The sequence below is a fragment of the Sylvia atricapilla genome, chromosome 15 (assembly GCF_009819655.1).
Source record: "Sylvia atricapilla isolate bSylAtr1 chromosome 15, bSylAtr1.pri, whole genome shotgun sequence".
Lineage (NCBI taxonomy): Eukaryota > Metazoa > Chordata > Aves > Passeriformes > Sylviidae > Sylvia > Sylvia atricapilla.
In genome coordinates, this window is record NC_089154.1 from 13,853,818 (window position 1) to 14,079,757 (window position 225,940).

Below are 225,940 nucleotides of genomic sequence, written 5' to 3' on the forward strand. Positions count from 1 at the left end.
CACGAGTGAGGATTGGACATCCCCACACCACACACACACAATGCTCCATTCATCCCTCTGGAAGGAATGAACTGCTCCCACCCAAACACAAAACAAAACCTGGATTCCCTACAAGAAAAGCTCAGTGTATGTCAAAGTCTACATCACTGCACTGGGATAACAAGCCTTGAAGTATCAAAAGGCACATAGATTTTATTTTGCTGATGGATTGCAGAAACATTTCACTTCCTACATGAAATGCTAAACAGGACTTTGCTTCTACCCACCCACATACATTCATAAAGACTGGTATGTTGTGCTAGCTAAACTCCACAGAAAACTGGTCAAATGCTATAGGAAAAATGAGGATGTCAATTTATAGCAAAATCTTTTCTTTGTAGAGCTCTTCTTCGACTGTATGGAATATGGCTACAGGAAGAAGACTTGAGGAATAACATCCCTAGAAATTAGGAATGAAGGAGGTCTCATTTACTGGTTTTTATACACAGACTGTGGTCTTCCCTTGGCCATGAGCTGTGCCTTCATTCCCTGCTTCCATAAAACTGAGCATGGTGGGTTTAGATCTCTGGGATTCTTACATAAGAGATTCATTCCAGGTGTGTCATGAGCAATATGCAAAGTGAACAAATAAAAGCAATGGCTGCACTAGACATTGGCCAAGATTTTTTATTTCCCTTTGTTTGTCACACCTTGGCTGGGTAGTTCTGAATGTAAAAACAGCTTAAAAACAAACAGGCAAGGAATTTATGGAACAGTATTGCACATGACCTCAGAATTTCTTACAGCTTTCAGACAGGGACTGTTCCCTAATTCTGCTGCATAATGTGGAAGGAAAGATACTGGAAATAAACTGTGGATGTTTTGTAGCATCACTACAGAGAGTGGAAGGGAGGCAGCAATACCTATGGCTATAGCTACCCCAGAAAACAAGAGATGCCCATCAGTGGGAATGAGTTGACATCTTCCTCTTTTTTCCTAATGTTCTCTAAGTCATTTCCAACACAGCCCACTGACTGGCAACAATAGATCCACTAGAAATTATTTTAAGGATGGACATTTCTGTTCTTTAAAAAAAAAAAAAATTCTTTACCACAGCATTTATGGAAAGAAACAAATTAACTCATATCAGCTTTAAATTGTAGGCTGTGGTAGTATTGTAACCCCTGCTGGAAAATTTGCATTGTGCAGTTCAGTTGCTAATCAGATCTTTAGTTTAATAAAATTGTTTCCATTTAAGGTTAATCACATTTGCAATTTGCTGCTGCCAGAGTTTCTAATTGCTGTTAGTGAGGGCTTTCAGGACACTGGGGAACTGCACATTCAGTTCTTGATCTGATCCTATTTTGTGCTCCATCGTACAATGGATTGCTCAAATAATTATTTTTAAATAATTCTGTGATTATTCAGCTGGAGTTCTATCTCACAGGCTATAGGGAGACTTGATGCCCTTTGAATACAGATGCAAGACCAAGAATCCCATTTAGCTGCAAAAACCATTTATGGGATGTGAATTTCAAAGCAACTGCAGCACGCTGACAATCTGTGTGCAATCATTTAAATCACCAAAGCACCATCACAAGATGCTCAATTAAGCATTAGAGATTGTGATTGAAAAATTGGAGAAATAGCTTGGAGCTATTTCAAATTTGCAGAAATTCTGAATAAATACAAAATCATAAAAGTAAATAAATAAACATCAGTTCTGTGCAAGAAAGTCACTATGCTGGGAATAGTTTTCTCAAATCGTTGCATTTGGAGCTCCACAAAACTGCAGCATGAGTTTTCCCTTTACACAAGAACTGTGTGATGAATAGAACACAGCTCTCTTCTGAGAAGGGTACTTTTGAACTCAGAAATATTTCTTACATCTTGTGCTTGACAATGTATGACAAAAGCAGAAATCAGCCATGGAATGCTGCTACGGGTCTGCTCAAAATACCAAACTCTAAAGTTCTTCAGATAAAATTAGGTTTTGGTGGAGATGGAGGAGAAACAGACACAGAAAATGGAAAAATATCCCTCGAGCAGCTGGGCATTTACAATGTTGTATGTAATTATCCCATGACAATGTGTGCACATGCACTTGATCTGAGAGAGATGCAAACAGCAGCAGAGCCATTATTTGTAATTACATGTTCAGTGGAGCAGTACAAAGTGTATCATTTAGTGTCGTTCACTGTGAGTCGATCTGTTGCATTCCCACAAAGGTTTATTCACTGAAGCAAAGCAAAGCCAGAAGTTATTTCCAGCTGTGAGTGTGAGGGTTATCCTCCTCAAAATGGGAAGCATACTTTCATATCCTCTGCCCATCTGTGAGATATCCACTATCTGCTTACATCAGCTGAAATCAGCTGCCACAAAGAACTACCAATTACTTTCTCTCTCTTGCATTAATTGAGCTGTGATTCTTCATATTATGAGGAGTAAACTTATATCAATACATCTATTTCACCATGGTTCATATTTATACTTTATGCACAATTACCTAGCTATGATGGTCTGGATGCAAAAATATTTTAATGTCAAACAAGCTGATACCCTAATGCACCAGCACTTCTGATATCTACTCATCATTTATAAAAGTTTTTTCTGAAATCTCAAGTTGAAGATGGCTTCACCCTGGTCTTGCACAGTCAGACTGGAGATGAGGCTCTCCAAACTCAAGGTGTATTTATCTGAACTCCAAGCATACTGATTACACGTCCCAAAACAGTCTGCAGACACTTCCTAGTTTGAATGCCACAGGCCCTCAAGCAGAGATCCATCCTGGATATATCTTGGCTAATTCCAAACTCCATGGAGGCACCAGAAGCACCATTACAGGTGGCACGTCCTGAGAATTTAACTTTTTGAAAGCAATACATATGATGATGGATCAATGCCCAACACTTAAAAAGGAAGGCCTCACTTAAATGAAAAGATATTTTAAAAACGCTTTTACTGGAAAAAATGTTGAAAATCTACCTTAAAAAGTGTTGGGTTTGGGTTTGTTTTTGGTGTTTTTTTTTGTTTGTTTGTTTTTTTGTTTTTTTGTTTTGTTTTGTTTTCTGGAGATATATTACAGTGGACTCCATTTTTAATTTTCTTTCCCCATCTCAAAAAATCAGAAACTCATAAATGAAACTTCAACAAGCTGAGCAGGTCTTTTGTGACCTTTAGAAACAATTTGGTGAGTGGTTTAAAGGACTGCCCTCAGCCATGGCATAAACACAAAGGAGCAGATGAGGGTATTGTTGCTTTAGGCACTGACTGAAAGCAAAGAGCAGGGCTGATGTGACTTTCCACAGAAAGCAAACTGCACAGTCAGAGTACCAAAAATACATGGCAAACCTTCTCCTTGGTTTAAAAGACTCTGGACTCCTTTGTAGCATGGCAAAAATAGATGATTCTACAAATATATTGATTCTACTGCCTAATGCTCTGCTCCTCAACTTCTGGTTCTTGTAAAGCAGGGCCAGGGAAGTTCTCAGCACCTTCTGCAGACTGAACACTTTCTTATCAAGTTCTATGGAGGAGAAAGTGCCAGTCCATCCTGCTGGCTGGGATATTTTAGGCAGTGGATGAGGCCAGGGAAGAGAATAAAAATAGCTTTATTATCCTAGTCCTTGAAAGGTGAAAGTGACATAGAGCAGGCTTAAAAATGTTCTGTAGGTAAATCTAAAAAATCAGATCTTTTTTTCTTCCACACCTATTTTTTATTTTTTGCAATTTGTTTTGGATTTGCTACACATTTTAAGGTTTGTCTGGCAAGCAATGCCCTTCACAGGAAAGCTAATTCTTTTATAGTGGCCAAGTCCAAATTTTCCAGGAATCTTATGGAAAATCAGACTTTTTCCTGTGTCACATGGATAATGTCAGTGGAAGATTCCATGTTGTTCTCTCCCCCTCCTTTCTGCTGCCCTTCCCTCCCCTCCATCAAGTTTAAGGATAGTGATGACTGTCTTCAGTCACAGACTGATTAATAACATTTCAGATATGCTCTTTCCTCATATTAATGCAGATTGTATTTACAGTTCTGCCCTGACCTGAATGACCAAGAGCTGTATTCTGCAAATAAATCATCAGATCCAGTGCAGTATTTTAGAAACTTATCATCACAAGACAGTCTTCTTTCCAAATCTATAAACTTAGATATTAAACCTTGGGATAGATGCTCTCTAAAAACACAAATGAATCATTTTTATTTGAAAATATCAGCATCTGTTGAGACTGCAGCATTAAGGTTGAGTTTGGAGCTGGGCCAGGCAAAATAAATCTTTACAACTGAAGTATAATATGACAGCAGAGGTAGATCTAGGCACCAGGAAACCAAGTAGTTATTTTTCTGTAAATTACAGAATTTTAGGTCTCATACAAGTTCTTTTTGCTCTGGACTTCTCAGTACATTTGGAATTAAAGATTATATAGACAAGAGGAAAGGCAAAAAGAGTTAATCTTTGAGATATGTTGTTCAAAAAGGCAAAGTCATAACCCTGTAAAAGATGGAATTAAAATACATTCTTGAAAAGAGAATTAACAGAACTACAGAACCGTGCTTGAAATTTGCATTTTATTTTACTAGTTTATATTTGATTTGAATAATTATATGTTTTAATTAAAAACACCTCCATTGCCTGAGTGGATGAAGGTCTATTGAACACAGTTTCTATCTCAATATAGCTTGACCTACCCTCTGTGTGTAGGGCAGATGGAATACAACCAGAAAGCACATTAGAACAACACAGCTCAATATTTATTGGATTGCAAGTCCAATCCAGTTCCCTTCTTGCACCAAAGAGTCTGAAAACTGAAATGAAATTGGCTTAAAAACAAATGAAATGATGCATTATCAGGCAAAATATTTTACAAATATGGATCTACTGTGCTCAGGACTGAACTATTATCTTCACATCTATTTGGATGACATTTTTCCTCTATTCACCCTGGGGTTTAATTCCTGTAGGTAGGATTATAATAAAGAGCTGATCAGTATAATACATTTATTCAGCTCTGGTGGTCATTAAAGAATAAAAGTGTTCTGAAGCTTACAATTTAAATTATTCGCATTTTATGTGCTCATAGTGGTAATTACGTGGTCATAAAAGCATGTTTCCTCATGCTATCTATGAAATCAGCATCTGAATTGCAAGATTTTCTTAATACACCCAAGAAACACCAGATATATGTTCACTGAAATTACCATAAAGCAGTAGGAATACAGTTTTCCCATTTCATGCATCTGTTGGTGTTGGTGGATTGACAACATAAAACAAGTATACCTATACTTTGTACTTTTAATCTGAAACTTTAAACGTTCAGTATATTTTAACAGAGCGTATTTTGCACATTTCTAATTTCAGTGCAAATAAACATGCTGATTTACTGACACCTCATGATAACTTCAGGAAAAGGCAACACGGATGGACCACCTGATTTCAACTAAATTCATGGATGGTCTCGTGGAGATTGTGTTAGGAGCAAAATCAGGACACCAGTTCTTCCTCAGCGTTAGACAAGAGCCAAGAGCAATGCCTCCAGCAGAAGGGAAGGGGGTTTCCTTGCCATTTGCCACACTTGTGACAGAGTCAAGTTAAAACATCTCTTGGGTACATCAAAAGGGAGGGTTTTTTTACCAGTTATCTATGAAAGAAACCCATTTAGGTCACAACTTCTGGAAATATTTAAAAAGAGAATAATTTAATTGGATAATGAGCCAACGAGTACCTATCCAAACGAAGAGAAGTGACCTACTTTCACTTTTATTTCAGGCCCCAAGGAAGGATCACACTGTTCTCCAACATTACACCAGGAGCAACAATCTTTTCTATTCTTATACCTCCTGGCCAGTGAGGAAGTTGTGGGTGCACAAGGACTTGAAAGGGGACTCAGTTGGGGCGACTGATCCCATTGGATGCTTTCCCTAAGACAAATCTGCTCCTCCTGAAGACTTTCCTAATTTTTTTAAATAAATTTGCTGTTATTTTAATAAGGACAGTAAAATCCTTCACTGTAAAAAGTCTACAGAAGGGAATGAGAAAAGCCTATAAACATTTTTGAAGGATACATTAAACAAATTAGATACATAGATCAGACTTCTGGACAGAAAAAGTGTTTGTTTGCTTCTCTTCATTTTTCATTCTCTTTTTACCCAGAGAGCTTTGATCATGACAAACTGAATCCAGTTGGCTCAGCAGAAAGAAATAAGTCATTAATGAATTTAAATCCAGAGGAAATTCTTCTGGCTTCAAAGATAATATTATAGTTGTTGGCAGTGAATGCTTTTTTATTGTCCTTTATCAAATTGCTAATTTTGATACATGTAAACCAGATTGCTTTGCTTTACAGTAATCAGACCACCAGGTATTGTTCAGCAGGGAATTATGAAGGCACTCTAACTCCTGTGGTGGACTGGCAGCAACCAGCCACTGAGAAGAAAGGTCAAACTTACACTGACTTACCTCCTGGGGAAAAAATGGTAATGGAAAGGGAGATGAAATGCTGGTAAACAAGTTTTCCCCAATACTCCCTTATACACCAGCACGAGTGCTTGGGCATTCAAGCCCAGATGTTGCCTTTATTCCCTTCAGCAAGCACTGCTACTGCCCCAGAGGAACCTGCATAATGTTTTAAGTGTATAACTCAAAGAAGGAAATTGATAAATGAGGTCTAGAGGAATGTGTAGATTTTTTCCCCTCACAACTCAGTCCTTCTTCTGGACTGACTTCTGTGCATTGATTTTTTTTTTTCCCGTGCAATCAATTCATTTTAAATTGCTTCTTGCAGTTATTTTGTTGCTACAGGAGCTTCCACAGTTTCTCTAAGCTATACTGATGTGCAGTTATCTCACTATTCAGCTCCTCCTGATAAAACCACTACACTGGAATCACCTTGCTCCAAGTGTTTTCATTTCTCCCACTTGCTTTTCCTGGTCCCCTGTAGCAGCACTATAAAAACCTCCCATGCACAGTGGTCTTAATACATTCTGGATTTGCTTTATTTACTGAATTTTTCTTGACTTTTGTTTTTCCCCTAAGATATGAAGGGTGTAATTAAAACTGATGTTTCAGTCTCTTTATGCTACTGACTTCCTTCAACAATTTTTTACCCTGGTAGTTTTTAAATGATTCTGTCAAAACCTGCTTGAAAGATCCTTTTTTGATTCTCCTGCCTTCATCCTCCAGAACCTTTCCTAATCTACCCTTACCTTATTTTCAGGTCATACTCTCAATTTATGTACTCCCAGAGCTGATCTGCTGATTGTTCACATTGAGCTGTTCAGCAAGCTCCTCTGGTCACCTCTGCACCTGCTGCTTCCTTCCTTGTGTTTATCATGAACAGAAAGGATTCTTAAAAAATTCTCCAACAGAATATTGTCAAACATTTACTTGAAATTCTACCCTGTGGTTTTAAAAAACAGAGAGTCTATATAGTTGCTGCTGTTGCACCTATATCACTGCCTATTCTGATCTTTTTTTTCTCATCATCCTCTGTTGCCTCCTGCCTTGAAGAGCAGCTGGAGGCAGCTGTGAGTTTACAGCATTGAAGATTCACATGTGGACCTTCTGAAGCCACCAGAAACATGGCCAATAACACTATTTAGCAGAACAGAATAACCCTGCTATGACTTCTTGGTAGAGAAGAAGTTAATATTAGATTAAACAAGACCTGCTTTTGAACAGAATCTCAAAACAGCTTCTCCTTCTGCCTTGCCACCTGAGTTTATGGTGGGAAACCATAAACTCAGGGAAATGAGAGTATAAAGAATTCTTCTCATGAGTAGGTCACTAGAGGGATATTAAAGATTAAAGCAGGAAGATGTGGAGGGGTGGCCTATCAGAACAGTTTGGGCAAAGGGAGAGCAGGAATTAGAAGAATGAGAAAAGCACAGAATAGTGGATGCTACACTATTATTATTTATTTTATTTAAAGCTTTATCCCAACTATTTCCTTTTGGACACACATTCCATTTTTCAACTGCAACTTTGCACTGAAGAGGCAGGAGTTGAAATTCTCAATTCTTGCCCACCTGTATAAAGTTCTGTCACATTATTCAGAATTCCATCACAAAGCACAAACCCACAAAGATTTCACCTCCCAAAGCTCTCCTTAGGCTGGCACCCTGGCACACAGCTGCTGGTGGAAAGCTCCCAGAGTAGAGGGCACTAGAAATGATCTCTATGAGTGACAGGATGTTTAACCCTCACTAGAAATAGTGATGAGGTTCCAAAGCTCACATTGGCCAAAAAGCAAGAACGTATGTCATTGTCCTGGCTAATAAGCAGAGTCACTTCTGCTGAATTTAACAAAAAAGAACTTTGGGTTTCTCTCTTTAAAATGGTTAGCTTTACATCCTGTGCTAACAAGTAGACATTTTACTTAGCATTCAGCACTTTTTTTTTTTTTTTTTTTTTAAGAAAAGGCAAAAAGGTTTCAGCCTTGACAATTTATTAAAACATATAAAGGATGGAAATGCCTCTCGTTGAATGTCTCCTTCCATTGATTGTCAGCCTAGACATTCCAAAGTCTTGCAGCTTATATTACTATAGTGAGTTTTGGCATAGTTAAATTATCTGTGAATGATCTGACAGCCATCAAAACCACCAGGATATCTGCATCACCAGTAAAGGACTGCAAAAAAGCAGCTCTGTTTCTTGTGGAGATATTCATGCCACAATGTATCTGCATTGCCCCTTGGCTGGTTGAATTGCACAGCCATTCCCTGAATTATCATCCTTCAATTGCCAAATCCCACTTCAGAGCCTTGGGAAGAATTTAATCACTGTCTCTTCCCACTGAGGGCTCAACATCAATGAAAATGCAAAAGCAAATGCTAAAGCATAAAAGGTCAAGTCAGCTAAAGCTGACTCACAGACACAGGAAAGGGAATGCTAATCCTTGCTTAGGAATTGTCAGTGCATCTCCCTTTCTGCCAGCAGCAATATTTTAGGCCTTTCTTCAAAAAGGGTGCTGTGAATATGAAAATCCTCCTGTATCCTGAATGAACTGGATGCCTGTTGGAGCAGCTCCTCACACGCACAGGATCAGACACTGCACCACAATCCCAGGCACAGGGGACTGTCTGGCTCACTGCACACTGTTGATCCAGCACTGAAGAGACACCCTAAAGCCTTCTGGAAACATCATGAGACAACCACTATTTTTAACCTGTTTACTTTACATCCATTGCTCTGTGTAGCTACCAGTGCAGCCAGGAAGAGTAAAAGATAAGGATCTTAGTATTTCCTCAAAATAAACAGCCTATTGCAATATGATTTGGAATTATGAAGCTATACAAACAGCTTCTGTGCAGCTTTGGGTTAAGATGTGGTATCAGTTTGATTAGTGCCAAAATGCAGAGATCAATGGTTAGGGCTGCCATGCCAACCTCAAAGAGCACTAGCTACAGAAATATGCAAGAATAACTTGGTAGATGCTTTTAGAGAATCTGGCAGATTGCAATTTTTATGTCCTTGCATGATTTTCTTCATTTCACAGGTAATAGAACTGCTGATTTGAATTTAACAAGCTGCAGTTTGTGTGCTGAATTGAATGCTATGTAGTCTTTTCCTAGTGCCCATTTAGGTAGGCAGGGCAGGCTGTGTAGGGCTAGGGACTGAGCAGAACTGAGTGCAGAACAAGTGAGAGAAAAATCAAGTAAATCCAGTTACTCAACTTCTAAGATTTAAAATGAAAATACCAGTATTGTGCTACTGGGGCAATACTTAAACTCCTCATTATTTTCAGCGAACTTTAAGTTCAGTTCCTTGCAGTCTGGTCATTCCAGTAACATTTATCTCAGCATTTCTATTCCAACAGCCTCCTATTTTAAAGGTTTTATAACACATCTACCTATAAAAATATACTTCAGACTCACAGTCTCCCTTTCTTGGTATTACTTATGAATATAGCATAAATTGTATTTTAACCCAATTCCACATTAGTTCACAGGTGAGTAAGACATCATTGAAGCAGTATTGGTTGTATACAGAGAAAAAAACAAGACATGGAAAAGAGGAATAAAAAAGATAGTAATACCAAATAGGATGGAACTGACAAAAAATAAGTGGAAAGGGAAAATCTAGCCAATGAAATGTTGTTCTTTATATTTTCAAAAGTGTTTCCCTTCCCAACCATTAGGCAGTCTGCCCAATATCCCCAAGCAATCCCCAAGCCAACGCTGGAGGGCAACGAGACTTCAGACTTCAGCTTTGTGTCTGGCAAAGGCTTAAAGCCACGAACAGTCTGCTGCATTATGTCACTGAGGACACCCTAATGTGCCCTGCTCTGCTGCTTCCATCTGAAAAGACATTCGAGATAAATGAAGTTCAACCACTACAGATTTTCTGAAATCTATGTTATGTAGATATCAAATGATGAGAAGAAATAATTTTGCTTGTCATCATATGGAAGAGAGTGTCTCTGCATTGTTCCACTGTCTAGATGTCCTGGGGTGACTTTGTGATGCTTGTATCCCCAGCTGTCTGTTCTGTTTATGGTGGATATTGAGTTCTACACCTTTAAGGCTGGTTCTGAGAGTGAAGTCAGGGAAAGAAGGAGCATCACCTTATTTTGAAATAAGGTGCTCAAGAACTGTGCACTTAATTTGAACTGCCAGTGCAGGCAAATCCAGACTACTGGGTAGAACTGACAAGGAGAAATTATTTACATGAAGAGAGAGATGGATTGAAGAGTTTGAATTTTAAACTCCTGAGCTGGGTTTTCTTCTTTGGCTTATCAGGATGAAGAGGTTGCTGAAGTGTCTGAAGAGGCCTTGTGGCATTTCCTGGGCTGGTACAGACTCTTTAAAATGGTTTTATTTCTCTCTGGTCTTCACACCTCCAATCAGATGCAAGTTTTAGGGAAAAAGGAAAGCACTTCCACACTCTGCTCAGTGCAGAGAGGATAAATAGAAGAGGCACTCTGGAAAGCATTTGAAAACTGACAGTTCAAAGAGAGTCAGGATGTTCAAAGCTGCAAAGTCATAAATTAATCATTTTTCACCCAGCACATAAGTGCCATATTTTTACTGTGTTTCTTCGTTTGATGTCAGCAGTCTACCCTCTCTGTGAGGCACAGCAGCACACAAGTTCATTCCCCAGGATAGTAACCTGACACCATTCACTTTGAATCCTATTGCACACTTTAGAAATACACAAACTTCACCGTTTCTTTGTGTTTCCATTTTGTTTAAACAACCGTAGTAAAAAGAAAATAGTAAGTTGTATTTCCCTCCCCTCCACAAAATACTAATCTTGGTTTTTAATTTTTTTTCCTGCATATGTTGGTGTTTGTTTTCCTGATCGTGCAAGCATTCATACCTGTCATGCTGTAGGAATCATGGCATGCATTTCCTATGCAGCCAATTACTTTCCATAAATTTAATCTTCTCTCTCCCTCTTTTTAGTAGCATACAAGAGAGTTAAGTGTAATTTTTATGCTGTGTGTTAGAGAAGAAAAATAACTTTCTTTCAAGACAAAGTAAAAGGCAATGGCTGGGACAATTTTATGTGTATTCTACTTGAGGCCAAAGAAGTGGAATCTTGTGTCTGATGTCATGCAGAACAGGGATATGTTCTGGTTTAGAATTACATCGCAGTGGGGTGGATTTCTAGAAGATTTGAGCACACAGAGTTCTCAGTGGCTGCCTGGGGAACTAAGGGAGCTCAGCAGCTCCAAAAATGAAGAGAGTTGGGGTCTGTAGAATTATACAGTCAAGCCATTTCATTCATATGAATGTGTGCAATAATACTGAGTCTTGAGTTAGTAAATCCCTCATTGAAGTCTATGTTGGAATGTTATGGGGTTGATTGGGGCTTTTTTGAGTGGGTTTTTTTAAATCTAGCTGGCATGTGACATTTTGAATAGAAACACTAGAAAACAGTGTTTATCTATTCATTAATAACATCATACAAAGAATTATTTATGCAATTGGCCAGTCTAATTTATAACTGTGCAAAAGTCTGACTTCCTTCCCACATAATTCTAATTCACCCTTCATACATCTGACAAGCCTGGCATCAGTCTCATTCCACATGAATGTTTTTGAAGACAGATTTGCACAGATTACACACATCTGGTAAGTGGGGAAACTCTCTCAGTTCCCAGACCATGGTAGTGGTGGATCCCAAAGAGAACTCCAGTGCCTGCACTTGGCCCTGTGTGTGCTGTGTTCTCCTCTCACACCTCTTTGTTCTGCAAGTGTCACCACTCCAGGCTGGTGATGCAGACATCGCTGGAAATAGCTGAGTTATTTCAAGTTCCTGTAGCAGCAAATCACTAAAGTTTTTCACAGAGAAGCTTGGACATCTTTAACACTTGGCACAAGGCAGGGCAAGCTCACTGTTACAGGATGTGGAAGATAGAAATTTCTGTTATTTTATGTAAAAAACCCAGAAATCATCTTTATTGCAATGGGTCACATCAGGCACAGTCTTTCATGCTGTGAGGAGGAACGAGCATTTGAAGAACTTCTGGAGAGTTCTGCCAGCATTGCTTTGCAAAGTTCTGATGATTACAGCCATTGGTACAGTTCATGTGACTCCTTTAGCTCACAGAAGAACTGCTCATAAAGAACACATCAACAGCAGAAAATGTGGGTGTTGTATAAGGTATTTTCCAGAAGAGATGGGTCTTTGTGAGGGAACACCAATTGAAAAGCCTAAAAAATTTCCCATTTATAATAATAAGGCTGCTGATTGAGTTTTAAAACTGTGCCCTAAGCTGATTCAGCAACAACCAAGAAAGCTGAGCCAAGATAGATGTAAGGTGCCAAGTTCTTGATCTCTAATTCTGCTCTTAAGTGTATCTAGTAATTTGGTGTCCTAATTACAGCTCTTTCCCTTTTTTTTTTAATAGGCACTTCTCTGCATATTGGAAGGGAGAGGCGAAGCAAAAACTGAGAGGAAGGGCAAATGTATCTACAAAGACTGAAAATGCCTTAGGTGCACTGGCATGACAAAGTCCCTTTAGAACTCACTTGGAAATTAAAGAGGGCAAAATAAAACATTTAGAACACAAATATGTTTAGTCTGCTCTGAAAAGACTGCAACAGAGTGGGAGCAAGCTTCCTTCTACAAAAGAGTTTAATTTTCACCAAAAAAAACCCCAAACTGAAACATTTGATAAATGTGTGTAAAGTTTCTGTGTGCACCAGGCTAGGATGGCAGCTAAGTGTTTCAAGTTGACTCTTCCATGCTGTTAAGAAATCTCTTTGTTGTACCTCTACTTAAATTTAGCTCCAAGGTTTCAGCTGGCAGTTGGGATTAGAGAGCACTGCACACGCCATCTGAAGAAGCTCGTGCTCAGCATCTCAAGCTGAACAAAACTGGGCCACAAGCAGTGACCTCAACAGTGTAAAACTGAGTAAAAAACCCACTGCTGCTCAGTCAAACCAGCTTTGAGTTCTTTCTACTGTCTGCATGGCCACCATTACCTTAGCCTCACAGTCAGAGCAAAGGTTTTGGTTAAGGAAAAGGAAAAAGCAGAGGGAAAAGACAGAAAGAAAAAATCAGGTTTATACTAGCTAGTTTTAAATGTGGTTTTTACTGGAATACCCTCTCATGACTTTCACTCATGGGTTTTCCTTTTCAGTACAGTAAATTAGCTAACGTGTGAGTGGGGGCCATAGTTTCTGTCACTGGCTGCTGCTGTGTAGACAGTGACAGGTGGTGGTGTGTATTTTTATTAGGCTATGTATTATGTAATCAGAATACAAATGTAGATTTGTTTTTGCTTCAGAGGAAGGATAGGTCTGGAGGAAAGCAGAAATAAAATTCAAATCTCTAAAACTGCATACACGGCCAATAGTAACCTAATACAACAGGAAAGGGGATTCTACCAGAACATGCAAAAAGCTTTCACAATCTTGCAGTTAATTGGCTGAAAACCTGAAAATCCCCATTTTATTTTAAAACAGTGCAGGCAAAGATTACACTTTTATCACTCTTCTGCCACACACAAAATTATATGCAAGGAAAGAAGTCAGTTTATTTGAGGGAACACAACCAGCCTACACTGGAACAAAAGTGTTTCTTCTAGGAACAGACAAGTCTGCAGAGATGGGAACTGAAGCAAAGAAAAGGAACTCTGGCTACTGGCACTGACACTCCAGTAAACAGAAGTAACTATCACTACCTAAAATAGAAATATGAGATCCAAATAATCACACTAGTCCATTCAAATATCTGATAACAAGCTCCAAAAGAAGCCACACACCACCAAAAGCTAAACTGCTCACAGTTTTAACTGTGAGCAGATCTAAATTTGGCCCTATTAATACCTTTCACGTATGAATACCTAAATGTTTTCTTGATTTTTCTGTTAAAAAGTGTATACCTAAACCTGGAAGACTATTCCCAGATCTCTTCATGTCTGATATCCTATATCCCACCAGAAGCTACAGTCTTTCCACACAGTGCTTCAACAATGAGTAAAATGGAGAGGTGCAAAGTTTATGGGGTGATGCTGACACTGCCTCCCAGTGCTCTGTATTCCCCTTCAGCTTTTAAAGCAATTTTCTTTTCCTTCAGATTGCCTGCTCTCTGTTTTTCTTGCTGCTATTCTTACCATAGTCCTTGACTCTTCAGAAAACTAAAGGAATTTAGAGAATTGCCCTGTGTTCAGAAGTAACAGCTCTCCCAGCAGCAGCATTCACTCTAAGTCCTGTGATTCAATTTACATCCCACAGGCCCCAGTACAGCACGGTGTCCTTGCCAGCACTCACCAATGCCATGGACAGCTGCCAAGATGGGAACAGCTACAGTGTCTAACTCTGGACACTCTAGGCTGCCCAGAATATCCATCATTAGTACAGCTGCAGTACAGAGTAATAGCAGAGAAGCTTCACAAAATATCCAGTAGATATGACAAAAAACAAACAGGTCTCTAAAAAGCACAGCAGGTATTCGGAGAGGGTGTGAAAGCATCTAGAGAACAGAGAGGGGAAAAAAGGAATATGTTATTCTATTTAAAGGATTATATATTTTTCCACAGAGCACAGTGAATCTGATTTCTTACAGCAATTAATATAAGCTTCAAAGAACATGCACTTTCTTCCAGTTTTGAATTCTGAAATGCAGTGGAAGAAAAAAAAAAAGAAATATTTCCTACAAACGTTGCCTTGCAGGGAGTGTGCTGACTGGAGACCTCACCATAAGGAATATATAGGTTTTCTTTTACAGAAAAATGCAGTGCTGTTTTGAAGCCCTGTGCATTCACCCTGGGGAATCTCCAGAGCACTTTGTACTGTAAGAAAGATATCTTGTCATTAATGACTAATGACTGGTGGGTAATCCTGCAGCAGAGTCTCTTTATCTGACAGGGCTGCACACATGGATGACTTGCAGCACAATCACCCTACTGTGGTTGCTAGGTGGCAAATGTAGTGCCCAGAAAACATCTGATGCTGACAGCTACTGTAAACTGTTTTGTAGGAACAGCTTTATCCCTGCATAAATTCTGCAATAAAGGATTTTCCAAACTAGAGCTATTCCAAACAAAAGCATCACAAAAAATCACATTTATACTGAACTTTTGACATCTACAACTTAACCCTCATTTCTCAGGATAAAAATTTATAAAACCAGAGTTTTCTAAATGCTGTCAACAAAACAGCTAGGTCACTAGAGAAAAGGCTGCTCTGATCCTTCCACAATTTACAGGACTCATAACTCTGCCCTCCCAGGAGGGACTTGGCACTGCTCAAATAAGCCTCGTAGCTGATGAAACAAGGATGTACAATTTTACTTGCAAAAGAGTCAAGGACCAGTGCTGACTTCTTGTGCACTGCTCACCATGCAGAGTTAACACCTTGAATTCCTTGGCCTTCCAACTCCTCCTTCCCTAAGGATTTGCATGTGTTGGTAGCTGTAGTACTCTCTCAAGATTCACACCCTGAACTCTGTGATCCTTGCAGCTTTGTGGCCTTCTTCAGATGTGATCCTCACACAGTGACCAGTGCACCTCTTACCACTGCAAACTCCCATTTCATACCCTCTTCACCTTCTCTGCCACCCCTGTCTAAACTGGCCACCGCAGAACACTACCAACAATTAAAATGTAGCAAAAAGCACATACTCTGACATTTAGGATTTGACAGAGCATAATGCAGCTACAGCAGCAGACTCAGCCCAAATTATGTCCAGCTGCAGATATTCAGAGGGGGAGTACACCTAGTCCTAATAAAGAGAAAGAAAATCTTTCTGAAACAGTGGAAGTAAATGGAAGAGGGAAAAGTAACAGATAGATTAATTGCAGGAATATGAAGGAGAGTGAAGGCTTTTGAACAAACAGCATCAAACACCTAATGGCTCAGCTTGTAGTATAGTAATTGCTGGTATTCAGGAAATTAATCTGAAGATCTTAATTGCAACTCAAACAATTACTCATAATCAGACTGCTGTAATAGTCTTCCCTACTAGTAGATAAAACAGCTCCTTCATATATTACATATTGCCTATGTTAAACGTTCTGATTCCTCTCTCTGGTGCAATATTCCTGTCCTGGGTTTTTATAGGTTATGTTTACTCCCAGGAAAACAGGAGGAGTAAACAACAACCTCTAGGCAAAAATTACCAGGAAACTTGCAGGAAAAAAAAAGATGACCAGAGTTATCAGGAGACTAGATGATGCTGTCTGAACTGATTTGTCAGTTTGGGCTTAGGTTTTCAGATTATTTCCATCTTCTCTTTTTATAACCCCCCATTTTTTCCTCTAAACTGCCCCTAGCTTCTGTCCTAGCACCAGGCAGTTAGTCCTAAAGTGCAGCAGCAAAGACCTCTTCCTGTCTGCTACAGATGGGGCTTGCAGCCTAATTGCAGAGCAACATTTGATTTTGCTAATACCTGTCATGTTTTAAAATGACTGTTGGATGCTAAGTAATAACCTGGCAGGATGGGGGACTGACTGCACCCAGACCCACGGCGTGAGCCTGAGATGCTGCGACTCTCATCACATGTCTGTTCTCACTGGGCTTCACAACTCTGGCCCAGAGCTTTAGAAATAACTGCTGCACAAAGGAAATGCTTTGTACCTGGTTCATCAGTTTTCAGGTACAAAATCAGCCTCCAAAGCATGAGACAAAGATGTTCAACACAGCAAGTTCATCTTTTTGCATATTTTGAAGCCGTGGAAATGAATAGAAGATAGCTGCAGCAAAATAAAGATTATACCTTTCCTTGTGAATATGACATATAGCACTGTTTTCACCTTTTATCATCTATGGCACTACATATAAAAGCTGTCTTTTAGGGCAGAATGCAAGGCATCCAAGCAGAAACACCTTTTGTCCCAACTTAGGTTCTATGCCAAAAAAAGGGCTACAGCCTTCAGAATCCTAAATTAAAGCTTATGCTCAAATGAGTTTTAAACAATCCATTTTGCCTGGCCTGGACTCACACACAGTCTCTCATCATGAAGTACCACTTACAGCACTAATCAGAATTAGAGAATGCATCATTTAATTATGCTGTCATTTAAAAACTACTTATTGAGGGTTTTCTTTTAAATAGGTATGGTGAGTATTCCTAGCACTAAAGCAGAAGTGGATTGATTCTATTATTCAGATATACAGTGAGTCTATTCTCACACTAATCTTAAAAGTGCTTTTACACTTCATGAGTCATATCCAAAATTACAAATAGCTGAGTACAAAACCCAACAGATGCTTTCTTAAGCAGAAGGCAAAAGAAAGCTGTAAGGTTCCACAGCAGAAGAATGCAAGAGAAGCTTTGGGGGCATGTACAGCATGCTCTGGTAGAGAAAGGAAATCCTGGTTTAGTATTACCCTGAGGTTTTCCAAAACATAAAAAAAAATTAAAGTTTGACCTGTATAAACTCTTCATAACTTGCATTTTCTCTCCATGCACACAGCTGGATTAATAAATTCTCATGCTTTTTTTTCCAGGTGAAACAAAAAAAAAAACAACATAAAACCTTCTCAAGTTGCTGGAGAGGGTCAGCTTGGTCCCATTTTCTCTGTGTATGTGCTCTCCAGTGACCTGTAAGTTAAAGATGCAAGATGTCATTTAGACCTCCTCAAAGAGAGACAGCAGCAGTTTGTCCTCTTTGACAATCCCCCTACAGACCTGCAAAACCGTTCTGTGGGGTCTCTTTCCCTGATGAGCTTTCTAGGGAGCACAATTACTGAACACATTTTGCAACAAGGGGTGCTGCAGAACAACGGGAAATGGAACAGATTATAGGTGTAACATGCATCTGCTGCATGTTCACTGTCTTTCCAAGTGGAAATGGAGGGAGCACATGGTTATTTTACTGGCCACCACTTCAGAAGTAACGCAACATATGCCCCTAATTAAAGGAACAAATATTGAAGCAATTGTTCAAAACTTAAGCATAATGAATATACAAAGAATATACTTAGAGGGCACAGGATGTAACTGACAGAAGGAAACTCCAAAAATAAGTACTTTTAAAATAGCCACATTAGCAGGCCAGGAGCACGTGATGTGAATTGGCAACAATGGAAACAATTTATTTCTAACAACAACAAAAAATATATATATAAGCATATCATAATCTGGTCATTTATTTCTCTGACAGTGGTATAGTCCCTGAAGAGAAACAAGAATCTCTATAATTAGTAACACTTCAAATCAACACTGCTGGAAACCATGCTTGGGTCAGAGTAGCTCCAGCAGAGAGCCAGATGACTGTGACAATGGCAACTACAGCTGGCCCCAGAATTCTTCTGAAGATAATGTCCAGTGAAATCTATAAGCACATTTAATGGTTTAAATTCTTGGGTGCTTGTGATGTGAAAACATCAAAGCAGAAGTGTGTGCTTTAAATGATAGTATAAATTCAGAAAACTATCAAATCTGTTTATGTAAGTTATGAATATTGAGGAAGAAATCTTACAGATAAACTTGTAATTCTTTACCAGGGAAGAGAAAAATATCTCCTGTAGTAGCATGTTGCATATTCACAATTGTATATTACTTGTGCATAGCTAAGGAGCCACAGCAAATAAATGAGAGAAAATTCATTTTTTCATCCTTAGCACAGCTGAAAACCACATTACTCAATGGCTTTAAGTGAGTATGCTTCAGCAGCTGCTGGTGAAGAGTGCAGTGGATTCTTTGCTCCCCATGTGTGGATCTGAGATCATTAGACCCTTGCCCCTGCTAAAAGCTTTAAGTGTTAACTGGGGATGGGTGAAGGTGGCAAAGTAAAAGGAGCTTTTAAGCAATTTTGAAGGATTAACAGCCCTGTACTTTCTCCAGAGCAGACTGGAAATTTCCCATCCAAGCCTGCGTAGAGCAAGCAGCCCATTTACAAAGATAAGAAACTGGTGTGAATGAACCTGCTTTGTTCTCACTCATTTACTAAATATGAGACACAAAAATGATTATTAAAACTTTCTCAAAGGCAAAAAGTTTTCAAATTATACCAAAAGAGATTGCTGGTCTTCTTCCCTTAAGGCTGAGCTATTATTGGATGGCTTTTACCAGTCAGCTTTGTCGTAATTGCATTCATGACTTCTGGACAAAAGGGCACAACCCTTCTCACTGAAATGGATTGGGATACAGTAGAGACTCCATCCATGGTTATGTAAGTAAAACAGGCATCTCTGGAGAGATTCAAGTATCAAAATGAGATTTAGACATCTTATTAAAGTACTGGCCCAAAGGCTACCTCTGCATCTGCTCACCTGACAGAAGGTTACTGCCATGGCCAATATATCTTGCCAGACAATACAGACCATTAGTTACCAACAGTGAAAGTAACCCAGCATCTGTGCTTACTCTTCCACTTCTTTCAAAAAAGATTATGAGCTTTTAAGGTTTAGTAGTGTTTTATAATCTCTTCTATGGTGGTTGATGCATAAAGACAGTAGAAACTGATGCTGCACTACACTCATTAGAGCCAAAGTTTAAACTGCTCATCTTAGATTAAACAATGACTTTTACAAAAACGTTCTTAACTGGCTGTGGTATCTCAGATATTCCATGCCACCATACATTTTTGATTAAACAAACTACAGGATGGTGTGCTTGGGGCAGGGTGTGCCATGAAACAGCTGCTCTGCTAATGTTTCAAACTGGGATTTGGGAGCAGTCCAGAGTTACCTGTCATCTTAGGAAGGTCTCCTGACACACCAACATACGTGAAGGGGACTTTACAACTTCCAAGCAAAAGATGATTTGTGTTTGGATGGTTTAGAGAGCAAGTAGAAGAGGTGAGGCATCCACGTATGTACTGGGCCAGATTTACCTTTCCACTGAAGGAGAATGGAAAGAGACCACGCACCTTGTTTCATGCTTATGGTGAACCCTGCACTTATGGAAGGAAAAATTACTTTTATGCCATAGAAAATTTTGCAGTTGTGCTGGTTTTGGTTAGAATAGAGCAAGTTTTCTTCATAGTATCTAGTGTAGGGCTACATTTTGGATCTTCATTGAAAGCAGGGTTGATAATTAAAAGTGAATAATAAAATAATCTGATTCTCTCCCTCATCCCCTTAATGGGGAGCTTGTTTGCTGACTGGACTTAAACCACGAGATAAACTGTATTGTAAAACAAGTTTTTCTATAAGTCAGGGTGACTTCCAAACTTGATCTTACGCCACAGTCTATTCCCTTAAAACCAATTTTGCCAGACTTCAGATGAACCTCAAACTGGGATCTGTGTTACCAGCAACACCCCACAGGAATCGCAATATTCCTTTTTACTCCAGTAAGAACCACCCTCGGCCGAAGGGTGACAAAGCCCTGTATTGAGCAATTCCCTACCTGCAGCACTACGGCACGAATTACCAAACACGATGGATGTACCGGGAACGAGACGGGCAGGTTTGAGGCAGATGCCCTCAGCGAGGCCGGCACTGTCCGGGCCCGGCGGGTCCGTGCCACCGACTGCGGCCGCTCCGCTGACGGCGCCCGGGTCCTGTGACCGCCCGGTGAACCGAGAAGGCGCCTCTTCTGAGGGGTCTGAGGGGTCTGAGGGGTTTTACCCCGGCGGGGCCGCCGAGCAGAGCGCTGGGGCTGGGGCCGGCCCGACGCCCTCGGCCCCCGGCGGTACGGCTGTGCCCTCACGGCCGGGCCTGAGGGCTCAGGGCTGAGGGCTGAGGGCAGCCAGGGGCAGGAGCGCGGCCCTTCAAGGGAGCCCTTCAGCATAAGCAAGTCTGGAAAACGCGTCCTGTGGAAAGTGGACTCTCTACAACGGCCTGAAAGGAGGCTGCAGTGGGCTGGGGGCCGGTCTCTTGTGCCGGGCCCACACTGAGCGGAGCAGAGGAAATGCTTTAGGCTCAGACGGGCTCTGTTCGGGCAGTCTGGCAATGGAAATATTGCCCAAGGAGGTGGGGGCTCGATCCCTGGTGGTGTTACGGAGGAAGAGGCCGTCTGGATGTGGCGCTGGCTGATACGCTTTAGAGGTTTAGGGGTGATTTTGGTGGTGCTGGGTGGACGGTTCGCCTGGACAGTATTAAACACCTTTTCCAACCTCGACGATTCCACGACTCCCCCGTGATTGTCTCTGTCCGCGCCCCGCTCTGTGTTCACCCTCACGGCGGGCGGGGCGGGCCCCAGCGGCCCTCACGGGCGGGAGGAGAGAGGGAAGGGCTGTCGCCGCCCTGCCGCGATTGGCGCCGCCGGGCGAGGCCGGCCCCGCTATAAGGCGGCGGCGCGGGCGGGGAAGGAGCTGCCGCGGCTGCGGCGAGGCCGGTGGGTGCGCCGGGCTGTGCGGGGTGCTGACCGCGGGCGAGCGCCCCGGGGCCGGGGGAAGGCTGCGCTGGGCTCCGGGCTGGGCTCCGTGCGGGGCGGGCTGGGCTCGCCGTGCCGCCAGCCGGGGCGGGGGGCGATGAGGCGGGCAGGGACCCGCGCTGGGGTCGGGGCCGCCGCCTCTCGCTCTTTGTGTCGGCGGCGGCCTGCGGGAGGGTCGGCTCCTGGCCGTGCCGGGCTCCGGGCGGCGCTGGGCAGGCTTGGCGTGGGCCCCGTGGGTGACTCGGGACTCCCCGGCCTCCTGAGGGCTGCGCTGAGGCTCGTCCCCGGCTCCCGGCGCCTTGCAGCCGTGCTGCAGTCACACGGCCATGCCTCGGGGAGGGCGCAGGGCTCCTCTCGGCTCGGGAGGCTCGTCCCTGCCTGCCCAGGGCCAGGAGTTCGCTACGTGCTGCAGGGTACGGCCAAACCCGCCTTTGTGATGACAATCCGGCAGTTTCTGGTAACGCCAGTTCTTTAAACTGAATCTTGTTCCTTCCCCTGAGTATCTGCAGTGTACCGTGCCGTCTGGTGCTCTTCCTTTTCCTGACACAAATGTAGGTGTAGACGTTACATTTGTCAGTAGGTATTGCTTTTGAATAAATCTGAAGAACTTGAAACCAGTTGTGAGGCTCTTGCCTTGATTAGCAGGTAGATGAAACAGTAGGGGATCTTTCCCTGACAGCTTGTGCCAGAGGCCAGCAGTTAAACGTGATTATGTCATTGGAAAGCCAAAAGCGAAAGGCACTCACGATGCAGAGCAGCTAGAGACCAATGTGATCCCTCTCCACAGGTGAGCAGCGAGAAGGAAGACTCGCCAGACAAGATCCAAAACCAGTGTGACCTTTGCCTTTCTAACAAGGTGACTCAGAAACTCTGCGTACAGGACTCCTACCCAGAGCTGCCTGGAGCAGGTACGTGGCTCACTCCCGGGGTATTGCTGTCTAAAGATTTGAGCTGTGTATCAAAACTGACTATCAGAAACATCAGGTGTTGTGTAGTTGCTGTTACACAAAGCCATTAAAAAAAAACAGCAACCCAAACCAAAATGATACATTTGGAGAGCTGCCTTGAATCTAAACAAAAAAACCTTGTTTTTATCAGCAAACTTAATGTTGGCATCTCGGTATTTTTTCTAATATATCAAGAATTAAGCTATGCCAGGGGATATATACAACATATTGCTTTGGGTAATGGAATGTCAGGAGTGACTCTTATCATGTCAGGACAGACTTTTCATTAGCGCTCAATGTGACACTGACAGATAAAAATTTTAGAGTCTAGACAGATGTTTTGCCAGCCATGCAATTGCCTCTGAAGTCAACATGGTCTTAACACTATAAACCTGTTTTCAGTTCTGCATTAACTGGCTGACTTGCCTGACAGGCAGTTATGGTATAAACCTCTTGCACTTGCTGTGCTGCTGAGAAAGTCTGTCTGCTCTTGCAACTGTCATCATGTCTGGAACAAATCTTAGACTGCTGCACTCTCACTGCTCCATCTTGCTGTCTTCTGTAAGCTACCAACTTCTGTGGTTTAGCTTGGTGGAAAGCTTTACAAGTGAGCCTTGATTAAGTCTAAGGTTCCATTACACCTCGTGTGGGAACTAACTGCTGTTCCAGCCAATGCTGTTAGGTATCAGCTTTCGTTCTAGAGTGTCTTACCAATGCCTGGATGCTAAGTTCTTGGAATACTGTCCACAGCTAATTAGCCACAGAAAAGCCCTCTTCTTTTATTCCTCATCAAAGCTATAATTAGGGTTGGCAAAAGATGATTTGTACTGAAGCCTTCTACCAAACAGCTCCTTGCTTCTAAAATAGCCTCTGGCCAAGCCCCAGCTTGTGCAAGGTAATTTGGCATTATCAGAAGGAGGTGGTATTAACTGGAGTTAATGAAAGAATCACAGTGATGGCATTTTTTAATGTGCCCATGGTGAAGCCTGAGCACTCCTGTATTGTAAAGGCCTTTCTTTCTGTGGGTGATGTGGGTGCTATACACACTTCTGTGTCAGTGCTAAATGTACAGCTCTGATCTTCCCAGTGGGTTCTCCCCTTGTGTTCCAGCATTCCTCAAAAGGGAATTCACTAGCAGAAACAGAAGAAAGCATTTTTCACATTTAGAACCATGTTCATAACAAGCTGTTGTTGGAAGCTTTTTAACTAAACAGATTTTACTAATTTAAAAAAAATTAAGCTGAAGGTCACTCTGGTAGTTTTATTCTCATTTCTTAACTGTGCCCCATTTAACTTACTTTAGATGGAATACTATAAAACAGTAGCTTCCACCTCTTCTCCTCCCTGCCACCTGCCCCAAAGACTTAATATTTGAACCTTGAGCATAACTGTTTGATGAGAATTTCAGTATATTTGGGTGAACTACAATAAATTTGCTTTTGAAGTCTCTTCCTATAGCTTTGGCTTGAATGGTAGCAGTGAAACATGCCTGAAGGCATTAACAACAGTGAACTGAGCAGCATAATACCTGTAATAATGAAAAACTTGTTTAGAAACTAATTCCAGTCTTGCACTGCATTTGTCCCCTAGCAGCATTCTGCAATTCAAACTGCCTTTTTGTTTGTCCTTTAGTAACAGCTTCTGAATTGGATAATAACTTCAAAAAATGAATTTCTGAGTAGAAGCTGGTATTAGGAAAAAAAGCAAAGAAGCGAGTTACTTCTGGAAAAATTATTTCTAGCTGATGTTTTCACTGCTTGATTGCTGTAACAACTGAAGTAGGCTATTTGCAGTTCACACCAGTGATCTGACTAATCTTGCTAAGGAGTAAATATGCTTGGATGCTTGATTTGATAGCAAGTGTAGTGGGAAGGGATCTAGCTCTACCAGTGCCATCAAATATATATGGGTGGTGCTGGCAATCCCTCTGAAAATCAGGAATTTACAGCCTCTTAACATCTGCCAGTAGAAGTGATGAACAAAGGCAGTGCTGCTCCTGGTATGCTTATAGAGGCTTTTTAGCTCAGGTAGGCTTTAAGGGGAAAGTGAATCTGAACTATCTGTGGCCTTGAAATCAGTTTAAGGGGACCTACAGAATGCAGAATTTCCTCTGTCCAGAAGGAGAGTATGGAGATGGCTCAATCTGGATTCCAATCATTTGCTGGTGGAAAGAATAGCAACATTAGAGTTGTGTGTCCAGAAAACACAATCCCAAGGCTTCTCCAGGAGTTCTTATTAATATTGTTACAACATGCAAATGTTCTGTTCTAAGAGTGTAACTAAGTGACCTAAAGGCAGAAGAATAGCAGTGTGAGCTTCCAAACTATCTAAAGCTTCACACACTATTGACTAGTTGTCTGTGCCATCTGTACAGATGCTTAATACCTGACTTTATACTATACAGAGTGCTGGCTCTCAAAACCCCGAGTGGGAAGGGGATATGCCTGAAGAAATGATGCCTGCACTTTGTCATTGTGTGGTGAAGTTCTTTGAATTCTAAATCAGATAGAAAATGTTTGGAATTTTAAAGGTAAAAACATCTATGGATTTGGCCAAGAAAGTATTGGGCAGTATTGAGCCCTAACCTGATTTTTACAGTAGTACAGAGGTAAGAGATGTTCCTGGGTAGGACTGGCTCTGGTCTCTACTATAAAGTCTTCCATGAGTTTGTTTTGTTGAAAAGCTAGGGTACTAGGAAAGAATGAAGTCATTAATTCATTACCTTTTATGTCCTAGTTGAGGGAAGGAAAGTGAAGCTATCAGCTTTGTAAACAGTAACTTTGACACTAAAAACAAGGCTCACATGACCCTTTAAAATAGGGCTGTGAATTTCGAAGGAGAAGTAGCAAAAGACATTACCTGTATATTTTTGTCCTGCACAAACTAAGGGAAGTCTTGGAGCTCTTCCAGTTTCCTGCTGCTGCCTTTTGCAATTCCAGCTGCAGTCCTAACAGGCTGCCTTTCTCTTATGGTTTTAAAGCCACTAAGAGCAGCAGAAGCTTAAAATTGTTTCCATTGTGCTTTGTTAGTCTTAAATACAGCTCTACCTGCTTTTTATGAAAAAAAAAGCAACAGATGTTTTATGTGCATTTACCAGCTCAATGAACAAACAATTAATTACCATGTACCCAGCCCTTGCAAACAGACCAGCATTATGGACAGAGTAATTCATTAGCATTGCAATTACCTTCACAATTAGCATACCAATCCTGGAATTGTTAGTATATCAGGATGTTTGTAAATTAAATTTAAAAAGGGCCAGACTCTCAAATGTACTGTTTTTGTAGGATTCCTTGTGGAAAACTAAAGGTTAGCTGAACTGCTACCTAGTCATGGATTTGAGATTTCGCTTGTGATACAGCATTTTTATCAGCATTATTAAATTGCCCTGTACTAAACTCTGTGAATTCCATAGAGCTTTCAATGTGGTCTTGCTCTCCTAGTGAAAACTGGTGGTTTAGACATGACTGAAACTCTTAGTAAGCTGACCATGTGCTATCTCAAGCACGTCACAAGCCAAAACATGGTTCTGTGATTCTGTGACTGAGCAGCACAAAACACTGGAGTGCAAGAGGATCACGTGCCCTTGTGGACAATACCAGCTGTGAATATAATGCTGAGTGCAGCAAAACTGCACAAGTTCATTATTTATTTTTACCCCTGCAGGAGTTTGAAGATGCATCAAGACTGCTAGTGAGGACAGAAGACTCTCCTGAAGAGCAGAGCCTGCACTATTGGCCATGTCTATCACAGATCACAGCCCCACCACCGGAGTGGTGACTGTCATCGTTACCCTGATCGCTATCGCAGCTCTGGGAGCCCTGATCCTGGGCTGCTGGTGCTACCTGAGGCTGCAGAAGCTCAGCCAGTCTGAGGATGAGGAAAGCATTGTGGGTGAGGGAGAGACCAAAGAGCCCTTTCTGCTGGTGCAGTACTCTGCTAAGGGACCCTGTGTGGAGAGGAAAGCAAAGCTGACTCCAAATGGCCCAGAAGCACACAGCTAACTCAGAGCAACACGTGCAGGTGGACTACACTCATGACATGTAACCAGCAGGAGCATCTCCATACTGTGAAGAGCCTGGTCCTGTGCACTCATCAGAAAACACCCTGATGAGAATTAAATAAGCTTTGGTTGCAACTGCATGCACTGAGAAGTTGCACTTTGCATCGACTGTGTATCCTAATTCCTCTGTGGCAGGAGCTGACTCGCCTGGTGTAATGCCCATTGCTGGCAATGGGCACAGGGATATACTGGTGTGAAGAACTACTACTGTTCTTTGTTACTTGAATGTTTAGCTGAGCCTATTTTGATGGAGCACTGCTGTAATGTGAACTACTTTAAGACTGTGAACTGTAAATAGGCTGCCAGAAACTTCTTGCTTTGTGTTCTGTAGCATATGGGAATATGATGCAACTGTATATAATACAGGGATTCCTGAACCACTACCATGGATGGGACTCCAGACCTTCAAAACCAAATCTGCAGTTGGAGCTTGCTTCTGCTACTAGATTGAGTGTGCAGCCATTAAGTCAAAACTCCTCCTCTGAACAGTTTACTGGACTGATGCAGAGTATTTCATTTGAAAAGGGATAAGCCTTCAGTACTATGCTGAAGGAGGGAACACAGGAGCTACAAGAAAGGAAGAGTTCCTTTAGCTGCAGCTATGTTGGTTAAGCTTTTGGCTGCTAGAGCTGAGTTCTCTGTGTAGCTACTGCAAGGAAACTGCCATTTTGACGGGTTCCAGCCTGGGAACTTATGATGGATACTGAACCCTCAGGGAAAGTCCAGAAGGTTTCCAGGTGTTTGAAATGGCAGTAGAGCAGGCTTCTCTCTTCCACAGGTCTCTGTGCTGAAACTGCAGAAGTGGTTACTTAGCAAAGCTGGCTTAAGTGCAACTAGTCTGAATTCTTCCCAGAATCCTGGTTTGTGTACTTAGGGTGTATGTTAACAGCCTGTAACAAAAAGGCATTTTAGTCTACAGCCAGCCAATCCTAGAGTTCAGTTAATGTACCTTGTGTGTAACTTTTGATTGAATTGTACTACAGCAGGAGAAGTTTCAGTCTTTTCTACTGTTGATATGGGCAAGGGTTATTGCTGGTCAGTTTGTAGAAGTTTTAGCTAGCAATGGCCAAGTCCTTCCAGATAACATACACTTCCTGCTCTGTGCTGGAGTTCAGTTATAGCAACTGTGAAAAGGTGTTAAAAGTTCTGGACTGCAAGGGTTTGGAGGGAGGAGAAGGAACAACACTGAGCAGCCAGTGGCAGCTTACATATTTTGAAACTCTTCATGTAGGCACACACATGCTTAAAGGTCACTGGCCTGTTTTCTATTACTTTATACATGGCCTCCTTTGCATAGTGGTATTTTTAAACTCTTAATTGCCTAGCCTTAATTCAGCTCCAGAGGAAGCATTAGACTTGCTTCTTGCACCTGTACACATGGAATAACTTAAGGCCCAGCAAACTTGCTGAAGAATTTTAACTATATCCGAGACAAGAATGGCCTAGACAGAAAGTTGTCCCCTTCTTCTACACTAAGATGTTGAATTGCTTTGTTAGTGCTACATTTGCCCTTTGAAAATTGAAGGCTGTAATTTGAAGCAAAAAAAAAAAATGCTGTCAGTAGCAAAAAAGTAGCAAAAAGCTCCTGCTGTTGCCTCCTGAGTACTACATATGGGGTACAGCTGATCATGTTCTTACCCTGACTTTTGAAGATGCTTTTTAAGATACTGTTTTCAAAAGATTTGCATGGATAGTCAGACCTGTACACTCAACTGCTGTATTTGAGACCTCTTAAAAGCAAAGAAAAAAGAATTAATTCAGTAAGACTTCCTCTGGTTTTCAGTAGAGAACAGGTGACACATGGCTCTTGTGGTTTCCAGAACACCAGGATACAAAAGTGATACAAAGTGCTGACGTTCTAGAACAGAACACTTGTAGCAAGTTTGCTTTGTCCATTCAAGTTTACTGATTACACAGATGAAGTGTCTATTTTAATTCGGCAAAGAGAATGCAGTGTAAAGGGCAAACTTCAGAAATTAATGGAAAAGTATAAATCAAAGGTCTGATTTCCCTTCTAGCAGCTGTAAGAGAAAGCCAGTGGAAACAAACTGGTCCTCAGTCAGAGGTGCTGCACACTGCTGCCCCTACAAACCAGTATCTTTAATTTAAATGGAAAGGTGTTTGTAAGTTTGTGCAATAGTAAAGTGCAGAAAGTGTTTTCCATTCTCTTCTCTTATGATGGGGTATCTAATAAGTTGTTCAAGTATACAAAAATATTCCATTTGATTTTTCTTTTTCTAGATCATATGGGGGAAGAAGTCTTTATTTACAATGAATGTCAATAAAATTTGCATAAATACCTACCCAATACTGCATCATTTGACTTTGTGTAAGCAATTATTCTGTCCTATTTTCATTGTGCTCTGTCTCTATGGTATCAATATTATCAATCCTTTTTTCCTCTAAAGCAGCAGTAGCTGTTGAAAGTGATAAATCATTATCTTCAGAAAGTGTTTGCTCAGATTGAAGGGATTCTTTAATTTCGTCTTTGCTCTGGAGCTTTCCTCCTCTTGCTGCCACCAGAATTCTCAGTAAAGCATTCTCTTTAAGGAGGTTTTCTGATGCATCAGCTAGTTCTTGAAGCTTTTCAGCCATTTCTAATAATTCTTGATTCTTCTGTTCATATGTGGCCTGTAACTGGTCATTGTGGAGCTGCAGAGTCTTGTGCTGTTTTTCCAGTGTGTGTTTTTGCTGCTGTAGCCTCTGCTCCTCTCTCCTGGCTTCAGAAAGCTGTGCTTCAAGCTGGTCATGGGCCTGGTGAAGGGCACTGATTTCTGATCTTAGCTTCTGAATTTCTCTCTCTAAGTGTGATATGTGTCCTTGCTGTAGAACTGACTCTTTCTGTAGGCATTCTTTGGTACAGGGCTCTGATGAAGAATGACTTGAGTGATGTAAAATAAATTTCAGGAGATTAGGAAGGTTAACTGAAAAGTCTTCGGGAAACTTCACACTTTGCTCCTTCCTAGAAGGACATAACAAGTTAATAGTAAAATACTTGGGAAGGTTAAGGGCAATTTCACCTAAGCATCTGCTGTTCAACTCCAACTTAATACCTTATTTTTAATCGAGTATGATGAGTACAGCATCTAAGAGAAACCTAAATTCATGTCATAAAGATAGAGCACACAGCTTTGCTTTAGATGAACACTTTTCCCTGTGTTCCAGTCTGGGTGCTGTAAGCATTTCATTTACTGAAAACGACTTACTGTACCTCAGGTAAAAGACAGAGACCATATTTTATCAATAATTCAAGAACTTCAGTCAGATGAGGCTCCTGCTCGTCAAGATTAAGCTATTTTTGGCAGAGTGAGCACCATGAGTTTTCCTCCCCTGCAGATTGCTGGTGATGGACAGAGTTACTCTTCTAATTCCCATCAGCAGTTGCTCAGCTGACTGACTCTCAGCTCCCATCCCAGATTAATGAATCATGACATAATTTAGGCAAAAAATAGTCTACGCTAAATCAAAATTGACTCATTACACTGCGGTAATGCTTTACCACATCATCATCCACTTTTATTGATCAAAACTACAGCATGTATCAAAGAAGCTAAAAGGCTATTTAAAAGAAATAGCAGAACAAAATATTAACAGCATGTGGTGGAAAAAATTTGAGAACAGAGTTAATTTGCAAAAATTGTCTCATAAGGCAATGGATAAGAAGCTGCATAAAAAGCCCTCATAAAGCACCTTTATATGCAAAATGAATACATGACTACTCCAGTAGTGCTACAGGTACTACAAGTACTATCAGATCCTAATTTTTGTGATTATCTACATGCAGCAAAATATAAAAAACACTGCAGAGGAAAAGCAATTACTAGAGGTAAGGTACCTTAATAAAACTAGTTGGAACATTACAAAAATAATAAAACTATTCAGTCTGTCCCTCCAGAGACTGGAGCATTACAGAGACTGAGACAAAATGAGTACCTATGAAAAGAAACACAGAGATGAGCAGCTGGAAGTTGGGGTGGCTCTGAACTGATATTAACAAAACTCCTTCTGTATTGGATTAAAACATGAATGGCAAAATTTAAGGCATAGATTTAAAGATTTTGTCTTAATTAATGCCCAGGACCAACAGTCTGAATTCCCTGACTGATGGGAAGAGCCTTTGAGGGAGAAGTGTGGAAATCTGTGAGTGTTGATTGGGTTATTTTGTTGTTTTCCTGGTGTTTTGGGCTTTTTTTTCCATTAGAATATGCAAGAAGCAAGAATGCATATACAGAAATTAATTATTCTTTGGCTTTTTTTCTCTTCTAAGACGTGTAACCGCACAATTACTGCAGCTCAGTAAAATGGAAATTAAAAATCCACAGGGAAAAGAGTTACATTACCTCTGATGAGGAAAAAATAAAATGGTTGGGAGACGGTCTGTCATAAATTCCCAGGGAAGGTCATTTCGAGTCACATCAATTCTGTGAGGAAAAGACACACTGATGAAGAGAACGGGCAGATGAACAATCTGCATTTTCTTCTAAAATGTAATTTTTGGGGTTGGGAAGAAGGAAATTTAAGTACCTGTGAAAGTAAATCTAAATGGGTTCTGCCAGAAATACACTGTGCATATGAGTCAGCAGAATTAATGACCAATATTGAAGATGACAACTCTCAGTTTAACAAATACCTGTGTGTTTTTTTCTCTAGAAAAATACGTTCAATACTGCAGCTGCTCTCAGCCTGCAATTAAACCCCAGTCACTCACTGTGTACACACCTTCCTTCTGAGATAGACACCCCAAACATGACACAAGTTATTTTTAGTCATTAATTTGTTCCTCAGGTACGTCTCTTAATATTGTGCCCTTGAGTAGTCTTGGGAGTAAATTATTTTGCTTCTTCCAAGGACAAGCACATTCTTAAAGACACTTTTTTCCCAAAAGCTAGGAGTAGAAAGAACACTTGGTTCAACTGTTATTGTTTTCTTCTGCATTTTAGGGCTTCTTTTCACAAATCAAATTCTTATAAATTATTATAGACCAAAACAGACAATCACATCAGTAATACTACTGTGAAAAAAACGGAGCAAAGGAGGGAACTTTTAGAATGTAGCCTTGGGAATATCATCACATCTGTGGCAATAAAGCCACAATTATAAACAGGGAATGAAAATCCAGATTTTTAATTGATTTACTTTCTCTCTACATCTCATGTTGTCTCCTGAAGTAAGTTCAGTAAGAATCAAATAAAGATGCAATCAGAGCAATCTTCTGTTTTAAGTATTTATGCATTATTGTCACATATGTGAACAAGAATGTTTCAGTTGCACTGAAACATTAATAACCCTGGAAACACCAAAGAAAACAATTTTTTACATATAAAATATATTTTAACATATACATAAAAATATACATGACACACATGCATATATAGGTATAAATATATTTCTGTAAACTGGTTTTGGCTGGGATAGAGTTAATTTTCTTTATGGTAGGATGTAGGTTATCCTTTTTGACTTGTGATGGAAATAGTGTTGCTAACAAATATATCTAGCTACAAATAACATATTGCTACTTGCTACAAATCATCACTAAGTTATGGATTCACTGCCTGAAATTAGGAAGTTTCAAGGTTAATTGCACAGTTTAAAAATTAATTTTAACGATAGTGGATAACTGCAGTGAGACTGAAAACCATCAAATACATACAAATCAAAACAAAATGTATTCAAAATGAAATTAAGCAGATGACACTCCCATCTATATTGCACAGTTGTAGAGAGAAAAAAGTATTTTCTAGGCTGATGACCTCAGTGATCTTACACTGTTCTGGAAAGATGAAATTAGAATCTTTTTACCTTGCCACAGTGAAACTGTCGGGAGGCAAAAGCCGAGCGAGTTGAATGAAGATGTGATTAAGAGAAGCACAGAATCCACACCACTGTGCATAATACAGCAGCAAGACATTCTGGAAAATGAAACAGGGAAGAGGTTGATTATCTGTTGGAGGAAATCTGCAGAAAGGAGGACTAGTTTTCACTCCATCTAGCATGAGAACTCTTGCAATGTGAAAGCAGATTTTTCCCTAATATTAATGAACATTATTATAAGTTATTAACTGCTGCTGACTGCTGAGTTAACACACAAAAATTCTTGGGGAATTCTCTTTCCGTGAATTCAAAATAAAAGATTATTTCATTTAGGATCATTCCCTTTAAGTGGAAATGCACCAAACACTTCCCAAGATTCTTTTGCAATCTCAAATTCCGATATATCTAACACTAACTGTACACTTCATATGGGGGGGAAAAATGATGTCCAGACTTCTGCTTTCTGCCTCTAACTGGCAAAGTAGGGATTGGGGCTGCTGGAAACCAACTGGACATTCACTGCAGACTTGAATGACAATGGATATTCCTCACTATCACACCTTTTACAAAACCAAGGCAATTTAACTGTACTCAGGGTGACATCTGTTTTCACGGCACGCCATTGGAAAGCTTTTGAGTTCTTACAAAATCCCATATTTCACGTTACAAGTAAGAAAAGCACATCAGAATCAAACCCTCCCCTCCTTCCAACCTGTGCCATTATCCCAAGAAAGGTGCTGAGTGAGCAGGTGTTACCTTGGCACTGAGGAACACGGTCTCATGGAAGGTGTTTGTGGTCACTTCAGTGACCGTGTGCTCCTCATGGAAATGGACTGAAGGGTCATCCACCAGATGCCTTTTCAGGGGACTGTAGAGAACACTGAAATTTTTAATGAAGTTCTCTGAAATGAAAGTGATACACAACAAAGTTACTTCAGTTTTGCAGAGGTGATTTTGGCACTTTTCGCTTTAGAATTCAGAAGAACTTACAGGGAGAAAATACAAACTGAAATCTGGTTTCACGTCCATTTCTGACAGTTTGGTATCAACTCGAGTAACCACAACTAATGTGAAAAGAGCATAAAGCTTCATTGGGTTTTTTTGTTTTGCTCATTAGTCTTGTCACTTGCCACACCAGACTTCAATCTTGTGTCAAAGTGCCATAATAATAATACTGATCTATTCTCCTAACCAAACACCTGCTAAGTCATAAATAGTAACCTCTCCATTTTTTAACTTCGACATTATGTTGAAAGGCTCCACTTAGTTCCACATTTATTTGCATTTTTTCCTCAATTTTTAATTACTTTCTCTGCAATTCTTTTCTTTTGACCTTTAAATATCTGCTGTTCCCATGGCATATGACCAATCCCCTTTTGTCTACCAGTGACCACCTTCCTCTTTGTTCTACTTTCTCCTTTCAGATCTTTAACAAGTAGCTGGCCACTAGTAAAAGTTTAAAATAAGCTCCAAAACCCTCTACTACCTTCAGCTGCACTCCCTCTGAGCCTGAACTACATTCTCTAAATTGCTGCAAAGTACCAGCAATATCCTTCTTTTCAATTTGATAGAGAACTATTACTCTGTGCATTAAAAAACCAGAGTATTTAATAAGAAAGAGAAAAGGTAAAACATGAAAAACAATAAAAATACTTGTTTGATCAAATAGAAACAACTTTGTGCTTTTATTTCCAGCATAAAAACTAGGCCCAAGTAAAAGTGGCACTTTTGTACAGATGTACAAAATACCAGATCATCAATTTTATCTCTGAAATGGGAACAGCAGTACATTTACTTATTTACTATTCAGTAAGTCCTTATTTAAATAGTCCTTATTTACTCTTTAACATTTAATTTAATTTTCATACCAGGCCAAAAGAGGCTTTTTTTTTTCTTTTCAATCTCCAGATTTGGAGTATCTGTGCATGATTAAATAGTAACTGAAATTAAAAGTAATTAAAAGATATATTCCTGAATTTCTAGAAGTAAAGACTGAGATCTGACAAGGGTATTAAGCACCAGTCTGTTTTGATACTATGAAATACTAAGTTAAGATCTTAAGGAATCAAAACAAAATTAAAAAGCACAAAACCCAATCATAAATCAGAGACTCTGATAAAATACATTAGAAGCAAAAGTTTTCTGGATGCCAGATGATGGAACAGAAATGTACCCTTACTCTGCAAAGAAACCCTCATCATGCTCAGGAAATCCTGTGACCTAAAAACTGTTAGAGACAGAAAGTACTGGGAGCACAAAGGGGAAGGAAATTCACGTGTCCTCATTCTGATCTTCATATTTCCTAAGTAACCTTTTACGGTCACTGAGGTTTTTGTTTGTTTTTCCAGAGTCTTTTCCTGGGGTTGGGATAGAGGCAGGATACAGGGCTCCATGTGACCCTTAATAAGAACATGGTTACTTATTCTACATTGTGCATAGTTTTGTTCTTAGATTTATGGCAAAAGAGAAATGTAATTGGTCACTGTAAAAATTATGGTGATATATGTTCTTGGGCAATTTCTTTTAATAGCTGAATTTTCTTCAGTGTTTACTTACATAGGTAACATTAAGAAATCCAGTCTTTTCTGAAGGTACACTCAGTTATGCACATCAGCAAGACAGGCAAATGCACACAGTTAGGAATATTTTGTCTTATTCACAAACTTGCAAATCAACCAGAACTGCAATCCTTGAGTTGTTTTGTCAGGGTTTTGTTTGGTTTTGTGTGTTTGTTGTTTGTTTTGGGGGTGGGTTTTGGTTGGGTTTTTTTGGAAGGGAATATTTTGTTTGTGTTTGTTTTCTCCTCCAATTCAGACAGGAAACAGTAATTAGAGATATGGCCACAACCACTTCAGAGCTTTCCCTTGTTACCTTGAAAATAGACACACTTGTCAAAATAAATTTAAAGCAATTTAAGTCTGTTTCAGAGGACAAGAAGATGGGGCAGTCTCTGCTGCTAAGTGATCAGTATCTCCCAGATTTCTGTGGTATTTTAGTACACAGAACAGCTGAGCAAACACCAGTACACCATTCTGTAATCAGGTATTTTAGATGAAGAGAAGTTTGTTTTTTTTCCCACAAGCAAGTTAATTTAGATTTTACCAATTAAACCAATGCATCAGGCAGTCAAGAATCACACATTTTAAGATTCACTTCTGATAAAGCAAATTACTTATGGTACAAGAAACTTAGTTCTTAAGTCACTTAGAATATGTTCTGTTCTACCTACAGAATCATTCATAAATGCTTGGTTAACTACTAAGCAGAACAGAATAAACTACAATTCCCAATGTTAACTTCACAAAGCAGTCTCACTTTTTGAAATGGCATTGAGTTTTCCATTCCTGCTTGGAAGCACAATTTTCTGAATGCAAACATTTGTATAATGAATACTGTACCCAGGGTAGGTCCAACAAGTGACTGATTCTGGTCCAGGACATAGTGCACTTCCTCTTTCAGGTCAACAATGGCAGCAAATTCCTTAAGATGAGTAGATCTTGATGCTCCTAGTCTCTCTGCATATATCCAAAAAAGATTTGAATCCAGTAGATAGAGATTCAAGGTTTTGTTGGTCCTGCAGCTCAGACCAGTAATGTTCGTGCTACTAATATTAAGGTCAGGAATAAAACAACTCCTATCCTCAATGTGAGGAATAGAAAATTGAGTGTTATCTTTCTTCCCATGGGAAGAAAATGCTACTTTGGGGGTCTGAAAGATGGTCTTCTCAGAACCAATGAAACTTAAAAAATGCCTGTTTACCGTCCTGCAACATGCAGTGTAATAGCTAAAGGGACTATAGAAACTTAAGAAATTGCTGCATTCTATGGTATTTGATATGACTTGAAAAAAGGTATGTTCCTGGAGGTAGAAAGAGTCCAAAGCTGCTTCTATCTCTAAAAAGTTACAGCGTGGCACGTGGACTTTATTTGGTTTGACACCCAGAGTCTGGTTGACGCAGAGCTCACAGACATTGTGAGTCCTGGAGATGGAGTGCCACTGAGGAAGCACCACGGTGTTACAGCACGGGTACTTGGCTATGGGAAACGTTTGGGAGAACTGCACGTGTGCATCTGGCACAGAGGAATCAAAAGCTGGTGAATCAGAGTCTCCTACGTGCTGAAGATGTGGCTCAGCTGCCTGGCTTTTGTTACACTTGTGGTATTCCAAGGCCACTTTGGTAATCTATGAGGGGAACAAAGAGAGGGAAAAAAAAAACCCAAGATTAACTGTACATAGTGCACCCAAATGCAGCTATCTGTTGCAGGTTTAACCACATTATATGCAATTAGAGATGGAATTTCAGAAACATGAAGCTGACTAATCTTTGTTCTTCCAAAAAATTACAGAGGCCGCTGACTTGACAACAAAGTTTAATTTTCAAATATTTCAGCCTTTAAACATTGAATACACAGAACAACAAAGTCCCTTTAAAATATTATTCAGTCCACCACACTGATTGCAAGGTCCTCTATGCAACATTTTTACTACAGTGCAATAACACAACATTTTATGGCTAAACTCCACTACATGAAGCATTACTGAGTAGAGATTCCTGAATTTCCCTCCTTTTAAATAGGAGGAGAAAATAAATGAAAGCATTCCCATATGAAAAGGGGACAGAGATTTCTTCTGGCATAGGTGGTGCACAGATTTTGTAACAGTCACTAGGAGTGTGGAAGCAGTGTTTGTATTCTCCCGACAATGGGCATATAGTTGTAATAGTCCAAGTGTACTCCGACATTGTAATTTATTGGGAGAAGAAAGAAAACAGGACAAAAACCAGCCTGTAGCTCCATGCAAACATTCCTATGCTACATCACCAGTTAGCTTTTCATAACTAAGGGTAAACAAGCAGATGTATGTACGTATGTATGGATCATACATGGAATTCCCTTTGTGGGAGACAAGTAACAGAACATGGAAGAAAGAAAAACGAAAGAGGAAGTTTCCTGTCAACCTCATTAACACACTAAACAAAATACAGAGCATACATATACTGCTTACAGAAGAACACTTTGACAGAAACCATGAAATTATCAAAGGGATGTTGAAATGTCACATCCAGGAGGGGTGCTGTCTCACAGGACCATCAATATCAACATGTGGTCTACAGCAACACTTTGTCACAGGCTTTTAGAATTAGTTGTTACAAGTTTTCATCCTGAAATACTTGAAAAAAACTTGGCCCCTCACACTATAACCTAGGCTGGAGGTTTGAACTACCTGGAGAAACTTGAGAAGAGGTTTGGAACAGAAAACCAGATGTGCAGTAAGAAATCTCATTTCCGTGAGCTGCGATCAGAAAAAAAATCTGCTGTGAGATCTTTCAACATTCAGTTTGAGAGCCTTTTTCTCTGCAACTGCCTTACAGTCAAGTGGTTTCATTGCTTGATGAAACCCACGGGCTGGCTGCAGCAAACAGCCCTCCCCAGGGTAAACAAGTTGCATAATATCTCTTTGTCAAAGTGAAACTATGCAAGGACAACTGGAAATGTCCTGCAACTGGAATTATTTTGTATTTCATTTGACATTTTGATAAACACTGTTATTTAGTAGAATGAAATGGAACATCCACCTTATGCTGCACCGATTTGATCTAAATAAGTGGTACCTGTTACTAAAATGTTTCATCTGTGACAAGCACCACTGAATAAAGCCTGCCAAACAGAAGACAGGTTACTACAAAAGTAATGGCAGCTCTTTTCCAGGCATAGATTTCCCCAACCCTATTTCACAGCAGTCTAGTGGACATTTTATTGTGTCTATTTAGTTTGGCTAAATATTGTATAATAAGTTACTTTCATTTCTTCCTTAATGTTTCAGACAGTGCAATATTAATTAGGCCTCCTTGTGGGAACTACACATTCCAACACAGATGCCATGTAAGTTGGTCAGCACTGTCACAAAAACTCAGCCCTGCTTTTGGTCTTTCACAGGTGCTTGTGTGTTCCACACTGCTTAGAGCTATGTGATCACACCGGGATGTGCAGCTTTGTGTGACACTAAATGGGATGATGGGCTCCAGCTGAAAAACAGCCCAGGGACAAAAACCCTTTTTTTTGTTTTCAGCCAAGTAATTTTTTCCATCTCATTTCTGCACAGCCCCACAAACTCCTGTCCTAGGCAGTCCAGATTGGAAGGTGACTATGGAACAAACAGGATATAAAAATCAGATTGGCTCTGAGTGGTTTGATTGGGCTGTATTTCAAATAACACTGTCTGGTTTTACAAAAGATCCATTCTTCCTTGCACAAGCACTCTTGGAAAGACAGGAGATGAGAGACAGAATAGGATGGACAAAAAAAGTGTTCAGTTCTGCATCTCTGTATGTAAGATCTGCATATCTTACACTGCACCCACCACAAAAAGGAGAAGGTCAAGGAAGAGTTAGATGCTTCTTCTGAACAGCTGTTAAGTGAGACAGAGGCACGTTGTGAGGATGCAAACCAGTGTAAGGGGGTTGTGATAATATATCTTGAGAAAATGGTTTTAAACAAAACCATTGGAACAGTGAGATAAAATGAGGTATCTGTCACAATTAAGCTCAGACCCCTGACTACGGCTGTCAAGTTTTAGTAATTTTGAAGTAAAAAGAAAATATTTCACTTACTTCATCTAAAAGAGGATGAATTTCTTCTAGGGGATTATAAGGGATAAATATGAGAAGTGCTGGTCCTTTCTTCAGCTCATTGTTTAGAAGAAGGCTTTTCCCACCATGTGGTCTCAGCCAGCGGATGAGCATCTCCCGATTTTCCAGAGCCCACTTGCAAATGTTCTCAGCAGTGAAGTTCATGATTTCCTTTGGATAGATCTTGGAGGGTGGAAAAAACAGATCTGTCCTCACTTGATTCAGTAATAAATGCAGTTCTTCAGCATGGCATGCTTTGCTACTGTAGTGACTAGAACTCTGTCTCTAAATGTAATGAGTGTCAGCCAACTTCAGCATTTCATACACCCTTTCCATTTGGGAAAGCTTCCCAAAGCTTTTCATCTGATTATAGTAATATCCACATGCAAGAAGGATTCTACCACAGAAGCTCCTCTTTCTTCTACTACATCTTTATAATCTTAACTTTTCTCAATAGTACAAATTTTCTTTATAAATGAAAGAGCTGTAAGCTGGTATCATCACATATTTTAATTATGGAATATTAGAACGTTTTTCCCCACTACTCAATCACCATATTAACTCGTTTTAAATTAGGATTTTAAGACTCAAACATCAAGGCTGCATTAAAAACTGGTATTTCTCATTCCTGAATGCAAAGAAAAGAAATACATAGTAAAAGGTGCTCACAAGTTCTAGGATCAATTTTAATACATCAAGGCAAGTTTATCTTAAATAATTAGCATAAAAAAGAAATTTTAATGTATTTTATGTTAGTTCACCCAAAACACCTCTATTTTCCCTAGTCTCAAATGAATAAAATTCACATCACAATACCTATCTTTACAGAGTTTACACTCAGGGTGCCAGTGTGGGTAGGTAATGTCTCTATGCCAGATAGCAAATCTGAAAGTTAGTATTTTCAGCCTTAACTTTTCAAAAAGCAGGACACATGGATTAAGAGTTATAATTCCAATTATATTAATTTGTGTGATTTTTCTAATCAGTGCCATGTTATACCTTTAAGCCAAAATGAGAGGAATTTCCGTCCACAAAATCCTTCTTCCTATCTTCATTCAAGTAGTTTTCTAATTCTGATCCCTGATCATCCCCGTACCAAATGAAGGTCCCTAGAGCACAGAGCAATACTCACAAGAGATGTGTTGGCATGTCTGTGCAAATACACACTGCCAGAGTGCACCAGGGAGATCTCCTGTGCCACACGTTTATCCGTGACCACTCCAAAGCGGATCGTCCCAAGGTAATCTGAAAGAGCACATTTGCAGTCCTTGAATACAATCACACACTCTGATCTCCCCTGGAACACCACCCTCAAACCAGGACACACAACAGTGCTGTGCAAAGGCACAGAAATCTGTCAAGTGTGACTGCCAATACTGGTGATTAGGGCAGAAGGAGGACGGCAAGAAGCACAAATGTGTTCCCCTTCTGCACTCTGAGTGCTGTCTATGGCACCTCAATTGTCCAAATTCTCCATTTGCTGAGGAAATACAGAATCTGGTATCACAGATGCACCTTGCTGTGCTTCATGGCATCTCAGAAGCCAAGATGATACATGTAAGGGAAAGGCACGAACATCATTTAAGTGATGTATATTGACAGTAAATATATGCTATTTATAAGTATATATTCTACATTGTACATGTACACATAAAGACAGACTGCTTATCTTTATGTTGTAAAGAAGTAATACAATGTACATATGTGAAAATCACAGGACAAAATATGGAATAGGATCTTTATCACATCAGTGCCACAGTAAAAAAATATGACTGAATAAGTATGAATAAGAAGAAAAATGTATGCATCTCCTTCATCTGCTGACAAGAAGGCATATTCATAAAACATGTTAATTTTTAACTTTAAGAAAGGTCTATCCCAAATTCATGACCCAAAGAGGAAGTATCAGTCATCACAAAGTTTGCATGTTCAAACACAAACAAGAGGGCTTGTATTTTAGATTATCCTGGCTGATCACATCAAAAGCTTTTTATATAAGCAACCCTCAGCTGTAATGAGACAGTTTCACAGTTAGAGCAACAGCAAGACACACTCAGAAGGAAGTTTGTGTCCTAAGGTACACAAAATATTTTGTCCTAAGGTACAAAATATTGCAGAAAACTACTGAAACACTTAGACATAACTCATTCATAGACACCTTAAATTATGCAAATGGAGCTTTTACCTTTCTTTAATGAATGCAATGCTGATGTGAAGAATGTTAAATAACCAGGTGGTTGAGGTGAAGCATTAAACTCAAAAAATCCCACAACTCCAGGCTGAAATAATAAGAATTAGAGTTCATTAAGCTATTTTCAAGTATAAATATATGGGTCTACAGTAAACACAACAGATTCCTAAAAGACAACAATGTTTACTGAAGAGCAGTCACATTATGCTGCAACAAAAATTTTAACATTAAAAGACTGAATCGAAATCAGTTCTCATTCAAAGAATGAAGGTGTCATTCAGAAGCTTATGTAAGAGAAAGGGGCTTCATGGATGCTACATTTCTAATGGTGTGTTTCCCACGTTGAAGTTCACCAAAAACAATTAATATTTGCTTTGCAACTTTATTTTGAACCAGTTCCAGCACCAAGGTAAGAATCACGAGCAGCATAAAGATTTCTTTTAGAATTGGAATAGCAAATATAATTTTTCAGAGTATAAAGGGCTTAAGCAGTAACAGTTTGATTATGTTGCACATAATTAGTATTTACATATGAATTCACATTTTGTGTGTGTGAATACTTGAACTGCTAAGATAAGTAATCATCCCATCTTTAAGCTACAGTCACTGTCAATCTTTTCAGTATATCCTGCAAGAGTCAGTGAGAGACCAACTGCACAAAAATCCTGAGAACTCCATATCCCATCTGCATAAAGCTCTTCAAATTGCCAGGTAGACAATTCCAGATTTAAAAGACACATCCCAGAACAGGCCTACTGATTTTTCCAGGTGAATGACTTCCTATTGAACTCAGGAGAGAATTTCGGAGAAGCTGACTTAGAAAAAAGAGGTACACACTCTAGATTTTTCTTGTTCCAAAATTTCAGTTAGGCTTCGATTTTAAATTTTTCAAAATATAATCCATTAAAAATTACTAATTATTATGCTTTTGACTCATCACTCAAACAGGCTTAATAAACTTTGAGGACAGAGTAAGTGATGGCATTTGGTTACTTGGTGTTATTTGTTTCTCAGTTCCACCAGCACATACAGAAGGCATTTGACACACAAAGCAGGAACACTCCAGGGACTGCTGTGGAACAGAAGATTCCAGACTCACCTGGCACCCATTTGTGTGGCAAATACATCCTCACATGAGCACATTCAGTTGGTACTTTGAGGCCTGCCTAATTTGGGGTTTTTTTTTGAATTCTACATACAGAATTAATTTCTTTTTAAAACATGAATATACATTTTACCTGTTATTACTAATATGAATTCAGTTATTCGTATCAACCTAACACAATGATCTAATTCAGTATGAATGAGCAATCTGAAGATGTTCACCAATAAAAACATTGCTTATTCCCACTCATGACTTCTCTTTTTAGGCAGGAATTCTCTTTCATGGATGAATGCTAAGTATAAACCTCTTATTCATAAAGGTTCTTCATGAGGGACCCCAAGAAAATTATCAATAATAAAAATGAGTTGCAATGATTAAATGACTGTAGAAAGGCAGCATTAAATAATAGCTGACTTGAAGAGTTGTAGAAAGGCAGCATTAAATGACTGCAATGGAAAAGCTCTGAAATTTAAAGGCCATAAAAGGTGAAGTAATAGGAACAGAAGATAGGAAAAATCCCACAGCTACTGATTAATTTACAACTGGACAAATGCTTTTAATACTCCAGTTACTTCTATCCCAATTTGTCATTTACAGAAAATGTTTTGGCTAGATTGCATTGACGTAAAGGAGGTGATTCTTTCAGACCCTCAGACTTGTGCAGGCAGGCAATTCCTGCCTCATTTTATCTGTGAACACAGCAAGGAAAACAGCAAGAGGAAAGGAACGTGTCTTCTCTGGGGTACAGAAGAACAGCACAATATTACACAGCACAAAATCTGTACTGTAGAAATGTAAAGAAACTGTTGACTGATACTAGATTAAATTTACATTTAACATCATTTTCCAGTGATGCTAAAATCACTGTGTACGCAGACCTGAAAGCAAATTTTCACATCATCATCTAACAGAGGCACCACCCAAGAGCCAGCTGAACCTCTGTGTGTCAGATCCACCCAGCTGATGCTCAGGAAGCATTTCTACACACAGAGAGGAAAGCAGAAAGCTGACATCATGTTAAGAGACACAGCAGCCACCTCCCAGAGAGACCAACTCCTCTCCTGCTCCTCCTGAAGCCAGAAAATGATGAATTCCTTGAGCACATTTAATTTTCATAAGTGAGTGAAGCTTTTTGTCTGACCACAGTGGCTTTCTGTTTCCTTCTCTGTGCCTCAGGAGGCCGAGGCCATTTCTAGCAGCTGGGGCACTCAGATGAGGAACAAGAGATGCTAATTTGGATTAAAATGAAATTCTTACATCTCTGCAGGTAAGAAAACAAAATAAATCTGATTACCGGTACTCACAGGTACCCTGAGCTACAGCAGGAACTGCACATCTTTCTGCTCATTTAACTTAGATCTTTCTTAACATTCCAAGAGTTTAACTGCTTTCCAAATGGCACATTTTCGTTGCTCTCAAAAATTAATTTTTATCCATTTCTAGTTTTACACTAGTATCATTCCACAACCCCAAAGAAACCAACCTTGAATAGAAACAGAGAACGCAGGATCTCAACTTCCGAGTCTTTAACCAGATTGGTTTTTTTAATTAGAGGTTGAGCGCCCTCTAGTGAGAGCAACACGGTATGTCACGACAGTCGTGACAGGTCGAGGAACAAAAGACCAAGTAACAAACACCACTGTTCTTACATTTAATTGGACTCTGTTCATCAGTATTTCTTCTAGTTTGCAGAACCCATATGCTATCAGAACACAGGACTGAAAATTACATAGTCTTTCAAAATATTTTGAGCTTGAAATTAATGAGCTTTTGGGTGAAATCACAAAAACATGATCCACCAGCAGACAGTGACCAAAGTACCCAACAGCAGTCCTTGACAGTCTTCTGTCCTTTCCCTTCTGCTAAAGACTAATATTTTTAAACAAAGAAGATCAAAAGTCAAAGGAAGACACTAGCCAAGGGTCTCAAAATAGCAATTTGTGCCATACAGGCCCAAATTTCCCATAATCTACTCTATTCCCCAAACCTTCTCGCTCCTTAAACACAGGGCTCACCCCTAGATGTATCTTCTCCTACAAGAGGTATCAATTTCTCAACTCACATGGAAAACATTCTTTCACCTTATCTGTATCTGTTCCTTTGGTGTCCCCTCCTTCTCCTCTTGCATAAATTAAGGCAAGAAAGACCCTGAGCCCCTGGAGCCACGGTCTGGGACAGAACCTGAGGCATGAATGACTGCAACAAAGCAGGACAGCCTCTGTTCTTGGGCCATTTCAGAAAAAAACAGAAAACCAACAAATGCTGAACATAAACAGCAACTCAGCACTTGGAGCCACAGAATTTCAAGCACAGGAAGAGGGAAAGTCTGAATGCAGAAACAAAAATATCTGTTCAACTGCTAAGCAGTATTTAAAAATATTTTTCGTTGTCCCCTAAATTTGTCTTTTATCTTCATCTTTTTCCAGTGGAAGTGCACCTCTTACTGTAAAGCAAATTTAAGCTTAATGGCAATATTCTCATTAGTTACCTTCTGCAAGAAATAATGTAACACAAACCAAAAACTAAGCATGGCTTACTTCAAATCTCTGTAAGAGGCAAAGAAATGTTTTAGAACAGCGAAACTGAAGCAAAGGAAGTACAACAGAATTGCCTGGATCACAGAAAGAATCATCAGCAGAGACACACCACAACTCACTACTCCCAATTCACACTGCTTAAAAGAGTGGAAAACCAAACCACAGCATCTGCTCCAGGCCCAGACACTGCAGGCTCCCTCCCATGTGCTGCCCACTGCCACAGCATTCATTTGTTTATCAGGTTATCCACGCTGCTGGAACAGCTTAAAGATCATGGTACTCCTGCATTCTGCACTACAAGAATGAGCAGCTATAAAGGGATTTTAAATGGTTCTGTTGTATGCACATTTTGTCTAGCTGGAGGTTATTATTCCACCAGTATTGCTACCAATCTTGGCACCCCTGAACACAAGAGACCAAAGTGAATAAAACATCATGCACCAGTAGATTAAAATCATCAAGTTATTGCATATAAAGTGATTAGGATCCCTTGCTTCAACTGGTTTCACATTTATTTTCAAATAAAAGACTTATCCTACTAGAAAAGCTTACTATTCTTTAAAAATTAAAGTAATTATTATGTATTTCTCAAATGCTGTCCCAACTCAGACTGCAAGATTTTTGTGAAAAGATTTCTCCCTTCTTTCTTCTTTGTATGTAACAGTTTGGTGAGGTAACAACTTTGGTTGTTGTCTCTACATACTAATGTAATATAAATCAAGAGCATCACTAAATCATAGTAATAACTATACAGGGAACCAACATTATGAATCTGTCATTTCATATTCTTACGATTTTAACAAATTTACAGAGCACTGATTTCAGGATGCTGATAATAAACTAGTACTTTGGAGCAGATCAAATTTAATCCTTAAACAAGTCAAACTCTTTCTGAACCACAGTGGTAAAGCTAGAGAAGAGAGACAAGTACCTCATAATTTGAGAGGAAATCTAGTAACTTTGATCGAGACGAGATGTAGAGTAGTGGTGTCATCACCCGGCGAACAAACTTTTCAATATAAACAGCACTCATAGGGCCTTTGTATTCAATTGGTCCAAAACTAGTACCAAAAAAAATAATACAACATTAAGACTTCAATTAACAGTAGTGAGTCCCTCCTGGGGGTGGCAGATAGGAGTTACACAGACAGCATGCTCAGCCTCTAGGGAATTGCTCTCAGTGTTTTACCAGTGGTTTCTGTAAGTGATGAAGGAGTTGTGTCACCAGAGGGAAGTGCCAGACTAGCTGTGGAAGGGGCACAGTGTTGGTGAGCATGGAGGGATGGAGACCACTTCTTAAAGAACTTGGTAAAACTCAGGTATGAGCTACATGACCATATATGCATCTTTTCACTTTTTCTGAAGTAATACACATGTGACTTAAAAATAAAGATCTGAAAAAGTCACAATTTTCCCTTGGTTTTTTCAGTGTCTCAAACAGCATCAATCTGAAAAGGTGCAATTTTTTGACACGAGTTTTTATGAGCAGCAGTCAGTAAGGAGGGACAAATTCAGTCACACTGCTGATAAACAAACTCAGCAAAGCTTCAGGCTCCTCCCCAGCCATCTGATAGAACAGCTCACACGATGTCAGGCAGTGCTAAAACATAAGGGCTGGGGCTTGCAGCTGTGAATTCCAGAGGTTGTCCTCCTAATTATCATTGGATTAGACAAAGCATCATTGTCCCAAATGAAATCAAACACAAAGAGCATAAAGGATTAGTCCATTTCCACTGAAGAATTGAATGTGATGCATTTTTAATAGAGCTTGCACATACAGACACACTGGAAAATACCCAACTCACACTGAGATAACTGAACTGAGGTGCTTCAAAATGGTCTCCTGGAGCCCACGAGATCATTCTACATCCTACATCTGTTTACTACAGAGCTGTGTCTTCACAGTAATACTCACTGCTCAACATGCCACAGGCCCAGGGCACCACAGGTGAGGTTTGGTACCTCAGGCATGAAGGGTGTGCTGACCTTCAGGATTTTATAAAGTATCAGTAGGGATTTACACCTCATCTTGTTGTAACTCTGTTTAAGGTTACTGATGACACCAAGTGCATCCATCTACTGTGTTGTAATTTCAAGGTCAAGTAAGTTTCAGTCAACGTACATCCCAGTGGGATTGTAGGGTTCTTTTATTACCACTTGAATTATGCCAGTGTCTCATGTCTATTACAAGTTCAGCTAACAAAGACCAGGACTGTTCCTCCTCAATGCATAAATTCCCCCCAAAAACCAAAACCAGCCTCTGTAATGAGAGAGAGCTGCAGTTCAAGACTAGCAAAATAAAAAGTAAAATACAAGGGATAAACACTTTTATGTAGTATTAGAAACTGTGTTTCCTTACCTTCTGCTCCAAACAGAGAAAAAAAATACATTCAAATACTAAAAAATAAAAGTGAGGTTATATTAAATTTTACACAATGATATCATAGCTTTGGGGGAATAAAAACTAAGTGCAGAGTTCAAAATTAGAAGAAGGTCTTCAGTGTGTAGTGCAATTTAAATACACAGCTGAATTCACTAACTTTAACAACCCTTATGTACATTCTTCAATGCTGTCATAAATTAGGACCAGTTGTTATAATGCATCCACAGAGCAAGCAAACATCAGAAATTAATATGCAACTCTGAATTCTTTTCATTGGAGGCAGAACTTCCACAGGCAACCCAAAATTTCTATAAGGATGGAGAATTACCCAGCATGTCATTTAACTGACACTTACAGCCCTGCCTGGCACTTGAGTAGCATACAGGATGAGCTCACCTAGAATCTACCCAAAAACTATTTAATGAGGCCAGAAATGTAACATTTTCAAAGTGCAGCACTTTATATGATACCTCTGTTTCCCAAAACAACAATAAAAACCCTAGACTGTACACATGAAACCTTACCTCCGATGGTACAAGTGTATCACGGGGAAATAAAAGAAATGCTTCTGCTTCCTGCATTTCCCCTGGTTCCACCAGCAATTTACAGCCACAAACAGCACCTGCAAAGCAGGCAAAAATTCACAGCTAACAAAGTACATTACAATGACCTACTTTATCCAATATGTACTTGATGTACTTTTTGCAATCCATTTCATCTAATATTTTCAGGGCCTTTTCAACTCAGTATTCCATATCTGTCACAGACAGCCATTTTTTTAGATTCTTTTTGTCATTTTGCAACAGCAATCCTTTTGCTCACCATTCTTTCTAGCTTTTACACTTCTTAATCTAAATCCTTCAAATTTATTAATTTAATCACAGCCCACACTAATTACTTTTTCTGCAGAGTGGAACTCAACAAGTGGAGGTTTAGGACAGCAGTAGCTGTGAAGTGTTCACAGGCACCCAACTGTTTGAAAGCAGTGCTATGGTTACAATCTTTGTATGACTACCAGTGTCTCCAAGAATCCCAGAACTGAAAGCAACTTCCATGGAATTTCTGTCTGAAGGCAGGTGAATAAATCTGAAAACACTTTACAGCAAGAAACTTGTAGGTTTGGAATGTCCTGGTTTGGAATAGATTAGGGGAGAACCTCTAAAAGGAGTCCCCTAAAAATGAACCTCCACCACCCCTTCTCCCTCAGCCTTGGGTTCGGGAAGGAAAATGCCTTGGAGGAAAAGTGGAAAAAACCAGTTTATTGACAAATGAAAAAACCACTCCCCAACACCAAGGAAAAGGGAAAAACAATACTTGTTACTGAGTCCCCATTCAAAAGCAGAAATAACAGACAACTGAGCAGGAACGAGAGGCTGTCTCAATTTATTCCTCCACTTTGTATGCGAAAATTAAATTTCCCTCCAACGTGAGCATCCAAGTCCTACTGTTTCTCACGAGAAGCCAGAAATCATTACCAGCTTGGACAGAGAAAAGCCATCAGGCCGTGTTTAAGACTGGCATCCTCTCTGGAGTTACCTGGTCTGACAGCCTGCTGGCCACACGCTCGATCTCGTCCCTTGCAGCGATGGAGTGGCCGCACCACGGCGCGTAGAAGAAATAGAGCACGATTTCCGAGCCCTGCCGCAGCTGATCCGCGTGGTCCAGCTGCCCCCGGAAAAGGTCAACCACCGCAGACCTCGGGGGGAAGAAATTCACCGGCACCTTCGCTGGCATTGTTACATCTTTGGCTCGGCTGCAGGAAGAAAATTAACAGTGATCACTGAGACTGTAAGTAGTTAAAAAAAAGTGTGCCCAAAGCCGTAAGTTTTATTCTTAGCAAAAGTCGTGCAATGCCAAAACTTTAGAAATTGATGCAAAACTGCTGCAATTCATGTTATCTGAGTTAGTTTCACAAAATACAATAAAAATCTAAAGATACCCCTTAACAAGCTTTAGAAAGTCACACTCTGACACCATGCAATGTGTTTATGGATACATTAGCTCACACTCTTACGGCTGATTGCTGTAGAGCACAAAATTACCAGGAAGAGTGATTTCTTTTGATTTCTTCCCTGGCCTCATCCTCTTTCAACACCTGTATTTTAGGTAACAGCACCCTGATAAGAAAAGAGACACTGGTGGGTAAAGCTTTGAGATGTGTTGTTTATATAAACAGAGCCTATTACCCAGTGTGAGCTCTGGCAGACACCGGCTGATCAGCTGCTGAAAGCACAACACTTCTTCAGACACAGCAGCTACAATTTCTCCTCTCCATCTAGTTTAATGACAACGGACAACCTCAATATGTTTAAAGCCTCTGCTTCCTCTAATGAATTTGACCAAAAGAGAATGACTGGTTCAAGGATTACAGCGTAAGACTTAAAAATTAGATAATGAATTGGCTCCAAATTGCAAGAACGGGTAGAGCACGTCAGTAGAAATCCCGTGACATGAATGAGTCAGAAATGACACGACTACCTTCAAATATGATATAAACTTCAGTAATTACTAAAAACAAAATATAATAGATCAATAGCTAACAGCTGCTTAAGCAGATTTGCTATGTGTCTTTCTCTGTAACACCAAACATTTACTAGAATACCTTGACTAATTTCTCTAAGAAAACCCCTAAAATTTACACTCATGTAAACTGAGCATTACATAAGGAACAATTACACAAACATAATAATCACAAATTGTTTATTAAAACACCGATTGTGTTATTCAGCTGCTGTCAGAGCCTACAAAAACTTTCCATGAGAAGAGCCTGGTAATAAGGGGAAGCACATGCAAGTGCTGACAGGACTAGCAGCCCCTTGGATTGCACAGTCCTGAGAGTGGAGTTGTCTCAAAGACATTTGCATAGTGCCAGAAATAATCCAGGTTCTAGACCAAAGGCTATCCATAACAACCTAGGTCAGGCCTCATTTGGCTATTCCTTGAGTCACTGCAAACCTGCAAGACTTCAAATCCCACTAATGGACTGCCTTGTAGTACTGGAATTTTCTCTTTCTGTACTTTTAATCCATTGATCTCAAAAGTTATATATTGTAAGAGCAGTGGTAGCATCTATGCCCTGGTGTCTTGCTAGTAAATCACAATGACATGTGGTGAGAAACTATGTCCTGTATTTATAGTTAATATGCACAATTAACCATGCCCCAAACTGCACAAGGAATTTTTGCACCTGAATTTTTCTATATTTCTGACAGCAACCAAACAGGGAATACCTATCTGATACTATTTTGTCTATTTAACAACAATCTGAAAAGCTGAACCCTTTTACTCAAACTTCTAGATTACAGGGTGGTGAGAACCACATACCAACCACATTCTGTTTGTGAGCTTTCAAACACAGCTAGCAGTAAAATGAGAGGAATATGCAGGTTTTAAATAGAGGAGAGCAGGAAGCATCATTGTAAGTGCATAGAAAAGTATTATTCTCTTAGTAATGTAACACCAGCATGTGATTAGGTTCAGAAATCATTCCCAATACATTCTGAAATATGGCAAGAGCTTACAATTGCATCTACATTATCTGGTCACTGTGAAATACAGTCTGCTGGAATGGAGGCACAGCCATGCAGAGGCACTCATTCACAGACTTAAAATTCACTCTGATTCAAGTACTCCACCCTTTGTGGACAGGTAAGCAAAGAAGGCCTTAGCATTTTTCAGAAGCGTTAGCTGTGAATCAAGTGTTTTGTGCAATAAAAATCTGTCAGATGCTGCAGAACAGGGACATAATCAGTACCTTGTAGCCTTCTCCTAATCTCAAAATTAAACCCCAAGTGCAGTAGATGTCCTTAATACAGTGTGACCTGGAGCACATAACAGTCACCTTGACCTAAAACCCACTGAGAGGATTCAGACCCTGGTTTAGGCTCCAGAACCGAGCAGCCTGTGCCCACCAGTGTGTTCACTGCCGCCACTCCCTGCCCCTCCACTCCAAACATCTCCCGGCCCCACGTACACCAGCTCCGGGCAAACAGGACTGCAGAGCCCTGGGCAAAGAAGGAAGTTCCCGCTTCCACGAGGAGCAGAGAACCACGGAACATGTTTCTGTCCCCACAGCTGCAGGCAAAGGAGTGATGACAGTAACACACGGGCCAGGCAGACTCCAGGTGGGCGCAGCCCAGGGCCCCTCGGCTCTCCTCAGCAGCGCCAGGGCACAGTTACCTCTGCAGATGGTAAAAGCAGCTTTACATCAACATCTGCCTGTCACAGGGCCACAGCATGGGTCGGGTTGGAAGGGATCACAGCAGGTCCTTCGGTCCCCGCTCAGGCAGGGTCATTCCAGAGCCTGGCACAGGGCTGTGTCCACACTGCTCTGGGGTATCTCCAGCGAGGGAGACTCCACGGCCTCTCTGGACACTCAGGGCTCACAGGGAAGAAGTTCTCCCTCGAGTTCAGCTGGAACTTCCTGAGGAGCCGCTCCTGCCCATCGCCTCCTGTCCCGTTCCAGGGCCCGGGGCAGCAGAGCCTGGTTTATCCTCAGACACGGCCCCGGGTATCTGATACTGCCCTCAGGAGCGAACCTGCCGCCACCGCCCCACACGCCGCTGGGACAGATGTCGCTGAAAACCCTCCTCACCCGCGTTCCTCCGGCCCTGCCCGCCCCGCGGCCGTCCCGCTGAGGGGCACACGGCGTTCCTGGGCTGCCCCGGGGCCGCCTGCGGTGGGGCTCCGGAGGAGGATCCGTCCCCAGCCCGGGGATGCCCGTCCCGACGCGGCCCGGCCGCTGTGGGTACACGGCCCGAGGGCCACCGGGCCCCCGGGCAGCACCGCCTCAAGGAAAGGCGGCGGGCCGGCGGCCGCTCCCCCCCGGCCGAGCCCCGGCTCCAGCCGCTCCCCCGCCAGTACCTGCAGGTGACTTTGAGGGCCACCAGGAAGGCGCAGCCCAGCACGATGGCCGCGCCGCACAGCAGCTCGGGCCGCCGCGCCATCAGGGCAGCGCGGGGCCGCAGCCGCGGGGCCGCCGCGTCGCCGGGGCCGGCGCACACCGACATGGCCCGGGCCGGGAGGGGCAGGGCCGCGGGCCCCGGGCCGCTCCCGCTCGCACACGTCTCCCAGCGCCCGCCCGTGAGGCGCGCCGGGCCCGGCGGGGCGGCCCCTCCGCCCGCCAACCCGCCGCCGCCACGTCCGGCCGCCCGAGCAGGCGCACAGCCGGCCCGGGGCTGCGCGTCCTGCCCCGGGAAACGGGGAAACCGGGAACAGGGGACGGGCCGGGGCTGCGCGTCCTGCCCCGGGAAACGGGGAAACCGGGAACAGGGGACGGGCCGGGGCTGCGCGTCCTGCCCCGGGAAACGGGGAAACCGGGAACACGGGGCCGGCCCGGGGCTGCGCGTCCTGCCCCGGGAAACGGGGAATCCGGGAACAGGGGACGGGCCGGGGCTGCGCGTCCTGCCCCGGGAAACGGGGAATCCGGGAACAGGGGCCGGCCCGGGGCTGCGCGTCCTGCCCCGGGAAACGGGGAAACCGGGAACACGGGGCCGGCCCGGGGCTGCGCGTCCTGCCCCGGGAAACGGGGAAACCGGGAACAGGGCCGGCCCGGGGCTGCGCGTCCTGCCCCGGGAAACGGGGAAACCGGGAACACGGGGCCGGCCCGGGGCTGCGCGTCCTGCCCCGGGAAACGGGGAAACCGGGAACAGGGGGACGGGCCGGCCTCCTGCGTCCTGCCCCGGGAAACGGGGAAACCGGGAACACGGGGCCGGCCCGGGGCTGCGCGTCCTGCCCCGGGAAACGGGGAAACCGGGAACAGGGGGACGGGCCGGCCTCCTGTGTCCTGCCCCGGGAAACGGGGAATCCGGGAACAGGGGACGGGCCGGGGCTGCGCGTCCTGCCCCGGGAAACGGGGGAAACCGGGAACACGGGGACGGGCCGGCCCGGGGCTGCGCGTCCTGCCCCGGGAAACGGGGAAACCGGGAACAGGGGGACGGGCCGGGGCTGCGCGTCCTGCCCCGGGAAGCGGGGAAACCGGGAACAGGGGACGGGCCGGGGCTGCGCGTCCTGCCCCGGGAAACGGGGAAACCGGGAACAGGGGACGGGCTGGCCTCCTGCGTCCTGCCCCGGGAAACGGGGGAAACCGGGAACAGGGGACGGGCCGGGGCTGCGCGTCCTGCCCCGGGAAACGGGGGGAAACCAGGAATAGGGGACGGGCCGGCCTCCTGTGTCCTGACCCGGGGAAACGGGAACACCGGGACGGGCTGGCCTCCTGCGCCTGGCACCGGGAAACGGGGGAAACCGGGAACAGGGGGACGGGCCGGCCTCCTGCGTCCTGCCCCGGGAACAGAGGACGGGCCGGCCTCCTGCGTCCTGCCCCGGGGAACCGGGAACACCGGGACGGGCCCGCCTCCTGTGCCCGGCACCGGGGACACCGCACGGTGACTGCTGCGCTCGCATCTCGCTCCGAGCAGCGGCACCGTGGCCGGGAGCAGCGGGCGGACAATCCCCGGGCGCCCCCGGCAGCCGTTCCCCGACAGCCCCAGCCCGCCGCCAGGAAGGATTGCACACCGGCCTTACGGAACAACGAGGTCATGTTTAGTTTCGGCTAGAATTACTTCCAGTGATTTACAGAGCGCTTACATGAAACAATGAAAGCATAAAATTGAGAAAACAATTCAGAAAGGCACGCGATACAATCGGGTTTCGTCACACAAATTACAGCGTCCACAGTACTCCGTCTCACGCTCACTTTATTAGGAACAATGTCAAAAATCAGCAGTGCAGCAGCAGGTGGTGGTTTAAGCACCAAGCCAGTTTGTACCCCCGTGTGGCCCAGCCTGGCAGGAGCAGTCACTTCGCAAGAGCCCCAAGCTATGGCTGAAGCACACAGAAGGTGTTGGTTTCAAATTTGTTGTGCTTTTGTGAAGTGAAAGGTATGACACAGCATCCACGGGTATCACTGAACTTTGGTTCAACACTTTTTACATACACAATGTCTGCCCACTGACTACATTCGAACTACTGAGGTCATTGTTAAAGCTCTTCTATAATTATGTAAGGTCAGCCAGGAGCAGAGCAAAGGACCCGGGGAGGAGGATGGAGGGAAGAGGAAACCTAGGGTTAGTTATTTTGAACGAATGGCTGAAAGAAACTTGGGAAAGAAAAAAAAAAAAAAAGTAAATAAGCAAAGACAAAGCTGAAAGCAGGATCTGCAGAGAAGCCAAAACACAAGAGAAGCTCCAGTGACTGGAAAGCCCAAAGGCTCGGCAGTCAGGAGTCACCTCAGCCTATAAATTGTTTCCCATCTCCTGTGCTCTGCAGGAAAGGCAGTGGGAAGCACCATCCCCCGTGCAGCTGAGGCAGTGCTTCATGTCCACCTCCAAGGCTGAAAACTTGTCCCAGCACTCTGCAGCTCCAAACTGCTTGTCTATATCACAACTCACGAGCCACTTCTGTTACTTCAGTGATGCCATAAGCTAATGACAATACAGAAAACTGCAAACGAGCCACCAGCGACACAAATACCAACTCAGTAATGTTTAGCTACAGGTGCTCAAGCTTTTGCTAACTGGCAAATCATTGTTTTTACAAAATCTCAGTCCTGAGAGGCTACATGCAGAAAACAGCTTTGTGTAAAGTTCTCTTTATTACAGGCAACATTAGTCCATACAATAATACACAATACTGACATACAAGTGTAATCTTTCAAAATCATCATTTAAACAGCAAAGACCAAGAAACAGAATTTTAACTACTTCATTTTCAAAAATTAATACTTTTTTTTTCCTCCCAAGATCCTTTTTCAGTAAATTATATTGAAACATACAAAGAGAAAAAATACCCATTCAACATATATTGCAGTTAAATGGTTATTTTGTTTAAAATCTTTAATAAGAAAATCCTTTTTAGCAACCTACATATAGATAAGTAGCAAACTTTGTTTTAAACAAATCCTCTCCATTAAAAGATCTGAAGAATTTTCATCCATCATTTTCCTAGCCCACCAACACTCCTTTTTGCAATACCTTGATACCTTAAAGTTTTTCAACTGAAGGTCTGAGACTAGGGGGCTTCCTAGATATTATAACCACTCTTCCCCCCTCTATTTCCTAACATTCTGTCCAACAGGAGGTGAGTAAGCACATAATACTTCAGATTTTTTTAATCACCACTCTGTTTCATGAGAGCATAGACAGGTCTGCTCAATCCCCCTAAACCTACCATACTTTGCTGTTCAGGAGGAACAATGTATGCCAATAAAAGCAGAAAACCTGCAGCTTTTCTGTCACATGCTTTTTGATTATTGTCAAATTTTCTGGTTTATGCTTCCAGCTGATAACATGTATGTGTCATCTCAGTATTAGTTTAAATCTTTAAACAAAAAACTATATTTTCCAAAGTCATTATCACTGGGAGCAATCAGATGGTCTTTTCTTGCTTTGCTGAGTTTCATTCTTAAAACTTGTCTTCGTTCTTCCCACTCCCGGAGTTCAGCATTTCCATGGGCAAATTTACAGTTGTTTCCTTCAGTGCAAGTACCAGCCATATATCTGTTAAGACACATTTTGAACAGTGTTTTCATAGAATCACCATGATCACTACTGTCTTTGTATTTTCCCCAGGCTGTGTTTTTCAAATACACTACATAGTAAGGACAAAAAAAAAAAATTGGGAAAGTATTTGGTTTTGAAATTGGATGACACTAACTGTTTAGCATTTGGTTGTATTTTTCTTGCCCAGTTGTCAAATATTTACAGAGGACAGAAGATGGCTCTTTTCTCTCTATTCTTCATGTTCCTACTTAGACTGAGACACTTAATACTTGAAACCATCAAGTTCATCATGTTAATGAATACCTTATAATTTAATTCACTAAGCTAAGGAACAACTATTGTTAAAAAAATCCAACTAATTAATTATCCTTGTTAACTAAATTTGAGGTTAGAATACTCAGAACATCTTAACATGCCAGTTTGTATTCACTTTATGCTGCATACCCAAGGTCTGCTATGTTCAAAACAAATACATTTAGAATGCTACTTAAAAATTTAGTAAAGGGACATCTAAGTTCCCATGCAAAGACTACAAATGAAAAATAACTTGCTTTCTCTGCTCTGCAGTTTCTCAAAATATCCAAGACACTCAAAATCTTCAACAGAAAATGGAGCAACAAAGGCATCTGTACCAGCAAACTGAACCTTAAAAGTTCAGAATGCTCCAAAGTTTTTAGCCTTCCAAAAAGATTCCAACAGTAAAAGGAATTTTCAACAGATTATTAAAAAAAAAAATAAAATCTAATGAAGTCAGGTAAAACAGGCTGCACTTAAGAATTAAAGGGAGCAGCAAAACACACAACTAGTGATGGGGAAAACCAACAGATCTTGGAAGTTCTCTTCCACATGTTCATAAATAATTTCTAGTAACAAACACTCAATTTTCAGAATTTTTAAGAAATTTAACAACATTTCTACTTGCCTTAAAGCTCCAGTATCAGTGTCCAGCTAAGTACTGTTCTTGGGCTCTAATCAATATGCAAATGTAATAATACCAGCAATATTCACTTCACACAGCTGCAAGAACTTGCTACCATTCATTAACATCACACAGGCAGTTAATTTGGGTCCAAAATTAGGCACCTTGTCACTCCAAGTTTTAACATGTTAAAATACTGTTAATTGCTTATTTCCTGGTTGAAAGATGTATGCAAATCAAGAAATACTAGAAACTTTGTCAGAATCAGTAACTGCCTTAATTATTTAAACTAAGAACTGTCATTTTTCAGCATTTTTGCCATCTTAAAACAGACATACCTATCACAAATGCTAAAATATCCAGTTGGAAAGCGATACTGCCAGCAGTTCTGGTCATCCTCAGTGTGGAAAACCTTCTCCTTATGCTTTTCAGAAGAAATGTGACCTTGCCATTGCTTCTCACTATTACAGTTCTTCCCACACATCCAACAATGAAAATCCACCTGTTTAACAAGGAATTGGAGAACAAAACGTTGTGAATTCAATGCTGTAAGGACAGAACTTCTCCTAATACATTTTGCATGTTTTCTTTGTGTTGGCCTGCAGAATATTTACCTAAACAGATACAATTATTTTAACAATCACTTAAAGTTTGTGATCTCCACTCGCTTTAGAAGAACTGCTGTACAGTGCCAGTTACATTTAGGGTAATCTATGGTCTAAGGAAGCGTCAAGAAAATAAGGGAAACAACTTAAGTTACTAACTAGGAAAAAAAAAAAGCCCAGAAACCCCCCACATGCTTGGATTTAGGATTATACCTATGATTACTTACTGTAACTTCAGCATAGTCAGTTGGCATGTGAATTTGTTTCCCATTTTCTTTGTTTGCCTGAGCAGCTGTATCATCTCCTTTTTCTGGTTTTTGAGTTTTTAGCCATATGTCATACAACTGCTCCAAGTCTTGAACTAATGAGAGCAGAAGCTAAAATAAGTAATTAGCAATTAAGGCAAAAGTTTGAGAACACTACATAAACGACTGAGTCTGTGAGCATAATTCAGTCCCCACCTATTCTAAGAAGAAAAAAAGGTTAGGAAACAAATGTAGACAATTCCACAGTTCAGAGGTGAAGAGCCAAGGGGCAGAGACATCTCTGGCTACTTACCAAGAGCCCTCTGTGCCTCTTGAGGGGACAGCAGGAGTTTCTGAAGGGGCACCCAAAGGACAGACAGAAACTGTGCTGCTGCAGACCAACACCTGAATTCCACAGAACTCATCTCAAGTGTGCTACAGCTTTTGGTCAATTTAGTTTGCTTTCTTGCACACCATGAGTGGATCATTTATGTCATTTATTACTGCTGATTTTTGATGCTTTGTCCCCAGTTACACCGATGGGACAGTAAATATCAGCAAATATCAACAGCAACAAAGTGAATGGTGATTCCCAGGAAATACACTGGGGGAGACTGTTCTGCAAATAGTTTCCTCCACTTGTAATTCCAGGAATCCATGTGTGTGCACATGGCAATACAGAGTACAAACACCAACTAATGTTCTTGCAAGGATTAATATTTCTAAGACAACAACAACAACAAAAAAATACAAAATGCTTTATTGTTAAAAAACCATCAAGCAATAAATGCACAATACAGCTATTTTTATTTAATACTATTTTTGAATGCCTGGTCTCGGTTTATTTAAATTCAAAGACAAAGGCACCTGCAAGGCTTACTACAATTATATGTACTATAATTAAAGAAATTAGATTAAAAAGTAATTGAAGTATAAGAATGAAAAGTGGAACAGTTAGATTTACAACATGTTAGATTTACTTTTCTACTTACTGCTGTTCTCCTTCATATAGGTCCACATCTCTCTCTCCTCAGGACTGTGAGCAAATGAGCAGTTCCCATCATACTGACATTTCTTGCCTGAAGCAATATGATTGCACAACTGGAACATGAAATTTAAAAAAAAATCCTTAAGAATGTAAAGCCAAATGGATGCTAGTAGAATTTTAAATTTTTTTTCACTCTTAGATAGTGTTTCCCCTCCCAGCCAAACATTTATATAATGTGAAAAATAAAAATGTTTATTTTACAAAAAAACCCACAATTATTATAGTTAGAAAAAGACAACTGCCGGAAGCAAGTATTATGAGTGTATCTGTGGACTACCAGACCACAGATACATATAAATTATTTCAGAAATAGTCACTCCCACTGACGAGTGAGGAGTTCAGTAGTTACATGAGCTCAGTGCTTTTCTAAGGCTGGACATTGCAGAAACACTACCAACATTTTCCTACCAACTCCCATGGGAATTTCTGCTGAACTAACAAAACCAGTTATTCATATTTCCCAGGGACTACTGTGTATTTTCTTAACCCAAATGTTAGTTTTAGGTTAACATACATCAAACTGCTGAGGCACTTGTTTCTTTGCAGGAAGAGGACGAATGGTCATCCACTTCTTACGTTCATTAGACATGACCAGCACCACACGGCGATCTTTGCTCCATCTGGAAACCACAAGCATTCAATCAAACAAAAGACTCTTCCAAAAAAAAAAAATATCACCATTTCTGTGCAGAAGCAGAACCAGGAAAGCTCAGAGAGTTTAATTTTAAAGCTTTCACCGTATATTTAAGATGAAATGAAGTTGTATTGAAACGTGACCAAAACTCTTAATACCAAAAACCCCTCCAAAACCAAAACACAAACACTTTGGTAGCCATCAAAGTGTTTCCCAGTACCAATTATTAGTATACTACAATGAGATTACTCTGTCCTACTTCACCATGTTTGGTTTTTTTTTTAAATTCTTTGTATGATTCTTTTCTGAGAAGCAACCGTTTCCCAAAAGAGGTTTTAAATGGCTGACAAAACAGTAGAATTTTCACTGTTTGATCTTACTTACGGGTGTCTTGCCTTTGCACTACAGTATTTTTTGTTTCTGTCTGGCTCACTAACTTGACCATTTCTCCAGCACTGCCCACAAACAAACTTCATCTTCAAATTAAGTGATCCATATTTCATTTGGTTCCCAAGAATCTTAAGCCAAAAAAAAAAAAAAAGAGAGAACAACAATAAGGTATTTTTCATCTGCGAAGATATCCAGACATAATTATTAATTACCTCCTATGGCAGAGATTTCAACACATGTTGGGAAGCAGATATTACACTGCATGCCTTGTAATAGCTCAGCTTATCATTTCAAATAATTTCTTAACAAATGCATTTTTTAATTGAACTTATTTCTGATTTAGGTATACGAACCCTGAAGTTGTGATATGTACAAACTAAACACATAAAAGCACTACATATTGAAAAGATAATTAATTACCCTAGAGCAGCTGGCTTTGAATTTGTATTTACATTTTATGTCCCACCTGGAACACAACAACTAAAGCAAAAAAGGAGTTGCACAGCAGCAGAGCAGGCATTTTAGTCTAAGTGAGCAAGCTGAAGAAAGCCTACACTGAAAGAGACTATCTGGAAATCATTAAAAAAGTAATTTCTATAATAAGCTACATTATGCACGCATATGAAAAATTATTATCACCACAGTCACTGCACAATTAGTTGAATGGAAAAATGAAAATACCTGTGATCCAGGGGCACTAGCTTCCATGTTCTGCCAGTACTTCTTTGATTCTTGAACTATAGTATCATGTGAAATACCTGTAAGGGAAGGGAAACAGTCTTTGAGTCCTTCTGACTGTTGCAGTCTTGCAGACATGCTCAAACTGGAATGCTACTGAGGCCCCAAAGCTTTTACCCATTTTTCTTTCTGTACATTGCAGAAGTGTTCACACATGTGTGACATACATTTACATCATCAGAAGTATTGTCTGTATCATCTCAATGGAAAGCATACAAGGTTTTGAAATGACTGATGGCTCACATAAGTTAATGTGCATCTTTCAGTATTTAAACATAATGTATTAGAGCTCTAATGCCAATATCATGATAAAATCTTCACAGATAAAATCAATGTACCATGCAAAACCTGTCCAAAATGAGAGCTGAGAGGCAGCAGGTTGCTCCTGCTTGCTTCCTGCACTGATCCCAAGCTGCTCATTTCAGAGGGAGTCAAGAAAAGGAAGAAGTGGGCAACACAACGAGGGAGTGAAGTGAGTATTTTACTCAACATACCTGATTCCTTTTGCATTATCCAGACTTTAAGCTCTACCAGACTGTGAGCATAAAAGCATTTATCCTCTCGCAGGCAGCCATAGTGCACCTCATGTCTGCACAGGTCCAGCTGACAGCGAACCTGGTACGGGCGGATTTTGGAATACTTCACCATAGTCTCTCGCAGAATGTGGACAAGGCACCTGGTTTGAAAAACAGTCAGTTTTAGACATTCTTTAAAATAACCATCCTTCCCCACAGCTTGTTCAAATTTCCTTTTGAACACTTTTTATTTGAAATCAGAAAGTCAGGAAAGTTCCCAGAAGGAGGTCACGTCTGAGCATCGTTTCTAGGCTGAGTAAACACACTAAACAGCACTAAACAGTACTCCTGGGAATCCAGAGTCCCTCTTCTGCAAAGCACTACTGATTTCAATCCAGCTGGATCACTGGTTTCCAAGAAGGAAAGCAGATCATGTCCACTTTCAAGTATATATCCTGATCTAATTACTAACCCACGTCCTTATTCCTTTATAGAGCACCATTTAAGGAAGAGGTGATGCAGAACAGTAACAGCCTAGCTCTTCTAGCAGCAGCTTCCTCAATACAGGGAGCTGGAATACAAACAAAGCAATTCCAATGCTCCCATTTACTTTTACATCATGCAAAGACAAAAGTCTCTTAATCCTCCACAATTTATTTTACAGTATTGCAACAATAAAAACTTTTTAAACTTTCCAGGAATAATTAAAGACACTCCTCACACTGTTTGTTTATTAACTGAGTTAATCAGGACTGTGGTCTATTTTATACACTGTAATTAAGGTAAACCTGAGTTAAAAAAATCAGAGCAAAACAAGAAAAACATATCAAAGAAACAACAACTTAGGAGTTCACGTTTTAACATTACACATCTATTTACAGCAATACAGCTTACCAGGTAGATAAGCTATTAACAACCTGACACCAAATCCCAAAAGATTCAAAGTTGAGAGCAGACATCACTAATTTTGAATGACTGATAAAGAAATAGCTCATTTTAATTTAGTTACATTTGTCAAACCTTGCTCTTTAAGTCTGTCTTGCCCATACTGCCAAAGCATAACAGACAGCAGGGAAGAGAAGTTGAGCAACAGGTAAGAAATGAAAGTCAGTACTAAAAACTGCCTTTGCTTTTAAATTGCAGCTTACAGAGATGGTATTTCAAACATACTTGTTATCTTCAAAGTCATGCATAGCAGGGTGAGAACAAGAAGATGAGTTATCCTTGTTCCTTTTGCTTATTATTCTGGGCTTGTGATCAAAACATTTCTGGAATATAAAAACAAGTAATTTTACAGTAGATATTTTGGACAATTAAAAATATACCTTACCTTAAAGATTTTAACAGATACTTCATTTAGTCACTAATCTAAAGGCAGCCAGATAATTACCGAAAAAATCTATTTCAAAAGCTACAAAACAGCCCTTCATGAACCTAAGCCCTTCTTTCTACATAGAATTTTCTACATTTAATTATCTGTTCCCGTTTTGATTGAAAAATATTTATGACGAGAAATAAAGCAGCACCTCACAAAGAAACATAAATAATCCGTGGTACTCTTGAAGCAGCTGGGACACAGTGAGGTTGGTCTTTCCAGGGCCTCCAAAGAGAGCTTCCCGACTGAAGGCTCCTTTGCGCTCCAGCGTCCACACGTCGATCTCCTCCTGGCAGTAGGCAAACGTGCAGTGCCCTGGGTACCTGCACTCCTCCTCAGCAGCCACGTCTCAAGGGACAGCATGGGACAGCATTTTACACAACTTTTTTTTTTTTTTTTGGAAATTCATCTTATGACTTCTACTATATCCCTTTCAAATACTTGTGATAAACGTTACAGAGATTTGTTGTGTATTTGTCACTTGAGTCTAACAGAAGGAAAAGCTTGTGCTGGATGACTTGGTGAAAATGTGCAGCTCCTCAAAACAGCTGTAATGCACACCTCCATGAAGTATCCTGCACTAATCTAGGGCAACGATGCTGAGAACCCAGAATACCCTCTGCTCAAACAAAGCTGCTCGTTAATCCACAAGTCATCTTGCTTACATCATAAGTAGAAGTACATAATGCAAAAGTCTACCAAAAATGCTCTTTTCTGCTGTTTTTAACAGTAATCATCCAACACTCAAAAGCAAAATTACTTCTGATAGAGAGCAGTACAGAAGTATACTGCCTGTTCTCTAAATAATCCTATTAGTGGTTAAAATATGGCTCTCCTTACAGCCTTTGAAATTGTAAACAACCCAGAACTTCCTTCTCCACATCCCATAAGAATAAATAAAACTTCCTTCCATACTTCAGTATGGAAAAGCTAAATTGTATTACTTTGAGTGCAGGCATTACCATTTTACTCCCTGTAACACCTACCTTTACATATATGATATGGTCCCACATACTGTGTCTTTGTTGGCCTTGGACGTATTTTTTTCCATGATTTATCTTCAGAGTTTTTTATTCTGCCAATTAAAATATCCTTCTTACATTTATGTTCTAAATTGGGATGGTAAGCATAATCCAATAATTTAGGACCTGAAACAATCACAGGAAATTGCATAAATTGCATTGTATTTGCATAAATTGCATCAAACATGAACATGTCCATACACAGAGTGGCACAGAAGGCCAAAAGCAAAGTACACAAACACACTGTATAAAACTCCTACTTGCACCAGCAGCTCTGAAGAACCAGAAGTCATTAACCACCATGTTGAGCAAAACAGAAAAAAAACCCCCCAAATACTTACAAAAGGCAGTCTCAGCAAGAAAAAACCCACAAATTACTTTATATTTGGGGAAGGACACTGTGTTACAACTTAAGGTTACTTTAGGTCAGCAAATTGCTGCATTTTTTTCAAATTCCAAAGTATCCATTCCAATAACACTAGTTTAAAACCTAAAATGCTTATCTATAGTAAGTCAATGCAGGTGAATTCCAGTGATCAGTAAAGGGCTCTCTAAACCTTCAGCATTTATTTTATTAGAAGAAATACTATGTTCAGAGACAAAACACACTCAGTAAAGAAGCTCACACATGCCAGAAAGATAAATGCCAATCCCAGAACTTTGTGATTTTGGAAACAAAAATCAGCTTCAAACTCTGTCTTTGGGATGGTACTAAAGGAAGACATCAGGAAGAGCATCTGAAGATGAGCAATGCTCAGTGAATTTTGCTGTTCACGAGACTGAAGAACAAGAGCATGACCCAGTTTTCTCTGGACAAGAAGATGATGGAACAGTGCAATTCCAACAGGCAGTAAAAGCAGGAGACATTTAAAAGCTTTGACAGGGAAGGAAAGAAAGAGAGGAAGCAGATGCATTGACATAAAAAGTGAAGCTAGGAACATGCTAAGAACTCTCATCAATATGTTACAGCTCCAGCTTTAGCAGAACATGTTCTATGGTTTTTCAAACTTCACTTTGTGGATTTTTCTAGTAAAAATTTTAAACTAGTATTGAATTTCTTAAGGGTACAGTAGTCATCCCCTAAAGGTCTCAATACAATTCTTTATTAGTATATAAATATCAATATCACCTGTAACTTGAAACACAATGCTTATTTTTGAGATTAGTTTTAATAGAAGCTATTGCCTCTAGAATATGACTCTGTTTAAAAGCAACAGCTCAGGCCTAAAAGATTAGTTATATTAATGACCAATACTAGTTAAGCTCCTTTAAGTCAATACAGTGGAGTTAATTATTACTAAGGTTTGGAAGCCTCATGATTATGACTCAGAATTAGTTTGAAAGAACAATAAAACAGATGGGATGTGAAGGTTACCAGGTACTTTGAACTGCAGTTCAATTCCCCATGGCCAATCAGAGAGAGTATTGCAAGTTTTATTTAGTCTTGAGCAAAGGTGTCACTCTTCACAGTACCCTGGGGTTTGGGAGGAAAGCGGATACAGAATGTGAATGACCTCACACACAGGGAAAGAGGGTGGTGATTTGTGCTGGGTTTAGAAACCAAGAATCTAATTAGGACAAGAAATAGAGACAAGAGGAAAGAAGATCAAACAGTGGTCGAAATATTTCACCAATCGTAAGATCCTGCCACATCTGCAAAGAACAAGTCAGGATTAACACGGTTTAGAAGCAAACAGTGTTAAATTATGAGCACGAAGATTTGAAATGTATGCTTTTTAATTAAAAAAAAACCAAAGAATCCCATCAAGTCTAATAGCTCCTTACCTTTTTTGACAAAACATAACTGGCAGGCCTGTCTTAGCTCATGTGTGCCTTCCAGTGGGTTCCTGCCCGCCAGTGCTGGAGATACAGGAATATTAGCAGTTGTACTGCTAAAAACACTGGAAAAGTCATTTCTAGTTTGGCCTGCAATTCCCATGTAATTTTCGGACCCAAACAAACTATTAGGACCATTTATCTGTTAAAAGAAAGCGTATTTTAGTTGATGCACAGAATGTACTTCTCTACAACCAAAATTTAACCGACTGAAACTTTTCTTCAAGGCCATAATATAAACTTCAAACACACGCCTGAGTAGGGACAGAGGCCACATACACAGCACAAACTAAGCATAAAACAAGAGGTAGAGGCAGAACAACAGCCTCTGCAGGCTAATTACTACTCCCTCCTGGCTGCTGAGGATGCAATCCTTCGTGCCACCCTTCCCCAGGCAATCAGTGGCAGCAGCAGGATGGAAAACTCACGGCTCGAGTGCAGTACAGGGAGCAGACAGATCCTCAGACACACGGTGGCATCTGCTCTGCTCCTGTGCTGGCACAGCTCTCCAGGATGCCCAGTGTTTGGTACTCAGATCATAAAGGATTTTAGATGGGTTATTTTACAATTTAACAGTGTTTTACAGCAAATTCCTCAAAACGGAGTAATGGTTGTGTGACATTAGTCAAAATTTGCATATATAAAACAACCTCTGTAAATTTTTTGTTACAGTTTCTCTAAGTTCCCACAGCCAGAACCCACTTCTAATGGTAGAAGTGCTATTTTTTTCAAAACAGAAACTTTAGCTGTACAAATTCAGATCTGTGTAAAGCCTCCAAGGTGTTAACATCTAAACTGGTGTGAACAGAAACATGAAAAATACGTACAAACAATTGGGAATTATTGCTGTTAAGTGCTGGTGTTCCATCTCTAGAAGCTGAACTTGAGATGTCTAAAGGAATAAAAAGATATTTCAATTAAATGAGTTCTCCAGAACACCCCATGCAAAAAATAATTTATCATTCCTGAGAAATATCAGAGGTTTGGGTTTTCTGACAAACATTGAAGATTTGTTTGCTACAAAAGGTTTTTTTTAAAATTATGTAAAAGACCCTTGGAAACCTCTGGGCTGAAAAGTTATTAGCCAATCATCTTCTAAATATACACCTGGTTACCACCAGGTAACTGGCAGATACTGAAGGCAGATTCACAGGCAGATACTGAAGCAACAAGAAAATACTTGTGCAGTACAGAAAGGGTACAATCTCTGACTATAAAAAATGAGGAGATGAAAGAGGGGTAAGAGGATTCTTCAATTTTTGATTTGATTTTGTAAATCTGGCTTTGTTCTGAAGACAGCATAGTACTGGAACACTGGTAATAAAAGACTAAACTCTGTTTCATCTTTTGCAGTTTGTTATTTGTATCTTGTTATTTCACATCCCTGATTTCACTACATAATTATAGCCTATGCAGTTTAAATCCAAGCATGTAATACTGGTACCTTTTCAGAGTACACAGTTACATTACCCTTTTAGGATTCTTGGTTATTAACAAATCATGAGAAATACTTTAAGCTGTAAGAGGAAGTTTGTTTAAAACGAAAAAAGTTTGAGGGTACGGTTCTTCTTCAAACTTATTCACCTAAAACAAATACATTTACTTAATAGGTACAGGAAAACTACACAGAGGGAGCTTGGAGTATGCTTATGCAGACCCCAAGGAAACAAAAACTTTTTTTATTAATTCTTGTATACAACCAACACTCAAAAACTATTAGCACAGCTCAAGCGTTATGTTAAATATAACTAAGAGTTGTGAAAACTAATTTGTTAAAAATGAAAGCCACTTGACTTGCTCACAACTCTCATCATCATAAAAGGTTAAATATTAAGACTCACTCCTTACCTCTTTTGGGGTCACTGATTGAAAAGGTGCTTAATGGTGAACAAAAGTTTTCCAGTGAAGAAGCCAAAGGCTGGGAAAAGATTTCTGAAAGAGAAGCTGAAGGAACAAATCCTGCAGTAACTGGCAGTGTCCCCAGCAATGAAGCAGAGAAAGGTACACTGGGAGCTACACTCCCTGCAGGAATAGGTCCTCTGGCTCCTGGAGTTTGCTGGAAAACAAATATATTTAAAAAGAATGTTCAGACCAAACAAGAAAGTCTTCAAGAACATAATCTGCAACAGGGTTTCTTTTAGTCAAGTTTCTGCAAAGTTTTTATAAACCTACTGAAAAACATCAATGACAAGTGTCATTGTCACAGTCCTGCAGAGAGCTGCAGTAACCAAACCCTAAACAATGTCCCAGTGCAAGGCATTATCCACTGATCAAACACCTTAAAGGTTCACTCACCAGACACTAAATTAGTAAGAGTTTTGGATTTTTTTTTATCCTTCACATCACAGCTGAATTTCCAAATTATGTTAAAAACACAGACACCAGGGAAGATAGGAAGAGTCAGATATCAACAGTATTTGTTTCTAAACCAAGAGAATGCAACTCAAACTGTAGTACAGCAGAGGTATGAGCAAGCTTTGAGGCAAATCCTCAGATGCAATCAAATGATAACATATTTTGCAAAGGCCAGGCCACATTCCTTGCTCTCATTCAAAGGAACATACCCTTCTGTACACTTGTGTTAAGGACAAACCAAGAAGGGGAGCTTCCCCTCCTTTCTTCCTGCCATCCCAAGGAGCATGTTGAGTGAGCAGGTCTGCACAGAGTCTGCCCAAATACTCCAGATGACTGCCAGGGCCAGAGCAGGGAGTCAGTAACCTTGGTCATGAGTTCAGACATCTCTGCTCATCAATCAGAGGTCTCATTTTGAGTAACTGCAGAGCTCTGGAGGCTTCACAGTCTGCTCAAGGTCTGGCATAATGGTGTAAGTAGGAACAACTCTCCATAGAACTAAATTTCTCTAATATCTCTTCTGAAAATACAAGAACACTCATGATGCTCTATTTCTGTTCAGTCAGGTGATAATCTGGACAAAGCTCTGATTGCAGAGATATCAGTGAGCATCCTGAAGGCCACAGGCCAAGCTCTGCTGCAAAGCTTTTTGCTTATGTTTAACCACAGAGGGTGAGCATTCCAACACACTGTTCATGTTCTAAGAGGGTTTATTTGCACAACCCCCCTCCAAAAAGCCACACTACCCCAAATTTCAAATGTCCAATTCACTTTTCACAGTACTTCCTGTAAGTAGCATCAGTGGCAGCTTATCAGTGTTTCTGAAGTAGTAGAACAGCCACATTTACAAGAATCTGACCCTGAAATAAAATCAAACTATGTCCAAAGACAGCTCAGTGTAACAGGGAAAGGGAACACAAATTTCACCAATTGCCACCTGATAAAAAAATATGAGATCTCACTCATAAAGAGTCTCTCAAGAAAGAAAACAGACAAACAAAGTCTCACCATTACACTTTCATCTGGATCAGGCACAGAATCAAGTAACTCATCAAGTTCTTCTCCAATAATTATATCTCCATCTCCACAATCTAAACACGCTTCTGGCATAGAGAAAGGAATATTCCCTCCGTTTGACAACACTGTAGAAGGCAAAGGAACCTTTTCCATCTGAAGAGGCAGAACAGCAGGTAAAGGTGGAACAGGTACTGCTGACACTTTAGATGCTTCAGAAACAAAGTTTGATGAAGAAGCAGCAGAAACTGTCTCTTGTTTCTGGTCAGATAAATCTGAAACAGGTAAGATGGGAATGACTGGAACCTTTGTTCAAAGGTGTGAGAAGTTCTTGCATAACTTTCACCCTGATGATGTGGAGGGTGAGGGAGTGAAGAAATGTGAAGAATGCTTAAGCAAAACCACATTAAATATTTTCAGCTTCCAAATGATGTGTATCTTCATCTCAATGTTTGTTTATTACTCAAGCCAAAAGAGACAAAGTTACAGACCTGATACTTTTTTAAATCTCTGGCATATTTTTTTCAAGCTAAAGGGGAAAGTATGGAGAGGATCACTACAGGAGCAGTTACAGTTGTATCAGGTTGAGGAGGCCAAAGGGAAATCTGCTCAGCCACTTAAATATGCAGTTTTAGAGACAAACAGATCAGACTTTTACCCCAGTATTTTCAGATGACCAGATGAATTTTCTTCTGAATTTTCCTAATGCAATGAGATATGTATGGCATATCTATCTAGCATCAGTAATGTAACACAAGACTCACCTAATTCAATATCTTCTACAGAAGAATTCTGTAAATGAGAAAAAAATACCTCTCAGCCACAAGAGCCATTAAAAATTTTCAAATACAAATTTACAGACGAAGAATATAATCCCTCTCCAATTTAGGTTTTATAAAATCTCAAATTTATGAAGTCGCATGTAATTTAAAGGTCAAATATTTTCTTAGCTAAAGCATTCATTTGCAGACTGAAATCCACTCATGGTATCACTAAAAATTTGCAACCAACCAACCGAAGTGAGAATGACACTTCAGGGGATGAAATGGTCTAATTGAGCTGTTCCCACATTTCCTCATTCATTCTCAGCTGAATTGGCTATATTCCTGTGACAGGAGTCTGTAAGATAAAGATGAACTCCACTACTGCTATTCAGAGCAAGATAAAAGCAAGTTCAGCTGCTAATGAAGATCAAATCTGGACAAATGCATATAAGGAAATGGGTTTTTATCCCAGCACTCTTCATTTTGATAACTGGCAACTAAATAAAATAAAAAAATAAACCCATTAAATTCGCTTTTGCCTCAGGACATGAAAAATAAATATATGTATTGCACCAGATTTAATCTATTAGCTATTACTTATTCAACACAAGATAACTTGAATAATAATCTTATGTCCTAATCTGCCCTACATAACTGAACATAACAGAACCCTAAAGCCCCAAATAACAGCCTCTAATATAAAATGTCAACTGCACCCCTCTTCCTTTAACATCATGAAATCATGAAACAATTATTGCCTGTAGTTTACAGTCAGCTTGCACTTGGAACATGTAAAACCTTACCTGAGTTGATACATCATTAGAAACTGAATTTGAGGAGGGTGGCTACAAAGAAAGGATACTTCCATTAAATATAAATTTGATATCAAAAGAGGGAAAGCTTAACATAAAATGTTAAAATAAAATCTTACCTTTGCTCTAACATATGCTTTCCTTATTTTTAACCCTAGTTTTTGAGCTAGTTCTTGGGTAAGCTTAATCACACTTTCATCCTAAAAGACATAAATAAAGTTTCAGAATTTACATGTACTGTCATCAAGCAAAGACATTTGTTTATATCTCAGTCTGTATTCTGCAAGATCCCTATATGCAGGATGTCTCAAAATGCAGCTTTATTCTTTCACAAACACAAACACAGATCTGAAAACACAGCTACCCTCAAGCAAAAACTGTGTCGACAGAAAATGGACAGTATCCCCAGTCTCCTTTTATTTGGATTTAAAATCACATAAAGGCTTTTCCTTTCCTACAAATCAGGGAAATTCTGAAGTGTTTTGTCAGGGTTTTTTTTTGTTTTGTGGTGGTTGTTGTTGTTTTTGTTTGTTTGGGTGTTTTGTTTGCTTTTGTGGGTGGGTGTTTTTTGTTTATTTGAGGAAGGCGTTGTTCTTTAAGGGGGTGGAGGTTTATTTTGTTGTTTTGCTTTTTTCCTGATTACCATACCAGCTACTACATGATCCTGATGAATATTTAATGAGTGCTCTGTATTTTGGGAGGCATTGCATCATACAACTAGAATTCAAAATATCATCATATTTCCCTCTGTCCTAAAGTATAACTACCCATTTAAATTATTTTAAGATTTAGTATTCAGATCACATCCTAAAGCTAGAAGCAGCTATTTATAAAGCTTACATAAAGGCATATTAACCTTAAGCAAAACCATTCAGATCTGGAAGTGCAAAGTGAGGATCCAAAGTCCAAAGTTACACATTCAGATGAACTGTTTATGTCTTTGGAAACAAAGCTGGAACCTTGTCTTTTATCAAGAGGCAAACCTATGCCCAGCCCTTGGTCTAGTGTCTCTCTGTAGTTTGGATGCAGCAGGTCAGTATTTTATCTTGTGATCAGTCTGTTTGGAGCAAAGCATGTAAAGGTTCCATCAGCACCTAAGTGCAAATCAGGAATGCATTTCTGAAGTGAAATCTCTTAAATCAACCCCACTCACAGCATTTTAGTTTGCCTTATGAAGGGTCCCAGAGAAGCAAAGTGGGTTTGGATGTACCTAAAGCCCTGCAGGACACAATCAATCAGGGAAAGGAGCTCCTCAGGAGCAGCATTTCAGTGTACAGATCATCTCCACACGTGTAGAGCACACAGTGCCTGCCACCACAGACAGAGCCCAAGGCTGCACAGCAAGTGAGTCACAGGACAATGCACTGGGAGCAATCTTACTGAACACTTGGAAAGCTAAAAGGCAGTTATCAAAAGAATTAATGTACGTTATAATTATGGTGGGGTTCTCTTCAGGTCATAGAGAATTTTAAATGATTAATTCAGTGGTTCTAGTGCTTATTGCAGACATTCAGGGCACTTGATCATCACTGCATTTCTTCTCTTGAAAGTTAACACAATAAACTGAGCTTGGGGACTGTAATCTCTGCCCTCAGTCTGTACTTCCACAAGAAAATGTAATGCTTAAAGGAAAAAAAAAAATTTATTGCATTAAAAAACCCCAAACCAGAAGAAACAATCTTGGTCTTAAAATAACTGTATGCTTCAAAGCTTTAAAAATAATCACCAATGTACAATTTACCCACCTGTGGTACAGCAAGAGAACATTTGGCTACAGCATCATAAGCCTTCTTATAGCTTCCCAACTCACTCAAAGCTTTTGCTTTGCGATAGAGAGCTCTGAAATTGTTTTCATTCAACCTTAATGCTACCTCACAGTCTTCTAGAACCTTTTCATGCAATCCCTAGGAGGAGAGAAAAATTAAAAAGCCACTCATCAGAACTGTTAGCATGGAAATGGTGCATTTGAACCGCATTGGACAAAGGTATTGAAACTATCAAACATTCACCAAGGCCACTGCACAGAGCTCTTGGAAGTTTTGCTAAGTCACCAAATTAGGCAACTAAAAACAAGCAGGGCCATCATTATGCAAAGTCCAGTAACAGCCACAAAGAAAATGTAGGTCTTTCACAAGAGCCATCTTATGCCACAGAGAAAGCAGCCAACTCAGGGCAGTCAGCAGTGTCAATGGATAAAAATACTGTTCCATCAAATTCCAAGCCTAGGAAGACTCTTCCATGTTAATTCTAGTATTAGCAACTAAAATACCTCAATTATACATGTAAAAAGCTTTTAAAGAACATGTCAAAGTGATGATTTGAAACATGTCAAACCTAAAACTGCCATCAAGAGCTTTTCACTCACTAGACTTTGTGTCTTCACACCCTGTTTGCATCCTGTCCTGGAGAAATCCTGGTTTAAACAAAAACTTACCATATTTGAATAACACGCGATCCTGTTCACATGCAGCTTCTCTAAAATATCATCAGAAACGTGGATTTCTTCTGAATTAGCATAATCAGCTATGTTTATAGCTTCTGTATAATGGCTCAGTGATCCTCTCCAATCACCTTCTCGATAGACATCATTTCCTTCATGAAAAAGATTTCTAACAAGATCTCGTATAAATAACTGCAACAAAGAAAAGGAAAAACTCATCAACAGCAGTTGCTTATCTTCCAGACCTCCAGGAAAAATTTAAATAGAAAACTTGTGCTTGTAACTTCGTGGGATCTGTGTCAAAACTTTCGTCTACAATAGTGTTTTTTCTTCTGACATTTTTCCAAGACAATCTCAAAGATGTATATGCATATTCCATGTATTATTTCAGCAAGCAGCAGTCATAGCAGCTGGCAAAGCAGGAGAACACAAAAACTGCTTTTGCAAAAAGGGTTTTTTAATCAATATGTGAATGACTGCGTTTTTAACTTATCTGTTCTCAAATCCAATGAAACCACCTACCACTGGAAAAAGAACTAAAATGAAAAAGCTGAAAATACAAGCCAAAATTATGCAAAATCATGAACTGTATGTTTCACATACAGAAACAAAATATGTTCTGAAGGCTTCTGTGACTGAAGTCCTTTCACCTGACTTTTGCTGTGCTACTCTGAACTTTACTCAGAATAGCACATTGTTTTATTCCATTAAAGCCCCAAACTTATCCCTAACACCCGTTCAGAAAGATTTCATCTCAACTGCTGCACGAGTAAATTCAGGACACCCAAAGAGCTGAATACTTATATCATAATGTTAGTAGTTGTCCAGTTCCAATATTGAGACTTTTTAAATTACCATTCCTGTTATATCATCACCTAAATGATGACCAAAACCACAATTAACTATAATAATACAGGTCCATGTTAAAAACCCTTTTGGAAATTAAAAAGTCATTTCATTACCTCATATTGTTCTTGTGTCCCTGGATAGGGCAAAGTGGATCTAGAAAAAAATAAAAATAACAAGCTTCACTTATTATACATATTGCTTAAAAGACAATCACACTGAGGAATGCTGGTTCTTAGTAAAAGCAGCCTTGCTTCTGCAACAGGCAAATCTCTGAGTTTTGCCCACAGCCTGCACTGAGTAAGGAAAAGTGTTGCAGATGAGTTTTCATTGAAAACTGGGCCTTCTTATTACTAATGGGTCACTTTCTTTTGAAGTTACATGGTCAATCTGAACTCTGCTGTTCAAAATGTATTAAGGTTTTAAATGCTTTGAGAGTTTCAGACATTACTGTTCTTTGTTTAAAAGCAATTTCCTTCCCCTCCTCCCCTGTGCAGAACCATGTAATAATAGATGAGGAGAACTGCACTCTTCTAGTAAGTACTATAAATGACAAATTGTCTGTCAAAAACCCAGATCAATTTTAATTAAGTCATACCAATGACACAACAGGAATTTTTAAGAGTTCTTCCGTATGACATGGAACACAGATTTTCTCTAGGACAGAAAAGAGGTCTTTAGTTCTACATTTGCAGGAAGAAAAGCAGGAATCCTTTCCTTTTGCATACAGGTTAAATGAGGTTCTGGTTTTAAATAGTTTTTAAATGGTCAGGGTTTGGGGGGAGGGTGGGGTTTGTCATTGGGGTTTTTGGTTGGTAGGTTGATTTTTTTTTTGTTATCTAAGAATGCCATATATGAGCAGTGAACTAGTACGAAATTTCAAAATGATTTTAAGATAGCCAGTATCTTCAAAAAAATTTGGCATGGACCCAAATGAAAATTAAATACTCAGGTGATTTCTCAATAGCTTAAATTTTAGCTCCAGAGAATTAAAATATTTAGGCAGTGGTGAGCAAACCCATCCCTTTCAGTAGCAACCTATTTTAGGTGTAGATGTTCTTAAGGTGGATTATCAGACTAGCAACATTTTCTACCCCCCCAAAAAAAAAGATTAAATGCTAATTTTTCTCAAAGGCAGGAAAGGAATAACCTCTCACCTTCAATTTGCTCTGTTTAGGAACGAAGAGAAGTGCTGTCTTTTCTTTTAAAGCTGCTCTCTGTTTAATATGTTAGTGCTAGCAAATATTCTGAAGAAAAAAAACACTAAAGGCCCTTCCCAGAGCCAACCATCTCAGAAATATATATACACATGTGAATGAACATACAAGAATAAAAACCACAAAATCATACTCTATAAACTGGAGTCCTTTCTTAATGTCCTGTTGTCTAGTGCTTCTCTCTTCCGACACATTGGACATGTTATCCTGAACATCCACTTTTCGGATATGCCACTCCTCAAAAAGGAAGAGAGATAAATGGCTGTTATAATATGTTTCAGTGTGCATTTGGCCCAGAAGGATCCACTCTCACAATCAACACTAAGTCCATTGTACAAAGATGATTCTGCACCAAGCTTCAGAGAGCCACTGGCAGAAATTCCTGCCACAGCTGAAGCAGCCAGAGAGAAAGAGGGAGAAGCCCCAGGTCACAACCAACATCCCCCCATCAGTGCCACTCACACAGTATTTCTGCACAATTTCTAATTTCTTCCTTCCAATTTCTAATTTATCTTTGGTTTCCACTCACTTCCATCAGAGGATGCAGAGTCCTGTCAGTGTAACTGCACCAAGCTGCAAACCCAGCTCCTCTCAAAGGTTACTGCTAACCTGAGCTCAAGTTCCACTGTCCCCTGCACAGAGCCTGACACTTCTTTTATTTGCTTGGTGAAGTGGAAATAAACTTAAGATCCTGGTATACTTATTAATAAAAAACCAAACTGATGAGGAAGTCTAGTTCTACAGCCTCTCATCATCCCCCAGGCACTGAAATGAAATTAGGAGCAAACACTACTGCTTTATTAATATCTACCAGTCAGCCAAGGTGAAAATCTTGGAAACTTTACCAGCAGCAAAGACTACCTAGTTCATTTGAAAAACTGAATTACTTCTATGTAACTCCACATTATCAGCTCAACATTTCAATTCAATTTGTCTCAATCAGTGATTTTCCTTTTAGCTTGTCTTTAATTGACTGGATTTACAAGTGCGCAAGTTAAACAAGCTAAAATGATCTGCATAACATTCAATATCAGGCTATTTGAAGTATGCTGTCACAACTGTATATGGTTATGCCCAGTTGTGATGTAAGAATATAACTTATTTTTCAAAAAAAAAAAAAAAAAAAAAAAAAAAAGGATCAGTAGGACAACGTTTTATTCTGAAAATACTCAGGTTCAGAAAAAGGCTTTTAGCTAGAGGAAATGGGTAGGTCTTGTGAAGAAAATCACTTTTTGTAGGAATTTATAGTAAAAAAAAACAACTTGAACTCCATGCAGTACTGAAACTAAGTTTCAAAAAGCCAGTATTTTGTTCCAGGTTGTCATTTCACATCACTGGCAGATGAATGAAAACAAAGCAAAATGAAAAACAAACTAACAGCAAACTCCACAAACTCCCAACTGAGCACAGAAACGGGCTGCACAAGATACCCCACTTTCTCTGAATCTTTTGGACTAAGGAAACAAACTGAAGAATTTTCAGCTCTAATATAATGCTTACAAACGTTTTCAAAGCCCCCTAAACGAATGTATGACATCTAGACTACTTCAAGTCATCATGAATTAGTCCTATTGTAAAACATTCCTAAAATGAGCATAAAAATGAGGAGTTTTCTAAACAAATTTCTGGAAGCACTCCAAGGTCCCACTGTGACCTCAGTAAGAGCAAGCTTTATAAAAAAACATGAAAACAAAAGTCAGTCTTTAGATAAATATCATGGACAGCTGTGTGAGTTCACTAACAGGAATTTCTCAGCTATTGCTTGCTGGGGTATATAAATAACCCTCAGTAATCTATTCTCCAGAGAAGAACTAACTGCTTTTTGTGTCATTTTATGCATCACCTTTTCTTCCATAAGTTAATAATACATACTATGCTATATGATAAAGGTTTCAATAAATAACAGTGTATCCAGGAAGAAATAAAAACATAAAATGCCTAAAGGACATTTTATTTGGCATCTGAGTAGTTTTTATTTACTCACTCATGGATAAGGTTTTAGAATTCAAAGTCTTGTAAGAAGAAGAAATTCTCACACTAACCAAAGAAAGTAGGAATGTATTAGCACATGTTTTCCCTCAGAAGCAAGCTTTGAAAAACATATTTTAGTCCTGTGAATTAACAGCTGACAACATAATACCTTGTCACACAAGGGTCTTGCATATGCCACAATCTTAAATATTAAATATTAAAATTTCATCCTGTGATCAATTATTAAAATTCCCTTTACTAATTTTAAGATATCCCAGTATTCCACTCCAACTTGCAAAGACACGAGAAAAGTCCAACACATTAACACCTGAATTTATTTATCACCTCAAAGATAACATTAAAGAACGACAGATTGAACTTGAGGATGTGCAGATGCAATTTCTCCACAACAATCAAGTTACTGGAAATGTTACAGACTGGCATTGCATATATAAGAAGAGCTAGCAAATGATGAACATATGTGAGTGCTGCAATTTATTATTCGTGGCAGTTTTCTATTTTTTTCCTACTCATTTGCATCCACAAGATATTCAGACAAAAATTCTCTTTCCTTAGAATACTTTGACAATCAAATTGCCCCAACATTTGATGATTTTGCAGAGGATTTAAAACTGTTTCAGAGAGCACCTTTAACAGTATTTCCTCCACCCAAATTTTTCCTTATACCCTCTGAAGCAACCAGAAACATGTTGAGACTCAGTTATATACAAGGCAAATAACAAATCATGTCTTGCCTTTTTATGTCATCCAGCCACTTTCCAAGATGAAATCCTCACCCTTGTAGCAACAGCTCTTCTCCATTTACAGGGACAGAATTGAAAGAAAAATAAACTGATGTACATACAGCCATACATTTCAACAGTATAAATGTTGCTTTGTTGATTGAAAAATTACAAGAAAAGCAAAGTCTCTGCTGTTGTTTTACTCTTCGTGCAATTTACTGAGAGAAACAACCCAAAGTAAAGAAAAAATAGTAGGGGAGCTGAAAAAAAGGGAGAGCAGACTAATGTATCACTAACTAACAGCACAGGCAGAACTGTTACATTAAATGCTGTATTTCTACAACTGCTGCTATGAGACCAACACAAGCCAAATTTATTAAATGCAGTAAAAAAATAATTTAAAAAAAAAAAGCTGCCTAGACATTATAAAGAACAATTTATCCTGTTTTATCTTCATCACAGGGTTTAATTCATCCTGTTTCCCAGAAGGGACAGCAAGGACTCTGCCAGGAGCTGGGGACACCTTTTGTGACAGGTGCTGGTCCACCCATCCCACCAGGAGACAGCAAGGACAACAGGTCAGTGCCAGTGCAGGCAGAACATCTCCACTGCTCTCTTATACAGAGCCATTTATGCCTCTTGCTGGTTATCTGCCTTCCTTCCAGCCCATGGCATGACACTTTTCTTCTTTTCTGTATTTTAGCACTTCTAAAGGCATTCAAGAGGAATTTTAAAGGACATTCCCATAATCTAGCCCATACCATGTGCCATATTCAGGCACAAGGGTTGTGAGTGTAATTGCTAGACTACCTTTGCAGAGCAAATCTCTGGAGCACAAGTGAATAAATTCATAAATTCAATGCAGAAATTGAGTTTTTCTGTAGGAAGAATATAGGCCTTGGCTGTTGCAAAAAGGATGTGTGTAAAACTACAGAGAGTTGAGCCTTTCCAGTTCTGAACTGCAGGAGCAGAGCACAACTATCTACAGTTTGCCATGCACACAAGTTCCCCCAGCTGAAAATTCAGTCCCACAGGACAGAGAATTGGGAAGGACTGCTCCTTTCTCCTCTTGCACAGAGTTTTGCACATTGCTTCTTTAGGGATGAATGGAGAATGCTTTGAAAATGCATAACATCATTTGGGAACCAGAACCACTCCCCCCTGGGAATTACTGACCTTCAGCTGACCAAATAATTCTGTAATTGTTTGTTCTAGATATTTATGGCTCTGGCTATTATAAGTACTTCCAGTTAATATTCTCTGTACCTTCAGGCCTAGATGCTGAAAACAACTGGAAGTCAGTGATCCTTGCTGCATTTCTCTCTCTCCAGAACTAAAACTTAAAAAACAAGGACAGTGTATAGATGTGCTCTTTTAAATTACAGGAGCATATCCTCCTGCCATGTATCACCAAGTTCACTATTAACCAATTTACTGGGCTACAGGAATCTCAAATTAGATCTTTGTACAGTACAAAGAACATAAAAAAAAAATGTTATCATTACTGCAGTGGATAGATCTCTACCAGCCTCAGTGGTTCAGCTGAATTACCAAATAAAATCACACCAAGTGAAGAGACCCCTTTTGTATTCTAGCATCAGCCTTTCCCCCCTCAATTCTGGCAGAAATTAACCCATCATCTCTAGCATCATATGCCAAAACAGAAATTAACCCATCATCTCTAGCATCGTATGTCAAAACAATCTGTGAAGCCAGAAGCCTGTGTATAAAACAGCACCACAAACAGTTCACCAGAGCTTCCACACAGGAAAACTGTATCCAGAGGAGATTATAGCCTGGAATTAAGGGAATTACAGCCGGGAATAAAGGGAATACTGCAAAGAGAAGAGCAAGACTGAAACAGAACAGCAGGAGGGAAGACACGACCAAGAGGCAGGCAATACAAATCCCTGTCACCTACTCGAATAAACGCCTGCTGCTGCCTCCTGCACCACCGACAGCAGCAACGAGCACAGCCCACTGGGGCATCCCAAAGGTACCTGTGTGCAGTGCCCACCCCAGGGGCAGTAAAAGCAGAACTGTGCCTCGACAGAGCCAGGTGAGAGGTGGCACACACACAGCTACAGCCGAATGCTCCCTCCAGAGATCCCACCGACCCAAAGAGCTCCAGCTGCTCCAAGGAGGAGCTGACAGCAAGCATGTGCCACCACGGAATAAACCTTGCCAGAAAGCAGACTTGTCAAAGCCGTTTTATGGCCCAGCCCAACCACCTGACAGATTAAAAGCGTAATTACAGATCATAAACTGCAGTGCAAACTAAAGCGTGCCTTACAGAGATTGTAAACTGCTCATCACACTGGGACCGGCATCAAAACAAGGAGGGGAAAACACAAGCCTCAATACAAAATCTGTACAGAACAAATGCGTTCCTCAGAGAGCAAAAGCACAAAAGAGTTTATGTTCATGTTCACGCGTCATTAAGCTGTTATATGAGACATTTCAAACACGCAAGATGCTGGGGGAGAAACGGGAACCACATTACACAACACATTTCAATAGTTCCCAGTTAACTCCTCTGCTTAATCTACTACTTCTGGCCACAATCACAGAATTCTGTTATGTCAGCTCAGAAAACCACTGAACACAGACATAATGCAGTTCCACTTTTTATTTCTAAAAAGTGAACTTGACTCTAGTCAAAACGAAACAGCTGAATAAAAGTAAACAGTAATTTAAGAGCGATTCATTTCCCACTCTTTACTTACCTTCGGTATTTAGTTGCATCTCCTCCCACTTCTTCCCTATCCACAAAATAACAAGATAGTTTTCAAGATTTATTTTCTATTTTCACGGCTTTGCTACATTTTTTAAAAAAATCCATGTAAGAAACAGGAGAGAACAAAGACGCTTTGTGAAAAGCCCCACGAAATTAAGAAGAGGGGCTGGAAGACTTCGGCTGACAGTTGTCTCAGATATTTCAGTAAAGAACAGATCCAAAAACCTAACTGAAGAAGGAGCATCTTAGCAACAAATCCAGATTTATCAACAGGATTTGATACCATTTGAGTATCAAGGTAAACTTTGACACTTGATTTTGAATATCTGCTACAGGTGACTACAATCGACAACATTTGAGTTTCGCTGCTCCTTTTGGTTCTGGGGTTGGTTCGGGGTTTCTTTCCCATTTCCCGTAAGACAGTTCTGCCTTTCCCTAAGAAAACACTTCCAGCGCTGCCCGCCGGAGCCGGGCACCTCCCCGGGAAGGACAGGGGTGACGGCGCACCTGTCAGCGGGAGAGCCCCGAACACCGCTCCCGGAGGGCCACGGGCCCGGCCTGCCCACCGCGGGCCTTCTCCGGGGTTTGCTGCAGTCACGGAGCGCTCGGAACCCGCCGCTTGTGCCGGCCCGGAGCGCCGCGCCCGCCGCCTTTGTTCGCGCCGAGCGGCTCCGGCAGCCGGGCGCACAGAGCCCTCAGGGGCCCGGCCCCGACAGCGGCCACGGCCGGGCGGACACGGCGCCTCCGCGGCAGGGGAGCGGCGGCCCCGCCTCGGGCGGCCCCGCGGCGCGGGAAGGAACGGGCGGGACCGGCTCCCCGCGCCCGGAGCGGGGCGGAACGGCAACGGGGCCGGCGCGTCCGGGCACCCCTTCCTCGGGCGGAGGGTGCCGCGGGGGGCACCGGGAGGCGCTGTGTCTGTCCCTCCCCCCGCCCGTACCTGCTGTGAGGCCGCGGGAGCGCAGCGGGAGGCGGGGCCGGCGGGACGGGCGCGACAGCGGCGACGGCGATAACGACACCGAGAACGGCGGCAGCGCCTCCTCCGCGCCGCCCGCACCGCGCCGCCGCCCCCGCGCGCCCCCTGCTGCCGGGAGGCCGCGGGCACGGCCCGGGGGCGGCCTGGGCCCGGCGCGAGCACTGCGCCCTTCCCATTGGCTCGCCACGGTTGTTTCGGGAACCGGTGCTTCTGATTGGAGGCGGCTGGGAACTCTTAGCTGCTCATTGGCTGGTTGCCTGTGGCCCTGCCCCTCCGCGCCTTTCCCTTCAGCGGGCCGGAGCGCACCCCGGCCGGTCCGTGGCGCTGTGCGGGCGATGCCGTGTGACGGTAGTACACAAACGGGTATGACCGAGCCCGGGGCCGCCACCACGCGGAGCCGCTGCCCCAGGCAGCGGGACGCTGCGGCCCTTTAAGGCTCCGGTTGGTTCTCCCGGAAGTCGCCTGACGTGGCATCTCGCGGGATTTCTTCCGCCCGGTGACGTCACTCCCGGCCGAGGGGGCGCTGCGCGTGCGCCTGGTGCCGTGCGCGCGCCCCGCGGCCCTGAGGGGGGTGAGGCGGCGGGGCCGCGCTCGGCCGGGGGAGCGTGTGTGACACCCGGGGCTGGGTGTGACAGGGGCCTTCTCATGTCGGAACGCACAAAATTAAAATGCCTTTGCCCCATAAAAGCCTCTGAGGGAGTTCGAGGCCCAAGGCCAGTCTGACCAGCGGCAGGTGCAGGCGGGAACACCTCCCTGGCCCAGGCAGGTGGCACACACGCCCTGCCCACAGAACGGCCGGATTAGAGCTCTCCTTAGTGCTCTCTCAAATTGTGTTCTGATAGTATCATGACGAACGTAGTGAAAGGTCTGGAGGGAAAGCCATCTGAGGAGTGGCTGAGGTCACTTGGCTAGTTCAGCCTGGAGGAGACTGAAGTCAGACGGGATTGTCGTCTTGGAGCTGCCTCATGAAGGCCGGTGGAGGGACAGACACTAATCTCTGCTCCGGTGGCCAGGGACGGGATTCAAGGGAATGGCTGAAGTGTGTTAGGGGAAATTCAGGTTGGATATAAGGAAAACGTTCTTCCCCAGAGGGTGGTTGGGCACTGAAGAGGTTCCCCAAGGAAGCGATCACAGCACCAAGGCTGACAGAGCTCAGTTAATGTTTGGGAAGGGCTCTCAGGCACACGGTGGGACTCTTGGGACTGTCCTGTCTGTGTAGGACCAGGAGCTGGTCAGCGATTTTTGTGGGTCCTTTACGACTAAGGATTTTCTCATTCTGTTCCCTTTTTTCAGCAGTGTTAGTGATGGCAATGTCGGTAGTACAGTTGACCAGTCCTGTACAGATGTCCCTGGTAGGACTGCATAAAGAAATCTTTAGAATTTCTAACCAGTGTAGTATGAAGATTAATCTACCACTAATCAAGACAGGAAGGAATGCAGCCAATTAGTAGTTTATCAGATGAAGTTATGCTGATGGAAAGTTCCCTGACCTGGTGAGACCTAAAACATTAATTATTTATAAATTAATGTATTAAACATTGTTCCAGTCTAATTACCCTAGAGGGACTGTGTCCAAAATTGTTGAAGCTTTGCCTTGAGGCTTGTCCCAGCTCCAAAGGGTGAATTACCTCCTGCTGATCTCAGGCCTGTTATTCTTGAGACTAAGTGTGACAGTTCAATCACAGCAGTCAGAGATTAAATAGCTAATCTTTAAGTGTATAGTATGGCATTTAACAGTTCCCTAAGAGTCATGGTGGAATTGGGCCTTTGCTTACTGCAGAATCTAAAGGGACATGAGAGAAACAGAAAAAAAATCATGCATAGAACAACAGTTACATCCATGGATCATAAACCATGAAATAGACCATAAAAATGATAAGAAGGCATATCCAATTCCAAATTACAATTGTTTGATCACTAAGCAGCTTAAGAAAGCAAGCAGTATGATCATTCTCATCCAGAGCAACAAACTGCTGCTGAGGTAAAACCTGGCTGGTAGTGACACAATGAAAATATTAACCTTAGCTGTTAATCCTTTAGATTTATGAGTGTTACATAAATCATGCTGCTGATTTCCCCAAGGCTGCTGGTAGGATTTGCTGCATCCTGTTCACCTGGAGAGAATGGTCCATTAGGGAATTTCTGACTACTCTGGGAATACTTCAGATGTAATGCAGACTGCAAATGTGAGCTTGAAAATCGCATCAGGTAAAGTTCAGTTACTGAAATGTCTTTGTAAACACACTGCCTTTCAAATTGTTAGAAAACAAAATAAATTTTGTGTTAGAATTAGGAGGTTATTGAACAAGTTCCTGACTTTAAGTTCTATTACTATAAAACCTTGAATAAATTTATGGAACAAAGCAAGCAAAGGGACTTCTCTTGAACTCTAAACAAACTTCTAGAGAGGAGATAAAACCAGTCTGACTTTTTATAATTCAAGTTTTATAAAGTAAATTGTTTTGGAAGCCATATTTATTATGTGCTTACTGATCAAGAGGATTACATGGGTGTGAATGATAGTTCCAGATGACTGGAAGACAAATAAGTTTTTCTGTGTATTCCTTAATCTGCAGCATCTGAAGTCCTTGTCATGCAACACTTTCTGACATGAGGATTACAGTTCACTGGAATTTCTGATGTGAATAAGTTATTTATGTGCGGAGATAATTCAAGGAATGTACTCCTTCAAAACACTTTTGATTTTGCTGTTTCAATTTTTTTTTTTAATTTGAATCGAGCTCTTGACCTTTCCCAGGCTGAGAATTACAAAATAAATATATGGATAGTGACATTGCCCTCTTTCCTCAAACAGTGGTTGTGGAATATATGGTTATTCCAACTCTGTCATGGGAAGGAAAAAAAAAATCTCCTTAAATAATTATACCAGCAAATTTCCATTTTTTTCCCTTTAACATCTGTAAAAAGGGTCAGTTGTGATCAGACACGAATTTATGTTATAACTACTACCCAAGGAAATATTCCACAATAAAGAATCTATATACAAGTCTATAAAATTTCAGCAATACAGAGCTTTATACAAAACAGGAGTATGAAAAGGAGAACCCCTTTGGTGAAGTCCTACTTGGATGTATTGACCTGAATTAGCCAAACTGAAACACTTGAATCATATTAGAACTTGATGAGAAGAGAAACCTGCAAAATTAAACTGAACTAAATTAGAGCATGAACAATTCCCTTCCAAAATGCTGCTGTTCAGTCAAAGTAATCATGTGTAAAATAAATACAGTCTAATGTAATCCACTCCAAAAGTCAAATTGCAGCTAGTGGCTGTTGCTCAGTTTGCTGCCACCATTTGACACAGCTCTTTTGTTTAGGATGCCCAGAAATGGGTGAATATTTCTCTGGGCAGAGCAGGAAGATCCATGGTACATCCTTGTAGCCATGCCTATGGAGGAGGACTCTCACTAAAGGTACTGCAAATATTAGGTGTTGTTTCTGATTTTTTTTGGTTGGTAGTGATGGATTCTTAATATCTCTGTGACACAAAATTGATTATTGTGTGCAAGTTGTGCTCTTTGTGGTGTTTTATTTGTTCTCTCACGTGCATACCATGCTTTTGAAAACTCTGACCCATTTCATCACTGAAACAGCAACAGCTTTTCCTTTTTAAATGCTAGTCAAATTATACATTATAATTTCCAGCAGTTACCAGTCAAATTATGGGTCTGAGCCATGAAAATAGGATCACTCTTGCTTTAGCAGAAACTACACCAGTCTGTATGGTTTTTCTAATCCATGCAAGAAAAAATATCCTCTATATTGTCCATCCTAAGACAACACTTACTTGTGTATGAATGAAGAGGTTATGGTGGGTTTTTTTACTTTTTTGCTTATGCTCTCTTAAGCATGTGTCTATTATAACTTGGTTACCCTCAGGCTTAAGCTAAAGCGTGTATCAGTATCTTCCAGCTGCACAAATGGGATGTTTGTGACTTGTCAGTCTAACAACCTTTGAAGTTCAGGTGCTTTTTGCGTGCCATTCTTGCCCTGGCAGAGCCACGAATTCTGCTGTCGCTGGGAGATTAACCGTGGTGGAGGGGAGCAAAGTGTTTGACAACAGCCCCAGGGCAAGTTAAACTGTAACTTTTGTGAGATGAGCCCGAGGTTGCCCATGAACCTTTAGCTTCCTTGGGAAACTGTGTAGCATTTTTAAAATCAATTTAAGATTTCTTTCATGTTCAAATTTTGTTGGAATTGGTGGAAGGCAGCGAAACACCTGTAAGTTTTCTACAACAGAGAATATCTTGGTTTGATTTCATTGTCTCAATCATAACCCGCGGCAAAAATGGCACCCCGTAAACAGCCGCTTGCCGTGGATTATCCAGCTCCATCCAAGGGGAATTTGGCTGCCAAGGGCCAGCAGGGGGAGCGAGTCCCTCCCGGGGCGTGGGGAACAACCAGGTGAGGAACAGCCATTGCTCTGTGTTGGAAAGTGCAACCTTAGAAAGGATTGCGTGAATTAAAGAACAAACCAAAACAAAAAGGGAAGCCTTCAGTGCAGTGTTTGAGCACACAGAAAGCAGCCACAGTAAGTGGGGTTAAGCTGGGATGTGAATGGCAGCCACCATCAGGAGCATTAGCCTCAGGATGGCCTCAGAGGAGAGTCATGAGTAAAATATGTTGCATTGTGGCAAAGTCATGGATGACTGCTCTAATGAGGATGTGAGGAGAAAAAAAAACCCACCATTTTTCAAATGGGTGACTGGTTAGAGATCTTCTGTTAGCCAGAAATAAAAGAAAAAGGGTGTGAGATACTGCCAGTGTCTGTGTTTAACCTTCTCTAAAGGTGTGGTAACAGTTATAATGGGCAGGTAGGAGATGGATCCAGGGTTTTTTTTCCCCAGCTAGCTTTTCTCCTTGAGGTAACTGAGTTACTCAAACCTCTCAGTATATTTGGTAACAAACCAAACTGCACCATCTCACTTTGGCAGGGGGGAGGATGAGAGACAGAATCGTTTGGCTGTGGGTGGTGTTGCAGCTTCGACTGTCTCCTGATGGTGACACACACACTTGGACAGGAAGAGTGGCAAAACTGAAGCCATTCCTGAAAATGTCTCTATAGCAAATACCCAAACACTGTCTTCACACTGTTCTAAAAATGCTGTAGGTAATATTTGAATCATTACAATCCAGGTGCCTAGCTAAGATAGTCTTCCTAAGCATTAGTTGTCCAAAGTATGTAAAAATTCACAAATAAAGCTTTTTGCTGGACTATGAAATTCAAGATTTGTTTGCAGAGCCACACACACACACAGAACTTTGACAATGTAATTTAAAAATGAAATGGAGAATTCTCTATTAATTCAAACAAGGAATAGTAAAGAGTAAATAAATTTGAGAGGCTGACACAAATAAAAGGTCTGTTCTGCAGGCTCTTAGTGGATTAAATTCAGTTTTCCACCTTACTGAGCCTTGACACTGCATACTCTTAAGATCTGTAAATATTTTAAGGTGCTTTACTATTTGCTTAAGAGAGTGATACATTTGCAAAATTTCTTACAGTTGGAGAAATGTATCTGTGTGGACAGATTAGTTTGTCAACTCTTCAGATACACTTCTCATTTTGTTAATATTATGCTAGTCTTTCAGTTTCTCTAAAACAAAACCCTAGACATTTTCCTACCCTTTAAAAAGAATACTTTTTTCCCTTGTTGTTTATTATAATTAGGAATGATTAAATGTAGCAATCTGTGTCCTATGCTATTTGATGTTTTTTATTCTATTCCATTTTCTCAGAAGTGCTGTCTTAGTTGTATGTAATAAACAGGCTTTGGAGATTAAGGTGAGGAAAATTACACCTATTTTCCTCACCTGTTTGCTAATATAATATTTACCTCACTGTTGTAACTAGCTAACCCATTATCATGAGCTTCAGCTGTTTACATCACGTCTCAATTTTATCATTTGCTTTTCTGTAACTGTGCCTGCACTGACTAATTTAGCAATATAAGGTGTGTCTGATTACTTCCTTTGGAAGACAGGACTTCCACTGCTAGCATGAAACTCAGGAAGTGTTTTATTCAATGCATAATGCTTGTTGTAATACTTTAGAGCTGTTTTAGTTAACTTCAGTATCTTTTCACCTGACTTTGTCCATATTTGTTTTGCTTTCAGTTTAGGGATTAACTAAAACAGGTCTTAAATGCTAGAGAGCTCTGCTATAACTGGAAAGATGGAATAGGGGTAAAGATCTCTTTTCTATCACAGGTTATATATGAGATTTAAATCTGCCCATGAAGAAGATGGGGGAGGGAGAAACAATGGTTTGTGGTCTAATTTAGGTAAAAAATGGAACTCAGCACAACTGAGGAATACCTCTCTCCACAGGGAGTTTCCTGCCAGGATAAACCTTTCTTTGCTTTTTAGCTTTGCCAAGATCTAAAAGATCCCAATCCCTTGGTAATGCCAAAGGCAAATTAGTGTGCCTTTTAGGAGAGTGTGTTTAGTGCAAGCTGTCCAAGAGAGACCAGAGAGGAAGATGTGGACTGGTGCTGCTGCCTTGGCACATGCTCATGCCTCTGTGCAAACAGACTCATCCACATGAAGCCTTTCATAAAGCAGATGTTGTGTAGCTGTTGAATGCTCAGCCTCAATGCACATTTCAGGGGTTAACTTTGGGCTAGCTTGAGCCTGAACACACAGATTGGATGTCATGGTTGGAGCACACCTTCCTGTCTTATTCCCCAAAGGAGTCCCATGCTCTGAGACAGCTCTACCAAATGAACCAAAGCCCAGTGCATGGGGTCTATCAGTTTGGCTCAGTTTTGAGCCCAATGAAGTGGTAAATCACACACTTGGTGAGTTAGATTGCTCTGAGCAGGAGTGTCTCTCTGAAGCAAGTTTTGCAGGAGACTGCTGAGGGTTGCTTACAATCCTCTTGAAGCTGGCAATCAGATTATCCTTTCCGTAGGTGAGCTAAGTAGGTTAAACATCTTCAAAGCCTCTAAACTGTTTCTCTCATATCCTGAAAGCTATTAACACATCAGCACTGGGTGCTTCTCTGCTGTCTTAGGTCAAAGGGGCTAAATGTTACACCTCTCTGCCTTGCTTAACCATATCCACGTAGCTAAAACAGAAATTCCCCAATGATCATACTGGCTTTTATGAATTCTCAGCTCTCTCCATGCACTATGGAGGAAGCTCAGGCCCTCTATAGAGAGAGCCACCAGGATGCTCAGTTATAGACCAATACCCTAATTCCTGCAAACAGGATGAGCATTTATTCATCAGCTTATCTTAACTGTCATACTTATTCCAAAAGGTCAAGGAGTCATCCAAAACTCAGGTTTACGAGCACCAGTAAAAATGGCAAAGTATCTCCAAGCTGTCTGAGTATAAAAACATACTTAAGGAATTCTTCAGCTTCACCTCTGACACTCTGCAAGCAATTGGAGTTTCTGGTCCCTAACAGTAATGTTTGCTTTTTGTTTTCTATCATTCTGCTTCATGTTGCAGAAAATACTGAAAAAAAATTAATAATATCTCCTGAAATGTAGTGAAACAAAAGCCATGTTACAAAACCAACAATTTTATATATATACACATTGATTAATTCTGAATTTAAATAAAACTTTAAATAAGGGGCGGCCAGACTTGACTAGGGTCTTTCAATGAAAATACCTCTGCAGAAACACAAGGAGAATGAAGTTAGTTGATCCATTCAATGTACTTCTGGTTTTATGTTGCTGAGCATCAAATTAATAAGAGCTTTTTTTTTTTTCTTTACGATCATTTCCAAAATACAGGGTTCAAAATAAGTCTTCTTCACAGGGCGTGGGAGAAAAGAGTCAAACCAGCATTTTAAGGAAATCATAGAAGTAGAGGAGGAAAGCATGAGAATTCTTTGAGTGCATCCCTAAAGCCACCTGTGCTGGTGGAGTGTGTGACAGAGGGGGCTGGAACAAGGTAATCTTTAAGGTTCTTTCCAACCCAAACCGTTCCATGACCCTATGAATGCTGCCACAGATACCCTAAGGAAGTATTTTCCATAAAGAATTGTGCATTGCGTCCCTCTGTCCTGCATTCAAACCAATATGATCCTAAAATTATAAAACCTCAGGCTAAAATTGTTTTGCCACATAAGGAACACAATGCTTGGAAATGATGTGATTCCTCAGAGAATTGTTCTGAAGAAATTAATGTATCTAAAAATAAGGTTAGCACATTTTCTTCTTCCTTGAAAGAGTCAACATTCCCTAGTAAGCAGACTGCTCAAGATTTTTGGGAAGCAAGTGTGAACTGCTGTTTTGGCAGTCTAATTTAGTAGTGCTGACATAACTGCAGCTGTCAGCTGGATTGGAGGCATCCCAGTATATACAGATTACCCTTACAAGCAGCAATATCAGAAGTGATGAGGGTCTGTGGCCTAACAGACTACCACAGTATCCTTGCCTTCACAGAGTTCTGGTTCTGAAGCATGGAAGAGAATCCAGAAGAAGGTGCAGTTTACAGTAGCCATTACAGATAATGGCACTGATGGAGCAGCAGGACCTGTCACACAGTCTTAGTCCCCACATCTATTGCAAGGTGGGACATAGATACAAGGAGTAATGTTTTCAGGAAACAATTGTAATTGCAACAGAATTGCACTGCCACTAAGATTGAAGTTGCTACAACAGGCAGAGTCCTGCTGTTTCTCATACTTCACGCTAATCAACTTTTCACTTTTTATATGCTTTTGAAATCTGTTTTATAAGTCCTTTTTTTTGTGTGTGTGTCTGTTTCTAACAACATAGGCTTTCACAAAATTTGAGGTTTGAGTTTGTGTGCTGTAAGGCTCCAAACAAACCTTGGATGGTTGAGGTTTTAACTTGAATGCTGCACTCTCAAATGTGGCACCCCACCCATTGGCTGCATACAAAAGGAGGTTTTTAATTGACAGGAGAGTTAACATTCTTCCAAACCTCAGTCTGGAGCATGTATAATTATACTAAAGCATTGTTAGAAGCTATTTTAAAAGGAAATGTTTCCTGCCTTCTGAGGTTTTTCTGTATTCGTGTAGCCTGGGCATGTCAGCCTTTCTTTAAAAGCACAACATTGTTATTCTTGATCAATAAGCAGCACTAGCACACTGTAGCACAGAAAATGACAAGCAGCTGGGCTCTTCAAATTTGCAGCTTGCCACTGACTTTGTAGAGAGCTTCAGTTATCCTGAGTCTCACTGTTCAAATGTATAAAATGGGACTTATGCAGCTACGATTATTTATTTACTTAAAAAAAAGTCTTTTCTACTGTAAACTGATGAATCTTGAGCATTAGATAATTTTTATACATTTTTATACATTTTTATTACCTTTTAGGTATGTACTGGTTTAGCTGAGGTCACAATAGGTTCTGTAAAAAATGCTGTTTATACTTTATTTATATTTTCTGAAGACTAAACCTTCTCTGACTCTCAGTTGAAACATTTTAGTATTGAACTTCCTACTATTCCTGCCTTTTCTCAAAGGTCCAAATTATTGCTTGTAACAAATATTTCAATTAACAGCCCACCTTTTTTTCTGAGGGGATAAAATGTTGTGTTTCTTAAATTTTGTTTTTACTATAAAAATATGACACACTCCAAGTATCTGTAGTCCCATTTTACTATAAGTCAGTCAGCTTTAAATAAATCATTCCCTAATTAGGTTGTCTCTACCTCCATTCAGCCTTTTTCCAGACACAGGCCTCTTACAAGATGCTCTTCTGATAACAGAACAGGAAGTTCTTTATCTTCTAATGTTGTGTGACTCCGAATTTAATTATATGCTTTAAGCAGGTAGAAAATATGCCTTGCTCAAAGAGAAATTACTTGGGCTGGTACAAGAAATTTCAGGGCCTATGGCATACAAGCCAGATCAGATGATCTGACCTTCAGCTGCTTGAACAAATGACAAGTGACATAAGAAGGCAAAGATAAAAAGATGGTGGGTGGAGGCCAGAACAAAGGGATGAAAAAACAAAATTCAAAGACCAAAACCTTGAAAGCAGCAGCACAGCAGTGAGCAGTGACACTTGTTTCGAGGTCAGCCCTTCTCCAGGGCATTGTGATGCTTGGTGTTCTCACACAGGTTCCCAAAGTCCAGATTTCAAGTAAAATTAGGACTGCTGCAGCTCCTCCTCTTCCTTCAACTTGCTATCATCATGATCATAAAAGGACCCACCTCATTCCAGTCCTTCCAGTTGTGCAGTAATCAGCTAACTATGCAGATTACAGAAAACTGCAGGGGGGGATGCAGTATATGTGCTATTGGTAGAAAAGGTTTCTCTCCTTACATGAAAGAAGTGATCATTTAGTGCTTGTATTATTTAGGTCTTAGGGTGCATTCCCTCCCCTAGGAACAGGAATGAAGTCATTACAGAGAATTAACTACTTTACATTGCTGTACATTTCAATTCTACTTTATTGTATGAATATGTAAAACATGTTTGCACACCTCCATAGACACACTGTGTGGTGCTTCAGCAAAAAGAAGTAAATGAAAAAGCCCAGCTAATGGGAAGGAAATGGATGTTTGACAGCATCTCTGCACACAATTATCCTTGGATATCCATGCATTGGGAAGGGTGATGTGCAGTATTGGCTGTTGGGTTTTTTGATAAAAACTATTCAGGTATTTTTTTGTGGCTATCAGAAAGAACCAATGAAAAAATTCAATCTAGCATTTTACAGAATAAAAATTAGGCCTGCTTATGTAATTAAGTTGACCCTCCATTCTAAATAAGACTTCAACACAAGTGAAGATTATCTGTCCCAGGCAAATCCTTCCTAGGGATTACATGGTGCATAAACTAATAAGGGTTTATTGGTTTATTGTTTCTTCTTTCTGAGAGGGGAGATAACTAGAGGAACATTAAAACATTAATGTGGCATTAAAGAATTGCAAACAGAATTAGGAAATTAGATGGATGTGAGTCTCACAGCAGCATCAAATCACCATTAAGTTTCAGTATGCAGATCCTATGTGCAGACAAAATTTAGAGTATTCTGTGTACACAGAACTCTTTTCCTCTGTGAAGTAAAAATGTCAAGTATGCATAACCTGTTTATTTTAAAAACTAATCTGAATATGGTCAGCATAAAATTTTATATGCACCTTATTACTCCTGGTTTTGGGGTATCATAGTCACAAAATGAAGGTAGACAAATGTTTTCTTAAAACAGTAATTGATACTCCAAAGAGGCATAAGCTTAACTCTTTATAAGTTATATAAATTGTTCTGATTTGTTTCTATTGTGTAGTATCCATGGCATTTGTTGCCTTCCAATGCAGTGGAAAATAGGTCTACATAGAAAACATAATATATTTGTTGTGTTGGCCCAGATTTAAATGCATTTAAATTCTTGCCTTCAACTGAATCCCCACTTCTCACTGAAAATCAAACAGCTGCTGGTGCCTAAACAACATTTTATTGAACATCAGCCTTCCTGTTGTGCACTGGCACTCTGTGCGTGCTCTCAGCAAATGACTCTTGCATCTTTTGGCTGATTTGAAGTATCTGGTTTATTTCAGGTATAGCAAATCATGATGTTAGTGCTGACAGTTCTCTGGTTCAGTTACTCCTCATCCCAACCACTCTGCAGAAACAAAGAATAAAAGTAGGAGACCATCCCACAGAGATTTGGAGACAAGACTCAGAACCTACTTGACAAGTGACACATACTCAGTTCTTCAGTACTCTTTAGCATTTGTTTGATCTTACATGTCTTAAGATGCAAGTTTTCCTGTACACTTTTTTCCTACTCTAAAATTCTCTAGCTAATCCCCATGTTCCCTACCCCTCAATACTTCTAGGGATTTTTTGACCCTCAACAATAAATTCAGGAACTTCCCAGTTCCCAAAGCAGTCTGGATGGTGTTTAAAGACAGAGGGCTTTTGTGCAGATTAGCCTGGAACAATCAAGGGCCACATTCTACTCACCTTTCCTTTGATGGACACATTACTTAGGGATTTATCCTGATGGATTCAGTTGCCATAAAACTGCACAGCTGAGGGAGCACAAGAAAGACATGTCCTGAAAGAAAGCTGCAATAGAAACAGATCAGACCAATAGGTCTGTTCACTGTTGACAGGGTGAAAAACAGAACAACTAAGAGGTGAACAAATGAACAGGTAACAAAATAATCTTCATTTTATTTTCAAGCAGTTTCAAACATTTAGAGACAATGAAAACAGTAGACATAGTAACAGTTACACCAAACAGTGGATTTCTTTTTCTTCTCTCTTAAATGAAATATAGTCTGCAGTCTCCATAAATCCATGTTCTGTCTCCACCCTGGATACTGCATTCGATTCTGCAGCCTCCCCCCAGCCTTAGTAAAAATAGAACTGGAAGAAGATTCAGAAATGGTTGACAAGGAAATGGGATTCCATAACAGTGAGTTAAAATGGTAGGAAAGTATGAAAAGGGCACTGCTTCTCCCTTGTGACAAAGCTGTCTCGATTATAAAAGCAGGCAGAATCTCAAGTCTCTTTGGATTCAGTGCAGATGATTTCCCCAGTGCATTTGCATCTTTTATTTGGTGATATATGGAAAAAATTAGTATCAATAATTTATTATTGCAGAACAGGCTAACTGTCTTCCCTGCCTACAGGCCATGGTTTCATAAAAACCTTTAGGCAAAAGGAAGTGATATTGGAGTCTCCTTCCCTGGCAGGGTGGAACTGCTAATTTGAAGGTGTCTGCTATCACATCATAATAGTGGAATCATGTAGGTGGCAAGGGACTTCTGCAAGTTTTGTAGTCCAACTTTCTCCTCATGGCAGGTCCTGTTAAAGCAGGTTGCTTTTAGTCATGTTCACCTGAGTTATGTATATCTCAAAGGATGGAGTTGCCATAGCCTTTCAGGGCAAATTGTTTCAGTATTGATCCTTAAAAAAAAACAATAAATTGTTTCCAATAATTGAACTGCTGTAGGTCCTGCTCATTGCTTCTTGAGCACTTCTGGGACAAATGTGGCTACATCTCTTCTACCCTCCCATTCCAAAGTGCTTCACAGCACAATGATCTCCACTCACCATCTCCTTTAAACCTGTGCAAACGCAGTTCCCACCTTGTATGAAGTGCAGCTGCCTGAGCAGTTAGGTAGCCTTGCTTTAGTGTGTGTGCCAATGGCTTTCTTAAAATGAGACACAGAGCTCCACACTGGTGCCACCAGTGTCAGATGGAGGAGAAGAATCAGTTCCCTCCAAACCTACCAGTGGTACTCAGCCCAGTTTGCAGCTGGGCACATGAGCTCCAAGAGCACACAGTTGGCTCACATTCAGCTTGTCCACCACAACCCTCAGCTGCTTTTCTACAAAGCTGTTCTCTATCCAGTCAGTTCCCAGCCTGCCCCACTTGGGGGTTATGCCTACCCAGTGGCAGGGCTTTGGATTTGCCTTTGCTGAACTTCATGAGGTCCCCAAGAGCTCATTTTTCCAGTCTGACTAGGTCTGTCTGAGTAGCAGCCCTGCCTTCCAGTGTATCAGCCACTCCCCCCAATTTGCTATCACCCACAAATGTGCTGAGAGGTCACTCTATCCCATCATTCTGCTCATTACATCATCCATTTCAAGAATCCAAGTTGATGTAACCTATATAAAGAAAGCAAGTCGAATATCCTTCCACAGATATGCTGGAGACTTCAAGTTTTGTTTTACAGACATGCACACATTACATTGCCAAGTCTTTTTTTTCTCAAGATATAAAAATAAGAAGTAGCCCTGGGTTCCACAGGAAGCAGGCCGTGAGTCTTTTTCTGGATGTGAATGCCGAATGTAGAACTTGACTTAGAGAGTGCAAATCTTCTGGAAGGCAGAGATGACTGTCAGAACCTAAACAAGCTGGAAGTTATTTATAGAGTCCTTCCCCTGAATCTCCAGTGTGTGCCTTTGCTCAAAGACAGGCAATATTTTTCCATGCCATAAGAATGGACAGAACTGCTGTAGGTAAATACATGGTGCTCTGAGGACATTCTCACAATCTCCTTGCTGGCCTTGTGGTTGTATGGACAGAGTGGACTCTGTGCCAGCAGAGGGGGGAATGGGGATCAGGAAAAAAACTAGAAGGAAGAGAGAAGAAAATTGTAGGAGTAATTCAGCTCCTCTGTAGACATTATAACAGTTTCAAGAAAATTTCTGTAATAACCTTTCCAGCACAAAACTGTTCTGGGCAGTGACACACTACATGGTGTTTTTGCAGCACGGACAGAGTGACATTGCTGCCAAAGGGTGTGGAAAGGACAAAGCTACAGACATGATCCCCAGAATTCTCTTGGGACATATTGTGCTACTCTGAGACTTACTGTTACCAGAGACATTACAAGTTATGCTATAGGCTGGTATAGTTTTAAAGTTAGATGCTAGAACTGGATTTGAGATAATACATGTACATTGCAAAATACTATAAAATGGCTTAGCAGAATGTTTTCTAATCTTCCATGTGGAGCTTGTCTCTCCAAACTTGGCTTTATAACTCTTGTACACTTCAGGACAACATCAACAACAACATGAGCTGAAGAAAACATTGGTAAACAGGAAGCATTGGTGGTGAAAAGGAACTAAGAGAAGATGGAAGGACATGAAAGTGAGGAAACCCAGCCAAGCCTCCAAAAATGGGAACAGAGGCACTGAATGTTTCCAAACAAATGTTTCCAAACAAATACTCAGATAACTAAAGCTGTTTGGTATTTTTATAAAGACAACAATGATAAAGAAGTTATGTACTGCGTGGACAGTCAGTATCTGAAGGAACACACACTTGTAAAGGATATATTTCAGGTAGAATCTGTGTCCCAATCCAATGTTTAAGAAGATGAGGGATAACTGCAACACATTTACCAAGTATAGCAACAAGTAAACACAGTCATTTGACTTAACTGCTGGGAAGCAACTCTTCAGTTTTAATTATTCTGATACCCTCACAGAAGGCACGTGCTTCTGTCCTTATTTTCCTCCAGGAGACAGTGCCACAGAAGAACCCAATCTAGGGCTTAACCTGGGATGCAAAACATCAAATTCCTGCTTCCCAGCTCTGCTACAGCCATCATAAAACACCTTATGCAAATCATCCTGCCTCCATACCCATCTCTAACAATGGGAAAATAATTTCTTTCACCATTCTTTATTAGTTCATTAATTCAGTGAGGCAACAAATATGTCCTATTGCTTAAATGCCACATGCTTAATGCTGTAGGCATCTTTTAGGACTTTGCTTAGACACCTACAGACCCTAGTACTTCTGTACTCATCAGCAACAACATGACGTTGGTACACAAGAGCTAAATGCAGAGTATATATGACCAAGGTAGGTGCCATGCTTTTGCATTTCTCAGGGCAAATAACTGTTCTTACTAAATAAAAAAATGAATGGAACTATTATTACTACAAAAATACAGCTTTTCAGCTATTAAGTCAGCAGTAAATCTACTGTTACACTTCTGTTAAGATCACTACCTTCACCTGATCACAGGGTAGTGGATAACTTGCACTTACATTAATTGTATTTTAGAGCATTCTAGCATTTTCTGTAAACATTTTAACATTCTGAGTTATTATACTGTCGTTTTCCTGGATGTACATGATCCTGAACCCTGAGAAATGACACTTTCAGAATTCATTTAACAGGATTGCCAGTAAGTGTTATGCTGTGAGAATATTCCTCAGTACAGCCATGTCTCAATTATATCAATCTGTTTCTCAGATTTAAAAACGATTAAAGCAATCATAAGGCACATGCAGCCTTGTTTGAGAAAGTGTATTTGAAAAGCAAATGCTTCTCTTCACCCCTGCACAGCTCCAGTTGACAGACAGAAAGAATTCATCAGTAAGAGGGAAAATTCCATTTGTCACATATGACTTAGGCCACTTTCCAAGTGCTTCAAATAGAAGAGAAGAAATACTACAAAAAGAAACATGACAGGTCTACACTGCCACGTAAGTTTTTAATTAAAAAAATTTAAGGTAATCAAATCTGGTTTTAAAAACATGACTCTATCATTGTGATCCATATGAACTTCCAGGCTGTTACTGGTATATTTTCTTAGCCATATGCCTGGCAATTAACTGGACAATCTAGCTCAGCCTCAATAAAAGTATTTCCTTCTATCAGATTTCCTCCCCTCTCAACAATTTCACTGATGTTCTCCTTTGAACTTTTACTACACTCACAGGAATCAGAACTCATGACTTGCATTCCTGACTTCATCACTCCGTAGTTTCTGTCCTTACACGTCTTTGTGTACTTTCTGATAGAAGCAGCTGTACTCTGAGCAGTTCAGTCTCATTTGATTTTTCAGTGGTTATATATAAAGTTACTTTCCTTTCTTCAGAGAAAAACATATCAGCTGCACCAACACATTGCATCAGTCAGTGTCCTGAAGAACGAGCTGAAATGTAATTCATCTTGCTCCCTGGGATAGTGTTTTCATTGTCATATGCAATGGTATGCTGGACGGGATAGTGTTCAGGTGGCAGTTTCATTAGGCAGCTCTCGGACACCATTAAAGTGTTCTAATAGGTGTGACTTATTGACCGGAAGAGTCGGTAAACAAATGAAGTCTAAGTGACAGTACGAGACCAGAGTAACAGTAATTAGCGATGTGACTCCATGAGTAATCGGAAAATTGCCCTGACCCAGTTGATGGCAATAGCAACGAAATCTTGAAAAAAATTTTAAAAAATAAAAAATCCCCAATAGATGGGTATTCTACCAACACTTACAAGGGTCGTGAGCAACCTTTCTGTTGCCACACAACCCACTTCAGTGGTGTTCCACTCCAGCTGTGTTGGCACCCGCAGTGACAGTTGTGCTCCCCGTGCTGGCCAGACCAGGCACAGGGGTGGAAGGAGAAGGACAGGCTGGCAGCACTGTCCCAGCACACCACACCTGCAGTTCAGATCTGCCTCAGGGAGCCTCCAGCAACCTTCCCCTCTCTGCAGAGCACCGGCCCTGGGGTGGGAACCTGCTTATTCCTGCTCTGGGGAGCTCACAGCGGCACCCTCTGCCGTGCCAAGAGCCATGCACAGTCCTGGCAGAGCTGTCCCACCCGGCCTGGGGCTCTGGCACAAAGGTGTACAATGGCAGATCAATATCCTGCCTCCCACCCATGTTCCACGTTTATCCCACACTACCCTCAAAACAGTTCAGAGAGCCTGCATTAATGAGAGCACAAAAAACCCAAATCTGATCTGTCTGTGCATGCTTTTTGTCTCTTGGAATCACATCACATATGATTTTCTACCTCTCCTGAATAAAGACTAATGTTATAACACAGAAATCAGAGCATTTTAATGCAAAAATAGAATTATTCCTCAGCATGTGCGTGAAGAAACAATTTTATTTCTTTGATGAAAATACTATTCACAAAACCCCCCACTAAACTACCAGCTGCTCTCCAGTAGTAAGATGACATGATCTAGAAAAAGTTCTTGGTAAGTTCCATAAATAAAACTAGTTTTATTTCTCTTTCCATATCCTAGCAGTGTAAGCTTCAATGGGATCCTATGTGGGTAATATCCTGGAATATAATAATGCCAAAAAAACCCTAAAATGTGAACACCACAAGACAAAACACATGCACACAAAATCCATACTCTAAATTTCAGGGTTCCTGATTGCTCGAACAATTGACAGGAAACACACTGGTTTCACTGCAATAGTAAAAGGTCTGAAGAAATAATTGGAAGGTATGAGCACAGAAAAAAATCATATAAAATCCAGTGGTATTGTCTTGTATATTGAGAAAGGCAATGAAATCGATTGCAATAAGACACCTAGTTGTATGTTTTACAAAATAATACAAGAGTTGGAAAGGGAATGGAAAAATATGAAAATATAATACAATGTACAAAAAATTTACTCACTTTGAGAGCCTATTTTGTTTGAGGTACAATTAAAAAGTTTTTATCAAGCTACAAATATCCGTAACTAGTTTAGGAGTTGGTTGTCCTTTAGTCATCTAAGGAAAGGAGCAATCACTAGATGAAGTCTGGCTGATGCAGACTCCAGATTAGAGCACGTCTTCAGCACTGGTTATAATTAACCACTAGACTAACTTACAACACAGTTCCTGCTTTCCTCTTCCGATTGAGATGAAATGACCTAGGAACTGCTGTAATTGAGAAAGAAAATCCAGCTCCCAGAGCAGTTGTGTGCGGAGGAGCGGAGAGGGGCCCCATCCCCGACCTGCGCGCTGTGACCCCGTGTGCCCGCAGCGCGCTCCGCTGCCCGAGTGACAGCTCCAGCGGCAGCTCCTCCCTTCTGGCCAGATGGACAGCACGGCTCGGGCTCGGGCTGCGGGGGACCCGGCTCGGGGCAGAAAGCCGCCTTTTATAGCCGGCCTCCGGCGCTCTCCTCACACCCGCGGCTCCGCTGCCGAGCGCAGGAGCCGCACCGCCGCTGCCCATGGCGCTGCTGTCCCCGCTCCTGCTGCTGCTGCTGCTGCCCGCCGCCGGTGAGTAGAGCAGAGCAGGGCCCCGGCCGGGGCTCGGCATCCGCACGGCTCCGCGGGACGCGCTGCCTTGTCCCCACGGGGCCTGGCAGCGTCGGGGCGCAGGTGGGAAGAGGGCTAGAGAAAGGAGCGCTAGGACAAAGCCTCTCGGGATGTGCCGGTCTCCGCACGCCGGAGAGCAGCCGCTGGGACAGGACAGCGCTGGGGCACAGCTGGGTGCGACTCGCCCGCGGGACGCGCCGATGTGCCGCTGCCGGCCGGAGCTCCCCCACAGCCAGCCGGAGCTGCCCCACAGCCGGCCGGAGCTGCCCCACTCCCGGCTGGAGCTCCCCACTCCCGGCCGGAGCTGCCCCACGCCCGGCCGGAGCTGCCCCACTCCCGGCCGGAGCTGCCCCACGCCCGGCCGGAGCTGCCCCACTCCCGGCCGGAGCTGCCCCACACCCGGCCGGAGCTGCCCCACTCCCGGCCGGAGCTGCCCCACGCCCGGCCGGAGCTGCCCCACTCCCGGCGGTGCTGCCCCACTCCCGGCCGGAGCTGCCCCACAGCCAGCCGGAGCTGCCCCACACCTGGCCGGAGCTGCCCCACACCCGGCCGGAGCTGCCCCACTCCCGGCGGTGCTGCCCCACTCCCGGCCGGAGCTGCCCCACACCTGGCCGGAGCTGCCCCACACCTGGCCGGAGCTGCCCCACACCCGGCCGGAGCTGCCCCACTCCCGGCCGGAGCTGCCCCACAGCCGGCCGGAGCTGCCCCACTCCCGGCGGTGCTGCCCCACTCCCGGCCGGAGCTCCCCCACAGCCAGCCGGAGCTGCCCCACACCTGGCCGGAGCTGCCCCACGCCCGGCCGGAGCTGCCCCACTCCCGGCGGTGCTGCCCCACTCCCGGCCGGAGCTCCCCACAGCCGGCCGGAGCTGCCCCACACCCGGCTGGAGCTCACACCGCTCCTGAGCCCGGCACGGGGCTGGAGGGGCGCACATTGCTTCTGCACAGTTCATCAGAGATGTACAACTCTGCTAACCAAGTCCCGTGCTTCAGTTTGCAGTTTGCATGTGCTGTAAGAATCTTTCTCTAAAGCCGGTAGCTTTAACCCCACTCTTCTCCGGGTATTGGAGGGAGCTGTCACGGAGCACTTGTGTTACTAAGCAGTTCAGAAGCAGGAATTGCTAGAACTGAGATTGCCTACAAATCCCTAACTGGGTTATTCTGAAAAATGAATCAGTCTTCATGAATGAGTTATGATGTGAGAATGTAATTAAAGGACCCCTGCCTCACACCTTCACACAGCCAATTACTCATTTTGCAAATATTTCATTGTTTTTTTTTTGTCTCCTACGTCCTATTTATTAATCAGTGTTAAAGACCGGTTGTAGCAATTCACAGTCCATTTCCTCCTGGGTTTTCTGAGGTATTCATCGGTACAGTATCTGATTGTACTTATTTCTGTGAAACTATATTATCATCCCTCTTTTTCAGATAGGCAGGTGGGCTGACACAGAAAAGCATCCTCTGATTTTAGGTTCCCATGGTGGCATGGTAGAACCCAATTTTACCTACAACTGCATAAAATTATGTGGAACTTCAACTGCTCAAAGCCTGGCCCCTACTGGGTCTCTGGCAGCTTGGTACTTCAGCCCCAGTATATTCAGCAGGCTGGGAGCTTACTATTTGTAAACATTAATAGGCATTGTTTTAAAGTGATTAAATTAACTCCATACTGAACCTTTGTGACGGCTGTAAGGATAAAATCCTATCTTCCAGAATAGCAGTCAGCTGTCTTAAGTAGAAGATTGTCTTGAACTTATGTTATACATTCCTACACAGCTTGCGAGTTCACCACACCAAATCTTGCAAATAGCAGGATCCTAAAGAAAAGAGCCTCAATTCATTCCTAGAACAGATCGTGGGCACAGAATGGAGCAGGGTCTGGGGGAAGGCAGTCGTGTGATTAAAGCCCGTAAGGTAAGGTGCTTGCATAATGGGGCCAACTTAGGGCCCCACCAAGCTCCCTGCCCCAATTCTACTGACCTCAGATTGCCCCTGTGATTCCTTCTGCATTTTGATCATCCTCCAGACTTCATCCTTTGCATGGCACAAACCTCAGCAAGAACACTAAGGAAAGCAATGAAATCACTGCTCCTGCCAGCTTGGAGTGCTCATTACAGAGAGCCTGGCTGCACTCTGATAGCTCTGAGTCAGGCACCTCATCACCCACTCCGTGGGCAGTCAGGAGCACGGGAAATGCAATTTACCTCTTTCTCAACTGGTCCAAAGTATCAAAACAGGCAAATTTAACCTTCCAAAAAATGTACATGTGATCAGAGTTTGTGGAGATAGCATGTCAGTTGTCAGGGTAATAAAATGAGGTGGAAAAGGCCATTCCTGATGGCTTATGAAACAAGAGGTAAAAATCTAAGCAAAAACTGAGGTTTCTATAAGGCATACAGTTCTTTTTTGCATTTCATTTTGGAAATGCATCAGAAAGTCTGCTTATTCCCGAGTTTCAAGTTCTGAACTACTGGAGTACTATGACTGCATAAAGATACCCCTGTATAATTTTACACATATTTAACATCAAAAAATGTTTCTGTCCTCTCAGTCTTCAAAAGAATAGCTTAAAAATTCTTTTCAAGCCCACAAAACAGCATACACTCTATTAGATGTTAATAATGTAGTTAGGTATCATTGTAATCAAAATAGTAATCTCAATAGAAATGTGAGTATGTATCTGGAAAAATAATCATTATCTTTGCATTGAGCCCATTGAAAAGAATAAAACATTATAGGAAATATGACCTTTCACAAAAAATGAATGTGTTTCTGATATTTTTCCCCAACTTTGCGTATGGAAATTTAAGGGAGTGGATTTTTAAAATACCTTATAAAGCAATGAAATGAAAATAAATCCAATCTGGCTCACTCCCTTTTCCTCTGCTTTCAAGGTTGTTTGACACAGCTGCACACAATCTGCATGACAAAACCCAAAAGCCAGACTGGACACTGAGGGACAACACTGCTCATTCAGGAATGCATAATCAAACCTCTCATTCACAAAGTCTTCATAGAAACAAACAAAACCACAGAGAAGATTTCAAAAACGTAATCATAAAATATTTGGAAATACACAGAACATCAATTCACTCTGTAACTGTATTCCACATCATTTCTGATAAAACACTCTGGGGATTTCGTTATATGGCAAACACACAAATGCTATCATCAGCAACAACATATTGATACTCTGATTGTTTCCCTAGTTCTGTGCATTCTCAGATGGCATTTCATTGCTGTTATTAACTCAGCTCATAAAGCTGTTGTGACAGAGTATCTATGCCTCTCCTCATCTATGTAATGTATGTAAAATGCTGTAAGACACATTATAAGGATAAAAAGTTTATGTCCTTTTCTTTAAGATGCATGGCATATTGCATATGAATTCCTCAGGCACAAGACAGCTCATCACTTCTAGTTGTCATGGATTTAAATCAAGGGACTAGGAATTGTCCCAAAGTTAGCAAACCTCTGATGAAACCAGGAATATGACTTGGAAATTCTTATTTCTTCTCCCTGACTTGTATCACTCCTACACCATTCTTCCCCAGTTGCCAGGAATTGAGACACAATGTAAGAAATCTTCACTTTTTTCAGAATCTCCAAGGCCATGCATGTCATGCCATTAACCATGGTTCCTCCAGACATTCCTGGCTGTCTACAACAGTTCCCATTACTAAACACTGAAGAGCATAACCAGTTGTCACTTGTAATGCTGCAGCCTTATTGCAGGGTTTTCAGCTCAGAATTTACTGAACTCGTACTGCCAATGAAGATAACACTCTCAAAGCTAATTTAAAACAAATCTATTTATAACCAAATGGATCTTCTGCTATTCCAGAAGCAGAATTTCCCACTAAACATACAGGTAACATTCTGGAGCAGGAGCCATGCACAACAAATACTGTTCACTAATTTAGCAAGGAAGTTCAGTGTCAACTCAGCAGTTTTGAAATGAAACTGCTATTGACTACATAACCAGGAAGCTTTTCTTAATTCCTCAGGATATGATTGCTTGTAATCAATGCATGTGCAACTTGCATGTGCAAGTTTAAACACCATTGTTTCAACACTTCTGCCCCTAGATGACATGCCCAAAAAGCAGGAGGGACAAGATCTGGGAGTGGTCACCAGTCAGGAGAGTACTAAATGCTGCCTCGGGATCCTTCCTAAAGTGTTTTTTCACCATTCCCACACACAAACCAATTGAATTTCTTACTGAGGTGATTTCACGAGGTGTTTAAATTCCTTTCTTTCATGACATTACAAGTGCCAGAGGTCATCAGCATCCCACACAGTTCAAGTTACTCAACTGTGACCGGTATTTTTTCTGTCAGATTTTCCATAACTGATTATAGTTAATCATATAATCTATTATGATACAATCTATTACAAAAGATTAGTCTATTATGCTATCATAATAGCTTACGTGTTTATGCAGATTATATAAAAACTGCATAATCATACTGTTATTTTGTAGGAAAGTAACTATCAAAACCTTCAACAATGAAGTCTAACTATATTTTTTCTGCTGTTTGTCTCCATCACAGGTATTATCAGTTATTAAATCTTAGTATCTTTTGGAATCTGTAACCAGTACTGGAGTTTAGGTTTATAAACTGTTTTCCTCAAGCCAAAATAAGTAATTAGTTTATTTAGTAAGAAATTCTAATCAGAAGCCTTCTAAAACTAATTTTTTGTAGTCATTCAGCTTCTTAAAAATTTGCTGTGAACACTTGGAGCCTGCACTTCAAGGAGAGGCTGCCCATTACCATCGGGGTCTTCCGTGTGTTAGTTCAGTCTCTGAGATGATATGAAGCCCTAAAAATGTCACCCAGAGTCTTATTTTTCTGCTGCTTGGGACCTCTTGCTTTAGTACTGCTATGAGGTGGTTCAAACAGTTCCTAAAGTAAGTTTTGTTCTGGAGAAATAAGAGTGAGAATCACTTCAACAACAACAAACCCAAACAAAAGTAAACAGGAAAATAACCAACCTTTCTAATTTCCCTGGATAAGACTCCAAGCAGCCACCCATTTCCCTTCCCTACATCCACCACATCCCTACCAGTTATTTGGCTGCTTTGTCTAAAAATGAGGAAAACCAAAACCCTATCATAAAGGACCTGTTTGTTCCAATGTAAAGCACTACATTCTACAAAATAACGTGGGCACAATTGCACGTTATGTTAAAAACACTGCAACCCTGGGGCAGCTAATCTTAGCATCTGGGTGGGCCTGGAGCACAGAACACACGCTGGCCCTCACCAGCTGCAGGACTGGAAATGACTGGGCTGCCACTGCCCACTGCCTCCCTGGGAGGAAACCACTGCAGCTGCTCCCATTGCTCAGTATCCTGCTCACTGGGGACAGAGGGGACTGGGGACAGAGGGGACTGGGTCAAGCAGCGCGACCCCAAAGTGTCAAAAATAAAACCGGATTATTTTCAAGTACTGCCATTTATTATCGATGCTTTAAAAAACCCAAACAATCCCAACTATTTTATAGTTGCGTGTTGGACTCAATACTAGTTTTTCTCCCCCAGTTTATAAAGGCACTTTTGGGGAAGGCCGTTTGAGGAACCGAAGAGGAATCCTGGAATTGGCCGGAGCCATCCGCTGCAGCACGGGGCGCTCGCCCTTCGCCTACCTGCGCTACGGATGCTACTGTGGCCTGGGGGGAAAAGGATGGCCCAAGGACAGAGTAGACTGGTGAGACTCACTGCTGACCTCACTCATTAACTGCTGAGTGCAGATGACAAATAAAAGGAATAAAATATAAATCAGGCCTGTTTGAGACAGGGAACTGAGTTTAAACACAGATTGCTAAGCACTAAACTCTGAAGCACTGAAATTGTGTTTCTGTAGATCTACACGATCTTGCCTTTAGTTCCAATCCTCATTGCATTAGTACATGATTCACAGTACAGCTGAGTTTCTTTGCTGTTCAGCAAAGAGATAAATAACTAAAGTCTTGTTGGAGAAGCTTTAAAGTTCAAACATGGAAGCTATCTAAAAGAAAAATTAAGAAACAAAGGCAATAAAAAATCTTTTGATTTTACTGTCTTCCATGTTATTATTATCCAAAATAATACGTAAGAATTATGCAAAATTCAACCTGCTGAAATGATTCTAAAACCCAAACCTCCCCACTTAGCATTAAATCTCAGCATACTGACTATCATCGATGCAATTTATAATTGAACATTAACTGACAAGAAAATGATTGTCTGGGGTTTGTTCTGGTTTTGTTTTGTTGTGTGGTTTGGTTTTTTAAAATTTCTATGCATGAAATGGAGTTTCTGAGCTGTGCTGTTCAACTGTTATGTACCACAGGATCTTTACACAGTGGTTTGTGGGGAATGACCAAGTAATTACTTAATAAGCACAGGAAAAACAGTAATTGCAAAGTGAGAGCTCACAGCATTAACTTTTCCTATTGCACACACAAATTCCTCAAGCAACCGAAACACCATCTACCTACTGTAATCTGATGGGTTTAGTCTATCAGGAGGAAAACTGAATGAAGGAATAAATGCTTTGTGGATACACCCAGTTCTTCCAGCAAGTAAAAAAAAAAAGGGTGTAATTTATAGTTTGTAGCAAAAACTTACAAATTACCTAATTTCAGGTCCTTGTTACTTCTTCTACTTGCTTTTCTGGCCTTGCAATGATTCCACACCAGAGACACTACAGCAGCGTATTTTAATGCCTTCTTTTAAGCATTAAAATGTCATGAATTCTTACTGTTCAGCTTCACAATGTCATAGAAAGCCTATAAATTCTTTGTGCCAATAATGACAAGAACAATTTTGAGACAATATTTTTGAGCAACTTTCCAAATTTTCTAATAAAAATGAGCTCATTTTGTGGAAAGGGCTAGGAGAAAAGCATATTCACATATAAGTGAGAATGCTCTGGAGATTCAATTAGCTCAATGGATATCAGACATTTTTCCTCATCTCTTATCACACGAAAAAGTAGTATTTTTTTCCCAGGTGATCTATTAAACAATCACCCAGGTTTGGTTCCTGAGCAGGCCATGGTTGTACACTCACTGATGCTGACTGTTTCATTATTTCACAGCTGTTGCAAGCCCCTGCTACACCCCACTGAGACTGTGTGACCATAAATCCCCATTTCTGTCCCTCTCAGGTGCTGCTTTCACCACGACTGCTGCTATGGCAGGGCAGAGCAGGCAGGGTGCCAGCCCAAGACTGAAAGCTACCACTGGGAGTGCAAAGACAATTCTGCTGTGTGTGGTGAGTGAGCACTTGGGAGTTTTTTGGTGTTGGCCTCAGGGTGTTTTGTTATTTTTGTTTGGTTGTTTCTTACTTCTACTCATTAGCTCATTAGAAAGGTGTTTTCTTAATTTACTGTAAAACTCTTAGTTTACCATCCTTCCTTTTGTGACTTTTTTTGCCAGGATACACTGTGCCTCCAGAAAGCACAGCTGAATCAACTGAATGCAGTTTGTTCTTCTTAACCCTCCCCTACTGACTGACATAAACAAAACTGTGATCTGAAAGCATCTATTACCTTTTCAGAAAACACAACCATCCTCCTTTTACATCTGCTGAGGAACACATGTTCTGCTACTCCCTGCAAATCTCCTGATGGAGAGCAGCTACAAACAGGAGACAAGAAAATTCTAACAGTTTAAATAGGATCTTTTCTCTACTTAGCAGAAAATATTTCCCATAATTTGAAAGTTGATAATGGAGATGGTTTTGGTATATTTATCCCCAATCAGTTGCACTGATGGCTGCAATTTATGAATGAATTAATAATTACAGTTTACAGTTTCAAACAATGAGCTAACGAAATATTGGATGAGTATGTTTATTTCTGGAAGTCAAATTAACAAATATTAATTGGAAAATATTTACAAAACACAAGTGTAAAAATTGCAACAGATTGCTGACCACATCCTGATAAATTTTGTTTGAGTCTTCCAAAATATAATTGCCATGATGAGATAAGAGAAGGACAAAGAGATCACCAAGAAAGAACTCCAAAAAATGGTCAACAGGAAAAAGCAGCTTTTCTTTTACATTATTTGTTCACAAATCCCAAAGTTTTAGCAAATGCTTTCCACTATACTCAGACTCATTGAAACTGTAGTTTCTCATAAGCCCCCAATATTTCCAGGCTTTTTTTCTTCTTGTTGTCATCACATTTTTGTATTGGTTTTTTGTTTGGGTGTTGTTTGGGATTTTGCTTGCTTGTTTTTAAAATCAGATGCTTAGCCAGTTACTTTCCATATAATTTTATGCTTCTACCTAGAATGCAAGTGAGCTTGAGAGTTGGTTATTATTTGCACTACAGAAATGCAAAAACCCTTACATAAATTTGTTTAAAACAAGTCTGATTTTCTGACTCCCATGGTTTCAAGGCAACAGCTGGCCATTCACAGAGAACACAAAACCCTCTCATTTCATAACTCAATTTAGAATTTGCCTGACCCGAAAACAAATGAAAGTTTGGACATTACTTCCTTTCCTCCTTCACATTCAGTGTTTACTTTGCTCAAATGTCTACTCCACTCAGAATCTCTACTTGCTCATTCCTTCCCCTGCTCCAGATGTACAAAGCATTAAGAGATAATCAAACTAATTAATCACATTACAGTCCACCCTGATTTGGCTGTAAAGATTGTGCTCCTGACAATATTCAGAATACTGGCCAAGATGGCAGGCATGGTGTCAGGACACAAGTCCCTGGTGAGCATGGAGAACACAGAATCTGGAGCAATACCAGGAGAAGAGCAGAAGAAGGAAAAGTTCTCAGTTCACATATTTTGATTTTTTTATCCTATAATTTCGTTCATGCTACCTGTGCTATTGAGTATCTCTTAGGGCAGGTGGTTGCAGCAAAAACACATATACATTAAGAAGACTTGCATTTCATGGCAGAACTTGAGTTCATTCACAGAACAGAACACTTGTTCTGCTCCTGGACAAATCTCAAGCAGAGATCTGGCTAAGCTTTTAAAATGGTAAACACTCAGACAAAATGTAATCAAGGATTCTTCAGTTTACAGACAGTTACAGAGAGAAAAAAACCCATACACGGCTGGGTTGGCACACTGAACCCAAAATATATTGCTGCACAAGAGAAAATGTTCATGCCAAGACGAAAGAGTCATGCCAAAGAATCTGTTAAGTTACACCACTACAATTATAAAACAAACATGACAAGCCATGGATTTTATCACACAAACACACTTTACCTAACTTCTTACTGAATGCCTTAATAAAAAAGGCATTTTTAGGGTGGTTTAGGCTGGACATGGAAAACCTTTGCATGCCATGAATATATCCCATGTATTATTTTTAAAGCTATTTCCTAGAGTAGATTATAAAGGGTATGTGAATGGAATATCTTCCCAAAGTCAAGTTTCACTAGAGCAAGAGGCACACACCACTTTCCAAAGAGGGAGCAGTTATCAGAGTTCCCTTATTAAAAAACTGGGAGAGGATTATTTAAATCTTGGTCTGTCTGTTGTATTGTCACCTGCCAAGATGGGTGATCAATGACAGGTCCTCAGTCTTACCAAAGCTCAGTACAGTTCCTACTGCACTTGAAATGTAAGGCATTTATATGGCAAATATGGAACGTGAGGGAGCAATTCTTGGTATTCCACTTGGGATTTTTAATTTCTTCAGACTAATATCAAACTTACTGTGTTTTCTTTCAGACTCACTAGAAGATCAATGTCAAAAAATGGCATGTGAATGTGACCGTGAAGCTGCCAAATGTTTTTCTAAAGCTCCCTACCACAGAAAATACCTTTTGTGGCCAGACTTTATGTGTGGTGAGATTCAGCCTTTGTGCAGGTATTAGATACATGACTCTCTTATGTATTTAAATCTAAAATGACTTTTTATTTTTTTTTTCTGGCCACAGTAATGATAACAAATGAATTTCCCCTTTCTTGATACTCCTTCATTCCACCTCAGCCTCTCCACCCCAAAATGGCCAAAGTAAACATTTTCCCTCTTATTTACCTTCTCCCACACACTTTTATTCACTGAATAGAAATCTGAGTTTATCACCTTAAGGAGTAAACTGACAATGTTAATTTTTGTTTATATTCAGATTCACAGATTTTTCAGATTGATGATATCATTCACTGTGAACTTTTCATCCCTCCTCCACTGGCTCTAAGATACAAATCAAACTTCTCCACTAACAAATCTCAGCACTTGTTAACTTTGAACTGACTGGAAAAAATGCATGAAGTTACAGTGTCAGCACAAAGAGCCTCTTGTCTACATTAAACACTTATTACAAAGCCTAATTTAAGTGTTGCATTTCATTCACCTGCAGTAATTCTCCCTGCATTGAAGAAGACCTAATATAATATCCTTTTCTAACATTTACTTTTTAAATAGAGTTTTCTAAACAGCTGCTTATTAGATATGGCTCAAACTCCTTACTCTATGTACACCCTGAATTTCCTGTAAGAACAGGGAGGAATTCCACCCTCAGAACTTTAGAGCCAGATATAAAAATGCAAATGCAAACCATCACCAAAAGGGAAACATGAAAAAATGTAGAAGTTGTTGGGACCAACTGGCTTTCCCACAAGTGTTTGATCCTGCACAGCAAGAGTTTATGAAGCTCCAGGTATAAAGCTGGTTTTAGCTAGGGTCACTTCATAGATATTTTTAACCCTTTGGGAAAAGAAATCAGAACCCTGAATTGCTGAATAATACACTTCTTTGTAACTGTTGATTTTAACAGTTATAGAGCCAGGAGTGTTTTATGTCTAATTTCACCCACCTCAACTTCCTCAAAGATGCAGGGCTAAAGAACAAGTCAAAGCTAATGACATGTACTTCAATATACAAAAGAAAGAAATAAATCAAACCCCAAACAAAATAACCCACCTCTACAGGAATAGTGAAGATTTCAAGAGAGATCTTTAATTGTGAAAAATATTCATAGGCATATTTAGTTCACATTACTGACACAAATGAAATAAACAAAACAACAAACAAATGCAGAATGCAAGAGGACAAAATTCTTGAAAAAAATCTTACCTTTTGATTCAGTCAAAGGAACATTCATTAACAAATGTCAATCCTGCTTCCACAAAGTAACTTTCCAGTCAATATTTGCTCACAGACATAGATACACACATTCTATTGCCATAAGTAATTACAGTATCAGGTCACTTTGCCAAAATAATCCTTTTTAAGAGATAACCCTGAATTTAAGAATTAGCAACAGAATTCAAGAACAGAGAACAAAAGGAGCTATTGATGAAGTCTAACTGATCTGAATAAAAAAATTCCATAGTAATTACCACATTTTCAAAGACACAAGAAAATTCAAGTAGTCTTTGCCTTCAACTGCAGGAATTTTGGAAAAAACTCTACTGTGAGACTGTGTATAGGGCAGTCACAATGCTACATGTGAAGACTGAAATACAGTTCTTTCAACATCAAGCTATCCAGGAAGGGCATTCCTTTGGCAAACTGAAGTTGAGGAACACACTGCTGGTATAAAATGCCAAGTTTAAAAGAAAACGAAAGAAATCACTGCAGCAGTGCAGAAGACACTGATTTTAAGGCAGGCTTGAAAATACAGAGAATGCTCAGGACAGAATAAAGAAATTTATCTGATACAAACAGGGTGAGATGACTGCATGAGTTTTACATGGCTATACAAGAATGTGCTTTTTTTTTTTTTCCAACAGAAAATTCTTTTTTCTTTCATCCTCCAATTTGGAATCAGCTGGTTTAAGAGTAACTTACCTTAAAGCTTGTTTGTATGTTTAAATTAACATAATCCACCGTTTTCACTGCCACATACACAAAGAAGAAAAGCAAAATTTATTCATGATGTCCATTTTTAGAAGCTAAACAGCTCAAGAGTTCCAATGCCAGTCACTGCACTTGTGTCTCCAGACGCCTTATCTCTGTAACCACAAGATCAATGTTTATAACTGGGTTAAAATACAAGGCCCAGTAAAACAAACAATTGCAAACAAACTGAGGAATAAAAGGCCAAAAAATGGCAACAAAAAGTCCCTGGGTTGAGACTTTCCAGAAATGGCTCCACATTCTGTGAGGAATAGTCCTGTGAAAAAGGAAAGGGAAAAGCTTTAGAGGGACTTTCTGGTTTTTGTTACCAGCTCTAAGAAAAGCTAATAGGTGCTACAGCTTTGAATTACTTAGCTCTTACTCGGGTACCTGTAAAAAACTCCATTTTGCACTCCAGGACAAACGTCCCTAAAGCCCAGCAGTACCAGATTTGAAGAGGAAGCACTAAGTCAGTGCCCTCAGACCCTGCAGCCCAGCAGGTTCCAGTGCCACATGTCAGCCCTGCCTCTGCCGTCCCCGGTCCCTGCTCTGGTCCTGCCCTCTGCCGGCTGCCAAAGGGGAAACCCACCACCCACCGAATCGGGGATTTCTCCCGTGCAATTCCCAAAGATCACACCGCCAGGGAATGTTAATATGCTTGAACTAACACTGAGGTAGTAACAAACCCCAGAGATTCCGATACATTATCAGAACTAGTATCAGTATAACTAAACTTATTTACGATTCTGAGGGCTCCTCCCATAATAACTACACTGTATCATGACTACATTGTGATGTATCTAGTTCTCAGCTGACAGATAATACCAGGAATCATAAGAGGCAGTTCTCAAGGTAAGCTTTAGTATCTCCCTGTGAACATGCTTGTTACTGTTTCCACATTTGTACATCTGATAAGTAAAACCAGCTCTAAGAAACCCTTGGAAGCATACACAGGAATAAAGGTATTCAAGAGCAAGCAGTAGCATATGTGGGAATGCAGATTCACATGTTGTTATTGACTTCAGAGTCTGGGTTAGACACTCATTTCAGTGAGCAACTGTAAGGCTCTCTTCCCAAGCTTGGTAAGACTTACTTCAATTCTCTTCTTGACCAGAGCCTCCAAAAGGAGACTAATTCCAGAACAGAGAGCAACATGGCATTTACAATTATAAATCTTGATGTCCAGTAGTGCACATCTAGCCAATCCCAAGCAAATTCAGCTATCAGCTGGTATGGCAAAAATAAATATTTTACAGTGAATTCTCTCCATTGCCTCCAAGAAGGATCTTTAAGGTCCTGTAAATTAGGATAAAAAAACTTAATCAATTTTCTATTAAACTGATGTAATACTGGCTTATTTCCATTAATCTTTTGTTGAAAAGCTGGGGGTTTTATACACTGGAAGCCATAATTTATCTTTATTATACTTGGTAGTAGGTAATGCTGTAATGCAGTAATTTCCATTAGATTAGAACATCACTTTCTGTAGTCAAGTGAACTTCAGAAGAACCAGTTTGAAGTCTTAAAAGCCTAAAATCAATCCTATAAAATGTAATGGATGAAAGCTCATAACTAAAGGAAGTAGAATATTTAATGTTTTGAATACTTACAAGCAGTTTTGTGACAGTATCTTCATACTTGTCTTCTTGCATAGGACAAATGGTGTGAATGAAAGGTAGGAAAGCTTCCGTGTAATCAAACAAATATAGGTATAACATACTGAGTCTTGGAGAACTCTTCAGTGCATACAGAAGAAAGAGTGATTTTCCTGGGTTTACAGCCTAAAAGGTATCAAATTATCGAGTTTCAATCAGTGGAAAAATAAAATGCCAGTTCTTAGATTTTCTGACAACCATTTGTCAAAGGGTTGTTTGTCAAATACAACAGTTCATTAAACTGAGCAGTTTTTACACAGGCAATTCCACTACTTTAACACTCCTCCTGGGTTTAAGAGAATCTTCTTTTAAATGCATTGCTTCAAAAATAATTAATGTACATGAAATGACACAAAATTTACCTTATATTCCCAAAGATTCTGTGGTGGTTTAACACCTAAAGCTTTCACACGTTCCAGTTCTGCCATAATAGCTCTCCTATGGTTACTGTTCTCTACACTGTAAGGCTCTTTGGTGAAATCCTCCTCGGTCAGTGTTAGGAGGAGTCTACAAAAGCAAAGAATTAAGAAGGTAAACAGTGCCTGATTTATTAAAAAAAATATTATTATTGATCTAATACCAATATCCAGCTGAGACAGACCAAACTGTCTAAAGGTTTAAAGTTAGCAAGTGTATGTTCATCACAGCTCCCAGATACTCACCCCCATTTACAGACAATCACAGAGGCCTTTGATTCACAAAGATGGTGAATACCCAAAACACAAATGCATATTCATAGCCTCATTCTCCACCTCGTATGGTAATTAGCTAGACAACAATTAAGCATGTGTAGTTTGCCCTTTGAAATGGGTCGGTGGTCTTTCTCAAGGGGAGGGGGCTTAAAATGAGGAAGTAAAATGACTCTTCATGGCTCTGAACTTTCTACCTTTTCAATGCAAATGTGACAAACAGCTCTGGTAGGACTCCCATTTCCCCAGATACATGATTTCCAATGGCTTTCAGAGTATGGGAGTTTCTGTAATTGTCTTGGGTTCCTAAATCTATTTATCAGGTTCTCTGTTCCTCATTACAAACAGAGCTAAGCAAACAAAGTTGACAAGCAATCAGTTATTGAGGCCTGGGAAAGTTAACTCAAATCTGGTTTTCTTAACTAACCACAAACCTTTTAATTTTTAACAAACTTTAATTAATTCCAGCAAAGCTTATCTCTAACTAAAATCTTAACCTCTGTAAAATCCTTAATTCTTTGAAGTCCATGTCTCTAGCCTATTCACCAAAAAAGATGACTAACAATTACACAGCTGCATACTGAAACAATAAGCTACTGATACAAGGCAGCACCTTTTGGCTTAAAGAATTATAGAATACCTTGGGTTTGAGGGACTTTAAAAGATCATCATTACATTGCATATCAAGTGTTCTATGCCAACTGCATTCAGAGCCTGGGTTTTAAATTTCCTTCTTTTCCAGCTTCCTCTTGCCTGCTCTTGGGTGGAAGACATATGCATATAGCACATGCACACTTCCACAAGAAAGGAAAGGTGGAAGGAGTGGATAATACACCAGCAGAATTTTACTCTCGGTATCATTTCAGCATTTGCATTGTCAGCATTTTAAAAAGCTCTTAAAAACATTCCAGGTAGCTTGCTAAGTATCAACTACTGAAAGTTTTCAAGAGCAATTGTTAAAACTTCTTCTGAAATTTGTTCTGATACATCACCAATAAATCCCCACAAACTATGTAACACAGTAGGGTCATTTCACAGTAAGCCACCCATAATGAATTTATCAGTAATCCAATCCCATACTAGCTGTCCTCGACCATCAGGCCTCTCACCTTCCATTGACTTTCTCCAGTAAAAATCTTTCTTTGTAATGTGAAGCCCATGGACCCAGCTGCTCCAGCCAGAGTATCACTTCCTCAGCAGTCCACTTAACAACAGGCTTGTGGACAAGAAGATCATCTTCAAATTCTCTGCTACTCCAGTGATAGCCGAGTAGAACTACCTACAGCAGGTAAGATTACAAAGATGAATAAACAAAGATCCTTTACTTGCAAAGCAAATACATGAAAAATATAAATAAACACACATTAAGAGGCTTGACCATAGAGTCTTCCATTTCATGGAGACTAGAATGCTCAGCCTATAAGAAAGTCCTTTGAAGTTTTACCCACTAACTTTCATTTGCTGTACACTGCAGTTGTAGCTCCTGACAGACAGCTCTGAAGTAAAAGCTGGAATCTCTTCTGTGCTGACTATCTCTTTTCTGTGCATGTCATTTAAGAATATTTGATTGCATGCTTAAGGAAGCAAATAGGGAAAACCAACCAGATGAAACTTACTGCTACACAAGTTAAAGCTGTCAGAACGCCTGAGAAAAACCCTCCTCGGGGATTAATTCTTCCTGTGCTCCGAACTGTAGGCACCTGGTCATTCCCATACTTTTGGAAAGTTGCTAAGCTGCGTGCTACATCACTGTTCTGTTGAATATCTTCTTTTCTTTGTTCAATGGCATCAGAAAATAGCTTTTCAATAACATCCCTAATAGGAAAAATATTTGTCATTATACTGTAACCACCGAGGCTTAGTGTTCAGAAAAGGGACTAATTTTTGGATTTTTGTTTTCCAGCCTTTACTGAAGACTATCATCTTTCAAAGTAAGAAAAAATCAGTTTTTAAATCTTAGTAAACTTAGATTGATATCAATCACTGCCAAACAACATTCTCCTTAGCTTCTAAAGCTAAAATACCACATAACTCCCAAGTAATTTCTGATATTAAATTAGAATTCCATGTGCCACTGGCAAGCCTCAATTATTAAATAATGCTAAGCAAAAGACAACATAAAAGCCTACCATCAATCCTACCATCTATTTATTTAAATATTATAACCATATTAAGCATTATTAATAAAAAACCTTGTGGGTAATTCAAGACAGCAAATAGATGTTTCTAGCTTTGTTCTGAAATATGATCACATTTCTTCCAATAAATAATTCTTACTACAGAAATTACTACACAATTATCCAAGATCAGTCTAACTTAGAATTATTAGAAAACAACCAGCTGTATTAGAAGATTGAGGACCCTGCTCCTCCATCTCCCCAAAAAATTTAGAAGAGGGGAAAACCCTCCCCCAAACAAACCTCCTCCCTCAAAAACAAAACCAACCCACCCACCCCTTGATTCCACGTGCTTGAACAGTTCATTACAAGTGCACAGGCTGAAAGTCTTTGGGATTTCAATTTCATTGTGATAGTTCAGGCCACCAATTATCTGAGAATCTCTGCAGCTAACTCAAGAAACCAGATAGCTCATTTCTGTGGTTTCACTTACGTAAAAAAGACATTCACAAAATAGTTCACTCACCTGAGAAGGATGTTGACTTTGGGGAATCCTTCCCATTTTTCTCTGCATTCAGGGCATTCATTCTTCTTGGATGACACCCACCACAGGGCCAAGCAATGCCTACAGAAGCTGTGCCCACAGTTCAGGGTGGTGGGATTGATCAGGATGTCGTAGCAGCAGTGGCACAGGAACTCACTGACCGATATCTGCCGGCCCAGGCCAGGAGCAGGGCACCGTTCAACTTTTGCCCCCTCTGTTTCCCCTCGTGAAGTCTCATCTTCTTCCATTTTCCTTTATGCCTTACTCAAACAGAAAAAGCTCTTAGATCTTCAGGCCAGATAAGGCATTACTTCTGCAAAGGGACATGAAAACAGTTATTACAGAAGTTTAGAATCGTAAGCAGTGTGATTTATCATTGCACCGCTTTTGTCACTCCGATGGTTTTAAATTTTTTTAAGTAACTCAGCCCTCCCCGAAATGAAATGTGATCTACTTTTTCAACAATATATTCACTGCCAACTACAATCAAAACCAGGTTATAGATGTAAACAGCTTTCTTCTCCTGTGTTACAAAATACAGGAAGGTGAAACAAAGTAACTCACTGTGATTCACATGACTTTTGACAGTGGCTTTAATCAAGGTTTTAGTAAAAGAAACCAGTCAAAGTCATTAAAAAGCACAGAAACAGAAAACAATAGTGAAATTAGAAACCTCAGACTTCCTAACCTGTATTTCGCTGGCAAAGCACAGGCTGTTGGCTTTCTAAAACCGGAAACAGCACTAACAAGAGGAGCAAAAAACCCCCAAGATTTTGTACCTGAAAACATTCTTCTAGTTATCCCAAAAGACAGAGGCAACAGGATTTCTGTGGAAAAAACAGGGGAAAAAAATATTTCACCGCTCAGTCTGCGCCAAGTAAGAGCCAGCAGCAGAATGATGAATCCTAGCTTCTCTCCTGTGTCTTCCCAGCTCCAGCTTCCTCGGGCAGAGCACGGCCCTGCAGGGCAGAGCTGAGCTGGGCAGGGCAGAGCTGAGCTGGGCAGGGCAAGGCAGGGCAGGGCAGGGTAAGGCAGAGCTGGGCAGGGCAGGGCTGGGCAGGGCAGGGCCGAGCTGGGCAGGGCAGAGCTGGGCAGGGCAGAGCTGGGCAGGGTAAGGCAGGGCAGGGCAGGGCCGAGCTGGGCAGGGCAGAGCTGGGCAGGGCAGAGCTGGGCAGGGTAAGGCAGGGCAGGGCAGGGCAGAGCTGGGCAGGGCAGAGCTGGGCAGGGCAGAGCTGGGCAAGGCAGAGCTGGGCAGGGCAGAGCTGGGCAGGGCAGAGCTGGGCAAGGCAGAGCTGGGCAGGGCAGAGCTGGGCAGGGCAGGGCAGGGCAGGGCAGGGCAGGGCAGGGCAGGGCAAGGCAAAGCAGAGCTCGGCAGGACCGTGCAGAGTAGAGCAGAGCCGTGCAGGGCAGGGCAGGGCAGAGCCGTGCGGGGCACGGCCGGGCCGGGCAGGGCAGAGCCGTGCAGGGCCGGGCAGAGGCGAGGAGAGCGGCCCCGGCCCGGCAGCCCGCAGCAGCCCCCGGCCGAGCAGAGCCCGCAGCAGCCCCGCCGCTTCCGCCCCGCGGCTCCTCCCTCAGCACGGCCGCTGTCCCTCGCCTTCTCATTTCCAGCCTTGAAAATCACCGGACGTCAGCGCTGCGACACTCCCATTTCTGGGAATACACGCGCTTCCACATCGGTGGGGACTGAGGAACACTACGCACCCGGCAGCCTGCCTTCGCAGAAACTGAACAGGGCTGATCGGACAATGAAGATTCGAGGTGTAATCTTAGAAGTAAATGAGACTTTCGGGTGCTAGTTTGATTGCAGTGCTAACACACCCTGCACAGTGACTATTCCTACCAAGGAAGAGTCTATCTCTGCACACATTCACAATTACTTCTGTCAGTCTCTGTTCCCTGACTGAAATTCTTTTTGACTAGCCCCCCAAAAATTGATCCACTCTCTACAACACCCTGAGGTTGTAGCCAGGTGGGGAAGGGCCTCCTCTCCCAGGGAACAAGTGACAGGACACAAGCAGGGCAGGTTTCGGCTGGACGACTGGAAAGAGTGATTAGATGTCCCTGGAGAAGAGAAGAGTGATTAGATGTCCCTGGAGGCGTTTAAGGCCTGGACACAGACTCTGAGTGAGACAGGGGTGTCTGGCCACAGGCAGGACTCAGTGATCCCACAGGTTTTTTCCAACCTTATTGATTCTGTGAATTTTAAAAGTACCTCTGAGATGTACTTTTTCAACTGTTCAACGCTGTGACATTTTCTTTTAAGACTTTGTTCCAGTTTGATTCAAAACTACAAGTCCACTTCAAATGATATTTTGGTTAATTATTCCAGCCCATTTCAAGAAAGAAAACAGTCTCACATTGTTTTCCCTCTCATATTATCCATTTTTTTCCAGAGAACCAATCAGCAGATCTTTAAACTCCTCTAGCAATAAAGAATTCAACCTCTTCTAGATCTGAGGATGTGCATCTAGATCTACCTTGGCATGCAAGGTGAAAATGCAGCCCAGAATACTTGTTCTAGAATATAGGTTTTTTACTACTTTTTTGTGTCTCTTCACTTATCTCCACATTTAACGTTCAGTAAAGTAAAAGAGCATACAAGTGTTTGATAGTCTGTGCAGCAGACTTGAATGATGTGAAAACATGGCCTTTCTGTTCCAGTTCATAAAACTTTTGACATATAAAAAGCCATGGAATCTCGAACTAACTGCTTGTATTGCCCTCTCCCACTTTTTAGGTGTTCCTTCTGCTTATGTAACAATACCTACATGTTGAAGTAAAAAATGTCTAATCTGTAATACACACTATTTCAATTCCTACTGAAGTACTTAGTACCTTACTGTTTGACTTGCAGTTTCTTTTGTGCGTGAGGGAAGCAAAGAGTTCCCAGATTTGTCAGCTACTTGGGGGAAAATGTCAGGCTTCTAAAACAGCCATGAACAACTTCAGGTGCCATGAGCACTTTAACTAGAAACTGCAGAAATGCATCTTTAAAAACTGAGGAGTAACATGAAAATTTTAGGCTTCAGCCCATTTACTCCAAAATAAAAACATCTCTGCCATTTTAACTAACATCTTACTGAAACTCCATTTAATAATGGGAATGTCTGTTGAATAAATTGCTCATACTGAAAAGGCAAAGCTTAATACTGAAGAATCTTTAAAAGCCTCCTCCACTAAATCCTGCATGATTATTTATCTTTTTCTGTATGCAGAAATCCCCCCCCCTCCATTGGCGGAGAATCATTTGCTTTCATCCTGCTGGAATTCTGAAAAAACTTTAGGAGCCCTGTGAACCCCATCCCTGCAGCACAAACTGTGAACTCCCGCGCCCACAACTCGTGCCCTGTGTCCCTGTGCAGCACCTTGTCTCTGGGGCAGCTCTCCTCCCACGGCGCTGCTGCGGGCCCATCCTGCTGACCGCTGCCACAGCCACCTATTGAAGTGTCGCCTGTAACGGGAAGACGCTCCTTCTGCAGTACGCCGAGATCTCCAGTTTCCCTGGAATTCTCATCATTAAGGCATCGCCGCTAGAAGTTCTCCACCGTCCTCCCGGTGTCTCCTGGGCAGAGTGCCATCCCTTCTTCCCTGCGGGTGCTGGTAACGCGTTCCCGGCGCTCAGGGCGAGGCCCGCACCCACGGCATTTCACCGCACCCCACAGAACTGCCGCAGGACTTCTTCCTTCGCCCGCGGCAGCCCTGCTGCAGCCACCGCGGGCCTGCGGGCCGCCCGGAGCACACGGCAGGCGGCGAAAAGCACGGCTCACGGCCCAGGCGGCAGAAGGCACCCCTCACGGCCGAGGCTCACGGCCCAGGCGGGCAGAGCAGGGCGGCGCGGCCTGAGGGCTCCGCCCCGGTAGGAAATGGCGGCGGCCGGGCTCCCGTGCGCGCTCCCGGGCGGCGCGGCCCCGGAAGCGCTCGGCGGCGGCGGGCGGTGCTGGGCGGCGCCGGGCCGAGCTCCGGCGGGCGGGGGCGCGGGATGGAGGTGATCAGGAGCAGTGAGTGACCGCTCGGCCCCGCGTCCCCAGCTCTGTGCCGCTGGCGCTGAGCCGCCCCGCTGTCCCGGCGTCCCTGCCCCGGGCCGGCGGCCGCCCCGGCCTCGGCCGCTCCCTCATGGCGAGGGGTCCCCGTTCCCCCGCTGACCCATGAGGCGCGGCCCCGAGGCTGAGGGGCGCGGGCAGGCCCCGAGGGGCGCCGGGCTGCCGGAGGGTGTCCTTCCTAGTCTAAAGTGTGTTTTAACCCTTTGCCCGCAGATTTTAAGGATAACCTAAACAAAGTGTATGAAGCCATTGAAGAGTCGGACTTCCTGGCCATCGATGGAGAGTTTTCAGGTACGGTTGCACCTGGTTTGTGGCTGTGAACTGTTGGCAGAATCTGAGGGGGCTGGTTTGACCTCGGTGCCTCGGTTTGTTCCTGTGATGTGTCTCAGGGTTGGCTTGAAAAAGCTGAAGCTGAGGCTACCGCAGAGTGATTAAACCACTTCTTACATGTTCGATAGCAAGACTTTGGTCAAAGATAGGTGTCATGCTCATGCTGCTTGTGCTGCCACAGTAATCTTTCGACATGACAACTGAGAGTTGTTGCAGCTCACGGTAAAAAAAAAAAAAAAAACCAGGAAGGGTTATATGTGCCATGAAAGCAATGGATTGGGCTGAGTGAGGGAGCTCCTGTAAGTGTTGGGGCCGGGAACGGCAGTGCTAAGAACACGTGTGTTTGTGAAACTCTGTGTGCAGCACAGAGATGCTGTAGTCTGTACATCGCTTTTGGGATGCAGTGCACCCGTGGGAAGTGAATGTGAGCAAGACTGGGTTCTGCTACGTGTGGTGTTTGTGGAAGTTCAGTTGTTGGATGTTGCTTAGGTGACTAAGCTATTCAATAAATCTCTGGGCAACACTTCCCGTTTTTAGTTTGGCTTTGATCCTGCATTCTGCTGAATGAATGTGAAGCCCGTGTACATTAGGGCACTGGTAGGTCTTGGCCTGTTTCTGACATGTTGAATAGGAGCCAGAATGATAGAGCTTTTGCAAAAGAGTTTTTCTTCTAGAACACCACTATTAAAATGAGTGGCTTATTGCAGTGTATTTTTCTCGAATGAAATAAATGTAACACATACTTTAAGTGAGAGCATTTTTCTTAAATCACCAGTTGTTGCATTTCTTTGCTGTGGTTAATTTTGAAAAGCTTACCCAAAGCAAAATATGTTCTACTTTTTCAGGGATCAGTGATGGGCCTTCAGTTAGTGCATTAACAAATGGCTTTGACACTCCAGAAGAAAGGTATCAGAAACTTAAAAAGGTAAAGTGTTTACATGGACTAAAAGGAAAACTGAAGCTACTTTTGATGCAGCATCTTGTATGTGTGACCAGCAGTAGGAAAGAGAGATGGGACTTCCCTCAGTTCTTGTCTCTTTGTGGAATGAAAGTGCATACTAAAGTCATCTTGGGCCAATAGTAAGATGATTAAATGGGGATGAAAACTAGCAGAAAGACTCTGGTGTGTTTACTTTAAAATTACCAGCAAAACAAACATTGGTTAAGAAGATTCACTTCACCTAATTTTGAAATGGAGATAAATTTTATGTGGAAGCACCGTGGTAATCTTTAAATGTGTACATGTTTTATTCTCATGCAAAGTTTTCCTTTCCTTTCCAGCATTCCATGGATTTTTTGCTCTTTCAGTTTGGCCTTTGCACTTTTAAATATGATGACACAGAAGAAAAGTATGTTATTCTCTTATTTCTTTGTTAATTGGGGATTTTTGAAAGTAATACTGATAAGCTATATTGACATGTAACTTGTCTTTTCTACAGGTATATAATGAAGTCATTTAACTTCTATATTTTTCCAAAACCCTTTAACAGAAACTCACCAGATGTCAAATTTGTCTGTCAGGTTAGTAGAAAAGCAATTTAATTTTATTTGGTTGAGGTATACCTGAGAGAAATTTCAGCTTGAAAGTTAGAAAAATGTAAGTTTCTGGGTTGTGGGTTTTTTTCTTATAAAATAAATAGGCATCAGTTAAAAGCAATCCCAAAAATGAGCTTTAAGGGAATATTTGACTTCAGTTTTTAAATCTCGTTGTGCATTACATTGTGTGGTTTCTGGAATTTGAGATAACATTCCAAACTTGGCAAGATGATTCTATTTTTTCCCCTTTCTCACTGAACTTCCAGTTTCCTTGCTTTTTTTAATCCTTTATTCTCATCTGCTTATCTTGCTTTCACTGCTTCCCAGGCTATTGCCAACATTTTTCTGGTCTCAGATTTGTTCTCCTGAACCACATTTTGCTTTCTTTAGTCTCCTCTCTGCACATAGTTTGTTCTTCCATCTTTATCCCTTACCACATTTATTGTTCTTGTACCTTATGGAAGGTGAAAATCAGTAAGAAAAGTAGCATAGCCTAAACTCTCAGTTGCTTCTTTTGGGTCACAGACTTGATTGTTCTTGGCTTTGGACTTTGTATAATTTCTTAAAAAGTGTGAAAATAACTTTACTGATCTTTTATGCCACAGCCACTTTTGCTAATTGTGAAGCCTTTTTCTCTTGTTGCAGAGTTCAAGTATAGATTTTTTAGCAAACCAAGGATTTGATTTTAATAAAGTTTTTCGCAACGGTGAGTTGTTTTGGTTTTTTTCCCATTTCTTTCAGTGTCTGCAAAATTTATGATGACACCTTTCATTGTCTTCTGCAAAAAGAAAAAGGGTTGCCATCCATGGTACTGTGTTAATATGTAGTGAAGTGCTTGAATTACTCTTATCCAGTCTGCTGTTGTGCTGATGGTAACTCCCTGTCAAGGAATTCATTGTGTAGGTCAGCAGAACAGAATTCCTACTAACCTGAGAGATTGGTTGGGGTTTTTTTTGTATGGAGATAAAGCATGAATAGAGAGGGAGTGACAAGGTGTGGAGCTGTGTAATAAATACATCAGGAGCACCATCTAGGGTGGCTGGGGCTGCTGCAGTCTGTTTTTTGTGCTGCACAGAGTGAGGAGGGAAGTGCCCAGTAGTTTGTCGCTGTGATCTGCAGCTCTGCAGGTCACTGAGAGGGAATTGTTTGCCTTCAGCCTGCAGGGCTGTAACAGAGGCTTGAATCCTTGTGCATCCCTAATTTGTCTCTAATTATGACGAGCTTTTTGTTTTTCTTGTCAGGAATTCCATATTTGAATCAGGAAGAAGAGAGACAGCTAAGGGAACAGTATGATGAACGACGTTCTCAAGCCAATGGTGCAGGATCTCTGTCGTACATTTCTCCTAATTCCATAAAGTGCCCTGTAACAATTCCTGAGGATCAGAAAAAATTTGTTGAGAAAGTAGTGTAAGTACCATTGTTTAATATCCTCTGATACTGTTAAAAGTAAAATGTGAACAGTAGTGATATTTTCATATGTTGAAGCCATTTTTATTACTTCACTGTTTGTAAAAAGCTCTTTTTGTTATGGAGCATTCTCTGGTCTTTTGGAGAGAGGTGTAAACTTCCAAAAAATAAAATAGGACATATAGAAGCAAATAATCCTCTTTCTTCCAGGGAACAGATAGAAGACTTACTAAAGAATGAAGAAAGTGAAAGTTTGGAACTGGAGCCATGTACAGGGTCAGTTTCTGAAACTGCATCTCTTCTCAATTTTGTTTTTATTTTGGTCATACAGAATTATTGGGGTGACATGGAAGAATATGTTTACTTGGGTTAACGGTAGCAAAATCTACATTGGACTTATTTTTATATGTTGAGAAAACATGGGGATATATACAGGTGTTGTAATTTATTTTGAGCTGCAGCTTCTGCATGTAGTGGCAAAATATGTAAGAAGTGTCTTGTATGTGTGAGCTGCCTTTTGTTACTGCTGAAGTGACCCATTAGCCTTGGAGATGCATTTTATAAAGAAACTTTTCAAATCTATTGAGCTGTTGATTGTTCACAGTTGGCAGTGTGTGACTGCTTTTAGTAGGTCTCCTTCCCAAAAATCTATTTAGCTTTGGAAAGTAGATATTTGGAGAGTATGATTATTAAAAATTTTTTTTAAAAGATTGAATTTAGAAATAGTTGAGCATTGTGAAGCTGGGCATAAGGTACCATCACTATACCTCTGTTGATTGATCATGATTACAGAATACTTTCTGATGAGAAGATACATGGGTAACTAAAGAATGGTGTAAATGCTTTTATAGTTTGGCAGCTGAACATCAGAATTCAGTGAATCTCTTCCTAGCCTATAGCTCTGCTAGTAGTGACTCTTGCTTTCAGAATCTTTCTGCAAGGGAACACTTAGAGTCAGCTTAAACTGGAAATCATTACTAGGAGACACTCTGTAAAAGGATTATTAGTAACACAATTGTCTTTTGGTTTTAGATTTCAAAGGAAATTAATTTATCAGACCTTGAGCTGGAAGTAAGTTACTGGTAATACTGCCTTACTGTATATTTTTAGTACTTTTGATAAGAAATCTGGGTAAGATCTGATCTACTTAACCTTGGGGTGATTGATTTAGACTTTTTTTTTTCCCCCTTTAAAAGAAGACTTTTACAAGGTTCTGAAGATTAAATTTATTTGTGATGATTAATTTAGATATTAAAGCTTATTACTTGTATTATCATTCCTATGTAAAATCTCTGAATAGAGCAGCACAGGCTAGAATTCTGTAACAAATGCAGCATGCTAGGATTTTAGTGAACAGAAAGTGCATGTGCTTATACAGATTGTGGACTTTACCTGAAAAAATAGTGATTCTCTAGGTGGTAAGCATTTCTGATAACTCAGTGTATTGCCTAAATATATCCCTTAAGGCCTTAGGAGAAACTCTAAAGCTGTAGAGTAAGATTTTCACTGTTCTGACTGCAGTAGTAAGATGTGGAAAATATGCAAGTCTTTTTTGGTATGTTTAGTTAATTCAGTGTTGCAGCACTGAATCTGGCACTCTGTTACTTACACTGGAAGCAGATAAAATAAAGCTACTCTCTAGAAAATGGAATCTCAAGAGGTGAGTTCAGGAGCTAATCTGAAAAAAAGCAGACCTGTTTTCAACAATTTTTCAGTGTCATTTTTTAAACACATCTATAGAATATTTATAGCTTCCTGTAGCATGTAGTTTTACGTTTGTCTGACACTTATCCTTGCATCGTCTGTGAGTGGATGGAAGGATGTGTTTTTGAGTTGTGTTTTTTAACATTCAGCAGTGTTGCTGTAGGTGAGTACAGCTGTGTACTGGAGAGAGGAAGCCAAGCTGTGAGGGTGCCATGGAGCTGCTTAAAGCAGAAGAGTGAAGTTACTGATTGTCTTTTTGTCCTGACCTGTTCACAGGTCGTTTTCTCCACTGAAATATTCTCTTGTGCATCAGTGTTTTGATGCATCCAGGGTTTGTGAGGCAGCTCATAAGTGAGGTGGAGGCTCACAGCTGTCTGAGGAGTCAGGGTGGAAAGGGCACAGCAGTGTTGGGAGTGTGCTCTCCAGTACTAATTTTAGGAATAGCCAGAGGACAAGGAAACTTCCTGGTTCTGCAGTTGTTGCACAGTTGTAGTTGGTTTATTATAATGAGGTGATGAGAGTAATTGCTACTGGTTAAGCAGGGAAAGGCAATATTCTCTTATTTTTGCTATCAGTTGTATGCTCTATGGCTCTGTGTATGGTGTTATTTTGGAAATTAAATGTGATTGTGGTGATATTTTTTGAAATTAAATGTGAAGGTGATGAATTTGAGTTAATAATTGCTGTTAAAATCTACTGCTAGCAGGAGGTTCAAGGTTGTTAATAAATCCTCAAATAAGTGATGCATTAAAGAGATTCAGTTTTCAAAGAAGCTCTGTTGAGCCTGCAAGTAAATGAGAGCATTCTCACAAGCATTTTTGTTTTGGATTTCTTAACAGCAAAGATTCTGTGTTGTGATGAAATATCTAGATGATATTTACTCAACATCACCAAAATAAGAAGTTACAGGTTCCACAACATCAGCATAGGAAATTGTTTAAGTGCTAGTTACTGTTAGGTGTGGTAAGGAGGCCAGTTAAAGTAGCCTGTTGCTTCAAATTTTACTCTATTAAAATTAAAAAAGAAATTTGTAATAGTTCTTTTACACCTAAGACTTAGAGAAATAGTGAAACATGAAATTTCTGAATTACTGTTGTGGTTTCAATATGCTAAATGCCAAGTGAATAGCTATTAATATTTACTTTTCATTTGTTTTGATGTAGGTATCCAAAAGGTATCCATGTGGAAACTCTGGAGTCAGATAAGGTAACCAGGCCTGTTACTGCCTCTCACATTTGATCTGTTGAAAGGAAATTGTATTTCTCAATTTCACCATCTCTCCTGATTTTTAGATTGAACTTGAGCTTTGTTATGCAAATGCAAAGCATTTTAAATGGAATATAGTGAACTAGTTTCTAAACATTATATTTGACCAACGTATGGAGTGTGGCCTGTATTTGTGTGGCTTAATATTACTTTTTAAACAGACACTAAAAGTTGTTTTAAAATAGACTGGATCTGATGTTCTGTATTAGTGAAAAGCTGGTTGTGATCTTAGAGGAAAAACAGCAGCGTCATGGGCTGTGTCCTCACTTCCCAGCACAGATCTCTGCTTCAAAAGGTATTTGAAACAAACTATTTACAAGAAAATGCTGATAACCGTTTTTGAGAAGTAAAATGTGGGTTTAGGAAAAATTGGTTTTGGTGGATGAATCAAATGCAGCTTTCTAAAGTAGGCTTCTGGGAGTAGGTGATAATGTGGTGCCTACAATAGAAACAGTTGTGTTGCCAAGTGACTGCTGCTGAGGTATGACAGTTTTCTTTACAATGTAAATCTACAGAAACCTGCAGCAGCCTTAAATCTGAACTCCTCAGAGTCATTCCTCAAACTGCACATTTTTTGTTTTAGAAGGAGAGATATATTGTTGTTAGTAAGGTGGATGAAGAGGAACGAAAAAGAAGGGAGCAGCAGAAGCAAGCAAAAGAACAGGTAAATAAATTCAATTCTGTGTGTTTATGTGAGAGAGGAGGGGTGAGAATCTCTGACTTCTCTCAGCAATGCAAAAATGCAGCATAGATTTTGGTATTGTTTCCCTTTTGCTGTGACTGGCTGAATTTGATTTTTTAAACTCTACCAGGTGACTTAGGCTTTGCACCAGAGCAAAAAAGAGTTGCAAGACACTCTAAAAAATTTTTAAAAATCAGAATTTGTGGAATACTGAATGAGTATTCTGAAGTAGTGACCACCTCCCTATGCGAATCTCCAGTCTCACAGAAGTGTGGCCTAGTAAGAGGAAACATCATTTTCTTGCAGAAAGTCTTGAGCAAGTTGTTCCAGGGTTTGGATTCGGTCTCCTCTCCTCTTCCAAAGCTTGCTTGCTCTTGGTTGTCTGAGTAGCCTCTTGTACAATGGATGTGTCATTTCTGGATAGAAACACACTGTTCACTACTGCTGTGGTGACAAGCTGACGAGGAGGTCACACCTGGTGTGTTCAGGCACTCTCTCTGTTTATGGGACTTTACATTTTGCTTGCTGAGTGATGCAGATTTCAGGAGGTCATAAGACTTGAATTGTGGGAATTCCTGATCAGGCTCTTGTGATCTGTGCTTTTATGTATCAGGATAAAGTCAGTTTGGATGGAGCAAATGATGCTTCTATGCAGAAAGCCTTTTAGGAAGGAAAGAGATATGTAAAGAGACATTGACTAATGTGACATCTCTTCTTCCAGAAGGCAAGCCAGGAACAATTTACTTGTACAGTAGATTTTTCTGAAGTATTTTTAGTGGGGGTATTACTTGCTTGGATTAGTGGCATTCAGAGCTAACTAAAGTTAACAGTGAATGTTTTTATTGAATTTCAGCTGTGGTTGAATAAAGACAGATAACACAAGGCAGAAATTACTTCCCTAGACCTGAAAAAGAAAAATCTGTTACAGAACAGTTTGGGCTGTAGTCAGATCCCCCCGAAACCAATCAGGAGTCAGTTTATACAACTATAGTATTATATAATGTGTCACACATTTTAATATTTCTTCTTGGTTTTGTTTATGTAATTAATGAAGAATATTTCTTCCCCAGTCTGTGTTAGCATAAAAGTACAGTGGATTTAATAGGAGTAACAATCAGGATTCAACCTATTGCATATATGACAGTTGATGTAAAAAGTACAGCTGGAGATATGTAGTTCATTTGAATGCCTTCTGAGCTGTTGGCAGTGTCACAGCTGCAGAGCACTCCTGGAAACTGTGTGCTGACTCTGTTATTGCTTTGTTAGGGGTGAAGTTACCCTTCCTTGTAGCAGCCTGGATTTTGCTGTGTTTGTTTTGTGGCTAAAACTCCAGTGATACCATCCATGTGTTTTGTCTGCTGCTGAGCAGCACTGGCACAGTTGTCAGAGCCTTCTCTGGCACCCTCCCCCAAAAGCAAGGAGCTGGAGGGGATGGGCTCTCATTATCCTTATCCACAAATCTTAACTTTGAGTGAGAGGAGTGGGCAAAGGGCAGAGTTTGGGCTGTTTGGCTTCTGGCCAGGGGCAACCCAGGACAGCAGCTTGTGACCTTCCCTGTTTGACAGTGAACTAGAGCTACATATAAAAGGTGAATTCTGTCAGCAGCATCCTGCTTTGACATCTTGTGTCTTCTAAATATTGACCTTTCCTTTGTGTTCTGTTCTTGACCATATATGAGAAACAGTTTGGTGCAAACTGGGGGCATCTGGCAGTTTGCAGGTACAGTTTTGGCAATATTGGTGTTTGTTTCACTCATGTCAGAATCTTTGCTTGCAGGAAGAATTGAATGATGCTGTAGGATTTTCCAGAGTTGTTCATGCCATTGCTAATTCTGTAAGTTAATGTGATTTTTAACCTACTTTCGTTTGTGAGAAAAAATAAATAATTCAAAGAAAAGCTTCTTTTGCTGTTACATTTTGGAAGAGAAGATGAAATACAAGTTAAAGAGACATTTTAAGTTTATGTTGCTTCATGTTTTACAGTGGTTAGGTGTAGTGGGTTAAGTGAGCTCAAACTAAAGAATGACATGAAGAATCCTATCTATAGGAGTCAAGAATAGCAATTTCTTAGGGCTCTTATGTAAATAAACTTTGGTGGCTTTTTTTCCTCTATTCTGAAAAGATTGTGGGTTTTTTTCCTTTTTTTCCCTAGCAGTTAAAGGTTATCAAAAGACTGTTGTCATGTCAAATGAATCAAAGTTAACATTTAAAGAGCTACTTGAGCTTTTTCAAGGAGCTTGCTTGTACAACATATGGCATGAAAGGTCCTGCACTTTGAGGAGCCAGACCATGCCTGTAATTAGTTTTATACATTATTACTGTAAGAATATATTGTGTGTTGTTGTGTAAGTGAATTAAAAGGTAATGGACTGAGAAATGCCTTGACTTCCATCTTAAATGCATTACATTTGGAAACCAAGTTGTAAGTGGCTGTTCTAGTGCATCTTCTCAGCATGGGAAGCTGCTGTGGAAGCCTGTGGTAAATAGGTGGAGAAGAGGGAAAAGGAGTGGCTGCTCTGGGAGAATGGAGCAATGTGTGGGGCAGGCAGAGAGCAAATGGAGAAGTCTGATGAGGGTTTGTTCCCTTGGCTGGCATCTGGAATACGGGTTTTCACAGTTCCCTTGTCCATGGCCAGGACTGGAAGTGTAACAGACATTTAATGTTATTTTCACAGGGCAAGCTTGTTATTGGGCACAACATGCTGCTGGATGTTATGCACACCATACACCAGTTCTATTGTCCCCTACCTGATGTAAGTAACCTTCTGAGTGTTCAGATGATGAAATAAATGCCTTAATGTATTTGTCTTTTAGTCTTACCTCCACACTTTCTTCTGAATGGAAGAATTTGTCCATGTATAAAGAATTGTAGGGAAGTATTCTAAAAAAGTCCATTCTGGGCTGCTGCCTTACTGTCATAAATATTTATATAGAAAGTTTAGTTGGATTGCTGTCCTTTGCTTTTGTAAAATGTTCAGATCAGATAGTAGAATTGTAGTTTTTCCTTTTATCAGGTATGTTTAACTGACTGAGGTGTTACAAGAAACTGGTGTGGAGCTTCAGCACAATTACATGGCATTTTCCCCTTTGTAGTTTGCAAAATGGGAATGTGTGTTTTTTAAGTGGGGTAATACACTTAATAAAATGCTAGCTGTCTTTGTAGCAGGATGATGTTCACTGGGGTGAAGAGGTGTAATGTCAGAATACTTGCAGGGAGCACACTTGGACTGCAGCAGGGCAGTCTAACAGATCATGACAGAACAAATCAGTTAAACTAAGCAGTGTATTGGCCCCAGGAGCATGGTCTGAGGGAGCCAAAGGTCTCACTGGGCTCACATGACATTGTTACTTGCAGTCTGAAAGGGCTTGTGGGTGTTTGGGGAAAAGACTTGATCATAAGATGGGAAAAAAGAAGTTTGAGATTGATTTGGATGGTGTTGGAATGTAAGCAATTGTCAGTAGTTCCTGTATTTTTGACCCTTGGCAGACCTATACCTGTAGGCAGTCACTGCATACCTGGAGTGACTGCTTATATTCCATTGAAATACCAAATGCTGGGGGCACTTAAGAGCTGTTAACTAGGCTGGAATCAGAAGTAGCCTGGATATAAAACAGGTTAAGATGTTGGCAGTGACAGAACATTTTATTCCTCACAATAGACAAATCAGAAATATGCAGTCTGTGGTTGTGTGTAATTGCAGGTGGGGTCTGGGGTAGTGCTGACAAATCCATCTCTTACTGTGACAATTCAGTTAGTGTTGCTCACTTTTAGAGGCTGTTTGGATAATTGTAGCACTTCACTGACACGGATTTTATCTTCCGGTTTAATGTTAAATTAGGACCTGAGTGAGTTCAAGGAAGTAACATCATGTGTCTTTCCCCGGTAAGTTCTTAGTTCAAACTTTCAACCATTTCAGTAGAGTTTTAGCAAGCTGATATTTTTTTGTCCTAGCCCTGTACCCTAGCTGTTACTGGAAAAGAAATTGGGATCAGGTTAGATAAATACCATTTTTAAAGTAATTTTGAGCAGGTTTTTTTCAGAAAAGCAGTGTTGTTGGTTCACTCCTTGGCAAAAGATGCACCCTTGCTACTCCCCTGGGTTTGGCATGATGTTTGGTGTTTTGAGTCTACACTTGATTTGGAACAAGATTTATTTACTACTAGTTGTTAGCATCTCTTGCTGTTCCTTGGTTGCTGTCCTTTTTTTCATGCTGAACAAAGCCAAGGAATGTTTTGGCAGTTCCAAATCCAACAGTAATTTTCAGATCTGCTGTTTCCCAGCTAATACACTAAAACGTGTTTTGATGATTTGGTAAAACACATATTCTGTTTCAACCTGTTTAGCTCTTAATTTGTTTCTAGGTTACTGGATACTAAACTGATGGCAAGTACACAACCTTTTAAGGTAAATTAATATTACAGAATTATTTGAAGATACAAAATTGCCTTAATATATGTGTATTGAAACAAATTGCACTTCTTTGTATAGAAAGATGTCTAATATTTTCTGTAATGCTCCTTATATTGTAGAAGAATGATTTCTCTTTACCCCTTATCCAAACTTACAGAATCTATAGAATGCAATTTTTTAGTTTTCTGTTTATAACTTTTGTGTTTGAAGTTTTATGGTAGCTTGGCAGCTTGGGGTTTCAAAATATGTAGTTTTTGCTAGGTAGATTTTGTGATTAGTAGATTATTTTCTTCTTAAATAGCATGTCTCCTCAGGAGATTAAAAAAGTGCTGTTCATTGACAAATAGGATCTGGAAGCTGCTTGTATATTGAAAGCCTTAGAGTGCTGTGAATGCTGACATAGATTTGTCTGGAAAAATGGTTTATCATCATTAGGTTCTCTTGTGGCTTTTGTTCAGTGGGTAGCCAGCAGGAGGAAAAAAAAAATACAGGTTTCTCTTAAAATCTCTTACAGCATGAGTTTTATTCCTCTAAAGAAGTCTTGAGATAAGTGTTTGTAAGCTCTTGTTTTCCCATGTGCCTTTGAATTAATTAAAACCCGTGCTGAGGCAGCAGCACCTCTCTTTGTGCATAGCTCTGTGACTCCAGAGCACTGCATGCAGCAGTGCTGTTAAATATACCTGTGGGTGTTGTCAGGTTTGTGTTGCACTCTGCTGTGGTAAGAACAGAGGCTTTGGCATTCTGAAGAGTAAGAATCCTCCACAAGTTTTATGTTTGGTACAGCTGTGTTGATATTTGTAGTTCTACAGCAGATGCTTGGGTTTTTAGGCTGTTGTTACAGGATCCTGCTTTGGGATGTCACATTAATGCATCATTTGAGCTTGTTCATTGTACTTAGTTCTTGATAAGTTTTGAGTCTGTGGACTTGATGAGTGTAAACAGCTAAGCTTCATTGAGAACCAAAGGAAACCTGGTCCTCACAGATCTCAGACAACTTTAAGAAAGATTGTGTGAGATGTTTTGCTTTCTCTGTTGATTTTGCATGTTTCCATTGTACTGATTGACAACATATATTTGATTAAGAACTTCAGTAAGGAATTAATCTGTAATACATCTTTGTGGCTTTGTATTTTATGCATATAGTTCATCAGTAGATCCACTGATGCTACTCAACTATGGTGAAATGTAGGAGCAACTTTCTGATTGTCAGACTTCTTCCACTGGCTCTGTATTACTTTAAACCAGCAGTGTTTACACTTGTAAAACTATTCAAGAATGTTCAGTCAGCAAGAACGTTTCAATAGTCACCTTGAATGCCTTCAACCATTATAATCAATATTTTAAATATTTGCCCTGCTCTTTGTGCTGCCTTTTCCCTTGCCACATGTACCCTGCATGAAACCAGACTCAAATAGAAATAGAAATAATACTTTGGCATAGTCCCTCAATAATTCTGAGCAGCAATAATAAATCCTTATGACTCATTATGATGCAAGTGAGGCAAGGTAACTGAAATTTGTCTTGACGTTCCTCTGGTGCATTAGCTGAAAATAGGACTGTGTGTAAATCCTTAGAGAGCACAAGGTGGCAGCAGTAAATACTCACTTGATCCTATTTGATTTCAGTTTCTAGGGAAAATGTGCTTGGCATTGGCAATTAATGATGGCTTTTCTTGCAGGAGATCATTAATAATACATCGCTTGCAGAACTGGAAAAGCGTTTAAAAGACGTTCCATTCAGCCCTCCTAAAGTTGGTGAGGATGTATGAAAATGCTGTTGTTTCTGTTGATGCTTTCCTCGTCCAGAGGAAACAAAATGCTTTGATTATTTTTACTCTTGGTCTGAGATATAAATTTCCTGCTCCAGGAGCCCTTGGACAAACTTAAAGAAAACTTACAGAGTAGTGACCAGTCATGTGTGTTTAGAAATGACTGAAGTTTTTTAGTAGCAAAAAGGATTTTTTTTGCTTTGAGGTGAACACAAGATATTAAATCAAAGGGCAAGCTTAGCTCAAAGTTCTGGAATTTTCTTAAGCTGCTCACTTAGAAAAGAGAGAGTAATACTGAATAGTGGAGTATGTTGAGAGGGAAAGTTTCAATGCTTGATCAAAATCAGGATGAGCAGTACTTTTTTGCATTGCTGAATGTGCAGAGAGAGCACAAACACTGAGTGCATTTGTCAGTAATGACATCCTTTAATCACTTAGTTTAGTCTTCACTTAAATATCTTAAAAAATCTGAGCATAGGTCAATCAGATGGTTGGCAGACAGGTTAATAGTGAAGCTTTCAATTAGACTGAGTGTCTAATGCAAGTCAGTGTAAATGCAAATCAGAAAAGAAGATATTCTTTGTGGGGAATTCTGCTGTCATTGTCTTACAATTAGTACTCCATTTTGCCTGAGTAGGTCTGGGGATTAAGGGCTTTTTAATAGGAAAGACTTTCCATTTTATGAACCTATTCTTATTTAAAAATAAGACTTACTTTTGAGGAACTTAAGAAAATTCAAAGATTCTGAAAGTTGTATAAACTTCTCCAAATGGTGTTATGCTCTGACAAAATAAGCCTGTGAGTAAGCATACAGAGCTACCTTCATCATCTCTGATAATGTGTTTGTAAATGTGTTTTTCCCCTCAGAAAGTGCAGAAGGATTTCCAAGTTATGATACAGCATCTGAACAACTGCATGAAGCAGGATATGATGCTTACATTACTGGACTGTGCTTCATTTCCATGGCTAATTTCCTAGGTACCTGTGAAGTCTTTTCCAACCCTCTCCCTGGTGCTGTCTGTATCTGCTTATTACATACTGAATTTATTCTTCATTCATCAGGTTCATTCCTGAGTCCTCCGAAGAACCATGTGTCTGCCAGATCAAAACTCATTGAACCCTTTTTTAACAAGTAAGTAGTTGTATAAAAAACCTGCTAAAACATGGAAATACAACACCAGCTTTAGCAGATCCACCTCTAGCTTTGGAATCAATAGCTAACTGCATTTTTCTTTAAACTGAAGGGTTTTTGGCATTCTGATTCATGCTGTAGTGCTGGAGAGACTATGAAGTAAATACCTTTTCTTTTGATGAGGATGGTTTTCTTTCTGCTGGCCTGTGAAAGGACATTTAGAAGATTACCTGGGCTGCTCTAATGGCCTTGCCCATGCCACTGTAGTGGATACAGTTATGATTTAGGAAATGATGCCTGGAGTAAGCTTGGGGAGTAGTGGAACTGAAGAAAAATTGCTCAGTGTTCTTCATGTTGTAGGAGCCTCAGTAAGTGGTGATAGTTAAAAGTGAGTGTGCTCAGCAGACTGGAAAAGCTAAAGCATCCCTATGGTAATATCAGTTCAAATAACACCAAGCATTGGTGTTAGCATTGTCAGGTAACCTGTTTTTAAGATGGCAGAAGAAATACAGGTGTGTGATTTATGGGATGATGCTATGAGCAGTATTTTGCTTTTGAATTGGCTCTTCATGCAAACTCCTTGAACAAACTGAAGTAAAACTTGGGGAATCTAGAAAGCTTTCAGCACAGAGTCGATCCTTTACATAATTAATCTGTAGATTTTACTTTAGGAAACTTCTAAAGATGCTGCAATCTGTCACATAGAGGAAAAGGGTTGAAATTAAAAAGATTCTAGTGCTTACTCTGTTTAAATTAGGGAGGAATTCTGTTCTTTCAAACCAGTAGTACAAGAGTTGGCAAAATTATTTTAGCATCAGATGACCCACACAAATGAGGAAATAGTTATGATCAGTGGCTTTCACCTTTCACTGTTCTGAAAATCATACCATTGTAGTGACAGCAGTTATGTGATTCTCTTGGCACTGAGAAGTGTGAGACATAACTCCATATATTTTAGCAGATGTTACAGATATTCTGTAGCTGAAACATAGACCCACAGTGACTGCTTGATTTGAATGTGAAGGTGGAGATAGAACTGATCAGCACAATTTCATTTTAAGCTGGGATTTGTCACTAGGTTGTTTTCAAGAACCCAGCACACATGCCAAGTATTAGGTGCCAACTGAGCAGGTTAATTTTTCAATCATTAACCAAAATTCTTTCTAGAAATGCAACAAGTACGAACAGCAACTTCTAGAACTGTCACAATAGTACATTAAATTTAAGCTTTTCAAATTAATTGTGTACTTGAAATGTGGCATTCCTCTAAGAGTGAGATTTTGAAGTTGTGAGAGGGAGTGAGAGGAAGCCTTCTGTGTCTGTTCTGGCTTCAGAATTAACTCTGCCTGACTGTAATAAAGGAAGAGTTAATGAACTGTAGGGAGAGCAACTGCCTTTTTTTTTTTCTTTTTAATCAAGAACTGGAAATTACTGTTTGCAGGAAAAGAATGTTTATCCATTCTGTCATTATTCAGAACCTGTAACTTCTTGTTTCAGAAAAGCTATATACTGTTTTTAAATCATGGAAACTTGGAAGACTTGCCATGTCTTACTATGACATGATTTTAGAAGCTTTGCCATGTTCTAAGTGACATCTACCACATCACCTAAGTGAGAGCCTAGAGATGAGACTGTCTCACCTTCTCCTTACAGTGAGCAGCCCAAGGCTTGTGTTTTTCAAGCTAGTTTTCTTTCTCCTGTAATGCAAACTAACAAACCAGAATAAGACAACTCTTTTTTAATAAAGAAGATTTAGCTGCATGTCAGAAGTCAGAGCTGTGAGGTGTTTAAATGAACAAGTCTCTTGCTTCCTTCCTTCAATCTTTGCAGGTCTCTGTGCAGCAGGTGATGTTTTTAGCAGCTGTAGTAGCATCCAGGGCTCTGCAGTTCAGAGTTCCCTAAAGGTCCCTTAGTGAGGGTGTTGCTTCTGGGGCTTTTTTGGCAGTTTCTAGTTTGTGTCTCTAGTTTGTGGCCTAGAGTGTTTCCCTGGCTGAGCAGCCTCTCTTCCTGCTGAGGAGAAAAAAAACTCTGTTCCTCCTTCCTCCAGAAGTTCTTCCTGATCCTGTGGGCAGCAGTCAGAACAAGGAAACCTTTTCCTTTGTGCTGTAGTCATGTTCTTCAAGCAAAACACAAACTACACCATGCAAACAGTAAGCTAAACAAATGGAACTCATACCTTGTGTCACAGGTTTCTCCTGAAAGAAGCTGAGCAGAGGAGCTCAGTGTAAGGCAGCTATTTAAAAGCAATGTTCTCAGTTTGAACTATTATCCAGATAGTCTTGAAAATGTGCTTTAAAACAGACCATGATTTTTTTGGTTGCTTATAAAGTCCTCATTTCAAGATCACTGTATATTACATGTTAATACTTAGAAAGACTTTAGTGATTAAGCTTTCATGTCATTGCTAGGATTTTGGAGATGTTTTGTGTTTGAATGGGCTTGTCACTAATGTGATTTAAATTAGTAAATTTAAGATTTAAAAATCAAGCTTTGATTTTTTTGAACTTACCTTGAAGGTATTACTTATTACTTGAAGGTAGTACTTTTTTCAGGAGTAATTTTGATGTCTTTCGTTATGTCAGCAAAATAATGGAACTTTGTGGCTGGCTGTTGAAGAGTGATGGCCAGGATATAGGTTAATATTCATACATGTTAATGATGAAATAGGTAAAATCTTTAGTTTTAGGGCTTTTGTGAGAGTGGAACTGATTAAAAACAGACTTTCCCTTAGGGTTGTGTGGCTCTCTCAGGCATAGTGCAGTGAGTTATATGATAAACAACTGAGCAGGCCAGGAATTCCAGAGATGCATTTCTGTAATCTTTATGCTTTGTTGTATATACAACATCTTTGAAAAATCCTGATTGTCTGCTGTGAGCAATCCCTGATGAACATTTATGAGTTGAGATGATGGGACTCTTTATTGCAGCATCCAAACTCTTGTGTGTGTAATTTGGATACTGTTATTGTCTCATATACTCTGGAGTTGGTTTGAATTTTTTTTTGTTACCATTTTTTTAGGACAACAGCTCTTCCATATCTTCCTTCTCCCACCCACAAACTTTTAATGACAATGTTCCTTGTATCTCCTTGGGTTTGAATGCTGTTTATTCTTTTGATGTAGCTGGAGGCAGGGGAAAATGAGAACACCATGTTTTATTGAGCTGAATAGAATCATGGTCCATAGGAATAGACATTAACTTAGAAATGTTTTTTTATACAATGGGTATCAGAAACTAAAATCCATGCAAATCACTTGGGTTTGTAGAAAGTTTCTCATAGGGAACTATGTTCTCTGGCATGTACTGGAAATCCCTCAGCTTTTCTATATTAATTTACTTTTCTTTGCAAAATTACTGCAAAGGGAGATTGGTGTGCTTTGTGCAGTTTGACCAGTAACTCCTCACTCACAGTGTAAGAGTAAATGGTTCCTGTTCTTGTGCTTGAAGTAGTCACTGACCTGGGCTGGTAAACTGAGCTGGGTTTAAAAAAATGCCTTTTCTTATTTCAGCTGGGCCAGTTTCTGTGCACAGTTCACCTCACAGCTGTGAATACTGTCATCCTAGCTCAGTGCAGAGGAGCACCATTGACTCCTTGGGGCTGTGCAATGCTGGGACTGGCACAGTGATAGCCTTCCTCTTCTTGTTTTATTTGACTTGCCACAGAAACAAATGTCTTCAAGGAGCTTCCTCAAAATACCTCCTAGTTCTTATTGAGAAGTGGATCCTTTGACTTTGTGATCTGGCTGTAGTCTCTAAACAGTGTAGGAAATAACATTTTTTTTGCTTGATCTGCTTAGCTTTTAAAAAAATGTAGCTGTGACATTGATTTTCACAACATTACCTCAAAACTTCATGAATCAAGCTAATTTAATACAGAGTTCATGCTGTCATATAGAAAAGTCTTACTTTTAATTTGAATGTTCTGCTGATAAATGAGGAGTCTTAAAACCATAGTTATGGATACTTAATTATGGATTATATTGGAACTCAGTGTTCATAATCCATGTGGTGTAAGTTAGTGCTACAAGATGCAGTTGCTTCTGTAGCACACCTGAATTGCACTTAATACTAAAATCATGTTTAGGCTACAGGGAGAATGTGTGTTTGTGTCTATGTGCTGCTTAGTGGCCTCATTGTTTGGCCAAACAAATAAATGTAGGATTTGTCTCAGGGAACAAAAACCTGCTCCTGTTTAATTTCAGGTATATGTATTTTGTTTGGCATAAGTCTGTTCTTGCAGTTGGCCACTCAATATGCTAAAACCTGGGGAAGGGAAGTTTAACTAGTGTTTCTCTCCAGAAGTATTTGCTGTGCTTTTAGTAGACTTCATCTTTATTTTTATGAAAACCTACAAAACTTGCTATTTGAGTGCTTTAAAAAGTAGTAGGTTCCAAGAAATTGGCAAAAAAATTGTTTAAATAACTCAGCTTAAAACCAAACTGCCTTTTTTTTTTTTTTTTCATTTAATAAGACCTCCCACTTACGTTGTCCTGCATGGATGACTGATGCTCTATCCAGCAAAGACTAAACTGCTTTTACTGACCAGCAGAAAAACTGTATTTAGCCTATTTAAGCTGTGCTTATCCCCTGCACTGGGGTCTGAAGAGGGCACTGTCCCTTACTAACAGTGACACTGACATTTCAGATGAAGATGTGAGTACAAATCATAGGTAATAAATCAAATTTGGCCCCTTTTGGCAGTCTGCAGAGCAGCTTACTGGGAGAGCACAGAACCCAGTTCTTTCCTGCCCAGCTGGGTGCCCTGTTATGGTGCTGTGATCCTGCCTAATGTCTTCCACCAGAGTTGGAATGTAGTCACATCCCTTCTGTTGCTCCTTGCTTTGGGCCTTCTTTGCCCTTGTTTTCTTGAATAAATAAAATTCCTGGTGTGATGCCAAGTAACTTTTGAATCTGGTTATTAGAAAAGAGATTCAGCTTAGAGGGTCTCTTTGTTTTAACATAATTTAAGATAAGTTTGGGATGGTTAATTCTGCTTCTTCAGAAGAAACATCTAAAAAAAACTTTAAAAAGGAAAAGGTCTTCAGGCAAAAATTTGCTAATGGTTCTTTCCCATTTTGCTTCTAGGCTATTTCTTATGAGAGTGATGGACATACCATATCTCAATCTGGAAGGACCAGACTGTAAGTAGCTTCTTTCATTGTAATCTTAGTGTCATTCTTATAAACTTCCTGGAGGAGGAAGTGTAAAGATTAATTATGTCTATCTAAAGCAAGGATATCAGCATATCTATTAGCTGTGATTAGGTTATTAGCTGCTTATGAAATGATTTAAATGTGTTTGCTCCCTTATTTTCCTTCAACAAAATAGCAAACCCAGAAATTCTTCAACTTTGACCAGAGAATCTGCATTATAAAGGGGGTTGACAAGAACAAATGAAGTTAATGTTACTAAATCAGTGTTTGAAATTAACAGCTTTATTATTATTTTGGGTTACTCTTCTTATGTACCATATCACATAAAAAGTGGGGTCTTAACTCTGTACCCTCACCCCAGCAGTGAATACAGAATGCAAACTAGTGAATAGTAAATGCTTCTGAAAATCTTGTGCCCACTTTGTTTCTCAATTCTCAGTTGCAGTAGGACCTCTCCTTAACTTCAGCCTAAACATCAGGATTCTTTTGCCACATGGGATTAAGATAATGAAAAAAATATTACTTAAAGCGTTTTTACCTCTCTGGTTATTTCAGTTTACAGACCTGGAGCTGTAATTCTATTGATAATATATTAAGTATTATGTAATTATGTTGATAGTAGATTTGAATGAAAATAGATTCTACTAATGTAAATGTCCTTACTGTTATGGGATGTTTCATTATGAGGGGGAAAACTTTGGGTGAGGGTTCCCACTGATGCTGTGACTTAGGAAAATGTGAAACCCTGGAGATCAATCTGGTCCTCGAATAGATAAAAGTTTAATTTTATGTTGAGGAGTCAGATACATAATGTCTTGAGAATTGCACCCATTTGGAAGCAGTACTGATGTGGACACATTTTGCACTCCTTGCATCAGAAAGCTCAGACTGGAGTGCGACTCTATTGGATGCCAGTGTAATAGTAACAGAATGCAGTTCTAGAGAGATGGAGGTAACTGTTGGAGAGGAAAATACATGCTGTAAGGGCATATATTTAATTTTAAATTCAGTTAGGTGGTCAGATCACTGAGCTCTGGCTCTGCTGGAATGGTAATCTAATTACATTGCATCTTCCTTCCCCAACTGTTTGATATTGAGTGGAAGAATGGGTGAATACTTTGGGTCATTGAGAGAGTGCCAAAGCTACTAATTTGTAAAGATGCTACTTCCACTCGCTGGCCAACTTACAGGATTGTTTTGACACTTTGCCAAGAAGGGTTGCCAAAAAAGAGTCTGCCTCTGAAAGTCTGTCTCTTTTATCTGAAAGCCACTCCTGTAGAACAGACTGCAGATGTTCCAGGAGAACCTGAGCCAGGGAGGCTTTCTAAGGCTCAAACCAGAAAGCATGGCAGGGGTGGCATGTTGGGCTGGCTGTTTTAGGCACTTCTCTTGCTGTTCTGAGATGTAAACCCCACTGTAGGGTGAGGAACTTGTCTTGGGGGACTGTTTTGCAGAGAATCAAAGCCACCTGAGGAGTAGAGCCAGGTTTCTGTGGGAGGTGCACTCGGAGTCTGTATTTTTAAAAGAGAGGTGAAGCACAGCTGACTGGGTGACTGTTGTATATTTCTGTTTGTCAGGTAGTGAAATAGCAAGTTTGTGCAATTTTTCCTGAAATAATGGATTTCAGTAACGTGTGCTAAATTAAATAGTATTGAACATGTGAATGTGGCGCTCCTCATCTTTTGTTACTGTATGTTGAAAACTCATTTAAAAGATTGAAGTTGCTGCACAAAATGACTGCAAATTAGAAAAATAATCAAATTTTTCACCTAAGTAGGGAGAAGTTAGAAATTTTAGCAGCAGATTCACTGTGAATTTAAGAATGAACAGATACAGGAATGTTAGGAATAGTTTCTTTTATCAATATAAAAAGACTGTAGTATCTGAAGCTGAAGTTGTTCATGCTGTGATTTTCTACTACTGGATTACAAATAATTAAACTTTGAGTTGCTCTCTGTTCAGTAAGCTGTACAGCAATGAGTTAACCTTCTGTTGATTGTGAGGTTTTGGTGTTTGACTTGTATAGTGCGAAAAAGAAATTTTAGTCCTTAAAAAATGTTGTGTCCTTCCTATTTAAGTAGTAGACTTAGGGAACAAGATTTCACCTGTGCTCATGAAGGAATTGCTTTCCTAACTGCTTGTGTCTCTGTCCTGAGCCTGACTGAGCTCTCAGTGCTAATGTACACCTGTAGTTTATTGCTAGGAGGTTTCTGCTCAACTCAGGCTAACCTACTTGTTTAGGTGAAACAAATTAAAACACTTAGCAGTAATAAGTGGCTGATGGTCTGATTTTGGACACCTGCTCTATGAATGAGATACACCTTGGGAAGCTGTCCATTTTAATGCTGAAAGTTAAGGAGATCAGAAACTAGAGAAGTTTGTATTAGGAAAGAGCACAGGAGGGTAAAATGAACAACAGTCCCTATGTCTCTATAGCAAAAGAAGAGAGAAGATTTTCCTGAGAGTGTTACCAGGTGCTCAGATTAAAATCTGAGCACATCAAGCTGTGTGTAGTTAACCCTTGAGTTATCCTGAACAAACTGGGGCACTATGTTACAAAGTGGAGCACTCGACTTCAGTGGTTCAGCCTCTAAGTCTAGGCACATTCTCACTGTACCTGATGTAATTGCATAAATCTTGGCCTGTTTTCTTACTGAAAAAGGAAAGGGAAGAAAAAAGCTGCATGACCACAATTAGATGACTGTTTTAGGATATTCTAAAGATACTAGCAGTGACTCTAACTTTAACAAAAGTATTTTTGTTTTGTAGTGCAGCCCAAACGAGATCATGTTCTTCATGTTACTTTTCCCAAAGAGTGGAAGACTAGTGACCTATACCAGCTTTTCAGTGCCTTTGGTGAGTGATATAGTCTGTCTTCCTTTGGTTTTGTGTTGTTATTATTAACAAGTTAAACTTCTGGTTTGTTTTGTTACATTTAGTCCGTGGGTGCAGACTCATTCCTAGTGTAGGTAATGATGAATCTCTTGTAATATTTGAATGGTGTCCTGTGGACTTTGTAATGATGTGTTGAAAATTACTGTTTCTGTTAACTGCTCTTTAAAAATTTTTATTTGGTCCTCGTTGAGTGTTGTGGCTCTTCTCTCCTTTTATTTATAGCCCCTCCTGAAAGGAGGTAAGGGTTTATATAGGTGGATAAAGGGAATGGGGGTTGGTGTGAGGCAAATCAAGGCTTTAGGAACAAGGTTCCTCCTGCAGTTGGTGTAAAGCCAAACTCCAGCATGAGTAAGTCTAGGTGAGCTAACAAGCTTGAAAATAACCAATTTGGTTTCCAGATTGTGAACACCATCCAAGTGAGAAGAAAAAGCAAAAAGAGTAGTTAATAACTAAGGACCAGTAGTCCTGTTGTTGCTCTACTACGTGGAAGTGTAAAATGTAGGTACTTGGACAGCTGAACTAACTGATGGTGGTCTCCTGCTCCTTCTCTTGTGGCTTGGTGCTGTGTCTGTGCAGGGTCTCAGTTCCTTGTGAGCTCTTGGGAAAGATGGGACAGGAAGGGCTTATGGATATGATTGTCTGTAAGGAATACTGGAGATGTAAAATCTGTGAGTGCAGTAGAAATGAAGGGCAGCTTTGAGATGTGGGCATGGCAGGTGGGAGGATGGTGATTAACTGGAGATAGGTGAAGGACAGAAAACAGGACCCAAGAATGCAGCCCCAGTCCACCCTGCCAAGGCATCAAGGAAAAAGCAGATAAGAAGAGTAGTCTTTAGAGTTTAGAATATAGGATGATATGGTAATTCAGTAGTTCTCAGAGGTTGCATGCAAAGTTTGTAGGTTTTGTGTCTTGCGCCGGTTGGTCACTGTAAATTAGAATATTCAACACAAAAGGAGATACAATGGATTGTAACAAGGACCTCACTCTTCTTCTTCTACCTCCCTCTCTCTTACTGCTCTTACCTCTCTTACCCCCCTTAGCTTTTTTACCTCCCTTACCTCATCCCCCCTCTCTTTCTCCCTCTCTCTTTGGGGCTTCCCTCCAGCCGAGGCTGGTGGCTGAAAGCAGCCCTCTTTACCCACGACCCTTGCAACAAAACCACGTGTTTCTAGAATATCTCAGGGCTGCAGAGTTCCATCTCCACGGGTGCCCTTAGAGTGAGCATTCGATGGCGGCTGCAGCGGGATCAGTGTAGTGGAGAGGATGTGGTAGCCGCGGCTGGGGCCCATCGCTGTCCCGGGGCTGTGCCCATCGCTGGCCCGGGGCTGTGCCCATCGCTGGCCCGGGGCTGTGCCCATCGCTGTCCCGGGGCTGTCCCCGGCTGTGCCCATCCCTGTCCCGGTCCCCGCGGGTGCTGTCCGGCCGCTGACACGGTGTGCGGACACGGCGCCGCCGCCAGGGGCCGCGCTGACACACCGCGGTGCTCCCGGTGGGAATTGCCGCTTCCCGCACCTCTGCGCATCTCAGGGCTCAGTGTTTTCATATTTCCCTTTGCAAACTCCAGGTCACATAGTTAATCTATACATTTTTTAAAGTTATGGGTTTGTGGTTTGTTTTTGTTTTTTGTTCTTTTGGTTTTTTGTTTTGTTTTGTTTTTCCGTAAAAACTGCAGAATATTCCTTCCAAAATTCTGGAATACGGAATTACCCGTGCTTTTCCCATTGTAGGTGGATAGGTGCAGCGTGAGGTTGAGTGGTTTGCCAAAAGCTTAAAAGAAAAAGGCAGTAACAGATATGAATTATCCTAATTTATTATATCAGTTAAAGCAAAGTGACTTGAAATCAAGCAGTATTAGTCTAATTTTACAGCAAAATTATTTTGGAATGAATTGAAGCAGTTATAATCTTCCATGAAGCTTCTAAGGAAATATGGTGAAACAGCTGAAAGGGCTGCAGTGTCACACTTGGAACTGGTTTACATTTGCTACTCTAGAAGGGTGTTCATGATTCTGAAATCCTTCAGGACTGCCTGCATACCAAGTGGACACCTGTTCATGCAAGATGTTTTTATAGTCTCAGGGGTGAATGTAGTTTCACTGTACAAGTACTTGCAGCACTATGCAGTCTCTTAGAAGACTTCAGATTGTTGAATTTGTGTTGTTTATTTGGTCATGCTGGTGTGAAATATGAAGTCATTAAAATAGGGTTTGCTAGAATACAGCTTTCATTTATAGCCTTAAGTTCTACTTAAATTAATGTCTTTGTGCTTTTGATTAAACCTTGTACTATCAAAGTATTATAAAAACTACTGCTTAATTACCAGTAAAAGTCATGTAGGAAATGTATAAGAACAGAGGAAAATGTTTCAATGCTGTAATCCATCAATTTAATTTTATTCTGTGGAATTAATCTTGTTTTCATGTTTGTGCTGATATATGGAGAATTTTCAGATTTCTTTATAGAAGAAATACATGTTGCTTCACCTTCATATGCACCTTCATAGCATATTCCACCATTGGCATTCTTCAAAGTATTGAAGGCTTGATGTATTCTGGAAGTGCAGAGAGAGAACTGTCCTGGTTTATTTCTCTGGAGCTGGTGTTCCATTACACTGCTGTCCATGGCTTATCTGCACTGGCCTTGCAGTGAGCTGGCACGGGGCTCTGCTGATTGCTAAATATTGTACTGCAGCTGCATTTGCTTTCCAGGTCTTTATTTGAGTTTCACCATACTTCTGAAATGCACAATATTTGCTGAATGCTTAGCAGTATTGCTGAATGATTTGATTTATTAATCTTATCTCTCCTAAATTCTGACTTCTTAATAAGGATGAAACGTGGCATAGTTTGAGGAGAGCATCTCTTAAGCATGGAGAGTTGCATAAGAGCATTTGTTGCAGTTTACTTCAGATTGGAACTCAGTGTCTGCAATTTAATATTTGACTTTCTTTAAGTTCTGTATTTAAAATGTGTAAGTTTGAGTATAAAAGCAACATGTGTTGGCAAGTATTGAAACCCTTTATTGGCTAAAAATACAAAGTCAGAAGTCATACAGCGTGCAGCAGTCTTTCTGCAACAATAAATAAGGATCTGACACTGAAATGATATGCCACCAATAGGTTGGATTTTTATTAACTTACTTTTATTTGGCACTTAGTGAAAATACAGACACTGAAGTCCATTTGAATAGTAGCTGAATTCCTTCAGGAGATTTTTTTTTCCTTTGTCTATCACTGATCCTTTTTCTTATTTTATACTGAGGGCACAATTGCAAGATAATCAGGAGAATTTTTCTTTCTGATCTCTTTCAGTCTGCTCAGGTGGATTGAAATTAATTAACTGTTTATATAGGAAAGGGACACAATCTGGACAGCATTTCTGTGTTCCAGAGTTACAACAGGATATGGTCTCAGACATCTGAAATGATTCTTCAGAAAATGTGGTAATTAGTTATACAAAAAATAGAGAACTTGATACATGAATAATTTTAGAGTAAAGACTTGTCAATGTGTGTAGAGCAATATGGATTTGTACAGTAATTTCTGTCCTTTAAAGGAAACTCAATGTTGGGGTCCTCCCAAATGCACACAGTTCTGAGCTGCAGTCATGAGTCAGCTCAGGCTTTTCTTGGGTTGAGAAATGTTAGTGTCCTGCCAAAAGAATGTTCTCCCTTCACCAGAGCCTTACCCATAGGCAGCAAAGTTCTATGTTTTTCAAAGACAGACTTATCAGAAATTGAATTTATTTAATAGAAATTCTAACTTTGTGGTGTAGGCTCATCCTAATAGCAGCCTTAGCCCTTCAGTACAGGGAGATGTGAGAAACCATACTGAATTAATTGTGGGTTTGGCAATGATCAAAATGATTATAACTTAAACTCCTAAATAGCTGGCTACTCAAATGTATAGCATGTAAATGAAATCTAGCTAGGCTTTTATTTTTTTATAATTAGAAAATCTGTTTATAATCTGGCTGGACTTCAGAAGAGATTTCTATAACCTTGTAACCTGTAGACTAAATTAGATTTCAATAGATTAAACAACTGAGAATAAATGTATTTTAAGCCCTTTTGCATCATTGTTTTTAACCTTGTAATGTCTGAAGGTTAAATGGTGGTGTAACATTATATATAAACTTGATTTTCTAGTCTATGTGAAAAAAATGGCACCGATTTTCAATGTCTGAATTGTACTAACAGTAAAGCACTTAGATAAGGACAGAAGATGTAAATGGATTTCAGACTATAATAAGACCTTGTGTCTGGAATGGAAATACTTTCCTCTGCTTTTGCTTGATTATGAGCTCTTTTAGTGCTAATGTGACATTTTAAGCCATTCACATAGAAAATGCACTAACTGCTTGATGAATAGAGGGACTTACTTCCAGTCACTGTTCCATTGTAACAGCTTTCAAATGAGGTCCATGATTTTGTGTATTTGTCCTCACATTGGCTCAAATTCAGTTTTTATTTCACATCCAGGAAATGATGTATACAGGGGTTCAGACAAACCAGAGTTTGAAAATTTAGTCTCCCAACCGTGAGTTCTCCACTGATGTGATCAATCTTCTATCTTCCTCTTTTGACTGGAATTTATCATCACTCAGAGCTGTTATTTATTTGAGTAAAGGGCTGAAATTCCTAGAAAATTGCTCCAATTTATTTTGCAGACTCACATAGATACCATGAAGGGAAGATGTGAGGGTCTGAGGGGGTACAGGACCCACATGCAGCCCTGACTTTCTGAATAGTTCCAGGCTCTTATGCAACTAAGTTTGAAATACAAATCTTTATAATGGACAAAAGCCTTCTCAGGTGCAGTTACTCTTAGTTGGCTTCTTTATGTCATGGCATATCAGATAAAAATCTGTGACTGAGTCTAAAATAAAAATAGTCATAATAATTTCTTTTGCTTTTTCTAGGTAACATTCAGGTTTCGTGGATTGATGACACATCAGCATTTGTATCGTTGAGCCAGCCAGAGCAAGTACAAATAGGTATGTGTTGTGGATTTACTTCAGCATTAAGACTTTAACTGGCTCCTGCAAAATGCTCTGGGCCAGCAGGGGCTGGGATTCCAATGGAAAACCACTGGCCTGCTCAGAGCAACTGGACTTCTGTAGCAGCAGCACACATGTGGTAGCAAAGACAGGACCAGACTGGGAGTTTTGTGTTTCGTTCTGTGATCCTCCAAGTACCTAAATCTATAGGTAGAGTAGTGCTGGTTTCTTCACTTGCTGCAGTATTTATTTGGGCTGTTTAGTGTTACTCTGCACAGACTTTTGTGGTCTTTGCCTCCAAATACCCTTTGGACTGATGCATTTAGATTGACTTACATTTGCAAGGAGCAAATGCAGAGAAGCCTTTGGTGCATTGCAGAACATATGCAGAATAATAGTGTCCAAAGAGCCTGGACTGCTAATGTGTCTACAGTCTGTTGCATGAACAATGTGCAGTCTCTTTGGACTTAGTTTTTAATTTTTTTTTTTTTGAACAATTGAAAATATTGCTGTTAGTTATGTGGGAAAGCAGTCTTGTTGGTGTGTGGGGGTTTTAGGTTGGGTTTGTTTGTGGTTTATGGATTTTATGTTGTTTTGGGGATGGTTTTATTTGTGTCTTGGAGTGTGTTTTTTTAAAGATTTTTGATGGAGTGTAGTTAAATCCACAAGCTCTTAGTGGTTTCTGTAGTTCTTTTGGGCATATATTTGAGGATTTACCCCTACTCTAACTTCAGGAAACAATGGCTGGAAATAGGCCATTGTACTGGGATATGTTCTGGAAGTGTCACCCCCTTTACTGAAGTGCTTGCATCCAATGCTGTGGAGCCAGTGAGAGCAGCAGTAGATGCAGCACTTCTGATTAACTGGTGACAATCTTGTTGCACTTTAAGACCTACCCAGGCAGAATTCCCACCATTAAGTTCTAAAAAGAAATAAAACAGATTAGAAAACCCCACTGAGTTCACCATCATCTACCCTTACTAAGCTCAAATAAAGAAGCTTTCAGGGTCTGGATGTACAATCAGGACATCTCTCTAATTCCTTATTAACATCCTGGGAGTGTTTATCATCCTTCCTCATACATTCATAGCTCTGCAGAGGATTTTGAGAGCTCATCTGCAGCCTCCTTACAGCAATTGCTCCTTAGCAGTGAGAGCCATTGTTTCTTCATCTATATATAGATTTAAGAATGAAATAACTTCTAATGAGAGGTTCCAGTAAAGAGTTATGTCAAATAAAGGCTTCCTAGATGCTGCTACAGTAAATTTCCCACTGCTGTCACCTCAGTTACTTATCCATTGTCTAAATGCTTGGCATATACATTATCACCACTACTTTTTCTTGTTGTCCTTTGTTTTGGTTTGGGGTTTTTTTGTTCTGTGGGGTGTTTTTTTTTTTTTTTTTTTTTTTTTTTTTTTTTTTTAATAGCAACTACATATTTTGAGAAGAACTGAATGTCTGCAGAATATTGAAACTGAATTTTTCTGGCACTGCTCTGTGTCTTTTTTTGTTCTTTGACAAGCAGGGAGGCTTGTTCTGTGGTCTACGTGCTGGGAAACGTGTTATTTGTTTGAAAGCTCAGGTGATTACAGTCTTTCATAGATTTTTATGAAATCAGGTTAGTAGAAATTCCTATACTGAAAGCAGTGAGCCAGCCAAGCTGATAAACTAAAGCAACCTCAATTACCAAAAATCGTGTGATTTTTTTACTGTAAAATTGCTTAAAATCCTTGATATTTTGTTGGTTTGGTTGGGTTTTTTTCCTGTAATAAATACATTATAATATCAATTCTGTTTCCACATCTTAAATTGTTTAATGAATTGTTTTGGTGATAAAAGTCACTGTTTGTACTTGTGATTTAGTGAGATGTGCTTAAGTGAGGAACCTAGAAAAAACTAATAACGTGGCTTGTTTTTTAACCTGTTTCTATAAATATCTGCATCTTCTGGACTTTATAAAAAGTCTTGGAGGACTGTGAAGCAATATGAATACAAGATGTTGCTATGGGTATACTTCTGTGCTTGCCTCTTAGAGAGGTTTCTGACTTTGAGCTGGTATTAATAGGTGTAGTTTAGAAAAAACAAGTGCAACAAGAACATCTATGGGACACAAATGGATCGAGGACATGAAAAGTGCATGGAAATGTCCCCTAAAGTGTTCAGATTTCCATTACAGAGGAGTCTTAAGTACTGTAAAAACATCCAGACTTGCTTTGCATCTTTCTAATAAGGAAATTCAGTGGGAAAAAGTGGTGAAAATGGGACTGGTTTTGTAATTACCTGCATGGAGTGTTAACTGATTTGGATCTATCAGATTTTGAAACCCTGTTCATATCTGGGAGGTGTCTCTATTTTTCTGTTCCAGCAGTGGTTCAAATGCTGAACCACTGTTAGTTGGGCTGAACTAAGATGAAGTTCAGAGACTTGAACAGCAGATCATTTAGAGACTGAGCTGCCATCCTCCCTTGATGTACACACTCAACACAACCAGCTGATGAATCTCCCTGGTTGCTTAACCATTTACCTCCAATGCCTTTTAATTTTGTTCAGCTTCATAGATGTTACAAGACAACTTGAAATATGATTTGTCTATTATGGCTAGTTTCGTGTAACTGTATCTAAGGGTAGTACTGAAATTGTTATAATTAATTACCATGCTTAACCTTTACAAATGACAGACCTCTCAAAATGTGCCACTGTGCATAAGCTGTTGCTGTGCTGTTTTGTTGTTTCTAACTCTCCTGGCTTCAGTATTTTACATGGGCTAAAAACTTGTTCATCAGTATCCTGGGAATGTGTCAGATTTCTCACAGATTCAAAAATCCTTTTTGAACGTGTAAGGAATAAAATATATCTCTTCATCCCCCAGAGCTCTATAAAACGCTGTGCCTGAGTTACATAATATCATGGATGGTAACCATCAAAACCTAGTCCAAAACTGATTGATAAAACATTGGCCCATAAGATTTTCTGTTTGTAAAGTATACATTTGATTAGCTAAATTTAGCTAATAAGCAGCTCTTCAAATTTCACAGGGTAATCAGTAGTGTTTATGTTGCCAGGGAGAATGTGCATTCCAGGGTTTTAATTGTTTAAGTGTTACCCTGAAGCACCTATGAATCTTTGCATAATATAAAAAGACTTGTTTGCTCTTCGACTTTATTTCCTCTGAAAAATAAGTAGGGAAAAGGGCAGTATTTATAGGCAATTTTGGAGCAGCTCCTAACTTTCTAACTGAATATGGCATGCTTTAAAACACACAAACCAGAAACCTTGGGAAACAAAGAGTCAAATGCCTTAAACGTCTCATTTTGCTGCTCATGATAATGTCCAAGAATCTTCACTTGAGTTGACTGTTCATGTGACTTGCACATTGGCAGTCTCTCAGATTTCTGATGAGTAGAAAAGGCTTGTTGTATACAATCATATTGCTGTCTGTGGCTTGAAGTGGAAGCTGCAGCAGGGGAGATGCTGAGGAGCAGTTGCAGTCACCCTGTCTGTGCAAGCTGGAGCTGACCCTTGCCAGAGGAAGGTTCTTGCTTTCCAGTGGGCTCTGTGCCCCTCCTGCTCTTGGGCTGCCACAATGTCATCTTAAAGCCAAAAACAGGTTTATGAAAGTGATGGTTTAGGTGGCTCTGATCTGAATTAACCTTTTGCAATATGCTGTGCTGTAAAATGATTTCAGGCTACAAGCACCTGAAAACTAAAATGGACAGTAAACACAGTGTATGTTCTGTTGGGATTTGCTGTTCAAAGTAGGTCATTAATAAGAATTTGTTAAATGGTTGATATTCCTTTAGTTGGACATCTGGGAGACAAAACTTCTGTTGCCAAGTTGCACTTCAAGTGGCATCAGCATTTCTGTCAAACATGAAGCATGGATTTGTTAAGTGTGTGGCAGGGATAAAACACTGTTAAAGCTGATGAACACAAGAAACTTCAGAACTAACTTTTGGCATACAGCTTCTGGCTCTTAAGATTTTTGTCTGCTAGATAAGTTTGCCTTTGGATGCTGTTCAGCTTTGTGTTTTTATAAGGCTGGCTTTTCATTTGGAGAGGTTAGTATGGGATAAGTGCTGTTTCAATGATCCTGTGACTTACAAGGGTCTAGACTTCATCCAGATAGACTGGAAATAATGGGGAAAATGGGAGAGACTTCACCTTGTCTTAATAAAAAACTGGATTTATTTGACAGTTTTGATGAATAAATCAGTGTAACTTGAAGTATTTGTGTTTCGGCCGCTTCAGGCTCTCAGAGTTTTGTGCAGTTAACTTTGTGAATCCTCAGTTCATGCTTTGGATCCATGTTAAGTTCTTGTTTCTCATGGTTTCCTTGAATGTTGTTTTGTCTGTTCAGGTTGCTGGTCCAAAAAGAACCTTGATACTTAAAGGGGAGATTCCTGTAGGTGTCTTTGCCCTTGACTCAAAGGGAGTCATTACAGCCCATCTAAAATGTACTCTTAAAAACCACTGGTGCTTGGAATAGGTTAATTTTTAAAACATGGGAAAGTGTTATAAGTATGTTTAAAGTTTTTAAAATGCTTGAAAATAGAATTGGGCTTCGGAGACATTTTATATGGTTATATGTTGATGAAAATAATGGACAAGTTTATCAGTGGTACCTCAAAATGCATCTAATTTATTTTCCCTTAGCAGACAGCTTGCACTTAATTCCCTTTACCTAAGGCTTAGGTGCATTTTAGTAACATCTAGTTTCTGATTATGAGTAACTTCTGCAATATTTTAAGACCAGTGGTTCAACTTCAGAGTAGTTTAACCTGAGAATCTTCCTGAGAATGTGTTTCTTGCTGTTTTAAAATGCAATAAATATACTTAACCTGAAATTTTAAATACGTGTGGAAAGCAACTGGTTGTCGTAAATGGCAAGCCCTGAAATAATGTTAAGTTATTCCATGTGTTGGTGCCCTGATACATGAGCTCATACAGAATTTAGTGTGTGCAGGATATCTTCTTCCTCTTGTTCCCTGCTTTTAGACAGCAGGGGAGCAATGGACTAAAGCAGGTGCAGCAGCTGAAATTGTGATGGCCTTTCAATGATTTGTGTTTAAATCATTCATCTTGCTGAACTTGTGAGTTTCTCAGACAGGGCTGGACTTTATGGTTTATTAGTGTTTTACTTTATTAGTAAGTTTACTAGAGAGCCTTCAACTTAGCATGAGTGCTTACCGCCACAATTTAAATATCTAAGAAGTATTTTGAGACTGTGTGTTTATCAGTCCCTCCTCACTGAATTTGGGGAAAGAGCACATACTAGATTGTGTATTGCCCAGAGTCTGCAAAATTACATTTCACATGACTGTGTTGTCAGCAATAAGTTAATGTGAATTTTTTGCTAGGTACATTCTGAAAGGAGGTTGTAGCCAGGTGAGGGTCGATCTTTTCTCCCAGGTAACAAATGATGGGACGAGGGGAAATGGCCTCCAGGTGCACCAGGAGAGGTTCAGATTGGATGTTAGGGGGAATTTCTTCACTGGAAGGGCTGTCAGGCATTGGAACAGGCTGCCCAGTGAAGCAGTGGAGTCATTATGCCTGGAGGTATTTAAGAGAGAGGGACCAGGTGGTTTGGAGCACATAAAATCAGCTGTGGGCCAGACCCTGTCCATTTCTGTCTGAAAGTCCTGCGGGTCTGAGCTCTCTGTGCTTGCAGCAATAGCAGACATGGAGACTTTCTGACTAGAATGGAAATGTTCTGAGCAGGTTATGTTTCTAACTTGTAGGTTCATAGATCTGAACATTTCACTAGCCATGCTGGGAGTTGAAATTCTCCAGTGTTTATTTAAAATCTGTAGTAAATGCAGGGATTGAGATGTGGTGGATTTCACCTTGTGTTGCTCAGGAATCTCAAGAGCAGCAGGAAAATGAATTACTGGTTTTACAGTGGAACCTGTGGTATAAATCATATTAGAGATAGCTGTTTTACAACTTCCAGCATTACTGATGTGGAATTAAGAGAACAGATGATAGACTGCCTTCGAGGTGCCTGCAGCCATATTTTTTTCTCATTAGCTAATAAATAAGCAAAACAAAAAAACCCACCCCAAACCCAAAATGCACTTTGTACTCTGTAAGTTTGAATAGGGGTTTTTCTTAACCTTGGAAGTCTTGTGACTACCTTTTCATTTGATTTGGATTTTTTGAAATGAGTTGAAACAAAAACTGTGAAATGTATTAATTACTGAGATAATTAACAGGGTGCAAAGGTTAAGTAGCTTGAATTCTTTTGGTAATTAAATAACTTCATCTGTAAGGGAGTTAAAGCCCTTTATAACATTCTATATATGTGTGCATAGCATGAAATATCTCACTGGACTTACATTATCATCTCTGTTCTTTGTTGAGGAAAATATTTTAAGTTTTGCATAAAGATCCTTCCTCTTTCTTTGGCATGTGTTGTACTTAGCACTTTATCTTCCTTCTGTAAAACCATTTTCTTTCAGATCACCTCTCCATTTCCCCCTGTTCTCCATCATGGAGGTTCAAAGCCTCATTTAGGTTTGCTCTCCAAGTTGCCATCCTCTTTTGCAAGGTGAAGAGCTGCTTTGTCCCTGCATTGATACTGCTCCTTGCTCTGCTGAGAGAACAACCTCTGTACAGTGCTCTTTTATTTAGGGTCTGTGTAGGCACCTTCTATCTTCAGCTGATACAGGAGAGGAAAAGGGAGGGCAGCACTGTGTCCAAATTGGTGTTATCAGTTTGGGTGCAGCCTGCAGATAGTTGCTGTTATCAATTATATTTTAGAGACCCTCGTCCAGCTAATTAGTCATGTGTGTTAACATTTTGATGCCTTGCGGCAGAAATTGTCCCATATGCTTCAGTCTCAAAGACTGAAAACTCTATATAGGCTAACAAAAGGGGCCATTAATGTAATATTGACAAATTCACTCATATTATACAAAATATAGTTGAATTCTGCTTAGACCTTGATGATGTCCATGGATATAGGATCATGTACTGTTTCTTTAGGATATATGGCTTCTCTGGGGATATGCTTGTATATTTGCTGTGGAGGAATTCAGCTCTGAATGTTCTGCAGGGGACAATTCCATTTAGGGTAATTTAAAACATGCCCTCTAATTTGGGATGTTGAGTCTTCTGCTTTTTGTTGGTAAAATAGGCACACAGCAACTGCTGCTCCCACTCCTGAATTTTACTTTGAGATACTGGACTATGCATGTGCACTTGTGTCATCATGGCAAACTTCTGGATTGTTACATGTGGCATGAATAGCCCTAGTAGTCATTAAATAAGGCTGTGGAACAATCTGGTGAGTATTGATAGTAAAACAAAATCCTGACTTAGCTACTTAGTAATTGCACACTGTTGCTCTGGTTGAGGCAGTGGTTCCATGTTTTAAGTAGAACGTGATCAGATATGATTAATGCCAAGGTCACTTAAAGGCTTCACAAGTGAAATTCAGTATTTCATAAGCTTAAGTTTTTAGTATTTTAGTATTTAATTTAATCTGTATAGCTCTGTGTGTTCTTTGTATTTATATGTTGTGGCTTTTCTTTTACCTACACAGTTCACCAACACATTTCTCTATTTATTAGAAGACTTAATATTGTCAGTGGCCATCTGTCAGGATGTTGCTGTGCAAAAAAGCAAGGACTTGGCAAAAGGATATCTTTGTACACATTCCTCTTGGACCATTCAATGACAGTCAGCCTGTTTGATGGCTTCCCTAATAACGAGGGAAGGTGCTGTCCTCTAGAAATGCTTTTCCTAAAATAATTTGCAGTTACTGTTATTCTGCTATGAGATAGGAACTTTAGGGCTGCAATTAATGTGAAATGCAGCCATGTGGTGTTGGTCACTAGGTCAGGTTTCTCACAGAAAGATTTGTCTCATCTCTTACAATTTAAAGAAATAAGTCAATAGCCCCCCTGAGTTCTCTTCAGTTTTTTAGAATTCACAGGGCACTCTCGCAGTGCATTGCTTCTGTTGGGAGTGCAGAACAACCTGATTGTATTTGCTTCATTCAGCAATATGGACAGCATACATCCAGAAAGCATCAGAGAAAATGTATTAAACTCTTACAGGGAGCTGCTCTTCGAGCCTGTGAAAGATTGATTTATCTGTGTGGCTCCTTAGACTTCTTCATATGCCTTCATTTCAGTTTTTCACTGATGAACCATGAATTATTATTATTATTCAGCATGAAACATTTTATATTAATACATATGCTGTATATGTATATACATATATTTGTGCACATAGGAATGGGTTGCTGTAAAATACCTGCCTTATTTCAAGAAAGCAGAGTTGTCTTTGTATAAAAATACTGACTCTTGTGCAGATTTATTTTAGAATTATCTTTAGGCCTCAAATGATTTGTTTTTCTTCCTTAAAAAAGGGCTGAGTTTGCTTGGGAATTAAATAGCAGACTCATAACTTCGGTTCATAGCTTGTAGCAAAACAAATAATGTTATTGTATTTTAACAAATGAGTATGTATCAGATGATCCATGGTAACTTTGTGCTTGATTTTAGCAAGTAAAAACATGCTTGAGTTTAACTAAACAAATTTTACCCCGAGGAATGTTGGCTGGCATGCAGTAAAGTCCAGTGAGCCTTATTAATTCATTCATGATGTCTGTCCCATAACTCCATGGACAATAAATATTGTCCTAATTCTTACGAACAGATCCTGTAACTTTGCAGTTCAAAACAAATATAAGGGAAGTGAAAGGAGGTATGTCTGATACTCCTTGGTTAGTGCAACAATCTCGTGGGGCTGTTAATCATAACTACTGCTATCTATACTTGGGACTAAAATTAGTCAACATTCTTGCCTGGTTTTAGATACATTGCAACAGCAGCATCTAGATCCCATGGCAGGTACTCTAGGTATCTCATTTCACTGTTACACAGCAAATGCACAGGATGGACAATCCATCCTGAAAGAGGAGAAAAAACCACATCCACCCATCTTCCTCACCTTGTCTGAAATTTGGTGTTGGAGCTTGCCATCTCTAGTGCTTGCACCGGGGGTAGCACAGTACAACAGCTCGGCTAGAATCCAGAAATGGGATATGCATCTGAAATGGCTCTAAAAAAATTGCCAACACAAAATAAAATCAGCATTTTGTCTCCACTACAATTGCAGTCTTTTAAAATGTGCGGAAAAGCAATCTGAGGTTTGAGGGTGGGTTTTTTGTTTTGTTTTGTTTACATTTAAACTGGTTTACTGGGTGGTTTACAATACTTCCTTTCAGAGAGCTAGGCTGAAAGCTGCAGAAGACACCAGTTGACAGTCAGTTTAATTTGCTGATTCATCTGTTTCAGGGATGGCGTCAGGCCAGGTCTTGGCTCATACACTAAGGGCTGAGAGCTGTGAAGATGCTGGGACTTGAAGGAATGTTGTTAAATTGTTACTGAGTGGAGGCAGTGAAAGTTTTTTTTTTTCTTTAGTTTTAAGCCGCTTCTAATTTTGCATTGACAGAAATCTTTCTACCTTGAACTTGAAGTCTTTTTTGGTTAAAGGGAGATTAGACATTAGAAGGATACAAGGATGGAACAGCTGGCTATTAGTTAAGTGCTTCTTCCATGGATATCTTGTGCAACCAAAAATGCAGCTCAAATAAGCTTATGTTTCACAGCAATCAAACAGAGTTTTGGCACAGGCTTTGCAAATGTCGTCTTTTCCTGGCAGACTTGCAAAATAAACCTGCTGGGTTAAGTAATGAGACTAAAAGGGAAAAAATCCAGGAAATCTTTTCTTGCCAACAAGCAATCTGGAAGAGGGTTACGACTGAAGAATTGATCGTTTCTAATTTAAAAGAAACATCTTAAGTAGATTTAACTCTTTTTGCACAAAGTCTGACTTTGAGAAGAGCTTTGAGCATCTAGTTCAGACATTGTGACTTCTAGAGAATATGGCATTTTGGGTTTGTTTTGGTTTGTTTTTTTAATTGCTAACAATGGAACTAGAAATTGTTTTATGAACAGAACAAAATAGTTTGCAGCCTTCTGCTTTTCAGAACAAGCTATTTCAGTATAGGGCATGCTGTCATTTAAGTGTTGTGTATATAATAATCATTCTCCTTCTCCATAGCTGTAAACACCAGCCGGTATGCTGAAAGCTATAGGATCCAGACATATGCAGAATATGTGGAGAAAAAACATGAAGAAAAACAAGCCAAGAGAAAATGTACAGAAGATAGTTGGAAGGAGATGGAGAGGAAGAGGTTAAAAACCCAGTGCACACCTTACGTTTCCCAGAGTCGATATTACTGTGTTAACAGGTGAGACTGCTCTGCCAGCTGGTGTTCTTGCTGCATTTCTGTCTAAAATCTAGCAGTTTTCAGGTAGTTCTTAACTAATACAGGATGTTTTTCTGTATGTATATCTTTGCACGTAAATCAGTCGTGGTACATGAGCTGTCACGAGATGATAGGTAAAGGAACAGAGGGAATTCCATCACGAATGTGATCAGACAGATTTTTAAATGCTGAGATCTCGAGGGCAGGTCACATCACAGCTTCTGAGCTGATGTAGCAGCACCACTTCTTTTAAGGAAAATTTAAAAATCATCTTCTTTATTCCTATGACACTTGTGAATGGCTTGTGTCACGTGGACACTTCGTTGTCATCGTATATCCTTGTAGAGACAGTGCTGGTTTTGGGCTGACTTTCCATGGTGATAATAGTGGTGTGTGTGTTTCTTGTTCCACTTGTTTATATATCTTGTTTACCCACTGATATTAATGACAAGGTTTGGATATGATGGTAACAGGCAGCTTCTTTCTCAGTCATCTGTGTAGCTGAGCATGTGAAGAGTATTTTAGTGTTAATATAATTGTATAAATAACCCATCAATTATCTGTTCTTCCTCCTGCGTTCTGCACTTTCTACCAATTCTATCAATTTCTATCAATTCTGTATGAAAATAAGTTTGAGTGGAGTACATAAGCTACATTTCTCTAAGCAGATGTTTTGGGGGGTTTTCTGTCCTTTTCCTCCCTGCCCTGTGGTTACACAACCCAAATTTGGTGGTCATAAAACCAGTACTGAGGTATTTCTGCTTTATCTTTCTTGGAAATGCTCCATTAAGTTCTAGTTCTCATTACATCTTCCTGTAAATGTTAATCTGTCCTGTAACAAATTCGCTAAACTCACTCTGTTCTTCTCATGACCTTACCATTTTGCAGGTGTGTGTTTTGGCAAGCTGTCAGATGTTCATGCCTTTTGTCATGGTTGGAATTCTAAATGTGTTATAGACGTGTTTGATTCAAAAAAGCATATGGAAGAAGCTGATGATACAACCCGTATCAAATGGAGTTAGTTTAATTGAACTGTTGTACTCAGGAATCCTGGGGAGGATTCCTCATGCTGGGAGGAGATGAGGAGCTTTTAGGATTGTCATGGCACCAGCGTGCACGTGGCTGAGCTCTGTTACTAAGGTGGCAGACTATTAAATAGTCTGGAAATACTTTCTGCACCCTGAGTTTGCTGCAGAGAAACACTGAAAGTTTTGTTCCTGCCAGAGAAAGTGTCTCCTCTCAAGGAATGTTGGAGTTTGGGTACCTCACAGGCTCCAGGCAGATGGTAACAGTGGCACAAAGCTGAAGTGCAGGAATCTGATTTGCTGTTGTCTTGCAAGGAAATTTAACATCCAGCACAAATGTGTAATTTGGAAAACTGCTGAACGAAATTCTTTCCCTTAAAGTTTGACATACCTCAGTGAGTTTTTTGCTTAAGCACTTACTCTGCCTGAAGATTCTTCATATATTTTTTTCATCTAGTGTTGTAGAATTCTACAAGAAGTAGCTTTTTGTTTTCAGGTGATCAACATTTTGATAGCCTTAGTAGCAGCCTTTATTTTGTTGACAGATCTTTTGTAATTAATGTTACATAATTTTTTGTACTCCTATTATTCCATTAATAAAGCCATTTGGTTCTGTCCCAAATTCTCTCTCCTGCAGGTCTTTTGACATGTTTTTCTTAATTAAATTTTATTTGTTACTAGTTATATTGAATTCTTTTGTCAATTTATACTTTGCAAATGCTTCTTCTGAAGTGTCATCTGGTTAGATAGAATGTGGAACTGCAAACCACAGTCTTTGATTTCACTCAAGACAAACACTTTTTCTTTCTCTGGACAAAGGTATATAAAAATATTTATACCAAAAGGTATATAAAGTTTTTCTATTTTTATCTACTGTATGCAATAACTTTGGTATAAAGTATAATATCAATATTTATATAAGCAGTCAGGACAAATAGGTATGTGTGCATGTGTATTTGTCCAGATTAGCTGAGCTGAGCACTCAGCACTGTGATGTATCCAGCAGCTGATCCCTTATAATAGCTTCATGTTACTACATCCTTTATTTATTTATTATTTAATAAGCTTGCTGCATCAGCTTCTGCCAAGGAGCACAGCTGCAGGATGGCAGTTTGTCTCCATGATGACAATGTGGCCTGGCTTCTTTCTCATGCAGTAAAGAAGTTGTTGAGTATTTCTCGTAAGGAACTTTTATCTTAAATTGATGGATTGATAAATAATGTGACAAAGGTTCTTTAATTCTTGTCTTGTTGATAAAACTGCGGTCCTGTGTTGTAGAGGATACAGGAGTATCTGTAGAAAATACTTCAGAAAATAAAGTTTAGTAGTATTAATAGCAGTCACAAGATAAAATTATTTATAGTTAATATATATCCCTTGCATATAACTTAATACTACTGTTAAATATAAAAATTTATTTCAATGCAAATATGCCTAATTATTAATGTAAGATGGAGAAGTAGAGGAAAAACTGCTGCATTTGAAAAAACTTCAAGTAGTAAATAAGATCCTCTTGTCCAAATCTGTTGCTATTCAGAACACACTTAGGAAACAGATGGAACTGGCTATGTTGTGCTTAGCAAATTACTGCCTGCCAGCTCTGCCATGACTGTTAAATGCATGGCTTTAGGAGCTTTTCCTTAGCAAAATAGTGTTAAACCATAGCAGGAAAAGTCAAATAGGATGTGCTCTGTGGAAAACTAGGTACCTTGCTCTGTTTGTACTGATCATCTTCTGGAAATAGTAAAATAGAATAAGAGCTATGGCAAAAGACTCACATGAAATACAAAAAGGGATACATCACTTTGCCTTACAGACATTCTACCTAAAACTATCAGTGCTGCATCTTCTGTCAAGTCAAGGGTGCTGTTGGTAGCACCACTTCCTTGAATGTCTTCATTTTGCCAAGGATTATCTAATTTTTGAAACATGCAAGTGTTTCTGCTGATGATTCTTATCTTATTCTGATGAATATAAAATAAAATAAAAAATTTGGGAGAAAGGAAGACAATGATTCTTCATTATAAAGCATGTTCAGTTTGTATTTTGTGCTGCCACTTTTTGGTGGTGGGTTTTTTTTTTCCCCCTTAAGGTATCTGCAGGAGGACTAAGAGGCCTAAAATTAATTTTTACGTTGTTCTTTAGTTCTCAGCTAAATGTGCGCTGAAGGTCAAGAACTTGTTTCTTTTTAATTGCAATAGCTTCACAGGACTTATGGGAAAAAAAATTAAATTCAGCCATAAGACCATTCAAGAAGGGATCTTCTTCCTACAGTGAGTGCAAGTTCCTTTCTGAATGCTGAAGAAATCCTGGAATCATAATTTATGGCTCCTGAGGTTTTTATTCCTAATGTATTTTTCAGAATGGCTTTCCCTAAAGTAGAATTCTTACAAGTTTTTCTGAACTATATTTAAAAAAAAATAGTAGTTTTTCATTTCCTAAATGCTCCTTCTTCCCTAGATTTTTTTTCCAACCCTAGTTTTTGCCTGTTTTGCAATACTGAAGTGTGTACATAGGATTAACAGTTCTACCCAGCTTTTTTATTGGTGGTAGTTGGTGGTATGACTCAAAATGATGGTTTGTAAGGAATCATGCAAGAAGGCCTTCTGTGTGTGAATGTTTGGAGGAAAAACCAGCTATTCATCAAAGTAAATGGTGTTTGTGCTCCTAAAGTGGAAGTAAGAGCATGAGATGTAATCATATGTTTCATCTTTGTTTATTGCCTTTGGACATCCCAGACAGACTCTGTTTTAAGTTGCAAAATGTTCAGCTGAAAAAATTCCATTTCAAAGCCAAAACTATACTGCAAAATTTAACAGTTCTTCCTTTAGCTGAAACCTTACTGAAGCACTGTAATTCACTGCTGTTGATTAAAAAGAAAAAAATGTACCTTGTAAAGCTTTGTTTTTTAACTTAGTATTAATATTTATTTAACTCAGGCAATAGAACATGGTTTAGATGCATTCAGCCATGTTGTGTAGTTCTAATTAAAAAATAAAAGTTCATAAATCTAAAAACCCTTTTTAAAATTGGTTGTTCTAAAAGCATTATATTAGACATTTTAGTAGCTGGTGTTTACATATCTAGAGGTTCATAATGGGAACTGGTTTTTAATTAGCCCCTTTGCTACTGCATTCTCTTTTATACTCATGCTAATTTGATTTTAATATTGTCATTTGTCTTTTAAGGAAATTTAACAATAGCATTTCAGTGGAACAAAAGCCTGTGCAAGGTTATTTCAGTGTGTGCTGAATGGAATGGAGCTCTGAGTTCATTTTTTTTCTGTGTTAGTCAGACTTCATTCAAATGCTGCTAATGAAATGAGTGTGCAATTTTTTGTGCTTTTTATTTTACTGGCTTCAGGAATAAGAGGACTCTGCACTTGAAAGCTGGATTCAAAGTTTATATATGGAGCTTAATGGTTTTCTCTACCTTTATACAGAAATTAAAACTGCCTGTAGTTCCAGGATGAAGTTAGCACGTAGATTCCTTCTATTTCACGTTGTGGATTTGAGGCTTCAGTTGTGCATGATTTGGTGTCTATTGACAGTGCTTTAAAGAGCTTGCATATATGAGAATAAAATGTAAAACCATGCAGGGATAGAGAACTGGTTTAATTACATTTCAGATGAGTGATCTCATCAGAATAGCAGCTGAGACCTTGATAGTACAAAGAATGAACACCTTGATCTACACAGGATTGGATTAGATAGCAAATTTATGGAGTTTTGTAATTAAGCCAGATCTTTCAGATAATCTAATTTCACGGTACACCATTTACAAGAGTTTATTTTTCTACCTTCCTAGGTGTTAATAGGTGTACAACAACGTGTACTTATGTAACAGTTAGTCTTGACTTTTTCATGGTTTTCCTTCTTCTGTGTTCAGTTTTACAGGCACCAGTACAGTGGGAAAGAGAAGCATGAGTCCTATCGAGGAAGAAACTGGTTCTGATGATATGGAAGAGGGAGAAGGCCAAGATCCAGAAAATGATCAGACAGACTCCTGTGCAGAATCTCTTCCAGATGGTAAAAAGAGAGCCAAAAAGTTGAAAAAGATCAAGACAGAACAAGTTCCAGCAGGTAAGTGCAATGTTCATGCACATGGTTTTTTGTTCTGTTTGAGAATGTTCTAGGCCTCAACAGAACTGAAATTCTTTGCTTGGAAATCTTCACTTCTAGGAGTAACTTACTCCATTACCTTCCAAGTTCTCCTTGAAACTGAAGACTGCACCATATAAAAATTGTAAAAAAAACTCAACAAGCAAACCCAAAACAACGTGAAAAAGCAAAGAGCTCACTCTAAGCCAAAACACTCACAACCAACCAAACCCCAACCTGACACCACCCAAAGGAATCAGAATGTGGTTGATTTATTACTTTTGTTTACTTTCTCCCTTAAAATAAAGCTTTTTGAATATTTTTTTTAGGTATTCCTAATTTTTTTTTTAATGTGGCTTTGTAGTTAAGGTTACTCAATGTGTTTTGCATATCATAAGCAAAATTGAAGGCATTCTCTTCTGATACATGCATGAATACATTCAGTGTTCTGTGTGGTGTTTGTAACCATAACCTTTACTGTGCTTTATTTGGCTGAAGACTTTTCACCTAGGGTTGGTGTGAAGGTAGGTGTTTTCAGATTTTAATACCTATATATTTTTTAGCCAGAATACTCAGAACTGACTATCTGGCTAAATGCAGGCAGGTTACAATCAGATGATGATGTTACACCTTGTAATTTTTGCTGTTTCGTGAGTTATTGCAGCTTGTACAAGAAAAGTAAATAACTAACCTTAGGTCACATGAATTGAAGCACCAAAAGATTTTATGTTTCTTGATCTATTTCTTGTTGATTCTATTTCAAAGTTAGTTAATAATTTCTTGCAGAAATTGGACTGTAATAAAAATTAAATAGTATCTTAATTTGGTCCAGATGACCTTACCATATTAGTCATCTGGAGCACTGCCTGCATTGAAGTATATTCAAATATTCATAATTAAAGCTTCATTACAGCTGCACTAGCAGCTTTTATCCAGAAAGTGGTATTGTACACCAGGCATCCTTTCTCCTGACTTAATAGAGTATAATCTTTCTTAGCTGATTCAAAAGCTGTGCTTGGAAATAGTTTTCTTTTTATTCAGTAGGGCAGTTGGGGCATGTAAGCAAATTCAAAATGAAAAGAATATCTGTGGTAATTCAGAGTATAAAATTCAGGCTCTGTGTTTGGCATTATAGGAGTATGTGTTATTGGTATTAATGATTCATCTTTATTCTCCAATTAATTTGGGGTGGAAATATTCTTCCCTGTCTTAACAACCTAAATAAAAATAACAACAAGTACACTTGGGAAAATAGCATTTAACTTTATCATCCCAGTAATTGCAAAACCAAAATTACCTAATTACTAGGGTTCAAAATACAGTATTTACCATTTATGTAAGAAACCTGAAATTAGCCTTTTTTTTCCCCCCCTTTTTTTTTTGTAGGTACCTATTCATAAACAGTCTCTTGGTTTCTCTTTGTAAATACTGACTTGCCAGTAATGTATCTAGAACCTCCCTCTATAGGAAAATATGTCCTAATATCCTCTGAAAGAACAACAACAAAAAAAAAAAAATCTTGATTTAATTTTTTATTCCATGATTCTGTCTTCTAGGAAGCCTCACAACTAGATCCACTGGAATTTTTGAGGTCCCTGAAACATGGTAGGAAACAACTGCCTTAACAAGTGGAGTTGGTTGAAAGCAGTTGAGAGGATGCACCTCTTGGAAGCCATACTTTATTTAAATAAAGTGGTGTTAACAAAGCAGTATGTGTCCTGAAAATCAGTTTAATTATTTTAAACTGTTTCTTGAACAATCACTGTCAGATTTACTCGTGTGTATATCACCTAGTTCATGACTTGTCGTTGATCCTGTGAAATCCTTGCTGTTGTAACTGATGTTAGGTTTAAGAAGCAAGCCTCAGTGTCCTTTGGTCACCTCCTTTGGCATGCTGGCTGTGAACTGTACAAGAACTGGCACTGTGATTTTGTGCTAGGCTGTTTCCTCTGCTTGGGGAGTTACCACAGCTCTCCTAATATTTAGCTCTTTTTCCAGGCAGCATCAGTTTGCTGTCAGCATTCTAGAAACAGGTAGAACTGCAGTTTCACATACTGCTTTCTACCTGTTACTTTAACCAGGAACATATTTTGAATTTCTGTTCTCTACCCCCAGTGCAGGTGGTATTTATCTAAACACCAGCCTTCCACATACCTTATCCTTTCAAAAAAACTGTTACTTAAAAGTTTATCAAACGTTAATTTCCTGGTGGGAGGTAGTTTTTGTTTTCACATCTGTCATTTCCACTTTTAAATCCTGATTTTGTAAAAAATGTTTTTTGGTACCTGTGATAAACCTGCTAACTGCACCAGCCCTTTATTTGTTTAAAAGAGGATCTGCATTGGTAGATTTCAGAAAATGTTTGATATTTAAATTTTTGTATCATGGAAATAAAACCAAAATATGTATTTCCATAACATGAAAATTAAAGACATTTTCTTAGGAACTGGTTTGGTTTTATTTATTAAAATCTGAAATTGTTTGAGTGAGATTTTTTTTTCTTTCTTCCTAATATAACAATTTTTTGTTGTCTTGTGAGTAGCAGACCCTTTTGTTCTGTGGACTGTTTTCAAGATATTTGTGAAATGTGACCAAGAAAAGCAAGCCTATTGTCATAAGATTTAAATTGCTGTGTATTTCCCTTGGAGGGGTGAAAACAAAAGAATTCCACAAATCAGCAAGTTCGGAACCATTTCTGTGGAAGAGTGAAACATTAAAAAGGCTTCATCATCTAATGTTTACATCAGAGTGGGAACCACAGTAATTTATACATGGAATAACCTGTTTGAAGGTATGTCAAAATTCGTAGGTTTATAAGGGATTGTGAACATGCATTGCAAAGGGGAAAATCATTTCAAGATGTTAAACATGAAATATTGCATTTCTAACCTTAGAATGCTCCCAGAAGTACTATAATAAAATTGTTTAATAGCAGCTCCATCATCATATTCTCACACTAAAATGTGGGAAAGATGACTTGCTATTAGTGATGCAAGGGAAAATTTGTAACTAACTCTTCTGCTCTCAAGGATCCAGAGACTTTTCTTCCCCAAGACTCACGACCTTAGGACTTACATCACTTACATAATTTTCGTCTTGAGTATCCAAAGCAATTGTAAATTTAGTTCTCAGAATATGTGCAACACCTAATAAGAGTTGCGTGGAGTACTCCTCTCTCCTTGAGGTGGTTCAGGTAAATCACTCGCTGTTCTATCCTAATGTTGGAGTGAGTTATTAACTGTATATCCTAAAGAATTGGCATAGTGTGATTTGGGACAGAGCTTGTGATGACAGAAGGGTACAGAAGTGTTTAAAGGGGTTGTCAGAAGTATGGGTTAAGGGACGAGGAAATAGCTGCTCAAGAGACACAGGGCCAGGCTGTGCCAGAGAATCCTCCTGCAGTCTGTACCCCGAGGATATTGGGATCTCCTTTACTCTTGAACACCAATGCTTACCGACCTGCAGGGAAAATGTAAGTCTTAATTACATTACAATACAATCCCTTCAGACTTGTTTCTTTAGAGCAGGCGACATCCAAAAGTCTCTGCAATACAGAGGTTAACATACCCACTGCTTCTGTGCACCTCCTCTCGGCTGTCACTTTGAGAGGCTGGATGTTACTGATCTCTATCACTAATTAATACTGCTTGAGAGAACAGGGTTCTTGCATGCCCTAGTCTTGTTGTGTGTTTGATTTTAGCCCTCTGGGTGAGCTGCTAAACTGTGCTGGCTGTGGCTGTAACCTTTCTGACACAGTTTGGGTGTTGTCCTGGGCAGGATCTGTGGGCACTCACCCTGCCCCAGACCTCACTTTTGTGTGGGATTTGCTCCCCTTAAGTCGTTAATTCTAGGAGGGAAAGAATGTAGCTTAAATGAGATCCACATTTATTCCATAATGTCTGTTTAAAATATGTGCGCAGAATTAGTTTTTGGGAAAGCAAAGCTGTCATCACTAGCTGTGATGGCTCTGGGCCTTGCTGCCGGCCGGGGCTTTGTGCTGCTAGCGGCTCCAGAGGTCAGTGGATCACAGAATATCCTCAAGATCTCGAGTCCAGCTGCTGGGTAGCCGCAGTGTGTCCCCGATAGTGTCCCCGATAATGTCCAAGTTAATGTCCCCGCTGTGTCCCCGATAATGTCCCCGCTGTGTCCCCGCTGTCGCGGCTCCCCTCAGGGCCGGGCGGGCACCGGGGCCGGGCCGCCGCCTCTCCCTCAGCTCTCCGCCGCCCTGAGGGTTTGTGTCTGTGCCTTTCTCGGTGGGAAGGAGCCGGCAGCACCGTGTCCTCGGCAGTGCTGGGTGTCACATTGTCCCCGGCAGCCGTGTGGCCGCTGTGGCCGGCCCGGGCAGCGCGGAACCGGCCGCGCCTCGCCGCCCGCTCTGAGGGGAGCCTGAGGGCGGCCGCGGAGGGGAAAGGTGACAGGGTATAGACGTGCTGCAAGGAGGCGTTGGAGGATTGAGGGGTTGCCTTGAGAAAATGAAGGGATTTTGTCAGAAGTGTTTGAACAAAAACACTTGAACAAAAAGCGTAGGCCTGGATGTGGGAACTACTGTGGAGAAGCGTGAGGGAGGTGAGCCCGCCACAGCAGAGGAGCCAGAACCGGTTTATTTTTCTGGAATTTAGACTTGACAGTGATAATTTATCTGTGGTGATGGAGTGCTTCAGTGTTCGCCTCAGAAAGCACACTAAAACGGTATTTGAAATAATTATTTTCAAATTAATTTCAAGCATTAATGGGTGAGAAGTGTTAACGAGTCCAAATGCCCAGGGCTGCAGCACAGGATGTAGGAAGGTGCTGGTAAATGAGAAATAGAGATAATTGTATAGCATAAACTAAGGGAAGAGTGTGGGTGTCCCTAAAACATGGATTTGAATGGGCACAGGTAAGAGACTGAATGAATGTTATATGAAATTGAGATTGCTGGGAGTGCAATGGCCTGTTCTTGGTCTCAGATTTGAGCTTATGCTTTGGAGCAAAAAGTTAAAAGCTTCAGATGATTTAGATGGAGACCTACATTTATTATGGAACCAGTGGTAAAACTAAGAGAGAGATAGAAAGCTAAAACTTCTGATGATTGTGGGGAAAAAAGTGAATGTTGTAATTCTTTCTTTCTTTAAACTTTCGAGTTCTGTCACGGTGCCCAGAAAATGTCTGGTACCCTGGATGTGTTCACTGTCCTTAAATCATGGTAAATGTAATGCAGACAAAAATGTCCTTTGCAATTCAGTGTTGGAGCAGAAAGAAGAATCCTGACAATCAAAAGTTCTTGGCTTCCAAAGTGTTTAGACTACTGCCAGCTGAGCAGATGTGTACATTGAAGAAGATTCCTCTAGTTACTCCACAGTCCATTTAGTAAATTAATAAGTATTTGCTTGTTGGTATTGTACTGTTAGAGCTTTAAACATACACTGAACCAACACTCCCTGTGTGTTTTACAGATGTACAGCCACATGTGCATTGGATGAGGAGCAATAGATGGTTAGTCTGAGTTTTATAGGCTCAGGGTATTCATAACTTAGGGTGTTCTTTTTGGTTTAACAGGTCTGCAAGAAGCTCGTCTAAAGAATATTTTTTCTCATCACAGTAATTATTGGCAGCCACGTGTTTCCATGAGTGCTATAGCAGATCACAAGTCAGTCCCAGCTCAAGGCAAACTCGGATGGAACACATCTCTTCAGAAATGCAGTACAGAAAACATTCAGCCAAAGTGGGAAAACTTAGATTTCCCTGTGCTTATGTTCATTTCCTAAAGGAGCTGATAGTTGTATTTGTACATGAGCAGTCTGCCAGTTTTGCAAACACTGTTGTGGTTTCTGAGTGACCCTGTATGATGGGGTTGGTGGTGGTGTGCAGCACAACATGAAAGTCTGGAGGTTGTGGCTGTGCTGAGCCACTTGAACCCTAATCTGTGACCTCTTTTCAACCCATCAAGTGACAGAAAATACAGTTGCATTAAAGATGATTGCTAAAAAAAAACTTTGGAGTTACCAATTCCGTTTATAAGCCTCAAAAGATTTGCACTGTTACTGAGGTAAGGATGGCTATTTTATTTGATTCTAAATATGTATTGTAACTTTGAATATTTATTTCAAATGAGATTTTAAACTTAGAACGTTTAAAATTACTGAACATGTTTAGTTCATGTGTATATTTAGGGGTGAGGGGTTTTTTTATTTGTTCTTTTCTTCAATTAGATGTTAGGTGACTTAATTGTAGGATGATTCTTACTTCAAAAATAGGTCTGCTCCAAGTATATGTGTCTACCATTTAAATTTTTTGCATTAGGGGAAGTTGCTTGCCTCATCTGCAATAAATAACTGATACATGTTTGCTAACAACACCACAGTAATTTAAAACTGACCCTCCATTCTGTTTAGAAAAGGTCTACACTTCAGCCTTTCCTTTCAATTCTCTCATATGCTCGATTTAATTTCAGTTATCCGATTTTTGATGTGCTGTTGAGAGGCTGCCAGTTACCATTAGAAACTTACTAAAATGGTGTAGAGCTGCTGAAAGTGGAAATAATAGTTCAGTTGTTTGCTCCTGTGCTGAGTGTGTTGTCTTCAATGAATAATGCAGTGTTGCAAAGAGATGATTTGCCAGAGAATTTCCCCTCACTGTTACTGGACTCCCTCACCCGTAGACTAATAACCCTTTCTGCTGGGTTGTGCCATGCTCCCCTGGGGTTTTACAGTAATTGTTACTAAAACTGATTAAAAGATGGTGCTACTAAATGATGAGTCTGTGAAGAAGTTAATGGGAACTGGCAAATTTGAGGAGGTAAATGAGGAGTTGCTTGAAATGTTTAATATTCCACGCTCATAGAACACGTCACTGTATTTTTAGTATTTCAATCAGGTTTCTTAATTGTAGTAAATTCTTCTGTCTCATAGAGGGTGCAGCTCTAAGGTGTTCTGAGGTGTTTAAAACATCTTAATAATAATTTCTAGTGGATATTTGCAGTGATGCACAGAGGAATTTTTGAGACTCACACCTTTGGTTTTAATCAGGTCCAAGAACAGGAATTTAACATCTAATTGTTCATTTAATTCACGTCTAACATGAAATTTGGGTTGAGGATGTGTCTAAAAAAAATAGAGAATCAGTGGCAGAATCACTCATTTAATACCTTTTAGCCTTTTTATACCTTCCTTTTGCTTTTTGAAGAAAAACTAGAAGAACTACACTAAATAGAAACTAAATACAAAAATATTTTGGACTGATGGTTTTAGCAAATACCTCTTCTCCTTACAGATATTCTGAAAGATATTTTGAAACCTTATGGTGACAGTAGCAATAAGTCAATTCAGGATGAGTACTAGCACATACTAAAATCTAAATTAATGTAGTTTATCCTAAAAAAATTATAGTGGCAGCTACACGAGCTCTACAAAACTGTTGGATTTCTAAGAAGACTAAAGAATAGAATATTTCTCAATTTAGTATATTTCCATACTAGTAGCACTCACATGTTAGCAGGTGGAGCTGTTTTTTTGCCTTGGAAGTAATCTGTAAAAAACCTGCATCTGAAATTGCTCCTCCAACATATAAAATAGGTCTAATAAGCAACAGTACAGAGTAGCATTTTCTGAGGAAAGTGCACTATTTTTCATGGCAAAAAATGGTTTCAGTGTTCTGAGGGGACTCCCAGTATAGTCTGGCAATTTTCAAAGACTTTCTGAATGTACAGACTCATATTTGAAGGGACCCTGTCTGGGTTTTTTTGTGTATATTGGTGTATGCCTAATCTTAGGCTATGTGTGTTATGAGGAAGAGCTAGAAGCTTTGGTGCACGTGTCCCAGGATCTTAAAAAGCACTCAGACTTCCATATTCTGGCTTGCCAAAACAGACACTTGGATATTTTGCTGAAACAGATTTTCTGTCCATAGATGCTTTTCAGTCTACTGTAGATGTTTTCTCAGTTCATGTACAGAATATGGGAAGTTGTGTGTTTTGCTTCTGCAGGAGTTCAGACAAGATAAAAATTGTGATAAGTTCTGAATTCCAGTTTCAAGGCACTTCCCTGCCTTCCATCTCGAGCATATTTCAACAGTTTAAGGTAATGCACAACATATTTAAAGCTGGCTATCACATTCTCACCTATTTCTATATAAAAATGCTCACCTATGTTAAATAAACCAAATACTTTCTTATTTCTTGAATGCATTTCTGAAAAGCAAGGACACACATAAACACAGCATTTAGAAATGCAGTTAAAAAGCCTTTCAACATTTTTTAATGTTTGCATTACATAGTTTTGCTTGTGTGTATATTACCTTCCTACTTAGGAATAAATTATTGGGATAAAAATTCTGCTGTGAATTGAGAGTGGAGTACAGTTTCAAATGTAGTCACACAGTTTAAGGTAGATTTGTGAACTGTAATCAGTATTTATTGCTCCATTACTCATTTTGGCAAAAAGGTTTCACGTTGTTTCTCTCTGCAAGAGCTGAAATTATCCCTGTGTTTGAAATTGCAGTCTCTTTACCTCTCACAGGCTGTTGTATGACTCAGGCCACCTGTGTAACCTCGGTGTGTTCATGGGTAGAGCACTACATTTCCACGTGCAGGGTATTTATGTGAAGTGGAAGAGAAAATGAATTCTTTTTCGTGGTGGCTGTTTAACGTACTGTAAGGATTGTGTTCATGCTGCCACCAGTGCAGAGGGATTCCTGCAAGCAGGAAGGCTGGGGGCACTGACAGACAGCTCATCAGACAGCCTGAGAGCTGTACACTGTCACACGTGATAAAAGCTGCAGAAAACTGCAAGAGTTTTGCTTGGAGGCTGAAGAGTTAACCCAAAACTAAAAAAATCCTACTGTTGCTGAAGGAAAATGAGCAGAGGTTATCAGTGAGCATGAGAGGTTAATTAGTTGGTGAACTCTGGTCTGTGTCTTCACATTTAATGTTTCTTAAACAGAACTGAAACGTTGTGCAGCTAAGATTTCATGCAAGGATGCTCTTTGACCAATGTGACACTGGAGTGAAAAAAGGTAAAATTGTTTTCCTGTCTTGTTGAATAGCGTGGAACTCTGTCAACAGCCTGGAAGTGTTGAGTCCTCAGCATACAGGTGTTTCATGCTGGGGAAGATTTTATGGCTCTTGTCCTTCTGAGGGCCAGTTAACTCATAGTCACTGACATTACTGTTAACATGCATTAATAGTGTAATGAGCTCTAAGGTCACTGCTGCTTGTTTGCTCTTCTGTTAAATGCCAATAGACTGGACTTTATATCACAAACCTTTACAAGAACCTACTTGGTTTTATGTTAACAAACAATACACAAACCTTTAGTCAAACAGACACAGGAAAATGAACAAAAGGGGTTTTGTATTGTCCAAATTCCTTTACGTGATTAATTTTACATCCTTGAGAAGAACCTCATTTAATAATTTAATTTTAGTTTGTGAAGGTGAGAAATATTTTTCTTATCAAGCATTCCTAGTAGAATCCTGGTTTACTCTCTGTTTCTTTGAGACAGATGGAAGATGCTGTTTATACTTCGAGTTTTTCAGCTTTCTGCTCAGTTTTTCAGTTTATAGATAATTACTGAGACTGTGAGCAGATTTTGCTGAGAAAGACATCACTACAAGAAGACATGTTTGTCTAAAGAGTCTTTGAAGAGAATATTCAATTTCTGTTCCATCCTGGTTTTGAGAGGTCTTGGTTGTATTGCAAGGCACATTCTAAAACTGAGGTACAAAACTGTGTTGTCTAGCTCTAGATGGGAGTATGTGATGAGCACAGATGTGGGTGTGATATGCACAGGAAGAACAAGGCCAAGCCCTGGAGTCTCAGTACTGTGGGAAACAGAGTCAGTGATCTTTCTGCCCTATAAATCTGATCGGAGTTTTATTTGCTGACAGTCCAACTGTAGAAACTTCTAGGAAGAAGCAGCAGGAAGCTGACACTTGTCTAGTGTTCTGACTAATGTAAGTGCCAGCTAAATCATGTTCAGGAAACTCGGGGGTTTGTCCTTTTTTCTTAATGCTGAAATGTATTTGCAGCTCACATAGGTTTAGAGTTCAGTCTGGCAAAAAGGTCAGATGAATTTTAAGTTTCCTCTAAGGAGAAGTGAGTTGCTTGTCAAGTTTAATGTAGGCTAACCTAGAAAAACAGAAAGTAAAAATGTTTACTGTGGTGAGATGTAAATACAAGTACTTGTAGTAGATCAGAAAAATTTCCAGGACTCGAGACATATATATTTTCTCTTGCTGCTTTTGCTTTGTGTCTTCTGAACCTACCAGACATCAGTGCTTACTCCATACACTAGGAGAGCCCTACTAAGATCTATCCACAATCGAACTAAAAAAACCACCCCATCGCACTGAATTTTCAAAGCTTTTAGTGTAAGCAGGACAGAGTTGTTATTGCAGTAACAAACTGAGAGTGCTGCTGTTTCCCAGACATTTTTCTGTGGAATAGAAATAAGTGTGAATGATCCTGAGAGAAAATCTGAATTATGCCAGTGATCCCTCTGGTTGGGTGGACCCATTTTAGCATGCTCTGGCTTGGTTTTAGGTAAGTGAAATTAGTACTGGAAACTGGAAGGGATTTTAGGTAACTGAAATTAGTACTGGAAACTGGAATGGAAAAAATGGGTAATATAAATAAGTTAAAGCATCTATGATCATAGATACACAGTATCTGCTTAATAATAAAACCAAGGCAGGGACTTAACAGCCTTTATAAAATTCAAAATATCCGAACAGAAGAATAACGAGAATTGACATAGTTGAGTTGAAAATCATGAGTGCTTTACTTCTATTTCATTAGAGGAAGGTAATGGCTTAGTGATTAAATAATGTTATGCCACATTCAAAAGCACAGTCTCCCACTCCCCCTTCATTTCCTGAAGTCTGAGCCCTGTTTAAATCACTGTAGAACTGCTTGGCACTTAGTCATACTCAGACATGCCAGTTCTTGTGCTTCTGTGATCCAGCTCACTCACGTGGCTGCAACTGTCTCACACCTTTCATGCTCTGGAAGACTTTTTTTCCTTTTAGCACTGAGTTTTGTGGGAGCTACAAATGCAAGGCTTGGAGTTTGAGCAGCTGCATGAGTTCTCTTGTACAACGCCCAGTTCTTATGCCATACATGCTACTGAATTGTATTCTACAGAATATAATTATATTCTACAGAATCCTGAACTTGGAAGCTAAAATGCCTCTAGAAATCATTTGTCTGAAACTAAAGCAATTCTTCATAGAGTGATTTGTCACTATTCCACCCTGGGATGTTTATGACAAGTTTCACACTGAAATTCATGGTTGGTGGGACTCTGTAAACATTTTGATCTTTGTTTTAATATATACTTACTTGAGATTTTATAACAAATATGAATAATGAATTTTTCTTCTCTTTTAGTTTATTTGTATTTCCACTGCTCTGTTGAGGATTAGAAGCAGTGTACAACTTAACCAGAACTGTTCACAAATGTATTTTCAAACTTAGTGTAGAAAAAGATACAATTTAAGGGAGTTCTTACTTGCTTTCACAGTGCTTTTTATTCTTGTGACACAATCTTATTCTTAAAAGACAGGAATCCTTTAATTTTTGGAACTGTGTGTAAGTAGCTATGGCTGGGAGACTCAACTCTGAGTCAACCTGCAGAGGTTTAAAGTGTTTTGTAAATGTGAATTTAATATTGTATTCAGCTCAAGTTTTTAGTTGAGGGTGGTTCTTCAGGGAACCTGTGAAGATTTACAGCATTGTAGGGGGAAACTACAGTCTGTCCTGTCTTTGGTAGCTCTAGATAGAGTAATTGCTCTGGCAGTTTTACTGGCACTTCTTTCTGTTTACTATAAAATCATATCACAGTGAATTTTACTTTTGTTTTTCAACAAAATCAAACCAGAAAAATTAATATTTCAATAGATCCTGGGGCTAGAACAGCTCCAGCACTTAATCTGAAAGTTGTTGTGGAGCTGTTTTATTGCTACCAATTTAGAGGATGTTCTACTTAACTTATGTTTCATTAGTGTGATATAAGTGCATTCTATTGTCTGGTTTTGTTCTGTTATTCTTCCCTTTAACAGCCACCTAAAAGGAACAGCCACTGAATTGCTAAAAATGAGGATGAATGACACATTGTAAGGAAAGAGGCTCTGTGCCAAATTCCACACATTTACACTGCCAACATTTATCCACAATGTTGGCAAAGTGGAGAAACACTTCTGAGCTGCTCTGTTATTTATGAGACAGATAATTTTTTTCCCTGGTAGGATGGCGCTGGATAATCTGATTTTTGTCACTGTCAGCTTAGCCCCCAGTTTTTAGGGTGCCATTGGGCAGCACACTTTAACCCTTCTGTGTCTCTGGTTTCTCCATCTGTAAAATAGAAGTGATAGGATAGTTACCTCTCTGATGTTACTCTGAGTTTTAATTCAGTTGAGCTCCATAAGTAAATTTTATTTTCATGTGAGGCATTATTGCATATTAAAAGAATCATTGCATAAATAAATTTAGTATTTATTCACTTGGTATTATGTGATTTGGTTTTTTCCATGAATGGTGAATTAACTTGTTTTATGTCTATTATAAAGTGTTTGACTTAATCAGGTATGACAGTTTTCTTCAATTTCATTTGACCAATATGACCGTAGATATTTAAAGATATTCTGCCTCATTTGTTCTTTCTGAAATCCTTCCAGGATCTGTCTGCAGAAAATACATGAAAATACCATATTTTTGTGTCTCAGTCCTCTCCCCTTCCCTCTGCCTCTGCAGTGTTTGAACTGAACCGTGTTATTTAACTGAACTATGGTATTCTAATTCAGTGCACAGGGCCAGTGTTGTTTTATGGAGTCTCAGTTGATGCAGTGATCTCGCTCCCTGCCTGCCCTGCCCTCTTGTCCTGAAAAGACCTGCAGTGCAGCTTTTCTTGGGATTGTAAATCCCGTCTCAGAGCGGGGAGTTGGAAATGTGTGTTCAGTCGGTGAGGACGTTCCTTTCAACAATGTGGAGTCAGGCTTTGTGAATTTGGAAGTGAATTACTGTGTCAGAGATTTCTTGGAGAAGTTCGTTCTGAGCAGTTGCCTTAGGCAAAAAAGACAAATTCGTACTTTTTGAGATGTCTTCACAACAGCAGGCACTGAAAGTGTGCCCGAGGTGTCACAGATAAATATTCACTGTAAACCTAACCTGGGCAGTTACACAGGAGCTGTTTTTTAATGAAACTTGAATGCTTCACAGGACTTATGCAGTACTGGGAGGGGGCAGGGGAAATGAAGTAAAAGAAAAATTAGAATAGCTGTTCTTTGAAATCATAGTCTAGGTTTTCCTGGATAATATTTGTGTAAAAATGGAGGTCTGTGGGCCAGCATAGCCTTTTCATCTTGATATTTGTAGGAAAAGGCACAAAGTTTTTAAAATTCCTTGAATAAATACGCAAAAGTACTTTCCAGTGACATTTAGTATCTGCTACAGTTCTCTTCAAATATTTTCCTGCTGTAGTTTAAGCATCATATAAGGACAAAGAGAAGGGTTTATCCTGTTGCCTGTGGTCAGTGGTGTGAGACATACTAATTCCAGTTCATGTCCAGTGCATTCCCTCTTCCCTAACAGACAGACCAGGACTCCAAGATTCAGGCCACTTATCTGTAATGCTCTGATTGCATTACAAATGGGAGTAAGTTCAATTTGGATTTTTGTCTTTTTGTTTCAATAATCTAATTATTATTTTTGCTTTTGAGTTTGTGTGGAAGACAGAGCACAGCAAAGAAGAAACAATACTTCAATTTATTTTTTATTTCAATTTCCACATATGCTCTCTTTGTATCCTTACAGCTTTATTTTTTGAATGAAAGGTTTAACATTAATTTCCTGTTAAAGTTTTTTTGGTGTTTTGGTTTTGGGTTTTTTTGTGGGTTTTTTGGGGTTTTTTGTGGGTTTTTTTTTAAAGTTTCAACAAAATCTTTCTTTTGTTTTATTCAAATACTGTGTTTTCTCTTGTGCTGTGTTTGGATTTATTAGGACATCTAAGCAAAAAGTGAATGTTGCTCTTTTTAAAGGTCCTGTACATTCTGCCAACTGTGCACATTGCTGGTTAGCAGATCCCTCCAGGAGAGGGCTTATGAAGGTAGCTTGAAAGTGTCTGGATTTAAAAACCATGCAGAGTAGAAACTCATAAAATACATTATTTATGCAGAGAGAGTTCTTTTGGTGTAGAGAAAAAGTCTCTGGGGCTCACAAAGAAAGGTAGCAAACTATAAAAATATTTTTAATTTGCTTAGGATATAACTCTTCATGTAATAAATGCAGTGCCTGCAAAGTGCAGTATCCAACTCTGTAATAGAAGCACCTGAAGCTTGAACTTAAATTGGTCCAAAATAATTTAGCCAAGTTGAACCATACATAAGTCACTTACACATTTTTTTCTAATTTACAGTGTAAAGTTTAAAAATATTTTACTGCGATATCAATGTTGAGTGTGTGCAGAGAGACTTTTGTGCAAATTAAATTTAGCATTTATAGCTTCCTGACCTTCAACTGACTTTTTTTCCAAGTTGCATTCTTAGATTGCTGCAACAGAAAAACACCTTTATAAACAGAAAGAGTAGAATTAACATTAACAAGTAATTAACAATTCTTTTTCCTTATTAAAAGCTTGTGGAGTCGTAGTGCACACAATGCTCTCAGTTTAAAAGGTGAATGATGGTGTTCACATTATTTCCCTTGCCCTGAAGTAGTAGTGTGTCTGTAGCTTTAGTATCACAGGAACTTCTAAAGAACCCTTTCTTGTCCTAGTGCAGGGCTACTGGACCCTCGTGTGACAACGGGACAAGGCATTGCTGGAAAACGAGTCTGCATGAGGAGGGACTTGAGCACCTTATGAAGCCTTGGAGGTAAAGAAAGGGGGAATGGAAAAGAGCAGTGTGATCAGGACTAATAGAATTGCAGTATTGAAACAACACATAACAGGCTTACTTCAGTTTGAGGGTCTTTCTCCTTAAATATACAATGAATAGATTTGTTAATAGAAGGTAAAACTACAAATACCTTTCTTTTTTATTTTTTTTCAGAAGTAACCTTTAATTAGTTTCTTTAGTGTAGATCACATAAATGGGATCAGGACTTTTTCCAAGATGAGGGAATATGAAGATGCTACAAACTGCATTGTAGGAATCTTCTCTAAAGGAATAGCTACATGTTAGATGAGCAATTACCATTACACTAAAAGCAATCAGACTAACCTTCAAACCATGCTAACATTGAATTATTTGAATTTTATGAGTGATTATCATTATGATTACCATTATAATGGTTATTGATTATCACCTCTATTATGTTACAGAGTTGGACTCTGTGCTTGATAATTCACTACTGTTACATGAGAAGTCCCTTTTGATAAAAGTACACATCAAAATGTGACTGTGGTTAAAACATCTGAGTGATTTGAAATAGCAAGCTTTCCCTTTGGTGGAAGATAGCAGGCAGGAAAAGTGTATTTAAACCACCTATTTAAAATAATTTTGAAGTAGACAGCAAATTTTCCTATACAGTCTGGTGCTTAGGAGTTCAGGAAGCATTTGGATAACTCTCTCAGGCACATGGTGGAATTGTAGGGGTATCCTGTGCCTGGACTCAATGATCCTTGTGGGTTCCTTCCAACTTAGGATATTCTATGGTTCCATGAAAATACATAACAAGTAGGCATTAATAAAATATCATCTTTATTTGCAGAAGAGCCAAGTGATGTAACAAAGTACTTTTTATTTCAGGATGACCTAATTAGGGCATTATGGCCAGGCTTTCCAAAGATTCATTGGTTTGACCTTCCTGAAAACTTTTGCTTCTTTCCCAGAAGCAAACTGTCATTTCTTTGACCTCAGTTTAAAAATCCTGTAGTGCAGAATTCAAAGTCTTTAGGGACTTTGTATAGAGTAAGCACATACTGTGTGTTATTAAATGCATTTTAATTAAAAGACCAGTTTTATAAACAAGACACTCAAACCACATGTATTCAGGGCTGAGAATTTTACTTTTGCACAGGCCTATGCAAACCAATAGATGTTTGAAATGGCTGAGCCATTAAATAGCAGTATTTAATGAGATTTTGGTAACCAAATCAACTTCAGACAAGTTAGAGTTCAAGCCTTGTGCAAACAGGTGCAATTGTAGTGGCTTGAATGGATTTGATTACTGATGTTTCTTGGGAGGCAGAAAGAGACTGAGATCAAGCCTTTTGAAAGGCTGCACATAAGGGGCAGTTGCCAGTGTGTTTCCCCACAGAATTTTAAGATATAAGTTTTACCTCCTGGGGAAATTTTCTATTTAAAATGTTATAGATTTGCCACTGTTGCACTTGCCAACGTTGTCACATTTGCAGCATGAAATCTCCTAACTTAGTGTGCATTAGCTTGAGCTATTTTGCACATATACAATTAGAGATTATTAAATAGGGTTCAGTTAAACAATCTTCCCCTGAAAAGCTCAAGTGGAATTTTATTTGAATAAACAAAACCATTAGGAAGCCATCTGTTTAAAAAATATCTAGGGCTTGGAATCTAATATTTCTGTCTGCATTACCTGGTATTGCACTGCTGACTCTTGTATTTGTAATTATGTGAAACCCACACACGTTATATAAAAAATGAGGATTTTTATAGTAACTCTAATAAATGTTTGTGATTATTTGTTTGCTGCTACAAATTGTCAGAGCATCAATCCGTTGGTCTCCTAACTCAGATTTCCCTAAAGAACTGTACTGTTCAGAGTCTCCATCACTTTCCTAACCCATAATTATTTTTCGTAAGTTAAGTGGAGAAATAATGTCATAGACATGGCAGACTGTTACAAACCAAATGTTTTGTTACCTTTTACTGAGCGGTTTCCCATTTGCTACTTTACTTTGGATGGTATATAAAGCCAATAAGCAGGTGGAAATTGGGTCATAGGAATCTTTCTGGTGCCAAAAACCAACTTAATGGAAATTATTAAACATAGCTGTATTTTGTAAAGGAGCTTTACTGTTCTCATCTGAATTTGGCATAATGTTCTGTATTATGTATGTTTGAAACAATTGTAAATTACTGCTGAATCCACTTGGCTCTCATCACTCCCTGTCAACAGCAAACACATTTTGTACAGATATATGTTCACTGGAATAGGAAGTCTTTTATTTGAAATGTTACAGCTTTGCTTTTACATTTTTATGTTATTTAAATTTCAATATTTGTAATTTAGACAAGAGCTGAAGCTGTAAAATTTGCCTACTGAAAGCTGTTTATTAGCTTAATGCTTACTTTAAAAATTATTAAATCAAACCAGTTTTTTTGAGTAGGACTGACAGCTGAATGGGTGATATTTAATGCTGTAAAGAAATCTCAAATTTCCCATTTTCATACCTGACTGATTGTCCTTAAAGACAGATTGTTTGAAAGTCAGTACACAGCAACTGCTGTCGTACTGTTGCTGTGTGCTTTTGGTCTACAAAAGTGGCAATTCAGTGCACAACCCTCAGATGTCAACTTTGACATTCTGAAGAGAAGGGCTGTTTTCTACATGAGTGTGGAGTTCCAAAAGATACCCGAACTTCATATTTCACTCGGCTTTGCCTTTCCATGTTCTTCTCCCTTGAGATTCAAGTCTGCAATTCAAATGTTTTCTCCAGTAGATACCCATAAAGAGAAAATAAATTAGAATGCATTTTGTACTATTAAGAGTACTAGTTACAGATCTTAGCAATTTGAATTATATAATCATTTATTTGTAATTAAATGGATATGTGTTTTACATAATCCTTTTTTCTTTAAGAAAAGATTTCTTTCATATAAAGATTTTATAGTACATATCCTATCTTACACTGAAATAAGTGTGCTCTTTTCTATAGCAGAAATAATAACTCAGGTTTTTATCTGCAAGAAAAAAATTGAAATGCCATAGAGGAAATATTTCTGGAGAAGTATTGTACTAAGCAAGATTTTCCATGATTTGCCATGCAGTTGAAAGATTGGTATGTTTTTGAAAGTCTGGACAGATGAGCAATTTTTTTTGAGGACATGCATGTCATTTATTAAACTTGAAATGCCTTTCAAAAAGAAAAGACAACTACTCACTTTCAAAAGAAAAGACAACATTTCAGAATCTCTGTATCAGAATTTTTGGCAATGCAAATTCATAATATATGTTAATGCTTCCTTCATTAGCTTTGATGTCTAATTTTGCAAAACATTAAATTTTCTATGAGCGAAACGACAATTTTTGCCATACTTTAATTTTTTTATGAGTAATAAACCCAAAACAATTAGAATGCTCTGGAGTGACTTAGACAAAATTCTGTCAGATTGATTGATATAAAACGTTTCAGGATTTGTTTGTCACAGTTTGTCAGAGTTAGGAGTGAGTTAAATCTGTATCTGGAATTTAAACATGTGAGTCACAGCGAGATCTTCAATAACAAATGTTTTGACTGGGTGTCCCAGGTGGAAAAAAGAAACTGGCCACTTAGATCCCACTGAAGAACAGTTCTTTAGTTCTCTTTTGACCTCACTTCTTTATGAATGTTTTACTGTTTCCTGTATGAAGAGAAAAAACCCAACCAACGTTCACACAGCTTCTTTTATGGTCATGATTCACCACTATGGCAATCGAGCAAACCTTGGAAGAACATTGTGTGGGGCTTTGCCAGTGCTTTGAAGTGCAGGCAGCCAGAGCTGTTTGGACATGGTTTGACTTGAATGTTGTGCTAATGTGTGAGTTCCAAAGTTCTTGCTTGTGGTTCTCCACCCAGAAGAAAAGACAATCACAATGCACCCTCATACTTTTTTTTTCTATGAACAAATAAGAAATACATAATAATGAAGAGGCATTGAAAACACTAAAAATGCAAATTGCTGTCTTACAAATAAATTATTCTTATGAGTAAAGAAGCCCAAGGACAGAATTAATTACCTGTAATGTCAAGAAAACAACTCTGAATGTTGTCCTGATGCAATTTTTGGTATATCTACAAATGGTTTGAAATCCCAGTTTAGTAGCTTGGGTATAATTTTACAATATAGGGAAGAATATAGATTCCATTGGGAACAAGTGCTTGTCTCAGGTAGGAAATCTTGCTCTGGCATTTGGCTAAAACCATAGGAAGAATAGACAAGTAACAACAGCTCAATTTGTGTAAAAGTTATTCAGTGAAGAGCATCTCTGTAGTGAAGAGCCATTTATAGGTATGACTGCATGGAAGGTTTTCCAAAATAATCATAATAGTGTTAACTTCTATTGAAAGTGAAAATTTAACAACTGACCTGCGAATTTCAACTGATGCAATAGTAAGAAGCAGGTCAGCTGGACATGGACAGGTTTGCTTTTTTCCCATTCTTTCTCTTGAAGCCTATATACCTTTAAGCTTTGTTTGACTTAAGTGGAAAGCAGATTTCTCTCTGGTTCAGTTTCCAGTCAGATTATTTGTCTTCTATTCCTCAGTAAATGTGAGACTTTGCTGGCTGCTTGCATGTGTGCTCCTGCCCCAAGCATGAGCACTGACAGCTGTGCTGCTACATTCTCTGAAAGGTTAAGCACAGCTTTTCCTTTTGCCCCCCTTTTATGCACTCAGAGTTTATAGTTCACCTCTTGGAAAGATGTGATAGTTGAAGAAGACAAGCACAGGTGTAAAAATTTCATAAAATCAGTGATTCTTTGTATTAGCTGCCATCTATCATACAGCTGAGAAAACACTGCATATACTGTGTATTCTTCCCTTCCTTGGTTCTAATGTTGTTTTGGGCATAGTCTGTGCACTCTGTGCCATCCACTTTGCTAAATTAAGTTGCATACATGTCTGTGTCACAGTTCTGAAGCCAGTTTTCTTCTCATTTGGCTGGCCCTCAGTTAGCAAAGCACACCTCACTGTTCCTTCTCCATGCACAAGTTCTCTTTCTTTCTGTGATTCACAGCATTTCTCAAATGCTTTCGCTTTTAAGGTATGGTTGTAGCTGTTGATCTTCCTTTCAATTTTGGGGAAAATCTATAGCTTAAGACCCTGGACTGCAGGCAGAGTTTGGGTGAATTTGTTGCCATCTGGCTCAGATACCCCATTGTCCTTTTATGTTCCCTCTGAACTGGGGTGGGACATTTTCCACAGCCCCATGTCTGAGACATGGATGACTCAGCCCTGACAGCATATGGCTGATTTCACATCCTCTGAGGTTTTTAATGATACAGCAGTTTCACAACCACAACCACAGTCCCTACTTTGCACTCAGATAGATTTCCCACGTCGGCGCAGATGCTTTTTCAAAGGTAGTTTCTTAACAATTCTGAGTGTTTTACCTACAAGCTCTACTGGTGGCATTCTCTATTTCATGCAATACTTATTCACCTCACTGCTTCTTATGAGCAGACTATGTAAGAGGTGTTAGAGTGGAATAAAATAGGAAAAGTGAGAATTATCACACCACATAACTTCTAAGCAGAAAGACGATTTACAAAGCCAGCAGCTGCTTTATATAAATCTTAAGATATAAGCAATACTTCTCTGAGCAAAAGAATCTCAGACTGATTATGAATCAGAAACATGAGAAAAACTAATAGACACATAGAAGGCTAGAAGCTTGGAAGCTTAATTTTGGCTTCAGAAGTTGTGGCTTCAAAAGCCACATCTCTTTTTGTTTCCCCTGCTGTTGTTTCAAATAGCATTATCTTTGTTATTTTTGACTTGCACACAGTGAAGCTCCAGACAGGAATGGTCATCTTGATCCTGGCTTCATATTCCTACCTTGCTGTTATACCAGTTCAGGGAAGAGAACTGGCAGAAAATAATTCCCTTTTTTGTGAGAATAGCATCTTGCTTGCTTCACTCCTTGAGCTTACTTAAAAAGATAAGCAAGGTCCTTCTGACCAGCATCATGTCAGGAGGTGCTGGTTTGGGGAGAGGGAAGAAGAGTGTCACCATTGGTGCTGAAGGAACTGCACTGCATTAGCTCCAACATCCCCACTTTCTCTGTCATGTTGAGCTTTTTCAAATTAAATTGCTTTTCTTAGATTTTCCTAGACTATTGGACATATGAACTTATTACCTAAAACTCATTGTGTAAAAACTCTAGAAATTGAAAGAGCCCTGTGAAGGAAGAACTATTAAGAGGCAATTGTAAGAGTTCTAATTTTATATCAGTGAACATTATATTATATGTGCTTGTATCTTGAAACATTAAATATATTTCTTGCCTATGAAGAATATAATTTAGAGACATTTTAATCTTCAGATTCTGCAGATATGATGTTTTGGCACTCAGTCCAAGTGTCAACAAATTCCAAATGAGTATTCCTAGAAGTTATGCAGCTGTACCCAATATCCACATGTGATAGTCTGGGATGTAGTTTGGGTAACTATGAATACCATAGCAATCCTTAAAACAAACAAATACACAAAATCCAAAGAAACAACTTAGAAAATCAACGTGGTAAACTTCAATTTATTTTTTTTTTTTAAGTAAGCCAGAGACGTGTGTTCTGTACTGTCCTTATTGAAAAACAAAGGTCTGGCAGCTTTATTCTTTGAAATTCTGGAATGACCCAAAGGCTTGGAATTGAGATTTGATGTTGGCAAGAAAGTGACCTGCCTGTTGAGCATGTGCTTTTGTTATTTCTGTGAAAAATCTACATATTTAACCAAGTTTTAACCCTTCTGGGCCTAACTCTGAGTATGATCTCTGCTTGCCAGATGTAAGCAAAGAAATCTTTAATAATTTTATTCCAGGTTATTTCCATTACCTCTCTCCACATGAAGCCTGTGCATATGAGCTCCACTGAGCTCTTGGATAAGCTCTGTCCCCTCACAGGTCTCAGTGTGACTGGACTGCAGATACTGTGGCATAATGAATTCAGAAATCTTTAACTGCTGTAGAAGGTAATTCAGCTGAACCCCACTGGCTCAGGAAGGCAGTTCCATTTCGTGGGGCTTGAGGATGATAAAAAGTCAGTAAATGGGGTGACATCTAAAGACTTATCACTTCTCTCAAGTGTTTGGTCACAGCTGGAGAACCCAGGTAGGTGAATTTTTTGCTTCCAGAGTTCAGTTCATCTGTCTGCTCTGCAGCTCAGCTGTGCCATTCCAGGGCTGCAGGACCAAAGGAATGTTGGCTTTGTGGTCACTGCAGGTCATGGGTCTGCGTGTTAAAATTTAACAAATAGCAGCTTCATTTCATTTGCTCAGCACTGAACTGTAGATTTCCCCAAAAATTTTTATCCGGAGGAATTAGCATAAAAGGTTATGAACCTAAATTTTGGATATGGCTAGCATGAAAAAAGTAGTGTGTGAAAGGTTGGCCTTATTTGATATTACCAGCAGTTAATGGTTACAATGTGTTTGCAGTTACTCAATCTTTTCACCTGCTGCTAAGAGAGTTAAGAGACATGACAGTTAAATCTGATTATAATGGTTTAAAGGATGTGTTCTGTCCAAGGAATTCTGTGAAATTACTGAATTGCAAAAGTTCTGAACTTGCTTTGTCTTTGTGAGTTGGAGATTTTTCTTTACAGAATCAAGTTTATGTGTGAACCCCCTTACACCTACCTCCTTTTAACTTGTAGCTTTAACTAATTATTTTGTTATTTTAGGCTTTCATTTTTATTGACATAAACATAATATGTAGAATTAAATAATCTACATGTAAACTATTATGTTATGTTGATTATCTTTTTCTTCAGAATCAATTGAATCTTTGCAAAACTTGCACAGGGATTCTAGAATGCTCCTCAAGATTAGGCTTGTCTGCCAAGAACTCTCTCCAGTTGTGCTAAAAATCTTCTCAGTTCCTGTCAGTCTTGGGAAAATCCTGTTTTTCTAGTACCTTAAAATATTTTGGAATACTGACTTTCTGATAAATCAATGCCATAATTAAACTCCAGTGAGTTTGCTGCATCCTTTGCATCTCATTTATTAGATCCACCCTTTTTTTTAAAGCATCTTTTCAGTAACAGTGCAGTTCCTGAAAAGAGCAGGATGATTTATAATTTTAAAATATGAAATTAATATTACATAATGTTACTTTAAAATAAGTTTAAAAATTTGTCCTTTGTATCAGTTGCTCTGTATGGTCAGTCTATTAGAAAATTATAACTGAAGACACAGAAAATGAAGGGTTTTTTTGCTTTTGCTTTTCTTTTTAAACATTCCAGTTAGTGAGTAATTGTCCCATGGTCCCCCTACTCCACAGTATGAATATTCAAACAGCTTGATATATATTCCAGTAAGAAACTTAGCATTAAGTAGTAGTGAGAAGTTTATGGTAGTTTATGTTAGGGAGAAGGACAGTTGTACTTTAAATATGCAGAAAATTTAAAGCAGAATGTCTCTGTTTAGTGAAAAAAGAAATACATAGACAATCCCATGCATTGCTGCCAAAAGCATGAGTTATAAATTAATAAAAATAGTGTAAGTGTTGAATACCATTCCTTATGTTTTCCCTTGGAGAATGGGATGTTTTCTTTTTTGCATGAGTGGCAACGAAAATGCAGGAATTAAATAACCAAAAAAAAACACAAGCAGAAACAGACCAAAATAAAAAACAACCCCCACTCAAAAAGAATCCCCCAAAACCATTGCTGTTATTTCATAGGGCAACTTCTGACTCATGGAGACCACAGTCTGAGCTTGGATTGGAAAGGTTAGATTTTAACCAGCTGAATTTCATTGAAAACTTCGAGAATGAGAGAAATGGCAGTTACAACATAATTTATCTTGATAAGCAGAGAGGGGGAGACTCACCACATTCCCATAGTGCAAACATTTGTGTGACTAGGTTTTCTGGTTCTTTTTTTGCCTACTGAGTCCTTGACAGCTTTTCTGTGTGCCTTTCTAATGTGGATTTCTTCTGGGCTTTTCCTTGAGAGGTATTGAAGAACATGAGAGAAGCACAAAGATTTTATTTCTCATGTTTTATTACCAGCTCCTCATTACCTTTACCTGTTGTATTATAACTGCACACACTGTGAGGAAATACAAATAAAGGCACAGCACATAACAGAGGTGTGTAAAGAGATTCTAACCAAGGGGCATTATTCTGTACATGTGATTTGGGACTATGGAAAAAGAATTGGAAGTCGTGTTTAAAACTCCCGAAATTACTCAGGATTTTGTGGAGTGTTTAATTCAGATGTTTTTATTTCAAATTGTTCAAATCTAAAAGCTAGGTAAAGGACTTTGCAAAGGTATGTCATTCTGTCAGTGATCTGACAATCCCACTTGTATAGAAGAATGTATCTTCAATGTCAAAATAGATTATAATTCATAATGGTTATATTTTACTTTCATAAGCCTTTCAGAAAGTGAGAAACAACAACAAAGGGGTGAATACATGTGGTTTGGAATTAATTTTGAAGGTATGAAAATGGATTTTGAACAGCTGTGGTATGTCAGGGACTTGAGTCAATAAAGGGGAAATAAGCCAACACCAACTGAATATTTCTGGGGATTTTAAATATAATATAAATAACATGTTCCATCTTTGAAGCAGTTACAGAGTGCATCAGAGGTATTCAGGAAGATTGGTGCAGTCACTGGTGTTCTTCCCAGGGGAGTTCTTCCCCACACTGCTGTAGTCCATGGCCCTGGGAGTGTCCCTGAGTGTCCCCCATGAGTGTCACCTCCTCCTGAGGAGCAGCCAGCGCAGGAGACTGCAGTGGACACCTCTGTCCCCTAGGCCAGAACTGCTGCTGCCACACATTCTGGGGCACCTGGCTGCCTCTGTTCTGACTGTATCCACCCTGAAGTACCACAATGTGTCACAGCAGCCTCCTAAATCCAGTGGACTCTCAGCAGACAAGGTCCTGTTATAAATTCTCATTAGGAGAGAAAAAACGCCGTGCTAGGAGCACAGGATTTTCCTCAAGCTTCTCAGGAAATACTTGTATTTATTTTAGCACTGACAGGCCAACGATCAGATTATACAAATTTGTTTTACCAAGACTAGGCAGGAAAGGTAGTCAGTGTCACAAATTATCTTCTTATCAGATTCAGATTTGCTATCCCAATTAGCTGTTCCAAATTCTACATTAACAAATTCCATTTTAGCAATCTGGAATTTGTCCCCTTTACTTCTGAAACCAGATGAGAGGGAGATGACTGTATGCTTCCAGTTACCACAGAAATCTTTTAGAGAAATCTTTGTAATTCTTTTATAATTTCCTTTCTATCGAATCCTTTCTTTTAGAAAATTTTATTAATTTTTTTGAGGGAGTAGGTGGAAATGTTTTTAAAATTCCTACTAATATAATTGTATCAAATGTAATATATTTTCATCATCATCATACTTAACTATTAGAATGGAGTAGAGAGGTAGAGAGGCATTGACAATAACAGATTCAAAAACTGTAAGATTAAAATTATATGAGTCCTACCAATTACTTACAGTCACCTTGATGTTATCAGAGGTTCTTCACACAGAAATTGTAACAGGAGTTGATATTTGCAGGACACATATAGTACTTACCATCTTATATATTCCTTACAATACAATTCCCAGATATTATGATGAACCATGAGGGGAAAAGAAGAATTGGCTCTTGTTTGGGATTTTTTGTTGTAGGTTTGAGGGAGTTTTTAATGAAAAGGTGGAATTTTCCTTTCAAAAAGATGAAGAGTACAATAATAATTAAAAAATAGCAGACTTGTTGAGGCAAACACATTGAAGTCATTCAGAAAAATAACTGCATGACATCATGGGAGAAAGATAGAACCAAAAAAGGATAACTCTTGCAGGCCAAATAGCTTCTATTCATTCCCAAAGAATTTGTCCTACTCACACAAGAATTGGGAGAAAGAAAGAAAGAAATAAAACCTTCATCCTTGGAAGCTCACAAAACACAAATATGTTGTCCCAGATAGAAAATGTCAAAAAAGTTAAGAAAAAAATAAAGCAAAGCCATGATTCTAATCAGGAATGCTCACTGAGAAATACTGACTTGCTGCTCAAAAAAACAGTTCAAGTTACTCCCAGTAATCCAAAGAACTCCTGGAGCAATTGTGAATCACTCCATGCTTTTATTATCTTACATTTTCAGCAAACTAGTATTTGCGTATTAAATGATGATTTTTGACACATTTTTCTATCTCCATCGCTCAGAGCAGCAGGAGGAGTTTTACACTTTTGTGAATTTAGCAAGGTGATTCCCAGGCACTTGCTTGGCACTGGGAAATGTCAGAAACATGAGCTGCTCCACAAGTTGATCTGTGGCCTGTAGCTTATCCTGTTCTTAGGCAAATAATTGTGTTTAAACCAACCCACATAGTTCAGGAAGAAATGAAGAATTTGGGTTCAGAAGGCTTCCAGGACTGAAGTACTACATCATCTCAGGTTTTATGCCCCTTGATAATAAATGCTGTGCTAGATGCCATGGGGTAACTCTTGCTCTTCTGCCACAGGCCTGTTTCTCTGCCCTGTTTCTTTACCTGTCCTATTATCATTTTGTGGTTTTCTATTCTTCAAGGGCATCTGTTTCTGAACAGGTACCTGCTCCCTGCCTCTTTGTTGCCTCTACATCATCTAATGATGGCCAGTTGCCATTACTTCTCCTTCCCTCCTGTTTGCAGTTTTCATATCATGTAGTCCAATCCATTATCTTAATAGAAATCTTATTTGTCCTTGAATATGTTCAATATGCTTAAAAATGAGTATATTATCAAATTAACATATAAAAGTCCTTGAAATTGATGTTTCTGAGGATGTTGTTAAGCTCATGCACTGTGTTAGTCACAGCATTCTCCTTTTATCAAACAGAGTGAAGGAGCTGCTCTTGTTGAGAGGAAAATAGAACAGAAAAAAAAAGTGTCAGAAGTTTACAAAAGCAGGAAGGCAATATCAAGAGGGAATTGGCTGTGTTGTCTGAAAGCTGAAAAGGGACTTGTTTAAATGGATACAGCTGGACAAGATTAGGATAGTTGGGCACCTTTTAATGTGCCTATAGAAGTAAACAATTATTTTCTTGTACAGTAATCACAATTATTGAATTGTACTGCTGCTGCCTTCATAAGGTGGTGCATCTTAAAATAGTGCTATTGTCACGCAGGCATGCAATTTCCAGAAATAACACCTAAGGCTTCAGAGATATATTGGTGCTTAAAAGCAGATTTGCTGTCTTCCTGGCATATAAACTTTGATAAACTTTATTGATAAAATAATGACATAGAGTATTTGAGACACTTTTAGCTTTGTGATTTAAAGACAGAAACCAGTAGTTGTAAAGTGCCAAAGCACTAGAGAGGAAGTGCCATTCTTAGAGGAACTTAGATCATGAAAGTTGCTCTATAAGACCATTTAGAGTTTGAAGGCAGCAGACCAAATCAGACTAAGAATGTGGTTGTAATGATGAGCAGTGCCACTTGAATGTTTTACAGGACTAATATGAGATTTCTAAACTCCTGGGCACAAGCTTTGCACTGTGAAAACACGGTATTACTGTTACCAATAATTTTGGTTGCATTTATTTATATGCATGTATGGATTTAAAATCACAGTTGTACTGTGGTATGTAAGTATCTTAGGTACTTCATATGTATTTTCCTAATGAAAAAGTTTTAATGTTAAGATTAAGGAATATTTCTCACTCGTGAAGAATGTATCTAAACTCACCAATTTTTTTAGTAAGTCAAGATGCATCCTTTATGTGAATTTTGGAGGGAGGTGAAATGGCATTACCCTACACCATGACAGCTGCATTTATCTGCAAATTTGAAGATTAAATGTTAGTTTATAATAATTTTTTTGCTACCGTTATGCTCACAAAAATTCCCATAGTAGCAATGTTGTTGCCATGAGAGTCTTCAATGTTGCTTCAGCATACAATTTGGCCTACTGCCTGTAAGCTTACATTTGCTTTGCAGCTGTCTGTACTTCTGCAGGATTGGTTCTAGGGAATCACCAATTAAAAAAACCCAAACAAACAAACCCAAAAATCAGCATTCATTTCAGAGCTATGAATTGTGTGTATTCAAACATCCATTTCTGATGGACCAGTTCCCAGGTAATTTCTCTGAGCTGATTGTTCTCATCCTTGCTCAACTCAGAGATTAAATTTGTATCCCTTTTGTAACAACGTTCTCACTCCACCTTTTAAAATATTGGCTGTTTAGTCTGTGTTAGTTACTTTGGAGTTCCTGAAGAGTCAGTTCCCAGGGAATGGCCACAGGTTTTTTCCTGTAAAGAAGCAGTCACTCCCAGAACGGTGCTTTTCTGCTTTCCATCTTTCCCCAGACAGTGCAGATTTAGAGGAACAATTTTATTGGCATATGTACAAAAGATCTGTTCCCCCGAATCACGAAAGTAAGTGTCCTGCTTCATCTGCCTTGTTTTCTTACCATGACAGAAAGCACTGAGAAAGTCTTCCAATTAGGATTTTATGCTGGCAGAGTCCTCTTTAGAAAGCCTGTGTGAAATGTGCATACGTGGTAGGAACTAAAAAAAGAGAGACCTTTTCTTTTGTACTGTCCAGAAACAATTCCACATCCTTGCTTCACTCTAAATTCACTCTAAAATGTAATTGAATGAGCCTGAAGATTTATTTAGTAAATTGTCATCTAAATCCATTGAGCAAAGAAGTGTTTACTGTAATAGTCCAGAAATCTTTATAAATATAATTGTTAATCCCTTACATTCAGGCCCAACAAAAATGTGTGCCAATATCACTTTCTCCTAACTGGAGCCTATTCATCTTTCTGAACAGATGAAATGCATTTGTCATATTTATCAGGAAATCTAGGGTGAAAAACACAGCCTTCTGTCTGAACCTTTAGTAAGAATAAGGGAGTTGTAGGTGGGGCATTAAAAAAAGGAGTCATGACAATTTTTTTTCATGTGGGTACACAGAAACACCACCTACAAAGGTAATCAAGGTCTATATTAAGGAATCACTTTCAAAAACTTATGGTTCAGATTATTTTAATTGCCAGCACTTCAGAGCCTGATTCTCAAAATGAGAAAACGATACATGGAGAATAAATAGAACATTCAGTGTTTCATTTTTTGGCGTTACAAGTACATTTTAGATGGCATGTACTAGGAAAACTCAGAGCACAGCATTGGAATTTGGATTAAATTATGTTTTATTTCTTCCAACAGAGATAAATTAAAACAAATCCTGTGTGAGCTGGTTTGAGTTCAGCATTTTGCAATCAGTGCCGTTAAATAAGCAATTGAACTAACCTATATACTATGTGTCAAATCTTTCCTTATAAACTAATGCATTTGAGTACATATAAAGCACTTACTGTTATATTCCAAATGGTGCAACTGGTGATACATAAAATAAACATCCACAGAGAAAAGCCACTTTTAGTTTTTAGTTTGTAGATGGATGTTAAAAAAGAAAGCCAAACCTCCCTGCAAATTAATTTTATCCCATAAGGCCAGTAAAACAATGGCAAAGTATGCAATCTGCCTCACAGAAAGGTGATTTAGTGTCTTCATGGCCCTAAAAGAGCTTGGTGTGCCCTTCAGTCTCAAAGACAATTTCACCTGTTGTGAAGCTTGACTGAATTATCAAAACACATCACAAATAAAAAGTTCAAGGTGTTATTTCTTCTATTTCTTAAAGCCCCATGCAGCTTTAAAGGTTTTGCTTCTATACATTGGAATAGAAAGAAGAGTTTTCCCATGATAATATTATTGCAAAGGATTTTAGGCATGAACTGATTGTGGATTTTTAAACCATTCTGAAGATTAGCAATATTAACAACATGTTTTAATAATAATGCCATTAGCAATGTATTTGTTAACATAAGTGGAAGATTTGAAAATGATTAGTAGTAGGATAATATGAAATTGAATTTTGTGGGAGATGGTCAGAAAGGAAGGAGACAGTGGAACACAAAGCTGCTACAGCATTATCCTGTTGGATTTCTAAAGGGCACTCAGGCATGTTAAAGACAATATAAGGTTAAGGGGAAAAATGAAGAAACAAACCCAATTTAAATTTAATCAAATTAGATGTCTTTTACTGTTGCATACTACAAAGAACAGGTTAATTTTCCTGTAACTTAACTGCAAATACTACTTATTTATTCAGGAATCAAACTCGTTTCTCTTTCACTAAGTATGAAAATAAAAAAAAATATTGTAGAATAAGCTAAGAGAAATAATTTGCTGTCATCCAGAAGATAAGCAGGAAGTGAGTAACAGGATGGATTTGTGAACAGCAAACCAAGTTAATCAATTCTGATTTCCCTCTATGACAGGGTAGCAGCTCTTATGAATGAGGGATAGGCAGTTGTATATTTTAATTTTAATAACTCTTTTGAAAAATGCCTCAAATAACATTCTCATAAACCATCTAGGGAAATGCAATCTAGGTCATGCATTGGCAACATTAAAGGCTGTGTGCCAGACTCAATTTCCCTCTCCAAATTCGGTGATGAAGAGCCTGGTGTAAGTGGTGAGATGTCACATGTCACCCAAGATGCTTTGTGCTGGTAATGTCACCTCTGTAAAGGCAGTGGCTTCTCACCTGGACCCCTGCAAGTGTGCAGTGAGCCCTGCTGCCAGGGCAGGCACGAGGACACAGACACAAATGGGCAGTGAGTGTGCTTGAACAAGAAATAGCTCCCCGAAGCTGAGCTCTGCCTGCTGGCCAGCTTTATCGGCTCTCCTGATGGCAACTGGAAAGGCCAGTTTTTGGGTTTAAGTGCTGGCTAAACCCCCAGATTTACAGGTAGTTGTCTCTTTGAAGAGGTGCAGTATAACTGGGCATCCCTCTGCCTTCTGGCCTCTCTCGCAGCAAGTCAAAATTGACACCTACATGTTTGTGTTACTCTTCTGTACATTTAGGAGTGGTTGAAAAGTACTCATAGTGCTATCAACTGCAGAAACCTCTTGCTTCTTGGTCCATAGCAAAGGGAACTGCTCAGCAGTGAAAATATGAAGAGCTGTATTTGGAATGAATGCTTACAGCTTGAGAAATAACAGGTGGTAATGAATCAGCAGCAACAGCTAGCTGTTCATTCTCTGCTAAACTGTCCAAAGCTTGGCTTAGAAGTACAAGAATTAATTAGCTGATGTCAGGATTAGAAGCAAGGATCAGTAATGGACCACCTGGGTGTGTTTATGTCCACTGAAGTCAGTGGATAGTGCTGATATCAGCAACAGAGAGCAGGACTGATGCGAGCCAGGAAAGTAAGAGTGACCTGGCTCTGCTTCTGAGTTTTGTTTTGGAGGTAGATTAGTAGCAGAGTTTTCTGCCTGGTGAATGACTCTGATCTGTTACTCATCAACTAAACAAGCCAACACAGAATTAAAACATAGCAACTCTGCTGCTCATGAAGCAGAGTGTGGGTGCCAGCTGTGCCCAGCTCTTGCTCTGGAGTGAACCTGTCAGCCTGCATGTTGGGACACTTGATACCCCTGTGTGTGGGGAAGAGCCCTGGGAACTGTTTTGGAAGCAAGATGTCATCCTGTGCCATCTGCTCTGGGTGGACCTGCTTCAGCAGGGGCATTGGGCTGCACAATCTCCAGAGGTCCCTTCTGACCCCAGCTGTTCAGTGCTTCTGTGTGACAAATGTCTGAGAGGGCCACTGTCCTGCCTGGCACAGCCAGCCACAGAGCAAAGAATGTCCCAGCTGAGAAAAACCACCATTTCATTAACTCACCAGGTGTAAAGCATGAGGAATGCAGAAAAGCTGTGCAAAGTACAATAAAGCTTTACCAGAAGATCCCAGAGCACTGTGGTAGAGGTGAAGAGAATATAGTCAGCCTTTATGAAATCTTGGTTAACCAACAGTGGGCTAAACAAGATAAAATGTGACAACAGAAGTATACTGGTATGATCTGGTTTACTGACATACTTGTATACAAATACCTTGACTAGCATGGGTAACTGCAATAACTTAAATATTAAAAATCCTAGCAAGAAATTGCTACAAGATGCTGCTGCAGTTAATAACTCACATTTTAAAATGTTGATAAAACAGCAGAAGTCAGCAAGACTGCTGTTTTTACAGGACATTAAAGGATAGCTATTAAAACTTTTTGCCCTGCACATGAGTATTTTGAACGATGCAAATTACACTTCTGTGCTTCCTTCCAAAGGTCTGTAGGCAATTAAATTTCTCTTTCCAAATGTTATTTTTTTTCTTTAAAGAATGTGTGTACATCATTAAACCAAGCTTGCTCTTCTACCTAATTTTTTAGAGAAGAACTATCTTCCTATTGGCGTATTATAGGAATGGAGCTCCCTCCCCCTTCACAGAAGATGGCACAATTCAGAAGAAGTTGTTTGAGAACATACTCAGTTTAATTACAGGATCAGTGAACACAGCAACATTTTCTTGGCAACAGGTAGAAAAGCTGGCAGTTACTCATTTTCTCTGGAGCAGTTTCTTGGCATTGCATCGCTGCATTAGAAACTTGGATTTTATTTCTCACTTTGTTTTTCTGTTCCCCTGCTTCATTTCCTCTTTATCAGTTTTCTCCTAGTGGTACATAAAAATATACATGCTGCATGCTTTGTAATGAAGAAAAAAATTAACTCGTTTGCTTTTAAATCATAAGCAGTCGTGTAATGTGGTTAGAATCCTATGCACATACATATGCATCATTTGATAATAAATAAGTTAGATAAATGAAGATCATGAAGAAGAGATAAGGGTTGAATGTTAAACTGATGCAATTGCCATTGCTGAACTTATATATTAAAATATATTACACGCATAAGAAAAAAATCAGGTTTATAATGTAAATCTACTGGTACATCAGGCAAGAGAAAACCCTTAGGGTAGAAAGAGAACAGCCACCAGTAGTCCTTGTGACTTATGGTAGAGTTTAATTGCTGTAGCCTTCCTCCCCCACTGCCCATGAAGTCCATATCTATTGATCACTGCATATATTACGTTGAATTTAATACTTGGAAGTAGATATCATATATTACCAGCAGTAGTTTTCAGAGAAAATCTATTGTTCTCCTTCCCTTGTCCCTTGGAGAAACTAAAAACAAGTAAGAGAAGTGCTGACTGACAAGAAAGATGGTGTAAGCCCTGTGTATCTTTACTTTTCTATACTTTAATACAGTCATACAGAGAATATGAAGAATTAATCAACAATCTGCACAGGATCAATGATGGAGCTCTCTGGGCAAAGATGAGCCACAAAAAATGACACACTTAACAGTAACTGATAGAAGTTTTAGAAAATCATTTGTACACCTGTCCAGCATTCAAAACCAGCTCGCTTTTTGCTATGTGCTTACCTTTTTTTTTTTTTATTGTTGCTTTTAATGCTATCTCAAAATAGGTTTCTTAATAATTTTCTCTTTATAAGCATATTTCTGCTCAGCTACATCATTATTTTTGTGCATGTACAGCATATGGAAGATAGAAACAGATTCTTCTTAGGAGCATGCCATGCCTGAACTCTGGCCTTATCATTTTAGTTCATTTTTGTAACTCTTCCCAAGCTCCTTTCATCCAAAAGGAAAAAACCAGCACTAGAAATGTTTCTTTTTTGTCGTCCTTTCCATTACTTAATGCCATTGTAGAACAGTAATTGAATGTGGCTCCAGTTACTGATCTGCATCGTGTACATTGTCACATCTCAAAACAGTTTCTGGTTCTGCAGTTTCTAGGACTGAAAGGAGTACCAAAATCAGGTAATTTTTTTTTTTTCCTCTTAGGAAGTAATTTTGCTCCAGTGCCAAAGTAAAATATTTGAATTCCTCTTTTGAGGTCTGAAAATCAGAAAGTAGGGCAGTACTTCAGTACTTTATTAGGTTAAGATGTTATGCTGTGTTTTGTTGAAAACATAGCTTTAGAATTGGGTTTTTTTAAAATATGAATTGTGGAACAGTTTCTGCCCATTTGTACCCTTCCATACAAAAACCCCAAAAGATTTTCAGAGGAACAGGACAAAAAAAGTTAACAATCTAACAGTAGAGCTTCTGGAGAGCTTTAAACTTCTCTTCTAAGCACTCAGCACAGCAATAACCTAAAATTTTAATTTAAATTTTTGCATGATGCTATGAAGTGTTTGTAAGACTCTGTAGTGTTTTTCACTAAGTCTGGAAAAAATACAGTAACATTTTTTACCAGAAGTGTTGATTATCTCTGTGTAGATCTTACTTAAGGTCTTGAACTTATCCTAACAAATAATGAGGGGTTTTTTAAGACAGAGATGGCATAGATCTCTACCCACAGATGCTAGATTTTCTGCCCAATTTCTGTATACTGTATTCTGTCAGGAAAATAGTTACTAGGACGAGAGAATATTTCTTTTTCTGCAGAGACACCTTCATTCTGGAGCAAGATTCTGTTTCTCTGATTACACACACAGCAAATATTAAATTCAGTGCTCAGTACCTGTGTCTTCAAATAGTTTATTGAATCAGACAAGCAATCTTGGAAGCAAGACTCATGTTCAGGTACTCACTTGTTCAAGTCTGTCACTGAATTTTGCCTCAAAAAAAGGCAAAACCTTTTTTTGAACCTTCAGGATCTTTCTGTGCATTTTAAAAATTGCTAAATATCTACATATAGTATTTGAATTTGATTTTGAAGGATTTGACTGGAAAACATAAATTGGAATGTTATTCCACTGGTTTTAGTTCTTTTTCAGAACTCAGTTGAGTGCTTAAAGAAGAATTTTCTATTTAATGCTACTTTTAGTAGCACTCTTCTCAAGTAGTCTTTCTTTGGAAAGAATGTTAAATATGGATTTGCTCTGTTCATCTTGTTTCTTCTTTTCCTCTTGACCACATTCTTACACCACAGTTTATGTAATGATAAATATGAGAGTAACGCCTGCTGATTTAGACTCACTTTGGATGATAAATATGAGAGTAACCACTGATGATTTTGACTAATTTCTGATTTCCTTTCAGGGCTTTCTCCTTTTATTTTCAGGCTTAATCACTGCTATTGTAAAATATTTGCTGTCTCCGCAGATGTTCCCAAAGGATTTTTGACTATGACTTGGGTGTGTCCTGTTATTCATACATATATAATTGATCCGTCTACATGTTGTTAATTAACTGCCAGTTAAGTACAAATCTCCTTGTTTTTTTCCAAATATAAAGTACACTTTTTTCCTATCATGGTGTTCCACACTTAAAATAGTGTCTGATGAATTTACCCAATCTTTATTTAGATACACTCATCATCGTAAAAGATAAAACAAAACAAAAAATTTGGCAGCTAAACTTAATAGGCTTTTAATTGTTCTACTTTTACTAGATTCAGTAGCTGAATTTGGTGCAAGAATATAATTTTTTTCCTGAGGTGCCCAGGATCATCATGTTCTCAGACTGAAAACAGTCCTAAAAGTCCAGACTTATTTCAGCAATTTTCTTTACTCTGAATTGAGAGTTAATATTCTGTTTCCACTTTTAAATGTTAAGAAATAATTTCTTTTAAATTTTAAATTTCTTTTAAAAGTCTTTATCTTATTTATTTCTAACAGAATACTTACTGAATCACATGGTATTTACTGTGACTTCTCAATAGTGATGTATGTTTCTTCACCTTTTGCAGAAATTGTAAGTCATTTATTTGCAGAGTGGAGGCTCACCATTAGTCTGATTGTCTTACAATTTTCTAATAATTAATGTGAGAAAAAAGCCTTTTCTGAACTGAAATTGTGGTCATGTATCGCTTACTTTTGACCCATTCTAGTGTAGAAAGCAAGCAAATTTGCTTCCAATTTTTCACATAGTTAATTTTCAGTTTGATTTGTATTTTTTCATAATCCTTTTCATATGTTGTTTTCTTTGAACTGAGTTGTATTATTGCCATTTACAGTATCAACCCACATAAGAGCGAGGAATGGAGGACAGAAAGGAAAAGTAAGAATAAACAACTTATAGCCTTAATAATTCTTAATTAGCTGCTGCTTTGGATCCTTTAAACATGGTGATAATTAATGTGGAAAGCTCTGGAAGCCTTCATAAGCTAACTTGATCATCTGAAGAATGCCGGGACTTATTAGGGAAAGTTCATGATTCATACATAAGGATTAAGCCAAAAGAATCTTGTGACCTAAGCAGCCTGGCTCTCCAGTGGTAAAAATGGGATTTTCTTATCTTACAGAAAATCATAATTGTGACAGACAGGGGGGATGGGAGCAGACAGGACACGTTTGGAGCAGCACACAGGCTGTAGGGAAATCACCACTGTGGCACGTGGCTGGTACCATGGTAGAAATACAGAGTTAAACTGCTGCACACAAAGTGTTCCACAGGGATGAATCAGAACATTCCTGAGAAATGGTAGTGAGGAGAACTGTAACATGAAATGTGGAGGGGGTTTTGTTCAAGGTCTGAGTTATCCTTAAGAAATTTTTAGTCATTTGTCTGATTGTTGTTCCCTGGGTACTAAGCACTTAAACCCCAAACCATGAACATTTGTCACAGTGGTAGGTGGACAATTCTGGATGTCAAATTTGGAGGGATGACATGAAATATAATCCTTCTTCTAATAGTAAATATTGACTTGACAGAGTCAGTCAGCTTCAATACTTCAATTGCCACAACCGAGTTAATAATTTAAATTTTGATCTGTTTAGAGCCTGTTTTGATGTTTAGAGCCTTGAAAAAAAAAGGCCTTTGAAATATGAACAATAAAGGATGCACAGCATAACTGAGCATTGCAAACCAACTCCCTGAGACAGTCACATAAACACAGTAGCCTTTTGCAGAGCTCATTGACATAAACAGTCGTGGTTATATTTAGATGCCTTGCCACCTCTGTTCTTCTCTCCTTTTACTAGTGCTCTGTATCACTGCATTTGACAAATTGAAGGGCAAATTAAAAGTACAAAAGCTGGAGCCATCATCACTTTTTAAGTGGAATCTGCACAAGTCACAAGCATGAGAAAAATAAAACTCATATTGCTTTCATTTCTTTTTAAGAATGGATGAGTATCAGCAGGCAAAAATATAATCATTGTATGTAACTGATGATCCTCTTGGCTTCTTTAAAAACAGTGCTGGCAAATTCCTTAGCCTCCCCAATGCTGAGATTTCTGGCAGGTATTTGAGGGTTTCAGTGGTCTGAGATCTGTGCAGGAAATACATTTAAAGCTTCATGCAAAGAGATGGTTTGTAGGAAAAATTTCCCATCATTACACTCCTGTGCTTAGTCACAACATCTCACACTTACACGTATTCACACCTTCCTTTGCCATCTTGTGGAGCTGTGGTTGAAATAAAAAAGTCATACAATGAAAAATATAATCCATAACAGTGCATACAGCAAAGTCCATTACTACTGTAAATTGTATCTTTGGTACTATGAGCTAGAGATGTTTTATTTACTAGCATCTATTCCTATAATCAGTGCATGTGCAAGAAGGTGTCTGCCCCAGACAAAAGTGAGCCCTAGAAGGCTTTATAGTCTTTCAACAATCTGTACAGTTTGTATTGGGAAAAGTATTTCATTCCTGTTTTATTCTCATTCCAAAGTTATACTCGTTGTGAATATCTAAACATAGAGAATATACATAATCCTGACACTTTTACAGACATGAATTACCTCACTTTTCAACACAGCTTTAAATAACAGAATAGAATATTTTACCCATAAGAAAAGAATAAGCAAAACGAGGTTTACGACAAAAATTAGATATTTTAATTTTCCCATAAGCATTGTAAAACAATAGCAAAATATACTTTTATTTATTTTATGTTGAGTAAAAAGAATAAAAATTCCTCAGTTCTGGACAAGGCATTGTATCCAGGCAGTCCTGTTCCTCTGTGGAGTTCCCTCACTGAATTATGTTCAATGGAGGTTACAGGGCTTCTGGCAAAAGCACAGTTTGCACAGGGAAGAATAACACATTTATATATCATAAATAAAACCACTTCTATAATACTATACAGGTTTAGGATTTAGATTTTGGAGCCAAAGCCACCGCTATACTCATTGTCTGCTTCTTTGTGAGTATTGCCACTATCCATAACTCAAAATCATAAAGGATTTCCTCATAATAGGAAATGGACCGAACAACTCAATTTTACAAATACCTGGAAAATAGAGATTATTTTTAAAACAGTGCTGCATTTTGCTGAGTTATACTGTGCACTATTTATTTTGACTACCTTTAAAAATTTGATGTAAGTAACTGAAACTCAGACTTTATCAATATTTTTGGAATGTGGTGTATGGACTCTGTAAATTCCACCAGTGCCCTAAATTCCACAAACAGAGTGGGGTTCCCTGCAGAGTGCTCTGCAGCAGGCTTGTATCAGAGAACAGCTATTTCCTGAATCTACTCTAAATATAAGTAACTTGGGCATTTTCGTTAACAGTACTTTATTTGAACAATCTCATTGTAATGTGCCTTAATTAGGAGATACCCATTTTTCCCAGCTATAAGCCATTTTAGATATCAAATTTAGATATCGAACCAATTCAGGTTTACAAAGCTCTGACATGGGGCTGAAATGCATTTTTCAAATGGAGCAGATTTCATTACCTTCCCACAAACAGAACAGAGAGCAGGACCACTAATAACACACCCATAAATCTTTCATTAAAAGCTGACATAGATAAAAAATGATAACTAAAGTCATGCGGTTATTTAAAAATACTTTTATTTTCAGAGTATAAATATTTTTTGCAGTGAAATGATAGTCAATTCTCTCAAAAAATTGGTGTAAAGCTGATTTTCTTGTAAAAGTGAGAGAGATTTCTGCAGTATTTATATACTCCTACACATGATAAATGGTGTCAGTGCTGTCTTTTTTATTAGCATGTCTTTCCTACAGTATTTATGACATTAGAGGATTAATAGTATTGGCTGCAGTCGAGTGCAGAGAGCATTATGAAGGCATCTCCTGTGTATTTTAACTAAACTATTGCATTTTAGGACAGACTCTTAGGCTAACAACTGAGTTTGCCTTTTCCAGTAAATCCTTAAAATATTTTCTATTGCAATTTGTCCATAGTGCCAAACACTTGAGGAATTCTAATGGAACTGTGTGTGTGTGCTTTTTTGCTTTGGTGAATAAGTGGTTATCACAATTAATTCAAGCTAGTGAAGATTTTGCCAGAAAACTTCAATCCAAGAATTAAAAGACTTTATAGCAAACTATAACCACATTGTTTTCTGTCATTAACCACTAGTGATTCCTGTAGGTCATTGTTTAAGGTGCCTGCACTGAAAATGTGCTTTCTACATTACTCATTCTAGTCAAGCAGTTGCTTATGGATGAACCTTCTGCTACAGGTAAAAACCCATTCTAAGATAGGGAGTAGGAGTTACATTAATAATGGGTGTGTATGAGGAGTGTAAATATTGAGGGGAAATGTATATTTGTATAATTGAAGCACGGAATCAATTATTTGTTGTGCAAAGTGTGAAATAACACCTACAAGCACTACTTCTGGACCTAAGTTTTAAGGACAAAGTGTAGTTTTCCTAGATGACTTCTGGATTATGCTACTCATTTGACAGTGTTCTGCAGCTCAAAGCAAGTACCTGAGACGTGTCTCTGGGATTGCATCACAACAGCTCTTTATTTGGTCCAACTGCTAGAATAATGCAAAAGTCATTATCCAGTTATCAGGCAATGGGCTTTTTTATAAGAAAGTCAAGCAATCTCCTTCTTGCCTGAGGTCACAGCCCAGCCCAGACAGTGTGTGGTGTGATGCAGAGATACACAGCTGTGGGACACTGCCCTCACACACACAATTTCTCATTACCTTGCAACTCCCTCTGCAGCAGAGGAGCCTGTTTAAATGCAGAATTAAGTGTAGAATTTATGGTTAATTTGTTGTGTCCTCTCCTCCTAAACCAACAGGAGCGTTCCAGAGGAATGAGTACAAAGAAATTGCCAGTAGTAATATCTAGAAGGTCATCATCCTTATTTATTCAGTGTGTTAATCCAGCTCTCCAGAGAGGACCTCGGGGACAGGCACCAGCCATTTTTATCAACCAGCATTTACAGTCTCCAGTGCTTAATCACTCTGCATTTAATAGGGGAGGGACCCTTCCTGTTCAGCACAGTTGTACAAATGAGGATTTTAGTTTATGAATATAGCAGAAACATTTCACTTGGTAAATAATCAGTCATGAAAAGGTTAGCTTGGATAATTCCTTCACTTTTCTACTGGTTTCAAATACTTCAGACTCACTAATTCTCCAGATTCTGCAAGAATCACAGCCAAAATCTCTCGAGTTTCATGTTATTGCTATCATCAGTATTATTTGCTGTGTTGAAATGAAACCAAAATCAGCTTAGACACACTGAACGTGTTAAAGGGAATTTGGTCTGGGTTTCCAGTTGATTTAAAGCACAACAGCCTATTCAAATCAAGACTCTTTTCATTGATTGAGACTTGTTTTTTTAATTCACACTGATCTATGTGACCCTTGTAATTTATAAAAGTGATTTTTAGGGGGAAATATAGAAATAGGGACTCAATAAAATGTTCTGAGGACATTTTGCTGTATTTCGTTAAAAGCAAAATGGTCTCACAAATCTACTCTTCTAAAGGCATGCTAAGCTTATGGTTGTGCAGGTCAGCTTCTGATTTCAAAGCCTTGGAGAGATGTCAGGAAATAGAGACACCTGTTTCTGCTGGGGTTTTTTATGCCTTATACCAGAGGGATTTTTACAACACAATGTTTAGTGTATACTTTTATACTGTAGAAAGTTTTACCAATATGATGATAACAGCATAAAAATCCTGCTGCCAGTAATTTTATGGAGACAATTACTGACTCTCTTGCCATTTGGACTTTCTCTTTGATCACGTTACTTCTTGTGAGTTAAATGTCTAGTTGCTTTATTTTCATGTGATATTAGCCTTGTCTAGTTCAATTTAGAATGTGTTTATAGGTGGAAATTATTTCTGCATGATAAATGCATGATATTTTCTATATTGATGCTCAATTTTATTTTGTCATTTAGAGTATCTGTAGGTTGCAGGAATAGATTTGTGCAGTTTATAAAGTGGTGTCATAAATAGAATAGGCAGCCACAATGAGATAACATTATAATACTCCTTTTTTTCAGGATTTCTTCTGATCTTGTATGTAAGAAAAATAATGTGCTGACTTTTCATTTTTTAATCCTCTAAGGAATATAGTGACTTTAAGGATAATTAATCCCTCCTTACTTTGAGTGTCTAAAATCTGGGGACCATGATGAAGAAGAAGACTGTTTATCAGTGAAGAATAATGGTACTGTCATAAAGAGTTATTCATCCTCCCACATGATAAGCACCTCAGGTAGGAAGGACTCAAAGAGGAATTTGAATGAGTTTTTGAATGATTCTACTCTGAATCTGGATTTACCTACAAAACCAGACACCATCTTTAGGGGGGTTAAACTGTTAAGTCACCCTACAAACATTAAAATGTGGGCTTTATAGAGAAAAAGGGTATTTCCTTTTCATCTACTAAAGCAAATCATAATTGTGTGTATATATAGCTACTGGTTAGGTCTTGCTCTTTAACTGATCATTTATTGCTGTAAGACAGAACCAGGTACAATATATTATTTGCACTCTAAAACACTTGTTCATTATTTTAATCACTTACATTTAGACCTTGGCTAACAATCTATATGGCTGTAAATCTGAAAATGAAGTAGAAAGAGATATTTCATTTATAGGAGTACAGATAATGTACTTCCCATATTATCAAAAATCACTTAATAAAGATTTATTATTTTTTAATTTTTTTTTTACTTCACTAAGAACTAAACTAGTCATGCTCTGTAGGAATTCTTTCTAATACTCTCCTGAGTTTATACTCCTCTGTAAAGAACTTACCATTCAGCTCTATAGTATATTTTTTTTCCATAGAGAAGGAAAAAAAAATCAATCGAACAAACAACCTGCTGGCCTATTGTTTTAATTGCAGGGGTTCTTGAAGTGCCTTTGTAGATTACTTTTGCAATGATGTCTGAGACCCAACCTAGCCTAATAGAACCCAATTTAAAAAGTAAAAAAATATCTGCTTTAGGCAGGAAAATGAGTCCAAAGTGCTAGATAAGTGATCTTTTATGATCTGTGAGCTTCATTCTACCCTAAACATTAAATCTGTCACACCCAATATAAGACAAATGTTATCAAACAATATTCTCTGCCATTTTGTCTTCATTTTATTAGCTCCTTATAACACAGACCAAGCAAAATATTCTTAAACCTCAGAAGACAAATGTTTTCTGTCTGTTTCCTGTGCTTGCCATATGTGCTCTATTCATCTTAGGATAGAGCCTCAGCTGAGTTGTTGGTGTGAAGTTGAAAGACAGTTGATTCTTTAGCAGGGTGATGCTCCTGTAGGCTCATCTGGGACATTTCTCCTTGTTGCTGCATTCTCACTGCATATTATCTATGGTACAGGCTTGCATAAATTCCCATAAAGATCCATTAGTATCCTGCTTTCCTCATGCCACAGTCAAGGTACAGTAGTTGCATAAGTTATGTTACCTGCTGATTATCACAACAGAGACTGTGACAAAACAGGTATCTGCTGATTGTCACAACACAAAGGTCTGCTGCTGTTAAATACCACACACTTCGGAGGAATTTCCTTCCACTGCAAGAAGCTTTTAACTTCACAAAAGGCTTAAATTGAAATGTACACCTTATAGATCAACTTCCCAGGCTGCTCCCATTCTGGATCTTAGAACTGCTCTTAGCACCAGCTGCTTAATAGTGGAACTGTCTCCTGTCTCAAGAGACCTCTAATTTTAGTGTTCTGGTTTATGAAGGCCATATCCCACACCTGAATTTACATGTACATGGCACTGTCTGATCTGTTGTCTAAGTTTTAATATTCTAGATTGGAGAATAACAAGAAGCCAAAATAAGCAAATAAATATGAGAATTTCATAAATAACAGAGTGAAAAATAATTTATTAAGTTATTGAACTCAATAACATGCCAATAGCAATACTCCTGTGCTATTAGTCTCAGAGTAGTTCAATTTCAAAAACAGTAACCCCTAGCTGACTAATATTGATACAGTGAATAAATATGCTACCAAGAAAACATAATATTTTCAAGGAGGCCAAGCATCTGCATGTAAACAATTCCTGCCTTGTAGCAGAATGGGATTCAGTGTCTATGAACACAGAGGAAAAAAAGCCCTTGCTTTTTCTCCTTCAAAACAGACACGAGTGTGTTTACTTCCACCAAATATCCACTTCCACCAAATATCCATGTGTGCCACTCTCTCATGCGCATTCAGTTGCTGTAAGAGTAAAACTTTTTTATTCTTTTGCATGAACATCCTGCACATGCATCTCCCATGACTGTGCCCTCAGTCAAAGAGGAAGTCCTGAAAGACTGTCAGTGTGTTCAGCCATGAGCTCTCAGTGGGAAGCCAAGGCAAAGGACACAATTCTTATACAATGGGCAAAGGTACCTACATTCCACAGTGCCAAGCAACCAAAAAATCCAGAAGTTCCTAGTCCTTACCCTTGCCCGACTTGAGGCATCTGGGAATCATTGAAGTCTTGTAAATAACTGAAAATATTACCTGACTGGTCACTGATCACATCTTGCTAAAGTGTACATTTGATCTTACCCTAATTTTCTTGTCCTTTACCCCATATTGTGAGACAGGATATTAAAATAAGTTCCTATGCCTTTGACATAGTGTAAAAACATTTTCCAGACAAAATGTCAGTGTTTACTCCTAAATGTGTTATTATTATTGTTTCTCTAGAGCCATAAAAATTAGCGTATACCACAAATGTCGATGGTGCCCTAAAGCCTGTCTTAGTGGGGCAAAGGGGCTATAGAATAGGATGGTTACCTTTGTAAGGGGAAAAAAAATCAAAAATATTCTAAAGTAATTGTTCAATAAAATAAATGCTACAAAAAAGGCATTACAGTGTAGGATAAAGGTCTCTTCCTGCAACCTAGGAAGACCTTTTTGCTTATGTTTTTATCATCTGTTATTAATATACCCACATCCAGGTTTTGCTGGTAAACTCTGATCCTACATTGCTGCCTTACCTCTTTGTTTCTCCTTTTTTATATTATACTGCATTGCCTTATAAAAAGGAAACTAAAAGTGACATTTGGGATGTATGTCGGGATTTTTAATATTTGTTTTGGCAGATCTTAGTTTACATACAGATTTGGTGACGATATCAAGAGTCAAACACTCTCAATTTGTTGTAAGGCATGTAGGCCTACACCAGAAAAATAATCAGGCAGGAATTTAATTAGGCAAGTACTAAATAAAAGGACATTTAAATACTCTGTATTTAGTTTTCAATATCTACAACAAACAAAACCATGGAGACAAGATCTCAACACCTACAGTTAATGTGAAAAGACACCAAGCAGAGTTGACTAAGTCACTACTCCAAATTCTGCCTGTTGTGCCATGAATTCAGCAGAGTTCCTTATGAGTGTTAGAACTCAGACTGCTTTATCTGTACCACCTGAAAATACAGATGCACAGAGCCACGGTGTAAGTTCACAAAGGAGGCAGGCACATTGAGGAATTTACTACAAACAGAAAGAAAAATTATCTATAGCAATGAGAGCTCTAGTCACTAAGAATAGAACCCTTTTTTCAGAACTGTTTTTGGCATTGACCAGTTATTTTTCATTTTTCAGCAGCACATTAGAACTTTCCACCATGTTTATCTCTTGCTCAAATGAACTAATAAACTCCTGATACAACTCTTAATACCCCTTATCAACTTGTCACGCATGGCAGTGTTTGTTAACTTGCAACAAGAACATGTTTATCTTTTTGCTACAGTCAAAGCAAGCAGCAGAACTGAAAGTTGATGTGAGAAGCAGCTGGCAAGTGGCCTGAAGTCTAGAAACTTTGCTTTACTCTTCTATTTTTTTTCACTCCCATGCCTCTTCTCAGCCCAAATTTTACTGTATTCCTGATGCTAAAGATTGGCAATAATTATTTACAGACTAAAAAATACTCCAAAATAGTACAGCACCTTGAATTTATTATTTGTTCTTTCCAACCTTTTAGCACCCGAGTGTTAAACACATACATCAGGACTGGGAGATGGAGAATCACCATACAGAGTAGAAACAAAGTCCCTGTCTCCCAAACATGTTGAAAACTCCATGTTTCTGCTGTAATACTGCCATTGTCTGGTGCCTTAGCATGAAATACGTAATTATTTTCAAGTGTGCTGTAGGCAGAATAGGAAAATACATTTTTCTGTTCTCTGTAAAAAGATGAAAATATATAATAATGTCAGTACCACCCAATATTGTGCTTAATTCAAAAAGTTAAATATTTTAGTGCAATGAGATGAACTTGCTATTATAGGAATTGTAATTTACTCTGTGGATTTGCTGTTCAAGGGTATATATATATAATATATAATACTCTGCTTGTATTAGCTCCTAGTGAAATCAGTTAAAACCATGTAATTAAAGCATGGCTGTTTTGTTTGCCCACTGGAGCTGTAGGAAGTTTTCAGTTCCATTATTAACGGTGATAAAGGAAATTCTCTTTGGGAGTTGGGTGAGATGAAACTCAAGATGCAGCAGTTCACCATCTCTTGCTGACTTGTGGGTGACACCTGAGAAAAAGTCAGTGAAACCATAAAATAGCAATAATAGAAGTGCAGTGTGCCACTGCCAGGCACAGCTCAGCCCTGCCACTGCCTCTTGGGCTGTGGTGTCACAGCCTGGCCAAGGTGGCCTTTGGGACACTGCCTCCACACTGCAGCCACAGCAGGCTCCTGCTTTACAGGAGGATGCAGAGGTTTGAGCTGCCTAACTGGGGTCGTTTTTCCACTCCCACAGCTCCCTCCGGGATGTTTGCAAGGGCTGTTATCAGGGAACTGCAGCTGTGGCTCTGTCTTTGCTTCCTGGCAGAAGTTACCTCTGGTTTGGGGTGGGTTTTTTGACTTCTTGGAACTTTTTGTTTATTAGCTGGATAATCTGGAAAGGAGATAGGAATGGAGCTGGTACAGAAAGATACAGTGTTTAAGGCCAGAGCTGACTATTCCAGGTCAAAACACATTCTGGAATCCCTGTGACAGGTGAAGGGCTGGTGCATGCACCACTGGCCTCACCTGGGTTCTGCTCAGGGCATTTGGCACCTCCCTGCACTGGCCAGAGGGCAAATCAGGGCCTGGACCTTCAATCCACAACCTCCTGCTGCAACACTCACCTCCTGATGCTCAGACTGGAACCAGAACTCTGAGAGTTTTCATTTCAGATACGTTCTAAGAAGAGATTTGTTTCCATTTTGGTTTTAGACACACCCAGAGTCTTAACCTGCCACCTAGCAGGAATAAAGAGTGCCTGGGAAAAGCCTGGCCATCTCTCCCTCCATGGCAAAGCGACAGAGCATCACTGCACTCCCAGTGGACTGTGCCCTCCTCAGAAGCCTCAGCAAGGGCCGGCCACACAAAGACCTTTTGAGTTGAGTAAGCATAGAATACCTGACAACCCACAATGTCTTCATCAGGTTTGATCATAATTTTATTGTGAGACTGTATAAAAACATCATTGGCATGTCTTGGTGCATTTAGTTTAACTAAATGTACTGGACAGATGTATGCATTTGATAAATGGCCTGATGTTTCCAAAAGCAGTAAATATTCTAAGTGAGGCTCACTTACAGCAGTCGTTCAAGTTAGCTGGCAAAACATCTGTCATCTTTTCAGAGACATAAATGCTAATTCTTATGTAAAAAACAAGCAAGTTGTACCAAAAAAATGAAGCTCTCACTCTTAAGCCCAAACAGATCCCTCTTAAAATCCAGTGCAATTATCAGCATGTCCCTTGGATTTATGACTTATGACATTTATTCGCCAACAGGTGGTTGCGTATCTTGCCATTTATATTTTAAGCAACAGTAAACAAAACTAAAAATAAGGTAAGACAAACAAAATAAAACTCAGTGGTGTTTTTAAAGTGTTTTTTAGAGAAAAGCTGTATTTATAAGCTAGGTCTTCAAGTAGTTCTCACCAGGCCCAGCAATACGGAAGAATACTGCAAGAGCAATAAGGATTTTTAGGGGCATTATGATAGTGTAATGGAAACACATCTGCCCCCAAAAGTCCCTCATTTTCCCTGCGGTTAAAAGCCATGCAGGAAGTGGTGAATGCTGTGGAACATCAAGAATAAAACTATAAAGAAAAGATTTTTAAGTTAGAACAACTTTCCAACAATACCTCAGGATTTCATCATTTTCTGTTAGTCCGCTGGATAGGAAAACTGTAGTTTTTCAAGGATCCTCTAAGTTATTAGCTCTGGATGTATAAAATAGTTCTGTGCAAGCAAGAAAGTGATTTTTGAGGCAGCTACCTTAGAAATACTATTGGGAAGTGAAAAACATTTTGCATGAATCCCAGACAATACAGGACAATTTTTCTTCTTTCAGCTCTCCAAAAGAAAAAAAAAAAACAAATGAAAACCCCAAGATAATCATCATTAACTCTTGACCTGCATTTCTCATTTTAAGGATACTTCAGTGACAGAGTGGACATTAGTTTATAGAAGAAAATTATACATAATAGCATTATAGAACATCTTTCATTTGAAAGAATTTTAAAATATTTTCATTTTAAAATGAACTGTCCGGGCAGTTTTCCATACACACAGAAGGACCAGTCAGAGTAAAAATACAAAGTATTTTTTAGTAGGCTGAATTATCCATATTTATAAATATCCTCAGTAAAACAGGTAGCACACTTGAACTTTAAGTTATGCCCATTCAATTGGCATGGCCAATGAAAAGTAACTATTTTTAAACAATCCCCACTGAATAGCACCTAACAGGCACATTCTTCACAGATTCCTGTAGCACAAAGCATAAAACAGAATAATATTGTGGAAAAAAAAAGCAATGATCAATTCCTCATGTTATGTTCTGTGTAATACATTTGCCCTTTGTTGATGTTAAAGTATGAAGAATTAACTGAATTCTTTTCTCAGGTTCCAGAAATTTTAACATGATGTCACTTGCATTTTTATGGATGTCGATCCCGTGAATTCAGTGGAGATACTTCTGACTTACAGCAGCACCAGGCTGACAGAGGTGTGTGTGCTTTGTGTGATTTGAAATGAATCTCTGATTACAAAAGAAAGCTTTAATACCAGCAGCAGCAGCATCAAAGTGAAAATCAAGATTTTGTTGACCATAAAAGACCATATTAAGATTTTTTTTAACAGCAGCAATGTGTAACAACTAGAAATGCCCTTTCAGTACAATTACTGCACTCACTTTTCCTGATGCATGTAGGCCAGTCCTGAAACATCCTGAAATGATTTTTCTCACCCTGTCGTACAACCCTTTATACATGCCTTGTTGAAGAGGACAGGGGTGTGTGTGTTCTGTTTTAATTCTTGTCCTGACCTACAAATGAAAAGCTTTACTTTAAAAATCAGTGTCCAAATACTATTTTATATTGGTTCATATAGAAAGCCAAGATTGAAGTAAAAGGATTTGGACTGTCTGAAGCTGAGATACTTCAAATAGCAAAAATGCATCAAATACTACTTTATACTGTTGAATTGTAGTCTCCTCCATTAACAGCTAAATTCAAATTAACAGTATGAACTGAAAAGATCGAAATAGTTTTGTTTAAAAGTTCTTCATAAGTATCAACAAGGTAAGTATTCAGCATACTAGGAAATCAGATAGGACTCAACTTTTTAAGATTTCTTTTGAGTGCAGCTAGGAGCAGGTATGCTCCAAACAGGAGAAGAAAAGAGAAAACAAACACAAAAGTCTGGAGCCTATCTGTAGAGAATAATGATTCCAATATTTTAAAAAATGTTGGTAATGAAAGATCCTTATATCCAACAGGGACTCAGAGATCAGGGGAAACCTCCTGAAACCAACTGCTAACGTGTAGTCAGACACCTCACAAAGCCAGTCCCCTCAGTACTGTGTGAGGCTTCATTTCTGTTGATGTTATCTTTATTAACTCTGGAGGTTAAGGTAAGAAAGGTCCTGAAAAATCATTCCCAGGCTGAATAAGGCCTATCCATTCACACTTGAATATACAATTATTGCCCTTGCCCCCAACCCTTGTAAACAGGAACTATTGGGGCATTTTGACAACAGGCAAAACCTCCTGATTCTTTGTTTCCTTTTTCCCGTGTTTATAGCTGTACCACATTCCCTCCACGTTTGCACTGTTTGGTTGAGAACAGCATATGGCATTGCAGCAAGGGATTCCTGTCGTTATTAACTGATGTGCATTGTGAGCTGGGCAAATGATGCTTTAAATTCCCTGATTTCACCAGAAGTTCATAGTCTGAAGCCACATGGTCGGAACCACTTTTCTACCATGTCTTCCACTACAGGTGCAGCTTCCAGGTGATAGCAATGGTTTGCCCCTAATCTTTTAAACCCATTAAAAAAAAAAATCCACTTCTTTGTTTGGCTTTTAAATACAATTTCCAAGGCAGGTAAAATGATCTTTTGAGGGATGTCCTTAGAAAATATGCCTGAACATACTGGTTTGTGTTTGCACAGCCTTGTGGCATGAGGTCCGGATTTTCCACGGGGAAGCAGTGCTGGTGATTAACACTGCAACAGGGAGCAAAGAACAAGGCACAGTTGAAAAATCAGAGCTCAGGTGTCTGTGTTCTTGCCCCGCAAAGACTCTGCATAAAAGCTTCTGAAAGCTTCCTAGGAAAGGACAACTGATTCTGTAGCCTTTAGTAAGGCTAAATTTTCAGCTGTTCCAGGTCATGAGTTTCCCAACTTGGGGTCGTTCCCTCTGTCTCTCTTTTTCTGTGACTGGATCAGAGGGGAGGCACCAAACTTTGCTGTTGCAACACGGGGTCAGGAGGTGTCAAAGGTTGAGGCCCTGCTTCAGAAAATGCAGGGCCCAGAGCAATCTCCAACCCAAGCCCCAGCATTCTGGTGGAGATCCTGAGCTTTTCACTGCTTTCAATAACATTTCAAAAGTAAACAGATTAGGCCATTGGGTAATCCTCTGCTGATTCAGTGTGTTTGTAAGCTGGGTTTTTAAAGGTTCGCTGAAAAATGCAGAAAAGTCATTCTAAAAATGTAGTTTTAAATTTATTCTAAATAGAAGGATAGCTAGTAGGACTTTCAATTTTATAAATTATAAATGCAATAAATAATCAGGGTTGATATTTCTAAATATTTTTTCAATAATTAATGACCTTTTTATCTGAAGAAAAACTAATTTATATTACAAACACACCATCTACTTTTTATCTTCTGTAAATTTCTTTTTTTTTTTTTATTTTTTCATATCAAATAGCAAGATAGACTGATCCTAGGTATTTAATTATTAATGCTCTGGATACACAGTGCATTTCAGGAGTCTCAGCTCTGAGGCCAGCACCCCAAGCTGCACACAAACCTGCTGGGAAAACCAGTGTGAGGGAAAGAGATTCAATTTTTATAACACAGATGTTTAGGAAATCTATCACTGTTTTGTCTAATCATCATTAATTTCAGTAACACAAACAAAATGAACAGACATTGAAAGTTTAAAATAAATGCAAGATATCTATAGCAGCAGAAAATTGTCTGTTCTACTGCACACCAGAGACAAACAGGAGCTCTTTCTGTAAGCTTATTGATGGGGGAAAAAAGTGAATAAAAATATAAAAATATTGTATGAGGAAGGCCTACAGAAGCATAACAGTGTTCTTTAACACTGCTCATTAATCATTTAAATAGTGTATTAATTCTATAGCTAGGTTATTGGTGCTAGAAGAAATGCAAGTGAATTTTATATATCCTCAATAGAGAGTCAGATAGAATCTATTTTAAAAAATAATCTAAAAATAGCTGATTAACAAAGTGTGATACATAAAGCACATCTTACTGGAAGTACAAAATTATGTGTTAATTTAAGAGCTTTAAAGTAACAGTTGGTAAGAAGCAACTGTGGTATTTTAGCAGAGCAGAGCTGATCTTCGCTGCTGTTTGCATCTGAGTGTTTCTCTTTTCCCTTAAAGCAAGATCCTCACACTGATCCACTTTCTCATCTCTGATTCTCTGCTCCTACATTCTCAGAATACTCGAGAAGAGACCACAGGAATTACACCAATCCCAGTCTGACAGCTAGGAGGATTGGACAGGTCTGGAATGTTATTCACAAACTAAGTACTAATATACTTGAGCACAATTTAAAAACAAAATATTTCTACAGTTCAATTTTTAACTTGATTGGTTTATGAAAATGTAGCCTTTCATGAATGCTGGTTCTGAACAGTGTTATTTTATGGAAAATAGTAGCTAAAAAGCATATTAGCACCACAGTTCTGACCTAAGCTCCTCCAAATCAGATTTCACAGTCTTAAAACAAGTGAGGAATTTGTTGCACTCAGGTTTGGATACATCCTATTTCACTTGTGCTGTAATTATATTGCTATAAAATGTGAAATACTAGAATTCTATAGAAAAATCTTGAGAAGCCATCCTGATACTCAGTTGACTATAATCCTGATACTTATAATAAATCACACACCAACAACTTGAACAGTGTGTAACTGTCTCACTTCAGCTGAAAAGGCCTTTCTGAAATACTCAAATTGATTCAGTCTGTGTAGGTCAACACTTAAAATTAACCTGACTGCAATGACAATGTGACCACATTGTGAATGTCTGGATGTTGATGTGTAGCTTAAGCTGGTGATTAGCTGGCATTAAATGTCAAAACTATGACAGACACATTTACACCACCTGAGAGGATGCTCCAGCATCTGTGTTGTGTGAAACATTGTATAAATGACATTGTGTGAGTATCGTGTTCAATCAGTATTAAATATCTGTGCAGTGTATTTGGAACCATGAGAAAGTTCAGTGCATCTACCAGCATTTTCAGCACTTTCCCATGAGGAAAGTACGTCTATGCAACTTTTAAGTAAAAAGAATACTTCAATTCTTTAGTATATTGAGACCAAAATGTAAATAGTAACATGAACTTAAACAGCTCTACCAAGGTCAGGTTTACACTGCCTAAATCACAATAATATATTCCACAACCTTTACCAGTACAATAATTAGCAGCCTTTAAACTGAATCATAGATACAGACTGTACACACGTAGACACACACAGACATAAAGGAACAGTTCAGGAGATACATTTCCACTGAGCACTTTGTGAGCAAAGAGAAATGAGGTGGGGATTGACAATACAAATGCTATCAGTGTTTAAAAGATTTTTTTTCAAGGTTTAAATTGTCTCTCTTTTCTAGGGACCATATTTTCTCCCAATTCACCTGTATTGTATGACCACCCTTTGAAAGGTGACTTTTTCTTCAGCTTTTCCTGGCTTTTTAAAGAGAAAAACACCACCAACAGTCAGAAAAGTTTTATGTTTAACTTTCAGAATGATTGTGTTTTCTATCCACTTCTTATTGCTGAAGACAACATTAAAATTAGAACATGATTATTTATTTAAAGTGTATAATAGCCCTTTCCTAAGTGCAGCAGTAGTTTACTACTAAGTTTACTGTCCATTGTAAGAGCCATAATGTGCTGTTTTCTTTTGCAGAACAAAGTGACCACCAAAAGCGGGACTTTGTGGGCCAGTTGGATAAAACATAAGCTCATCTCGCCCCCAAAACCCCGACTCTGGAACCACAGCCTTCCAAGATTCAATTGGTAAGTCAAGTATCTTTGTAAGATATGCCCAATCAACTGAGTCACTGCTTCCAGTGGGTCATTTTCAGACTAATAAAAAGAGAAGGTTATAGCCCAGTTGCAACACACCCTCCTTCACTTTCTGGACAGCATGAATTGCTAACAGATACTAATTAATGGCATTAATATTTTATGATCTATTAAGCAGGTATGAGGTACTTTTTCAAAGTGTTTATAAAATGACACAGAATAAGTTATTAGACCCAGCACTCAGAATATCTGTTAAGATTTCTTCTCGAAGTACGTAACAAGTTATTATTTATCTGTTTCACTGTATTTCAGACTAAAGACACATTATAGAGAAATGTCTGTCATTATTCTAAATTTATTTGTACACTAAACTAGAAATTATTTTCAATTTACTTGAAAACTGGTCTCTTCTTACTAACAGTGATAGTGTCAAGTATTCAGCCCCACGTCATTATCCTACTACCCTCAATATTATATTTTGTAAGATCTTCTTTCAAAGATAAGAGGAAAAGTAGAAATTCACGGACAAAAGGAACATATATGCTAAATCTTCACTTTATAATTCCACAGAGCTTCTAAATAAAATCCATGTTTAAAAGCTTTACACTTTACACCAGGATGGCCAAAGTAGGTTAATGCTGTCAGTTACAGTAAAAGAAACTAATTGCTGTCCTTGAAAAGCCACTATTACACTCAGTCTGCTTTAGATAATCAAAATGCGGAGCTGAGGAATGCTGTCCTAGCTGAACTGCTTTACAATCACCAAACACATCCTGAAAGCAAAACGCACAGAAGTTGATGGAAATTCTGGCTAAGTAAAAACGTTTAAATAATTCCTCGTTCTACAAACCGTACATTTTAACTGACTTATTTATGACTGTGATGATTTAGGAGATTTTTTCTGGCCGTGCTTTCACACGAGCTCCTCAGACGGTGCGTATCGCACGGGCATTTGTAGTTATTTGTGCCCGGCCAAAAAGTCGCCGCAGAAGCCACGCGGAGGCAGCGGGACAGGAGCGGGGAGCGAGCGGACACGGCGGGGAGCGGACACCTGTAGCTCCCAAGGGGGCCGCTGCGGCGGCGAGCGCCCCTTCCCCGCGGGGCCCGGCGCGACCCTCCGCGGCCTGCGGCAGGTGGGCGCGGGGCCGCGCCGGGATGTGCCCGGGGCCGCGCCGGGATGTGCCCGGGGCCGCGCCCGGAGGTGTCCGGGACCGCGCCGGGAGGTGTCCGGGACCGCGCCGGGATGTGCCCGGGGCCGCGCCGGGAGGTGTCCGGGACCGCGCCGGGAGGTGTCCGGGGCCGCGCCGGGAGCTGCCCGGGGCCGCGCCCGGAGGTGTCCGGGGACGCGCCGGGATGTGCCCGGGGCCGCGCCCGGAGGTGTCCGGGGCCGCGCCCGGAGCTGTCCGGGGCCGCGCCTGGAGCTGCCCGGGGACGCGCGCCCGCCGATGCGCGGCCCCGCGGCGCCGCCGCCGCTCCCGGGGCGCCTTTCCGCGGGCGCGCTGCCGCGGCCTCTCCCGCACGCCGCGGTGCCCGGGCGGCGCGGAGCCGCCCCATTCCCGCGCAGGGCGCGGCCCCGGCTGCCCGCCGAAAGGGAAAGGGAAAGGGAAAGGGGACGGGGGCGCGGGGCGGCGGCCGCACCTGCGGCCTCGGGGGGACTCGGCGCTGCTCCCCGCGGAGCCGGGGCGCGGAGGGACAGCGCAACTCACCGCTTGCCAGTGCCCGCCGCGGGGCCGCCGCCAACGGGAACGGGAACGGGAACGGATGAGCGGCCGCAGCCAGCGGGGATCCCGAGCACAGGGGCCGCTCGGCCGGCAGGTCCCCGTGCTTGAAAGGAGACAGCCCTCCGGTCCTCCGAGCCGGCTCCTTCCGTTGGCAAAATCCTGACTCATTACATAAAAAGATCACCCTGCCAGGCGCCCTGAAACATTTCTTCATCACGGTCACGCCACAAGCTAAACAAGAGGCCACATCAAGGGGAGGGGGAGAGGGGGAAGCGGAGGGAAAAAAAAAATCCAGAAGGTTTTTTTTTTTTTTTTTCTGTCATTAAGATCCTCTTCCTTGAAAAAAAGAAAAAAAAAGGGGGAAAAAAAAGAAAAAAAAAAAAAAAAAAGAAAAAAAAGTGCAAGGAGAAAAAAAAAAGAAAGAAAAAAAAAAAAAAAAAAAAGAGCAGCCGCCAGGAAAATAACTAGAGAAGATTCACTCATTGTTGCCACAAAGACACCTCTCCCCTTCCCACTCCTTCTCCATGCTCGTTCCTCCAGCGGTGCTACAAAGACGTGCTGTCTGCGCCGGGAGTTGGGAGCCCGAGCCCTGGGCTCCTCAACTCCGCGGGGCCGTGCCAGGAGACCCGGGGCGCCCGGTGCTCTACGGGAGGTGTGCTGAGGCCGAGACAGGCCGAAAATTAATTTTTTTCCTAGAAACTACCACCAAATATAGTAACAGGGAAGGGGTATTCCTAGAAATTCGGGAGACGTCAGAAAGGGAAGATTTGTGAAATTCAGCTTCACTTCCTGCAGAGGGCTCCTAGCACAGGGATTAAAAAAAAAAAAAAAAAAAAAAAAAAAAAAGGCAATAAAGTGCTTTTCATGCTTCTCTGATCAGATAATGGTTAAAAAAAAAGAACGGTAAAACACTTAACTCACATTTCTCCGATACAATCTAGTAGTTTCATATGGAAAGAATGCTAATTAGTAACCTCCTTTCCTCATTTTCTACTAATGTTTATTAGATGCCTATCTCCTGTATTTATTTTCTCCACATCCTCAGATCAGACCTATGCGTGCAGCAAATAAAAGGAATATGCATATGAGTGAAAAATGGGCCAAATGATAACCCTCCCACATATCACAAACACGGAGTGTTGTTTGTGTGTTATTTTAAACAGGCTTGGCCGTTTGCAGCTTTCATGCTACACTGCTGTGAATAATTCATGTCCCCACTGTAGATGTGTGCAATATTGTTACTCACATGAATCGGAATTTGTAGGTTGGTTTTTATTTAAGGGCTTCGGCGCTGAGTACTGCTGAGCACTGTCAGTCCCCATGGACTCAGTGGTATCTTTGGCTCTTAATTAATTCAGCTCAGCAATTCACAGGATCAGGCCCTGACCGACAAACACAGCCCCACACGCTGTCAGGAGCCACATTATTTCTCATATGTCTCCTTAATCTGTGTCTGCTTTGTGCTGGTGTCTTAACACCCAATCCTTCCTGACTCATATCTTCTTTAAAAACATCAACTTGAGACGTTTCATAGGAAGCAAAATCGAATGTTTGAAAAGCAGAGACGAATGAAGACATTTTTGTGTGTTGTTAATTATATAAAGATGTCAGTGCATTTGTAATAAGGCATTATTTATCCAGGAATAGCAAAGGTCGCTATAAAAACCACAAAGCCAGCTTTTAGGGGAAGATAATAGATTTCAATGTGTGCAACTCTTGCAGGTTAATTGGATTTCCTTAATGAAATTCCCCTCAGCCACATGAAATCCTTGGGTTTGTTCTTTGAATTTCATTATGACTTGCAGAGTCTTCTCTGCCCCCAAATCAAATGCAATAAAAACACTGGAGTTGGCTTCACTTCAGTGTTTTATGAATACTCACATGTAATCAAGACTTGGTTAGAGACACCTTTTCTGTCTGCAGTTTTGAAGGGGAATTAGGAGAGTTCACCTGACACTTCTGAGTGTGCTTTGACTCCTAAGTGTGTCTGAACTGTTACTGCAGTGCTCAGTAAACAATTGCATCAAAATACAGACCCGAGGGTCACCAACGTGCACCCGCAGTGTTTTGTTAGCAATAATGCCTGGTTAGAAGTAGATTTACTTTTAAGTAATCTCATGGAATTCAAAACAGCTCTAGTTAATTGCAAAAAGGCCTTTTTAATCTGGCTGGCTTACTTATGGCACACTGCTCCACTCAGCCTGTCACTCTCATTTCCTGAGTGAAAAAGTGAATGGCAGCTTCAAGCTCAGGATCTTTTAATCATTAAAAGAAATGGATGTGCTGTCCTCTGTTGGTCATACTGGTTGTCACAAGTAAAATTCAATTAAAAAGGCAGCAAGAGGCTGTTATAGCGACAAAAAAAAAAAAAAAAGAAAAAAAAAGAATATAAAACTAAATTAAATTTGCTTCACCTTCTGCATTCACCAATAATACTGCACAGTGTAAGGGATCTTTTTTTTATCTTAAATTTTAATTATGCAGCGATAGAAAGTGCAGTCATTTCCCATGACTGCAGTACAGATTCTGCCCTGGGATTCCCCAGCCCCTGGCTGCTGCTTCACCCTCTGTGCCCGGCGTGTGGGTGCCACGGGGAGCTGCAGGCACCCTTGGGTGCCCGGGCTGCAGCACTGCCCAGCACGTGGCCAGAGAGCAACTTTGGGGTTCAGTGTCACCCGCCAGGGTCCAGGGTGGGGACAGGGGCAGGGTGTGACCCGTGTGGTGCCGTGGCAGCCCGGCCTTGGCTGGGGTGTGTGATGCACATTCCCTGCTTGGCCTCTGTCACTGTTAGCGACACCAAAGGACCAGGCAGGCAGCAGGAGGTCAAGCAGGAAAGCTCGACTTTATTTTTCTGACTCCATCTGTATACAGTTTTACAAACAGGCCAAGGTTGGCTACACAGGTAAGCCACGTCTTCGACCTCATTGGTGAACATCACCATCAATCATCTTTCTCCTCCGAGAGAGAAGTATGTAAACAAAGATAATTCTCTGAAAACAGACATAGTTTACTTGAAGCTGTGTGTGAACCAAATGCAAACAGAGAAGAGCAGACAAACCTGGAGCAATAGGCCTCTGCCCTGGGAGCCCCTCCGTGGGAAATGCTGCTCTGAGCGCTGCTGCTCAGCCTCGCTGCCTGCCCCCTGCAAGGAGAACATGCAGTGTCTGGGGAGGACTGGGGGCATTGTAGCAACCATGGTCAGTGGTGTAGAGAAAGGCCTAAAAGGAAAGGTTTTAAAATTTGGGCATCGTGTTGTCTAAAAAGAAGAAAGCAGAAGGCAAATAGAGCAACGCTTTAAAAAAAAAGGTTTAACGTCGGATTAATGAATCCATTGTGGCAGTAGACCCATGTGATATGTTAATTATTTCTACCTCTTAACTGCTGCTGGAGTTACTATTTCTGGGCTGCACAAGTTTCTCCTAGGCTGTGAGTGCACGGATAGTTTTCTAATTACAAAATTAATTTCAAGTAAATAACCACGAGACATGTCTTAAAATGTTACTTAGCAACACTGTTATCATGCTAATAGTTTAGCAATGTTATTCAACAAAATGTAAGTTGTGTCTTCAAACGGTGGAAGAACCGGCTCTGTGTTATCTGATTTCTGTGTCATCTAACACAGACTCACAGGCCTCAAACCATCATTAAGAGGGTGAGACACAGCCATAGCTCTTGTGCATACCTGGCTTTGTCCTATAAATATTTCTGAAAAACAAGCAAGAATTTATGAAAGCTTTACTCATCAGTGGCAAGGTGGCTCATCTCCACTCTCCCTGAGAGGCTTATGCCTGAGGCTGTAGTAAACAGAAAACAGTATTTCTCAGATATGTGTTTTGTCCTTGAGTTTGATTTTTGCATTTAGGTTTTACAACTGTCCTATGAAAGTAGTTTCAGGGACATGGATGTACCTCACTGCCCTCTGTATCCGTAAGTAAAAATATCTAAGAATATTTACAAAACCCAATGTAAATAGTTAAGGACATTTATTTCTGTACAACAAACGTACAATTTACATTCCTGACAACAGTGGTGCAGAATATGAGAGGAAGATTTGTCAGTAAGAGAACAAAACTGATTGTGCAGACACAGCGGTCAGTAAAATTTCAAATGGTAAGTAAATATCAGGCATGAATCAATGAAGATTTCCTTCAATTAGTAATTCTGTTCCTATTTACACTGTTAGGATGGGTTTAAGTGCTGTCAGCCCTTAACTGTGTGTGGGTTTGGTGCCTGGTGCCATCAGTGTCACCAACCTCCTGGACTGGCTGTGTCCGAAGTTCTTTTCTATTAAAAATTAGAAAATTGGTAAAATACACACTAACCAGATTGCAAATGACCCTTTTAAGTGGTTGGTGATACAGATGAAGAAGCCTCATGGTTTACTAATCAGAAGGCAGAAACAAATTAATAAATACTTAATTGTATGGTGGCAGGTGGGGGTGAACCAGTGAAAAGGACCTGGAGGATTACAGGATGATCGTGACAGCTGCAGCCTCTGGAGGCGGCTTTCTTCAATGAAGAGTTTGAAGCAGCCGGAGGATCTCTTCAAACAAGATCCTGCAGAGGCTCCACGTGTTCCTCCCAGGAGTGATTCCATGGTAAGGTGAGCACCAGCCTCTCCTCAAGGGTGCTGTGTAGAAAAAGTGTGACACAACTTCCACTTGGCCTCAACAGGCACCTTGGCCTTTCACATTTCAAACTATTTTTTGTTTCTTCAGGCTGAGCCGAGGATCTCTTGAAAACCGGATTAGGCTCCAGGAAAAAACGAAGAAGAACGTTTCAGCGGATGCAGATGTGAGGAGGGCGGTGGTACAGCCGCTGAGACACGCCGCAGGGCAGCAGTGACCGAGCCGAGGCAGGGTGGCAGGACATTCACCAGAACCCTTTGGTGGGGCCGGGCCAGTCTCCGCCACGGCTGCGAGTCCCTGGGCCGGCTGCCCCCGGTGCGGGGAGCCGGGAGCCGGCCGGGGACAGCGGCTGTGCCGATGTGGGGTGCGCTTGGGCGGCCGGTACCGATCTCTCCCGATACCGAACCCTCCGCGGAGAGTCCGGTGCGGCCACCGGACCGAGCCCCGCCTTCCCCTAAAAAGGAATGGGAAAGCTCCCGCCAGCGCGGACCCGCCAAGGCACGGACGGGGTTCGAACCCGTGATCTTCGGTTTACGAGACCGACGCCTTACCACTTGGCCACCGCGCCTGCGTTAAGAGCTTCCCCTGACGCCCTTCTATCGCCGGCGCCATTCCCGCGGCCCGCCCACGCCCCGCCCCCGCGCGCGCCTGCGCCGCCGCCCGGCGGGACTGAGGGCGGTGAGGGGCTGAGGGCGGTGAGAGGGCTGAGGGCACTGAGGGGGCTGAGGGCGGTGAGAGGGCTGAGGCGCTGAGGCGCTGAGGGGCTGAGGGACTGAGGCGCTGAGGGCGCTGGGGGCACTGAGGGGCTGAGGGCACTGAGGGGGCTGAGGGCACTGAGGGGGCTGAGGCGCTGAGGGGCTGAGGGGCTGAGGGCCTGAGGCCGCTGAGGGCACTGAGGGGCTGAGGGCACTGAGGGCACTGAGGGGCTGAGGGCGCTGAGGCGCTGAGGGCACTGAGGCACTGAGGGCTGGGCGGCTGAGGGGCTGAGGCGCTGAGGGCGCGGCGGCCGAGCGGGCGGAACGGAGGGACCCGAAGTGCCACCTCCGCTCCCGGCCTCGCTCTGCCTTCGTCCCCCTCTCTGTCCCCCTCTCTGTCCCCCTCTCTGTCCCGCTCCGGCAGCTGCCAGGAGCCGCCCCTCGGCTCTGGAGGCGTGCTGAGGGCAGCGCGCTCTGGCCGCGCCGGGCCCGGGCTGTGAGGGTGCGGTGCCCACGGACGGCTCCCGAGGGGCTGCTCCTCAGCGGCCGGGACGGCTTCCAGAGGAGGGGAAAAGCGGCGTTAAAGCTTTCCTCCTCCCAGAAGAGAAGAAAGGATGCAAAACGTTGGGATAATTAAGTGGTAAATACTGAGTTAAATACACTTCCTTGCCTGGTAGCTGTTCCCTCAGAAAACTCCGTGTTGTGAAACGCAGAAAAGATACTTTCTAGATATTTTCTAGACTGGGTCTCCTAGATTTTTACAAGTGTGGCCTGAAAAGAAAGCTTTTAATTTTCATTTAATGTTTGTTTTGGAGATGTGTTTAAATTCTCCATGAAACTGTTGCTTGATACCCAAGTTTTATATTCGTTTAGGCGTGGTTTTGGTTTCCTTGTGGAAGAAGCATGTAAATGTATTACAGAGGTACCATTGTAAAGGCTGAGGTCAGAGTTACTGATTTGGTAGTGCTGTAATGCAGGTGCATTAAAAGGTTTATACAGAACCAAAATACCTTGGCTTGGAAGAGATCTTCAGAGGGAGAGTGCAGGGAAATACTGAAGTATCCTTTTGGGATGTTCTTTGAACTCTCGTCATGAAAAATCATGCTTGATGCCTTGACTGTATGAAAAAAAAATGAGTTCTTTCCAAGTTATCATTTGTTACATTTGTCTGTGATAGCTCTATGCCTGCCTGTGTTTAAACAGGTTGGAATTAGCTTGACCTGCAGTGGGAAGTGTTTAATTTAAATTACCTTACTGCAGAGTCAGCCCTTGTTCAGTGTGTTTGCTGCTACCTTGGAAAAGCTCATTTTTGTCCCAAAAGTGAGCTGATTTTTCGGTCCCTATGGGCAGAACTGCTGGCCTGGCCAGTCCGATATCTGCTGGTCTTGTTCACCCCATGCCCTCATCCCGACTGTGGAAAGCTGGGAGGTGATAATGGCACTGTTGTATTCTGCTTTTGCCGTGTGGGTGTAATCCCTGCAGCATTTCCAGGTGTGATGGTGTGTAGGGCTGGAAGGTGCCTGCCCCAAGCCTCACACCTGTGACATTTGTGACGGGGTGACCTCAGAGAGCCACGAACCTCCCTGGCTGAAGGAGTTACTCTCAGTATTACCAAGCTGGCAGCAGCACGGAGTTCAGTTTCAATCCATCACGTTTGATTGGTGATTTTGATTTCTGGCCTACTTGCTTATGACAAAATACGCTCTTTTATGTGCCCTTTCTGCCAGTTGTAACTTGTCATCACAGTTCCTGTGCAGCTCACATCACATCTGTGTTGATTAACGGGTTTGGATCCTTGTGAGCTGAGAGGTAATTCTGTGGTGAGTGTGGGGGCTGTTTGAATTGTTGGTGGAATTCATGTGTGTTTTATGTCTTCAAATACACTACATTTTAATAGCTCTATTTGCTTGGCATCAATAATACTTAATGGTAATGGCTTTGGTGTCTGTTTCTTGACCTTTTAGCACATCCCCTGACCCTTCTGAGATAACGGGGAACAATCCTATTTCTGTGGATTTGGTGCAACTGAATTTTATAAAGACTTGCAATGGGATGCTGAGAAGCTGGAATGCTCCTCAGTTGCAGTTATTGAGCTTTGACTTTGTCTTAGCTGTGTGAAAGAATGTTTCTGTTCACTATTTTAACTTCTAATCCACAGCACTTGTCTTGCAGGGGTTCAAGAAGGACACAGCAAAAGGCAGAGTGGCCCTCAAGTCCTTTTTCTGCAGACAAGACTGGAGACGCAATTTCAGGTACTATTTTTACATGAAGGGAAGTATTTATCTCAGAGTTACTTGTTACATTTATGGATAAACACTTGAAGGAAAAAAACCCAAGCTCTGGCTGTTGGCTCTCAGAAGCTGTAACTTGTTACTTTGATTTTGCATTAGGAATATCTTGGCAAGGTTGCAGACTGCACCCTGGGGTGTGGGGAAACCTGTGTGACTTCTTTGCCATCAAAGAAACACCTCCTACTTGAGGCAGTACAAATGCTCTAAGAAATATGTCCCCTCTAGCAACATCTGTACCACAAACAACAAGCCAATAAGCAGGAGCAAATGGCACTGAATATGGTACAGAGTAAAGACAAATCTGCTGATGGCCATCTGCAGAACATGTTTGAAGAAACTGAGGTTTTACTGAAAATAAGGGTTTAGCCTGTGGAAGAAGTTCACTCAGCAAAATCTCGAGTTTTATCAAGCCTTGTTTTGTGTTTACATCAAATAGTAATATGAAGACAGCTTATGAGGGAGGGTTATGTGTATTCTTTGTCATTGTAAAACTCCCCAGACTGCCAGCTGGCACCTAAACAAATGCCTTCTCTGTTATACTCCAGCTGTAATTTCTGTAATGCACAAATACATGGTCAAAAAGTGCTGCACTTGTTTTAAAAGTTGCAATATTTGTGTTTGGTGTGTGATATCTGTAAGTTTGTGGCACATATAGCCTACAAACTTTTATAATGGTTAAAGTTCATAGAGAAAAGATATTTCATGAGATTTAAAGTGATTACTAGTAATTAGTAATTCTTACTTTATTCAGTTTTACGCACTACTTTACAGGGGTTTTAATATTTGGCCAAGTTCTGATGGCACCAGTGTAGAACAGACTTTAAAGAGGAAAGGATGGGTGATTAGTACAGGACTGCCTTCACAAGGGGAAGTACAACACTTAATGTTTAAATGAAACAGCTTCATCCTTAAAAAAAAGCTTGTGCAAACAGCTCATAGCTCATTCTCCTGAAAAAATGCATTCAGGTGTTCTGGAAGCTGAGCAGAATCCAAATCAAAAATACAAAATCTCATAACCCAACACATCTTGAAAACCTTGGAAGAAT

General features: G+C 39.9%; 6 protein-coding genes, 5 long non-coding RNA genes and 1 other non-coding gene across 26 annotated transcripts; 5 read left to right on the plus strand and 7 right to left on the minus strand.

The window, feature by feature from the left end:
* Nucleotides 1-21,576: 21,576 nt before the first annotated feature.
* SNN (stannin) lies at nt 21,577-29,016 on the plus strand. 4 transcript variants are annotated; one of them, XM_066330287.1, is made up of 4 exons: nt 21,577-21,659; nt 22,486-22,606; nt 25,050-25,175; nt 26,312-29,016. In XM_066330287.1, the coding sequence occupies exon 4, from the start codon at nt 26,386-26,388 to the stop codon at nt 26,647-26,649; it is 264 nt and encodes an 87-aa protein (XP_066186384.1). In that variant the 5' UTR covers nt 21,577-21,659; nt 22,486-22,606; nt 25,050-25,175; nt 26,312-26,385; the 3' UTR covers nt 26,650-29,016. The 4 variants fall into 4 exon arrangements, with proteins under 4 accessions (XP_066186384.1, XP_066186382.1, XP_066186381.1 ...); XM_066330285.1 differs by having other exon boundaries at nt 25,050-25,124; XM_066330284.1 differs by lacking the exon at nt 25,050-25,175.
* PARN (poly(A)-specific ribonuclease) lies at nt 25,646-165,525 on the plus strand. Of its 5 annotated transcripts, none has more exons than XM_066330276.1 (24): nt 120,256-120,350; nt 120,606-120,683; nt 121,568-121,647; nt 122,004-122,071; nt 122,162-122,243; nt 122,904-122,964; nt 123,500-123,665; nt 123,876-123,941; nt 124,698-124,736; nt 126,533-126,575; nt 127,219-127,299; nt 129,094-129,150; nt 129,992-130,069; nt 131,156-131,199; nt 131,679-131,721; nt 133,406-133,481; nt 134,363-134,473; nt 134,558-134,627; nt 139,713-139,768; nt 142,550-142,636; nt 147,595-147,669; nt 157,747-157,936; nt 162,868-163,061; nt 164,636-165,525. In XM_066330276.1, exons 1-24 carry the CDS (start codon nt 120,332-120,334, stop codon nt 164,686-164,688), a joined length of 1,917 nt encoding a protein of 638 aa, XP_066186373.1. In that variant the 5' UTR covers nt 120,256-120,331; the 3' UTR covers nt 164,689-165,525. The 5 variants fall into 5 exon arrangements, with proteins under 5 accessions (XP_066186376.1, XP_066186373.1, XP_066186375.1 ...); XM_066330280.1 differs by having other exon boundaries at nt 120,319-120,337; XM_066330278.1 differs by lacking the exon at nt 129,992-130,069.
* On the minus strand, nt 28,775-52,406 carry TXNDC11 (thioredoxin domain containing 11). 2 transcript variants are annotated; one of them, XM_066330274.1, is made up of 12 exons: nt 52,227-52,406; nt 48,900-49,116; nt 47,888-47,985; nt 45,912-46,041; nt 41,333-41,426; nt 40,280-40,392; nt 39,130-39,330; nt 35,918-36,701; nt 33,276-33,421; nt 32,508-32,617; nt 31,049-31,129; nt 28,775-29,670 (listed from the first exon to the last, which is right to left on the minus strand). In XM_066330274.1, exons 1-12 carry the CDS (start codon nt 52,370-52,372, stop codon nt 29,046-29,048), a joined length of 2,745 nt encoding a protein of 914 aa, XP_066186371.1. In that variant the 5' UTR covers nt 52,373-52,406; the 3' UTR covers nt 28,775-29,045. The 2 variants fall into 2 exon arrangements, with proteins under 2 accessions (XP_066186371.1, XP_066186372.1); XM_066330275.1 differs by lacking the exons at nt 45,912-46,041; nt 48,900-49,116; nt 52,227-52,406 and having other exon boundaries at nt 47,888-47,982.
* On the minus strand, nt 54,936-81,233 carry ZC3H7A (zinc finger CCCH-type containing 7A). Of its 5 annotated transcripts, XM_066330256.1 has the most exons (24): nt 81,022-81,104; nt 80,074-80,109; nt 74,767-74,870; nt 73,533-73,572; nt 72,565-72,762; nt 71,876-72,034; nt 70,250-70,330; nt 70,122-70,163; nt 69,319-69,346; nt 68,549-68,829; nt 67,037-67,244; nt 66,016-66,080; nt 65,138-65,330; nt 63,317-63,478; nt 62,482-62,678; nt 62,126-62,223; nt 60,935-61,116; nt 60,384-60,460; nt 59,697-59,830; nt 59,193-59,298; nt 58,623-58,731; nt 57,613-57,746; nt 57,119-57,282; nt 54,936-55,858 (listed from the first exon to the last, which is right to left on the minus strand). In XM_066330256.1, exons 3-24 carry the CDS (start codon nt 74,832-74,834, stop codon nt 55,669-55,671), a joined length of 2,916 nt encoding a protein of 971 aa, XP_066186353.1. In that variant the 5' UTR covers nt 74,835-74,870; nt 80,074-80,109; nt 81,022-81,104; the 3' UTR covers nt 54,936-55,668. The 5 variants fall into 5 exon arrangements, with proteins under 5 accessions (XP_066186353.1, XP_066186355.1, XP_066186352.1 ...); XM_066330258.1 differs by lacking the exon at nt 80,074-80,109 and having other exon boundaries at nt 81,022-81,131; XM_066330255.1 differs by lacking the exons at nt 74,767-74,870; nt 80,074-80,109 and having other exon boundaries at nt 81,022-81,233.
* Nucleotides 103,630-111,071, plus strand: PLA2G10 (phospholipase A2 group X). The gene is made up of 4 exons (XM_066330411.1): nt 103,630-103,681; nt 105,081-105,246; nt 106,690-106,796; nt 109,235-111,071. Exons 1-4 carry the CDS (start codon nt 103,630-103,632, stop codon nt 109,378-109,380), a joined length of 471 nt encoding a protein of 156 aa, XP_066186508.1. The 3' UTR covers nt 109,381-111,071.
* On the minus strand, nt 110,444-119,736 carry BFAR (bifunctional apoptosis regulator). Of its 3 annotated transcripts, none has more exons than XM_066330283.1 (8): nt 119,718-119,736; nt 116,335-116,665; nt 115,308-115,506; nt 114,801-114,970; nt 113,365-113,509; nt 112,958-113,128; nt 112,441-112,643; nt 110,444-111,624 (listed from the first exon to the last, which is right to left on the minus strand). In XM_066330283.1, exons 2-8 carry the CDS (start codon nt 116,598-116,600, stop codon nt 111,432-111,434), a joined length of 1,347 nt encoding a protein of 448 aa, XP_066186380.1. In that variant the 5' UTR covers nt 116,601-116,665; nt 119,718-119,736; the 3' UTR covers nt 110,444-111,431. The 3 variants fall into 3 exon arrangements, with proteins under 3 accessions (XP_066186380.1, XP_066186378.1, XP_066186379.1); XM_066330281.1 differs by lacking the exon at nt 119,718-119,736 and adding an exon at nt 117,132-117,357; XM_066330282.1 differs by lacking the exon at nt 119,718-119,736 and adding an exon at nt 117,213-117,353.
* A 12,036-nt stretch (nt 165,526-177,561) lies between the features above and the next one.
* LOC136368173 (uncharacterized) lies at nt 177,562-179,761 on the plus strand. Its single transcript, XR_010744786.1, has 2 exons — nt 177,562-177,923; nt 178,581-179,761. It is a non-coding gene; the product is annotated as an uncharacterized lncRNA (long non-coding RNA).
* Nucleotides 179,762-195,272: 15,511 nt separating this feature from the next.
* LOC136368174 (uncharacterized) lies at nt 195,273-202,630 on the minus strand. The gene is made up of 2 exons (XR_010744787.1): nt 198,459-202,630; nt 195,273-195,983 (listed from the first exon to the last, which is right to left on the minus strand). It is a non-coding gene; the product is annotated as an uncharacterized lncRNA (long non-coding RNA).
* Nucleotides 202,631-205,075: 2,445 nt separating this feature from the next.
* Nucleotides 205,076-209,217, minus strand: LOC136368177 (uncharacterized). Its single transcript, XR_010744789.1, has 2 exons — nt 209,112-209,217; nt 205,076-208,515 (listed from the first exon to the last, which is right to left on the minus strand). It is a non-coding gene; the product is annotated as an uncharacterized lncRNA (long non-coding RNA).
* Nucleotides 209,218-215,318: 6,101 nt separating this feature from the next.
* Nucleotides 215,319-217,170, minus strand: LOC136368176 (uncharacterized). Its single transcript, XR_010744788.1, has 2 exons — nt 216,415-217,170; nt 215,319-216,332 (listed from the first exon to the last, which is right to left on the minus strand). It is a non-coding gene; the product is annotated as an uncharacterized lncRNA (long non-coding RNA).
* A 3,984-nt stretch (nt 217,171-221,154) lies between these two features.
* LOC136367810 (uncharacterized) lies at nt 221,155-222,284 on the plus strand. Its single transcript, XR_010744740.1, has 3 exons — nt 221,155-221,390; nt 221,714-221,883; nt 221,999-222,284. It is a non-coding gene; the product is annotated as an uncharacterized lncRNA (long non-coding RNA).
* A 120-nt stretch (nt 222,285-222,404) lies between these two features.
* Nucleotides 222,405-222,476, minus strand: TRNAT-CGU (transfer RNA threonine (anticodon CGU)). The gene has a single exon. It is a non-coding gene; the product is annotated as a tRNA-Thr (tRNA).
* Nucleotides 222,477-225,940: the final 3,464 nt, after the last annotated feature.

Excerpts from the sequence above, each read along its gene's own strand:
- PARN (XM_066330276.1), top strand. Across the intron at positions 122,965-123,499 it reads TAATAAAGTTTTTCGCAACG|GAATTCCATATTTGAATCAG; the intron begins GTGAGTTGTTTT and ends TTTTCTTGTCAG. Across the intron at positions 157,937-162,867 it reads CGATATTACTGTGTTAACAG|TTTTACAGGCACCAGTACAG; the intron begins GTGAGACTGCTC and ends TTCTGTGTTCAG.
- ZC3H7A (XM_066330255.1), bottom strand. The coding sequence starts at position 81,233 with ATGGGAAGGGCGCAGTGCTCGCGCCGGGCCCAGGCCGCCCCCGGGCCG. Across the intron at positions 70,164-70,249 it reads AAGCATATGTTAGAGCAAAG|CCACCCTCCTCAAATTCAGT; the intron begins GTAAGATTTTAT and ends CTTTCTTTGTAG. Across the intron at positions 62,224-62,481 it reads TATTTATGTTTCTTTGTGAG|AAATGTTTTGATCACAAGCC; the intron begins GTGCTGCTTTAT and ends TTTATATTCCAG.
- SNN (XM_066330287.1), top strand. The coding sequence starts at position 26,386 with ATGTCTATCACAGATCACAGCCCCACCACCGGAGTGGTGACTGTCATC.
- PLA2G10 (XM_066330411.1), top strand. The coding sequence starts at position 103,630 with ATGCCCAAAAAGCAGGAGGGACAAGATCTGGGAGTGGTCACCAGTCAG. Across the intron at positions 103,682-105,080 it reads AGTGGTCACCAGTCAGGAGA|TTTATAAAGGCACTTTTGGG; the intron begins GTACTAAATGCT and ends TTTCTCCCCCAG. Across the intron at positions 105,247-106,689 it reads CCCAAGGACAGAGTAGACTG|GTGCTGCTTTCACCACGACT; the intron begins GTGAGACTCACT and ends TGTCCCTCTCAG.
- BFAR (XM_066330283.1), bottom strand. The coding sequence starts at position 116,600 with ATGGAAGAAGATGAGACTTCACGAGGGGAAACAGAGGGGGCAAAAGTT. Across the intron at positions 114,971-115,307 it reads CAGCTTTAACTTGTGTAGCA|GTAGTTCTACTCGGCTATCA; the intron begins GTAAGTTTCATC and ends TACCTGCTGTAG. Across the intron at positions 113,129-113,364 it reads AGAATCTTTGGGAATATAAG|GCTGTAAACCCAGGAAAATC; the intron begins GTAAATTTTGTG and ends GATACCTTTTAG.
- TXNDC11 (XM_066330274.1), bottom strand. The coding sequence starts at position 52,372 with ATGTCGGTGTGCGCCGGCCCCGGCGACGCGGCGGCCCCGCGGCTGCGG. Across the intron at positions 40,393-41,332 it reads ATTGCATTCATTAAAGAAAG|ATTACCTTGGGACGATCCGC; the intron begins GTAAAAGCTCCA and ends GTGCTCTTTCAG. Across the intron at positions 29,671-31,048 it reads TTATTTTTTCCTCATCAGAG|GAAGGAGCAAAGTGTGAAGT; the intron begins GTAATGTAACTC and ends ATGTCCTTCTAG.